This window comes from Falco peregrinus, chromosome 3 (genome assembly GCF_023634155.1).
Source record: "Falco peregrinus isolate bFalPer1 chromosome 3, bFalPer1.pri, whole genome shotgun sequence".
NCBI classification, from domain to species: domain Eukaryota; kingdom Metazoa; phylum Chordata; class Aves; order Falconiformes; family Falconidae; genus Falco; species Falco peregrinus.
In genome coordinates this window covers 48,915,742-49,204,099 of record NC_073723.1, presented here as the reverse complement: position 1 = coordinate 49,204,099, position 288,358 = coordinate 48,915,742, and the positions used below count along the sequence as shown (strand labels likewise).

The 288,358-nt window shown below is 40.2% G+C and overlaps 6 protein-coding genes and 1 long non-coding RNA gene across 13 annotated transcripts; 2 read left to right on the top strand and 5 right to left on the bottom strand.

The window, feature by feature from the left end:
• Positions 1-21,646: 21,646 nt before the first annotated feature.
• On the bottom strand, positions 21,647-40,783 carry OPRK1 (opioid receptor kappa 1). Its single transcript, NM_001287458.2, is given in 3 exon segments — positions 21,647-23,222; positions 27,619-27,971; positions 40,518-40,783. Coding segments are annotated over 3 exon segments (1,146 nt in total). The 5' UTR covers positions 40,778-40,783; the 3' UTR covers positions 21,647-22,689.
• An 81,581-nt stretch (positions 40,784-122,364) lies between these two features.
• ATP6V1H (ATPase H+ transporting V1 subunit H) lies at positions 122,365-172,898 on the bottom strand. Of its 2 annotated transcripts, none has more exons than XM_055799128.1 (14): positions 172,734-172,898; positions 171,252-171,378; positions 163,350-163,452; positions 161,824-161,913; positions 157,143-157,256; positions 153,975-154,079; positions 152,845-152,898; positions 149,878-149,975; positions 148,249-148,441; positions 144,769-144,947; positions 143,867-143,992; positions 140,881-140,982; positions 136,151-136,264; positions 122,365-122,699 (listed from the first exon to the last, which is right to left on the bottom strand). In XM_055799128.1, exons 2-14 carry the CDS (start codon positions 171,353-171,355, stop codon positions 122,639-122,641), a joined length of 1,443 nt encoding a protein of 480 aa, XP_055655103.1. In that variant the 5' UTR covers positions 171,356-171,378; positions 172,734-172,898; the 3' UTR covers positions 122,365-122,638. The 2 variants fall into 2 exon arrangements, with proteins under 2 accessions (XP_055655103.1, XP_055655104.1); XM_055799129.1 differs by lacking the exon at positions 172,734-172,898 and adding an exon at positions 171,883-172,023.
• Positions 172,899-176,382: 3,484 nt separating this feature from the next.
• Positions 176,383-221,785, top strand: RGS20 (regulator of G protein signaling 20). Of its 4 annotated transcripts, XM_055799131.1 has the most exons (7): positions 176,383-178,806; positions 181,003-181,417; positions 198,924-199,268; positions 214,168-214,316; positions 218,429-218,515; positions 219,400-219,634; positions 220,869-221,785. In XM_055799131.1, exons 2-7 carry the CDS (start codon positions 181,301-181,303, stop codon positions 221,055-221,057), a joined length of 1,122 nt encoding a protein of 373 aa, XP_055655106.1. In that variant the 5' UTR covers positions 176,383-178,806; positions 181,003-181,300; the 3' UTR covers positions 221,058-221,785. The 4 variants fall into 4 exon arrangements, with proteins under 4 accessions (XP_055655106.1, XP_055655105.1, XP_027647263.1 ...); XM_055799130.1 differs by having other exon boundaries at positions 176,383-181,417; XM_027791462.2 differs by lacking the exon at positions 198,924-199,268 and having other exon boundaries at positions 176,383-181,417.
• Positions 210,029-219,403, bottom strand: LOC114013049 (uncharacterized). 2 transcript variants are annotated; one of them, XR_003555892.2, is made up of 3 exons: positions 214,540-219,403; positions 214,142-214,338; positions 210,029-213,392 (listed from the first exon to the last, which is right to left on the bottom strand). It is a non-coding gene; the product is annotated as an uncharacterized LOC114013049 (long non-coding RNA). The 2 variants fall into 2 exon arrangements; XR_003555891.2 differs by having other exon boundaries at positions 210,029-212,742.
• A 6,645-nt stretch (positions 221,786-228,430) lies between the features above and the next one.
• On the bottom strand, positions 228,431-256,018 carry TCEA1 (transcription elongation factor A1). The gene is made up of 10 exons (XM_055799135.1): positions 255,788-256,018; positions 249,650-249,712; positions 244,535-244,640; positions 236,759-236,846; positions 235,667-235,815; positions 233,754-233,810; positions 232,638-232,792; positions 230,829-230,975; positions 229,839-229,910; positions 228,431-228,759 (listed from the first exon to the last, which is right to left on the bottom strand). The coding sequence occupies exons 1-10, from the start codon at positions 255,854-255,856 to the stop codon at positions 228,751-228,753; spliced, it is 915 nt and encodes a 304-aa protein (XP_055655110.1). The 5' UTR covers positions 255,857-256,018; the 3' UTR covers positions 228,431-228,750.
• Positions 256,019-260,117: 4,099 nt separating this feature from the next.
• On the bottom strand, positions 260,118-274,844 carry LYPLA1 (lysophospholipase 1). Of its 2 annotated transcripts, XM_055799134.1 has the most exons (9): positions 274,695-274,844; positions 274,077-274,108; positions 270,868-270,933; positions 269,351-269,398; positions 268,473-268,543; positions 267,809-267,882; positions 266,998-267,099; positions 266,221-266,397; positions 260,118-264,793 (listed from the first exon to the last, which is right to left on the bottom strand). In XM_055799134.1, the coding sequence occupies exons 1-9, from the start codon at positions 274,761-274,763 to the stop codon at positions 264,740-264,742; spliced, it is 693 nt and encodes a 230-aa protein (XP_055655109.1). In that variant the 5' UTR covers positions 274,764-274,844; the 3' UTR covers positions 260,118-264,739. The 2 variants fall into 2 exon arrangements, with proteins under 2 accessions (XP_055655109.1, XP_013157333.1); XM_013301879.3 differs by lacking the exons at positions 274,077-274,108; positions 274,695-274,844 and adding an exon at positions 274,176-274,452 and having other exon boundaries at positions 261,258-264,793.
• A 3,169-nt stretch (positions 274,845-278,013) lies between these two features.
• On the top strand, positions 278,014-287,532 carry MRPL15 (mitochondrial ribosomal protein L15). Its single transcript, XM_005240757.4, has 5 exons — positions 278,014-278,173; positions 280,535-280,692; positions 283,344-283,509; positions 284,053-284,176; positions 285,410-287,532. The coding sequence occupies exons 1-5, from the start codon at positions 278,075-278,077 to the stop codon at positions 285,745-285,747; spliced, it is 885 nt and encodes a 294-aa protein (XP_005240814.1). The 5' UTR covers positions 278,014-278,074; the 3' UTR covers positions 285,748-287,532.
• Positions 287,533-288,358: the final 826 nt, after the last annotated feature.

The following is a 288,358-nucleotide window of genomic DNA, read 5'->3' as shown; positions in this document are numbered from 1 at the left end:
GCCAGGCACGCAGTTGAGACTGATTGGCCTGTAGTTTCCTGGGTTTTTGTTATTTCCTTTTTAAAAAAGGGATTATGTTTCCCCTTTTCTAGTTGGTGCGATCTTCACCAGACTACCACAACTTTTCAAGTATGATGGATAGTGGCTTAGCCATTTTATCCACCAGTTCTCTCAATACCCACGGATGCATCTCATCAGGTAAACTACAGTATTTGAAACATCAGAATTATCGGGTACTTGGATCTAACTTATAGTTGAGAGGAAAACTTCCTTGCCTTGCCATGCCCTCCTCTTGAGAGATCTTCATTACAAAAAACACACAAACTTATTGCTAAACCACTTGGCTGGGAAATGTATACTCAGCTCTTTTTTCCCCTCATGTTAAATTTTTTTCTAAGAAGTTATTTTTACTTAGACCTTGATAAAGGCATGTTTTCTCACCCATGTTTTCTTGGTATTAATAAAGGGAAACACATAATTTAAAATGAAATGTTTAATTTCCTCAGTGTCAGCTGTTCTTACACATATAATAATTGAAAATTGCCTAGGCAACCCGTAACTACTCAAGACATGAGTTCTCCAGTGATACTGGCTCTGACAGCTTGCACTTAATCGCTTTCTCCTTTAGCATGAGAGCAGATAACCTTGCATCTGTACAGCACATCATCCTCTTTAGAAATGGCAGCTCTGTCCCTCACCTTCAGCCTGTGTGCACAAGCTGGCCAAGGCTAATGCTACCCTTATGAGCTCAGTCTCCTTAGATTGCTCTTGCAGGCAAAAAGGAGGGAGAAATACATTCCTCCCACAGATGGATGGGAGTGGCTCTGCCTCTGTTGCTGCTTGAGAACTGAGCCAATAAGCCCAGACAGACTAAAGTTAGCCATTGTGAATACATCCTGGTCTCTACTCAAGCAAATTACGATGAACGTTCGAACCCATCATGCATGCCTCTTACTCTAGTGGCTTGTTGAAAATGGGAGAATGATATTAAAGCTTTCCTTGACAGATTAAGCCCTTTCCAAAAGTCCATTCTCAGACAGCCACTAATAAGAAAACCAACTGGGAAGTTTGTTTGTATAACCTTGAATTACAGGTATTTTTCTTAAAACTGATAGCACAGTCAGTTCTGTGCCACTCCATGCTCACTGCTGCAGTATTTTCCGTATTGAAGTGTTTAGTTTACAAGTTCCTCTGATTTTTAGCCCTATACATAACGAGCAACAAGAAGGCCAACTTGATTTTTTTCCATCTCATCTTTAATAACATTTTAAATTCTACCCTAGAAGTATATCCACACAATAGTCACAAGAGTGACAAAAGCAAATCACTGCCCACGCAGGCTGAGTCAAGTCAAGTCCAGGACCACAACTGTGTGGTCAGGTGAGTGCAGATTTGAGCACTGGCTAACTCACCACACCCCAATGGATACCAGTGTTAACCGCAAAGCATCTGGGTCTTGAGTGTGGCAATGACTTGCACAGCCTCTTACTTTGTGTTTGCACAGGTATAAGTGTTTGCAGGAGGAATATATATTACATTTGTGTATTTAGGATTTTATTCCTGAATGAAAAGTAGTATCCAAATCATTTACTTTTAGAGTTCCATGGTGCTCAATAGCAAAAGTAAGAATGAAAACTTACTTTTTTAACAAAAGCAAAAAGACAAGCCTGGAATGCATGGTAAGTAGAAAAACAACCCCAAAAAAGCACTGTGGCTGTAGTCTACTCTCAAAGTAAACCCCAGCTGTAAGTGGTTACATTTGTGTTTTTAATTTCCATTATTAAATTGCCATTCATTACGCACAGTCAAGATAAATCCCACATAAATTGAAATTAAAAAATTACAGTACTGAATTGCAGCAATCTAAGATGAATTACCCTACAGAATAGAGATTAAAATTCAGTTCCTCTTAGGAGATACTAAATTCAATTAGATTCCGTATTTTATTGGAAAAAAATCAGCAAACTTTCTCAAATCCTGGACAAAATGTTTAGAGCCTGAATTAAGTTGACAATATTCTTGTAAGTCTGAGCGTTGTTCTTTCACACCAGGACTTTTAAATAACAGACTAATAATTCATAGAAATTCAAGGGACATTTTGATCCCACAAATAAACACAAACAGTATCACAAGCACAGTGGTAAGCTCTAATGCCCCAAAATAAAAAATCCTTGGAGATACGCCTATGACTTTGTCTTCTGTGATAGTCTTTTATGTTAACCATATTGCTCTTTCATATTCCACTACCTTTGCCTATTTGGAGGCCTCATTTTGGATTTGGTGACATCTTACATTTGTACTTGCGAAGAACAGGAATTTTTTAACTAAAAAGCATGACAAGGTTAAGAGAGAGATTTCCTTTCCTATTCCCTCCATCAGACCAGCATTCCAAGAACTTTGATGGTGCAGTTCATGGAAGAAACAGTGCCCAAGATGGAGTAGGGAATAGACAGGAAAGGTTATAGTAAACAGCAGCAAGTTTAGAAAAAAAAAAAATTCTACACCAAATTAGAAATAAATGTTTGAGTAAGGAATGTTTGTCAGGAGATACAAATTACCATAATGGAAAAAGATGAAAAACTTTCTGGCACAGGAGCTGAATAAAGGAATGAGTCAATGTCATTACAGTCACGATACATATATATTTATATAATTCAGGGTAGTATACCATTTGGAAGACAGAAGACTGAAAAAAATTACCAGGATAACTTTTTTTCTAGTATTCAGCATAAGTTGTTGATGAATGTAAAATCTGGGTTGCAGAACCGAAAAAATAAATAATTATTCTATAGTTAAATATCAGCTTCTGGAAGTAACTTTTGACATGCCTCTAGCTCTGATATATCACAGAAACCCATAACAGGCAGCACAAAAACAGGCAAGTGGGTTTAAATTTTTTTTTAATTAATTTTATTAGCATGTCACATATTACTTTAACTTCAGTTTCATGACTGGGGTCTCCTGATGGTATAGGCTGATACAGAAAAAGAAATCTAGTATCCTCTGTTCTGCTACTGAACCACAAGTTGAAGGTGTTTCTTAGCAGCTGTTGTCTTTGGTCTGTTCAACTGACAAGCTGTCCTGAGAGTTTGCCAATCTCTGTTTGACAATACTTTGGTTCCCCAGTTGGGTATAGTATTTACAACTAAGTAATCAATAAAAAAGAAAGCAGAGTAGTTTCCGCATGGGGTACAGTAGAGTAGCTTCTGTATGGGATATTTGGAAACTACTCATTATAAGTGTAAAGACAGCATTGTGCTTCAAAAGAGTGCATTTCCTATCTTTGAGAAGCATTAATCCCTATATTCTTATGTCAAAGTTCAGTAGTGTACAGAGCCTACAGAGATTTATTTTTTAATGAAAAGAAGGTGTTTAGCTGCAAGTATAGGTGTTTCTACAAGTCTAAACCATATGATTTTCATCAGCTTACCTGTATCTTTATCTCCACGCTTGCATCCGCCCATCTTGATGGTGAGGTAGGGAGTATAAAGGTAGGGAGTATAAAACATGTTTTGAAACCCTCAGTGAAGGAAGATTGCTGTAAAAAAACTGTGAACAATTTCTAGTGCTACCTTCTGACTCTTATCTCAAAATTCTCATATACCGTATGCAGGGTAAGACAAGTGTGAGAGATGATATAAAGCTAAAGAGTGAAGATTCATAGCATGCCTACAGAAGACTTCAGGGTTACCCAAAATATATCTAAAGCCACCTCAGTGCTTGGAAAGGTCAAAGGTTACACATATGGCCCATCTAAACTGTTGCACGTACCTACAACATATAGCAGAAACTCTTCCAAAGAAGCTAAAAAAGTGGATAAAATTATGCAGTTTTGAAGCTCTGTAAAAAAAGAACTAAATAACACATCAGCTTTTGGGAGAAAAAACACCAGAAGGAGCCCTCAAGGAGACGTGTGTCTTACTGCATTTTAAACAAATATCAAGGTAGTTAACTTGCATGATAAATACACTGTCATTTGATTTCAGTAATTTCTTAAAAGGAATAAAAAGTTATTTTTTTATCTCAAACAATTACTGAAATTGAATAGGTTGCTATGTTATTTTCAAGCACAATTTCGGTCCCAGCATGAACTATAGAAGAAATTTCTGTTGTATTTTAAATGCTTTTGAACCACAACTTGTCCTACACAGGGAATTCATGCTCCATGGGTTTTCTGGGCAGAATTAAGGTTATGCAAACACACCATTCACCAATTTTTATCCCATCATATGCTACCTATATTCTCACACTCACTTCCAGTGTTAACTAGGTTACTTAAAAAATCAGATTTTACATCATCAGATCTATTTCCTAGGAACCCACCCCATCACTTCAGTACCTAAGTCATGCGAGATTATCATATGTAGAAACAGGCTTTTTCACAGTTCAGTCTCTATGTGTCTCTCATATATTAGGTCTTGGTTTGTGCTCCCAACCAGCTCTGTCTGCAGCCACATACCCCAGGCAGAGGGCTCCTGGTCCAACCTGCTCATCACAGTCAGACCTATAGCAAGACAGTTTCTTTAGGCAACAAGAGGTGGTACCATCACAGCTGTGAAACTACCTATAGACCATCTTTGTAAAGGTCTCTGAAAATGTAGATACACCTCCAGTGTTACTTTTAAAACATACCGGCACCCAACTCCTTCAGGGAGTCAGCTGCTTTAGCATTTCCAAATTAACCTTGTTTGAAACTGCCTTGCAAATTTTACTGACCTGATTTCTTTGATCATCCAACAAGTATCTGTGACAGTAAGATTAAGCTCCAGTTTTCCAAATGCTTGTTCAGGATACCTGCAGGATCACCTTTCCACTCCTGGATCTTCTAATTGAAGAGCTAAACTAAAAGCTTTGTAAGGGACAAAGCATTACCACTTTTTTTTTTTGTTGGTTTTTTTTTTTTTGACAAGTGCCACAAATATACAAATAGCTTCTGTTAAAAGGAAATCTGGGATTCACAGCCAGTTTCCAACAATGCAAGTTTCCCATGGATATTATTTAGCTTCACTTGTTGAAAGCAAATTAACAATATGACATGGAATAGAGCTAGCATCTGAACATTCACTTATGCCCAGCACCCTGTACTCTGGCATATGATACACAAAAACATGAATTCTTATATTATCAGATCTCAGCTCAATCAAAGCATTGCCTACCTGAACCCTTACCAACAAAGCAGAGAGTTAGGAAATAAAAAGCTGTAAAAAGAAGATAACTCTCTTTTCAACTGGAAGCAGCTGCCCAGGCTGAGAATTCAATTTGTAGCAACAACACTGAGACCACTTGAAAATGTTCAGGGAGAGAGAGAAAAATCCTCAAATGCAGACCTGACAAGCCTCCCACGCTTGGTGAGACACTCATGCAGCTGGCTCCCGTCTGGCGCCTCTCCTCGAGCACAGCCGTGTCCCACTTCTTTGCAATGCAGTGTCATGGCCTCTCTCCTGCTCTGTGCTAGACATGGTTGTGGGTATCTGGGTCTAACACAGTAGGTCTGGCACTGCCTGGGCAGGGCCTGCTTTCCAGGAAGCCCAGCTAAAAGGCTGTGTCCTGCCTTCACAGACCCTTGTGGTAATGTATCTTGTCTGAAGGCACCCATGCAGGTGATCTCTCCCATGGCATGAGCCATTCCCGGGTCTCACATCTCTCCAGAGGAGAGGTCTGCACAACTGGCAGGTTACTGCCAGCAGTTTTCATTTAGTCCAGGGATGAATCCACTACCCAGGACATGGGAGATCCACATTCCCTGAATGCTCCTTTTCAACCATACTAAACTCTGTCTCCTGCATCCCTAGTAAGCACACAGCACCTGAACAGCCCTCATGGAGACTGTTGTTTGTTTTCAGCAAAAATAACACCTTTCCCTAAGAAACCTCCCCTAGAAAAGTTTTATCAGAGAAAATACATTTTAAAAGAATTTCAGTTTTGACAAAACAATACTTCCTAGTGACAAGTACAGCTCTCACAGTTGCATCTCAGTGCATCAATGTATGCAAATTACTGGGGTGTGGTGAGCTTTGTTCGCTGTTTACAAAATGAAACCATAGGCAGGAACTCTTTCTGTCAGCTGTCATAATTACCAATAAGCTAGTGTTCACTGAAGAAAGTTTCTGGCAAGTTGTCAACCTGAAAATTGAAAATCAGAAAGAGAACATTTATCAGACTTGAAAAACAAGTGTAGCATTTAAGCATGCTTAATGCAAGGCTTGGTTTCACTGCCTACAGCTGATCTGTGTGGAGTGGAAACAAACAGAAACAGGTATCTGTTGAGAAAAGAAGGAAAGGAAGAGATTAGCTGACAAAGGGAAAAGCGTTATGGGAGTTTGCAGGAAGATCTAAAGCATTCAGTTTATCTTGTTTACTAAGATGGAAATTTCTGCATATAGCTCAAAGTAGAAACCATTCCTTATCTGCCCATTTTTGCATATCTGCTGAGGGAATTCACCTTACACAATTGCCATACAAGTGTTCCTATCCCCACTGAGGACAATGAATAATGCTGGACTGGAAAAGACTTAGCCAAAAAGCCACAAAGGTTTGTAGGATTTATCATGTCAAATTGAACTGTTGCTCTAGCAAGATCATTGTACTTCTACCACAGAGGCAGTGACAAATGACTTGGCAGAAGGAAAAATGCAACACACCTGAACCCAGATTTAATGGAACAACCTTTAACCTCCTAACTTCTCACTGACTTTTAACATCACTGAAATTTTGAAGCATGATATTGCATACTATTTTTCTAGCATAGATAACTACAGCAAGAATATGTTACTGAGGAAAACAGCTATAAAGAGCCTTCACATGGAGTGTATGTGACATGTTAGGAATGTATGAAAGGCTTACAAATAACAATCCAGATGAAAGAATTCTAAGACCACTTCAGGGCTACACAGGAATAATAAAAACTCTCTTTTTATTCCTGGCAGGGCCATAACAAGGAACAGGACAAGACATGCCTGCCCTGAGATGAGGGAGAAGGGGTGCCAGATGAGTACAGAAGGGCGAGGTCAGGAAATGGAGACAGTGTCCCATTTCAGATACATGCAAGATGAGGTATTTGGAGATTATATATTGAAATATATATCAGCAAGATATTTTTTTAAAAGGTGGTATGATTACTCTAACAGCTTTTATGAGCTGCTTACCACACTTCAGAAGTACATTTCTGATGTAACCCATTTTCCACAATAAAAAGGACAGACCTCATCTTGCATCTAGTCTTGCAAAGACCCAGTTTTGGGACTAACCTGAATCATTTCCCTTTAATAAGAAATCTAAAGCTATGTATGTAGTCTGGGAGACATTATCAAAGGTATTACCTTATTTTTGGGACAAAGTTTGCTATTCAAATACTGAATAAAGAGTTTTTCACAACTATATGCATGAGAATAAGTAGATACTACTGTGACATTGTTGTTTCCAGTAGACACATGGCCTGCTAGCAAGTGTCTCATTTGATGAATCTCCCACTCTGTCACCAAGGGTAAAAAGGTCCAGAAGAAGATAGGGAAAGGTTTATAGACAGTCAGAGGTAGGGATGAATGCCAGCTTAAAAAAAATTTAAAGTGATCGGAGGCTACCAGGTAGTTAAATATGTTTCAAGAGTAGGAAAAAATGTTTATGAACATATGAATAAAGAAGGGATTTCAAAACTAAAATTTGTGATAATGCTTACTGTAATTAGAAGCAGAAAAATTTTTAAAACTACAAGTTAAAATCACAAGACAAAAAAGTAGACTTAACAGTGCCATCTTTTATATTACAAAAATGTCTTGCTCAACTTTAATTAAATCACCACCTTTTAAGAGTTTGAACTGATTCATTTTATTTATATATACTAACACCATGGAACCAAGTGTCTCTACCATGTATCACATTTTGATTTTAGTATTAAAAGCGAAAATGCTCTGCTTGCAACAACCATAGACTCAAGTCTCCAGAAAAAGATGGTATCACAGAATGGTTGAGGTTAGAAGGGTCCTCTGTAGGTCATCTGGTCAAACCGCTCTGCTCAAGCACAACCACCCAGAGCAGGTTGCCCAGGACTGTGTCCAGATGGCTGTTGAATAAGGGTGAAGACTCCACAACCTCTACAGGCAACTCTTGCCAGTGCTCATAGTAAAAATGTGTTTGCTGATGTGCAGAGGGAACCTCCTGTGTTTTATATTGTGCCCATTGCCTCTGGTCTTGGCACTGGGCACCACAGAAAAGGGCCTTGCTCCATCCTCTTTGCACCCTCCCTTCAGGTATTTATATACCCTGATAAGATCCCTCTGACCCTTCTCACCTTTAGGCTAAGCAGTCCCTGCTCTCCCAGCCTTCCCTCATAGGAAAGGTGTTCCAGCCCCTTAATCACCTTTGTGGCACTTCATTGGACTCTCCAGTTTGTACATGTCTCTCTTATAATGCAATGTAGAAACTAATACAGAATACAAATAAAGCTTAGTGTTTTCTTATTTACCTTACCTTGCTCTTTCCAAGAGCCACAAATTTTAAAATTAAAGCTAGTTACCTAAGTTTTACCAGTGAGATAACTAACACGCCTGTGCCCATAGGCCACAGCGACATTCCACAAGCAGAAAGCTGTTCAGGATGCCAGTTTAGCTCCTTGAATAACTTAGCTCCCGAGCTGTTCCTTCCCTGGAATGTTCCATCCACCCACTACCCCTCAGAGGCTGGGGATCAGAATGCTAGGCCACCAGCAATATGCTATTTTTCCCCAGAAAAGAAGAAAAAAATACTCTGCTTTCCTATCCTCTTTTTTTCCCTCCATCCATCATAACACTTTTCTGAAAGGAATTCCATTGTCAGATCAGCTGTATTAATAAACAAGGCAGCTTTCCCCATCTACCAACTCCTTCATGCTAAGAAGCAAATTTCCATTTCTTTCCTCCAATTACTAAAGCTGTGACTCATATTATACCTCAGAGAGTTCCTGTAAGGGTGAAGCACCCAGGATGTGTGAAATGTTCATATTAAACCAAGCCACAAGACAGTTTACAAATTCATAAAAAGCCATTAATGTCATAGTAATCCACAAGCACTTATCTCACTGACAGATTTTGATGCCTGTTGGTGTTTGCAGGGGGAAGAAAGCTCATTCCACAATGCTCATCTTGTGAAGACCCCTTTCACTTCAAAAATATGACTCTCTAGACCCTGCCTGAGTTTCTTCCAAGTCTTTAAGAGTAATAAACGTAGGTGGTGGAGCTAGAATAGAGCACACTTTGTGTTTTATTCTGAAAATAAATGTTTAGCAAAGAGTGGATAGACAGCAACAGACCAGATATGTGAACAAAGTGGCCTGCCCTAATCTTTCCTATAGCATCTTCTAGCATGGCACATGCTCCCCACCATGCAGTGCCATAGCTGGCAAACAGCCAAGTGCTCTGCAGTGGGTTGACCCTGGCTGGACACCAGGTGCCCACCAAAGCCACTCTGTCACCACCCTCCCCAGCTGCACAGGGGAGTGAAAATATAACAAAAAGCTTGTGACGGAGATCACTCAACAATTACCATCACAAGAAAAACAGGCACGACTTGGGGAAATTAGTTCAATAACCATTCAAATCAGAAAAATAACCAACTTCCTCCCACCCACCTGTTCTTCCTGGGCTTAACTTAATTACCAATTTCTCTGCCTCCTCTTCCTCCTCCCGACTGGCACAGGGGACCAGGGAATGAGGGTTACAGTCAGTTCATCACATTTTTCTGCCGCTTCTTCCTCCCCACACTCGGGCCCTGCTCCAGCGTGGGGTCCCTCCCACGGACAGGGTCCTCCATGGACTTCTCCAACGCGAGCCCTTCCCAGGGCAGCAGCCCTTCCCAGCCTGCCCCAGCCGGGTCCCCCCCCGGGCGCAGCCCCTCAGGCACAGCGGCTCCAGCGCGGGTCCCCGCGGGGGCACAGGCCCGGCCAGCAAACCTGCTCCCGCCTGGGCTCCTCTGCACAGGGCCACAGGCCCTGCCAGGAGCTGCTCCAGCGCCGGCTGCCCGCGGGGCACAGCCTCCTCGGGGCATCGCCCTGCCCCGGCCTGGGGTCCCCGTGGGCTGCAGGTGGGGATCTGCTCCACCACGGCCCTCCACGGGCTGAGGGGCACAGCCTGCCTCGCCAGGGGCTTCACCGCGGGCTGCCGGGGAACCTCTGCTCTGGGGCCTGGGGCACCTCCTGCCTCCCTCTGCGCTGGCCTGGGGGGCTGCAGGGCTGTTGCTCTCACAGTCTCACTCCTCTCCTGCTACAACTGCTGATGTGCAGGGCTTCCCCCCCTGGCTAAATACGCTGTCCCAGAGGCGCTACCACCGTTGCTAATGGGTTTAGCCTGGGCCAGCGGTGGGTCCTTCTTGGAGCTGGCTGGTGTTTGTTTTGGCAGACACAGGGGAAGCTTCTAGCAGTTCTCACAGAAGCCACCACAGTAGCACCCACCCACCCACACACAACCAAAAAAACCCCTCCAAAAACCCAAAAAACTGGTCATACAAACCAAATACATGTCCCTATCAATATCAGTGCCGTCTGGCTCTGGAAGGAGCTAAAATCGCTTAAAAGGCAGCACTTTTTAACCCCTCATTGCAGAAATGACAGAAATTAGAAAATAAATCTGTGAAAAAGATGTTTTCTTTCAATACATTATTGCAAAACTATTGCCACATATCACTTGTTTTGGGAGGAAACCAGATAAAAGGTGAAAAGAGTAAGACAATTTCCAAGAAGTGTCTTCTGTTTGCTAAAAAAGCAGAAGTTTTTGAAATAAAGAGTAGTGTAACAATATTTAGTTTGTGAGGAATGTTTTTCAGTTTAGCTGGCTGAATTGCTCACAGTACATGTTGAGACAGCATAATCTTTTCTGTGCACGTTTACATGTAATTTGTATTTTGCCATTAGATGCCACAAACCCTTTTAGACTGCAATAAGATAGAATGAAATGAAATAAAAATAGTAAAGTAAGAATTCCAGGGATATGTAATGTCCAACTACTTGTGACTAGAGCCAATACTGACAGGCTGGATAAGATGAAAAAGTGAACTCTATTACTTCACTATAGTTCTTTAGTAAACAAACAAAAAAATCTTAATTCTAGTATTAATTAATTAATTAAATAAGCTTAACAGCAGCTTTATAGCATCTGAACAATGTGGTGGTGAAGGACAAGCTAAGGTGGATTAATGTATTACAACTATAGCAATAGCCTGCCTAAAAACTTGATGATTGTTAGGATGCAAATGGCATTACTCTATCTCCTTACCTGAGAATGGCAGCATCTCATACCCAAGGTACTCTGACCTATATCTGCTTCTTAATCAGCAATATCCAGCACTGAAACTCATCCTCATTGGTATGGAGCATAGGAATCAAAGCTTTTTGAGTAGGAAGATGTACAAACCAAGGCTTTCAGCTGCATTTCTTGTTATGGGTAGAAGGCCAGAAGATGACACTTCAGCAACACCTCTGTAGGTGCTTCAGCCTTTGAACTGCCTTAACAAGATACAGTTATTTTGTAAAACAGGAGGTCCTCAAAGTACCATCTTAGGGACTAAATATTTTCTGGAAACAGCTTTTGCTGGTCAGACAGGAGAAACTGAATAAAAGTCCTGCTTCAGAATTGCAGGTGCTGCCAGCAATTCCTCTCCGTGAGCCTTTTTCATGCCTTTTTATCTAACCAGGGTGCTGTCCAGTCCTGTCTCCAGCCTGGTTCCCCGTACTTAGTCAAACCAATACCTTTCCCTTGTCATGAGCCACTGTTGGCCCTCTGGGGACACCTCCGGTGACTATCAGACTGGCTGGAAATCCTATTGCTTGTTTTTTTGCAAAACCATAGCATTTTCTTCAAAGGGGCGGGCTAGTTATAAGCCTGGTCATTCACCTACCTGAAATTCTCTGACTTTACATTTAAACAAAAAGATCTTTTCACTGCTCTCAATAATCAAATAGCTTGCTACATTTCTTCAGCAGGAAAGAAATTTCTATTCATTGTATGCATTTTGTAAAGTACCTTGGGATCCCTCCAAATGAAAAGGGCTATAAAAAGATAGAGTTTTATTATTTCAATTTATTTGTAAGCTCTGTGCTGTTTGATGAGACCAAAATGCTTCCTACAGAACAGCATGATGCTTGTCCTGATATAATCCAATTTTTTTTAAGCCATATAAACAAGAAATATCCCTTTATAAAACCTTTCTACCTTTTCCAATACTGGTTAAGAAATGAACAAAGATGTAATACACGTGTTGTACAGTGGTTGTATGAGGGCATCTAATCTAACATGTTGCACATGTGACACCAGTTAATAGTACTTTAATAGGTAGGATTTGCAATTTGTGTGCTCCTGGCCAGAACTCATACAAAGAGTTAAGCTTGTAAGTTCATACAAAGAGCTCTATATTAGTCATCTGATCTTAATGGTGTTTGAGTTGCAGATGTGATGTTATCATTAGGTCTATGTGATTTAGCTGTGTTTTATTTTTGTTTAAAATTCATTTACCAGAGTGAAATCAGAAATGTGGTTTCTGTGACACAGAGAACAATTATTTTCAGTACAAAGCCTGTGAAGAGAAAGGTCTGCTTCTCTTTAAAGAACAGGTAGAATTTAACAGAATTTTGTACACCAGCAGCATACTTTCTATGTCTTGCCCAGCTGCCATTAATCACTACAGAAACCTATAGGCGTATACGTGTTCCTGAAGTTTTCCACATGTCCAAATTTTTGTTTTGTGTATGCTGAGCCTGCGCTCAACTCAAGCAACCCCTTGCCTAGGTCGTGCTTTTGCCTGACAGCTGTGACTTGGAAAGCTCTCCCACATGTCTCTTGGGCTTCAATAAAGTGCAGTTGCAGCTGCCACCATTTGGCTTGCAAGCAGGTGAAAATAACACTGCAATAACAGCATTAACTTGGGGACATCACTCTACACAATGTTCAAATGCAGCTCTGAAACCTACTATGTGAGGTTCAAACTCATATCACTTGCTCAGCTGAAAGCACCCTGTAAATGCACATGGGAACTTTTCTGCGTTGCAGAAGGTTTGTTGAAAATGAAAGTTGCAGAGAGTTTTATATGGTGGGAAAAAAAAAAGGTTTCCACCATATAAAAACAAATAAATCCCATTGGCCTTAACTGAATGTTCTGGGATGAGAAGGGCTTCTGTTCTCCCCCTGATCCCAGAGACACTAGATGCATTTTTTTCATTAAATGAATAAAATGTCTCAAATGTCTCATTTTGTCAAGAAAAATATTTCAATTACTTTCATAACATTTTATACGATCCATTTATTATTACTATTATTATTGCTCCCTTTTATTGCTTCCATACTGATGAATCAATTTGTATGTACCTCTGGGTAATGGCATAATCAGCAGCAAAACATTTTTAAACTGCACAAACATAAACGCAATTAAGATCTATAACATCATATGCTGGTGATATCTCCAGGGTGCACTAGAGTGGCTAAATTTCCCTTGGACCTGTCAGATAAGAAACTCTATACCCAGAAACAGCTGCCAGGGAACACTATACTCATATACTTACATATGGGGCAGAACTGTCACAGTTCACATAAGGCTAAAGCACTTTATTTTTAGTATAATTCATATAGCTGGAGGTAATCACTGAGTTTTAGAGATACATAGGAGTTACTAAAATGAATTAAGAAAATGGATATACAGATAACAGTTTTATGCCTACATATAAAATTTCTAAGTCCTTTTTTCAGCCAAGAAGAGAGGAGTTGGAGCAGGACTGGCAAGAAAAGGGGGGCATGATACACCAGGTAAGCCTAATACCTGTGCAAGAGTTGTGCTACCTGTGGCAACACCAGCAGCACCTCCTTCCTCAGCTGGTACCATAGGCCATTGCTGAGCATCGTATCATTCATGTTTTTCCCCACCCTGCCCTGGACACTTCTTGCACTGTGACACAAAGCAGAGATAAGAAACGTCACCAGACTGAGGAAAAAAGTGCTCTGAAAGCATGAAATACCAGCTTACCTACTACAAAGGGCAGTACATGAATGCTGGTTTTGAGCTGAATAAAGACATTTTTGAAAAAGGGCAATTTTGGCCATACAAAATTATTCTTCTAGAAGAAAGGGAAGACAGAGGAGAGGTGTGTATCCCTAAAATGTGTCCTGCCGTTTCCTTGGCTAATTAACAGTGGTTTTGCCGGGTACATTACAACTTCACAGACAAGTATTTTCACAGAACAACCAATTGTCCAGCAGATGCAGAATTTCACATTTTTAGAAATAGAAAGTAAATACAGTCAACAGGTTTCTTGCCCATACTAAGCAATAACTAAAGAGCATCTTTATGATTCTTCCTAGTCTTGCCTTTCTGAAACCCTTCTTGTACATCAAAATATTTTAAGAATAGTCACGGCTTTTTTGAAGACAGCTAAGTATTTTCTTTGACAGGAGACAGTCTGGGACAAAATGCAGTCAGTAGTAGTAAGTTGTCACAGCACTCTCCAAACTAGCTGGCTGCAACAAGGTCTTTTACGATCTCATACCAACATACTCTTCATGCCAGTCCCTCTGCTACCTTCTTGTCCCTTTAGCTGGTGCTAAATCTTAGCTTTCTAATTATCAGTTGCCTCACAGTCCTGATCTACCCCAAGGACATGCTCAAAGCCATCAAACTTCCATTTAGGAAGCATAGGGGGCAAGGGCCCCAGAATTTCCAATTAGGCCTGGAAACATGATAAATCATACAGGAAAAAATATCTTGATCTTTTACCTCCTTGATGTATTCATATCTAACTACAGGCTTTCTGAGAAAGTTTCAGTCTTAGCATTTTACTTGCAATCACAACTAAAAAGCTTCACCTCTTGAGATACCTTCATCACATATGGTGTCAAGTAATGCTGAGCAACGCACCTTGCTGTTTGCACGTGATACAAACACAGCAGGAGGGAGGAAACTGTTTATTTTCCCAGTTACATTATAATCAATCACGTGACTAATTTGTGATAAATATTTATATTGATTTGGAAGATGGGGACAAATTGTGTGCTTTTTGGAAACAGGATTATTTTGTCAATTATCCCTATGTCACAGCACTGTTGCAGATACCAAAGCAGAAAACATGGGGTTTACCTCTTATTTTTCACAATTAGGTCATTTCACACATAATAGAGCACTGGCTTTATGATAACAAGGTTTTTAAAAGTTATGTATAGATCAAAATGTAGCACAGAATATAAACACTGAAAGAAAATATTAGTTGTTAAAATTAGCTGGTTGGTCAAAAATTGCAGTGTTTCTTTATTCTTCAGAATCTACTTTATGAAAATGTTCATCTTTTCTTTCTTTGCTTCCCCAAAATAACACTTCTCTACTCTCCAGCAGATACAGAATGCCTTGGCACATACACCAAAGTACATCATCAGCTATTCCTTTCCTGAGCAACAGCTCTTATTTTAGATTCCATTTTAACATTGTCATTTCTCAGTCCTAAGGAAAAGCTGCTTCTTACAACTAGTTTCCCTTCCCATCAGACACTAGTTCAGCCTAAAATTCCTGGGTATCCTTCCCTCTACCAAAATGCCCTGCTGTGTTGAGCAGAGGCTTGGAACAAAGCTGGACGTCATGTGTCCTAAATACCTGGAATTTGTGTTATGCTCCTGGCAAGGTTAGGGTTGGTTTTAATGCCTGAAGTGGTGGTTGCAAGCTTTTCATCCTCCTAACTCAGATTCAGCTACATAAATAATTCTTTTGGACTATCACTGAGCCACAAACTTTAATTTCATGTGCTAGCGATACATGCTCTATGTATAAAAGTACTTTCATGTATGAGTTTTCAACTTGTTTTCAATTTCAAAAGCTGTTTCTTTATTCTTCTGCTATGGTGACAGGTCATCTTTACCCCATTTCAGTGTCCATTTTCATCTGTGTGTGGTGTGGCACACCCAGCTCCCTTCCTTAGTAACCTGAACTTACCTAATGGAACTCCACACTGAAAAATTCACATAGTGCAAAATCACATCCTGCACCTGTATTGAGTCGACTGACCTGTGCCACTCCTGCAGTAAGCTCTGTGTTTTGGGCAGCATTGTACAGCCACTGCTGCCCTGGTTTTATACCTAGACAGGCAGGGTACTATCTGCTCAGGGAGGTCTTCTCCTCCCCACATTCCCCCGTTTTCTTCTGCTGATGGCTGCAATCACACACGTGGCCATCAGGTCCTTTTCCTGAGTGGTAGAGGTAATGCAAAGAGTATATTTAACAAGCAAATTCCTTGTTCTGTGAGAAAATCTGAAACTTTCCATTTGGTTCTGAATCAAGACAAGAAATCAAACTTCCAGGATTTTTCAAGAAACAAAACAAGCCAAAATGATTCAGACAGTTGAAAACATCTCCTTCCAGTCTATCACTCTGACAATTAATAGGTGTACTTGCTATATTGTACTACACACCTGCAAAGTACACTTAAGAATTAAGCCCTTTGATATTATCCAGGCAAAATTAATTTCTGTATTTGACAGATTAGGTAAGTTATCACAAACTCAACCAGTTTTGCAGAAACCACATTTTTCTGAACAAAATACTCCCATCGAAAAAAAAACCCACCCAGATTTACAAGAATTGTGTTTGACTAAGAATTCATAAGCAATTTTAAAAAAAATCCCAGCACAATCACCCTGACTGTCTTCTTTGCAAGGACTATATTCATTTACCAGCACCAAGAGGAACACTGGCTCAGATCAGTGAGACTTTTCCCTTTGTCATTCACAGGATAAAATTTTCCTTTTAAATTCTTTTCCAAATTTATCGGTATGTTGAGATATTGCTCGATCACTAAGCTTGGATTTTCTCAGCATCTGAGCATCATTTCTCTGTCATCTCCTGATCCCACCGTTTCATACATTTCAAACAGATTTTTACTTGTGCTGTGCCAAATTACTGCACAGCTTTCACCTTAGAGCTCTGTCTTTTCAGCAGCCATAGAAGTATTTAAAGCTGGAGCAAAATGCTAGCAATTAAAAATTACCACATTTCTGTGAGGAGCTGAGACAGGAGAAACAAGGGTATTCTCACTTATGGTCATTTCTGTGTCCATTGAGCCTTTTATTAGTGTGCATGACGAGTAACCAAACCTTATCAAAGAGCAATCAGCCTTCAAAGCAATACTTTGAAATCCATCGTCTAGAATAATTTGTTCTTTCTTGACAATGTCCCACATGTACCTTTTGGGGAGGGAGAGGAGAAAAAAAGAAAAGAAAAAAATATGCATTCTTTCACAAAAAGAATATAGAAAGGAAAGATTAACTGTATCTTTTTTTTTTTTTTTTTTTTTGAGCAGTCATCATCTTTCTGTGAGGTAAATCAGCCTTTCTCCACGTTCTTCTTTTCCTTCTACTGTCGTAATCTCTCTAATCTCTCAAAAATGTTACAGCTATTCCTATCGTACAGTTGCTTAAGAGCAAGCCAGTCTCTATCAACAGATCAGCTAGAAGTTTTCTAGCTGATTACAACAGCTGCAAGCAGAAAAAAAAAGGGCATTTTAACGTGAAGTCTGACTATCAAACATGTTTTAACAAGCAAGTGTACTCTTTCAGTAATGATCTGTTTACACTGACCATACCTTGACAGAACTAAGGAGGTCTGCATTTTTAACCAAGGTTCTGTTTACTCAGAGATCACTGCTTGTAATGGACTTGCTCTTTGAACATGTAAAGCAGTTTCGGACATGAGGCAACACCTCAGGGGCTGCCTCTTCCTCTGCGGTAAAATAGCATCACTTCTTTGACATGCATTTTTTAAGGCTAAGATTCTTTTAAAAACACTAATGATCCCTGTCTTTCCTTGAATATATTACCAGAGCCTGGCTTTAAAATAAAGAGCTATATGGATGTGTGGGAGAGATCTTCAATGGCACAACACCCAAGGCCTACTAAAAACTGTATATATCGTTGCATGTGTACCATTAAATGTAGCTTCTTTGCCCTTTGGGACATAAATTCTTTTTGAATGTCACAGTTGAAAAGTTGAGAGTGATACTCCAGTCTGAAAAAATATTAGGCAAAATATGGAATCGAAAACATCTTTTTGAAAAAAAATTCTTTTCCATCTTTAGACTTCCTATTGAAAACTCATTATTACTGATTATAAGGCATATATATGATGTTTGTGTGAAATCGTTTTTCCCCTATGACCCTTAAAAGTCATATATTTTCCCTGAAGCACCTTAAGTATCACATACTTGTCTTAGTTCTGTGACCGTGTGTAACACAGATCACAAGTTTTTCTTGTAGTTAGCTGGAAACTATACAAAATCTGACTGCTCACACAGTATGTGAAACTTGCTCTTTCGGTCCCAGCTGGTATCAGCACAGAAAAACATGGAAAGGAAAGGTATTTTGTATCGGTCTAAAGATTCCTTCTGTGTCCAGTTTTTCAATGTAAGACAGTATGAGTAGCAGCTTAAGTTAGCTGCTTTGCCAGATGCTAAATCAAAAATATTTGTCCAATCCAAAACAAGACAGCACCTCTCAGCACTAATTTCCCCAAACTAGGTGAAGCTACCTGAAAACTTAGCTCTTCCTATTCACAAACCCTAGCAGAACATATCTTTTACATTTGAGTTAAGATGCATAATCTTCCTTTAATATTTTATTTATCAATGTAGCTAGAAAGCATAATGCTGAGTATTTGTTTTCTCTCCAATTTAATGCATTCTGAATGTACTAGCACTGAGGCACTGAACAGTTTTCCACATGCACCAAAAGAAAAGTTGTTTCTCATGCACACAACCTACCTCACATTCTCAGAACCACAGGTGAGATGTTCTGCTTTTGCATTACACCAATTGTATTTTCTTTCTGTTTCTAGGCTGTCTCTGTCATGGCAATTGGTTATGTAAATTGTCTCTCTTTCAATGCTTATTTGTTTTCATTACGTTAGGAAGAAACCATGACTGCCAATAAATAAAAAATAAATTTTAAAAAATCTAGTACAATGTTGTCTTGGACAATAAGAAACAATGCACTGCAGAACTTAGCTGAAGGCAAAAGGAACACCTTGTGGCCACCTTGGTTTTTAGAGGGCAATGTCAAACCTAGGCAATAGTTTTCTTGTTTGAAGAAAGACACTTTCACCGTGTAGATTACATTTAGCAATAAAGAAAGCGCAGGACATTGACACACATGGATATCACTGGGTTTTTTCCCCAATTAAAAAAAAAAATAATAATCATTATTATTCCTTGTGATGCAATTCTAATACACAAACATGTACATTGAGTTAAGTCCCTAGGAACAGAGAGATTTGAATAAGGTTTTCTACTTATTTTTTTACACCTAATTGTTCTCTTGCAATCCACATTAAAAAGTACACCAGATTAGCTACAGGGGTCATCCAGTGGCAGCTGTAGAATATTTAAATGTTAAGGATAATTAAATTTATCGTGGAGAGACAGCTGAGACTGAAAGAGCCCTCCACTCTCTAGTTAATCTGGTACCTCTACACTGCAAAAATCTGAGATTTCAGAGAAGGTACTTGATCTGCAGACTTCATTAACTCCGTGGTAGCGCTTTTCTGCTCTGCTCTCCAAAGCAGAGAAAAAAGCACTGAACCAGAACACCTGGCATGTTTCCCATGCAAAAGATTTCTAAATGAAAAGAAAGAGGGAACACAGAAGGTGACACCTTAATATCCACGCTAGTTGATTGGAAATTAACCCCACAAGCAGGTTAAATGACCATGGGCCATACTTTTGCAATACTGAATTTTTGGAACCTCCCAAAAGGAAGAGAGGTGAGGCTGGCTGCAGAAAGTATGGCTGGTTCCCAGGCTTTGTGCACATACTTGCCCCATGTTGCCTTCCTCCAGGACGCATGGGACAGCCCAGCCTGTCCTGCTGCCCCATCCTCTACCCAGCACTACGATGGCTGGACCAGGCAGCTCTTACCCCTTCCTTCACCCCTCACTGCCTCCTGGAGACAGGCAGCTACACAAGAGGAAAGACAAGTCATTTGTCTGGAGTTACACAGAAAGTAACTTCTTCTGTGCTTCACAAGGCTTAAATACAGGTTGTCAAAGTCAGCATGCATGTTCCTGTGAGAATAATTGGTTGGCCTGTTAGTCATTCCAGTCTGGGAACTGCTGAACGAACAGTGGGAATTTAACCGTCTGGAAGAAGATTCTGTGAGCAAATATATAATATTATTTTTTAATATACTTTCTCAGCTATAAAAAAAATCTCAGCCAACTTTCCTCTGCTGTTCAACGAAACGTGGTAAGCTGCCTAATTTGACAAGAAAACCTCTAAGACTCCTTTCTACTGCATCCAGACTAATTTGGCTGTTAATGTTCCATGAACTAAATAAATCTTTAGAACACATTCTTATATCACTTTTCAACACTAATATTTCCATACCACAGAAAAATTGCTAGGAACTCATATTTTCCTCCAACTATGATAGGGAAGATGGTCCTCTTACTAAAATCATAACGACAAAAAATAAAAATTATTGTAGAGCTCCTTTTTACAAATTAAGAACACTGATTTTTCATTACAATATGGATCACTGCACGTAATGTATAGAGTAATAACTGTATTGAAACACAGGTACACATATATGCAAATGGTAAATCTTGAACAAGAGCACGGGTTATTTGGAATGAAAAAAAATTCATTAGGGCCTAGCTCTTTCACAGTTTATTGGTTCCTAACTTGATAAATACCTTAGATTGTCATTTTTTACCTTAAACGTTCTGTTTCTGTGACTGTTTAAAAGTCATAACTTTATTTAGAGAGGTGTATGCATGTAAAAAAAATAGAAAAAGGGAGAAAGCAAGAAGTTAGACTCACTCAATCAGTTGTGTGAGCATTATTCATCTCCACAGGTAAATCAAGCATCCTGAGACCAGCTATTCACTCATCATGTAGAAACAATGACAAAGTGCTAGATTTGTCTGGAAAGGATTATCTTTAATATTTTCATTAAGAAAGATATTTGTATTAGATCAGCTAGTTCTCAAGTACCAAACTCCATGGCCTGAATCTCACAGCTCTGCTCCACATGGCAGTGCCACTGAAAGGCTGTGACCACCTCTGACTGTTCAGGATTGGTTTGGTACTGCAAGATGAATGTAGGAGCACTGCATTTATCGACCTGATATCAAAAATATTTGACATAAATGAGTGTGCTAACAATAAAGGATGTGGCAGTTATGCAGAGGGCTGAATCTACAGCATTTTCACAGGAACTGGTACTGCCAGCTGCAGGGGCAAATCCCATGATATATACTGGCATGCATAAATGATTTCGGGTCCAGTATGACCAAACCAGACTGTGTTTCTGAGAAAATATGCCATGCAATGAAGGCACACACCTTGTTCATCATTTTGCATAAAGACAAAGTTACCAGGAAGATGTCCAATGAGCAGATCTGTTCCCAGTGAAGATAATTAGAGCATTCCTCTAAACTTCAGCAACAGCAGAAGCAGGGATAGTAATATATACCAATTAGGAAGACAAAAGACTACAGATTGAAGTTTAGTCTCAGTTTTGCCATAAACTTACCTTCAGCAAGACAGCAATTTGTGTAGCTGTGCCTTGCCATCTCTGGAATATAGAGAAATTTACTGAATTCATAGGACCATATCAAAGAAAATGTATCATCATCAATAAAACACAAACTTTTCCATTCAAGTGCCATTAAAGAATCCAGTATATTTATTCATTTCCTTTGTATCAATCCAGCTAATCCATGTGCTAATTCACCAGTTTCTAACTCATCAAATATTTATTTAAGTCTGCTGACAAATTGTCCAGGAAAACGAGTACAGCGTTATTTTTAAGTGTGCCCATTTGTCCCCTTTAATGAAAATGGGATGAGATTCTTTTCCCCCATATAATGAATGTGGCATGGCTTTTCATCAGTTTTGTAACACATGAAGTATTTAAAGTTTTCTAGCCTCTGGTTCAAAATACATTCTGAAAATGCATATTATATTATTCACGATCAATATGTACACAATCATCTTGGAAAATCACACATAGAAAACATTACACACAGGTGATTAAACACGTGCTAAAAATATACTAACGATCCTCCTTAAATTCCAGTATTTGTAAATGCCAAAATATTTTACCATACACAGACACTAAATCACTTTGGTGTGTAGGCAGATAGATCATGCTTAAATTGGATTTCCACAGTGCAGACAAATGTTACAGATATACTAGTTGAGGACAATATTGATTATAGCTCTGGCATTGTTCTGCAACACCCTTCACTGTAAAAGAGTATGACAGATCAAGTTATCAAACTACATAGTTCAGAAGCAATCACTATCGGGACAGAAGTCTGTGGCATAACTCAGTGTTATGACCAAATGTTGCTTAATGTAACCTTATGTATTGTAAAGAGAAAAGCCAGAACTTTCGTTATCTGGAATCAGCTGGTACAGCATTATCTCCTGTCTTCCTCAAAAGTGTGTGCTGGTACCAGCTCAAGCACAACAAGCATGGTGCCAAAACCTGACCAGGTCCTTTTCATTTGAGTTTATTTTCAGGATGTTCTTGTTTGTTGATAATAAACTTGCTTTAGTTTGAACTACTTGGGTTTCTAAAATATTCCAGAAACATCTGTCTAGGTCAGTCCAGTTCAAACTGCAGTGGTAATCTGCGTCAGTCCTAGGTCATTGGACTCTTCTCTTTCTTGAGGACAGTAAGATGACATTTCCACGACTAGTCATACAGGTTTGTTTGTCCCATCTGCTTCCCTCGTATAAGCTGGGTCTTGAACAGTGTTTCTGACTCTGCTAGTGCTCTGCCTGTCTAGCCTCATCTTAAAGGGGAAGCAGAAGTCCTTGAAACATCTCTTGAAGTTTTCATCCAAAAAAGCGTAAAGGATTGGATTGAGGCTGCTGTTGGTGTAACCCAAAGCAATACAGAAGTAATAGCTGGATATAGCAGCAGTACTGTGGGACACATCCCCTAATGCTTCAACCAGCACAAAAATATGAATAGGAGTCCAACAGATAATAAAAACTGCCACAACCACAAGAACCAACCTGGTGATGCGGCGCAGGTTTCGATCTTTTTCTCGAGAACCAGAGAGAAGGCGTACGCTTTTAAGGCGTAGGATCATCAGAGTATAGCAAATAATTATAATGAGAACTGGAATAACAAATGCAAAGACAAAGACACAGATTTTCATGAAGATGTCCCACCATACGTAATCTCTGTCTGGAAACTGCAAGGAACATTCAGTGCTAGCAGTGTCTAGGAATGAAAGAACCAAGAAGAAAATTGCTTTATTATTAGATATTCTAAATAATGTAATTATCATAGCATAAGCTAGAAAAAAGTGATTATCACGTAATGTGATATTAATAAACAGAATTATCTTTAAATCACTCCAAGGAAACCTTTCAATTACCTTTGCATTGGCTTTATGCAGCTGTGTCTAGAAATTTCTTAGAGAGATGGATCTTTTTAAAATGTATGATATTGTGTAAAATTTGTTTCCCATGGGAAGATCTAAAAATGCAGAGCACAAAACTAAAAAATTTGTAAAGGTGCTTCCATTTGAATCTTGCTGAGATTTAAAGACAGAATGAGTACGATGTTCAATGGATAGAAATCTCATAATTATTATCAAACTACAGATGTTTTTGTCTGTGAGTGGAGACAGATTTTTGGAATTGTGAACGATGGGAGCTAAATGAGCTTTTGATCATAGGAAGATTTTGCCAATACATGATAATTGTGTAATAATCTTTTCCCACGTGCCTTCTTCAGTGCCAATGGAGTGCTTGCATTCAGAAAAACTTATTTCCTGGCAACAGTTTCTTTTCAGTTAAATAGAAGCAAATAAAATATGTGTGTGTGCAGAGTAAAATGGAGGCTGCTCTTTTTGTAGATTATGCCACTGAAAATTCAGCCTGCACAGAGACTGCAGGACCTGGGCCACTAACACCAGCCTACTCCCTTCCTCATTGCCCATGCCAGGATTCAGAGTCACTGGCTGTCATTTGATTTTACATCCCAGAAATATTCCATCTGACAGGAGGCAGCAAATAATGAAATATTTGAGGTTTCATTTTCTGACCTCAGTGGAGCCTTCCAGCATATAAAACGTATGAAAAACCAAGAAACAAGATAAATGGCAAGGCAAGAGAAGGGATAAATTTACAATTTATCAGCATTTAAATTCTACTGAAGACAAGTCAAGGTAACACAGGGATTTTTCACTCTGAATTTTAGCTCAGATTTTATCCTCTTGAGCACTGCATTATTCTTCGGATTTTCTTCTTTTTCCCTCCTGAATATGTTATTCCTCTACAAATTATTATGTATTGGCTCTTATTGAATCAGATCTAAGGGTAGAATGTTTCAATATACTCTTGCACTTCACGTTTTCATATCTGTCTCCAGCAGCACTAGTCAGAAAAATTCCACCAAGCCATATTACCCTGATATCAAAATGCTTCAAAAATCAAGGTGACATTGCAGAGAATTTGTTTTGAAAAACAATTGGGGAGGAAGATATCATTATGGTATCATACAAACATTTTCACAGTTAGATTATCAGAAAGCTGTTACTGAATGATATTGAATACTAAAACATTCAAATAAAAAAGTTGAAGACAAAGCTAAATATTTTGAGGTTTTATTTTAAATAATATAACAACTAACGGATGATTCTGAAAACTGAAAAGTGAAAAGACATACCTTTTAAACCTGGAGGAGGATGCTAAGCTGAAAGCACAAGTATGACATAACAGGGTGTTTCACTCAATCAGCTTATCTAAATCCTTTGTTTTTCATAATAGTACTTTTCCTTAATTTTATTCTAGAAATGTCAACAATTGTCTTCAAAATAGTTTTCATGGTGATTATTGCAGGTATGATATTTAGATCAGTAAAGATGCATCTAGATGTGCAGTTCTAGATAAAAATGAGATGTGATCAGGGATGACAGCTCCAGACCACATCCAGCTACTCACTGAAACCCCTTCCTAGAGGAAACTGCCTTTTCAGATCTACTGACATAATTTCATATATTTATCAAAATAATCAGGTCATGCTTGCTACATTTTAATAGAATTTGTAGTTGGCAATGGTATTCTAGAATTCAAAATTATCAAATACAAATTTAATGATGTCTTACATCTCATTAAAGTTTACTGGAAACTAAGAACAGAACTAAGCAGAAGTACGTTGTCACAAACTAAGTACTTAATATTTCATACTGACCTTTTCCACTCTGAAAGCCAAATATTCCAAATACATTGATATATTTAAGGAAAAATACTGCATTCTAGATGGTATTTCAGTGTAAATATATCTTTAAATGTGTATGACAAGGTACCATTTAACGTTAATCTTAATCTTGACATAGTAAATACATTCCTGTTAGATACATTAATTGTGTTACCTTCAGGCATCCATACTCCTCTGCACTCAAAAGGAGCCTTCATACTATTGCTGGCAATACTAATAGTACCTCCAATTTTCAAATTTCTTTTAAGTGAACAATTCTTCAGCATTAAGGCCAGAGAGGGAATATTTACACAGATGTAAAGTTTATTCTGCAGGGAAAATGTACCCAGAAGGACATCACTGGCAGCCGTCCTGTACTGTGAGAACAAAAGGGACTAACAGAGCATGGGGTGGGAACTTTAAATATAATCACTTTCCATTTGATGTTCAGTTGTTGTTTAAATCTAAATCCAACAGAGGCCCTGTAGCATATAAACAACAACATTTTTGATGAACATAAGATAAAGTTTTGGACGTGAGCTCCAGCTGTCAGGCAAAGGGAGGATCCTTGCTTTTCCCCTTCAGCATTTATCAGCACAATTTATGAACACAGCAGACAAGATAATTGGTGCTAAATGCTCAAGAGAGACCTTAAAGCAGACAAGCAGCCCTGAACAGTAGGGGCCGACAAGCATTTGTCAATAATTTCCAACCTCTTTGGCCCAGCTGAGCTGTGTATTACTAGTCTCTGTTTCAGAGGAAAAAAACCAACAGGCTTCCTGCCACGTGGCATGGGAAAGGCATTTAAACATTGCTGGCCTCAGAGCAGCCCCTTGATGTGTGATGCTCATAGTGAATATATAGATAGAAACTATAATATAGAAATATTGTGCTAGTTAAGCATGCTCCAACAAAACACCAGACCAAGCCAACGTCCCATGGCCTTCAAGATCTCATACACAGCGAGACAATCATTCTTCCCAAATGAAGATGCCTGAAAGTTAATGTTTCCTGAGCTAGACATTGTTTTATAGACCCTGTCAAAACTGTACTGGGGAGAAGAGTTACAGCACTGCAGACCACGACACTTGATTCCCCAAAGGGCTGAAAGAAGAGTTTCTAGAGGCTTCTTCTGTCATCTACTCACCAGAAGACCAACAACAAGAACAAAATCTATACATCTTCAGTCAAATCAGTCAGCCCTTGAGCAGCTGTTACTGAAATGTTTTGTTTGCATTGATCTATGCCAAATAGTTTAAAGCACAGCATTTATTGTCTCTGCCAGACAAAACAGTGTCCTTATGTAAAATTTGCTGTTTCTCTTCAGAGGAGTTAAACCTTTCTGATAGAAAAGGTTATTAATTCAGGAAATTATTATCATTTTGTAAAAAATTATTTACTTCTCAAACAAAAGACTACCACCACATAAATATGCTTGTCTTGTATTTTATTGAGCCATCCATTAACAAGATGGCCCCAACCCAAGGACATCATTAGAGGATTCAAACCTTTTGAAGACACTGAGGTGCTCCTGCATTGCAGTCATGCCTGTGGGTATGAAGTATATGTGTGTTAGAATGCTTCTCCCCTTTCTTTCTCAAGGAGGATTTCAAAGTAAGATTAACCCCATAGTAGGGCAGTTTTGGTAACGAGTCACCAGTTACAGGGGCTCAATCCACAGTCCTTCGTGGATTATGAATTTCAAGCAGAGCCCACAGGGGTCTGCATACAGATCTCAAAGATTTCCATGTTCTTGTAGTTGCTTCCCTGCCATGATCTGCATTCCCAGTTCCTCTGCTGATCCTTATTCTCAGCTTTCCCAAGCCTCCATATACATCCCCGTCCCCTTTTAAACAAGAATTTGAAATACTGACATGTATCATTCAGCTTGATTTTCTTTCTCCAGACTTTTCCTTTCTTCACCATGCCTTCAAGTTCTCTGAAATGGCTGTTGATAATAAGCTCCTCAGTCTCAGTGCTAACGATAGCTTTAATATTTATACTGAAGACAGGCAATCTAGTTTCTGCTCTTGGAAATTCATCAGAACAACTCTCACAACACCTACAAAAAGCACCTTAAGCCCACATTTCAAGTTTCATCCTAAACTGATCTTTGATCAATCCACTGTGATCAAATTCCTGATTATTTTCCCCTGCTGTCTGCCAGTAGTTTTTGATGGTCTCATTCTAGCACAGACAATGCTTCAAAGTGCATTTTGTTCTTTTAGTCGGCCAGGGCATCTAAGCTTAAATGATTTGTGTCATACTGTAATGTTCCACAATGTATTTCAAAATGTCAGAAATTTAGACATAATTTTTGAACAAGGAATCGATCAGGTTTAATCAATATTAGAACCTACATCTTATGTCATTTGAGAAGCAGAAAGATTGAATTTTGAAAGCTCACACTCACCTTCCCTGACTTTGGTACCTCCAAGAACTATTGCAGATATACCAACAGATGAGGACAATAGCCAGATACAGATGTTGATTATCTTCGCCTTGAGAGGTGTACGGAAGTCCAGAGCCTTCACAGGGTGACACACGGCAATGTATCGATCAACACTCATCATGGTCAGTGTGAATATGCTGGTAAACATGTTATAATAGTCAATTGAAATAACTATTTTACAGAGCACATCACCAAAGGGCCAAGAGTTCATCAGGTACTCAGTGCTTTGGAAAGGCATAGTCGTGGTAACTAGTGCATCTGCCATAGCCAGATTGAAAATGTAGATGTTGGTTGCTGTCTTCATCTTTGTGTATCTGGAGAACAAAAACAGTAAGGCTGTATTATTTCAAAATATGATTATGCACATTCAGATATGTAACAGTTTATTAGTCAGTCTTTGCCATAGTTGGGGTTTTTCTGTCATTCCTAATTTATGATGGCAGTGCATACAAAAGTGAGACCCTTGGGATAATTATAAACACATTTCAGTCTCTCAGCACCCGCATTAGCAGTTAGAACTATTCACCTCAAGCAAAACCAGGTATATAAATACATTTGAGCTAATTAGCCAAATGCTGGTTTCCCTTTCAATTTCTCAGATCTTTCTCCAAGAAAATGTCATTGTTACATTTGCAAGTGATCAGAATGTTTTGTGTTTCCTTTTCTTATAGCTAACTGTCAATGATCGCGAGCTTTCTGGGTTTGTTTTGTGGAAGGAAGAGTTATGCCATTCTCCAGTAAGAACCCATGTTAACTGTGACATCTGCTGGGCCACGTTGCCTCTTATATGGTAGTTTCTCTTCCTTGAATTCACTACAGTGATGCCAGCTTATGCAAGTTTTAGTCATTTTCCTTCTTTTTTGCTTCATTTCCAATTTCTCCTCCTTTCTTCTCATCAGCTTTTGCCAGTCCTTTCTTTCATGACTGCTAATGTAAAAGATTATTCTTTAAGTTGGATACCACGGGGGGGAAAACCCAATCAAAGCAATATTTTTTCTGCATCCTTTAATTTCATTGAAATGGAGCACTTGTTCTGTCCAGCAGGAAGAACCTCAGCCTACACAGAAGAATAGGATCTGGGTTTTTGCTTAGCTCTGCTCCGGTGACAGCTGGGGGGGGACAGCCCGTGCTCCAGGGTGTAAAAGACTGCTTCCAGTTCTGTTATGGACACAAAGGATGAAGGAGAGCCTGTTAACACAGAGGTATACCTAACACTCCTTTCTGAAATTATTTCCCCCAGTTAGTTACTTTTGCTCGTTGTTGCTAATTTATTATCAGATTCAATGACAGGTTTTATTTCTCAAAACTGTTTCAGCCCCATATTTTGAATGTGTGCCTAAACTAAAATGTGCACGTGTAACACACACAGAAATACATCTAGCTAGATTTTGCTGTATGTCATTAATAATTTGGAGCAGCAATATCATATTCAATCAATTCAGCTAATGAACATGTAGGGCAATGTGTCTATTTGCCTTTTAAACTTTGATGTATAAATTAAAAAATAACTTTAAAAAGATGATGAGTAGTGTTGACAAAATGTGCCCAATATGTAAATTAGCTATTAATTAAAATATGGGCAGAAATGTCATTTTATGACCAACATGAAATGTTAAAAATAGCATTTTTTCTAAAACACTCTAATAACTACTTACTGACAAAATGACGCCAAGCAGTGGTTCGCAGCACAGAAAGGAGAAGTGGAAGGGAAAAGAAAGTAAAGCCTTCCCACCAGGATACCATGCCCAGGCTCACATCCTGAACAAAGCCACAGCCAGTGAAGCATTAGAAATCTCTGAGCAAAGAGAGCCAAAAGGAATCAGCAAGAAAAGCTCTACACCGATGGTATGACCCCCATGGTCCAGACTCCCTCTGTCCCAGTCTGAGCTTCTCCAAGATCAAAGGCAGAGCAAGGAGGCACCTGCCAGTCAGAGCTGGGGTCCTGCCCCCTCCCAGATCAATCTCCTCAACAGGCCCTCCAGCAGAGGAGGCAGCCTGCCTGATCACGTTATAGCCCAAAAAGCACTGCTCAAACACAAATACAAGAGTATATAGCTAGGAGAAACAAATATAAGACATATTAACAGACTAGTAACTTTCCCTCCAGTAAGAAAACCCCAACCTGCTCTAAGTGCATCTCAGCTGTAAGACTAAATAAAAATTCACTAAACAGATTGCAAATCTGTGCTAAAATAGACTCATTCCCATCAAATGTCTGAAAAGGAGTAGTGGAAAGGGGATTTTACTTTTATGGACATCACTGATGATATTTGGAATTGTTGTCTTGCTCACATTGCAAAAAAGACTATGAAAAGTTGGAATGGATGCATAAAAATTGCCACAAAATAAGTAAAAGGACTGGAGAAAATTCTTACTGTAAGTAGCTTAAAGAGCTCAACACATTTAGTTGATCTGAAAGAACACCAAGAGGTGACTTGATTACAGTGTCTAAAGACCTCCACAGGGAGAAACAAGCAGGTACTGAAGAGCTCTTTCAGACTAAAAAAAAAAAAAGTATAACGATGACAAATACATAAAAGTCAAAGCCAGACAAACTCAGCTTAGGAACAATGACAGATTTTTCCTAACAGCTAAAATGACTATAAGAAAGGATTAATTTTTCCGCCTTTTGATATCATCAAATCAATGTCTGCTGCCTTGCAAAGTGTGTGCTTCAGTCCAATGCAATTTATTACATTTGATACAAGAATAATTAAATGAATGAAGTGCCCTGTGATAAGCAGAGATGAAGTAACTAACAGATCTTATGAACTACTTCTGTAGATATTTAAAAACTTCCCCCAGGGTTTGGATAGTGAAAGTTTGTTTTTACATATGGAAGAATTAGTTTGACCCATTTTGCTTGAAGAAAATCAGAAAATTAGTGAAAAATAACTAAAAGGATTTTATTAGCCTTGAAAACTCAAATATTTGAAAGTCTTTATATGCAGCATTTCCTGTTCCTTGCAACTTTAATTCAATTCTTTCTTGTGTGTGACGCTGTGACCATATATACCATATTTTTCCACCACCCCTTTCTTTCCTCCCCCAGTCTTCCAGTGGTAGAATAGGAAAGACCCTTTGCAAAACAGAACTAGTTTTTCAGGTAGCTTCAATATTCAAAATTTTGAAGCTGCAACATAAAGCATGTTCTCTGTATACGTGATGCTTATGTTAGATATGTAAAGTGAGCAATTTTGATTTTTTGGCCTATGGAACCGATGCAAATCTAAGAAAAATAATTTTGCTCACTACTGTTGATCCAACATGAAGGATGTCTTGTCATTCACAGGTAGTAAGAAATACAGAGTCATTCCAGCATCAGCATTTGGACAACTTCCAATGTAAACAAATCAAAGCCTTATATGGAAGTGAAAATATAAAGGGGAGAAGAAAACCTACAGTGTGCCATTCCCACCATAAATCTTTCTTTGTGAAAGATTTGGCTTATTTCAGGGGCACATATGCACATAACTATCCCAGCCTTGACAACTTTAGCTGACGTGCATCTAATGCTTTGCTGTAGCTCACCAGCCTGGCAATCCCATGACTAGCTGGCCTTGCCCAAATCCACCCCAGTTCACTGACCACAGATGCCTCCTTGTGCCACTCATTCTGAGCCAGAATAGGCACCTGACCTCTCTTTTGCCAGACTTTGAACAAGAAAGTGGGAGACCAATAAAAACTGCTCCAATAAATGCTTTGTTACATTTAGGCAATCAGTTCTCCCAGGCACTGCAAAGGGATCATGCGTACCTAACTCAGGGGTGAAGGGTGTGCTGGTTAACCTCAGCAATGTTATATACAAGCACATTTTACTGATGCAACCTTAAAAGTCATTGATCTCATATTAGTAATGTAAAGAGCTTGATTTCTTTCACGTGGAAGCGTTGGCCTCCATCTAAATGAGATGGTAGCCTTTAAAGCTGTTAGGCAATATAGATTAAACCATTATTCGTTTAGAAGTTCATAAAATTCAGAAATGCCTTTGAGAATCTGGACTCAATCATCCAAACTCCTTTCAATGTATTTAACTGAACACCTAAAAATTATTAAATGCCTACATGCCTCTGAAGATATGTGCTTGCAGGCTTAATCAAAAGTCCAGTTAAAGTAATGGATTGACTGCTGTGGTTGTCAGATACTTTGAAGTGGACCCTGACAGAGTCTTGACTCAAACATGAGACAAGGGGTTTAAGCGCTTTTCTACAATTTGTTCAATTGCACCAAAATATATATTATATTATGTGGTTTGGGGTTTTCCCACCATGCCCTCCATTCACCCAAATCTGCCCTTGAACAAGGTCAAAACAGTGCTCAAGTAAGGGAATCATCTTCCTTTGTGAAATTAAAATTATTGATCAAATACCTGAATTTCATTTAAGGAAAAAATCCTGCTATCTCCTTTAGTTAGACTAGCAGAACAGATAGGGGAAGCCTGGACATAGCTATCGCATAGATGGCACACTGGTAATTAATTACAAACATTTTCTTACTGTCTTTGAGATGCAACTTTCAAAGACCATTAAAATATTTATAAACCATTGTTGCATAAACTGCTCATGGCAAATCCCATGTGTAGAAATTGGTTTGTTAAATACTGGGATTTCATAACAAAGTGACAACTTGTTACGACAACAAGGTGACAGCTATGTAGTATTAGAAATGGAAGGTCCTTGTCTCAAATCAGGTGCTAGAATCTAATTTCAAGAGGCAGAAAAACCTCTGGTGACTTAAGCTGGTTGGTGGATCTTGAGACTGCTTGTCAAGCTATAAGCAGGCCTCAAGCCTCTGTAGACTTTAGATAATTGGAAGATATATGGAAACTGCAGAAAAATAGTCAAGATGAAAAATAAAACTTTGGTTTGGGTGTATTTTTTTTTATGAATACATGATGAGAGTTTGTAAGGAGCATATTTTAAATAACGTCAAAAGTTAAATTCTCAAAACTATCACAATTTAGGCTAAGTCCACTTCCCAAAAGTGGAAAGTTCTTTGAGATTGACTTTAGACTGACCCTTAGAAAATTTTCCCCATTTCTCAGTTGATTCATCATTACTGTACTTTTCCTTCTGGAGCAGAACTTAATTTGAACAGTTTTTTAAGACAGTAAATAGGAAGAAATCATACCTCCAGCCTAAGCTTATCAACAAAATTGTGGTAATAGAAGGAAGCATATTACTAAAGAGTTGGTATGATTTCAGAAAAAAATTGAAATGCATTACTAAATCTGCTAGTAGAGCCCCTTAAAGTTATTATCTCAAGCAGAGGAGAGGAGCATGATTCTGATGTGCACTGTAACATTAGTAAAGCTAATAAAAGCTGAGAAGGAGGCTTTGGTCAAATTTTTTTCATGTAATTGTAATAGACTGAAATGTTCCCTGCAGTATGAAATGAGGGATGAGGAAGGGAGCGAGACTAACAGACACACTACAACAACATTCTCCAGTAGCAGAGTGAAAGTACAAAAGCATGAAATACGAGATATAACAAACAAATATTTGCGGTAGTTACCTGAGTCAGAGAATGAAAATGAAAGCTAAAGCACATCTAAAACCAAATTACAGTAACACCTATCAGCAGGATGCAGGTTCTGTTCCACTAGGTTCCTCTGAATGAAGTATATAGAGATTAAGCAGCTGAAAAGTTTAGTCAGGAAAGCTCTAAATCTCAATGCTATTTTCAGGGCACACTCAATATCATCCTGCATCAGAACAAGTGGAAAAAATGAAAATAAATAAAAATAAAAATAAAATAAAAATAAATAAACAATACAACCCAGGAGGATCTATTCCAAACACATACCAGGTAAAAATGGTGGCTCATCTACCTTCTGGATCTTCGTAATTCAGTATAAAAGGCTTATTGCCAGTATGAAACTAAGATTGGAGGTCATTTAAAGAATATAAAAATCAATATGCTGTGGTTCCATGTTCATGTTGGGTTATATGTCATTATCACCTTTCAAATGACAGCCAGAATTTAGCAGTACATAGGACCTTAGAAAACACTTTAAATATAAACAAACATTGTTACTGCACATATTTGAAGATCACCTGTCTTTAAAATTGTTAGGAGCCTACAAAAAATTGCACATGCTGCCTACAAAATAGTATCCTAAAGTGGAATTTTCTTTATTAAAGAGCACCTGTAGGTACCTATTTTCAAACAGCTTAAAGAAGAAAGGCATGATCTTGTCTTTTATTCTCCCCTCAGGAAGGATAATCTACCTGAATGCTAGAAGGTATCATTAAAAACCTTACAATTTACCACTACTATTACTCCTCTGAACTAGCCATAAACTGAGATTGAACAAGATCTTGCAGATTTAGATCAGAAGCGGAAGCTTTCCTTCTTGAGCTAAAGAACCAGTTTCCAAACTGAAGAAAAGAGATTCAAGTCTACATATAACCTGGTCAAAATGAAAAATCCACACTACTTACAAAAATGAACTTTTTCCTCCTTCTATGATAAGGACTTTTAATATTTTTATGTGAGCTTAAGAGCCTTTTTTTGAAGAAAAATTCTTAATGTCAGAAACAGCAATACTGCAAAATTTTTGCTTGCATGATTTTGGTAGGAGAGCTCAGAGAATTGTCAAGGTGCTGTGATTAATTGTGGCTTAAACTAAAATAGTGAGAATGAAGAATTTTATGAAATAAGTATTTTATCTAAAACCAGTCTGCCTAATATTATTATTATTAGAGAGCCTAGACAATTAGCTTAGACTAGGTACCTGATTGTTTGCCTCTGTTATTAAAATGAATCTAGACCTTGTCAAGCAGCTGACTGCCTCTTGAGAAACTGTACACTGCTGCAGATGTGTTCCAGTGACCAATCATGCTGTGGGGAGCTCCCAGGCTGTTACACTGCTCATCCTAATCCTTCTTACTTGCTACAGGTGCATTGCCCTGGTGAGTGCTGAGTCTCTGTCTCTGGTAACATACACTTTTCCCATTGTTCTTATCTCCTGGAAGGACTGGTTTTTTTCATGAAGGGCCTGAGCTCTCTTAGCAAAGTGTTTCCTGTGTGTTTGTGGGAGAGGGAAGCGAGTAGGACAGAGGCTGCCTGGCAAAGAGAATAAATCTTATTGCTCAAAGGGACAACACCCTTTCAGCAAATTCAGAATCCCCTTGCAGGAAAAACGAAATGAAGGGTCCCCACTCTTAGCTTACTCTGTCCCCTTTACCAGCAGGGCTCAGCCAGCCTGTCCTCCCCAGCACCATCTCCCCACTGCACTTCCTCCCCACACTTCGTCCAGGAGCGTGAGCTTCCCCACCGCTCTCCCGGCTGAGGACAGGCCAGGTAAGCTTTCTCAAGCTTTCTGCCTTGCCAGTCGCCAAACTCAAAAGTTCTTGTAAGTCTTCACTTTCTGCCATTTCAAAAGGGATCCCTGTAATTCGTCTTGCTTCCCTACACTGATTCCAGTTACGCCTTTCTCTGAAATAAATGACAACCTGGCTGCTAGCCCGGCGGAAGTGTCTGGATGGATACCAAATTACTTTTCAGAAGCCAAACAGATTACTCACTATAAGCTATAGCCTCTCTCTAATATTGCCTCTAGTAAATATTCCTTCCAACCTTTCCCTCTGCTCTCTCTGCTTTTTCAGTATTAGCTCTTCTTATCACAGCATCATACCAGGAACTCATGTTGAGTTTCTTGTCAGCTTATAAACCCCAGGTCTCACTTAGTTATTGTCTAGTAGGATATTAAAAGTTTTAGAAACATCATATAAAAGTGCTATGCTTGTCAAACTACCAATACTCTTTCATAAACCTGTCATCTTCCATTTTCCCTGTTACCCTGGTCTTTGTGCCATCTGTAAAAGCTGTTGGTAATGATCAGTCTTCAAAGCTGTGATGAAAATTATGCCTAGTTTGGCCAAACCCTGCAGAACCTATCAAAATTACCTCCATTCAGAGAGGTAAGGGCAGATGCTCTTTGAGGTCCTGTGATAAATTACTATCAATCCTTTTGACACCTCTGTACTGATAATAGTAAGATAGCAAATTTTTGATTGGATAAAAAAAGGTAAAAAGCCATAAACTTCACTAAAGTATAGTACAGCTTGGCCTTTATTTTTAGAAGCCAAACCTTTGCTTTCATAGAAGAATGAAATCATACCAACTGCAAGTAATAGGGAACAGGTAGTCAGTTAGGCTGAATCTTCTGGACCTTCATTTTTTTATTTCAGAGCAATATTCTTTCCAAATATATTTTAATAAAATTAGAACAATAATTTAAAGCAAATTAACAAGTAATCTTTTGATATTATCAAAATCTATTCTTGATTTAAACCAATATATTGAATCAATTTATTTTTTGCAGAATTTTCTTCTATAATTTCATTCTTGTTTGGAAATAATGATGGAGAAGATTTAAAAACAGACTGGAACTGAGTCGATTTTATATGACATTTCTTAATAGACTCTTCCTGTTACATAAGTTGCCACTCAGTTCGATGAATATAAGAACAAACATGTACTACCAGTTACATTTTTTCTTCAACATTAGACTAAGCAGAGGAATACAAGCTTTCTCTTTTCCCCTAGGAATCAATCTACATATCTGTGACACAGCCTCTTGTTAAAGCTGAATTTGAATGTAGGAAATTATTCTGTTCACTGGAAACTTGAAAGAGAATTTTAAAATAAATGCAGGTTTGACTATTTAGGATCCTGATGATAGCAGCTGCTCTCAGCAAATGACTTCAGGAACAATGAGAGTAAGGCAGATATATAGAAAAAGTGAATCTGGAGTGGATAAGAGACAGCATCTACCAGAGGTTTTACCATAGTATATTTATGGTTTTGATAAAGGCAAATCCCTATTTAAAGTTGTAACTTTAGTCAGGTGACTTTTCTTACCCTCCAGCTATCACAAGAAAGTACCATTTTCTTTAAAGCCAGCCCTAAATTTTAGAGGAATAAGGTCAGGAGGGAGAAGGAAGAGAGGAAGAAGACTTTTTGCTTCCAAGGACAAGTAATTTTATTTATCAGCTTCAGCCAGCCAGTTCACCTCCAGAAACGTTTACTTCAGAGCTAAACCCAATCTCAAAGGAAAAATGATTGGGGTTGAGATAGATTTTGATCATGCCAAGACACACATATCTCTATAACTTTATTCAGGTGAGGTCAGATAACTTCACCTGGTTTCTTTACATTCATTTCATGCCTCCTCTCCTCTTCCACAAGAGAAGGACTGTGCTTCTCACACACAGTATCTGCAGTTCCCACCAGTGCAAGAGGCAGTGTGATGACCTCTTTCTCTCCTACTCCCTCCGCAGGAAAAGCGGCAGTCACAGGAGAGCATCACATCCCGCATGCCATGGCTCAGCGTGAGTGAGGCACTGCCAGCCACCCGGCCGGCTGCTGACCTGACAGCAGACCCCCTGGGGCTGGTGCACATGCCTCACAGCTGATTCAAACATGAGGAGAGGTCCCACAAACCATCCACACCACAATGGGCGTGCAGAGTGCAGGTTGCACTGAGTACTCAACACAGAGCTCTTTCTGCACGTTAAAAATAACCACCCTCATTGTGCCCGAGGAGCCTGGGGGGCTTACAATAGTCCTGGTCTTGCTCTGATAGGATTTTTAATGATAGGGCTTTGGCTTTTAAATCTAACGGTCGCTGTGCATTCAAAGACAGTGAATACCAGCATCTCCATTTTGCATGTGAGGAAACCAAGCCACAAGGCCATTAAATGACCTTGCCAGAACAGGAAAAAGTGTTGATGCCTGGTAGCAAAACCAACAGAAGAGTCCAGGTCTCCTGAGACGTGGTTCAACAGGCATGATGCCACCACCGTACTAAAGTACCATTCCCGCTCAGCCTTTAACACAAATCTCTGTTTACAGGAGCTGTATCAAACTCAGCTATTTTTCTTTCAGGACCTTGTAAATGTGATTGAAGTTCCATTCTCCTGAGGGTTTTTTTTCCCTCTGAGGGAACTCTGAGAGGGTTTTCCCTCTCAGCAGAAACACATCCCACCACACCTGAAGGAGATCTCGGACACCCAGCATTCTACACACAAGCTGCTGAGATGCTGACTCGCTGGGCTCCATGAGCTTCTTTAGCAGCCCTTGGGCAGAAGTAGAAAAAACACTCTTGTGGGGGTATTAAAGGAAGGAACTGGGCAAAGCCTGCCTATGCCACAGCTTATGGCTGAATTTGAGCCTGTTTCTGAGGCATCTCAAGACTAGTTGGAGTCTCCTGAATCTACTGCAGCATTGGCACTTCAACAGTTTCACTGAAAATTTCAGAACATAAGGGATCTTGTTTGTGTCACCCAAAAGGTGACTCAGTGTCAGCCCTGAAGTGGTCAGGCAGTTGGACAAGATAATCATTGTAGGCCCCTTTCAACCAAACCATTCTAACAATATTAGATGTTGTTTAAAAGAGCAAAGGGAGTAGCAGCTGTGCCTGCCTTGCCTGCCAGTCCAGAGCAAGTTAGGAGGAGGAGAGCAGATCTGGAATTCAGAGAGATGAGGAACAGCAGTGAGGGGCCTCGCACAAACTCTGTGCTCAGCTGGAGAGTAAAGAAGAGCCACAGTCTGTCCCCATCCTCCATTAAACTTGTGACAGCTGGAGGAGAGGCAACATGGGGTGGTCAGGGGACAAAATCCCCTCCTCCCTTGCCACCGTATTTCACAAACTTCCCACAGACCTTCACTTTCCACACGAAAGGACATCACTGTTGGCTACATTTTTCAATGGGTCATGAAAATCCATCTTGAGATGCAATCATACAGAGTGGATGTTAGGGAAAGAGACAAGGGGATGATAAGTTAGGACAAAAATAAAGAAAATGCACCTCTTGCACAAACCCTTGGAATATTTCAAATTCATAAGAAACGTTTGAAACTGTACGTGTGTGTATACATGCAATTCAGCTAATGATTCTAGCAGTGGTTAAAGCACTTGCCACAGATAAAACCCAGGACATGAGGATACTGGAAAAAAAAAAAGAAAAAAAAAGAAAAAATAAAAAAACTAACAGGTGTTTTGTCATACTAATTTATGTTTTTGGTCATGTAATCAAAGATGGACCAAGAGGAAACTGAAGCAAAAGGCTAATGTAGGAACTAGTAGGAGTGAGCCATAGCTAGCTAGGCCATCACAAAAATAATTTTAGGAGGGTAACAGGAGAGAAAAAAGGAAATACATATGCACCAGTATAATCAATATGTGCTAACTTTTAGGGCTCTGGCTAAGTTTGAATTTATTTCCACTGACCAGGCCAGTTAAATGACTATCATTGTTAGTGACTGATGGCCTAGAAAATCTCTGCTTTTGCAGCTGTATGTGTGTCAGGTATGGAGACTCTCTTCTTGCAAGAGGGATACAAAAAGAAATGAAATCTCTACTCTGAATGAAGGGCAAAAGGGCATGCAGGGGTATAAAAATCATAACATCACAAAGCTGCAGCCAACTAGCTTCCCCAAATTGACCACAGGCATCTTTATTTGTTGCATTGACTATCATAGGGGATTTTTATTTCCATTTTTCAAGAGTATTCACCTGGTTATAACTCATTTTTTGTAAAGTACCTCATCATTCGAGTTAACTTCCTCCTATATCAAGTCTGACAGTTATTTCACCATCCCACAATTGCTTGACACTTAACATGCGTGCTTTACTAACAAGATCCCTTCCAATACCTCCATTTTTCTTTCTGTGTACAATCTGATTTCATTTGAGCAACGAACACTCCACAATTACTCTTTTTTAGCATTTTTTTGCTGGATGCAAATGGACTATGAAGAAAGACTCCAAAAGGTTTCATGATTGTGGGTAGGTCTCTTCTCCCAGATAACAAGCAACAGGAGAAGACAAAACAGCCTCAAGTTATTCCAGGGAAGGTTTAGATTGGATATTAGGAAAAATTTCTTCACTGAAAAGGTGGTCAAGCATTGGAACAGCTGCCCAGGGAGGTGGGGGAATTACCATCCCTGGAGGTGTTTAAAAACCCATAGATGTGGTGCTTGGAGGCATGGTTTAGTGATGGACTTGGCAGTTCTGGGTTAATGGTTCGGCTTGCTCTCAAAGGTCTTTTCCAACCTAAACGATTCTATGATTTCTGTTCCCTTGGTTGCTTATTATCTGATGAGCATGTACTGATCTGTACTGTACAAACATTTGTATCAAATGCAAATGAAAAGGACAAAAAGAGAGAAATCATAATGCAAGCTAAAATATACACCAATACACAAGTGTAATTGCAAGTGTAAGTATTGGTGCATTTCACTAAGTGGTTTAGTATGAAAAAGTAATGAACATAGCTTTCTCCTCTTTCCTGAGAAACAATAAGACAGATATTTCAGCATCTGCTTTTGCTTTCTTCGGTCCAACACCAACAACTGGAGTTAAACACCACTAGACAGAGACAAAACATCCCATGCTTTACATTAAGCATTTCCACCTATCTTTATCGTCTCCTTTTTCCCCCACCTTCTTAAACAAGCAGCTAGGTGGCAAGGCAGCAATGTATCAGTGTCCACGGCTCGCCTCACAGGGGAAAAGTGCTGCCTTGCAGGAATGTCTTCCTTCCACTTGCGTTTTCCCTGGGACGAGAGCAGCCTCTCATCCCTAGAGGGCACCCGATGAACGCGGCTGGGGCACAGAGCACCTTCGCGCAGGCTGCAGAATTTACATTTTGAACCGGCTTCTCCCTCCTGCCTCGACCTGCACATTCAGGCAAACCTCTGTGACTGAAAAGGTTTGGGTCGTTCCAGTTGCCTTCTCTCAGTTCCTCATGTATACACACCCAGAGAGCTTCCCATAAACTACCCCCTCCCCCATCCTCCCAAATTTAGGGATGGCTATTTGCACCTCTTTCAGCTCAAAAACCCCTTACCTTATGATGACAAACATGACCAGAGAATTTCCCACCAAACCAACAACGAAGACCACCGAGTAGACAGCAGTGATGATGATGGGGATGGCAGGGGAGATGCTGGTGTGGTTGTGCTGGGTGCCACCGAAGGCCCCGGTGGCATTGCTGTCGTAGTCCACCCAGCCCAGGAGCCAGCTGCCGCTGGTGCTGGGGGCACGACAGGGCACCGGGGAGCAGGTGGATTCTGTCTCCTCCCGGAAAATCTGTACCGGGGCATCCATAGGGACTCAGCTCCCACGGGCAGGAGGAACACCAGGAGGAGTGCAGACAGTAGGAGGCAAGTAGGCTGGAAAGAGAGAGGGAAAGAAACAAAAGTGCTATCACAGTCGCCGGACATTAAGACCTCTGAAACTTGTGTGTGTTAAGGGGAGCTCTGCTGTGATGGGAACTGTAATTTGCCAAGCAGAGATTTAAGCAAACTGCATTCATATTAAATAATTACAAGTTTTACATCGCACTATGTAATGGGAAAGTGCTGTCCCTTCCAGGTGCACAAGGAAAGTTTCCCTCTGCTTTCAGAGATTGCACAGAGAAACAAATCAGATGGGAAACAGCTCAGATCCACCCCCACCCTTTAACCCTGTCTCTCCCATCCTCCATATTTTAAGTCAGACTGTATCCTATTGACAGGGGCTCCTTAATGCCTAAGCTCTGCTATAAAGGAGGGATAGAGAAACCCACCACCCATATCTGCCCTGACATTCTGTCCTGAGTTATTTTTTTTCCTGATCCCATACCTGCTTTCAAAGAAGAGACACATTAATGACACAAATTACCTCTTTCAGTCCAGGAAAAGGAGCAGAGTCCTCAAACAGATGTTCTAAGCAGGAAAAGGAAAAAATAATGCAGCTCTGCTTGGCTTCTGGAAGTGCCACCGACCTTCTAGGACTTTTGAACCTGAGGCACCTACACCTTCAGAGGGGAGTGCTGGCAGCGGAGTCGATTCCCAGGCATGAGCTGAAACGTGGTAGCAGCAGTTGCTGCTGTTCCAGCTCCCACCACTTTTCCCTCTCAGGCTCCCTCTGCCTCCCTCTCACTGTCAGGGCTCCAGCAGCACTCTGCACTGATGCACACGTTCTCCTCTGTCCTTGCAGCTCAGAAGCTCACATGACTTCTGTCTAAACACTGAGAGGCAGATAAATTAAAAGCGAGAAATAAGTTCTGCAAAGAATGAATGCTTGTTTAAATACACTTTTCTGAGTTGCTTTTCCTCATTCCCCCTGCAATCCCAGGCCTCAGGTAATGATCCTCTCTACCTTATTGAATCCCACAGGCTTTTATGGACTAGTAGATGCTGAGTAAAACAGGAACTTTCAGTTTAGGTGCCTTGCCTGATCATCAGATCTTTCATGCCTCAGCTCCGTAACTGTGCGTTCAAAACACTTCTCCTGGGTGGCTGTGCCCCTGTTCTTTTACACCTGCAACCTGGAGGAAAGTCAGAAGCTGGCTATAAAAGCAGAGAGAGGCACCCCAATTACTGTCCTTAATTTATTCAAACTGTCCCACACCATGTGAGAAGCCAAGGATTCCCTGTAGCACTGTCAGAGCTCTGCTCCCCTCAAGTTCCAGCTGCAGTCAGGGATGGAGAGATGGTATGCGCAGAAACCACGTCCCTCAGAGCTTATCCCTAATATACTCCATCAAGCAGGAGCTGGTAAAACACCAACCTGTGTTCAGGATATCCCTTTATTTACATATAGACCTTGAAATTCCCAGCAGGAATCCCTTTAAATGGCAAATTGGGAGAGGTGAGGTAAGACCCTGAGTTGTTTCCACTCCCTTGGAAGAGATGGGGAACAGCCAGGCTGGCTGCATCACAAAGTGTGCAGCAGGAAAGCAGGCTTCAGCAGGGAACAGCAGGCTGCCGTGCCTCTCTGGGCATTGGGTGAGGCTTAGATGGCTAGGAAAGGGGTTGTGGGTTTCCTTCATCCTTTTCCCATGTTGAAACTTTGCCTCGTGATGCTCTTGTTGAGAGTGATGGGGCTGCAATTTCTATTTCTAAAACAATTTTACCATCTAGATAAGAAATTATGTCAGATGTAAAGTCAAAAGTCATGTAGGAGATTTAAAAGGTACAGAATCCCCTCTGTTAGAAGTGTAGAGTTGTGCAGATGTGGTGATGGCTTTGACTGCAATCACTGCTTTCTCCAGAACATCAGCATCCGCTCACTATCATCTGTATAGGGCTGACTAAAAGTTTCACCCTTAATTAAGATGGATAAAAATGCAAAATAGCAAACACGTGATAAAAACACCCCCGAGCCAAATGCATTTGAAGGATGGAGCACAGACCTGGGACAATAATTTTTTAGAAGGTAAGGTAAGATCCTAACATAAAATGTACCCCAGTCCTGTTTTTATCCTCTGCAATCCATGGGCTCTTGCAGACTTACTGAAGGGAATTACTAGTGCTATATCTTCTCATACATTGGTTTACTTGGCAGTTTTCAATGTCTTGTTAATATCTTCCCCAGACTTCTCCATATTCTGGAATTAAAATATACAGGAGAGCTTTAAGATAGCAGTATTTCAGTATTCATTGACAATTTATCTCTTACAAGCAATCATTTTGTTTGGATAAGTGATTTAAATATGAGCATATACAGCCACAAAATGATCAGTAAAGTGGATTCTAATGGTTAGGCTGAAGTGAGGGAGAAAGAAGCAACAGTTTGTCACTCTGCAACTGCTACAGGTGGATAAGAAACTTCCACATGGGGAGGAAAAGTCTATTATCACTCTGCATAAATCTAAAACATGGACGATGTAAAAAGCTCAGGAAGATTAATAGCAGAATCAAAGCTTTTTCAAGCACTGCTCAGTTGGGCAGCAAGCTACTCTTTCTCTAGCAAATTATGTGTTGAAACTCTCCAGTGATCTTAGCACAAAAAAGATGTGGTCACAGCTACAGTCACTGACCCTTAGTGGAGTGTGCATTGCAGCTACATGGGAGGTGTGGTAGAGTGAGGCGGAGTTTGACCACAACACCGCAAATTACAGAGTGAGCCAGAGGCAAGTGTTTTCTGTCTATGTGTGCTCCATGCTGGAGGCTCAGCTCTGGCTCTTAGTTGCAGTAGGCCTTTGCGATTCAGTAGAAAGCAAGTACTTGACCTAGAGAAATGCCTTTTTCTTCTGAAAGTCACATCAAACTCGTATAAACTGTTAAAAATTATATTTTCCTTTCTTGTGTTTGTTTTCTTGATGAAAACTTTAATATCTGGATTTTCAGCAGTAAGGTCTCACTGCAGGCACTGAAAACACATCTGCAATAATATCAAAAGAAAAAAACAAGGGCAGAGGGAGAACCACGCTCCATCAGCATCATCTTCTCCTTCAACACGTAACTACTCGGTGCCTCTGTGCCCTTCCCAATAGTCCTGTAGAAATGGACAGGAGTCTCCTGAAGGCACAAGGGAAAAGAAAGAAAGGGCTTGCAGCTGACCTAACCCAGACTGTCCACCCGCCGATGCCAAGAAGTCCCTGTTCCCTCTGAGGGCTCACATTAGGCAAAAGGCCCTGTTCATTCAAGGGAAAGCAAGGAAAGATCTAGGAAAGAAAGACAATCAAGGAAAGATTTAGAAAAGAAAGACAGCATAAAAGCACAGTCTCACGATGCAGCTACAACTTTCCCCCAGCACTCTTGTTACAAACCTGTGGCTCGCATGCCCACCGATATTTTCCACTATAATACTGTAGAGCCAGTGTTCACCTCACTGGACTTTGAGACACACAACAGAACTCACCTAGACTTTTTTCATTAATAATACAAAACTATGTATCAAATTAGGGAACATTGTTTAAGCTGTGAATTCCAGCCCTCAAAGGCAAAAAAATACCACATGCAGCCATCCCATACCTAGGCACTACAATACATATGCATTTACGCAACCTTTTTTTTCCCCAGGATCTCTGCCTCATTCTCAGATCAGCTACACAATATTACTACATTTAAGTAGAAGGAAAACCATGAGTTGGTAATTTTTATCTGTAAACTGTTTTCTTTTGCAAACCTAGTGAAATTCTTTGAATGAATAAGGATTATGGGAGGAGGAAGATATGTGCTATTTAACAATAGCAGGTGGGAAAGGGCTTCAACATTGTCTTTTTTATTACCAAAAGCTAAAGTAAAGAGCTGCCCCCATCAGCACACTGCTTCAAAACCTTAACAATGCGCTAGGACATTAATTCAGCCTGACTCAGAGGTAAGAATGAACCGCGCTGAATCACAGGCACGACTCTGTGCGACACCCGCTCACCATGCCACAGCAGAGTGTCAGCTCCGTCCCTCCAGCACATGCAGGTTTTGAGTGAAAGCTGCTTAGTCGCTGACATTTCCCAGAAGACCTTGACACTTTCTAGGTTTAAGTTAGATCTGTGGGGTAGGGCAGACCTTAAAATTCAACCATGAATTGTAACACTGGATGCTTTGGTACAGGATCATTTGCAGAGGTCACTTTTTATTCTAGAGGTAATGAAGGAGGCCAGGTGAGTTAAGTAAAGCACACTATCAAGATGCTTTTTTTAGTTCATAATTGTTTTTACTACCTGAATGACCAAAGGCTATAATAATAGCGAGCCTGAGTAAAGGGAGGAAATGCTGGAATCACTTTCTGGTGGCTCCTGTTGCCAGGGAAACAAAGTTCTCCTGTCTCTCTGCATCCACAAATGTTAGCTCTCCGTGTGAACGGAGTTCTCAGGAAATGGTGTATTTTATCTCTTCGAAGATCAGCAAGGGAGAGGAAGAGGGAAAAGAGAGGCAGGAAAGTATATGTAATACTTCCTAAACAGTTTTTGTACACATATTTTGGTCACAGCAGACTAAATATGCAGCATAAGACTTGTGCTTTGGTTTTCACTTGTAGATGACAGAAGTTTGCGTTACATTTTAAAATAAATTACTAGTACAGATCTCCATTGTCACCTTCAGAAACCAACCCAATGAAACCCTGAGCACCAGGACAGCCTCTGTGGCCTGTCTCAAGAACATCCACCTTCCACAGGAAAGTCCTTGGGACGGTATGGAGAGACCAGCCACCCTCCAACTGCCAGCTGCAGGGAGGTATTGGGCAGGTGTTGAAAGGTTTCTGGCCCTAGGACTTTAGCATGGAAGAGTGTCACACAGACAAGAGCTAACTGGCAGTGAGGAAGCCAGTGGCTGGATTAAGGAGTTCACTAGGTCATAACAGGAGGCCTTCTGCTCTGTCCTGCTGTGGCCCTGCCTCCCCTCAGCAGCACTACCACTGCAGACAGCTGTGGCACCCAGGCCAGCACCTCGGAGCAGGGACAGAGCTGTCAAAGCAGGTCACCACTTTGCCATCTTCCCTGCATTTCATTTCATTGAGGTCCTCATATGAAAGTTCCATAACTTCCCACTTTTCTGGACCAGACTACAGCTGTGACTCCCAGAGACACAAGGTTCCTGACAGCAGCCGAATGTGAGCTAAAGAACCATTTTTAGCACTTCTCTTTAAAAGAAAATCGTAGCATTCTTCAGATATCTGTAAAACAGATACACATATCTGGTCTACAGAACCAGCCCATCTGATACAGTTGGTCAGGTTTTTCAACATTAAAAAAAAAACACCAAAACAAAGAAACTAAGCATCTCAAATTATTATTTACAACTACTTCTCCTATGGGGCACTATCAGTCATCTTCCACAGCAAGCTGGCTTCCCAGCATGTGGAAGCACAGTTCTGCTGGTAGCTGGTACACTGCCCCAGGGAGGGAATGAGCTGACACAACCCAGACATCCACCCAGCTTCAGCTCTGAGGCGCAGAACGCTGTTGATGCCATTAATAGGTTTTATGGGAATAAATAAAGCCACTTCAAGATTAGCCTGGTTGTTTCTTTTTAGGATGATCCCAGTGGATTGTGTGGGATAAGTACTGACTTCTCCCCAAAGAACTCAAGCTCCTGCAGAGCCGTCTCTTTACCTTTTTGACAAAAGAAAGATGATTCATTTCCAGGAGGTAAGAACTGTGTTGATTATATGCCAACGATACCTAAATCTTAATCTCCTTGCCTTAAGATTTAGAGTCATTTGTTGCCTTTTTCTGATGCCTGGCAGAAATAAGAATCAGACTGAAAAATGATGAAGCTGAAGATGGAGAAAAGTAAATTTTACACACACAACCCCTAAACCTTGCCCCTCCCACCTCCTCTGCCTCCTGTTTTTGACACCTCCATTCATATATGGTTAATGGTGTAAACACAACCGTGTTGTGATGAAGAGAGGGGTGAATTTAGGGCTCTGAAAAAGGGGTTGTGCCTGCACCAGCTGACTAAGCCCGTCTCCACTGACTCCAGGATGGAGTGGGGAAGGCTACAGCTCCCTTCGCTCTTCCCCCTTCCCTCTTCCCCACTATTACTTGCTCAGTTAGGGCCACAGAGAACCTGCATGAGCCGCAGGTGTGAACAGCACATTAATAGCGATGCTGAGAGCAAAGATTATCCAGAAAAATCAGGCGCAGAGGACAAAGCTTTCCTCAGTGCAGGAGCAGGAGCAAGATAAAAGAGGGATCATTTACAGCCACTTCCACCAGTGGTGCTCGCAAACCAAACCCCGATTTACCGGAGGTGATCTGCGTTTATTTGAGCACCGCCGAGCAACGGGTTAAGAACTGGCAAGCAGTTACCCAAACACAAGGGTCAGGCGGAAGCCCAGAATCGCTCACCCCGCACAAAAAGCCCGTGTAGCCAGAGCACCCCCGGGAAAAAAAACACGTGCGCCGTGTGGGACGGGGACCGAGCACCCACGGGAGGGGGCAGCCGGCACCCCCGCCCCCGCCGCGCTGTTTCCCGCAGGAGCGGCAGAGGGTGCCGCTTCCCGCAGCGCTTCCCGCAGCGCTTCCCGCAGCGCTTCCCGCAGCGCTTCCCGCAGCGCTTCCCGCAGCGCTTCCCGCAGCGCCGCCCGAGCCCGGCCCCGCCGAGGAGCCCCGGCCGAGGGGGAGGGCGAGGCGCGGCCTGGGGTGATGCCCCCGCAGCCGTCTCCCCTCTGCCTGGCGCTGCCAGCTGCCCCCCACTCCGATATTTTATTTCCCTTGGTTATATTTATAATTACTCTGCAGCATCACAACGGGACGGCAGGTATTTTAAGCCTTTTGCAGCCATTTGCTGAAATGGCGACACCTGTGAGAGGATGAAGACAGATGTATAAGCTCATGTATAAAATGTCACAAAGAGGACAAACGGGCATTTTACCCTATGTTGTTCGGTGCTATTGCTAAATTGCAGGTTACCGGGTGGGAAAATGAATCTGAAAACTCTGTGCTGATGTTTTGCACCACATGGAAGTGGGCCCTTTGAGGCATTTGTTTAAATAAATTATGCAAGAAGAAAATGACTGAGGATCGATTTGTCAATTGCTTACAGCCGAGCTGGGTATCGAGCTGGAAAACTAGTGCCTTGCTTAGAAGGGTACTAAGTGGGTCATATAAAATACCAAAGTCCAATTTTATGGCCGTTACTTACTGCATGTAGTGCCACTACATTCAGTAATACTGCTCATGGAGTAAAAATACCAGCCTAAAAATCTCATTTCTAGAAGACAGGAAGGAGGGGAAGGAAAAGAGAAACACCAGAAGTAACACAGAAAACTGCAAGAGCAACCCAAGCTGAACAAAACCTACAGAAGAAGGAAGTGTTGACTAGGTATCATTAGTGCGAGCAAGTGGCATCAAAAAGAAACATCGAGTGTAATTAAGATTTTGGCAGGGGAACACAGGAAATCATCAAAGGCTTAGATACCGCACTAAAGCATACCCCTCAGCTAGGCTGTCTTCACCTTTTTTCTGATTTCACCTCTCTTACTGTTAGTATAACTGCCTATTATTACAAAATATCAGCATATTCATAATGTAAATTGCACCAAGGCAGTTCTTTTTATATTTGAATAAATTAGAATCCCATACCAGCTATTTTTCCAAAGCGCTTTTCAATTGTGGCAAAAGAAGATTACTAATTGCTTTAGGCTGCTAATTGCTCTATGCACTGAAGGATATTTTCTTTTTTCAGTAAATGCAAAGATCCTTTGAAACCTCAAGAACAGAACGTATTTGAGTGCCCAAAGGTTTTATTTGCATTGTTTCAGTAGCATGCTTTCAGTGAAGACACCAGTGTGTCTTTACTGCCTGTGACTTTACTTGCTCTGTCATGCAAAGTGGCAGAAGCTGCTGCTTTCTGCCAGTAGGGAGAGTCGGCCAGTCAGGTATTTGACACAGCTGGCTGTTAAAGTCAGACCAGTCTGAGTTTTATGAAAGGCTTTTATCACAGGCTATTAAAGGACATGGCATTAACATGCACAGAAGTGCTTACTTCATATGACACAAACAAATCCTTCATTAGCTTTAGAAGACATGAGACATGCATACAGCCTGTAACTCTCCCGACAACACGTAACCTTTGGCTCATTTGCATCCTCCAGACAGAAACTATCCTAAAAAATATTCACCTTACAGGGACCAAGCCTGGCAACCAGCTTCTTAAGTAGGTATGCAATTTCTAAGAAAATCTGCATCATAACAAAAACCCAATGTTACTCCTAAAATTTACTTACAGGTAACCAGAATGTAAATGCTTTTTATAGGTGTGCCATCCAATGGCTCTAAGTAATTTTGCACCACAAACAGACAAATTCCCTGAGACTATCCTGTGACCAGCTGGCAAAGACACTGTCTAGTACAGCAGGTCTTCCTCAAGCCAGAAAAGCTCAAGGTCTGCAAATAACCCATTCCTGAACACAATTTTTGTAGAAATTACTTATTTCAATGCCACTTTATTACTGCTGAAGAAGGAATATGGTTGCATATATACAGACACAGGGAGAGTGAGGGCGAGAGGGAGCTCCAGCAGCTGAGGCTGGCAGATGGGTTGGTAGTCGGGGTTACAGAAACAACCCATCTTTAGGCTTTAGCCTTTCCCCTTGGAGCCAGTCCACTGTAGATAAAGAAATATTCAAAGACAGATTGCTCTCTAGTCTAGTAGCCTAAATGCTTGCTAGACATGCTGGCCAAGTGAGCCTGTCCTTACTGGGTTCCACCAGTAATGTGTTTGGTTTCATCCAGAGCATTCACATTTAAATTGCCAATAGCAATTTAACCTGAAAATTCTGGTAATTAAACTTAAATATTTCAACACAATTGATAAAATCACTTCATTATATTTTTAGGTGTGAATCTGAGTGTCTTACTTCAGTCATTCAAATCTGAATTTGTGAGTGCAGATTTTGAATTATATTTACCTTGAATTTTGCCAAGTGTTTATGTGATGTGCAGTTTAAAGCCACACAATGCTTGTAGAATGCTTAATCCACCCCTAAATTTAATGAAGAGTTAGGAAAGTCTCAAAAAATATTCAGGTTAAATTTATTGTGTCGGCACTCAGCAATAAATCCAGACAGAACTATGGGTCCTCTAGCAAGATAGGTTTATTATTTATGATGTTAAAATTGATATGGAAGAGGTTAAAAGTTATAAAGAAAAACTTCCTCAAGACGAATGAAGTTCTGCTGTTCTGGAATAGTCAGGTGAGTGCAACAGGATTAAAATATGTATTGTACCATTGCAAAATATGTATCCTTATCATGCTGTATGGCAGTGACCCACACCGTACTGTTTCAGAAATCACAATGTACACATGTCATCTCAGAAGAGAGTTTCAGAGGTCATCTTAGATGATAGCAGGGATGAATCCTGGTTCAAAAAAAACAGGGGTCTGGGTTCTATAAGCAGGTCTGTTGAGTGCAAAGGATCATGATAAGGTGCTCTTCTTTATGCTTTTCAGAACAATGCAGGATACCTCTTGTCCTTAACTTTCCCTCCATTATTAGAAATACCAAAAATACAGGACCAGCTTTTAGGAACCAAAGAGGATGGAGAGTTATCAGTGTTAGATATTCGGCTCCATAGCTCTCCTTCTACAGTACAAGATGCACATATTTTTGCTCCTAAAATACTACATATAAATACTATAAAATATATGTGTATATTCTTCCTATGATCATGTCCCTAGACTGCACTGGTATTAAACCCTTGCCACTCTTATTTTTAAGCAAGATTTTTCTTTTGTCTTTCTTCATTTTACACTCAGCAGAAAAGAAATATTTCCTTTCCAATCAGTTCTGCTGCAATTAAATTCTGAACATATAACTACTAATATTATCACCATGAGATCCAAACTAAATTTCCGTTATACGCCTATTTGCCTTTTGAGATACAGACGTAGACACATGTAGAAGATGCAACATGAGATAAAGTAGGATAGTAGCTTCCCTGGTTCAAATTTGGATTTTTTACCTTCTGGATTACCAAATTTGTCCTAATCTGATGAGTTTAGTGACTTTTCCTCAATAAAAAAAATATATTTTCTACACTTGTCAAGTATTTCATTTATGCAGCATAAATAGTTATATATAAACAAAATCACTGATACGTGACATTAAACACCTCCTGAGAGTTTTATACCGTTTTACCAACACTCATTCCCCTTTTCATGTGCAGTCAAATGGTCAATAGTTAAAAATCATCAAATTCACAAAAGACACTATTTTTCGGTTTTCAGACAAACTTTTAATACTGGATCTGTGGGGTTTTTTCTTCATGTTAACTTTCATCTTTTATCTTAATGATTTTGAGAGAAATCAGCAAAGAAGAAAACCATTCAACAACTCCGGAGAAGAAGATTAGGCAGTTTAGTTACAGCAAAACAAGAACAAGTTTGTGTTTTTGCTGAGGCCCTCTGGTACTAACACAGCTTAGTGGAAAGGCTCCCTATTTTTCAGAACAGAATCACCTTGAACTATGGGAGCACTGTTCATATGGAAATTTCCCAAATAGTGCCACGTCGAAAGCTTTTGAATAATCTCATTTAGTAAGTGCCTTGAGGAGACTTGTCAGACCATAGGAAAGCAACACCTCCATAGTCTGCTCACCCTGAGCAGGTTGACTCCAACTGAACACAACAATCTCCGTTCATCAGATCTCACCCTAGTGTTGAAGCAGTGAAGAGGAAAAGAAAGAGAGGCACAGAGGGAAAGGAAGGAAAGGAGGATTATAAGGCCAGAGAGACTGGACAAAGAAAAAGTAGAGGTGGGCAAAGCAGCTGGCTGTTTGCCTACAGCTTTTACTTAGAATAAGACATAAGAACTGTAGAAAATATACAGGAAAACTGATTTTTAATTCTAATCTCTGCAGAGACAGTGCAGTCTAGGAAAATAGCCTGTGACTATTTTTTAGCTTGTGAATAGAGACACTAAACATTATAGTTTTGGTCACTTGAATGCTTTTTTCTACTTGTTCCACTTCAGCATTTCTTTCATAATATATCCAGTCAGCACACAAAAAATGAATAGCATAGAATAAATCCAGCTGAAAATGCAAAGATTTGAATGATAACTCCCCACAATTTTCCAAAATACAGCCAGTAACTTTCAGAAGCTTTGGTTCATCTGGCCTGGAGGAAACCCAGATCTCAAGGCTCTCCAAGTCAGATGGGAACTGCTACTATAGGGAATTACTACTTACTGCTTTTCCTTTTCTTCTACAAGCAATGTCCACCAGGGCAACTCCCAGGCAAAAACATTCAATAATTATTTTCATGCTTTCCTCCATGTTGCCTATTTACTTCAGGACTCCACAGGAAATACCATAAAACTACTTCTTTTCCACCTTATCATAAGGTGGATGAAAAAATTAACCTGTTTTACAATCATATTTAATAAGTCTATTAAAAAAAGATGTTTGGAAATAAATCACCCAAATAAACTAAAATTAGTCTTGAAAATAAGGATCCTCTGAAGTCCTGTGCTTCTCAGTGATTTCACTGCCCTGCTGCCTGCAGGTACTCGGTAGTGCAACCAGTGCTATCCGTGTTACCTGGTGGGGTCATTTTGTTGCCCCACTTGTTACCTGCTTTTCTGTAGTCTGATACGAAGAACCTTCTGCAGTCATGAGAGTACACTGTCTCAGGCAGGACCATCAGTTTGATAAATATTTGTTGCTTGTGAATGTCTTCAGCTCCACCACTATGAAATTAGCTTCTTTTTTGGTATTAGGAAAACAAAGATTTGCTCAAAACAGCAGAAAATCTGCCCTGGGTTAAAGGCTTAATTCCCCTTCCGCTGTCTTTCCCTTTCAGTTTTCTCCCCTCCAAACCCTTTGGTCCAAGAATGTATTTGGAGGAAAAAACCCAGACATTACTTCACAAACCAGCTAGGTACTTCAGTAGCCAATAGGACTAATAAAACTGAGGCAATAAAAGCTAGAGTAAAAATAGAGAGAAAATCCTGACCATTTTCCAATCAAAAGAAAAACATTCATTGACTACCTCACTGTCAAGACTGTACTTGCAATTTCCAGTACTTATGGGTTTTAGAAAAAATAAAAAAGGAACTTTTGAGTACATGAAAGACAGAAATTTTCTACACTGAATTCTTCCTAACTCCATATCCTGCCTTTTTAAAAAATCTTTAGACAGTTTTTCGCCTAGCTCTTACACAGAAAACTCTGCATGTAAGTTGTCACAAGAAGAATTTGGTGAATTGCTTCTTTGTTGTTAATAAACAAATCTGAATTTGGAAGGATATTTAAGCTGGCATTTAAGTGCTTCTAAGTAAATCTACATAAATTTATCATCTTGCGTAAGTGTCTAAGGAAAATAACATTAATTTAGTATGAAAGCATTTTTTTTCTAATTGTCAAGCCTGTTTTGATTATGAACATGGTTAAAGTATTTAATATTTGAAAGAGGATGAATATCAAGTGGTATTTTTTAATACTAGAATAAAATGTACAGATAACAAACATTTATTTTGCAGTGAGGTTAATGTAATCTTCAAGGCTAATCTAGAATGCAAGCTATAAACCAACATGATAGTCTATCTAGTTTGTATACGTTCCACAGAGATGAAACGCTTCCAGTCTAGAACAAAATGAAGAACGTGTTGTTGCTGACATTAATCAATATGCTATACCCAGAGGACCACTCGATCACAGACATAGACATAATAATGCATTGGCAAAAATGTACTGTTTCTAGTGGATAAATGATGCTCACACTGACATCTGGAAAACACAAAGTTATTAAACACTTCATCATATAGTACGTTTTTAAGTGTACTTGCTTTGGAAGGAATTAGGTGTACATTACTTCTGTCTGTTTCAGCTTTCCTGATATAAATAATAAAACAGGGCACTGTGCCCCAGACAACTTATCTAAGCCAAGCCAGGTCAGTGGTCATCATGGAGACCTTTAAGAACTCATAAATGCTTTAAAAATAAAATAAGTTTTCCTAGCAGTACTGGAACAATTCCTGTCCTAGTTAAAAACACCTTCTTCAGCCTCTCCCTCATATGGGGTTCCAATGTGCACTCTCTTCTCCATCCAATGTTACCATTTTGCTAAACTCGTCTCACACGTATTAAATCCTTTTGATTATTCTTTTGACAAGCTGGGTTAAAATTAACCAATGATTTTAAAAGCCATTAGGAGAGACAGACCAAAAGATACATGTGACATTTAGTTTTGTTCTTTTTACCTAAACACAAGTAATGTAATTTGATACCTTCTGAATTGTAGGCATTCTGTATGTAGCACAATAAGACTATGGCACTGCCAGTCACAGCATACCTTCAAAATTAACAAATTTTCTATGGTTGGAGATTAATATAAGATAGCATTCTGAAAGCAGTATTGTCCTGCCCTCCAGTTCCAGTGAAGGTGATACTTTATAAGTAGGAACTGACCTCAGAGAAGTTAAAGATGCATAGAAATTTCTCCTGTTTCAAGATAAATGTGATGCAGAAAAATGAGCCCTTATGGTGGAATGCACTGAAGATCTGGATTGTAGCAACAGCAGAAGGAAAGAACTGTCTTCCAGCAAGGACCATCTAATCTATTTTCTGGATAGGTACAAAGTAATGACGAAGGTGGCAACATGATTTCTGATCCACTGCTTCCGTCTGCCAGAAGAGGAAGATGACATTAGCTGCCACAGAAGATGAAGAATGATGAAGCAAGGAAAATGGAAAAGAAGAGTCACGGAGGAAAAGAAAAAAAAAAAAAACATGGAATGAATAAAGGCTTTGAATATGAGCTCAGTTACAAGAAAAAAGTCAACAAAAAAACCCCTATACATGACAAAAAATCCATAACAGGAATTTTTTTAAAGACATGGACCTGTTAGAGCAGGTCCAGAGGAGGACCATGAAAATGATCAGGGGGATGGAACATCTCTGTTATGGAGAAAGGCTGGGAGAATTAGGGTTGTTCAGCCTGCAGATGAGAGAGCTAGAGGGGACCTTACTGCAGCCTTTCCATACTTAGAAGGGGCTTATAAGAAAGATGGAGAAAGGCTTTTCACCAAAACCCATAGTGACAGGACAAGGGGCAACAGCTTTAAACTGAAAGATAGTAGGTTTAGATTGGACATAGGGAAGAAATTTTTTATGGTGAGGGTGGTAAGACACTGGACCAGGTTGACCAGAGAAGCTGTGGATGCCCCATCCCTGGAAGTGTTCAAGGCCAGGCTGGATGGGGCTTTGAGCAACCTGGTCTAGTGGAAGGTGTCCCTGCCACCCATGGCAGTGGGGTTGGAACTAGATGATCATTAGAAGTGCCTTCCAATACAAACCATCCTATGATTCTATACTTTTTATCCCATCTAAGTCTAATTTAATAATGAAACCTGCTTGTTCAATATGAATCAAATGTATTATCCAAGGTTTATAAGATTAAAACATGCTACCTGTAATCAATGAAAATCAATATGAACAACAATCTGTTTAGAAAAATCAGTTTCCAGAAGAAAGGAAGAAAACTACAAGCATTGTTCATAAAAATGAAAGTCTTTGTCAGGAAGAAAGGGGTTTCAGAACCCCAGTGTCATCTGTGGCTACTAGAGAAAGAGATCCTTTCCTTGGATATTGCAGCTACATTGACATGAGGCACAGCCATTGAAGCACAGCCGAAGCTCATTTAGTGAGGGAACAGGCATGCTGGCTCATACTGAAAAGGTCAAAATTAGGTAGAAAGTAAACATTAAGTGTGGAAAATACCAGGGGTTTAGAAATAAATGGGTTTTGGGTTTTGGTGTTGGTTTTGGTTTTTTTTTCCTGGAAGAAGATTGGTGACTAGGAGAAGGAAGTGCAACAATGACAATGCTTGTGGTCTCTGCAGTTGGGAAATGCAATGGTCCATGACACGTAGCCAAATGATTTGAAATAGATGAGAAAGCAAAACAAGGAGCCTTTCCCTCATTTTAAAGACAGAAGAACGAGACCCTGATTACCACACAGACGTTTCTGAGGCCAGAATTTTCATCTATTTCATGTAGAAGTAAGCCACCAAAGTGCATAAATAGATAGACAGATAGATAAGCATGTATAAACTCATTTCTCTGTCAGTCTCTTATTTGGACTACCATTTAAGCTACCAATGAAAGAAGTTGAATTTGCAAAGCTTGTCATACCTTGGTAGGTGCGTTATATTGCTAGTTATCTACTGGCTGGATTAGCACTTACAAAGTTGGTGGTTTGAATAAAAGCTGTGTGTGGAAACCAAGGAGGCAGCTTACAACTTTTAATTTTGGCTGCAGATTAAAATATCATATCTTCACAAAACAGCATGATGTCGATTCCTTTAAGTTCAATAATTATTTTATAGTTGCCTCCTTGTTTAAACTCTAAGTAATCAACATCATGTTGGGTTTTTTTATGTAAGTTAACATTGATCCAACTTCATTAGTTTTGCATACTTTGTATTTCTACAGTTGAGAGGATCAGTAGTACTTGGACTAAGCTTGCAATTGACTTTTTATTTTAGTCACATTTATCATACATTATTTTTACTAAATCTCTGAGAGGCTTGCAAAAGATTTACAAAATGTAATAAATACTTTGAAAAAATAAGTTTCAAGATCAGTAGGAAACAGGAAACAAAGGTTTGAAACAGAGAAATAATTTTGGCAAAAGTAGATTACTGTTTTTTTCTTTGTACAGCACTCATAAAACTTTAATCAGTAACAGGGTAGATTAGTTACAGAATTTTTCTAGTTATGGAAATGAATATAGACTGAAGTGTTTTTAGAAAAACACATTTCAAAAGCAGGCAGAAATCTTGGGACATTCTTAAATCACAGGGGAAAGGGAGTAATCCTCATGAATGATAGTAGACTTGCACTGAAATTTTTCTTTGTAAAGGGTAATGTATGCAAAAGAAAACAGAGCAAATATATCCTACAAAATATTCTGGAAAGAAAATTATAATGAGAGATCTTGGTCCTTAACATAAGCTGTGAAGTAAGGCAAATTTCTCCAAAAAGGAAATTGCTGAAATTAACTCAGGAGATTTTGATCCTTGAATCAGGCACACCTGGTCCTGAGGCAACTAATTTTATTCTTGAGTAGCTGGATTAAAGAGCCTGGAAAGTTCTCACAGCTCTGCTAGATGTGGTCACCTGGGGCTCCCAGAGAAATGGAGACCCTGGAGACATCCCTCTGCCATGGCCAGCACTGGTCAGAGTCCTGCCCACTTGCCCGTGCGTGGGGCAGGAGCACAGCTCAGGAGGCCCTGAAGGAAAATGCCTATGGGATGCCCATGAGCCTGGCGGAAGGAACGTTTAGCCAGGCACAACAGCTTGCAGGTAGTTCTGACATGGGAAATAATGCTGCCCTAAAGTGGGTAGAAAAAACCTTATAGTGACCTTATATTTAGATGCCTTCATGTTTGGCATCTGCTACAGCATGACTTTAATTACTGTATCAGAAGTTAAAGGGAAAATGAAGAATACTCATCTACCCACAAACTACTTTTGCTGCTCTTGGTGGTACGAGACACATTAGAGCCAACTGGGTAAATGATGGGAGCATTCCTTCTGCTAACCTAGCTATCCACTGTATTATTTCCTCAAAGTATGACTTTATCACACAGCTCTTTTTGCATTATATTTTTTTAAAATCAAGGTCTCTCTAACATTTTAGATCTCTCATCTAACATGTATGTGCCAGGAGCTTCCAAAATTACTTTGTGCTAACCTGTCTTCAATATTGTAAATTTTCAATTAAAAGATAAATGCAATGGGAGGCATTTAATATCCATAGGAATTCACACTGCTGCCGTTACACAGACAGCAAGAAAACTCGTTATCTGTGCTTAGCGTACACTACTTCGGTAGTCACTAAGTCACCACCTCCCCAACACAAAGGAATTAAATAAATCCCAAATTTTAGTTCCAAATGGGATAGAAATACCAAGGCCTGTCTCCTGCAAGACAGGAGTGCTATAAGAGGCTCAGGGCAGGTAGCAGCTCACAGTCATACCAAGTTTTGGTACCCACAGCCAAGACAATCCCTGCACTGAGAAGAGCTTAATGGACTGCGTTCACAGCAGCATTATGAACATTGCCCATCGCCAGGTCCCTATTCCATATCCATTGTAGCATTGGTGCTTGTTAGCGGCATGCTTAGCACAACCCCAAATGAGGATACTTTATTAACAAGCTTCCTACACGCAGACAGTGGCAGGTTTTGTTTGCTTCAAATTGCTTACACACCAGAAAGACCAGGCAGCCCACCCGCAGGGCTGGGGCTTCCCTTCAGAGCACCAAGCATTTGCTGTCTGCTCAGAGTTAGTCCTCCAAGTTTTCTCTACGGTTTGTGGAAGAGACTCACCACACCTGGTGTGGGCACCAGTGAGGCTGGGCTGAGCTTGTGCTGAGGGTGGCCACTAGATCAGGTTGTCACAGATTATTGCTCTTAAATCCAAAACAACAAACCATGAGTATCTCAAATCATGTCATTCGTTTCCAGGGTGTGCTTCGGAGGTGAAATCAGTCCAAGCGTTAAATCAGTTTGAAGAAAAGCCCAAATCATGCTCATAGCTACAAACAGAATTACTAACTCTTCTAAAAGAAAGTATTGTTGCTAACCCCAAATTTCTACTACAGTGTTCTCCAAAGAATGCTTGACTTTACTTCTGTTGCTAAGAGGTCAATAAAATGAGTCATTAGCTTTGAAATTGCTATTAAGTCTTGATGAATAAATTAGTCTATAGCCACTGTAAGCAGGCTTTATTCCTTGCTTCATTTAAAATGTTAATAGTTTTTACAACCACATAGTTCAAATGGTTTGTGCCATTTGATTAGATAAATACTTCATGCCTAAAAATTCTCCTACTGTTATTCTCTAGCATGATATGAAAGTTATTCTTTAGTACAGAAGGAAAATTCTTAAGAATTCCACCCCCCATCCCAAAGAAATTCAAATTGATTCAGTACATGTTAGACTCCAGTGTTACATACAAGAAGTTCAGAACATCTTTGCTGCTCTAAGGAGATTATAATCCTACAGAGACATGAAAAAATCATTGGAGTTTCACAGACAGCTATTTTTTTCCCTTCTCTGGTGGGATTATATTTCATCTGGAGACAATGAAGGAAGGTCTCCTGACCTAAAGTTGACTGTGATTATTGTACTAAATTCCACTCTTATTTTACTTACTTAACTGTGTGGACCTTTTATTTCTTGCTTCTGATTATTCTTCTTTGAAAATTCATCTTTAGATACAAAATTTACTTTGAAATTGCTTAACATTTTATTCCTCTATTGTGTCAGTACATATCTACACTTGAATGCAACAAGGAGAATTTTAAATTAAAACCATTTTTGTCCCTAGGAGATAAAAAATATAAAATATCTACACAGTTACTTCCTTTCATTGTATTTGGAGTACTACTCCAGCCCATAGGGTACTGCAAGAGCGACATCATTGATGTGTCTCAATAAAGTACATATCAATTTAGCAATACAAAGGCAGCCTTCTAACCATCTGCACCTCAGAGACAACACAAAGTAGGAGTTTAGGAGGATTTTATGATTTTTTTTATTTTCCCATTATGACCAGGAATAAACATTCTGTAGACAAAATCTTACCCTTGCTTGTATTTCAGCAACTGCAATGTCTTCATCACCTGTTTTTTGGAGACAGCTGTAACACTATCCCACCTTGTACAGCAAGATGCATCAGCTCATCATCTCCTTCAGCAGAGGGTGCATATCATACCAGCTGGTATTTCTTTGGTGTGACACCAACTGTGGCTTTGCTTCAATGAGAACAGTCAAGCTTTCAAACATCATCAAAAGGTTGTTTCATCTGATCAAGGTTTACCCTAGGAGTCCCTGGGTTTTCTAACAGGGAATTTCTGAGGATGATAAAACAGGTAATTATAAACAGCTGATTTGTTTCCCTACAGTTGCCATTATCTAAGGCAAGGGCAAGACAGTTTTTAATATGCTTTAAATTAAATTGTTTTAATTAACAGACATTTTCTTCCTTGTAAGAAAGCCTGAGGCTGAAAGTCTAGCCTCACTAAGTCCAATCTGATTGTATCCAAAATTGTCAGCTGTAGCCTGTCATTTCTGACACTGTCTCAGCTTAGTAAGAGCAAAAGGGTGTGAGGAATCCAGGCTGCAGTTTTCCAAGCAGCTACAGGAGCTTCAGGAGAATGTTCTCTGGTGAGACTATATAAATGTCTTCTCTTTGATATAACCCAGCTATGCTTTTTAACCTTGTAAACAAGGTATCTGTAGCACCAACAAACTTCATGCTGCTCTTTAGTATCCAGCTGGTTGTAGGCTAGGACTTAAAATGAAAATGTTTTGCGCCTACATAAAAAAAAAAAAAAAAGATGATTTAGATACACAAGGACTGTAAAATCTTGACCACTTTACTGTGTCTGTAATGCCGGTGGGAGCATTCATTCCCCTGCTGTCAGCATGCTGAAGCCTTCATGGTCTGCAGCATGTTTTCCCTCGCTGTGGTCAGCAAGACCCCTGCCAGCACAGCCCAGCACCGTGCACTGCCTTAGCCCTGTGCTGCTTCAGGGAACAGAAGTGTGACTTTTACTTCCATATGCTACGGAGACCAAGTTACACAAACACCAATGTTGCAAAGCTCACCAGGTATCCAAAAAAAAACCAACCCCAAAATCCTGAGAGTGAACACAAAGGGTTTAAGAGGGATTTTATCTCAATGTTTTTAAACTTTACCACCAATAGTGCCAGCTATCATCTGACATTTACATTAAAAACCAGAATTCCTATCAACTACAACTTATTGGCATAAAACAGGTAAGACACTGGTCCAGCAGGACACTATGTATATATGTCAGTGCTATTACCATTACACAAATACCTCCAAACCTAGCCAACCCGTTTTCTGCAGTTATTTGGTTTATTCTTGAAATCTCACTGGGAATCAAAAATCAAGTCCAGACTGAAGACTAACTTGTCCTTAAAATGTTTGTGTCTTATACAAATGCTAAAAATTTCCGGCTTGTGTCTTATACAAAACAATTTCAATTTGAACAAATGCTTGAATAAACATTTGTCACAAAACCTTACCACAGCATTACAGCATTCATTCAATCCAAACACCAAAAAACAAAGTAGTAGAACATGAAGGATGTTGTGTATTTTGTAGTGTCCATACATATTTGTAATGAACACCAAAAAAAAGTTTCATCTCAAAGATCCTTAATTCTGATCTAAACTTTAATATTTTTTATAGCATATATATGTATACATAGGTATAAACATAAATATGCAGAGTCACAACTATAACAGTTGATTTAAATCTTTGAAGATAGCTTGTGCTGTGTTTATGTCCGCTTTAATTTTTCAGATTACTGAGGAAATAATATTTATCTTTAATGACCATGGTTGAAGTTTACTTATGTAAGTGCAACATTTTCAGCGTGGGAAGGTCCCCAGGCTGGGCATGGAAGGAGCAGAAAAGGCAGAGTGAAGAATGCTTGGTTTTAACTTGATTTCATCTGTGCAACTGTCCATCAAGTGCATAGGCATTACCATGGAGATTTTAAAGGAGATTAACTGTTTTGTTACATTCAGGATTTCTGCCTCATGCAGGGAACACATTCAGCAGAGAGATGTAGTGAAAAGATCTGTACAGCTTTATTTGTCCTGATTAGTGTGAGCTGGTGCCAAGAGCACCCCAATGCTGTTGTTGCAGCTGTGGGATCCTGCATGAGTTCAGGTTCCAATTCAATCTCAACCGCGAATTTCTTTGTCATCTTGAACAAGTCATGCCGGGTATTAGATTTGTTAAGAAGGCAGCAATATTCCTCAACCTCACAATGACACATCAAGGTTGAATTAAATAGCATCTTGCTACATGCAAGCATTTTCTTACAACTGAAAAGCTGTAAAAGGAAATAAAGTCTTAATTCAAGCCTGAGTGGAAATAAGAGGTTGTATGGGCTGTGTAGCAATACTGCTCTCCACTCTGAGCTTGGGGTACATATAAATACATAAAGCCTGTGCCTCTCATTGCAGACTAATTTACCAACTATCACAATTACTTATCTCCATGGTTAGGAAAAAAGATGAACAAACCATATACATTGATCATCCATTCAACATCCACTCACTTCCGGCCTTGCTCAGATGAGAAATCCCTCAGTCCAGAACCAGGCTGAAATTACCTTTATTTTCTAAATTTTCATCTTCACCCCTACCCCCAACTGGTTCTTAAATGGTGTCTGTATGCCATGTGTCTCTGTAGTGGGCTGACCTTCACTGAGCACGAAGTGCCCACCCAGCTGTTCTCTCACTCCCCATCCTCAGCAGCACAGAAGGAGAAAATGAGATGGGAAAGTTCATGGGTTGAGGTAAGGACAGGGAGATTGCTTACCAAAGGCTGCAGTTCCTGCCAGAAAACCTGCTCCTGTGTGGACTCCTTCCCACAGGCTGCAGGTCCTGCCAGGAGCCTGCTCCTGCACACGTTCTCCATGGGCTGCAGGGGACACATTCACATGCTGCAGTGCAGGATCCTCCACAAACTGCAGTGTGGCTACCTGCTCTGCTGTGGTCCTCCATGGGCTGCAGGGGGACAATCTGCTTCCCCATGGTCTGCACCACGGGCTGCAGGGGACTCTCTGTTCTGCCACCTGGAGCACCTCCTCTCCCTCTTTCTGCACTGACCTTACTCTTTGCAGGGCTGTTTCTCTCGCATTTTCTCACTCCTCTCTCACAGCTGCTGTACAGCATTTTTTACCCTTTCTTCAACATCTTTTGCAGAGGCACTGCCAGCTGATGGGCGCAGCTTTGGGCAGCAGTGGGGCATGCTGGAACCACCTGAAAGTGGCTCTGACATGGGGACAGCTTTTGATCTCTTCTCACAGAGACCATCCCTGCAGCCTCTCTCCATACCAAAACCTTGACACATAAATACAGTCTCATAGGCTTTCTTGCATCTTTTTGACTCTGAATACTGGTTCACACTAGGCCATTGGTATGAACACATCAAAACTTTGGGGCACCTCAGACTCCACTGCATACATGAGAAACAATGAGAAAAGAAACAATATTCCTAAAAAGGTGTGGAGTCCTTGGAAAAAGCTGTTGAAGAATTCCCTATATAGGAAAGAGAAATATTTCATTAATCTTCTTGCAAAGTGCATGCTCCAATACCTCCAATATTTGCTAAAGGCCATATTTACCATTTTCTTCCATAACACTGCATCATTCACTTTTAGTAACACTTGAATGACATGACACTTTTCAAAACCTGCTGTGAAGGCAGTAAAGCAGTCTAGTGCTTAGAACAGATAAAATTCATTTTTCAGGCACCAGTGTTATTGACAGTATATCAAAAAGGTCAAATGAGCAGATTAAAAACTTAAGGTATGAATTAAACATCAATTGATCTTTATGACAGTGAATACATTTCACACAGGCAAAAGAGATTTGTACATTTATTGTTAACAGGTTTGGGCACATCTTTTGCACTTTCTGCTTGAGGAAGTGTAAAATATGTTTGGAGAGAGGCAGATGACAAGCAATGAGATAATAAGAATGTGAAATTTTGCAAATTGCTATTTTAAATGGAAAACTTGACTGAGAGTTATGATAGAAAGAAAAAGTATAAGTTTTAATCCTCCTAAATGGACAAAACCTTTCTGACTGAAAAGATGGGTTGCAATTTTGTGTACATGAATACCACATATACAAACAGATCATTTTCTTTTTTTGATCTTTAAAGCATTCTATGAAGGGCTTATAAAAGTCACATTCACTTTGTAGGCTGTATGCAGTCATTGTTTATCTAGGAAGCATAATTTTAAACAGAACATTTAAACCAGAGTCCACAGGACTAGAAAACTCAGACATAGTAATACAAAATCCAGACACAAGAGTAATTCAGATTTCTCATCATTATGTTAAGCAGCCCAGTCTGATCTGCATAAAAAAGAAAAATCAGGAAAAGGGTGAACTGAAAAATAGATATATTCCATGTTGGATTTTCCTCCTGGTCTGAAACTAGCAAGCTTCCAAGAAAGCAACTGTGACTCATTTTTCTCACTGACCTCTTCCAGATAGAAAGTCATCCCTATACTGGAACACATTGGAGGCACCAGTGTTTATAGTCAATGCTCCTTCAGACAGGACTGGTTTGACAGAGTTTTGTCAAGAAAAGGTAATGCACAGTCTCTATGGGTCATAGTTACCACAATTTTTTGACATTTCCACACCACATTTAGTCTAAATTTTCAAAACAGTAAAACCACTGGATGCCAAAACTACTGTTTCCCACTGATCCAGAATGCTTTATAGTATTTTTACATCTTTTGTGTTCCCCTGTGGTCATCTTTGGTCTCGATTTAGATTGCAAATTGCTGTGTGACAGACACCATCTCTCCAGAGAATCACAGGAAAATTCAGGTTAGAAGGATCTGCAGGGGTCCAACCACCTGCTCAGACTAGGCTGAGCCATGAGGTCAGCTCACATTGCTAAGGGCTTCATCCAGTCAGGTCCTGAAAAACCCCAAGGATGGGAACTGTACAACTGTGCCTGTGCCACTGTCTGACTGTCCTCATGGAGAAAAGGTTTTCCTTGTATGCAGTTTGAACCTCTCTTGTTTCAGTTTGTGCCTGTTCTATCTTCTCCTCCCACCATGCATTGTTGTGAAGAGCCTGGTTCCCTCTTCTTGATGACCTCCCCATAGATGCTGGGGGTCTGCTGTTAGGTGCCCCCAAAGCTGCCTCCTCTCCAGGCCAAACAAGACCCCATCCCCTCAGCCTCTCCTCACAGGTACAGTGCTTCAGTCCCTGACAACCCCAACAGCCTTCTGCTGAACCTGCTCCAGTTGATCGATGTCTTTGGTTTTTTTTGCTGGGTGACCCAAAACTGAATGCAGAATCTTGACATGGCCTAAAGAGTGTTGAGTGAAAGGGAACCATCATTTCCCTAAACCTACGGTCTGTGCTGCTGCCGATAGCACCCAGGATGCCGTTGGCCTTCTTTCCAACAGAGCACAATGGGCTCATGGGCCACTGACTGTCTGCTATGGCCCCTGGGAACACTTCAACAGAGCTGCTGTCCCACCAGTCTGTCCTCATCCTACATCACTGCCAGCCTTTCTTCCTTCCCAGGGCCTGGATTTTGCAGTTGCCCTTACTGAATTTCGTAAGTTCAGTGTTGGCCTGTTCCTCCAGCCTGTCCAGGTCCCTCTGGATGGGTCAGCTCTGCCTTTCAGCATATTGACTGGTCCCCTCAGGTGTTATCTGCTCATCTGATGAGTGTGTAATGTCACCTCCTCCAGGTTATTGGTAAAGGTATAAAACAAGAGGTCCCCAGGACAGAGCCCTGTGGAGCTCTGCTTCTCACCAGCCTTTAGTTAGAGTATGACTCATTAACAACCACTGTCTGAGCCCAAACCCCCAACCAGTTTCTGGGGCCTGGCAGTGCCAGGGAAACACCTCTCTGCCAAGCAAGGAATTAGCACACTTCTGTTGACCATGCTGGACCTTTGGCTCTCCCAATCTGATGGAAAGATTTTTTTCCTAACTGAGGTTTCTTCCCTGAGTATATGCATCTTGCAGATGTCACAGAAAGAGAAAAATCAAATTAAACAGACTTGTTCTTTTCACATGAGACTATTTACATTGTGCCAGACCCTGTTAGTGTTCACAGCTCTAAAACAATAAAACACACATTCAGACAAGAAAGAGAGAAGAGTGACCAATAATCCATGGGAGACCAGTATAGGGAATCAAAAACTATAAAAGACCACTGAAAAACAGAAGAGAAAGAAATATTAGCCTGAACCCTATGGAATAGTTGGGCTATTTCTACTACTGGTCTTTAGACTTTAAATTGCCAATTTTCCACAGCAAATTAAAGGAAAAAGAAAATATCTATGGTTGCATCTGCAGCTGTCGATGAAGTATAAGTGCCAAATCAACAACAGCACTATAAGAATAGCAGTTATGCTTGGCCAAAAGGGATTAATCACAGGAAACATCAGATCACTAGTTACAGAGGTCAATGACTGTGTCAGTCAATCACTGTTGAAACACATGGATGCCTCCTGATTTCACAGCAGAGCAGTAGCAAGCTTTCTGCTCATAAGTTTTGAAAGCACTATATAGTGATGATATGCATGCTCCTGTGATAGTGCAGACACATGTCTTTAGATATTCTATAAATGTGTATAAAGATAACTTGGGTAATCTAAGTTTCTGTACGTCAGTGGTTATTAGGAATCACCAGATATTCCAGTCCTCCAAACGAACACCTAATACAGCTAGAGAGCATGCTGCTTCTGATGTTCAGGCCTTTCTTTCAAAAACGCATTTAGCTCCATGATCTTACCAGTCCCCAAACTTCAGAAGATAGTGCCCCCACCCCCCCTTTAAAGGTCCCTGTCAGCCTTACCTGGGGAGAAGAATCCTGCCCAAATCAATACCTGGATATGGGACTAAAGCAGAGAAATGAGCACTCACACCCACACATAGCTTCAGCTCCTGTTAAAATAAGCATGACAAATTTAGGGCTTTAAAAATAAGTAGCTCTGACTGTATATGTCAAAATTTCATGCCAAGCAGAGATCTCATTCCAAATTCCTAGTCCCAAGGCTTTTCTTCTCTCATCTGCAAGGGCAAACTGGTATCATGGTGTTACAAACTTGATGACTTCCTTGGAAGAGAATAGCATACCTCATCACTCAGCATTACTCTTGCTATGCAACTTGTATGTCCAAACCTCTCAAACGACCTGCTGTGTTGCTATTACAATGATAACAAGACTCTAGTTCCTGATTTCTATTGATTTGTTTCAGTACCACTCAAGTTTCTCTTTTTTAGTGTAGAACCTGCATTTAACCTGAACAACTGCCTCTTTATTTGCAAAATTAATCAAGCAATAGTCTATACACCCAACACAGTTCTTGATGCAGGATAGTCTTTCTGGAATATTTCCCTGCTCTGATTATAGAAGTCTGAACAGTGCAATTTCCACCATACACAGCTCTTTTGAGATCCAGCATACATTTTTTTCTTTTAGTGCAAAACAGCTTACTGCTCTTATTTACACCCACATATAATCATGAAACCAATGGATTTGTGTCTTGGAGCTACTCCATAGCTTTCCTTGGTGCTCAGAGAGGTTTCCACCCACAGAACCTACTCTCCAACTCCAGACATCCCAAGGGTCAAATTAATGAATGCAGTATCTCCGGCCTCCTTCCTGTTCACTGGAAATGTTGCTTCCCTGGAGGCACAATACTAATTAATTGCTCTTTGCCCAGGCACCCCAGGTTGCTAAGACCCAGGAAAAAATCTCTATAAGGTTTAGAAGACAATCTCTCTGAAGCAGGCATTTCATGTCTCTGATGGTACATCTGTGCTGCCATCACAAGCATCTAAGACCAAACAAAAGCTAAAAACATGCTGTAGCCTAAACTAAAATAATCATCAAACTCTATTACAGATAATGAAGTGCATAAGCAGTCAAACCACAGATGGCATCTGCATTTTTACCTTCAGAAAAACCCATCCAATTTTAATTGAAATAAAGCTACCACAAGGTTGAAGAACAAGTTTTGCTGAACATGTAATAATGAAGATGGCTTGTACTTGCAAATTAGTCCTTCCTTCCGTCCTGTTTTCTAAAAAATACTCTTTGGGACAGTCAAGCATACTGCATTTCCAGATCTGGTTAGTGGTGAAAACATCCACATCCTTTGATAGTATTTTCCTGTACCTGAAGACCAGCAGAAACCTGTCTGGTTTTCCTCTGTATTTATATGGTTTGTCATAAGCAATTGTCACAGGATTACAAAGGGTTACAAATGTCACCATCTATAGCTAATCTGCTGCCCACTGTCACCCTGAGTTTTTTTGATATATTTTTCAAGGTTTGTGCCTTGTATGGAACTTTCCAACCTCCCTTCCACCCTAATTTGCATTTTTTCAATTTGCATGTATTTTTGGAGTGTTTTATCTCCAAGTCAAATCTGTCTAGCTAGCACAGAGTTATTGTTTTGATCTGTATGGCTTTTGCAGGCTGTTACTCCTGAGGATGCGTTGTGAACATACTATGATTTCCAAAATATCTGTATGTTCCACATATGAGCTGGTTTTATATATATATATGCATATATTAAATTAAAAAAAAATACAAAAAGGGAAGCTTGGTAAGGGAAGCAGACTCCAAGGTCTAGTACTATCATTCTGACATCTTCCACAAGTCTTGAACGTAAAGTTCTCCCGTAACACAATTAATGTATCATTTCAGTTGGAAAAGGGATTTTAAAGCAACCAAATGTGTTTGGAGGCTATGGAACTAGTTTATAAAAGTATCACTTTAGCTGTGTCACCTCAGCTTTCAGTCACATAAGCTGGTGCTTAGGCCTTGGGTCAGTGTGAATTTATTTTGTATGGATTTCTGCTGCATCTTTCTGCCTTCTCACAAGATAAAGTCAGTGCTGCATTTCCCATTTCCTGACTGGATGGATACTGTTGGCCACAGAAAACATGTTTTCTCCATGTCCTCCACAGGGGCTCATGTAGCAGAGTCCCGTGTCCAGCACAGGGGCTCACAGCAGGTCAGGCATGCTGCAGGCAAACACATCACCCAGCCAGGCTCCCAAACCTATAGCAAACGCATCTGCTCTGGGCTGAGCAGAGCTTCAAACAAACTCAGCCCATAGCACCTTCAGGAGCTCCAGTTCTCAACGAATGCCCCCCTGAACAGCCTGATCACAGGGTATTGGGGCACCTTTTTGGCCTGTGACTATTCAAATAGGCTTCAGGAAGATGAGGAAACATGGAGCTTTTGAACAAGTGTCTCCAGTGTCGTTAGTTATTAACTGTCAATGGAAATTAACTGTTCTCACGCTGTTAGGCATAGTGTGTTACTTAGAATTCATTACAAATATTTTATAAGGTGGTGTTTATTTGTGGTAAGTTGATTATTCCTCACCCACAAAGACAGCTTCAAGAAGCTACATAACCAAGATATACATACATATTCACTTTATACTGGTATTATATAGCCAAATAAGTAACTTATCATCAGTATATCTGCTGCTGTTCTGAGGGTAAGTTCCCTCCCTAATGGTAAGGTTGTACTAACCTGCAATAGTATACACCTACCTGGTTGTTGCTGTTATATCGATTATTGCTGAAAGATTGGTTGTTGCTATATGGGACATGGTTTAGTGGTGGACGTGGCAGTGTTAGGTTTACAGTTGGACTAGATAATCTTAAAGGTCTTTTCCAGCCTACTTAATCCATTAGTCAGCCCATTTTTCCACTAGTCAGTCCAATGCTTCCAGCTTTGTTATTCCTGAATACAGCATTCAATTTTAGCTCTAGGTCTACCACTTCTGCAGAGCTATTGCTGCTTGCTTCTTCCCAGAAGAATGCTGAAAGGCAGGAGATAGGGTAATTAAGATCATTCTTCCCACTTAAAAGAGAAAGCACAACAATCAAGTAAATTTACATTAATAGCACTGAGAATTCCTAACTTCCTAGCCTATTCTAGAGCTGGTATAAACTGAAGTTGTTCATTTGAAGGCAAGTGAAGCTATAGTGTAGGTAGCTCCTTTGAAATGACAGTGATTTACTCTGAGAATCTAAGCTGGAATCTGGAAAAATCAATGTTAGTGTAAAAATGTTAGCTTATATAGAACCTGCTCAATAAATAAAATGTATTCATCTTATGACAAACACATTTCCAAGTGTGTGTTTGCAGAAATATCTTGTCTCCAGGGAGCAAGGCATCAATTTCTGAGTATCAGGTGATGCACAGAGCTTACTGCAGTCATCCCCCCATACAATGAACTTCCTGCTCAACCTCTGCTTAGTATGGGAGCAGGTACCCTCCTGTCCCATGCCCAGCTCCAAGCCATTCTGCACTGTAGTGGTTTTCTCCGAGGTGTGCTGGAGCAACACTGAAAATTCAACACTAAAAGCATGGCGATCACGCTCACCATTTACCACACTGCAGGACCCAGCTTTTAGACATGCTGGGCATTAGCTGCCCTGATCAAACACAAAAGCCTGGTGTGCAACTAGCAGGTATCAGCGAGCGTGTTCCCTTTTATTGCCAACGTACCCCATTTAACTGTGGGAAAGCACAAAATGCCACCCAAATTCCCCTTCATAAATGCACTATTCTTCCCACATGCACATTTTTCAGACTCCTGCTTATGAAGAAACAGGCTGAGTGGGGAAGGTTGGAGTAGATGATCAGGAGGTTCCTTCCAACCTGAACAATTCTGTGACCCAACACAGCAATGGCATGTGCAACCATCCTCCAAACACCAACTGCATACACTAAACTACCTGTTGGCACATAGCCCACCACTTTTTCTTCCATTTCCAGCTCCACAGGGAAGCACGCTGGGAAGTCCTGTTTGGGCCCACCACCCTGGTGGTGGCTATGGAAGGTACTCGTGCCAGTGATGGTAGGTGACAAACTCTGATCCAGGGCAACTTATTTGACCAGGGTTTGTGCCTGTCACTTCTCTTCCTTGGGCATACCACAAAGGGTGTCTGAAGGAACCTCCCCAACCATGACCCCCTAACTTTTGCTTTTCTGAATGACTGATGGTTTGGCATCCAGTTGGATATTTCCGCAGTCCTCTTGCCATGATTTTATCTAGTCACCATTGGACTCCAGCAGATCTTGTGTCCATCTACTGCTAGTTTGGAAAAATTTGTGTAGATTCCTCCACACAAGCCAACTTCTCAAATAGCAACCATCTTCTGGAGGAAGCTCAAGATTTGCATTAATCTGTTTCTTTCCATCTTGAGCAAAAGTATACAAAGGCTGCATGCAATGGAAAGTGGTACTGAGAGAGATGTTGCTAACTGCAGATTTATTTAGTCTGGCCAGCTGTACATGCATGTCTCTGTTTTCAGGTTAATAACAAAATACAGTAAGACATTCCATTATTAGACACAAGGGGGGGGGGGGGGGGGGAGGGCAGAAGTGAAAAGAGTCAGTCTCTCCACAGATCACTTCTTACACCTTTCAAAAGTAGAGTGTCCACCGTCTATCCATCCTACTATCCTATCTCAGTAAGAACTGGAAACTGCTGGGAAAGAAATTAAAAGCAATACAGGAAGGAAGTGAGTAACAGGACTTCATGAACAGGGAGTCATTTTCAAAAAAAAATAATATTTTTTTTCTGATGGGATTGAATATAGTGAATCAATACTTTCGCCCAGAAGTGGTTCATGGTTTTCAGAGGAACCTTTCTGGAGGAAGGGATACATTTCCCATGAATAAACCAAATACTTTAGGGGAAAAATATAGCTATAGCTTTATTTAATGTTAATACTGTTGCCATGTTTCTGGAGAGGGGAAAAAAAAGAAAAGAAAAGGAAAGGGTCAGGCTTCTGTCCTGACATGCTATGACACTAACAGGGTTGAACTGGAAAATGCTGCTGTTGCCCTAGAAACATTGCATCTCTGAGTGCAATAAACCCAGAAGGTTAGGGAGCAATAAAAAAAAATAAAAGTATTTTTGTTATTAGCTTGTGTCCTCGCTTTTATTAGGTCTCATGTTTCTTTGACAGAAAGAATATTATCAGTTTTCCTCCTTTACCTCCCAAATTTTGGGAGTTTATTTCTCAATTACACTTTTAGATATTTCTATAAATATACACACAGAGTGGAAGATAATTTTGATATAATATACATAATATTTATGTAAATCCTAATAATTAATAAACAATGATTGTTATATAAATTTAAGGGGTATGTATATATGTGCGCATATAGATAGATATTTCTTAAAACTTTTTTGTAGAAAGATGCATGGGATTAGCATTCAGAGTTGCTGTATACTTCAAAATTTCACTGTAATCCAGTGTCCTGTGGCTGAATTCCCTGTTGCCTCAGTTCAACCCATTCCTTCATTTTCCTTCACTTCCAGTGCTATGAATAAGAAAAACTACAGTGTCCTCCCATCTGAAGCTTCTTCTAGAGGTCTCCAGTTTAGAAACACTGTACAAGTGCTATATCTTTGGTATTACAAACGTACAAATCCCCTCCAGGTTTTGTAACCTGGAATTGGTGAAGATTTCCTGGCCAGGAAAGACTGAGTTTCTTACAAACACATTCCTGAGCCTTGTGTTGGGTCAGTCCATTGTAATAACTAGGGAACACATCTGGCAATTTCAATCAACTTTGATTGAAAGATGTAAAGACACATTTCTACATACAATCCTGTAAAAAGTGAGGGAAAAAGTATTTATACCCAAATGAGTATAAATACTGAAAGAAGGGCAACACCACTATTTTGTGGACCACTCACTACAGTTAATTCAGTAAGCTTAATTCATCAAGCAATTTTCTTTTAAATTGTTATTTATTATCTGCTCTTCTCCTCATCTACCTGCTGATCCTCCACATTCATCTTTGCAAACAAGGTTTTATACAGGAAATGTTAAATTTGAGCCTCCAAATAAATATGTACTCAGAAATTCATTCTCAGCATGTCATTCACATACAGTTTTAATTTTTTAAAATACATATATTTGAAAAAATAGCAGCAAATTTTTTCAATTTTATTAGCTAATTTTATTAGCTGGGGGAAGCAGCAGAGTAGACACCTCTGGCAAAAAAAAAAAAAAAATGAGCAGATGTTGCACGGAGGAAGGGAGATTTTACCTTTTATATTCAGCATCTGCTTTAATCTTCTTTGACCTGTTGAATGATTAAGCTCCAGTGAGACTGTTTGCACTTAGATCTTCCTGGAGCCTTCTCTCACTGGGAAGGATTCTGCATCTATTAGGAAGGATTTGATCATCCACCTATTCTCTATTAACATCCTGCAGATAATTCTGCTGCTTTTTTGTTTCAAAAATAGTATGTTCCCTTTCTGTCACCTGGTTACTGCTGTGCGCGGAACAAGCAGCCCACTGCACTGAGCATTAGGACATTTTCCCTTTGTACAACATTTGCTTGTAAACTTAGGTCCACAATAAAAGTAATCGTAAATATACAACATAAATACTAGAGTATGTGCCTGTTACCATCACGCAGTAAAATTTTTTCATCTTGAAAATGCTACCGTCTAAATATTAATGGCAGACAAGTGACCTTCAGTGACCCTTATTAGTTGCATGCGTCAGTTTTATCTAGACTGCTTCAAATGGAAATGCTGGGGATGTAATTATTGGTAGATGCAGATTTTCACTGACTGAAATAAAGATGGACAGAAGAGCTAGCTAAAGCTTTGGCCCAGAAGGCACATTAACAACTTATTAAGTATAATTAAGCAAATCATTTGTTCAATGCATCTTGTTTCTTTTTCCTGTATATGGAATATTTGTTTCTAATACATATAAAACAGAATATGGAACAACGGTTCCTCACAGCTAATAATCTGATGCTACAAGCAGATGAGCTATATCTAGTCTTACCTCAGCAGTTTCACAGGAGCATCCTCCATGTGACATATTTGATCAGTCAAAAAGCATGGACTCATTGGTGTCACTGAAATGACTCTAGGTTATGGGTCTAAGAGGAAGAGCTGAAGGGAGACTGTCCCCTCTGCTGCTGAGTACCACTCATTTCCATGGAGCTGCACCACTTTTACTGTAAGGGTGCGAAGACACAGAGATGACACTCAGTATCTGTGTAAGCAAGAATGTTTGTGAAAGACTACTACAAAATCTACATTAGAAAGCAAAGTTTACACTTCAATTTGAATAAATTGAAAGTCTACTCTTCTCTCTGTCCCGTAAGAGAATTACCTAAACATAATACAATTTGTGAAAACAACAAAAACAGAGAAAAGGACAACTAAAGAAGCAGACTCCATACTGAAACCTTGAATCTTGTTAGAAAATGTATTTTTCTTATGACGGAATCAAAATATATTGTTGCGCTTTCACAGACCTCATCAGTTATTTCTCTGGTGAGGAACTCCTGAACTAATAGGGCCCTCCTGGGCTGGGAGAGCCTGGGCAGGCAGCAATGCTGAGCAAAGATGGACAGGTAGGAGGAAGAGCCAAAACCACTGCCATGGCCAGCCAGCCGCTCCGACCCTGCCTCATGCTGCTGCTACTCCTGAGACACCCAGCTTGCACGTCCACTGCCTGTGCAAGAGGGACCAGGGAGCCAGCCTATGCTTCAAAAACACCATTCTCAGGATTATGTCTGCACTACTGCCTTATTTTAGGTATCTTTTCCTGATCCTCTCTAATTTACTGAAAAACATCAGAAAATGTGGATTTTCAAACTCATTTCTGTATTTCTGCACCTGCAATGCTGACAAGCTCCTGGACAGAGGAGACAACATGGTGCATTACCATGCTATGCAGACAGCACTACCCTGAATAGCTTTTCTGCATCAAAACAGGACTGAGGACAATCGCACTATCCAATGCCGTAATTGTATGAATTCTCATTTTAGTTGCCAGCTTAATGGCCTTGCACGATTCATTTCCCACACACTTTGCTTCAGGTGCCCAGGTTTATAGGTGTGACTGCGATACAGGCCTTTCTGTGAAGTGTTCAGGAACCCAACTGATGGAAAGCGTTCATTGAAACAGGACCCCTCACACAATTACTATGTGATGATGATGGATATGATGCTAATAATGATGATGATAATAATAATACTTTCATCTTGTCATTGCAAAGACTGCTTTTTCTCCTACAGCTTGAACAGAATGAACATCCTAAAAGTAGAGTCTTTCCCAACAGACCTTACTGTATTTAAAAAGAGTGTATCAGTAGCATATGCTACCACAAGGTTTAAATACAGAAAAGCTATAATTAGCAGCAAGATGTTAGTGTTGGTGGTATCTGAAATTAAATTAGATCTTGCATTCAAATTCAGTCACACATGTATGTACATACTCAGTTTCTTTTAATATTTGCTTTTTTTTCAGGACAACTATAAACTTTCCCTTAAAACATCACAATATTATTCCCTTAAGCTTTAATGATTCAATAATTATGTCCCCCTAAAATAAAAGAAGTATCCTGAGTATCTCACAACATCAAAATATTATCTAAGTTTTAAGGATTTAATAATTATGTCCTCCAAAAATTAAAGGTAGAGGAATCTTTCTATTAGCTACCAAGAGAGGCTGGGCATCTAACTTTCATTAGACACCTAGGTTTCAAATGACAAAAAAGGGTGGTAAAGCAGATTAGTTTGACTGTGCCCGTGAACCCCAAGAGCATCATCATGTGAGGGATTTTGTTCTCCTTTAAAAAGAGGGGAAGCTGTCTCGTAGCTAGTGCATACTCAGAGTGATCATCAGGGAAATTAGATCAGAGCAACTCGCTTACTATAGATTATTGCACCCTTGCTAAGTGCAAAAAAACTTGGTCCAGTAAACAAGAGCTGTGAGAAAACGTATCTGGTTACAGAGATTTAGTCCCTTTAATCAGCCCTTGTCGTTACACTGTTAGAGGGGTATGATCACAGATTTCAAAAATATATTTCAATAACTTTTTTACAGGACTGCAACCAGAGTTGGGAAAAAAAAATAAAAAGGAAAAAGAAGATTATTCTGACGCAATTTTATCCTGAAATTTAAGGTGTCACAGAAAGGTTTTTAAATGTATGACAACAAAGACTTATTCATAGAATCACAGAATCATAGAATGGTTTAGGTTGGAAGGGACCTTAGAGATCATGTAGTTCCAACACCCTGCCACAGGCAGGGACACCTTCCACCAGACCAGGTTGCTCAAAGCCCCATCCAGCCTGGCCTTGAACACTTCCAGGCACGGGGCATCCACAGCTGCTCTGGGAAACCTGGCCCAGTGCCTCACCACCCTCACAGTAAAGAATTTCTTCCTCATATCTGATCTAGGTCTACCGTCTTTCAGTTTTAAACCATCCCCCGCCTTGTCCTGTCACTACAGGCCCTTACAAAAGTCCCTCTCCAGCTTCCTTGCAGGCCCCCTTTAGGCACTGGCAGGCTCCTATTAGGTGTTCCCAGAGCCTTCTCTTCTCCAGGCTGAACAACCCTCTCAGTCTGTCTTCATAGGGGAGGTGCTCCAGCCCTCTGATCATCTTCCTGGCCCTCCTCTGGGCTTGTTCCAACAGCTCCATGTCCTTCTTATGTCGGGGGCCCCAAAGTGAACACAGAGTACTCGTGGTGGGATCTCCCAAGAGCAAAGTAGACGGGGGAGCAACCTCCTTCAACATGCTTGTCATGCTTCTTTTGATGCAGCCAAGATATGGTTGGCTTTCTGGGCTACAAACATTAATTGCCAGGTCACATCTTGAGGTTCTTGTCAACCAACACCCCCAAAGTCCTTCTCCTCAGGACTGCTGTCAATCTGTTCTCCACCCAGACTGTATCTGTGCTTGGGAATGCCCCAACCCATGTGCAGGACCTTGCGCTTGGGCTTGCTGAACTTCACAAGGTTCAAATGGGTCTACTGCTCAAGGTCCCTCTGGGTGGCATCCCTTCCTTCCAGTGTGTCTACTATCACACAGCTTGTTGTTGTTGGCGGGCTTGCTGATGGTGCACTCAATTGCACTGTCCATGTCACCAACAAAGTTGTTAAACAGCACCAGTCCCAGTATGGACCCCTGAGGAACACCACTTGTCACTGGTCTCCACAGACAGCAAGCTGTTGACCACAATTCTTTGAGTGCAACCATCCATCCAGTTCCTTATCCTGGATATCCACCAAATCCATATCTCTCCACTTTAGAGACAAGGATGTTGTGTGGGGCAGCGTCAAATGTTTTTCACAAGCCCAAGTAGAAGACATCAGTCGCTCTTCCCTCATCCACCAACACTGTAACCCCATCAAAGGCGGCCACCAAATCTGTCAGGTACAATTTGCCCTTAGTGAAGCCATGCTGGCTGCCACAAATCACCTCCTTATTTTCCATATGCCTTAGCATAGTTTCCAGAAGGATCTGCTCTATGATCTTGCTGGGCACAGAGGTGAGACTGATTGACCCAGATCTTCCTTTTTTCCCTTTTTAAAAATGGGGGTTACATTTCCCCTTTTCCAGTGAGTGGGAACTTGCCCGGACTGCCACAACTTCTCAAATGCGATGGATAGTGGCTTTAGCCACTTCATCTGCCAGGTCCCTCGGGACCACAGATTCATCTCATAAGCTCTCATGGACTTGTGCACCTTCAGGTTCCTTACATGTTCTCAGACTTCATCTTCTATTACAGCAGGTGGTTCTTCCTTTTCTCAGTCACTGCCTCTGCCTTCTGTGACTTGGGCAGTGTGGCTGGAGCACTTGCTGGCAAAGACTGAAGCAAAAAAGTCATCGAGTATCCAGCCTTCTCTGTATCCCAGGTAACCAGTGTCCTGTTTTCTTCCAGAAAGAGCCCACATTTTCCCTAGTCTTCCTTTTATCACTGTGGTACCCATAGAGGCTTTTCTTGTTGCCATTTATATCCCTGGATAGATTTAATTCTATCAGGGCTTTCGCTTTTCTAACCTGCTCGGTTAGGCTGCTCGGACAATTTCTCTGTATTCCTCCCAGCTGCCTGTCCTTGCTTCCACCCTCTGCAGGCTTCCTTTTTGTGTTTGAGTTTTTCCAGGAGCTCCCTGTTCATCCATGCAGGCCTCCTGGTGTTTCTGTCTGACTTCCTCTTTGTTGGGATGCATCTCTCTGAGCTTGGAGGAGGTGATACTGGAATATTAACCAGCTATCTTGGGCCCCTCTTCCCTCCAGGGCTTTATCCCATGATACTCTATCAAGCAGATCCCTGAAGAGGCCAGCATCTGCTGTCCTGAAATCCAAGGTAGTGATCTTGCTGTGCACTGTCCTTGCTGCCCTAAGGATCTTGAACTCCACTGTTTCATGGTCCCTGCAGCCAAGGCAGCCCTTAAGCTTCACATTCCCCACCAAGCCCTCCTTGTTGGTGAGAACAAGGCACCTTTCTGCATTGGCTCCTCTACCACTTGAAGAAGGAAATTATCATCAACACATCCCAGGAACCTCCTGGATTGCTTATGCCCCACTGTATTGTCCCTCCAACAGATACTGGGGTGGTTGAATTTCCCCATGATCAAGGCTTGTAAAAGGGCCTCATGCACCTGGTCTTCCTGGTCAGGCAGCCTGTAGCAGACCCCTCCCACTATAATGTCACTTGTCCATGCTGTCCGTTTGATCACCCTGACCCATAAGCTCTTGGTTGGCTCCCCATCCATCCCCAGGCTGAGCTCCATGCACTCCAGGTGGTCATTGACCTAGAGGACTACACCCCCTTCCTCATTTCCTCTGTGTGTCCTTCTTAAAGAGCCTGTACCCTTCCAACCCAACACTTCAGTCACAGGAACCATCTCACCACATCTCCACGATGCCAGTAAGATCATAGCACTATGGGCATGCACATTTCCCTAACTCCTCTTGTTTATTCCCCATGCTATAGTATGTGTTTGCATAGAGGCATTGAAGCTGGGCCCCCAGTGAAGCTGACTTCCTGACAGGAGTATTGATGATAAAAGAATTTTGAAATAATTATCAACACATTTTTGATATGAGCAAGCTAAAGAACCTGAAGAGAAAGACTTCAGCAGCAATTCAAAATTAACTGTTTCTGCTTAAACATCCACTACAGTTGAACCTGGAGAGCAGGGACTGTCTTCAAAAGTGAGTTTAGTATCTGGTATGCCTCTCGCCAACAGAGTTGTATTCTCCTGAGGAAAGCATGTTTTTGTAAATAGGAAAGGGAAACCTTGATAAACATTGTTCTCTCCCCAAATTAATTATTTACACTGTACCACCTCACCTGTAAATTTAACAAATGCACAGATTACCATTAAATACTTCAGTTACCAAATAATTTCTAAAGTACTTGATATTCCTGCAGTGACACAGACTTTATAAGGAGTGTACTAGTATGTCATACAGAAAACAGGAAAGAAAGATTACTGCTAATCTCAGCAACAGATGTCAGAACAACAATTATAACCACCTTGAAATGCCACTGAAGAAAAATTGCCTGGAGTATTTCAGATTTTAATGGTTTCTAACAGTAGCTTTAGAGTCTGCACCCAGCAGGCATGTGCTGCAACCCTTACAAATATCTTGCTTGGGACTTCAGATCAGACTGAGATCTCCCAACATGTCACTTATCTTTAACACATACAAAAAAAAAATTAATTGGAACAGTGTCAAGGAAAAAATACCCCAGGCACGACCACTGTCCATGAAGACAGCAAGCGGGGAAGCACAGCTAAAGCCTGCATGACTCATGGTGGCCAGGGGGGGATCACCCAGCTGCAGTGCAGGTTCAGACACTGGTGTTTGGTCATACTCTTTAAAAGGCATGTTCACAGACAAGATGTATATGTATAATTTAGAGTCACTCAGGCAATATGGAAAACAACATCTAAACAAAAAACTACAACTCCAAGGCAACTGTCTCAGCCCTCCCTTTACTCAGGGAGGAAGGAACTAGGAGTGGGGACACCTCCAGATAAGCACCAGCAATGTGAGAGGTTAGCTCCTCAATTAGCTCCTCACCAGCCCTGTGTGGCTGCGGCACCGGTAGCAGAGCGGCTGGTGCAGCCTGTGCACAGCTGCAGGATATTGCCCTGTCTACCAAATGCAAGCCCCATCAGCTGAAGCTGGTTTTAATAAGTGTCCTGGTTTTGGTTGTGATAGAGTTAATTTTCTTCCTGGTAGGTGGTACAAAGCTGTGTTTTGGATTTGGTACAAGAATAATGTTAATAACACACTAGCTCTAAGTCAAGGACTTTTCAGTTTCCCATGCTCTGCCAGTGAGCAGGTGCACAAGGAGCAGGGAGGGAGCAGAGCCCGGACAGCTGACCTGAACTAGCCAAAGGGATATTCCATACCATAGAACCTCATGTTCAGTATATAAACTGGAGGACTGGCTGAGCATTGGTCATTGGGTGGTGAGTGATTGTATTGTGCTTCACTTGTTTTTCTTGAGTTTTATTCCTCCCGCTCTTCTCCCACCCCTGGTCTTTGTTATCTCTAAATTTAGCACCTTAAAAACAAGTCTAAAAAAAAATTCTGTGGGGGGTATGCCCTTGTCAGGGGTATGCACTTGTATTTTGGAGAAGCCATTATACTAATGAGATGAATAAAAGGAGTAAATGACGTGCAACTTCAGAGAAAATTCACAAAAATATTTTTCAGAAAGCCCACCATCCATTTTTAAATGTTGGTTATTTGGGTAAATGAGTTCCCAGGCTGGGAACAGGAATGTGCACCTCAGAAACCTGTAAAGTACTCAAGAAATGTGGCTGGTTTATTTAACAGTTCATTCTAAACAGACATTTTTACATTTTATCATTCTCAAAGAATACAGAAGGCTAGTATTCCTATTGATACCTACAAAAATGTGTAATTCTGGTCAGGATTCAAAGTGTTTATTAAATTTTCCACTCAAGCTTGCCAGTTCAAAGGGAAGCTGGACATGGCAACTATACAGACAATTAACCTCTGTTTCCAGAGTGCTGAGATTTTCCAACCCCAAGATTTTTATAGCAGAACCTATCTATCTTTTCATATTCAGAACTGTCACAAGAACAGGAGTTCTGCAGCTTGAAGGACTGTGGATTTTGACAAATAGCAGCTTTTTCTGCCATGCCTGTCCCAGACCATTAGATATCAACTGCCATAATTCATGGACAATCAGATATACAAGTTGGGGATGGCTTAGCAGAGAGGGGAGATCAAATTCAGAAGTCCCCCTCTCTGATTCCTCATTGCCTGTTACCTGGAGCAGCTGTTCAAGCCAGGGTTTGTCAGATCAAATTCTATGCTAAATTCATTTATATTGGTTTATCTCATTAAGATGGGATAAAATTCTGGAAGACTAAGTCCCAGGAAAATTCCCTGGATGGTGCAAAGCTAATTTTGTACAGCACTTCTCTACCAAGCCAGCAGCTTGGGGCTGCTGGATTTTCCTTATCCCTGTCTATTGCATAAACACCACAGTGTTGTCCTGCAGTTGTAGGTACTCTGACCTAAATTAAAATCACCCCTGGGGGACAATTGTGGTGCATATCAGAATTAGCCTGGCTAAGAAAGCCACAGGGAATTAATAAGCCATTTTAATTTCAGATTTCTTGCTCTAAAAATCAAGCTATGTTGTGCTGATAGATCAGATTCACCAAATGCAAGATGCTCTAATGCAGCCCCATGTTTTCATACACATTTTGTTTGAACATGGCCCCAGTGGCAAGGGAATATGGCCCTGCATCGCATCATAGCGGTATAAAAGGGAAGGCACATGCAGGAGATGCAGGTAAATCCTTTGCTGTTTGTTTAAATTCAAGGAGGTTTACTTGGAAAAAGCTCCATATCGCACAAAGGGGAGAGACAACTGCTGTTACAAAGCCATGTACCAATGACCACCCTTACCCTTGTACCACAGTGATTTGATAGTTCCCTTGCTCAGGTCTTCCCTGGTGCAAACAACTCGGCTCTCAAGTGAGCATTAGCTTGGAGGCTCTAGATCTACTCAAGTCAATGTCAACTCACCACAGGTGGCAAGGACAGTCTTGAATCCTTCACAGCCTGCAGGAGCTCTTTCTTTTGAACCCAAAAAGCACCCAGCTATGGCTGGATACCTGTCTGTGATAGCAGGCAGTTCATTTAAAGTAGCATTTTAGGTTAAGGTAACAAAATAAATCAACTTGGCCATGTGCTACCAACAGATTTATTTTCTCTGCTACTCACAATACAGGTCCCAAAACACAAAGCATCAGTAAATCAATTAATAAATTAATTGCCATGCAGGAACACTTAGAAGTAATAAGACTACCAGACATGCAGACTGATCTTTCACACCACTAGTAATTCACACATTAATATTTAGAGGAAGAGAAAAACTCTCCCTTCTTCTCTGCTTCCAAGATGTTCCTGGAAGAAGGCCAAATATTGTTCTGACCCCCAAAATAGAGAAGTTTTGTCAAGTAGGTTACATTTTTTAAACAAATAAATCAACTCTGATTACTGCTTTCAACATTTTGAATTAAAACAGTTAGCCTGGAAGCACCCTAAACACTGATTTTGGTCTAGATTAACTCACCTTCCTTGTCTTTTTCTACCAGGAAGAAAAAGGCCAACTCAGTGCAAAAACATAACTTCAGCGGAGTTCCTCAACAGGGAAGCCTGTTTTCCATCAGCTGTAGAAAGAACACACTTAAAAATTAAACTAATATGTGCTTTTGCTTTGGGTTGGTTTGTTTTTAATTAAAGTGTCCATGGTTTCCCAAGAATTTTGAAATAAAGTTTTTCCATGCAAAATGAGCGCTGGGAAAAGATTGGATTTTTCTCTATTTTACTTCCATTATCATCTAGGGAACAGTGGGAGCAAATGTGCAGCTTTCCTGGGAAACCTGAAAGTCGTTGATTTCAGGCAACTTAAATCATGAAGAAGATCTTCCAGAATGCCAAGCACCACCACATGCAGCCATGATATACATAAAACAGGAGTAATTTTCTGTGTATATAATGCTCACCCTGATGGAGAAGAGGGATGGAAACCAAATCCTGCACACGTACCCAGTGTCCTCAGCTGAGGATATCACATGGAGAAGAAACTTAGTCAGCCCATCCCTCCTAGAAATCCCTGGAAAATGCAAAATAAGAGCAGTCCATTTGTCATCCCCACCACATTTTTACACTTACCTGAGTGTCAGATGTATTTGGTGAAACAGAGGGAAAAGCCAACCTTGGGAATTTTTTTCCTTGATAAATTAAAGATAATAAGAACAATAGTAGTAATAACTCCACATAGAGTAATTCAGATAAAAATATTTTAGTTTCCAGATCCAATCATTCAACATCAAAAATGCCAAAATTGAGATGACCTATATAGTCTCCAGGCAAGCCTCCTGGGTACCATATTAATGTGTTTAAGTAATGCAATTGCATTCTCCTCAGGATGCCTGCTTTATTTGGTGAACACAATGAAGAAATTGCTTTGAGGGCAGTAAGTGTGCTACATAAGTCTGACTGGCTGGAACTACGCTGCTAATACATTTTTGCATAGGTGGTATTTCTACCATAAGTTCTGTTGTGCAAAGTCTGTGTGGGAAAAGTTTTCTTTATCTTTAAAATAAGCAAAAATTCAGACACAAGTGCTCTACAGACAGTCTAATTCAACTTCCAGACAGAGAGTTAAGTTTCTTCTGAAACAACCTATTCAAGACCAGACAAACTAAACACCCAAATGTTTCTAGAGAAAGGAATAGTATAAAACAACTTGAAAGACAGAGCAATGTCATTTTTCTTGCTAGAAGTTCAGCTCACTTGCTTTAAGTTAAAAACAAATTATTTAGTCCTGTAATATCCCTGTACACCTACATGCAATGATACCAATCAAAGAGCAGGACCGTATCTAGGTCAGTATTGTTCTTACGATTGACTGAAAAACTTTTACTAAATTCTGAAGAAGAATAAGATCTAATCAAAAAATTAAAATTCAATTCAGTTTAAGAAATACTTCAACAGAAATTTGTACTTTACAGTCTGTAGCACTAAAATTTTTGTTTCTAAAAGTAGGACATTCAGACATAGTGGTGCACTTAGCATATGGACAGTCAATGCTTTATCTGCAGAAAACAGAAAAGCACATTAGTAAAAGCAGTATTTTGACCAACTAAAAGCACTATTTGCATAAACTGTCCCTTTTACATTCTAAAGGTGATGAACAAAAATTAGACATTGTTTCTGCAAGCCGCCCCCCACTGCACAGGAACTTAAGTGCAATTTATGACTTTGTTGTTGAAGCAATTTAACTCCAAATCCTTTTGACTACAAAGAGACAATTCATATAGTGAATACGTGAGAAGGAAAGGGAAAAGCAGGATGAACAGAAAAAAAAGAGACAAAGAAACAAAACTAGGGGCATCCATTCATGTTGTCTCCTCATATATTAGTTCTTTACAGGGTGCATTGTCTCATTTCTGGTATTTCAGTCTTTTTTATTTTTAATAAGCAAAATATTTCCCTTGCTATTAATTCAAACTTGTGATTATGTAGTTTGGTTTTGGTTTTAATTTTGTATTTCCTTTAATTATAACAGCATGAAAATCAGATTTCTTTTGCACTTTTCTCTGAGCATTCAGTAATGAAGAACTACCCTCTGTAATTAAAATAGAATTATCCTGTGCTCTGAGATGTACTGTAATGCTCATTACTGTCTGAAGCATGTCTTTAAAAACATGTGCTTACGTAAACAGCAAAGTTACCCAAGGATACAGTTTCAGTGATATTTGGTCTATGAGGCTTTGCCTCTGTGTCATAAGAGAGGGAGTAGAGAGTCAACAGTAAATCTTACACAGGCTTGTACCATTTAAGTATCGTAATTCTGTGTATTTAAAGCTTCCAAAAGTGTAACAGCATTCAATTTTTGCTATATGGAAACCTCATTCTTCACATGGGTTTTCTGTCACTTTTCTTCAAAGAAAGGAAAACAATAAATCAATATGAAAAAATTGCACATGGCATTCTTAAACAACAGGTCTTTACACCCATGGCATTCAAGACAAACTGAAAGGAAAAAGACAAAAAAAGAAAGCAGAAACAAGAGACATCTTTTGCTCTAATCCAGCAAGATGCGTCAACACTTTGAGCTACACATGAACATACGTTGCTGCTCTCAGTTCAGCAAGAAAGCAGCATCACAGCTCAGAGAATGCCTGCTCAGCATTTGGGAGGACTTCAATGCTTCATTTCTGAACATGCAGCAGAAGCAGGACTGCATTTCTGCTGCACTCCCCTCCATCCCTTATTCCCTGAGGATGCACCCACAGGCAGTGTCTGTCTCCGACGAAAAGAGCTTCTCCCCTGTGGCCACCCATCAATGCGTAGCAGTAACCAGCACCATCCCAGCACCAGTCCATTAATTTTTCTACCACTCGGGAGAAAAGAAAATATATGAGGCAGTGAAACATCTAAGAAGACACCTGAACGTGAAGCTGTTTACTGAGGGTGTGAAGGAAATGATCAGAGAGAAGTTTTCCAAAACCGAGATGGTTTCTTTCACACTGAGGAGCTGCATGTGAAAGACTTGGGGCAGCTCTGTAGACCCTGGGGGGACCTTATTTGTGGGCTTGTAACCGCAGGAAGACAGCTGTGGGAAGCTCTGACTCTGCAACACCCACAGGCTGCTGGCATGTCTCACTGCAGCTGTGGGGACGGACGAGGCTGTGTGCCTGGGGGATTTCTCCTGCTGCAACGCCGCAGCTGTCTGCCCAAGTTGATGCATTACCAAGATCAGTTCCTCTGAGACTGTAAATGCTTGGTGTTGTCATGGAGCTAGCATTATCTCTCTGCATGTAATATATCTAAAGCCTAGAGAAACCCTTGATTCTACACTGTAGGGAGAGACGAAAGCTCAGTATGCCCAAGGCAAATATTGTTAAAAGGAGATTTTGTTCAGAGCATAACTAAAGGAACAGGTGAGTGAGGGAACCACCACACTGCAGTATGAGAGCAGGCCCACAGCAGACATTCAGATAGAAAACCAAAAGTGACTAAGAGCCATTTATCTGTATTATGAAGGGCTGAAAACATTATCCCAAATCCATGCAGGATGGGTCCACATTCTCCCTTCCAGACCAAACAGGCCTTGTCAGCCCGAGCAGGAATCCCAATCTAAAACGGATGTAAACAATGTTGCCTCCATCATCATAGCAAGTTGAAAACAAAATACCCACACTCAGCCCTTTCTTCTGCCTCAAAAGCCCGCGGTGCTGGCTGCAGGTACAGCTGATGCCCCAGCCCACTGTCCTATTTGCTATTCTGGGGCAAGTAAATCTTCTCCTGAACCTGACCACGATCTCCAGGTTGAATTTTAGAGGCTTTTAGAGACAAGTTTAACCTATTCTATTCTACAGAGACACAGACACAAACCCTTTGGGAGACATTTTCTGACCAAACTCGGGAGGAGGACAAAAAATTGTTCAAAAGATTTTGACCAGTTCAGCTTCCTTTAAAAATTAAAATCATACAAACTTTTGTTAACTTTAAACAGCCTGTCATGTCAATTAAAACAGTGTATGATGAAATTTTGGGATTGGCTCCCTCAATGTGTTTGAACACTTATGGATGGCAGAGGGAAGGCTTTATGATTATCTTTTTTTCAGGACTTTGATATAGGAGGCTGGAGAGCTGTCTTTACAGCCTGGTAAGCCAGGGACACACAGGGACTTTAATGCAAGCTTTCAAAACCCCTTTGCAATTTTGAGATAAAATATCGTTTCAAGCTTTTGTTCCAGATTCATTTTAGAGGAACAAGCGTGGGGTTTCTGTTGTGGGGACAGGGGGTCTCAGAGAGACAAACCAGAACTTTATTAATCAGTTGGCTCATTGTTCTGCATGTCTGAAACAATTTAAAAACAAGCTATCTTCTGCTTTCTGGCCCTTGTAAAAAGAGTCCGTGACCACACCGAGAACATGGACTATGCTTCTCTGTTAAGATGATCACAGTGCAAATCATGGAAGCTCAGATTGCTGCAAGATTGCAAAGACTTTGAGTCACAAAATTGAAGACAGATAATCATCAGGAGACCTGAATGCAACTGACTTTTCAGTCACTGTCCTGCATCTTCATTTTTCAGCAACAACAAAACAGTTACAAAAGAAAGGGACTATAACAATGCTGATAACCAAGATAGAAGAGCTTCAGGCAATACACAACATGATGATATCCATTAGGATAAAGCAGTCACAAGGTATGGCAGAAGTACTTCTGACAATGAACAGGCAGAATGTACAAAGTCTCCCCTACTCGAAGTTAGACACAAGCATTTTTCACTCCAAAAAAAGTAAAAAAATCCACTAAGATGAAAGGATGGGAGAGCTCCTGCAGCTGGCCTAGGACCCAGGATTTGTTGGGTCTTTTCAATATTGTGCCAGTCTTGGGGAAGGTGGGAGGGCTGGTAAGGGATAAAGTTTCCAGGCATGTACTGAGGTATCCGGTACAGAAAAAGTTTTTTAGAGACGCCTATTTAACATGCACACTGAAGCAGCTCCTTTCTATTTCCAGTCCCAGTTCTTATCAGAGAGATGAGACCAGACTTCCTAAAGCTGCTCAGCCACCTTCGAGGCAGTGAATGGGGGCTTGCCTACCCAGGGAAACCATTGTCAAGGGGAAAGAAGAAAAGCCCTCAGGTGTGAAACAAAAGCACATTAAGCAATGAGTATCAAGCTCCCCTGCCCATGCCTCCACTCTGGTTTGACACACTAATGGCCCCTTTATTTGATTTCATTGAAGAAAGTCAACTTATTGAAAGGTTATTGAAGAGTAACTACTGCAGACCACTGCCACGCGGTCATGTCCTTCCATAGCAAGCAGACAATGTCTTACAGGAGGAAATCCTGCAATGATGCACAGCCCAGCTCATCTGGCAAAGCTGCTGCCTTCCAACCTTCACCGAGAAGGACACGTAAAAAGAGTGCCCAACAACAGCGTTCCTTGGTTTTCTTGAAACCTAAGAACCACCTGACTGCTCTAAAAGACAATCCAGCTGCCATCCCATGGTCTGATACCATGACGATTTTAATTTATAACAGGTGAAAACTAAGTTGAATTCTAATCCTTCATTCAGATGAACTTTATTTCCTTCCTATTTACCTTATTCATGCATACCTGCATGGGAATATCAGTGTTCTGGGTTTTTTAGGGTGGGATAGGTTTTTTTAAACAGTTTTGTAGTCTTTTCAGAGGACTTATTGAAGTCTTTTAGACCAGAAATAACCCTCAGGCCAGAAGAATATCACTGCTCTAAAATCTACCCTAGCTAAAAGGGCCTGAGCAGACAGCTATGCTCAAGCTACCAACTCCTGATGCAATTATACTGAAATAGATTGCAAGTATTTTGGCAGAAAATTGCAGACCTTTTATCTTAAGCCTGAAAAACAGTACCAGAGTACATGCCACAGAAAAACACTCTGAACATCTACAAATAGAAGGATTGTCCCAGCATGCTTTTAATGTTCACTGGTGTGGTGGGTTGACTTTGGCTGAATGCCAGGTGCCCACCAAGATGCTCCACCACTCCCCTGCTCAGCAGAACCGGGGAAGAGAAAATAAGATGGAAAAAAACCCTTCAAGGACAAGATAAAGTCAATTTAATGAAGCAATAGCAAAAGTCACATCTGCAGAAGTGAAGGAAAAGATGTTATTCTCTACTTCCCATCTTCAGATGATGTTCGGCCACTTCCCGGCAAGCAGGGTTTCAGTACATGTAGTAGTTTCTCTGGAAGAAAAACACCATAAATAACTGCCCCATCCCCCCACCCCCTCCTCCTTTCTCTTAGCTTTATATCTGAGCAGACGTCATATGGCATGGAATAGCCCTTTGGTCACTTTGGGCCAGCTGGCCTGGCTATGTCCCCTCCCGAGATCTTGCCCACCCCCAGCCTGCTGGTGAGGATGGGGGGAAGGTTGGGCAGACAGCCCTGATGCTGTGCGAGCGCTGCTCAGCAGTAGCCAAGACACTGGTGCGTTATCACCACCTTTCCAGCTACCAACACAAGCGCAGCACGAGGAGGGTGCTAAGGGGCTCAGACAGACCCAACACAACTGGTAGATCCATAGAACTGTTTAAGGGTGTTTCTCAAATAAAAGACTGTTTTTAGCAACAAACAGCATGGCAGAAGTAGATGAAAAATGGAGCTGAACAAACCGAGGATGAGGGAACAGTCACCGACTGAAATGAAGAAATTAGATTTCTTTGCCTGTCAAAAAGTCCTTAAATTTGTTACTCCTTTGGAAAGTTACCAGTGCTTTAACTTTGCAAAGGGTAACCTTGTTCCATGCTCACTTGTTTTCCAGTTTCAAATTTAAAGGCAAATGAAAAGTTTCTTTTCAATACCATAGTGCTTGCTTTAATTACGTAGTCAAATTAAAGTTTGAACAACTTTCCGAAGAAGAAACTGAGAAATGCAAAAGGATGGCAATTCATACTGCTCTAAGAAAATTTTTGGTTTTATAGTAATGAAAATGTAGAGATTTCAAGCACCCAAGCTATCCGTGCTAGAAGTGTAGTCAGGCCATTTTAGCACCAGTAATGTGTTTATTTTTCAGAAACAAGGCTATCCTGTGAGCTTCTCGGTTACACACTCATACTCTGGTGTCTGGCTCACATCACCTGTCACCTGGATCCTGCATACTCATGAGCTTTCCTTGGCCATGATGTGCTTGTTAGACACAACCCCTTAAGGAAGGGGATTAGCAGTGCAGAAAATCAGTTTGGGCACAACATTGAATGTTTTACCAAGTTCCTGTTGTATTTTAAAAAAGGAGGATAAAATGTGGTTTTCCTTTTTCTCTTGTTGTTGTTTCCAAAGAATCTCCACATGAAAAGACTATCCTTCTACAGCTTATAAGTATAGACTTGTCTGGCTCAGCCTTTCCTCAGTCAGATCAAGTAGGAAATTTGGTGATGATCTTTTCCAGCAACACTAGAGATCAGAATTAATCAGCACAGAGCACTGCACCAGGATATGTTTAAACAAATGTCATTATTAATATTGCAATAACCTTACCAGAAGCTCATAATACACTTACTGGAAGCATCAAGGATAGCGAGGCAGTGTAGCCCCTGCTTTACTGTTTCATGGATAGAAAACTTTCTCCCCCTCTTATTGGTGATATAGTTACTTAGGATGATAAGGTCCAGACCTGCACCTCTCTGATTTATCCTTAAAATATTCAAATAGCCTCTTCCACCCTTGAAAGTGAAACCCCGTTCTCCAAAGAAATGTTAAGTGCACATATGGAAGGTTTTCCCCCCAGACAGACACTGCTTGCCCTTGTGCATGTCTGGCTGCTCTCTACCACATTTGGAAGATCTCAGTGCCTTTGATATGAATTAATTTATTTTAAGACAAGCCACTTGGTGGGTAGGGCTGCAGGCATATTAGGTCAGGTAAGAGAAAGGTCTCATAAGCCCAAACAAGTAGCGAGATTGATTTCAAACTACAGAAATGAGATGTACCCCTCTATGTTAACCCAGCCTCCAGCACCAGAGCTAAAACTCTGATGTCCAGGGAGAAACAGATTAAGCACAGCAAGATACCAGCTCAACAGGGAGATGGCAATTTACAGCTGGAGGAGTGGGATGCCAGGGCTCAGATGCTCTCTCCAGCTGTTAGTTACCTCACACAAGCCCAAAGGTCTGTGTACAGCCACAGCACCCAGAAAAAGGGGTCAAAATCCATCCAGAAGGTCAAGCTTTCATATAACACCACCCAAAGAGGATCCCAGAACACAGCAATAGGGTTCAAGAGTGTGGCTAAGTGAAAGGGTGGGAAGCATACTCCAAACACATACAACAGTCATCATCTACAACAGAGTCTTACAGCTGCAAGATAAAGGACATTTTGTCAAATCTACAGATTTTGTCAACTCTTTTGTCTTATTTGTGGTGAGTTTGCAATACCCAGGGTGACACTCAGTAACTTCCTTACAGAGCTCATCAAAGCTTATGAGCTCTTTAGATGCAAAGGAGACACAGGCAAGGTATATAAGGGAGTTTTCCAAGCTTAGGAAGCATCAGAAAGCAAATATACAACTTAAGGACTAAAATACAAGCAGGCAACACCAAGCAAAATTTTCTTGAAACACGAAATTGGCTGATTCATATTCAGCCTAATTCAAAAATGCAAAACAGTTTCACCTTATACCAGAAGATAAAATTGGCACTCCCCGGGGGAAAAAGCACTGTCAGTGTAGAAAATCCACCATCCAGTCTCTATGGAGGGGGAAAAAAATAAAAATACATATATATATATATGTATTTACACCATGGCCTCTGTTCTGCACCAGCAGTAATTCACAGAAGGAAATATATTTACCAGAAAAACCCTGCAAGACCACTGAAGCAATCCTATGGAGTTACCTGGGAGCAATATCTCATTCTTTCAGAAAACAGTCCTTTTTGTCTGTGATTTCTCACTCCTAGAGTTTTCCCGTCATCTTTGATGGAGCAGAATTTCAGTTGCCATTTCATGTGCATGCTTGAATTATAACTCAAAATCCCTTTTTATAGATGCATAAAAGGCAACGATGACATGGGATTTGTCAGAGAGCTACTCTGGTTCTGATTCAGACTTGATATTAGGAAACATTTCTTTACTATAAGGGTGGTGAAACACTGGAACAGGCTCCTTTGAGGTGTGGTCGATGCCTCAAGCCTGTCAGTGTTTAAAAGCCATTTGGACAATGCCCTTAACAACATGCTTTAATTTTTGGTCAGCCCTGAATTGGTCAGGCAGTTGGACCAGATGATCATTGTAGGTTCCTTCCAGATGAAAATATTATATTCTGTTGTCTGCAGAATCACAATGGGGTACATCCCCTCAAACCTCACATAACCACACAATCAAAGCCTTTTAGTTCTAGTCCACCCAGTGCCCTACCCCTGTTCAGCCTGACAAGGGGTGGGTTCCCAGGGGACACACAGCCGCCCTGCAGCAGGACCCGCACTGAACCACTGCAGCATCAGCTGGACCTGCCAGGGGAAGTTGTTCTTGTGCCCTCTGTCATAGAACAATTTTCCACTTCTATTTTTGAACCAAACTTCTTGCCTCTGGAGGAGTAGAAAAAAACAGTTTCAGAACACTATAATGGAATAGCATCTATGATTTGCAAACTGCATCTCTCTTCTGCTAGTTATTAAAGACAGTACTGACAATAACTTAGACAAGCTACGCACTTTATTTAATTTCATGTTTATTTACCTCATAAATTGTGCAATAACAGCTAATTTGTAACTGATGAACTTACGTTTGCATTTGAAAGGAAGGCTTACTGCATGGTGAGATAAAGGTTTTGTTCAAGTTTCCTTTTCTGAAGATGTATCTGTGTTTCAATTTATTAGAATGTTTCTTACCAAAAAAACACATATGATATGTTTCTTCGGGCAATAGCTTCAGAAATTATCTTAAAAAAATTTTAAAAAATCTATTTGACTAAAGCAGAGTGCCATCTACATACAAGAATCCAATCTGATCTATGAGTTGATACAATGAGTTCAGTGTAATGACAGTGACTATCAAAAATTAACTTACCAGACCTATATCCAGTCAAAAGAAGAAGAAAACGAGGAGTGGGATTTTTCCATTACTTCTAAATTGCCCTGGAGAGGGAGCAAGTCTATTTTTCATGAAGTGTTATGAGTGAAAATAAATAAATGAAAGCTAATTCCATCTGCTGTTGAACAGCAGCATCTTGAAGTCATTGTTTTCATATGTAATTCCCATAACACCTAGAAATATCAGAATCCAGACAGGGATTTTTTTCCTGTGGCCATCTTCACAACATCCTTGCACAGGCTATGACTTCTGGTGGGCATCATCCACCAGCCCCAGGACTAGGCTGTCCATCAGCCACCTGGAACCCATAGAGCCCTATCACAAAAAGTCAGAGCAAGGGAAACTCACAAAGATACATTTAAGATCTTGATCCCCCCCACAAGCCTTTTCCAGCAGGGCACATCGTTGTCAGGAACCGTCTTGAGTCCTGTGGATCAGAACAAGGCGCAGACCCTTTGGGTAATGCGTAGTTCGCCTCATACACAAGCCAAAAGCCCATTAACTTCATTATGGAGCCTGACCTCACAATCACAGAGTGACCACTCATGAGCAAGCTTCTGCAAGTTTTTAAGATATTCATGCATATGTAAGAGGTGGTCACAAGTGTAAATCCCTGTGGACATTGGACTTGCTGAACCCTGGATGGTTCAGTTAGCGTGAAAAAGATTTAGAAACTTCTGCTCGATTTCAAAATAATGATCTGGTAACCCATTGAGTTTGTCTTCCTTTAACTTACAACCCCACAATGTTGTTTAGAATTGCATTTTAAATTATATTTCTTCATCTATAAAAATATTATCTTTTCTATATTTCATGAAAGTTGATAATAACCCAGAACATACAGAGCTATTACTGTAATATTCGGATATTATATTGTTGTATTATCCATTATTCTGATTTCAATTTTAAAGTGATTAAAGGCAGACATATTTTGTATTAAATAGCACCTTGTCTTTTCTAAATTACAGTATCTCTTTCTATATTGCCATGAAACATTTCTGGCATGAAAATGATCCTCTCAAAAGCCTGAAGTACTCACCTTGGAAGTGGCAGATTTATGTTCACCTACTTGTTGCAGTGAGTGGGACAGTTGCAGAACAGACTCAGAGGCTCCCTACAGAGTATCCAGTAGTTCTGTAGTTGGCACGTTTCCCTAGGATACAGATCTGAAATCGGTTCCTCGTGCAAAATCAAGCAGAATGGAAAAAGAGTTCCCTCCAGCCCAAGAAGCACCTTATCCACTTGTTTGGGGGATCTAATGGACACATGCATACAGTGTTGCAGTCTCAGAAAGTATGTTCTAAGATCACTTTTTGTAGGTGGAAAAGAATATTCACTTTTACATCAGACTGAGCTCCACAAGCAAGGTAGACCTGGTTTAACAACCATACTAGCTACCACCTAGCTATGGTCTGCTCAACAGGCATAACACAAATGCAACACCAGTGTCTAAATGTTGGCCCTTGGCCCCTGCCATGATAGCTACATCTGTAAGACCCCTCTTGGACTTTGCAATATTCACTAACACTGTGAAGGTATGGGCGAGGAGGGGAATGCGTGAGTGCTGTAAAAGCAAGGACAAAACTTCTCAGTTCTGTGCAGAGAAGCTCCCTATGGCTCCCCAAGTAATTTCTGCAGATAACATAACAAGTAGGGTCCAAGCCTGGCACACACCAGCAGTCCAGGCTGCTGCCAGGCTCTGCTCCTACTGCCTTTTGATTGTTTCTCCAGTCCCTGGAAAAATCCTCCAAGGAAAGGACTCTCCCCTGTGCAGAGCATCTGAGCATGTTAGAAGTGATGTGGGGCCTGCAGGCAATGCTGTGGTAACAGCAGCTGCTACAAACACCGGCTGCAGATTCTCCAGTGCATTGTTTGAAAGTTTCTGTTCCAAAATTTTTCCTAGAAATATGTCAAGTTAAGTAACACTCACCATGGAGAAAGACTTTGCACTTTCCCAGTGGAATATCCAGCTGCAGAACAGGGGGCCCCTCAGCTTCTCCATGCCAGCATGACCAAGATCCTGAGAAGGTCCCCATGATTAGAGCATTAACCACACCCATGAGAAAGAGTTTTACATACCTGATCTGAAAAAAAGGCTTTTAACAGAAAAAAACCACCTCCTAAGCAACCTCCGGATTACGAGCTTCATCTTTTGCCTAGGAAGGGGAAGGGCTCATTCCTGTGAAGAATAAGAACATATTTAATTCCTAAAAAGAAGCTTTTCACAACAGCATTAAAAGCATTTAGTGAAATGGTGTGTATGGGTATGAGTGCTTGAGAGTAGTTCTGACAGTACATAGTTAGAATATATCAGATATTTTTTTAAGGACACTGGAAACATAACCCATAATGGGCATTTAAAATACTTCACATATTTATGTAAATATATTAAGATAATCATGGGTGTAATTATAAACTTATTTACCGTATTAGATTTAGGGACACCTCATAATAATCTTAACATTAGCCTAAAATGCTGTTTAATTCAGAATTAATAGTTTATCTGTAAACCACTTATCTTTCAAATCATTAAATACAATTTTAGAAGCATGTAAGTAGTTCTGGAGCCTAAATACCCCTGATTTCCAAAGAAACTCACATTTCTAATACTTAAGGTTTTACAGAAGTAAATCTAGATCCATAAGTCACTTAGGATTTTTTTAAAACGTAACCTATTTACTGTAAGAAATATATATGTAATTAAATGATTACGTTCTTATCTCAAAGTTGTCGTAATACACAGGGAAAATATAGTCATTTTTTTATACAATACATAGGCATTACTGCTTGTTCTGTTAATAAAATAATGTTTATTTTGACAGAAGCCACTGGGAAACCTGTGAATACCCTAATCTTACTGCCTACCCATTCCTCTACTAAAGATTTTAAGTCTGACAACACACACAATTCCAAGAACACTGAGATATTCTTAAAGATGAGTAAAATCCTTTCGCCTCTGTGTATCTATTTATCCTCCTCCGTGAGGGGAGGTTTGAGGGGTGTGCTCTGTGCCCCTGTGGGGTTTGGGTGCATGTCAGGTGACAACTTCTCCGTGTCACAGCCATGGCTTTGGGGACAGCTTGTTAAGAAGGTGGACAGCAAGCTCACCTGTGAAGGGCTGGCCTCTGCTTCTCTCTGCCTCTGCCCCAGGGTCTTTGGTCAGGAGGCAATGACCAGGCTGAGGTCCTCAACTCACACCAACACCTTGGCAGCCTGCTGGGGTGCAGAAACACGTGGAGCAGCACACACGTGTGGGCACAGCACACCCAGACCTGCCGTGCTGGTGGGCATAGTGCGTGCCTTGCTCAAACAGCGATGGGTCATGAGGGGCTAGGGTATGTCCCCAACCTGCTCCCAGTGCCTCAGCCACCCAGGTGAGAGCCTCTGTTCCCCTTTAAGGCATGATGCCAAGGAGGCAAGATATCATCAAGGCTAATCAAGGTTGTGGCACATGTGCACGTACCTCTTGAGAAGGAGGGGGAACCACTGCCTACATAAAGGTCTCTAAATTGTCTCCTAACGATTCTGCAGTCGCATTATTCCCCATTTCCCCACCAGCAGCACCCTATTTATTCTGCCCTCCTCTCCAAGCTAGCTCTTAATCATGAATAAAACGCTACAAGAAGCCCTCAGTTTTCTAAAACATCCTGTGCTTCCTGCCTGAATGAGCTGTTTTGGCTTCAGCCGCAGCAGCTGCCGTTTGCCCTATTCAGGCTTTCAGGACAGTTCAGCTCAGCAAAACCCACTCTGATAAAAACAGGCAAGGGTTGCCTTCCTCACTTGGCAAACACGTATTCATGGTAAAATGAGAGCTGCCCCCCTGCCTCAAAGAAAAGCTGTGTGCTCTCAGCAGCTCTCTAATAACACACAAATCTTAATCCAGGGCTAACTGGAACTGAAATATTTTGCCTTCTGCATTACACCTCACCCCATATGTTTTTACAGTGAACAGGTTTAAAACGTCTGTTCATTCCCCTGGGATTGTGCAATATGGCCACCGGGCATACGAAGAGTCAAGGCCCTGTGGTGCACAGCACCAATGGTTTCAGCTCCTTTGTGATACACAGAGGGAAGCTGCTCATCCTCAGTGACAAGCCACAAGGTTTGGTTTGCCGACGACCTCTCTTTTACCGCCAGCAGACAGAAGCAGCACAGGTTGTGCAGAACCCAGGGCAGAGGGGAAAGGCATTTCACATGACTCATTTTGCTGCCCCATATGACACACGAGGTTTCAACAGCAAGAGTTTCTGGCTCTCCACTCATAAATTTTGGTGTACAGTTTGTGTATCATTTTGACTTTATGTAACTTTAAAATATTGCACAAACATGTTTTGAGGGGGTTGAGCTACAGTGGACATTCATAAGAGCTGGAGGGTCTCATCCAGCAGAATAAATGAATAAAAATGCAGAGAAACAGGCAAAACACAGAGGCTCAGTTTTTCCTGGGTGCTTACATCACAGAAGTGCTAATTACAATAATTTGACATTGCCCAGATTGTAGCACTTCATCAAGTTAATGGATTTCACCATGATGACAAATTATTTTCAGTTTTAAGAAGGCTGTTCAGCATTCTCCTTTCAGTGAAATTTTAAATCATTACAATTCCAATTACATTTCAGAAAAAATTTTGCATGTGAAGCATACGAGTATTCTAAGAAAGCTTTCCCAATGTTTCATGTCTATTTAAAAACACATGCAGTTAATTTCTGTTAACCAGTCCTGCTGTTCACAATCATGCATAAAACATGCAAATCACATCATTCTTTATGCATCTATGCATCATCCATAGCACCAAATTCTGCAAAACACTCTTAAAAGAGTCAAGGAGGTACTCAGATTTGAATGCATTATTTCTGTGTTTTAAGAGAACGAAAATATGCTGATGAATGAACCACCTCACAGCTGCAGAAACAAATGGTGGTTTTACTCCTGATTGCTTCCACCAGAATCCTCACAGATGACCTACACACCATTTTTTCTGAATTGCTGAAACACCCTGCACACACTGCCATATGCATATCAACATTCTGCTCTTATCAGATGCTTACACTGCAGAACTTCTAATTACAAAATTGGACATGGCCTAGATGATAGTCCGCCAAATTAATAAATCATAACTCAGTCATTTGTGGCATCACAAAGCCTTGTTGTGGTTTTGGGGTGGGTTCTGGCCTCTTTTATGATTTTGATTCAGAGCATAAGGATGTTAATGAATTCCTCGTAGACACAAAAAGAAATATTAGTTTAGAAAAAGACTTATGAGCAGATAGTTATAACGCATTCAGGGGCTAATAGAAAGAATGCAGCTTCTCTTAGGCATGGGTTAAACATTTGCTCTTTCATATTGTGTTTGTTTCAGGTAGAAACAACCAAAATAAAAGCAGGCAAATGACTAAAATACTTGTGGGACACAGACCCAAGTGCTTAATTACAAGCAATTTGATTGAGATGCATAAGGTGCTGAGGACTTCTTGCAATGGGAGTGAAGGAGAGCTGGAACACATCCAGCATTTTGCAGGACTCGGCTCCACTGGATAGTTTCTACTATCAGTAACACACAGCAGCAACTGGAGGAACCTCTGCTGATGCTGATAGTGAATGATCATGTAGCATGGCAGGCTGTGTTCATCCCTGTGAGAAATAAAATGAATCCTTTTCAAATCCTAATCTACATTAAATTCTAAAGGTTTTGTCTTGTTTTTTGGTAATGTAAACTTATGCAAATTATAAGAATCCTCTCCCTCCGGAGTACAGGAAAGATTCAGTTTTTAATTTCATCACTACAGTGGAAAAATCGAATAAGTGCTTTCTTATGATATTAAGCTCCAAATTCATTACCTTGCACCATCATCTCTGTTTTATATTAGCAAATAAGGGAAAGGAAGAAGGAAAATAAAAAAAAAATCTGTGATACAATGTACACAGGATGGATGGATGGATTGGTCTTAAAATTGATGAGCTAGGAGCTAACAGTCATTAAACAGAAGAATAAACACCACCACCCCCGTTTTCTGTGTGACGATGATGGACCTATGAACCGACACTCTAAGGACAGTTGAACTCCAGTAAGGAGAAGCAATGCCAGCCCTGCAGCTATCAGTGCCCCCATGCTGAAAAGCTGAACACCGCTCTACCTGGCTAAGACCTGACCCTGAGCGAAAGCTATTAAATTCTCTCAGCCTTTGTATCTGTCACTTGGAGTAGCAATACCTAGGACAGTTGCATCTCTGATGCTATCACTGAATCAGTTTTCCCTTTTGAGCATGCAATTCTGTATCCTGAATGTACAGTAAGAACACGGTATACCCAAAACATCAGTGTCAAATTCCATTCAGTTCTACTGGTTACTGTTTTATAAACAGATGTATACTTAGGATTATTGTAAATATTATAAATACTTACATCAACATATAGTTTGCAGTCAGAAGAGACAAATTAAGATGTTATGTACCATATTAACTGTAGCCCCATGACAAAATATAACTAAAACCAGAATCATCCCAGTGTAAGATAATAACATATGTTTGCAGTGTGCCTGCTTATCTGATATATGTTTAATATGTTTTATTGCCATAGCAGCCAAAGCATTTTTTTAGAGCCTCACAGCTGCAGAAGCTGCTGCATCATTCAGCCCTGGTTGCAGAATTGCACTACCTCAGCTTTCATTTAAACCATTGGTGCGCTTCCCCAAACATGCTCCTGGATGCAGAAAATACTGGAAAGGTGACTTACTAATTGTCCTGGGTTTTTCCTAGAAAAGACCATTACCCTTTTTCTGGTAGTCTTCTTAATCACCTATGAAATGTATATGGAAGATGCAAACTTCATCATGCTTGTTACTTCCTTTAGGACAAAACTAGATTTCACTCTACACATTTTAGTTGCAACCTTGTCTATATACTGCAGGATTCCATGTAAAAAGAAAAAAAAAAAAAAGAACAAACAACAACGATGAAACAAAACAAAAAACACAAAAAAAAAACCCAGTTCAAAAAGGTGTATGCAATGTGCATTTTGCCTCAGTAACTCTGACCTTTAAAAACATTCAGGCTACTGTTTGATTTAACGTTTCAACAGCAAATACATTTTAATGCACAGAGGACTATTCTCAAAGTTCACAAAACTGTTTGCATAGATGAAAAAAGGACTACAAGACTATAACAGGAGAAAAAAAAAAAAAAAAGCTGTAGGTTCCTTCCAAGTGCAGAAAAACCTGAAAACAGCAAATATGCTCACACACAGTCTGACACCACACACTTCTGATCACTCCCAGCCCTAGACCAGCATCACAGAGGCAGCTTGGCTCAAATTCCAGATAAATCACTAGGACACCTTCCACTATTTCAATGAACAAACTATTTCATTGAATGAAATCCTTCTTACTTCTGTCAGACATTTTCTTGCAACTGTGTTGCAGAGCAGAATCAGAGATTTTGTAGAAACACAGACCTCTCACGAGGAGAGTAGGCACCAGAATACAGGAGAGGTTACACCATCACATCCCCTGGCCCCTGCCCTGATTAGGGATCACACTCCTGTTCACTTGTTTACTGGCATGTTTAGACATACCATGATCCCAAAGGCAGATCACACGCACTTTAGCAAACCGTTGTTCTTCTGCAGGTATCTTACAGGTATTTTGGCTCCTTTTACTGTTGCTGAGCAAGCATCTCCCATGCACTGATCTACAGCTTGACTCAGTCACCCAAACATCAGCACCTGGCAGGGTGTCTCAAGTTGCACCAGATACGCTCACTTAGGTAACTAAAATGTGTCCATTGCAATAGAAACCTTCCCACTCACCTCCCCGGGGTGTTTGTGACTGTATACCTTGGCTGTGCGTTGGCTCCACACCACTTGAGCCTCAGCCTTCACTCTTGTGCCACGGGACTGGCAGGGCTGCCAGCAAAGTGGGGGCATGGAGACAACGCTGTGAACGAGGGCAGGTCTCAGGGGCTCAGTCTGCTTTCTCCTTGGGCTGAACACGGGAAGCCCATCCCCTTACCCAGGAGCTCAGCACAGACTCCTGCCCCAGCAGCAAAGAGGTCAGAGCGTTGACCGCCCACTGACAGTACTCTGAGCAGCAAGAGGAAGATGCGCCAGACAAAGCATTTCTTCTTCCCTGCAGGATACTGTGAATTTACACACTTATTTTCTTTACAATGGCACATTCCTCTTAGCTAGAGCTGGACAGAGAGGTTTTCCTTCCTTGAAGGCAGGAGTACTTTCAAGCCCACTATATCCAACTATCATACATTTATCATACATGGACTTTACTAGAGTAGATTTATTTTTGTGTTGTTTTTAACTCCCAGCTTACTTTCTGTACAGCCCATAGGTGACTAATATAACAGAGTGCTTTAGAAAAGCACTCAGCATATGAAGTGCTTTTTCTGTTTTGTTTCCCCCTCCCATCACCAACATACCTCACCTGTCTGAAGCGTTTTTGCTGATCCAAGCAATCATTTAGGTCCACTGGAGCTGCACTGGAGGCAAAGCTCCCCGCTAAAGCCATCAACTTCATCTATAGACTAAAAAAAAAAAAATTCCATGCTTGAAAATTTTTTTCTTAAGATAGAATTTGCCTTCCCCCACCCCCCTTTTATTTTTTTTTCCTTTCTGCCAAGTATGTGAACACTCAGTCCTTCTACCCCACATCTCCTGGTCAGTTCAAGCTCAGGTAGGGCTTGAACTAAGCAGCATGAGGGTACGCCAGCACCAGCCACATGTTGACAGCTGCTTCTGCACCTTTGCTGCTGCCGGTGTTGTCACCAGCTTAGACAGCTCAAGGTCTCCGACAGTCCTGGGGGTACAAATTCCTTTTGGGCTTTTGGTCCATCATTAGCAATCCCTGAACTGAGGTCTCTTCAGTTAGAAAAAAGCAGCATGGCACATGCCAGCACTAGATGTATCAGTGCCTTGGATGGCTGTTTTGGTATCTTTGGTGCTGCTGGTGCTGGGATGAGTTCAGATAGCTCAAGGTCTCAGACAGACCCAGAGAACAATTTTCTTTTGAACTTTTGTTCTGTCACTACAGAACAGGGTCTACAAAATATTACCAGTTTGGGGCTTTTTTTCCCTTTGCCTAAAAATGCACATACATTACTGAAAGACCATGAGACTCCTCCTGTCTGTTTCAGCTTTTGAGATAAAAAGTTAGGTGGATTGTTTATTTTTCCTAGGTCTAGTGCCATAACAGTGCTTTAATGTCTCCAGCTGGGCAATTGCTGTTTTAACAGATGTTTATTTTTTTTGCTGAATTATTTAAATATTGTGTCACAGACAGTGGCACTCAGGTTAAATATTTAAAAAAAAATATCAATAAACCAAAACCAATTCAAAATATTACTTAGGTGGAGGAAACTTATGAGTGGACTCGATTCTACTTTTATAGTAACCAACCTTACTGATACCATTTTATGCTTATAGACAGTTGCAGCTCAAAGTGAGCTTCAGGAAAAATACTAATGAAACACTGGCAAGTAAACTTGATGCATAATTTTCAGTAATTAATCAAACTATTCAGCTCAATTCCCTTTCAAAAAATATATTTCAGAAAATTCAGGTGCAACAACACAGCATACGTAGAAAATGAGACCTAGCATCCAGCTCATGCTTGGACTCATGCTCCTTTATTTTGCTCTTTAGTAAGACAGAGAGTTTAAGACCAGGTTTCATTGAGGGGTTTGAGAAAGCTTTCCTTGACTTCAGTATATGAAACTCTGCCTTTATTGAGGATGGATTTGAAGTACTGTTATCTCTCAAGACCTAAAAAAGAATGAATATACTTGTTCATGGTTACTCACAAAAATTGACTCAGTGACCAATGCAGTTACCAATTATTTTACTTATTCCAGGAAGAAGTTTTCACAGCTAGAAAGAAAGAAAAAAAAAATCTTTGCTTTTTTGCATTTATTCTCACAAAATCGCAGCAAGAGCAAGCGTGCAATTGCTTTTCAACTAAATGTTAACAGGTCAAAGGTAAAAGAGCCAAAATGGTTCTCTGGAAAACTGGTCCGAATGCCTGTTTTGCTGACTGACTGGATACCAAGCAAAAATGGACTCCAAATCAAATATGAAGATAAGTGTAGTTTATTATATTACAATATAGTAAAGGAAAATAGCATGTAATATGATAAAAGGAAACAGTACTAATTATGCACAATATGATAAAAAAGCAATAGGAATGATGAATTAAATCATTGCTGCAAAGCGTTATAGTGATTAAGAAAAGGATACATCACCAATTACCACCTTAATAACATCATCCAGGCCCACACTTTGGCTGGGAGGCCCCACTGCAGCTGGTGCCAGGAGCCTCTCGGTAACGGGGAAGTTCCTCTGTGGGGAGTCCACTCATAGATGAGGCTTCTGGCCTGGTCCCAGGGCTTGCCCACCTCTATACTCAGTGAAAAACAAAATCAGCTTACACACCTAGTATATGCAAGCTTGTAAGTTTGTGCCAAGTGCAGGTGTACACTGTCTCATGATCCATAAGGTCCATACATGCCATGCCAGGGGCACTGGCCAGATGTCCAAGCGCAGTCGAGTTACTGTCATGACCCAGCTGCACACCGGTTTTATTGTCCAGATGGTCCTGCTTGCATCCTGCCCGTTCAGGGGGCTCAGGACCAGCACCACCTGTCAGATTCATTAAAAGTAATTTATAGCTGTCCTTGAGCTCACTGTCCAAGTTAATTCCCACTTAAATATATGACCAAAGACTTCTTCCATACGCAGTAATCAATCATTATTTAATAAACTTTCACCACAATGCCTACAGTGTTTCCTACTCCCAGGAATAACGCTGTCGTCGTGCCATGCTTTATTGGGTTGTGTGGAGGCGACCAGCCAGTCGCCCCCAGGCACAGTAGCGGTGACACAGAGGTGGCTCCAGGAGCTCTGCGCGTTCAGGGCACTAACAGTTCAGGGGTGGGGGAACACAACAGACAATTCCTTCACCCGAGAGGCAGTTATATTGCAGGACTCTGCCACAAGCTGTTGTAACTACAAAGACTTGGGTTCAAAAGGGTGCTGGACATATTCATGCTAAAAAAATTAAACCTGAAGATTATTAAAGATAGATTTTAGTGCAAACAGAAATAAGCCCCCTCCAGAAGTCCCTGAACTTTACCGGATGATGGTAAAGCAATTCAGAAATTTATCAGGGCTACCCTGCCTTTCCCCTGTTCCCTAGCTTTCTGGGGCTGCCTGCTCTTCTTGAGCCAAACGGACTCCACGCCTCAGTGCGCACAGCCTTCCCCCCTGTCCCACGCTCTTCCTCCCTGCACTGCTCCTCCAGCCAGCTGGCAATACACCGGGAAGGCTGCCCTGATACAGCAACAGCACGATGGGAATAAAACAAGTCACTAAGGGAGCCATAACATCACATTTTAGTTATTACACCATAGCTTATCCAAGCAGGCCAGTCCTGCCTCAAGACAAAACTTCACTGACAAAAAGGCTCCCCAGAAAACCCCTAATGACAACTCTCACAACATATTTTTCCAAGTCCTACCACCAGGAGCCCCTAGATAAATAACATCCCACATCGTTTGTAGCACAGCCATCTTCCCACAGTTATTTGTCCAAAGAACAGGCTCAAAATATCCACAGAGCTATCAGCACTTGGCAGTGAGTTACAAATACTTACTGAGACTCAAGCACTCAGCCTGTTGCCTAGCATGAAGGTACATATCCCTTCTTAAGTCTTGCCAGGGAAGTAAAGGATTTCTGCCAAACAATTTATTGCTATTTTCTTTTCCCCGTTACTATAAATGCCACAGAGACCTGTACATCGGCCTTCTGCATGGGGTTTGATTTTACCCTTCGGTCTGCCACAAACGTAGTGGAGATTGGCTGGTGCCTTCCTGATGGACCTGCTTTTCCCCCGGGTAGCACGAAGAACGGAGCACTCTCTTCCCCCTAATCCCACTAAATATTTATAACCAGTATTCTTCCTGCAAACTGCATGCATACATACTTTTATGTGACGGAAGCAATCATTACAGGGAGGGATACGATCCGGCAATGCCACCAGATGATTTCCCATACAATTCATCTTATTAATTCCAGCTTTGTTTGGTGCCAGGCATCCCAAGAACAGGAGACCATGACAGCTAGCTTCATAAACACCTACTCTACTTGATAAAACACAGACTTAAAGAAGAGGTGTCAATGGCAGTAATTCTTTCTCTATTTGAAAATGGGTACAAGAGGAACAGATAGCCAGAAAACTTCCTTTGAATTGATTGCATGTTCCCCAATTTGGTTTCACAAGTTCCCTGTTCATTGCACCCTGGCAGACACCCTGTGCACAGTGCATGCTTATAGAGGTATTATCTAAATCTGATGGTTTACATTCCCTGAGGTTTTGTCCATGTACGTTTAATATAAAATCTTATTAGCTGTAAGTGCCATAGGGATAGGATTTTTAAATTATTCCAAACAGCCCGTAACTAAATTGGCCAAATAAATTGCTATCATTTTAGGTTTGACTCATCATACATATCACTTTGGTGGTGTTATCCACAACAAGGCCCTGAAGATACTTTGCTTGCTGTCCACTTATTAGGTAAAAGAATTGATTCAGTTGTTATTGTATTTATTTCACCTTACAAAGGATTACCAACCACCGATGCACTATTGAACAGAGAAAGCCAAAATTATCTTTAAATCTCAGTTTCCCTGTTTGTTTTTTTTTAAAAATCAGTTTTATTAATATGCCTTCTTTTCATCTTCGGAATAATTGGCAATTGCTCAATCACAAACATACCTTTCATCATTGAAAAAGCCCACAAGTACCATTATGCTAGCTCTCACCTCCTGCGCAGATGAAGAGCAGCCCAGCAGGTTTGTTAAACCTCTCCTTTGAAGTACTATTGTTCTGATGTCATGGACTTTTCTTCTAACCTGACCTTATGAATGAGAGAATACGCCTTTCACTCTCTCGTTTCCACATAGAGTCTATGTAAAGAAGGAAATGAGAAATTATGTCTCTGGAAATTTGAAAAACCACTGGTTTAGACTGTCATCCCACCTATGACACCAGTTCCCTGCTGCTTCTGCTTGCTTGCAGCGCACTGGGGACCCTGGAGCTCAGCCTCCGCACAGAGAAAAGCTAATGTCTGTGGCACACTCTAAGGGTACTTTATTTTATCCACATAGAGACACTGACCCAGAGCAACAGGCAAGCACAGCCAGCACACAACTAACCCACGTGCTGCTGCCCAGTGCCAGAAATCTACTTTGCTTTGAGATAAAGTGCTTCTTCCCTCCCCTCTACCACTCCTTTGCCACAGCCTCCCTCTAAGCAAACAGGTAACAAGCACATCTTCCAGCACTCACAGGGTTAGGCGCAGAAGCAAAAAATGACATGGAACAGTTGGTGTGACATGAAATGATACATTGCAAACTCATGCACATTATGCATCCAGTGCCAGACCTGTGCATGCACAAGTGCATCAGGTGCATCTTCTGGAGAGCTACCACATCCTCCTATTCCACTTTGAAGAGCGGTTGCTCAAGCAGGTGTGGATGTGCTGTACAAATGTGTTTGGCACCTTCAGGCACCAGTTCACTCATCAAGTCCACATGCAGATGTTCCCAGCAGGCTCACCTTTGGCCATGGTCCAGGGTCTAAAGCACTGCCACACTATCAACCACTGCTTTCTGTGCTTGCACAGAAAGAGCTCATATTGTATAAAGAGCATCTCCTTGGCACTTCTGCCACAGCACTATAAAATGGTTACAGATTCCCAGAGTATCTCGTCTCTCCTCCTTTGGAATTCTATATTCCTGGATTTTTGCTATGCCTTCATTATTACAGCCTTTATATTGAATTGCCATTTAATTGGGTTTATACCACCAAATTTACGGTTTTTTAACTTTAGTCTCCATGTTTCTTTGTGCACTGCTAAATTGTGACTGACTACATAACAAGAACACATGGACTTTTCAAACAGCAGTGACAGCCAGAAACCGAAGAATATCTTCTCTCAAGTATTTGCAATGGGTGAACTATATTAAGGGAACATTAGAGACCTATGTTTTGGGGAAATGCATTTTGAAGGTGCGTTTGAAGACAGAAAGGAAAACACAGCAAAGGAGTGATAACCCCTGCTCTTGCAAGCTTTAAATCTTGTTGGTAAAGTACTGCACAAAACAAAGCGCAAATAAAGGGGTTTTGCCAGATAATATTTACAGAGATAACATGATCCTTCTGTGCAGTTTGAAGTCCATTATGGCCTGCACATCCTAGCATACTTCATTCTGAAATTCAGATTGTAAATTATCTTTCAAAATTTACATTGTGAATATACATCTAAATTTACCATTAAACAATTATTTGGGTTTTTTCTCCTCTCTTCTTTTCCTACCTTTTAACAGAATTAAAAAAAAAAAAAAAAACCACGAACTTGTTTGGATAAACCTATTCTTCAAAATTCTCATATGGTTTACTCATCATTATTCCTGTGTCTTCAGTAGGATTAATATTTTCTTGTTCTACTACACAGAATACCTAGGAGGTGACCAAGTGAAAAGCACATGCCAGCAAGCCTTTTCTATGTGTATTTGAAAATGAGTAACAAAGTGTTAGTGTTCAGTAAAACTCTACCACCTAGTATTTCCAGAGTATCCTTGAGATGTAAATGCTCTAGGCTGACTATCAGTTACAAATTTTTACTTTAACTAATTCAATAGGAAAAAATGCTTACGAGGAATATAAAGTTTAATGCAAGAAAACTACAGTCTCTTCCATTAGAACGGATTGCTGTTCTTATAAATAATTTATCTACTTTCTTCTCTTATTTCAGCCAGTCTTCAGAGAACAAAGTTTGAGCTTTAGAGTACTCATTTGTAATAACAAGTGATCTAAAAGAAGAAAAAAATGCATAAATGCACTTATTTCAAAATCAGTGGAAACCCAACAAGTAACAAATAGCTTGACATAAATACTGCTCTGTAACACTGGACTCCACATGATACAGAGCGTACTGAAAAGCAGTTCTGTGAAGAGCTATAGGGAACTGTGGTATTTTTCAAGATAAGCATCTAGGTTTTAACAGACAAAAGAGTAAACTGAAGAACCAGAACAGAACAACAGGGATGGGTATTGGAAACTAAATAAAAATTATATTGCTCAGACACCGTGGAGAGTCATCCATTTCATCTCTGTTATTAGTGATTTTCTATATCACTGAAGAAACAGAGAGAATATGGCTTCAGCCTTCAAAAAAAAAAAAAAATCACACAAAACACACAGTCCCCCAGTAACAAGCAGATTATACTGATGCAAATGAAGCCACCACTAAAAATATATGCAGGCGATTCAATTCTCCTTTCGACCCTAGCTCGCACATATCAATTGGCTGCCTTGTTTCAGCTAGTGAAAAACACCTGGTGTTTCTATAGACATTAAGCTTTCTGCAGCTAAACAGGAGCTGAGCTCCAACAGATTTTTCAGAGAATAGGGATTCAGGATGGTGCAGACACCCATTTCCTTGGGCGGCCAGAGCTTATTCCCTTTTCCAAAGCCAAGTGCGGATATACTCCCAGAAGGATGGGATAAGCCAGACACAGCAAAGCCTGCAGGACACTGGCAAAACCCTTATTCTCCTATCTGTACAATTCAGGTCATTAAATACCGTAGAAATTCTGGGATCAAAAATGAAGCCGGTTCCAGGGAGACCTTATTGTCAGTGGACATTTTGTGGACATTTTACAGGTATAGTCCATAGACTAAGGGAATGATATCTATGTATTATACCAAAGGATGGGAAGATGGGTGGTGCTTAATGAGGATGCATTGGACAGCGCGGGACCAGAGCATGGCGTTGCCCAGAGCAGCTGTGGATGCCCCATCCCTGAAAGTGCTCAAGGTCAGGTTGGACAGGGCTTTGAGCAACCTGGTCTAGTGACAGATGTCCCTGGCAGGGGGCTTGAACTAGATGATCTTCAGAGTTCTCTTCCAACCCAAACCACTCTGTGCTTCCCTCTGTTGGCTCTGCTGAGCTCATGAAGATTCACAGCAAAACTCAGGAGCTGACCATCCAAGTCCATCTGTTAGACCTCAAATCACATTCATTCACAGATCACAGAATAAGGGAGAAGCTGCTTTTTCATAACCCAAAAGGTGAAACAGCTTGCAGATTTGCAAGAAAGAACATTAAGGGTTTCTGCTTATGGATTGTTGTAATCTTGTAACGACAACAGCACAGAGCTGACATCTCTTCCCACGACGAGCCGGACAGCTCTTCACAGAGGAAAATGTGCAATAACCAAAAATTATCAGAACAGGTATTTTTTCCTCCTGTTACCAAGATCTGTCCCCCTACCAAATTAATTCAAGAAATTAACATTTGTCACTGTACATAACTCTTGGTAATTCATTCTATGCTGTATTTTATACACCTAAAGCCTTAAGGAGGGCGAGTAGTAAATCACTGTCTTGAATGTGATCGCATTTCTTTTACAGCTGCTTCCCAGAACAAGAAAACAACCCACTGCACACAGTCAAGTTATAAATAAGCGCGCAACATTTAAACCACCAAGGCTCTGCAGCTAACACAGCACATATGGGATGATGGGCCCTATTTCAGGCAAACAAGCAAGATGCTGTTAGTGTGCACAATGCATAGCAAGAAGGACAACAGCCCCCATCGGAGCAGGGAGAAACTACTGTAATATCAATAATTTGCAAAACAAGATTTCATTTCACATTTGAACTCAGAACAGGTATAAAATAGGCTATCGTGTCTAGGATTGACATTTCAGATACTGCTTAGGTCAAGAAAAGTTTCTTTCTCCTCTTTGTTTACTGTTACTTCGCAAGAGTCAAATTCTTCTCCCCATGCCACGGCCTCCACTTTTTCACCTAATTACTAAGGTATTTTCCTCCAGTCAAGATAGATAGATATATATATATATAAGTGATAGATTGTGTCTTATGTAATTACAGCGGCTCATCTAGCTCAAACTGATGGCACCAGTTAATCATATAACTGCTGCCAGCAATAACAGAGAAGAACAAAACCCAGTTCTAAACAGAAAATTAAGTAAAAAAAAAAAAAAAAGAACAAATAACCCCGATGGAATCACAGCCTGCTCATAGGCATTTTATGAGCAAACTTCATCTCAATAAACCAAATAAATTCTGTAGTTATCCACTCAATACTGCTTTCATCCAAGCGGATATAATTTTAGAGTGAATTTTAGAGAGAAACTATAAACTGGTACATTTGAAAAATCAAGACAATGTTATATCAGCTCTTCTACGTGCATGACAGCCATCTCCTATCCAAGTGTTACATGGGTTAACTTATATCGCCATGTAAAATGAAATCAAGTTTGCCTGGATGGATTTCATTTCCATTCTATTTATGGAGTGTTCCCATTAACTCCGAAAAGCATTTAAGCTATTTAGGAACTTAAGTCCAAAAGGAAAAATCTGCAAGCCTCAAAATAATGGTTTGTCTGCTTGCTCTGATTGTGAATACTCATGTTCAAATACTTCATCTGCCTAATCTCAAATACCAATTTGAAACCAGGTCTCTCTCTCCAGATGGGTGTTGTGACCACCAGCCTAGCATTCTTGGGAATTTTCTCCATCTGCTTTACTGGACCAGCTCCATTTTGTATAGCGGATTCACTGAGATAGATATAAACTCTGTCTTCTGTCTCTAACAAGCACTCAGACTACTTTGTCCCATTCTCTGCCCAAATGTTAAACTTTCTATGTAAGGTAGAGAGTAATGCATCAGAAGAGGATCTGTTTCCAGCATCACCTCCACTGTCCACTTGGAGCTGGATACAAACTAGAACCATCCAAAGATGCTGACTATGAGCTCAGAGTGGGAACCCTCTGGCCCTCAATTCTTTCTGTTTGAGACCTTCATGTTTGCATCATTAATCCAACAGCTATTATTTATCTCCTTTTAAGGTAAGCATGCAGGAGAGGTAGTGTCACGCTCAGAGTAGTTACCAATACTGTAATACCTAAGCAATTTAGTTAAAGCAAGCAAATGACTAACAACTCATCACCTAAACCAGTTTTGTAAAAATACACCAAAAAAAAAAAAAAAATCATGCTCCATTAACAATCAGCCTATTAAACTCTGGAAATATTTCAGAGCAATTCAGCTCTGGAAGATGACTGCAAATCCTCTTAATTAGAGCTTGTTATGTAGTACACACGTGCACAAACAGTCTTGCATTACAAGAAAACTTGTTGGAAGACTTTTAAGTCTTGCAAGCAGAAGCAGGAGTTAACCTCTTCTTAGCTCCAGAACTAGAGAAAGCAGAAAAGCTTCATCCTCTCTACTAACAAAATTAGGAACACAGGAAAAATTAAAGCATTCTACTCTTACACTCAATCTTCCAAAGCCTTCCAAGTTTTTATAGGATTACACCAGTTATCCTCATCAGGAACACAGACGGCTCCTTCACCGCAGTCAAGAATTAGGTTACACTGGCCTGTGTTTCGAGATACCAGCCAGCAAAGGCCAAACAGAACAAACAACTGAAATGGGGAGGACAGGTAGAACCCACATACTGTTGCACAGCTTTCATACTGACATGAAATGAGTCAGCATAGGAAAGGCAGTGACACTGCCATCAAGGATGATTTGACTAATAAGGTAGCACAGAATTATATCTGACTGAACTTAATGGCACACATCTTTCCCTCATCTTCATCTTGCTAAGCACCAGAAAAATTATAAGGCCACTGCGAAGGTACTGATGAAACAAGAATACCTGTTTGGCGTTAACATCATAGCACTTACATCAAAAAGAAACTATTCAAAGGAGGAAAACTTGGGGAAAAAAGTTTTTGAGACACCAGAAGGGACTTTCCCTATCTTCAAGAGAACACTACCATGGAAATGGAGTAATGCATGAGTAAACAATACCTAAGTGACTTAGGATGGTTAAGAGGGAAGTGAAGACTGACATATTTGACTACATAGTTCCTTGGATGCAAGAGAAAAAACTAATTCAGATAACACACAAGAAGCATATTACCATATCACAGGGCAGTTAATTCTGTGTGAAAAATCAGTCAAACCAGCAGACTCAGTCACAAGACATTTCTGAAGTGCCATGTTTACAAAAGCTGTTTTGCTCCCCTAAAGAAACAAACAAACAAAAAAAAAGTAGTGGTTGCATAAACATCTTAATTAAGGCATTTTTTAATTTAGATATAATACCGCAGCCTTGCCCAGAAAGCGATGAGTCTGACCTGGCAAAGATAATAGAAACACAGCATATCGCTTTGCTAATTAAGGTTCCAGTTATACACCAGCTCATTAGTTCTGCCTGCACTCCTCACACTTAAGATTTTTCTTTGTGTGGGGAGGTATCGGCTCCATTACAGATAACACACGCACAGCCCGTGTCTCCAACAGGTTCCCTGTAACACAGATGTGAGGTCAGTGTCAGGACTTTCTGACACCTCTAATAGATCAAGTCTGTGGCACTCTCTAATTTTTGCTTTCTGACTTGAGAAAGAAAGCAGACTTTGCAACATTAGGACTCGCTAGAGACAGAGGTAATAGTGTTTCTTAAGTGATTTCTCTCTAAATGACTTCAGGAGGTATCTGGGGGAGAGTTACTGCCACCAAAGCTTAAGCAGCTATAGGAAAGTATCAGTACAAGAATAAGTTACAATACCCTTAGCATACCTTCACTGAATTTGGAAGCAAGAAGGTTTAAAGCCATCAGAGGAGTGGGTTTCTGGTCCAATCACCCAACAGGAAGAAGAAGTGCAAGAAACACAACTGATGCTAAGACAAAGACAATTAATATTGCAGCCTCTGAGAATGGCGGCCCAGAACCAACAAGCCAGGCCTTTGCTATCTTTCCTGAACATTTCCTATAATCATAGAATGGTTTGGATTGGAAGGGACCTTAGAGATCACCTAGTTCCAACACCCTGCCATGGGCAGGGACACCTTCCACCAGACCAAGTTGCTCAAAGCCCCATCCAGCCTGGCCTTGAACACTTCCAGGCACGGGGCATCCACAGCTGCTCTGGGAAACCTGGCCCAGTGCCTCACCACCCTCACAGTAAAGAATTTCTTCCTCATATCTGATCTAGGTCTACCGTCTTTCAGTTTTAAACCATCCCCCGCCTTGTCCTGTCACTACAGGCCCTTATAAAAGTCCCTCTCCAGCTTCCTTGCAGGCCCCCTTTAGGCACTGGCAGGCTCCTATAAGGTGTCCCCAGAGCCTTCTCTTCTCCAGGCTGAACAGCCCCAACTCTCTCAGCCTGTCTTCATAGGGGAGGTGCTCCAGCCCTCTGATCATCTTCCTGGCCCTCCTCTGGGCTTGTTCCAACAGCTCCATGTCCTTCTTATGTCGGGGGCCCCAGAGCCGAACACAGTGCTCCAGGTGGGGTCCCACGAGAGCAGAGGGGGGGAATCACCTCCTTCAACCTGCTGGTCACACTGCTTTTGATGCAGCCCAGGATACGAGGATACGGTTGGCTTTCTGGGCTGCAAGTGTATGTTGCTGGGCCATGTTGAGCTTCATATCCACCAGCACCCTCAAGTCTTTCTCCTCGAGGGCTGCTCTCAATCCATTCTCCACCCAGCCTACATTTGTGCTTGAGATTGTCCCAACTCATGTGCAGGACCTTGCACTCAGCTTGTTGAATTTCACCAGGTTCACATGGGTCCACTTCTCAAGCCTGTCAAGGTCCCTCTGGATGGCATCCCTTCTCTCCAGTGATCCGCAAACTTGCTGAGGGGGCACTCAATACCAGTGCCCATGATGCTGACTAAGACATTGAACAGCACCCATCTCGGTATGGACCCCTGAGGAACACCACTTGTCACTGGTCTCCACAAGAGAGATCAAAAGATAATGTCCTGATTCCACAAATTCAAGGATTCACAGCCCTTCAGAGATACTGGTTACACCCTAAGAAGAATTCATGGGGCAACAGGGGAGCTTCAGAGCCCTCTCCTCACCCAGTGCAAACCACCTCTATTCCCTGCTGCAACATCACCTTGGGCACAGACATTTGCACCAGCCTGAATCCTCTGGTTCAGAAGACGTCTCTGCAAAGATCTGCTCAAGGAAATCAGATCACTGAATTAGCCTTTAAAAGGGATAAAAATTAAGAATAACTTTTATGCTAGGGCAATTCACCAGTGCAGCTAAACAGAGCAGGTCCCTCACTGATGCCTTGTTCAAGCTGCCGTAGCGGTCTGGGGAGCATGGGGTTACCACACAGTGCCCTGCACAGCTCACAGCATCTGCTAAAATAACCGGGCCCTTCTCATAAAATCCTTCTTGTTTAATACAAAACAGTTATCTCTTAATGCCATACCTCAGAAGGGAGGCTACACAGCAAATTAGCTCTGGAGCCTACTCTGTCCGCATGGTGTATAACCAACTATTTTCAGAACAAATTGCATCAGAACAAAGATTGCTTTTGTTTAGCCTCTTTGGCTTATTACAAATCCTGGGCTTCAACAGTGTTGATTAAATAGCATTCCCAAGCACTGGTTTAATTACACAGTGTCACTAACTTATTTATGCTCCTGATAATGTTGCAACCTTTATTTTTAACTTCTTTACTGCAAAGTTGTGCTGAGAAAAAGCACCATCTGTCCCTCCACTTCGGCCATCCCTTAGTATTTACCAGACATTCCTTTTCAAAAATGCTAGAAGTGCATACATTTTTGCCAAAGTAATGTTTACTATAACCAAATTCCCGAACATTTAGCGAAGCTTTATGCAGACTTCATTGTAAAGGCCTTTCATGGCAATTATTGTATTCAAAATCCTATAGCCAAAAGGTACTTTAAATGGACAGATGAGTTGCTGCCTGGTCTGGCAGAAGTTTCTAAAAGCTCAGAAAAGTCAATGAAAACCTTAAGAGTTTAGCCTCTGGTCATTGGTGAGGAGCCCCTGTGAAAGTAAAACAGAAATGACTATAGCTACCACTTCAGGTATGTAAGGCATCAGTTTACCTTGTCGGAGACCAATACCAGGGATACAACCAGGACACTGGGGCTTCGGAAAGGTGAAGTCCCAAAACAGGAATCCAGGTAGAAGCTACAGGCAGTTGCACGTTCCTCCCCAGTGCCAAACCTCAGCACCGCCAGGACGCAGGTTATTCCAGAGGCCACTTCAGCCAAGTGACTCCGTGCCACAACTCCCTGGGGCCAGGCTATGGGAATGGCAGCATCCTTTAGTTGCACGGATTCTTGGCTGCTAGGTATTTCTACCAACACAACCCAACCGGCTCCTCCTGCCCCCATGTAGGTGAACGATGTCCTCCCAGGCATGATGCACACACCAGCCCAAGGGCAGAAAGCCACAAGCCTGTTATCAGCCCCTTGAGTAAGTCTCAGAAGTGTCATTTGATCACGTCTGGCTCCATTTCGCTCACTCCCCAGGCACTCCAGGTAGGAAATAGCTTGCCCACCACTTCATAAAATGGCAAGCTTTATCTGCAATTTCTAACAGCTTCACATAATAGAAAAAACATAAATTGAGATTATCATTTTTTTTTTCAAAGCAGCTTTAAAAGGAAGTACAAACAATTCTCACCCCTGGAAAAGCTGCACGGCGCTCTTCAGCCATAAGTACACCAGGAGGAAATATTACCTCTCCTAGCTTGCCTGGTGTTTATGTCTCAGGGGGAGCAAGTTTTCCTGCAGTCACAGTGGAAGACAGAAAAATGAAGCTGTAGGTCTGCTTACAGAAGGAAACAAATTGGCAGCAATGAAATAGATTCAGCACAAGCCACGCAACCCCTTCCGCTGCGTTGCCAGCCTTCCAGAAAACAAAAAGGTTAAGTGGGAACAGCAAGCAGTTCTTCACTGCCCTCAGAGTCAGCATTTTTATCGAGACGCAGCATGGAAGCAGGGTTAGCCGCATTCAGGAGAGCAGAAAAACTGCTACACGTGCACTGTGCTGAAGCAGATGCACGTGTTCTCAAGGAGTTTGGTTTGTTGTTTTTTTCTAAAGCAAGGTGGCAGCTGTTTGTCTGTAGAGAGGAGGGGGAAAAGCCATTGGTGTCAATTCTTTTACAACTCTTGCAAGGCCATACAAGCTGCAGACAGTTGAAGTGCTGACTGAGAAATCATCCTCCATTTGCTGATCTCTTTTGGAATCCATTTACCTGATGAATGTCCCCTGTACAATTACTTCTGTAGAATCCAGATTGGGCACAAGGGAGAAGCAAATGGCTACAAATATTGCACCACAGGCATTTCAAATTAAATACGGCTTGAGACACTAAGCACAAGGAGGAGCAGACTGTGCAGAGCAGTCTATTTTAGCAAAGACTAAGATTTAATTTGCTTTTGCACAAGTTATTAGCATTGCCAACACAAGCTGCAATGGAGTTCATTTCAGAGTGTTTCTTCAGCAGTGGTTTTTGCTTCACTGTTAAGGATTTATGGTAAAAAGGTAACTGACAAGAAAAAGAGTTACCTGTGTATTATTCTTTTTATTATTACTTTATTTCAGAATTGTATTTTAAATTCAGAATACATTACCTAATTCTGTCAGGCTATGGAGCCCAGGGCACGTAGATTAAATTTCAAGTATCATGCTGCTGATACTGCAGAGCCTGGATCTTGTGAGATATGATCAGAGTGAATACAAAATGCTTCTATTACAAGCACTGCATGGAAAAGCTCTTCAGGAATACGCTCTTCAGAATCATCACTTTGCAACACCTATTTCTCACGTCATCTTGGGGCAAGAGGCAGAGAGGAACATCTTTAAAATCCCTTGATTCCAAGTCTCACAGCCAGTGAGACACATGTGTTTGAATCCCCACTGGTGTAGAAAAAGCATCTCCATCTCTTCAAAATACAGACTCAGAAACCCAAATTTGCGTAAACAACAAAATTTACAAGTGACTGTACAAAACAAGGAATGAATGGTCCTTACTTCTCAAAAATAAAAATAAAAAGAGAGAATGGATAGCGATGGTAACTGTGGCAGCACTTGAAAAAGACCTAATAAAGATGACACTACAGAGAGAAGTTCTGCTTAATACTTTCAAAGGGGCACTCAAAAGAGGTTTTCCCTGTATAAAGCATTGAGCAGCTGGAGACTAAAGTTGGTTCTGGAAATGGAGTTCACATGCAATTTTGAGGAAATGAAGAACAGTTAACTCAGTATCTACGAGTTAAATAAAAACGTCTGAGAGAAATGGTTTTTAATTATGTGACCAAAGAGGCATCAGGTGAATGAGAAAAACAGCCTTGCAACACCCCAGAACAAGGAAGAGAGAGGCAGAAAGAAAAGAAAAGATGGAGAGAAGGGGAAGCACCAAATAGGTATGTAAAAAAAGGAAAATCAGAGAAGACCAGAGGTTTATCCCAGTGCAAGAGATGCCGCTGTAACATGTCTAAAGGACTTTTTTCTCATGCAATGAACCAGCTAATAGGAAATTCAGACTGTGCATTGAGAGCAGGGATACAGGATGGAGAACAAAGGATGAAAAAGATCTCAGTGGTTTGATGGAATCCACTATTTATCTTCCAGCTGAATTGCAACATCACAAGATTCTTAAAATTACCAATTGCTGTACTGGATTAGAAAACAAAGACGAATAAACGAAGAATCCAGCAAACCAACAGAATTCCTTTCACTTCCAGAAAAAGCACAGAGGCTTGACAGGACAAACAGGCTGTTACAAAGAAGTTACAGTGCCTAGTCCCTGCAGGGCCGTCAAAGCCAGTACAAGTTTGGCTTTGCCCCAGGTTAAAGGCTATCCAGATGGACTAATAAAATTAAGGTAAGGAAATGGAAACTTCCATAGAAACAAAGCCTAGGGAGCTAATGCATTGTCTTTAAGGGAAGATTTCATCCCACTCAGGCTTCTTTAAAAAAAAATAAAATAAATAAAAATCAACACAATGCATATTAAGTCAGGGATGATAAAATTCAGGAAATTTAATATCTGCAAGTCAAAAAAGAAAAGAAGTAGTGATCTGGATGGACTTAGACACTGGATTAAGATCGATAGGATAAAAATCTTGACTCTCCCTTAGAGATAGTATTGGACAGAATTTGAACTGGAATGTATAAGGAAAACGGGTAAAATACAAGATAGACAAGGCATAAAGAGCCCTTTCTTACCAGAGAAAAATAACTAATTTTTTTTAACACATTTCCCTCATTCTAGGTCTCACCCATCATCTGCTTGATATAGTACCACAAATATTTAATTGTATTATATTTAAACTGGGAAATATTATCAATTCTAAGGGGAATTAGCATATAATCTAGAAATAACTAGATGGCACTAAGTAAGAGAGGAGTGACATTCAGAAATACAACAGGAGGTACAACTTGTGCACTTCACGCTAAGTATTTCTTCTACAAGCGGACTTCACCAATTGAAGACATCCCAGACGGATTTCAGTATCTAACCAGTGGTCTCACACCCATACATTTCTAAGGGTTATTTTTCTATTCAGTATTTTATGTCAAAATTATTTAATTTTAATTGACCAAAGTATCTGCCCTGCGTTTGCGTGCATCCACAAGCAAACTACTGGATGTGATCCCCACGCTGGAAGACTCCTAATCTGAAGCTGTATTTTAGCCATCTGAACCTGACAGAGTAGGCTTGTCTTGCACACTTCCTTTTCATGGAAGTTATCTAGAAAATGACAACCTTTATGTCTGCAATTTATCATCTTTTCTGGCTACAAAATAACGTGATACTGTAGCAGTTCTGTGATTTCCAAATCAATAGGTTTCAACTGTCACCACCACAATCAACTACCCAATTTCTCTGTCCATTTTTTGGCAGAGCTGGATGTGTGCAGACATTTTAAAATACTTTATGAAGACAATGAAGAAGTTACTCAGATTTGCAGCTTGACAGTTTTGTCTGTACACAAGACTCCAGACAAGGCAAACCAACTGAAGATCCCTGAAAAAATTGTATCATGAATATGTACATAACAGCACCAAAGATGGCTCATGAACAACTTCATTGTTCCCTTCTGCATATTAAGTCTTCACACAGAGGGACAAATTGTGCCCTTCTGGATAATCTGTTAGATGATAAAGTTAAAAAAAAAAAAAATAAATTGGCCCGCTGCCCACTTTTATATGCAGAGTGAATTTTGTCCTGCTCCGTCCCACCCCCCCACCCCACCCCCCAAGAAAAATTACCTTCCCATAGCACAGAAATATCCTTGGATAAAACCAAGTAACAGAAACAAGAGAGACTGTGTAACAATCAGCCATTATTCCATTTCTGCCTTTTATTAGGCTCCTTACCATAGCGCAGGGGTCCTCAAACTTTTTAACCAGGGGGCCGGCGCGCGGATGCAGTGGCAGGCAGTCACCTGCGGCTGCTTGGTTTCCCCCCCAACCCCTGGAGGGGGGTTCTGTAAATACCAGGGGCCGGATTGAGGACCCTGGGGGGCTGTATCTGGCCCCCCTGCTGTAGAGTAACTTAGCTTACAAGCAGCAGTAAGGCCAAGGGACAGGTCATGAAAAATATTCTTACACAAAGGATACTGACAGTTTTCAGCACATCATATGTGTTCAGCAATGTCTGACGCATCTCAGAACTGGCTGTACCAGTGAAATACACATACCCCAAGGTAAGAAGAGTTCCCAGGTAACTCCCTAAAGGCTGCACCTTACATTTGCAAACAACATTGCTGCTCTCTGTGGTATTTCAATGATGATACCCTTGACCATTTGAAAATTTTAACAGCAGTTCAGATTTTTTTTTTAATACTCATTTTGGAGTCTAAGAGGAAGTGAATATAAGGTGAATACCATGCCTGGTCATTGCAAGAGCACTAGCTCTGTTCTCAACTCTGACAAAGCACGTGGTTCTAAAAAGACAACTCAAAACTACTCTGCAGAAGCTGCCAAAGTGAAAAGTGAAAGCTTTTGAATAGAGGTGAGTCAACAGGATTCAGGATTCCTTCTGACCCCTTGTCACCTATGAGGCTAAAATTATGTCATGTTCACGAGAAAAAACTATTAACCCAGCAGGCTGACAATCTTCATTTGTTCATGCAGGGGCACAAACCCATTTTTGGAATTCTGATGAGATACTGAAGACAGGTTTGATGCAGCACCGTACACCAGGGCCCAGGCAGCCCATCTCCTGCTCAACCCTGGTTTGTTTCTAGCAGAGTAGCTTACACCAGCCAAGACCAAGATCTAGCCTCCTCTTCACCTGGCTGCAGGCCTTAAGCCCTCAAATGGCTTGTAGGAATAATAAACATGCACTAAGCACATGATTTAAGCATTTTCCTACCTTAGCTCCAGATGTCAGTACTGTTTTTCATCGTGCTTCCCCTCCACCCCTCCTGCATTGAATTGTGACTGGCTTAAATTCTTCTCACAGTTGCTGAATCTTGTGAACTTAACTCAAATTTATTTCCCATGCAGATTTCAAATTGAGACCAAAGTTTAAAGAAAAATCATTTAAGCAGACGTATCACGAAAAGCAAAAGAAACCTCAAATGCAAAACTTTAAAGATAGCTTAAAAGACTTCAAACTCAGTTACTTTCATTACAGGAAAGTTAAAACTCCATCTATTCTTAGATGCAACGTGAGTGAAAATAAAAACTAGGAAAACTAAGAAAAATTTCATAAAAAGAACAATTACCCTAATTTGGAGGATCATAACTACCTCCTCATTTTAGAAGCAGGTTAGTTATCTGGTCCATGGCAGCTAGCCTCCAGTCATCTCTAAATCTTCTTATCACCAGAGGGAGGAAGGAAGCTGCTGGCATACGTTTCTCTCCCTAACACCAAGGTCTGCCCACACTGTCATCACACAGCCCTGAAGCTTTCGGTCTGCCACCATGGCACCTGCCTTCCTGCCCCATGCCAGATTTTGGGAGAATGAGGCCAAGCAAGTTAAGTGAGCTAACGCAAACAGGCAAATAGTCAAAACAGTGTTCAGTAGCAAAAGCCAATTACACCTTGTCAGGCAGAAACCAGATGCAGTAGACCATTTTAAGAATTAGTTGAAATGCAACCAAAGCTTTTGGCCAAGTTTTCTGATTTCAAAGGTTATAAGCTCCAGAACAGCTCTGCCCTACTTTTTCTCTTGGGACCATGGATCCAAGGCCTTCCAACACCTACAGATAATAGGCCTGCCATGGGATGATCGGAGATAGAGAACCCACAGCTGGAAACCTGTCTGCAGCTCCCTGCTATGCCAAGATCCCTCCAGGACACAGTGTGCACTCTGACTTCTGCAGATCTCTCAGCTCCGCACAGTCCAAATTACTGGCTGCACAGGAAGGTCCTCCACAGCACCCTGGCCAGAATTTCCCAAGCTTCTTACTGTACAATCTCGGCACAAACTCCTCAAGATCATAACCCTTGAGCCACCTTGATGTTACCATCAGGGGATGGAAGTCTCATGCCTTTCGGGTTTCACAGACACCAGAGGATCAATACTGCACACTGATGTAAGTGAAACATCACCATCATTTCTTCTTCTGTATCCCAACAGACTTCTAACTAAATGGAAGGGAATTCCACGTACCACATGGTGTCGAAACAGACCACAATGATTAAACTATGCACAGAGTAAAACTAGCAAAGCAGCAGAGAGAATTTATTTGTACAGTACATGAACACAATATTTAGATGTTTCAGGACAATCACTGTAAGCAACTTTGTTCATAATCCATATTATGAATAGCCTGGTTATTTCTAGCTCCCAAAAAAACAGGAGGGGTTGCCATCAGTAGCACACATCATCTTTACTCATACAATGCAAACCCAAATCCTCTTACCAAGCAGTGCTTCACTGCTCCCTTCAGACAAGGAAACAACACAAACAAGGAAACAACATCTGGTTTTGAAGATGAGGGTATATTCCTTCCCCACTAATGTCCTGTCATGATTCTTGTACCCAACATTACAGCTGTAACCATAGGACCAACCTTTTACAGCATCTTCAAGAAAAGTCTTAGGCTATGCTTACATCAGCAAGAAGCATGACAAGAGAATCTGACTTGTAGAGCAAGACATTTGGCATTACAAATCCAACTTTCACTCTGCATGCACTTCTAAGGGCCATACTTCAAAGAAAATCTTACCTGGTGTGGTGGACTGAACACTTGCCAGGTAGCCAAGACACAAGATGTATGTGCTGCAGTTCAGCTTTATCAGAGAACCACCCCATTCATGTACGGACAAAACCATGCAATGTATACTGAAGTGTGAAAAGCAGGGAAGACTCAGAAATTTATTTCAAGAGCATTCAACCAACCCAAGATAAAAATGGCAGTGTAAGTGCACCCTTGTTCTCCCAGCAGCTTCCCACACCACCAGTATCCCTCATCACTGTGGGAACATGCAGTGCTGAGACCAGATCCAGATAACCCTCACTCCAACTAAAGTCAGTTTAATTTTTTTCAGGCTTCAGCATCTATCCCCAAGACACTAACTTCAATATCAGAGCCTATGCCTCCCCCTATGCAGAAGTAAGCAATAGTCATTAATCTACACAATCCGATTTTAATTAAGCAGGCCAAAGAGTCATCAAACTGTCATCCCCCAAATGTCTTCTCTCTCCATTGCAACAGTGGTCAAGTTCTAGTTATATATGATGAAAATCCAGACTAGGTAAGAAAAGTTTTTCCGATTGGTTTTTTGAGGTTTTGTTTGTTTGGGTTTTTTTACTTGATGACGAAGTACCTTAAGGTTCCTCAGAGACCACCACACAAGACTACCAATGTGATTAAGTCATGTTCTCTCATACTTTTTTTCATTCTAAAAATTAACTACAAGAATATTAACTGTTTGGTGTTGCAAGTGTGTGGAGACAAGTTCCTATATTTGCGACAAGACTGTTTTCACATGCCAATTCAGTATCATCAATATTTGATGCTTACATCTTTTTCACTATCAGGAGCTACAAAACACAGAGAAGACTGACAGCCACATTATTTGGCTCAATATAAAGGAAATATAATAGATTTTAGAATGACACCAGAACCCTAACATTTACCAAGCATTTTCAATAACAAAACCACCCCATGAAATTCAAAATTCAGTTACTGCACATTTGTTACCAAAAAGCTTGATCTCTGACCTACAGCCTTAATATTGATGTTATACAGCTTGACTAACAATCTTAAGCCTATCAGTTTTCACTAGGCACGTTTTCTTTTCCTCTTCTCATGTCCAAATTTTTTAATGTAGCCTCTAACAAGAGGGAGTTACCCCACTCCAAAAGAAAACCCATACATTTGCTTTTATATACAAATTGAACACTGCTTTGAGACTTGGTATGCACTTTAGTACTGAGAGTCAAAATTTCTCAAGCTACTGCGTTTCCTGCAGAACACCAAGTCATAGCTTTATTAATTTGTCTGGAGACATACAAGGACTACTTGCTTTTCTTGAAAGCAGCAACACTGATAACCTGCTAAAAGAAGAGAACATTTTTTCTAGGCTAAATATAACATTGGATGAATATCCTTTAATAACAGTCTTTATTATGAGAATAAATACATAAAACAAATGCAATATATTAGCGACATTTCCTCATATACATTCAGAATATAACAAGCAGCTAATAGGCATAATCATCAGAACTAGTTGAACAAATTTTTATAAGCCAACAATACTAGAGGAAACATGGAAAGTTTACGCACTAGCAGCACGCAAAGAACATGTGATTTCAGTGTTTCCTTGATATTAATTTAAAGACAAACATACTGTAGCTATAAGCATGAACTGACAGAAGTGTTTAGCTCCGTGCGGTGGCCGTTTGAGGTTGTTCTGACTGCAACTGCTTTCCAAGGTATTCCCTGAAATACAACAAAAAAATTAGATTGAGAAACATCCTGGAGAGTGGGGAATAGGAGGATAGTGGGGGGGAAGTATGAAGTAGAGAAAGAGGAAAAAGCTTTAGGTTTATAATTATTCCTTCAAATAATGCTTGCTGTCAATAGTCAACTGGAGCTACTATGACAGTACCAAAGCTTTAGGTATCCACCATCAATCCCTCTGAAAATAAGGTATGAACTGAACATAAACAAAACTGTCTGGAAAAAGGCCCAGTGGTAATATTTAGAAGTCCTGGCAACTGTCACAGAACACCCATGAAGCCCACAGATTTTGCTTGCTGAACATCAGAATACATTAGAAGCCGTGGCAAAGTATTGAAAAGGATCTCTTCCCATCACTCAGCTGCATGAGCACAAGTAATAGCCATGAACACATTGGCAATTTAACCCAGGCTAGCGAACTAGACACTGGCTGAGAAACTACATGTTCAAGCTGGAAGAAGAAAATATATTCAAGCCAGGCCCACTGTATACCAACACTTTCTTTCAAAAGAGTGTTTTCCTCACCCATATTTTGAAGTACACTAAGTCACTTTTTTTCATACCTGTACTCTCAACACTGGAACAACCACCCCCCAGATCCCTAGCGTTTACCTCAAGCAACAATATCTAAATTCTATGGAAAAATACTGCACAATTCTGCTGAATGTTCCTGTCTTTCATTTTCTTCTGTCAAAGCAGCTCAACATTTCACAGAACTACAAAGAAGCTGAAAGAGGCCTTCAGTAATACCTGGCTTGTTGCTTATTATAGAAAATAAACTTCAATAACTGTACCACTGTATCAGCTGAAAGAGAGGTTTCAGGACCTGTGAAATGTAGGTGTTCTTTTTACATTGCTGATTGAACACTTAACACCACACTTTTTCTTAGTGCACAGGTGTTTCAACCTACACAGGTTAAACGTTAGAAGCGGTTCAGAGAAATTATGTTCAGAATGAAGTTATTTTGGAAAACAAAACAAACCAAAATACACCAAAAACTCAAGAGTATGCATTTTTGCTTTACTCAAAAAGAAAAAAAAAAGATCAGTTCTTATTGCACATTTTAAAGGCTAGTTTTCAGTTTAGCGACCTGTTGAACAGCTGTTCCCTAGGCATTACTATTCCTATAGCACAATGAAGTTTAGCATCACAACTGTACCACCCAGCAGCATTTTTTTCTCAGTTTTAAAGTTCAGCATCTAGAAAAGCAAAATTCTTATGAAGTATAATGTTAACTTCAAACTCCACTAGCAAAGAAGATAACACAGGATTTGTATGCTGAGCCATACATTATGATTTAGCACCTTCTTTCATGGCTTTATCAGGTGTTGCTGCAGGTTCACAGTATTTTAATGCTTGGGCTGCACTCAACAGATATGACTCTCGATCATAGTAAGCAGGTTATCACCCTCAAAGTAGAGACTCCTGATGGCAAAGAAGGAAATGAGCGGCTCTCTCGTGGTTTTGCAAGACCCAAAATTGTACCACCAAAATAAACAGAAATTGACAGCCATCTAAAAACACCGCTAGCCACTATGGAAGGGCTTCCAAGTTCACCAAACCTTCTTCTGCTCCCTCACTGGTGGTTTTTTTCTTCATTTCACATCTATAACATGTACTGATTCTAGCATTTCTTCTCTAACACCCAGCACTGAAAGCAAGTGACATTTGCTGCATACATGGCTCTGCTCACAGCATCACAAGCCTGCAGTTACTTATTCTTAAAGCACACATGAACCATTTTGAATGTGAAATCCTTATGCAACTACTTTGCAGTAGGAAAATCAATTAAGCTAACAATCCATACCAGTACTACTATTGCAAAGCTTACACTGGTTCAGGTGCATGCTAAAATCCAACCATAGTGCACTGTATTCAGCAAAAATCTCTGAGAAGGCACAGCAGTAGCATATTGTGTAGGTACTTAGTGCCTTAACAGACATATTCAACGCATAAGGACATACAGCAGATAGTACATTATCTTCCCTACAAAACCTTTTCTCTCAGCCATTCACTTGCAGGTGTGAGGTTTAAGTCCAGGGACAAGGAAAAACTCTTATCCTGTTTCCCCATACAGTATGAGTATCTGCAGTTACTGCTCTACATTGCCATGCTGCAAACCCAGGTGAAAACCCCACACTGTTCCTACCTCCTCACTTCTTTAGCCACAACCAAGGGCCAGTGAAATGCCAAAACCTTGTCCCACCTGCTCTTACAAGTACCAGTTAATTTTCTATTTGGTTATCATTTCCAATTGAGTGTCGTTGGTAAGCCTAGGACAAGTTCTTGGTCTAAGCTGGATGGTGAGAGTGATTGGTAAAAGACCAACAGGAAGTATTTAGACAGCTTCTCAACACGAAGCTCTCACGTGCAGGCTTCGAATAACCTATCAGTCTGCTCTCCTGTCAGACCTTTGGTGGCTTCTCTCTCCCATCTTCCACTAAAACTGAAGCTTACCAAAATTAGCTTCATAAGCCACTCTTCTCTCCTCTGTTAAAATACATACCAAAAAGACAAGCAGATTCAAGTACATTTTTTACATACTGGTATTTCATCACATCTGGAGGTTAAGTAGCACCATAAGCTTCAACATTCACATATAAGTTGGACATAAGTGTCCATCACCACACTACTACAAATCAAGTGTCTCAGATATTCGTATTTATCCTGCACTGTCACTAAGTTAAATCTTAAGAGAAAAACTGGGATTTTAGAATTACTGTTTACCCCCCATCATGGTTTAACCCCAGCCAGCAACTAAGCATGACACAGCTACTCACTCGCTCACTCACTCTCTCCCCCGAGAATTGGAAAAAGGTAAAACTTGTGGGTTGTGATAACACTTTAATAATTGAAGTGAAATAGTAGTAGTAGTAGTAATATTATAATAGTAGTAATGAAAAGGAAAAAGAGAGAGAAGAATAAAACCCAAGAAAAACAAGTGATGCACAATATGATCACTCACCATCCACTGAACAACATCCAGCCGGTTCCCAAGCAGCGATCAGCCCCCTCTGGTCACCTCCCCCCCCCCCCCCCCCCCCCCAAGTTTATACACTGAGCATGAGGTTCTATGGTACAGAATATCCCTTTGGCTAGTTTGGGTCAGCTGTCCTGGCTCTGCTCCCCCCCAGCTTCTCATGCACCTGATCACAGCAGAGCACAAGAAACTGAAAAGCCCTTGACTTCGAGTAAGCACTACTTAGCAACAACTAAAACATCAGTATGTTACCAACATTCTCATAGTAAATCCAAAACACAGCACTGTACCAGCTACTAGGAAGAAAATGAACTCTATCCCAGCCAAAACCAGGATACTCACAAAATTAAAATTACCTTTAAGAACACAAACACTCAATACATTGCACTATAAAAGCACATACAATGAAAGAAGAACAGATCTTGACGCCAAGATAACAAATCACTGCAGAAAACATTCAAAACAGCATCTGACAGATTAGAGTTGCATGCTACAATGGAAAGTAATAAGGTATTAGGCTTGATTTTTAAAATGACAAGCTATAAATGCATAAATTTGACCACTTCACCTTATTTTAATCTTATTTTGTAAGTTCCTCCATAAATTCAGAACAAGACCACCTGTACCCTAACAAAAGCATCATGGTTGGTCTTTTGCAAGTACATCAAGTTTCTAAGGTGTTTAAACTCAGAAGCAAAAGTATGAGATACATGACTGTGGCCGCTACTGGCAAAGATTCACGCGTGCCTCCTCAGCTCATACTATAGACGAAGACAAAACTGCTAAAATTTGACATAGTTGAGCTTTGGGGCCTACATACCCATCGTCTTTCAATACACAACCTTACCAGTGATACCTTTTCTCCCTTCTAACCAGGCCAAGCAAATCTGCAGAATGTCACTCAATAGGTGTTCTGCAAGATGTACAAAATTCAAGTAAAAAGTTACAGAAAAAGAGCAAAATACCGTCCTGCCCAGCAACGAATTCAGTCATCAATTCTTTCCACTAGAAAGCTGCCTTTTACCTCGAGTAGGCACTGCATTATTGTATATAATATTGCAAAAGCCAGTAAGAAGTAGTGAACAATTTCTCAATACAAATACAGCAGCTGTCCAGCCATCACATAAGGCTCATTTTTCTTTTAAATCATTTAAAAGGATGAAGGGAAATTAAATTCTATGTACCAGCAGTCAAGTAATATTGAGCATGTTTACATATAAATGCTTTATTCCTTAACTGTTTTCCAGAAAGGAAAAGTTACCACATGCTTAATGGTGCTCCCTCAAGTCAATAAGCATCCAGAAAAGTCTGCGCTCTCCCACATAAACAGACTTACAATTAAGCATGCCATTTTGGTATACTACCCATGCTGGGATTGTAGAGGTGAACTCCATGGATACTTTCAAGGTACCTTGCAACAGTTCTAGTAGCATTTATGTGGAATTAGCACTAGAAACCATGCAACACAGAACAGGGCATCAATTTTTCCTCTAGCATTAATAATCAAGATGTAAAGTTCATCGAGTAAAGGCCCAAGTACCTTAAAAGTTCAAATTTGCAAGTTTAGCTCCTTGCAACAAGTTCCACTTCAACTGTTTTCCTCACACTGGAACAGAGAGGCATTTATAAAGGTCAGTATTAGCCCCCTTCTGACTGCCTTCAACGCAAAAACATCCTTATTGCAAAGGAATAGAAGGTGGCCCAGACAAGCCTGCATTTATACTTAACTGTATTCAGACTTAACTGCATTCAGACACATAAATTCATACAGAATCAGTTGTTTCAAAACCGCAAACCATTATGTCTGTGCTGCACAAAAGCATCAAAACACACAAGCATAGTACCTCACTTTTGAGAGTAACTACAAAATCCTCCATTTCTCCACTAAAGCCAGATCAACAAAACTTGTAACAGCACATTTTATCACTTCCCTGGTCATTCAGAAGTCTGACAGTGAGGTGTAAGTAATTTCTATTTGCAAATTAATCTTGTCATTCATATTAGAAAAAACAAGTGAGATTCATTCCACATTAGCAATTACCCCTTCTTCAGGGCTATCTTTAAACACACATTTTCCACAGTTTCCAAAGTGCTTTTTCCAAGAAGAAAAGGAAACTTAGAGCTGAATATATGAATTTGTTGCATCTCAAATCCTTATTCTAATTTGTTGCTTCATTCTATTTAATTGATTTTGTTGGTATATGAGAGACACTGACACATACTTCAGTGTCATAGTGCACCAAACGCTAAAAGATCATTTAGGAAAAGGCACAAAGGACTGAACAACATGTAAGCCACCAAATTCAGTGAGTACAGGATAAGGAGAAAATTGCAAACTGGCACAAGACCCTACCTGAAAATTTTACAGTAATTTTCAGATAAAGGATCAAAAGAATCACTGTTGACAACAATCAATCTACAATAGACGGGTAAGTTTTAACATACATACAACAGATTTCTAGAGGCCGTGTGCTAAAAGGAACAGGAACAGTTTAAGTAGTACTACTTCTAGTGTTATACTCCAAATTCCAGTGCAGTTAGATTTGCCTATCCTTTAAAGAAAACTGAAAATTCTTCTTTTTAGCAGGAAAGGGAAGAAAAGTGATGAAGCACGGAAGAAAGGAAGGATGAAATTTTCATATTCTCTTTTCTAACAAGATTTATTTAAACCTTGCTTGCAATTCATTAAAGAACCAAGTTATCAAAAAAATATTTGATGGTCTTGAACATCTCCAATTTCTAGCTTGTTTTAGCAGACTGAGGTTTTTAAGAGGCAGAACACTTTTCTTTGACAAAGAACAATATAAAAATACTGATTTTATTTTTCTCTATCTAAACATAAACCTAGAGTCCCATGCTTTTCAAAGTGAAACTGAAAAGGTAGCTCTAAAGAAATTCTTCACCTTATGAAAGAGCACAGAAATGTAATAAAGCTACAATAAAAAGTCTGCCATATGACTCAAGCCACCTCAAAGACATTGCCAACATACACTGTTACAGAGAAAATAAAGATACAGGGAATATAAAGATACGACAAATAGTTAAACAAAGGAGCTCACAGGACATACAGCAGATTGGTAAGTTTGAACAGATAGAACAGGTTTGCTTGCCATCTTCACATTGTATTTCTACTATGGATCTAATAACGTGGATTTGTTGAGAGAGACAGTCCAGTTTTAGTAATTTATTGTAGCTTCACAAATAGGTATTTGAGTTACGCAGCTGACGTAATTCCAGCTCTAAGCAGGCTAAACTCTCCCTTGAAAGCATTGGTCTTGTGTTACACTGCTGCAAAAACAACTCCACAGATGCGGCAATCCCTGGAACTTTCTGAGCAGTAGACACGAAGTGGCAACACCAGGACAAGGTTGCAACTGTCTCTCAAGCCCCCATCTAATCCAGTGGACTGGCACAGCCACCCCTGAACCTATTCCAGCCATGTATGCCTGCCTTTCTCATAGGGCGCTCACTTAGGCATTCTGCTAAGACAGTATTTTTTGTTCACTTAACTCTCAAGTTAGCAGAAAGCAATTCACAAGCTCCCTTGAACCTGGTTACTGCGGTGTCAACATTAACATGTGGTGAGTGAGAGAAAGGCAGAGAGAGGGGCCACCACAGATGCATTTGCCTTGCCACAGAGCCATGGTCATGGAAGTCAGTAAAGAAAATAAACAGGCTCAAATCAAACATGAAGCTATGTTAATATTTGGTTACTGAAATAAAATATTAACATGTTGTACTGCTCAATCAGAAATTATACCAATGCATATTATTTTATATACAAAATATATGCTAGACTTATATGTATTTTTAAATATACCATATATATTTTATACATTACAGCACTGCTCTTCACAGAAGTAAATAGAAATAGTACAGCTACGAAAGCTGTAAACCAAAAAACATAGACACACAGTCCTAGAGAGCTGGGCTGAGAAGACTGCCCAAACTGGCGTTCTACCACACAGGAAAACTGCAGCTCTCTTCTGTCACTTCTTTGCTGAATGCAATTTTCTTCCTTGACTCAGTCTATTAATGCAACACAAAGTATTTCAATTAAAAAAAAAAAAAGGTGTTAATAGTGATAAAATATGTCTATTGTACCAAGTAGTGCTGAAGGTAAGCCAGAACAAAAAAAACCAAAGAAAAAACAAATGTACGCAACAAACTTTGACTAAACAGTTTGAGCCTCTACCACATTATCAAATTGAAGTTTTTATAAGTTATTTTTCAGTGGAACCATGGTGATTTTCACCATGTATCTCCTTTACCAATACATGTGGCCTTGGATCTCAAGACAGGAAATATTGAGAATTGCAGAGATTTTTGCAGTATTTAGTGTAACAGATTCCACTTAACATTTTGTTCTACCTGTTTGAAAAAATGTCCTAGGTGCTGTTCATCTTAATGCACTTTCATTATTCACAGTAAAGAGACGTTCAGCATTCTGATACACTAAAACTAAACAGCTTGAATGGTTGAGCAGAGAAATTATAAATGTCACATGAAAGGGGTTTTGGTTTGTTGTTTTGTTTTTTTTTCAAGCGGAGCCTGTCATCATCTGAATATGTTATTAATAAACAATATATAGATTATCTCCTGAGAACTGAGAGCATTATTTATAGCTTTGTTTATATGGTTTATAGCCCTCCTTACGATGTGACATGCAAAATCAATGTGTCTTCAGAGACACTGCAAGAACCTCCTTTTCACTCAGCAGTTTCCCTCAAGAGAGAGGTCTTGTCTATTTTTTTTGAAAAGTAATACTAGACTTCCAGTTCACAACTTTATATATAAAGCTATAAATAAACAGCAGATCAACAAGCCTCTGTTATAAGGCTATCACTTAAACATTCGATTAGACTTTAAAAGAAAATAACTCTGAAATTCAATTCAATATATGCCTTTCTATTAGGGAGACAAGGTATGCACCATTTTTCACTTATAAGATGCACTATGAGCTAACACACAAAGCAATTTGTGAATTAAAATAAACCAATTTGACTAAACCATGCAACTTGGTTTGAAAGTGGGTTTGTATATAATCAAAAGATTTTGTTGCCACAATGAACAGTAAGCAAGCAAAATGCTTTCAACACTTAAGAGCTTTAAGTTTGTACAGTGTATTTCAGAATGACAGACTTAGATCATGTTTAACTGAATCTTCCTATCAGGAAATCAAATCCTTAAAGTAAGACTAATCAGAAGCGACACTATCAAAAAGTTACTGTTTTGGCAACATGTTTTTCAGCATAGCACATAAAACCAAACAATTTATTTGAAAAAAAGACAATGCAAACTGAGCAGGATGTTTGATATTTGCAAAATATTTGCTCCTCATTAACAGAAGCTCTATAAATACTGAAGTATTTTACGAAGAGTGCAGATCTCATGACACAAAACATGATCACACTATGAAATCCCAGAGAGCATACACACAATATGAACCATAGTCCCTACTTGTACGGAATGAAGCTTTACAAGAATATGTATCTATGTTCAAATAAAAAGATGGAACACTCATACTAGTTATCAAGTGTGCCTATAACTAATCAGTTTTTTGCCTAACTTGTCTCAATTCAGCTCAAAACAGTCCTCTTAAACAAAAATTAATTTTCATCAAGGACACAATCTATTGTCTCAACCATTTCAGTTAATTAACTTCCGTTAACTACTAAAAAGGAGCTGTATTGATGATGAAGGCCAAGAAACAAGATAATGCAATCAACTGTATTTATCACGTAGGCATTGTTTCCTAGATTTAAGCCTGCTCTATCAGGCATTACACACGATTGAGTGTTGGGACATGAAAAAAAAAGTGGGGGGACACACACTTTATTGCTGCCAGTTAACTATCATTGCACCTTGCATTTCTCACTACTAAAAGCAAGCATGGTGCAAGAAGCTATCTTAGGAGATATATGGGCTTTGGAGAACAAAGTTTATACCAAAGAAGAATAGTGACAAATGCTGAATATTCAAAGCTAACTCTATAGAACAACTTCTAGATACAGCACACTCCAAGTCTGAGGCAGTTTCAGATTTTTGTAACATCTCTCTGCATAACTAGTCACTTTTAAAAATGGAAAGCAAATAATTTTGTCTGAGATGTGCATTCTGAAAACCATGTATGAATCTGTTGCACAAAGCTTACACAAATTTGTTGCTTCATTATGTCATTTATTAATTTTACTTCCAGTACCATACTTGATCGCATATCAATAACGCATCCTAACTCCCATTGTTCAGCATCCACCAACATACTCGTATTTTCCATGTCAGTATCAATTCATCAAGTATCAGTTTATTCTAAAAGTCTGCCTGTTTAAAGGAAGTTTATAGCTCAGAGTCTGCACAGGTGAAAGGACCCTGGTGAGATGAGGCATCACACCTGAGCCCAGAGCTAAGAGATGCAATCCCTCCCTAACAGCAGTTCACTACTACACTGTAAACAGAAAGGCAAGGCAACACAGTCCAGTAGTTTAGTCAATAGCAGCAACTGCCAAAAGATGCTATGAGTTCTCCCATTATCCTGACTCAGCCAGAGGAAAAATACGTTTGCAATCAGATCCACTGTGGTTCCATTAACACTTGTATGAATACTGAAAAACATCTGAGCCACAAAGGTTAAGCCGCTGCACTTCATTTTACATTTGTGTAAACAAAGAGCACACAAAAGCAGTCTCTGCACACATCAACTAGACTGGATATCATAATTCTTTTTTGTTTCTGACCTCTGATCCCCAATTCCCAATAGTACTGCTGCTGACAGAACAAGTAAAAAGTAATATGCTGCACTTACTACATGAGTCACGAGCAAACTTGCCTGGGCCTAACCTCACCAGAAGACAAGCAAGTGGTGGAAACTAACACGCTGTGACCTAATGGCCACTAAGGTCATAAATACATCACACATTAAATGCAAACATTTAAAATTCACCTAACTGTTATTTTAGTGAAGTAATAGAAGGTTGGAATTAAGCCCTTTAGAATGAAGCTAGGAGACTATACATTCACAAATCTTAGAAGATTATTCCCACTGCTCAACTTCAGGCACTGAAACTGCTCTACGCTGCCCTGAAAAACAACCTGCTTCTCTCCATTTTTCACAGAAGGAACCTGGGCTTCTAACTGCAGGTGCTTTGAGTCACAACATCCCACCCCTGAAGTTCAGTAAAATGTTGTGCTGTGAAGCACATGAAAGGCATGTGCTCCATCTGTAGAGATTAACATATGTAAGTGCTGTCAGTTTAGAACTTAATGATTTGATTGTTTTAAAGTCTGCATCACTAAAAACATTGCTCCAACCAGCACTAGATTCCCAAAATCAGTTCCTCATACTAAAATGGTGAAGTTGGGTATTGGCTCTGAATACCAGCAAAGACAAACAATAAGAAGATGACATTTCTCATACATAGTCAAAGCACAAATTGAACAGGACACAAAAAAATGTGCACCACCATCACCATGCCAAACTCCCCCATCTGCCAATAACAGGGTTTTATCATCAGCACAGGGTGCAGTGACTAACAGTTCAAGTGAGATTAAAACACAGGATTGATTACCTTTTAAAGACATTCAAGTGATGCTAAAAAGATACCTTTGCTCCCTGCTTCATCAAGTGCCTGATCATTTAACATGCAAATGTGACTGGAATATTTCACCTCAACTTACCTTACCTGAAAAGCTGACAGCAGTTACTGCTTTTGCTAACCTAGCTTCACCATTTAATAGAATGCCTGACAGTCTTGATTTCCTCCCATTTATCCCTGACTTAAAAAGCCCTAAGGAAAAGCCAGCCGAGCAGCCTGTAATGAACTATTCAAATTACTTAGGAGTTAATTCTCTCTGAGTTATTAGTAGTCTAATGATACAGCTGCATTTTAAGCAGAATACCACTTCAGCTGCCCCATGACACTCCCTAGGTTCAGGTACCAGAAGTTTTCCTTACTCTGCTGCTCCAGGCGCAGCACTTGCTCAGCCTGGTAAAGCAAGCCTTTACTTTCTAACCCTTCTCCTGGTTAGCCTCCAGGTCTAGGAAGAGCCTGACTACCGCTGTCACACATGTGTCAGAGTAATGCAGAGCTGTTCTGTGCCAATTAAAGAAAAACACAATTGCTCTGAGTGAAATAACTGGAATTCCAAAACACATGGAAGCAAGAGGGAAAATGGGAAAATGCTTATTGTTTCCCCAGCTCTGAAGAGCAAGGTAAGCAAAACCTTGAAATCGCTGTGTAATCCATCTTATGGCAAAGCAAAGCTAAATAAGTAGGCACTGCACTGTGCAGCCGTCAGGGGACTCTGCCCTCTTCTCCCCACACAACCTATGAAACAGAAGAGCTCCTGACACACAGCAAAAGCCAGATGTATACGAAGACAGATCTAGCTTCCCACATACAAACAATGTGTAATTTCCTTAGCTCAAGCCATCTGATGTCCATTCCAGGGGGAACACTACTTTGACAAATACCAGCCAAGGACAATTGAGTCCCAGAGGCTTGTTCCAATAAGAATTAAACAAGAACATATTCCCTACAGAAATTACAATATGAATCTGAAAATGGCACTAACTTAAACAGGTTCTTTTCACTGACACCTCTGAAAAGCTGAAACTAACTTAATTGCAATCTCTCTCAGTCTTATCGCTAAAGTTTCACAAACTGAAAAGCAGGCACAGAACTGTTCATGCCGTTAAGAAACCAAGACAAATCTAGAAAATCTGATGTGATGTTTTTAAAATTAGTATGCTTAAGTTGAAAATGAGAAAAAGCCAGGTTAGGCATCCAGAAAAACTTTTACTATCAGCAAGGTTTGTGCTGGAGAAAAGCCAGAGTTTTACCACCAGATTTTCAAGACATGAGAACATAAGTAAGACCTGTCACACCTGCAGAAGGTAAATTCAGTAACTAAGCCTTCCACACTGTACTCTCTATCAGCTACAGCCAGTTTATAATACTGAAAATGCTCCAAATATATAGGGCAATATATAAAAATGACCCAAAATTAGGTTGCACATGACCACATGTTTTATCTCCATTTCCATACACTCAGAAATTCAATGTTATTTACCAAAGTCCTTACAGGTGAAAAATTCTAACTCTGGATTTGTCACAGTAGATTACTTAAATGTGTAAGTGTTTCTCTGCTATAGAAAGTTCCTACAGTATGAAAAAAGGAGGAAGTAGGATAAAATTAACCTAACACACAAGAGAATCAAAACCCATATTCTTCAGAAGAAAACGGGGAAAACTAGCTTTGTTTTACAGAAAATACACTGCAGGGAGAGGAGACAGGAGCTTTCTGTCAGCCTTCCTAGCCTGTCTTCTACATTAAGTAGGCGACTTAAAGAGCCTGTCAGAATGTGCTTGATAAACCTGAATCCCCTACCACTTTCACACTACATCACTACCCAGCCTTTTAAAAAGACCACATTGTGTCAGAAGCAAAAAAACTAACATAAGTTATAGGTGCTTCCAAGCACCAAGCTTTTCAGAAACAGAAGGTTATGTAAGTTCAAAATTAAATTAGTTGCTTCTATCTCAACATCTATGTTCCAATATACTCAAATGTACTGTTGCATTTTATCTTTCTCTAAGGCAACGCCAAATTGGAAATATGAGCTTTGGTGAAATCATAATTAATAATCAGATTAAGAATTTCTAATTAATATTTGTACCTCATTTTAACTTACACTTAGCACACCTAACCAGTTTGGCAAGTTATACAAAGTTGTTACATGAACACTGAAGTTTTTTAGAACTTCAGCCCTTCAATGCTTGTTTGTAAAGGTCCTTGCTCTGTTGGAAAGGCAGCATCACCTATCAGCATGTTCTGTGGCAGAACACGCCAGGACTTCAGGGGCTTTGGAGCTTTATTAGAGAACTAGTCAACAAACAATGGAAGAAAAACCTTGCTTCAAATGCTATTCTCAGCAACTGATAAAAGAGATACCAGCCACTGATTTTCAACTTCATCTAACCAACCAGCCTCTAAGTTTCTGCCACTCCAGGAGCTCAAAGAAAAGTTGTACTCGCACCCCTTAAAATGACAGCGTGGAGTCAGGGAAAGGACTAGAGCAAAGGACAACAATGCAAAAGAATGGTCAGGCACGCACCTTCCAAAGCAACTGCCAATTAAGTACTTAAACAAGTGCAAGGCTAAATCACAGCTCATATTGAATATTAAGCAGTTCACGTAAGTTAAAATATAATGTTCAAGTGAATTACTCATGTAACAATCACGTAAAGCGAAGCTACCCAATTCAACTGCAACCAAAACATACAGATAGACTAGCTAAGATCTTGCACATCGACATCACAGTGCTCTATCACAACAACTGCAGTCTTACCCCATAAAAGTTATTCCACCCATAAAGAAATCTACCATCTTGAACCCTCTCTCCATGCTCAGTATTTCTCACTGTTAGTATGTTAAATAATCTTCACATACCAGTTGTGAACCATCAGCTTCTGCACAGCCAGTAGTGCATTATAACGAACTTGTTGGTCTTCATGATGCATGTGGTTCATAACCAGCTGTTTACCACCAAGTTGTTCAATCACTCTGAAAAGAGAGGAGCGGAACAGTTTTTTTGACATTACTTCAGATTCTGAGTAGCTATCCTGTCGAACCACTTCATGTGCAAGGCATTAACAGGTTAAGTTCACGTCACATAAGACGTATACATTAGGAAATAAATACTTTTAACAAAAGAAACTTATCTGACATGTTATAAATGCAGATCTCTCATCCTACCTACTGACTTTTTTTTTTTTAAATTCACAACATCAGAAAGTGTTTGTACTGGACTCCTGTTTGGTAAACACTACCTACTTCCATAAATTTTGAAACAAACAACAATAAAGAAAGCAGACCTTTTCAGAGAGGGTTATTTACTTTATCCAGCTTGCTAAAGAACTTAATATTGGCTTGAGAGGGTTGGCAGGGTACAGCACTATCAATTATTATTTAGGAGGACGTAGTACCCTCTCCCCCATAAATTGATGATAACCAAGTCACTCCATTTTTTGCAAGAAAAGTCCAAATCCTCAGCACTGCCTAATCCAGAAAAAGTGCTTGTAATCTCACCAACACCTATTAAGCCACCCACCTGGTACTCCTCATAGTGCTTTTTGCCATTCAAACTGTACTAGAGCCACAGCTATCATTGTTCAAGATGCAGAACTGGCTGCTTAAAGTACCATTTCCAGAAAAGCGATAAGCTTGAGCTGCATCTTCCACTACAAACTTCACCACAGTAGTCAGCCATAGCTTTTTAATAGCTGTACTAAACCCCACACCAAATACTGATGAAACTTTGTTTCACATCACAAATATATAGCTCCTTTTTAAAAAAAAAAAAAAAAGGCAGGCAACACATAACCTGAACAAGTATCACCATCTAGATGACTCTACATGCAGCATTTTGGTCTCTGGTAACAAAGAACATTTGGAGAGAACTTGAGAGGAATACATAAACTGGTTACTCACTGACTTGCATATGGTTTTTATGCTCTCCCACAGGTCGCTGAGTAGTTAAACATAATCCTGTTAAGAAGCTACTATCTGCATTTTTCTTAACCTGATGTTATCCTTCTATTCTAAGCTTGCATTAGCCATCTGCTTTTAGTATAGTTCTTTTCATGGACAAATTAATGCATTACTGCTGCACAACACATGTTTTTGTAAACTGCAGAACAGGTATAAAGACATAGCATGAAGACAAAAAAGAATTTCCCACTTCGTTTTATAAACCAGTCAAAACTATCCTGGAATGTTATTTCCCAACAACATTAAAACATCTAAGGATGTTTCATACAACAAGAACGCATTCAGAAAAGTGCAATTGTTTTAAGATGAAAAATCTTTACTAATGACTTCTTGAATTTGCGGTAATGTAACAGATTAAAAAAAGCTTTATGCCAGCCTTAGGCTGTCTCACATCTTTAATCATGAGTTAAATATAAAACCACTGCACACAAAGATCTTAAGTGACTTTTCCAACCTAAGTTATATGAAACATAAGAGGTTTTTTCCCCCCTCATTACAGGACTGACTTAAATACTTAATTTTCAGGAGTTGAAGTAAAAAAGCCATTAAACTCAAAAGCTTCCTTACACTAGAAGTACCTAAGAATCAAAATGAAAAGTTAAAATCCTATGATCACAAATGGCAATAGAGTATTTCCGATGACAATACATTACTGAAATTATAGCACAGATATGAAGAGTCAAAAAACAGTGTTACCATTCTTGCATAATGCTGTCTACTGGTACAAATCACTTCCCAGCTATGTGTTTTAGAACAAACGGTAAGCAACTGTGAGGAAGGTACATGGTGAATCCCATTCCTTCAAGTTCTAAATCTGCTCAAGTGCTCAAATCTGCTCAAAACTTCTAGTTCTGTTTTCCCTCTCCTCAACTCTGCTTACTTTACAGCAGTAATAGAGCCCAGTGAGCTAGTTACTATATGTGCACACCTTCTGCAGGGACTGTTCCCCATAACAACAGTGCACTAAGCCAAAACAGTGGCAATTCAAACAAATTTCTGGATGCTGAAGAGCCAGATTTTAATACGACCCATTTAGAGGGAGAAAGGAAACAGATAACAAAGACAAATAAGAACAGCTTAAACTGTTATAGCAGAAAATACTAACAAAATATCCACACTACAGATCTAAAAGCAGCCTAAGGTGAAAGAGGGAATGCAATTAAACTGCTTCTGAATCAGCAGCTAAGGAAGGGAACAGCTCTAGGTATCAATCTCTTTGTACATGCAAAACAAAGCCCATGTGCTAGGCGTTCAGGTGACTGAAAAGTGTTGACGTTACACAGCAGCAATCCTTGGGCCACATGGAAGTTGTACAGGAGGTTGATGTTTAGCTTGCATTTATTTCAGCGACAGAAGCACCAATACCGCACTTTATTTCTGCTGTTGCATTGTCAGCAAATACATGTCGGTAAGCCTCATTAAAAGGCTCACGGTGCTATTGCCTTGAGAACTTGGTCCACAATGTGCAGTTTTAAAGGCAAATTAAAATTATTTAAGCTGACAACATTAGAGAACAGCCAAGTAAAAATGTAATATTTAGTTTAAGAACATTTTCTTTTGTCAGACAAAGGGAAAGGTTAGCCAGGTCTCTAGGTCTCTGCAGTTTGCAGCAGGTAAACTCAAGAGGTTTTCAGTTCTAATTCGCCTCTGCAGCCTTTGAAGGCTGAAAGACAATCCGCTTAGGAGTGGAGGATAAACACTTGAAAGAAACAAAAGTATAAGACATTTGAATTCTCTTATTCTTCTAAACCAGCGAATAGCATCCATTCCCAAAGTGAGTCATGCAATGACAGTATGAAATGCCAGCCAGGCGTGGGAGCAGTAAATGACTATATATCAAAAAGAATCACGGCAAGAAATGGACTATTACATGGGAACTGACACACAGCCCTTAGGTATTTTAAGCTTTCAGTCCTAAAACTGCTGAAGTCATACTTGGTAAGAATACATCAGACTACAAAGGAAATTCTTTAAAAGAAAGTGATTGAGGCACTTTAGTTTGTCCATCAGAACAGGGAGCTAAATAAGCCAAGTCCATAAGCAGAAAGCAGCTAAGTATTAGAATTTGATACAGGAACGTGAGTTAGAATAGACACTTCTTACTTGCTGACGGCCACTCCTTTTGAAGGTTGATGCACTTCTGAACAGGTCTAACAGCCTGGGATCTGAGTGGAGCTGTGGTCCCACCAGCAGTACCCTTTCCCAACCACAGACTGAGAGATACAGGTCCTGTTCATCCACTTTTCCAACTTCATAGCTTTTGTCCAGCAACTGCATGGCCATACTAGCCCAAGAATTACACCACATTTGAGGAGATGTCTGCAAGCTCTTTAAAGATTATGGCAAAGGGCTGTATAAAATGGTTTCAGACACAGGGCAGCTCAAAGCAGGAGCAACCTCTATCAGTCCTTCAGCTTTGCCACTTGCAGGCAGCAATACAAGTTTCCACCTTACTGGAGGGTACTTTGCCTTCCCCTCCAAATATCAGTTGTCATAAATCTCTTTTGGAAGACACGGGAACTAAATAGCAAATACACAGCACTGCTTAGTACAAGTGGTACATACTCAAGACCTCTGACCTTTCTTAGTGGACCTAGAAAACAGTTTATTTGTTCCAATAATCTAAAATCTTCAGTTCAAATGTTTATAAGATTACAAGGGCAGTGAGTCGCTCTAAAGTGAACAAAATCTTTCTAGCATATATATGGCATTGGTTGGTTCATGATTCTACTACTGTCAAGATAGCAACCTGCACAAGAAGCATTCATGAAATTTCCAACAAGCCTAAAAGATCATTCTCATCTTCCCCATTAAACACTATGCAGAAAGCAGAAACAGACCACTACTTTGCTACAAAAACTAAGTCACATGTCCCTTTGGGTGACTGATGACCATGATTCCTGCAAAAACCAAAGGCCCCTTTCTACTTCTGTGGTCTCCTTACCTTACAGATGCAATTATGCAGCAAACATCTTTGCTCACAGGTTTTGAAAACAAAGCAAAGCAAGAAAATATAGTAATGTCTGTCTGTCTATTTTGACAGGAATTCAGGTTTACAAGAAACATTAATACTTTCACAAAAATGCATATTTGTATAGCTAAAAGAAAACATACCAAAATATAATAGTGGTAACTCAATCTGTGTTAACATCACTGAAATTACAATAGCAATTGTTTGTAAGAAAAATCATGTCTGTGTAGTACTAAGGTCACAAAACTGACTTAATCATTGTTGAAATAGTCTATCCCTACTATAAGTTCAGCAATTATAGTCCAATAATCATAAAAGAGGGTAAAAACGATATGCTGATTAAATTATTGGCATCTCTTCTAATTTCCTCTGGTGTACATCTTCTGCTTTAATCTAAACAACTTATTCAAGCCTTCTTTAGACACAGGTTCCCTTCACTGTTAAGGGACACTGAAAATTAATATTAAGTCAAAGATTTAGTTTGTTGTCTCTCATCTTACCTAGTTTGTGTTTTCTCACCTTCCCAGTGAATTAAACTTAAGCATAACCTCCAATCCTTATGTAGCATATTTTAATATAAATAAGCAAAAAAGCCACAGGCAAAGTAAATATACTCTAGCTAGTCTCTTGAATAACAATATAGCGGCATTTTTCTTACCGTTTCCCACGGGGATAGTGTCGTACATATTCGCCCACATCATGAGCAGCTACAGCCAGCACCTGTGGGTCATCAGAAACTTCCAGAAGTTTTGTCAGGATTCTATGAAAGAATTTGAAACAAGTCCAAAGTTTTGGTTTGAGGTTTGCTGTTGGGTTTTTTTGTTTTTTTGTTGGTGGTTGGTTGTTGTTTTTTTTTTTTGGGGGGGGGGGTGTTTGTTTTTTGTTGGGGTTTTTTTTTGGGGGGTGGGGTGGGGGGTTCTTCATTGTTTTTTCTTTTAAATCACTAACAAAGTAACAAAGCCTGTAGCCTGTAACCATTAAAATGCCTTACCAGTCACCCAACAGCAAAGCTGGAATAGAACTTTTTCCAAACTTGCAGCTGCACTTAAAACAATGGAGAACTTACCCTAATTAACAGAATTTTTAAAAGCATTCACTAGAGTGACTTTAGTGATCCATGTGTACAAATACCTATAACCAAGGTTTGCAGAATATCTGGGTTTTTTTTTTTTATAATTGGCTTTAAGACCAACAGGTCTGAGTTCAAGATAAGCTGTACTAACCAAACATACAAACATTTATAGACTCGGACAGGGGTGGGACACAAACACAAAGCCCACACAAGCCAAACAGATGATGCTGCTTCTGTTATACAATAGAACCCAGTCGTGCTTGCATGCTGTTCCCAGCTCCTGCACTCAGGATCCTGCACTATGGATTCAGAAAGCAGTAAGGCCACATCGCTCGTGACACAACAAGGTGGGTATGACAAGCCTGCTATCCATCAGCATTTCCCCAACTCTGTTCGTCCCCTCACAACAGCAGTCTTGCTCAATACAGGATAGAAGGACAAGGAGGGCAGAATTTTATGCAGAACAGTGTTACACAGTTATTTAAAAATTAAAAGGCTTCCTAGCAGTTGAGAACAAAGCAGCACACCAAGTTCTTTGGTTTGTGCATCTGTGAACTTCTTTCAGTTCAAGACCACCAACTTTATCTCAAAAACATCATGCATTCAGCCAACTGTTGCGGTCTAAAAAATAGTTTGAGTTTGTAATTCAAAGACTGAAATGATGAAAGCTATAACTAATATATGAAATTGGAGTCAATTATAAGGTATTTTGTTAGCATGAACAGAAATACAGAGCTGTGAGAATTAGAAAACAGTTTCTCAACTCTTAATATTGTCTGCATTTTTTAATTATGTAGTTTAATCAGTTTTAGTGGAAAACAGCTATCAGTAGCACTGTTCTCTAGCCAGTAATGAGAAGGGGTAAAAATAATGACACAGATATAAAAGATTAGGCACTAATAATAAGTTTAAAAGGTAAAAGTTTAAACATAAACATCACTGGAAAGTTAAGATTCATCTACACTTAGTGAGATGACAAACATGTTCTAATCACAGAAAGTTAGTAACAAGTTGAAATAGGTAGGTAGGTTAAAAATTCAACTGGAATGAAAGAAAGAACATTCTGGTAAAATTAGATTACCACAGCCACTGCCTCCCTAGAGGCCAGAAAGTGATACATGAAGCACTTCTCATTTTAATAGAACTCCTAATTTGGACAATAAGTAGGAGCAGAAACTTGAATCATAACACTAAACAGAAGACACTGAAGATCCATACAATACTGTTGAACAAAATACAAGTCCAGCATTATTTGCTTCAGAAGTTAACAATGGTGGCGTGCAGGGGAAAAGAAAAAAAAAGTATGTTTAACAATAAGCTTAGAGTTAGAAAACAAGCAAGCTGACAGATAGGGGAAAATAAAATGAAGTGGCTTGAAGCAATGAAAGGATTGTCTGTCAAATGCCTTACAATGCAAAAGAAAAGTTCTGAGCTGCAAGAATCTCCCCACCACATTGAGAGGGGTGAGGGCTGGTTATTATGGTTTTGGGGTTGGTTTTTTTGTTTTGTAGAGGGTGGGGGCGTTTTCCTATTGTAGATCACTGTCTCTGAGGTAGCACAGGCATAATAAATTTACCAACAGTCCCAGATCTAGGAGAGATGAATACAGCAAAGCACTGCAATTGCTACAGGAAATACTTAACCCCAACATGAGTTTCAGGTTTCAGTTGGCAGCATCTTAAGTTTTTAAATCCACAGGCCTACAAATGTAGCAATATGCCCTCAGGAAGGAATTCACCAGACTTGTTTTGGTGAGGTTTCAGGGCAGACTGAAATGCACATAAAGCTAAGGATTAGCTTGCTCTTGCCATACCCACTAACATCTCACATACTACACTCAACTTCCTGATTTCTCTTAGGTCTGGCACTTAATGGGCAAATACTGAACAGGAAGAACACCACATATTATCAGTTAATGACAACACGGTTAAACAACTAAGAGCTCCTACAAACTATTGAAAGCCTAAACATCTTTTGAGTACATACTTTCAGAAGTCAACAAATAAGTCCTTGACTCCAAAATGGAAGATGAGTTTCAGCTTCACTTCATCTAATGATCTACGTACACCAGACACAGTACCAAGAAAAAACAAGACAGACTGCAACATAATGCAGCAATGCAGATTTTTCCATGGAACAGTACCACAACTTCCAACCCCCAAGTATTCAAGACAGGAGTTCATTACTTCAATCAACACCACCACCACATAACACAAAACAGACTAAGGTACAGTAAAAACATTTTTAATTACATCAATTAGTACAGCTGTTTTTCAAGTGAAAGCATGAAGAGAGTCAATAGCACAAATCTGCATGCAGGTTAAGCTAGAGATACTCCTTCTATCATCATCAATACATTTTGACCAGTAAAACCAAATACACAATTCTGCTTTTGAACAAAACAAACCATACATGAGTAAAGACTATACATTCTATAAACAGCAAGATGTTCTAACTTGCTTTCATTCTAGACGTTATTCCCTGTTGAAATGCAAAACCTGTACTAGATATAAGTTCACTTAAACACAGAAAATACTAAAAAAATTAAGTGATTCAAGTCTTAAAAACTTACTTGAGTAGTTCATAATTTTTCTCATTTAGCCTTACAGCATTCTCCCGCCAAAACTTCTCAGATTTGTGTACAGGACTCCACTCCAGTCTTCCTGACTTGAGCTCAGAACTGTACTCATCAAAGGAGCTGCAACACAAAAGACCTAAATGAAATAGTGACTAAGCTTCTACAAAGAGAGTTTGAACCATGTGCCAAAGTCTATCCTGAACAAGACAAAGCTGGAGCACAACTATGACACATTTGGAAGTCACATTTCTTCAGAGCATGAGACGTGTTCTCTCTCTCACTCAGAGTTCAACACTTTAAAAATAAGGAAAGGCATGAAAGGCAAGAGAAAAATATTTTTTCAAACATACCCCTCCATCCACCCAAAAACACAATTCCCAAGGGGGAGGGGGGGAGAGGGAAAACCCAAGCCACATAACCACAGTATTAAGAAATTTAACTGGTCATTTTGCCTGTTTTCTAGGTTTTAATTTCCCCAACCAAGGATCTCAGTCCTTGCCTTTCATCCAATTAAATCTTGGACATGAACTATAACATGCAGTTCAATTTATGCACAAGACCAAGAACTAGGTAAACACTAGCAAAAACTTGACTTAATCTGGACAGCAAAATATTCTAATCAGGTAGTCTTCAAACTTAGACTGGAACTCCTACCAGATCCCTCTGAAGTCCTTTAACAATTTTTCAGTTACAAAGATCACATAGCCAAAAGTGAAGATTTCTTTTCTATTCAGCATGTAAATACTCAGAATACTAAACTCCTATATACAACTAGCATGCCCGTACACTCTACCCTATCAACTGTCATTTAGGTATTATGACTCTGTATATTATTTAGCCTTTTTACCAACGTTTGTATAATAGCTTTTTTTAAAAGTTCACACTGCAAATCTTACCTAAGGTCCTGCACGCTCTCACCGAGCTTGTCCAGTAGAAACTTGATATCTTCACTTATGTCTTCATCATCGTATTTCTGCTGATCCAAATTCTCTAGCTGCTTTAAAACTTTGCACTGAATCATGGCAAGAGCATATTCTTGGCGAGTTTCTCTCTCAGTAGATTTCTCTAACAAATTCTAGGGAAGTAAAAAATTTTACTGTAGTCTGTTTTAAGAACAGACTACTTTGAAACGAAGTGGTATTTTTAAGAAATTCTTACTGACTCTTTTGTAATTTAGTGACAAAATTGACCACTTCCCAAAATAATCTTTCAAAGTAGTAAAGTATGAGTCTACAACACAGTGGCAGCTTTACACCTACGTTTAGTAGCATAAATTGCCTAGGACTGACCTTACTACACTAGAGGAGTATTCAAGTACTCCTATCAGTCACTGCAGCAGATGAACTTTTAAAAAAAAAAGAAGAAAAAAAAAAAGGCTCTGACTTGCAAGGTAGAAGTAATACAACCATATATGCTGAAAAGCACAACCACCACCTAAGTTTAGGTCACTTAGACCTTTTCTTCCTCCTGAACGGTATGCTACCTTGAATACTAGAAAGTATTAATTCACCTGCTTTGATAATTTTCCACATCAAATCGGGCTGACTACAATGACTATTCAAAGAAAAAGGGCAGCCTTATAACCCAAATCCCAGATTCTCTGCCATAAACAAATGCTTTTATCAAGGATTATAATTTTACCTTTCTGTGCAGCAATAGCATAAAGCAGGAAAGCCTTTAAAAAAAACAGACAAAAAAAAAAAACAAAACCCACACAACAATACACAGCCTGAAGTCATCTTCCCAACTCAAGAGTTACCATCTGGATTAGATCAACTTCTATTGAATTTGGGAATATTCCAACTAGATGTTTTTATTCAAACAGAAGCTTATTGGTAAGACTGGAATTACAAGCACAGAATGTAACAGTCAAGTTCCAATGTCATTTATTCATTACAATTCTACTCAATTTATTCAGCTTCAAATTATGTTGTTCAACGCTAGCCACCTGCACTTTTTGATAAAGCTGAAAACATGAATTCCATATAAAAGAGAAAGTCTTTAATAAACATGTATTCACACAAATAAGCCTTAGTATCTACCAGAAATAAGCAATGAATCCATACAGAAGGAAGTTGACTGCACTCCCATTCATGTCACAAAACAGTTACACTTAAGGTTTCCAAGATATCAGATATCTTATTAGTCAGACAGAACAGTGCAAATAAATGTTAAAACTTGCAAACTGAAAATAATTCATATTACTGCTTTTAATGGCCACACACAATTAGCTTTAAAGGTGGAAAAAACCCATCTCAGTAAGAGAACCAAAGTAAAAGGTAATTTACAGTGAGTAATGCTAAATTATTTAAAGGTGCTAACAACAGCAAAAGAACTAATATTGAATCTTAAAAGACAAAATTCAACAAGCTCAAGGAGCAAGTAGATAACCAGGAATTCTTTGGAAACTAGGAGAATTATAGGCAGATGTGGAAACTACTCCATATCTCCTACCATAGTGAGATATTCAAGCCTTTTACAGTGAAATTGAAAGGATATGTTATGGAACTAAAAACATGAACACATGACTAAACAGAACGGATCAGTAAACTACTCAGTGATTTAAAAAAAAAGTCTTCAGGTATAAATTGAGTTAGAGGTAGGAAACTGACATAAAAGACAATAAAAGTATGACAAATGAGAAGAAAATAATTTTAATACGTAAAGAGAGAAAGTATTTGATGAAAATTAGACAGAAGTACCCAACACCTGTTGCTTTACAGGAAAAAATTACATTACACACTTCAGGCAATTAACTTGTCAAAGAAGTAAAACAGGTCAAATTAGGAGAAATCAAGTAATAGAGAAGTTGTATGCAAGTTGTCAAGACTCATGGCACACCTTCAGTAATACACAGGCAGCAGGGATGACCTGGAGAATCCTCAAGCCTAGTCCTTTATGCAATTCACTTTTTTTTCCCCCCATAAACTGATACTGTTGGCCTTGCATACAGGAAAAGGTAGCAGAGGCAAAGTAGCCCTATTTTAATTTTGCTTCAGAACTCAAGAGGTCTGACTTCTAATTTCTAATCTTCTATTTCCTGGCTGCCAGTTTATTACCTCATTTTCATGTCAACACTAGTTTTTAAAGTTGGAGAAAGAAAACAGCCACATTTATTTCCCCAGAGCTTTATACAGAACCATCTTATTCTTTCTTAGCTTTATTTATTGAAATAACTTGGCTTCATTTTTGTCTCCTCTTGCAAAACACACTAAATCTAAGATCTAGCAATTATTTTTCTTATCTTTTATAACCTCAGAATTGGAAGAATTGTATATAAGCTCCTCAGCTTCCTTCTTTCCCCCCTTGCCCCTTCCCCAAGCTGTCTTGCTATGCATCCCTGCTTAATCCTAACATTAAGAACCTAAAGAACACTGGAACATCTACAGAGTCCTGCACTGTAAGAACAGGCCCTACTGAACCTCATGCCACTGACCTCCTTCAACAGGATAAACAGCATATTCTTATGACCTACCTTATCCAGAAATTTTTCAAGTGGCAGATGCTTTTGGTTGGAGAGACCATTTAAGTCACAGAGTAAACATCTTCACACAGCTCATTATCGCTCATCAGCAGTCAGTAAGCAGCAATTCCCCTCTCCCTATCCTAATTTGCTTCCAACACCTACTACTAGAACACAACAGCCAAAACCAAACAGTTTCCAAGATCTGCATCTACTCAGGATACAAGTCCTGTTTTAAAACAGGATTACAAGTTGTTACAGCATTCCTGTATTACATACAAGACACTTAGCAAGCATGCACATAAAACTATGTGCACATGCACATTTAGCATCCATGAACACAAACTGGTACTCTCACAGTAAAAATATCAAGCCCCCATGCTCAGTTATTCCAAATAACTTTAAATAGGACCAATGATTTTCAGGTAACACGGACACAAGTCAACCATCACTCTTACATGGGTATTCTTTCTCATTCATCTTGACAGAGCCATTAAGAAAAGATTTTTGGACTGGTAGATTGAAGTAATTTCTAAGACAGTCAGTTGGACAAATGCATATGTGTTCAAAATAGTACCTTTTATTTAAAGTTTCATAAGGTAAAACTTATCAGGTATTATTAACTATACCGTTTTATACTAGTACCCGTAGAAAAAAGAATCTTTAACTAAAGAAGGAAAATCATTAGTAACTGTGTTAACAGGGGTTTTCTTAGTCAACCTTATTTTAAAACAACATCAAACAGCAGACACCTATTGCCTGTAGCAAAACTCAGCTCACAAAAAAAAGATAATTAGGCTTTCAATCCAGTTTACTGATACAGTATAGCAGAAAGACTGTGGATCAGCACCTAGGATGAGACCTACTAATTTGAGAGAGAAGCGCAGTGTGATTGCAGTCAACAGATACTTACCCGAAATGCTGCAAGGATGATTCTAGTTACTTTCTCTTTGACAGATTCCTGAAGAATATCTGACAACACTGGAACAATATTATACCGACGGAGATATTCACACATTTGAGGACTAAACGCCAGCAGCCACACACAGAAAATCATCTGATACTGGAGCTGGAAGCCACATTTGTTGCTCAAGACCCCCATGATACTGAAAAATTAACATAGCATACATTTAATTTTTACATAATGACTGCATAGATTGCATTGCTCCACCCTGAAACATTAAAAGAACACTAACAGGAACTTATCGGAAAGAGCTGCTGACTATGAATACACAACACACACTTCAGAGTATCCTGCATAAGTATTTATCCTTATACAAGCCGCTTGGTCAGAAAGTTGTCTTTTAAAGAGAGTTACTTTCTCCTTAGCCTTACAGCCATAAAGTAGCTTCTCCCATGTGAACTGAAATGTTACTGTATCCATATTCAGGTTCACCAAGACTCTTTCCCTACTGGCATATTTAGCGCATTATTTGCTCTTCTAGGAGAAACAGACATTGCTACTCCTTCAAAGTAAAGAAAGAGGAGAAGCAAAAAGACACAACAAAATATATACAAATTGAACTTGCTTCCCTAACTGTATCTTTCCACAGAAGTGTCTGAAATGAGCAATGGTAGTCATTATTTAACAAGCAAGTTTTCAGAAAAAAGTTTACAGATGTAACACATCGCAGATACACAAAACACTGCTGGAGAAGAAATATCCCAAGATCTCCAAGAAGAAACCATGCAGCAGCTTTGTTCAGCTGAAGTTTTGAAAATTTAGTAAGTAATTCCATCCCAAAACAGCTAACCCATTTTAAAAGAAAAAAAATATCTACTTTTAGGATCATTGCTATCAAAATTAAAACAAATTCAGACTTGTTGAAATGCAGACTTACTGCAATGCCTTCATAGTTTATTAAAAAGATTCCTTGGTGAAAAAGTTTGTTTTCCAATACCGTCATCTTGACACACATGAAGATCTTTTGAACTTTCATTTCACTGACAACTTTGACAAGTACAAATCATATAGCCACCATCCCCAACAGAGACATGCATGGCAGAAAAGCTATTTATAGACTAGCATTTTTTAAATAAGATGAGTGACAACACCCGAGCCCCATGCAGAGCTATTCATACAGATAACATGGATTAAAGAATGACCTAATTAAAGCCGGGGTGGGCTGTATGGAATTTTGAACTTAGTTCTAGAACATGTTTCTCCTTTCACTAATTTTTTCAGACTGACCAACTCCAAACTGAAAGACAAGGAAGACTAGCAGAAACTCATTTTGTTACTCTTTGTTCTATTAAATAAAAAACAGAGCATCTTCAGCTGAAGATAAACAGCTATATTCCCCTTCAGATATTTATTTAAGCAGTTCTTAAAGAACAAAGCAGCATTTAAGCCTCAACATTGGTACCTATATCTGCAAGTTTCATTTGTTTATTTGACTGTAGTAATGTTTGAAAACAAAGAGGTTTTGTACTCAAACAGAGCAGCTGTCTTTTGCAAGAGAGTTCTATTCCAGAAGAGGTCACCATGGAACATGCTATTGTAACTGCCAGTATATCCATATAAATTGAAATAAATGCTCACCAATTTACTCCATCTGCTTCTACCCACGCAAAGCGGTATTCATTGACCCTGAGCATCAGCTGCAGACATCCGGCAACACATTGTACATACTGGGAACTCTGGGTGAAAAGAACACATCACTTCTTACTGTGTTCTGTAAGTGCTGAAGTTCAGTTTTCCAAACTAGGCTTACTGGCATATTTCAACACACATTTCTTCAGTGACACTTTCAAGTTAAACAGGCTCACTCTTACAATGCCCGTCTTAAAAAAACAAACAGAACAGAAAAAAAACCCAACAAGCACACAAAAAGAAAACCAAAAAAAACATCTCACAATAAAAGGTGGGAAGAAAAATGTAAATGGAGAAGAGTTTTGAATAGGAAAGAAGTATTACGCAAGCGATACCATTTGAAAAAAACAAAACAGATTTTTATAGCCCATGTGAACATGCCTTCTTTTGTTATCTATAAATCAAGGCTGACTTCTATTTGATTATACTGCCAGAGACCTTTCACCCACAGAGTCAATTGTTATTCCACCGAGCAAAGTTTGGGAAATACAATCAGCAAACTGGTTACCAAGCTTGAAGGAGGTCACTGTGGGAAAAAGGAATCTTGAGTTCAGGTTCTTCCCATTCCTGTTCTCCAACTCAAAACAGTAGTGTTATCATTACAATTGTTTATGTTCCTACACATGTGCCACATAGCAAGTACCATGCTTATAATGAGATGTACATTTATACAAAAAAATAACATTAGAAAAATGAGTATGCAAACTTATCTTCAAAGTTCAGCTTTGCATTTTAATTTTTTTTCTTTGTTTCATTACAAGTTTAACACAGTATACCGCGCTAAGAAAAGAATAAAACTTGCCCATCAGGAAAACACCGAGAGATGCACCACTGAATTCTATTTTCATTCAGCCTCCTATATGTACTGTCACAAAGACAGAATCATTAAACAGCTTTTCATCTCTAAAAGCATGTTGTTTTCCACACAGTAACACACAAGATGGGGTGCAGTTCAAAAATGGGTTTTGGCCAACAAATCATGCCGCCCACTACAGCAACAGAAAGATCCCAAGGTATAACAGAAGTTGCTTTTTTTATTTCCTCTCTTCTTGCTCAACTTCTGGCATTACCTTTCCTAATACTCGGGTATGCTGCTGATAAAGTGTTAGGATTTTTTCCCTATAAGCCTTTTTCTTTACTAAGTGTCTTGAAAAACCTTATGGTAGATCACTCACATAATACAAGGTCAAACCTTTCAAACATCTAATGGAGTGAAGAGCTTAGGCAATCCCTCATAAGGGAAAAGAGAAGTGACAATAAACAGAATTTAAAATAAAGATGAATTCATTCTGTGTCTCTCATCAGAGATTAAGACCTTTACGTAAAAATTGAATCTGAACTTGTAGGCCCAAATCATCATACAGAACATTCATTTCCCTGGGGTAGGTATTCATTCTCACGCACCATCCAATAAAAAAAAAAAAAACCCAAACAGCTATAAACACAAAGATAGTCCTCCCACCCCAAATAATGTATTAATTTACATCATCCAACTGCATCACCAAACTGTGTACCACCAAACTTAGAGTCTTCTTTTTAAGTCATAAAAGCATCCTCTTCCAACACTAGTATAACTGAAATTTCATAATTGATCCCAGTCCTTATTTCCTCTGTAAAACCCTACAACTGCATCTCCAATTTACTCTGAAATAAATTAGGACCTGCTTGGAATTCTTGCACAAGCTAGATCTGAAATTAGAACATTAACAAAGTCAAGACAATACTTACCCAATTTAATTATCCTAGAACACATCTGCACTATCAGTTCTGCTGCTTTGGGACCCTGCAGTTGTACAGTACATCCATGCAGTGCTGAAGTACAATGAGTACAGATTTCTAAGCAAGTTAGAAGAGCTCACAGCTCCGTAACGAGCGGTGTTGAGTGCTGTACAACTATTTACTCCTTTAAGGCTATATGACAGAGGGCTGTCAGCCTAACAAAACCTAACAGTATGGCACACAGAACTGCACATGAAATACTGAAATACTTCAACTTCTAGGCTCAGGCTGTAATCTTACTCCCTATCCATGGCCAATGCGTAACAGCCTTTCATCTCTTCTATTTTAAACTCCAGTCAAATGGTAATTTAAGAGGCTTTTCTCTACAGGAAGCTTATGCTTTAAAGCAATGAGTACATTTAGAAGAAAAACAAATTTCAGGTTCATGTTTAAGTCTTCTGAGAAACTGAAAACTTCCAAGTTGCAAAAGGAACAAACCAAACTGAATACTACTCCATATTCTAAAGCTATGATAAACTGCCCCGCTGTGCCACAAAAAAACCCAGAAAATTCAGTTACGATGATCACCCGAGTTTGCTGTGCTGCTGCAGTTCATCTCCAAGCTCAACAGCCACTATAGCTGTATGAAATTTAGTATAAATAAATACTGATGCAAAAAGAACAGTTAATTTTCCCCTGAATTCAAGCTAATGAAATATGAAAAGCTTACAGCTTTGAAAGCACTTGCAACTTCATGCTACAGAAGCTGAGGGGCAATGTCAGATCTAATATCCGACATGCCCTTTCTAAGTTCTGCATATCACTAGAGCCAAAAGCTTCTTAGTTTCAGGTTTCTTCTACAAGTCCAATAGTTCAGCGCTAAACAGACAGTATTGTTCAAATATTAAATTAATTCCACATAATCTTCTCGAGTTTTAAACAGCGAGAACGCTAGATACATCTACATTTTAACAACCCAAACCAACTGGTAAAAAACATACTTACACTGCCAGCATTCTCTGTGAAATCAGTGTTTTAAAAATACTTGTTTCTTGGCGCCATCACCTGGCATTCTGTTGTACAGTTCTGATTCCAAGTACTTTCTATTACTGACACCAGAACAGCTCTGCACCTTAATCAGGAGTGGCTATCACCTGTCCAAAATAGCAAATTGACAGATTTCAAAGATATACTTACATCACTTGTAGAGACTGCTCCTGCTTCCACAGAACCCCCCGTACCACGTAGTTTCTAGGGAAAAAAAAAAAACGTTTAAAATCGGAGCTGTCCTGCACACTTACAGAACAGTTATTACCAAGTTTCTTTCAATTCTCCAATCTCTCTAATCAAAAAAAGAAAAGTTTAACAACCTACTAGATACTTTTCCTGCTCAATACATTATAATAATTTATTTCCCACTCACACTCCATCATGTCTAGAAGAATATGCTTGGAGCTGATCCTGGTATATTGTTTTAATTTATTTTTGTTAAAGTATGGATTTCCTCAAGACTTTTATCCATCTTCATCTCAGAATTTGAAAACTGTTTTCTTGAATATTTCTGAAGGAACTCCCAACTTCAGGATTCTTCTTCCAGAGAAAAAATAAAACAACTTTTTAATAAACCCAGTTTGGAAAACTATGAAAAATACACCATTACTAAACATACTGAATGTTTCTCAGCTCTCTAGAGTCCACTTCTGCTACAACACTACCTTAAAGAACGACAAATCACTGGGGTTTTGCAAGTCTTAAAGGAAGAATCTCCAAAAATTAATACCAAGGAGAATGATTCATCTTTGAAGGACAAACCAGCAGTAAGCAGTTTATACTGAGCCAAGAACATAAAAATACTGTCCAAATAAGTCAGTATTTCATTTCAATCAACAGGGCTAAAAAGCTTTTAGCTTTTGCTAAAGTACAACAGTACTACAGTAAACTGGAAAAAAGTTTTGATATTCACTTCCTGTTGCCATGTGATTTTTCTTCCCAGCAAAAAGCTGAGAAACAATACAGGGAGACAAAAACCCCTCATTATACATTTTCTGCATCCAAAAGAAAAATCAGTGTTAACCCAATAGAAAAGGTAAAAATTCTTACTTCTATTTTTAACTTGCATTTCAAGGACTAGAGTAGAAAATATAAACCACTATTCAAACACATAGTTTTTAACTTAAAGGATACTTAGCTTTAAAAATGACACAGCAAAATTTCATTTTAGAAAAAGAAAACCAAGAACGTATTCCTTGTTTGTACATCTATATATTCAAATTCTTGAAAAAAGTTTCCAAAGTCAATGTAATGTTTAAACAGAAGTAGCTTTTTACCTGTGAACTGAGCTGAGTTTTAATCCAGTTGAAATAGTAATTCAAGTCACTGCCTTCCATAAGTTCCCTGCCCCAAGCAGCCAGTTTGGCAATAATTCTTGCTGCCTGGAAAAGAATGCAACAAACAGATTTTTCAAACACAATTGCAGGATTCAGTGAGAGGTCCTATAAGCTCTGGAAACCAAGTTTATGAAGAAGATGGCCCCTTACATAAATCTACCTGTTTTCAATGTAAGGGACTCTTCATGTCTAGTAATTTTGTTTCTTCAGCTTTCTGCTGTTTCTGCCTCCTAGTAAGTGGTGTTATTTCCACAACGTTACCAGATAGCTGTAGCTGATTAAGTTTGCAAGGCATCGACACAGAACACAGAACGAGGTGGAGGGGAGCTATCAATGGGCTACTGCTGGAGGACACCATTACAGTCAGAAATCCAGTAACAGCAAGATGCTTAATGGCCTAACGCATACACGAGCAGGCTTACTTTAAGCAACTACAGCATATGTCAACACAAATGACTGCAAAGTATTAAAGTTTTCTTGGACTTAAACTGAAGCAAGTCATCTTCAAGAAGAGAGAAGTTGCAAGGCCATAAAAAGAAGAGCAGAAGTGAAGGCAGAACTTTAGAATGAAGTTGAGGACTAAAACCAGTCATATTAACAATTTCCATGATGGCACAGAACAATGCTGTATTTCTATGCCAGCCTTTCCAAATTATGCTTGAAGTAACTCTAGATTGCAGCCTACAGCTTATTCGCAGAAACATTTGAACCAGCTTTATATATAAAGAGGCAGTCTAACCAAGAAACTACTGAAGCAGGGGTTTGTTTGCCTGCATAATGCTCTGTGATGCAGTGAGTATTCCAGGCACCTTTCCACTATACTGCATTCAGAGGTGTGGCACCACCACCACTGATTCCTAGAGGGAAACAGTGAGAATCTGGAACAACAAACTCTACACTGAAATGCGTCAAATCCACTTCTAAATGCAGCCAAGTAACCCTAAGAAATCCTTTCAGCTTTAAAAAATGAGAGAGTAGATCTCTAGCTTACCGTGCTGCCATTTCTAGCTACGTGGCCCCTGAATGAGAGACCATTTATGCCTAGCAGAATTTGAGCCTGGACACAGAGGACAATATTTTTATCTGTCTATGCAGATGCAACAATGTGCCATCAAAAGTCTTCCAGTGAGCACAGTAAGGAGGAAAAAAAGGAAAGCCAACAAAAAACAACACAAACCTAGAATTTTGTTTTGAAAACATTCACATGCTTATAAGAAGTATGCACTAAAAGTACTAAAAGGCATAAAGAGCAAACAGTGTTTTAAAGTGGATTCACATCATGTGAGGTTCTGTGTCATTTATAAAATAATTTGTGTATTTTTGCAGTACCTGAAGAAAATAATATCTGCATAACTCATCTGTGAACAGAGAAATGCTGGACATAGAAATGTCTATACTACACATTTGAAAGCCACCATTCTAGGAAGACTAATTACTTTGCACTGGAAGGGTCTAAAAATTACACTTTCACTGCACACTCAAGAAGTCAATACTGTCTGAGCTTGCTCAGACTGCACTTTTGCAAGATGGATCTTCAGCAGCAATGCCAAACCAAAAAAAAAAAAAAAGAAGAAAAAAAGAAGAGAAAAAAACCCCACACACCACAGCCAAAAAACTCCAGCTTCCTCCTTCAGCTGCACCAAGTAAACTGATTCCATGGCCATGCAGTGAATCAGTCAGATTAAAAATAAATAAATAAACAAAATTCAAGCCTGACATTTTTCTTGAAAACAGGCCAGCTCACTGTTCAAGTTGTAGCGCAGCCTCAAACAGTTGCACTGGCCACATCTAAGGGCAAACATCATGACTTGCCTGGAACTCTTTGTGCCAGTACTGCCACCACAGCATAATGCAGGCCAGGTATGTGGTTCTGTAGTTTGAGCCACTGATTTGATTCAACCACACCATGCCAATAAAGATATGCAGTGAAGATCAATTCACAGCTATACAGTTTTCTTCCTCCTCAAGCCATAATACAAGTTTTATGGGTGGAAACTATGGTCTCCATTAGGAATTTACAGTAATGCAACCATATCTTTCACCTACAAGGAAAAAAACTGCTGAGATGAAATGGCCAGTTCTCACCACAAATGACAGAAGAATACTAGGAATTCCAGAAAAGTTACTCCATATACACCAAGAGCACCCTGTGGCTCAAAGCACAGCAGATACCACACAACACACATGGTTCTATTGTGTTTGGCTGGGATGGACTTTCTTCATAGCAGGCCATATGATACTGTGGTTTAGACTGGTGACCAAAACAGCACTGATAACATACCAAAGTTTTAGCTGTTGCTGAGCAGTGCTTGCACAGTATCAAGGACTTCTCACTCTACACTTCAGTGAGTAGGCTGGGGGTGGGGACCCAAGAGGCTGAGACAACTGACCAAAGAGATACACTGGCTGGGCATTCGTCTGATGGTGTTGCGTGCTGCTTTAGCATCACTTCTTTTTGTTGGATTTGTTCTAGGTTCCACCCCCACTTCCTTTTTTCCCCTTGATTTATTAAACTGTCTTTATCTTCATCCATGAGTTTTCTGCCATACTGATTCTCTCCTTAGACCTGCTGCAAGGGACTGTGCAAGCAACTGGGCGAGAGCTTTCCTGTCAGCCAGGGTCAACCCACCACAACAGCAGACATTACTTCTTCCCCAGTATGCTTGCTGTTATACGTAGATTTCAAGTGGCATTACAGTAACTCGTGCATACGAGAGAATAAGGTTCAGCAAGGTAAAGATATTTCCCTTTCACAAGATGAGAAAAATTCTACTATTTGTACAGCATGAGGTACATTGACTGGCATTGTGACATAAGTTATTTTTCTAGTTACGTCTTACTCTGCTTAAGTAATTCTGAAATCCTTCCTTTTCTGAGCCTTTAAAATCTTTACCATCTCCCAGAAAAAAACCCACATCAATAAACAATGTAACTTCTTTCTAAAATGTGGTCAAAGTGAAGCTTGTATTAAGAATGACTCATCTAGACTGCAAGAGGAAAACCTTCCAGTCCAGGCAATAGTTTACCTTCAAACTCCAAAATCGTAAAGAAAAATAAAATCAGCATTTTTCTCTACCACCCTCAGAGACAGGTTCGTTTAAAACTTACCATATGCACAGTGAAAAGATCTTGTCGATTCAACATAGGCAGAAAATAGGACCATGCAGTGTTTTTACCACGTTTTGCATAATCAAAGAAGATACAAACACGCTGATGATTTTCCTGTAAAAATTGGGAGAGGGGAAAAGATGAGAGACCTGTAAAAGCATTCAACATAGAGCAGTTATTTGCTCCTTATTATATTGGCATACATTATCACAGCGTATCCTGGCTTGTAACAGCCCTTAAATTTTTCGGTTTGACAGTTACTTGCGGATACAGTTCATTTCAGCACTCCAATAACTCAACAGGTTAGAGATGTGGAGTGGGGGAACAAATTTTGAAATCCTAGTCATATCTCAGCACTCCAATACCTGCTAGAGTAAAAATGGATGTATCCCTTTGATCAAGCAAGCAGAATGAGAGCAATGAGAGACAAGTTAAATACTGCCATTTCCCCTACCCTTCACCCAATCAAATATGCTTGAATAAAGTCCATCCAAAGTTTTCCACATACTGCTACTTCCACACAAAAGCCTGTTGTTCAACTTGGCTGCATATGCTACAACAGAAGCTACTCCTGCCTCTCCATTACCCTCAATGGGAAGCAAGCTCTTCTTTCCCAGATGAGGCTGTAACTGATTCTGCTGTTACCTCAGGCAACTTGCATACCTAGAAGAGGACACAGTCACCAGAAGTCTGTTCTCCAGGGCTTCTAGGCTGAACCACAAGTAGCTGCACCTGGGCACCATGCACAGTTTCTTCAAGCATTTCACCTAACAACCACTGTGAAAAGCAGTTATTGTGGTTCTCCTTAAAGCAGACCAGAGAAAAGCCCATGCAAACCTGAAGGAGAAAGAGGAGCTCTGCTATTTCCTAAAAGCCCAGAATATAGACAGTCTTCCAGAAAATCAAATACCTGGATTCTTGCTTTTCCTCAACATTTCCATATACTTTCTAGCCTGCCTGATAGTAAGCTTTCATTCTAAAGAGATGTCTCCTCATTGAAGTCAAGCTATTACAACCACATTTACAACTCCTACCAAGGAAGGCAAAACTGTTTGAAATGCTGTAATTGAGAAACTCGCATGAGAACAGTACTTCAGGCTCTACTACACAATTAATTTAATCTTCAGACTGCCATAGCTGAAGGGCTTTCCTCCTTCAATTCTGCACCCTATTATTAACTCTATGGACCAAGAATCAGCTAAGGCAAGCCCGCTTGTTGGAATATGATCCACGAAGCACAAGATGACCTCAATGTACCCATGATCCAAACATTGGTATCTTACTAAGCATCAGAGTTCCAACCAACTCTTCACTGAAAGTATCAAAGTTACTGCAACACATGGGCTGCAAATTGCTGTCCTGATCACTGACTGGGGAAGGTCAGGCGTCACTAGTTATCCAACAGTCATAAACCTTACAGTGAATAATGTTCTATATGGCATGTGTCAATGCTCAAAAACCCTCTCAAAATTTGTTGTTCAAACTATGAAATAAAAAAAAATAAAAATTGAAAAAAAACACCAAGATCTCAGGAACACAGTGCCTTGGTGGAGAGCCTCCACTCTGCAAGGGCTAGTTTGATGAAAAACAGCAGTTCAATCAAATAAATTGTTGTTAGCATCTACACTTATGCTACACAAAGCCTAGCTAAAAAGATCAAAAAATAACTAGATCAATGAGTTCAGTTTACAATATAACTAAGGAGGAGATGGGTCTGGAAGTAGAAAAGTTGAAATAATTTCACCTTGCTGTCAATCAGATAACTAGTCTGGTTTGCTATTAAGGTGGAAGGTAAGGACATGAGGGCAGAAATGGAGACCTACCTACAGCCCTGGAATACGTAGTGCTGCACCTTCCTAGGCAGCTACTGACTACACCAATAAAATGAAAATCCTGAAGCTCTCACATGAGCAATTGAATAATTTAGCATCTATCATTTCTGAAGAAGTGTAATGAAGCTCACTTGGGTGGTACTGTTACCTGCAGCAACTACGGTGCAGGTTCTTAAAGATTTCATAATTAACAGACTGTACAGTGTGACTGGGTGACTAATCCAGAAAAATTCTTCCAAGTATTTACCATATGAATAGAGTAAGAAATGTCTCCTCAGGGACTCCAGTATGCCAACACTCTCCACCTTCAGAAATGAGCAGAGTGGCGATGTTCTTAAGGCAATCACCACATTAATTTCACTTCTGCCAGCCTCCAAAAGAAATCTGCCTTAGAACAATGATCAAATCCATAAGTAGAACTGCTGGAACAATCCTAGACACACAGGCAGGCTTTTGGTGTGCTGAAAACACAGCTGATACGATTTTTACAGCCTCCCAAGAAAAGCATAGAAAAGACAATAGAAGAACCACATAGTCACTACCAACACAGAAAAAAGCTGGTTGCTGTTACCTATGACAGTTTCTAGCAGTTTCAGCTATCGAAAGCAGCTTTCAGATATTATTTGTTCATCGCATGGAACTGCATGAACATCCTTGCTCAAAGCAATTTTACTGAGTCAGTGGCACCACGACAAGCCATGTCCTTGAATAACTTCTCACTTAAAATCTTTGCATGTACTGAATTAAGACTACTTGGGCAGGAGACTTCACATTCACTATTGTAGATTCTTCTGTCCATGCAGTCTGCAGGGACCCTGTGCTAAACTCAGGTACAGTCAACAGCTAATATGCTGCTTTCTGACAGAATCGTACACCCTGAAAACATGCAGCCAAGGGTCCATAAGGCATCACTGACAGCACACTCTACCACCTGAACTTGACCAAAAGAAAAGTCCTGCTTCAGCCTTGCCTAGTGGAGACACAGAGTATGCAGATGCCTGCACACAAGCCCTCTATGCCAGCAGCCAGATAATCCTGAATAATGAAATCACACAAAGTGCTGCAAAAGCCAGTGCAGCTTTTCAGACAGTGAAGCAGAGTTTCTAAATTGAAAAAGGCATCCAGTTTTAAACAATAGTAAATATATACTGTACACCAATATCCCTGTTCTTCTGTATCGCTATAAAGCCTGGACAATTTAAAGCAATTATGTTTAACACTAAGAATTCCACATATGCCACTTCTGTGGCAGGGTAAGGCCCTGAAAACAGAAATGTCAGTGCACGACCATTAAGTCAGGAAAACATGTTCATCTACACACATATGACAGAACCAATACAGCAAATAAGAGATTACTCAAAACTACTTTCTGGGACTACCTAAAACTAATGCAATTCTTCATGAGTGCACCAGTGAAAGCTTTACCTGTGGGTTATTAATTCCGCAACACAGGAGATGATACCAGCTATTGCATCCTGTAGCTACAGGCTATATGTGCTAATGTCAAAGTTCATAAGCAAAACAAGACCTACTAACACAAAAAGTTCCAAAGCAAGGCAAGTGAAAAGATTACTTTGATGGCCACTGACATCTCTTACACAGAAAATGAGACCCATTCCTCACAAAATTAGCCATAATAAACAAAGTTCTCACACCCCAAGACAAGTTTGTCATCAAATGCACAAACTAAAACAAGATGCTCCCAACTTAGCATCCTAATGAAGGAATCACACTGAGGCTCCCTTTTGTCTTCTCTGCTTCTTGATGTCTCTGTCACACTTAAGAAAAACTAAATCTAAAGAGGAAGGGGGTTAGAGTGACAAAGCTGCAGATGGGCATGAATAAACTGCTGCCACCACCACTAACTATTATTCCAGCAGTCAGGGCACTCACTCAGGAACGTGCAGACAGGAACCTGGAAGAACACCATAATCCCCGTGTCATACGTACTGTGGAGAGGCTCACACTTTCAATTTGCCTGCCGACAACACTTAATACTCAGATGGAATTAGAACTCATGTGGTTTGACTCCTCCAGCAATACTCTAAACCATTAAGTTATCACTAGACACATTTCATTGTAACCTTGTATTAAATACAACATAAAATAGCAGAAGAGAAACTGTCAAACAGCCAGATATGCTACATGAATACCAGGAGAAAACCTTGCACAATTCAACCCGTCTTGTTACATCAACACTCTTAATACATCACACTTTCTCTTAGTCTACTAGAGAGCAAAGAAATGCAAAAGCGGGATTATCCAACTGACTTGTCCCAGTTGGCACTGCAGTCCTGACACCAAATTTAATCGCCTACTCTTAAAAGTCACTGTATCCCATAACTACAAAGAACTATATTTCATTGAATCAGAATATCCTGGTTTATAATTAAATTACACAGAATTTCAGAACATGTTGTCCTAAATAGTCTAACATATATTGGAAACCTGAAGCTGCAGGAACTACACCTTCTTGCTGAGGGTGGCCAAATATCTTCATAGAAAAAGCTTCAACAACTTCAAGTTAGAAGTCGTATCCTATCTACATTACAGGGAAGGGCTGAGGTCACAAATTATCCCGTAACATCCAAGTTTTGCATGAAACATGGTTGAGAGCTGACAGACAAGCTCACAGGTGTGTTTTCTTTCCAGAATATGAGCATATATAAATAAGACTAAGTTACCCATACAACAGCAGGACTAACATCTAATCTCTGAAGACAAGATCTGAAAATTTAAATAATATTTTTAATACAGTATGACAAACACCTGAAAAGACCTGAATTAGGCTAAGGAAACATTCAAACATGCATTTAAAGACTTAAAAATAAGACAGGTTATTGACGTACTTGTAGCATATCATCAACCATTGTCAGAATGTACTGAACCGTCTGTTCCTTGGAGATGTGAGTCATCAAGTTTATAAACGTTTTAGCACACTAGAAAAATAAGAGATGTTAAAATTAATATTACCAATTGTCTTCATTCCTTTTTGATAATATGAAACAGGACCTCATTAATTCAGTTGTCTTACATAAGCATTGAGCATCCCAACATCTTATTCATTTGCAATGAGATGAATACACTTGACATTATATTACAAAGAAAATTTTCTGTCACATTGATCATTACACTTTACAAATCGCTATTTCATTTGAAAGCCATAGAACAAGCACTCACCAGTGAAAGCCAGGATGGTGCTTTGTTGAAAGACTGATTAGAAAAATCTCCAGTGTCCTTTTTATGGTAGTAAGGAGAACCACCAAGTAAATTGACAAGCAACAAACTCAGGCATAGTATAAAAAAGTTTCAGCAACTTGAATGGGAGGGAGGGAAGACAGGTCACACTTTTACCTGTTCACTTCCTATACCTTGCAGACAAATCTTTGTGCATATCCAAGCTGTTTTCTGCTTCCTGAACAATTCTACTCTACAATTTCAGCAACAGATATAATAGGCTTGAACAGTCACAACACTACTCTATACTTCCTCCTTCGCCTTCACCGCATTCAACTAAAAATGAAAGAAAAATGGAACTCTGAACTGCTACACCATAATTATATAGTGGCATATAATGCACACCATATACACTTTTGTCACTATGCAAATTATGGTCTATTACCTAGCAGTCACACAACACAATTTGGGGAAGAGGAAAAAAAAAAAAAAACCAACACTCACAGAACAGCCTAAAACTAAAGTAGAAAAAAAGGGCTAGGAAGATCTGTGTCTTCACTGCATCTCCTACTCTTCACCTTCCCCTTGCCTCCCCAAAACCTCCTGATGCCTGACACTGTCTGCTAGAACCTCTGGCTTTGAAGGTGAGATTCTACTGCTTCAAATACCATTGAAGTGTATTTAGGCTCCCTGCCTGGACTTTATAACCCAATTGACATGGGTCACCTATCAGCTCTGTCCAATGCCTCATATCTTACCGTGCCTAAAATGACACTAGACATCTGTGTTTAACTGATTACACCTTAGCAGTCAGTGGACTATTACTGGAACTACATTAGAAATGCTCAGCTAGCTAAGCTGAAAACTCACAGTAGTATCTCTAACCAGTAAAAGGAAAAAAGCTTAAAAAAAAAAAGCAACTCAAGGACAAGCATGCGTGATTAAGTAAACTGGGATAACTGGGATGAGGAAAGACTCGAGCAACACAGTCAAAATCAGATGACATTTAACAATTAAATAGTTTTTTTAAAAAAATATCCAACTAATGTAGAAAAAAACCCATAATCGTAATAGCAGGTTTTATACTACTTTCATAACATCTTAACTGTATACAGCCAACAATAAAACAGAGTTGGTACAAAAGTTTCCTTCCATTCTCCTCCCCAAAAGATAAATTATTGAAAGAAAGGAAAGTTACTTGATTGCCTTCTGTTTGCAACAACTCCTGTTTTTCTTCTGGATTTCTTTTCTGTTCAAATCTTTGAATAAATTCACAGTCTTCACCTGAAATCATTTGCCCTCTGAAAAGCAAAATATAAAGCCATAAGTAACATGAATAGTAAATTTCAAACTGTATTGGGTTTATGTCGCAAGGTATTGGTAGCAGGGGGCTGCAGGGGCAGCTTCTATGAGAAGACACTAGAAGCATCCCCCATGACAGAGTCATGCCAGACAGCTCCAGAAGACACCAACCACTGGCCAATGTTGAACCACTCAGCAATGGTGGTAGCACCTCTGTGATAACATATTTAAGGAGCAGCAACAGCAGCACAACAGTGGCCAAGAGAGGAGCAAGAATATGTGAGAGCAACAACTCTGCAGACACCAAGGTCAGTGAAGGAGGGGGAGGAGGTGACTCATGTGCTGGAGCAGAGATTCCTCTGCAGCCCATAGTGAAACTCGTTGCTCCTCAGCAGCCCAAGGAGGACCCCATGCTGGAGCAGGTAGATATGCCCTAAAAGAAGCTGCAGCCCATGGAAAACCCACATTAGAGCAGGCTCCTGGCGGGAGCTGTGGCCCTGTAGGCAGAAGCCCATGCTGGAGGAAGTTTTCTTGCAGGACCTGTGACCCCACGGGGGACCTACACTGGAGAAGTCCATTCCTGAAGGACTGTACCCCATGGAAAGGACCCATGCTGGAGCAGTTTGTGAAGTACCATATCCCATAGATGGGACCCTAGGATGGAGCAGAGGAAGAATGTGAGAAAGAAGGAGCAGCAAAGACAAAGCATTATGAACTGATCGCTACCCCCATTCTCCTACACCACTCGGAGCAAGGAGGTAGAGAAGTCAGGAGTGAAGTTAAGCCTGTGAAGAAGGTAGGGGTGGGGAGAAGGTGTTTTTTAGATTTGTTCCTATTTCTCATTACCCTACTCTGTTTAATCCGCAATAAATTAATTTCTCCAAGTAAAGTTTGTTTTGCCTTTGGTGGTAATTGGCAAGTGATCTCCCTGTCTTTATCTTGACCCACAAGCATTTTGTCACGGTTTTTCCCCCTATTCTTTTCATGGAGTGAGAGTAATAGAAAGGCCTGGTGGGCAGCTAGTGGCCAGCCAAGGTCAACCCACCAAACCAACCTTATTTTCTTCAACTTGAGATATCAACAGTATTGCTTTACCAGTCCTCTATCCCACAGTATATACGTAAAGAACTCCCTTCTACAAAAAGTCTCATGTACAATGGATCTAAAATTAATGACAGAATAATCTCTCTAAAGCCTTCCCTATGCATTGCCTCTGCTCAAAAACATTCCCTAAATAATTCTTAAACTTCCAGAGGCTGAATGCAACGGTCAGTGGAAATAGTTATAAGAACCAGAATACAAACAACTAGCATGCCAAAATTATAATATATAACATGAATAACAGTCAAATCCAACCTAAAGTAAGTGCTGAAAAACAAAATGATTTTTTTAAGTTTGACATAAGCACTGAAGAGAATTTTAAGTAGTACAGAGAACCTGGTTCCTAATGTATTTTTACCTTTCACCAATCATGACATTTCAGCTTTTCCTAATAGTTTAAAAACTGATACGAATGCAGGCTCATCCAAACACATTGCACAGGGGCTTGATACAGTAAACTGCTATGGATTCCTATAAGCTGACAGATCTCTACTTTATCTTCTCTTTAACTTAATATTCAAGGGATTACTACCCCATCAATGCTATTTCAGAAAGCTGCTGACTCAGCTAAGACCTGGCAGAGTATTGTTGGGTCTTTGTTATAACACAAAACTTACCATCACAACAAATAACAAACTTATCAAAATGGTACAGTCAAGTATAAAAACTAATTTTAAATCAAGTAGTCCGGAAAATATCCAAGACTTTAATAGGTGACCAGCTTTACTAGTTAATACCAGGAGTGCTTCAAGAAAGAAGAAAATTGTGCACATCATCAATACAAAAGCCACTAAGGGATTAAAGTATTAGACACTGCTCTGTTTCAGTTATTTCCATGACTCATGTCCTCTTACATTTCCACCAAGTCAAATGCCTCTTCCACTTCGCAAAGCTATGTAGCATGGGTTCTTGTAATCCATCTGTTTCCATGTTTCAGGTCAGTTTCTAGATGTTCCATGACTAGAGGTTCCATTAAAATCCTTGTAAAGTTAACAGGAAATGTTTGTTTGATTGATGGTAGTGTTTTTTTTAGTTGGCTCACCTGGATTCTTGAAACACAAATAAGGCCTACTCTTTCTTCTTACTTAAACAGTTATATCTTAAGGACAGCCTCATCACAGAGTCATCTTTTTACCTATCTACTTTTCAAGCAAAGAAAGTAAATAGTCCAGTACTGCATTATTCCTGTATTCTAGCTCTATATGAGAAATATCCTTATATGCACTGACAAAAGGCAATTAATTCTTACTGGGTGGAAGATACATAGAGCCAGTGGTAGTCCTTGACTAGTTTCTGCTAAAACTTAACAAATTATACATGGAAAAGTAATCAGCCAATGATGACCATGCTGCTACCACACACGTTTTAGACTGACTTGTGTTCTTTCTTCCCTATTAAAGATGGATTTGAGTAGTTATTGAAATATGAGGACAATTCATCCACCACAAATACTGGACTTAACGACCCATAACTAGAAGCCTCTCATGTTTCATTCAGTGCTGGCCAAGCCAGAGACTCCTGGATGATATTGATAAAAAAGTAGCTAGATGAGCTGCTCATTTATAAGAATATTGCCTTTCAGGAAGCACTTCAAAGACAACATGAGGTAAACCCTTAACTTTCAGCTTTAACGCCTGAAAAAGCCTCAGCCCAAGAAAAGAGATGCTTCTTTAAAAGACAGGCTATTCAAAGAAGTCTGCCAACTGCCAAAGAAAAAAGCTTTCAAGCTTTTGCTTTCATCCTACATTAGACTGGCAGGGGGAAGGAAAAAAAAAAAGAAAAGCGTGGGGACTGATGTTGTCTTTGTTGTCTTGAGAGGAAAGGATGTTAAAGTTTATTCTTTACTGCTTTGTAAGTGCCATTCAAAAAGACACTTTTGAACCCATACAAAACAGTACGAGGGATTGAACAGTTTTGTAAGCAAGTTGTTAATATTTTACCAGGGATCTCATACAACTAATTAATAGTTTTAGTAATTTCAAATGCACCCATTTCTATTCACCTCATTTTAAAATTGAAGTAACTTATTATGTAGTAAACCTTAACAACCGGGGGGCGGGTGGGGAGAAAAAATGCAGAGCAGCATCAGGCAGCTGTCACCAGCTACCATGATGCTATTACCGTGTTCTCCTCATCCACTCTTCAAAGAGACAGGAATCTCCCAGTACCTTTAAGCAAACAACGCAAGTAACCAAAACTTCCCTCCATCCTTCTTCCTAACAGCCATCTAATTTCTTATTTTCCAGAATTTCTCTATACAGTCTTTCGTCAACAGATAAAAGTCACTTTGAGCTTCAGCTATCTGGGTGTATCAGGTTTAGACCAGGAGTCCTGTAACCACATTTTAAAGGCCTGTGCTTCAAATACTAAGGCCTACCTTTGAGAGCACTACCTACAGGAGAGTAAACTGAAGCTATGCAAGACTTAGAAAGCATGAATTTGTAAGACCATCATTTTTAAAACCTCTAAAGATGATTCAGAAACTTGTGGTTCCTCCTTTTTATTATGCATTTCCTCCAGAAGCTCCTGTTCCTTTTTTTGTTTGAACTATTTAACAAAAACTGTTCTGGAGGGTTAAGGGTGTTTCGTTTGGTTTTTAATTTTGGGGTTTCTTTGTTGGTGCTTTTACATATTTAATTGACTATATCTGAAGCAAATAAAAAGCTCATATGAAGTCATCATGTCAAGGCATGATTTCTTTTATCCAGGTATCAACAGTACTTTGCACGTACCTAAACGACATTAATTTTATCCAACTGCTCAACAGTTTTAACACTACAAAATTAAAACAGTAAAACAGGCTAAATGTACTCTACAAGACTGGACCAAATTTAAAAAAAAAAAAAATTAAGAAAACAAAATATGCATACTACAAGTTAGGAAACTTCTATCTCTTCTAAGACAAGATTGGCTCTTAAAGACAAAAATATTTAGCTTGCTTTAGAAGGTTCCCCCACTCCCAAGCGGAAAAAAAAAAATTATCGGAATCACAGACATATATATAAAGTACTTGGCGACACATGGGAAACTAAGTACAAGCTAGCCATCAGGTACCCACCTGGTTAAATATAAAGTATTGTCAAATGTTGTATACCTAGAAAACCTACAGTGCAGTTAAGATGCAAGTTAAACTCTGAAACAAGTTCACTTTTCCACAGAACTCATTTATTATTCTTAGAAAGCAAAACCAAATTTGCTTCAAGCAAGCTAACACACCTTCCAAAGGCATTCTCATACCCTGAGGCAAAAGCTGAAAGAAACTACACAGCACAGAACAGCGACCCACACCCACAGACCCATCATGTATTTAACTAGCAGAGGGCATCCATACCTCTAAACCACCACAAGTCTCAAGATTCAAGGGCAGTAAAGTCTGTACAGAGCTAATGGCCTCAACTACATTTAGCTTCCAGAAGGTAGGTAAACCTACACATCACCTTCCACTGTTGCAAGTTTTGCTACTTTCTTCTCCCTCAGACACACTCTAGCTGGAATTCAAAACAAACAAAAAAGTAATTTTAACATAAAAACCCCACAAATTTTTCCACAGCCTAATTTTGAAGCAAGCAGTGAACACAGCAGCAAATGATTAATATATACAGTTGTCACACCTAAATATTTTACTTCTGTTCCAACAGCATACACGGAAAACATCACAAGTCAGCAGTTGTGCGTTAGCATAGTTTGACATTTAGTTTACAGTTAAAACCTTCAGAGATGGATTAAACAATATGCCAATTAATCTTTAGCTTGAACTGACTCTGTAAGAGAAGTCAGGCTACTAGAATCTGATCAACTATTAGTAAGCTTTTTCACTTTTGCACTGAAGAACAGAGAGCAGAAAAGACCTTCAGAACGCCTTCCTGTGTGACCCAGACTCCAATTCAGTCATGACTGATGCAGACTTTGAAGCATCTTTATACACATAACTGTCACAGCCAGATTAAAAAAAAAAAAAGAAAAAAACCACAACACAAAACCCACACCACAAAAAAACCACACACACTTCATCACAATTTCTTGTAAAGTAATTTGATTCCAACTACATAAACTATAGGAAGTATTTAAGGAACACAAATTATGTCATGCCTGAGTTGATACGTTTGTTTTCCCTAAATTAACACAAAAATCTTTCCTCTAATGTAAAAATGTCTAAAGACTTGAAGTATGCTTCCATATATTTATATGCAAGCTTACCACTGTAAACACAGATTGCCAGAACAGGAGCTCAAAAGAAAGCAAAAAAGTGCCCTTCAAAATCACCAGCACTTCATCTTCCTTCTACTCTACAAACCAGAACAACCCACTCTGACCTGCCTCTAACAGGTACACCAGAAGCAGTTTCCACTCATTTATTAACGTGCTTTGTTCCAAACACGAGCCAATATAGCTGCACTGACTTTCCAACAAATCCCTTAAAGCACCAGCCTCAGACACCATCACATCCAAACAGGACATGTCCAAAACCAAGTATAATTTTATTTCCTCTTCAGAAGCACCAAAATTTCTGCTGATGTTTTCCAATAACTAATGATAAGGCAACTCCCCAGCCAAGGAACTACAGTTATCTTCATGACACTCCACAATCCCTCTGGCACCACTTAAGTTCACCTGTGAAGCTACCTCAGCCAGACACCCAGGCTGCTATCAGTAAATATGAGGCACAAAAATTACATTTCTTTCAGAGCAATAATAAACAGGACACACAGAGGACATCAAGCATTGAACAGTCTCACGAAGGACCACAAACACTAGCCAGATGCACTGCAGTAGCCTCCAAAACCTGGCTAATGCATCAAAGATAAGAAATAACTAGTATGTTCTTCTTTCCTAGAATCCAGAACAAAACAAAAACAAATTCTACATCTAGAATCTGAAAAAGAACATCAATCCTGCCTCCTGGTCAAAAGAGGTTACACAGGAGTTTGCTGACAAATAAACAAAACTCCCCCATCCTTACTCAGCACCAGAGAGACAGAACCCCAAGAGCGAATGAAAATTGTATGTGGTAGGCCACATAAAGCATAGTGAAGCAATTAATACTACATACATATTCAAAATACAACTCCCTGCCAAACAGAACTATCCCCTGCATCAACAAAAACAACAAATTAACCTCACCAACCCTACAGTCTGACACAGAGCAGCAGTGAAAAAGACTACGTCATGTGCACTCACATTGACAGTGAACAACTGTACTCCCACTTTCATCCCAAATAACTGCTAACTAGCTGTTCACATGCCACTAGGACAGCACAGGAACTACGGTTCAGGCTTCCTCAGGACACACTTCCTATCAGATAGATAACAGTGCCCACAGTAACAGCAAAAGCTGCTTAGACCGTTTGAAAAGTGCTTGGTAGCTGCCACTGTGAAGTTACCACACCAACCTTTCCCTTCCACTTGCAAAGCCACTGTAATGTCACATTGTAAACTGAACAAGGAACTAAACCAACTGAAAAATAGCCTAGAAAAAAATGAAACTTCCTCATCAGATCAGTTCCTTAAATCTAGACTGATCATGCAGAAACCCAATCACAAAGAGAAAAAAAAAACCACAATACAAAAAATAGAATAAGCAAGACTGAGTTACATAGCACAGGGCAAAGCATGTAGTAATCAATAAGCTTCTACGGGGTTAGCACTTTTCAGCTGGCATGCGTACACTTCTGCAATGTTATTTTAACATATAGCATATATTTATGTGCCACAGCAATCTAAAAAAAAGCAACTATTTTTTGCGAAGTAGTATAATGTTGATAACCACGAAGTACCATCATATGGTTTGTACCCCTAGAATCATCAAAATTTCTGCCACTTCAGTTACAAAGCAATGAACACTTAAGTAGTTTGCTATTCCTAAGTGAGCCCTCAAAAGATAACAGTAATTTACACTTTGTCAATATTCTTCATAGGTACCTGTCATGAGGAATGCTGGGCTGCATGAATCTTGCATTCACTTCAGAGTACAGAGGACTCGTAAAAGTCTGTTTTTAATTCCTGTTCCCTACCTCACACACAGATCTATTTTCCTCAGCTTGTTCCGGTAGCCTCTTTGGACAGTACTTCTCTTGCTACTCCCAATGCCATTATGTATGTTCCAAAGTAAACTCTGAGCTTACCTGAAATGGCAGCACAACTCTCCCCAGACTGAAGTATTGGTTTCAGCCTACTCCCCAATTTACTTGCTTCAATTGCTCAACAGCACTACTCTTTCTTAAGGTACACCGTATTTTCCTGGACTACCAGTCCAGTTTCACTAGTATAATTTGTATTCACACAAAAGGCACTTCAGCAATATAGGTAACATACCTACATATAAGACAACTCATACTGTAAACTTTTCTTACTTCCATATTCATCTAATAAGGGTAAAATTGAGAATGGCATTTGAATGATGAGGAACAAAAATGGACAGTTTTACCACACATTTGTGCAAACTTATATTATTTGCTATTACAGCATTTCAGTTCACAAAAGCAGAGTTCCCCTTCTGGTAAGAAGTCACAAGAAAATTTTCCCCAACCACTTCCATTTAATACAGACTTCTTCCAGCTGCTTCCATGAGGCCAAGAAAGAATGTTCCTCACTGTAGCCTAATGTTCCAACGTAACCCAAAATCTCAAAAAGTCTAACACTTAAGAGGGAAGGAAGAAAGAAAAAAAAAAAAACAAAGTCATGGAAAGTTTTTACTTACTGGAGATAAGACTGCCAGTTTACTTTGTTTGCCCGAACTTCAGCAGCTTTGGCAGCAATGATGTTTGTTGGGACAGCAGCATCTACAGCACCTCGGATATCCATCTTAATTGATAATTAAATTGTACCTAGGAATGCAAGTCAGATGTGAGACCTCTTATTAAAGTACTAAAGAACAGAGTACATGTCCAGTATTTTAAAGAAATAAAAAGGAAAATCTGCTTTCAGTGTACCATTCCTTAAAACTGTACCTAGTACTTACTAAGAAATCAAACTTTTATACAGCATCTAAAACGTGCCTTCCTTGAAGCAAACAAAAATAAGCCATACCTACAAATTAAACTGTAGCCAATCACAAGATTGCTAAAATAAAAGATATATACCATTACTAAATAATTCCCAGTCTTGTAAATTCTTAAATAATCAAATGAAGTCGTTTGAATAGACAACTCTTCTCCAATGCTCAAGCACTCCTACAGATAACAGAATGTATCTTCCTTCCAAATCACGGCTAAAATTCAGTGCATATCCTCCCTAACCCCACACATTTGAATTGATTTAGTTCAGGTATTTGTTTAAGAGTATTTAGACATTAGAAACACATGAACTACAACTTCACCAAAAAAACTCACCAGTTATATAAATTAAAACCCATGTCACATATGCTAACAAGAAAATTCATATCACCGCTATACAGAAAGCAAACTGAAAAATAACTACACAGAAGTTCTTCATCAGGACATATTACATTACTGCAGACAGTGACCTTCACCACTTCCTTTTCTTTCCTTTATGGTTTAATCTCCACCCGCCTCTGATGCCATAACAAGAAGTGTGTTTGCAGAGGCTTGAGACCCAGCTGGAGCAGGAATTCCTTACAACCTAAACTGCATCAAGCCTCTCCATGTAGCTTACTTCTGGACTTTTCTGGCTCCCTTTACAGAAGCAAGAGCAAACTGGCATATTCTGCACCATCCCTAACAAGCAAACCTGATCCGTATGACTTAATGAAAACATGATTCTAACAAAAGCAAAAAAAGGAACTACCCTGACCAAATGAAGCAGCAGAACTGTCTTCCCTTTGAAACTACTTCCGTGAACAGACACCCACAAAGACGGCACCATTCGGTGTCCTTCAACGACCACTGAACGTTTCCCAGCTCCTGCGTGGCCCAGCCAGAACCACTTCAAGACTCCCGGAGCGGCAAAGGAGAGCAGGGCCGGCGGCAGGAGCGGCACGGGGAAGTCGAAGAACCCGAGTGACGCGCAGGCCTGAGGGCAGGAAGGCGCCGGGCCTCGTCCTGCCGCTCCCTGCGCGGGCTCCTGAGGGGTCCAGGGGAGCCCAAACGCCCGGGGGGATGGGGGGAGCCCTTCGCGCCGCCCCCGAGCCCACAGGAGCCCCCGTGAGAGGCCGTGCAGCGGCACCCACCCCCACCCCCGCCTGTCCCCGCGGCGGGCAGCGCCCGGGACAGCTCTCACTCACCCCAAGGGTACGTGGGCGAGCGAGGGCCGTGCAAGGGAGAAGGCGGCAGCCGCCTCTCGGCAGTCCCGGGGAGGCCGCGCACCCGGAGGCCCCTCGCCGCTGCGCTCCGCCACCCGCCGCCGCGGCCCCGCAGCCAGCGCCGTCACGTGACGCCGCTCACCTGACGGCGACGGCGGCCTCCGAGGGACAGCTCACCCCGAGCGCGCGCCGCCCCGCTCCACGCGCCGCGCGGCGGGCGGGGCTGGCGCACCGTGCCCCCCGGGCGGGGACGGCGGGGCGGCGTTAGCCATCCGTGCGGGTTGGGTTGTGTGCGCGGGTGTAGGAAACATCCGCACCCCGACACACAGATACTTGCGGGTCATTTCGTGTGGGGGTGTAAGCCCGTGCCGAGGAGACCGATGGCAGGACACGGCGTGTAGGTGCCCGCCCGTGTTATTTGCTGCCAAGAAAGGGCTTAGTGTTTGGGAAGGGTTGAGGTTCCCCTCGGTGCTGCCCCTCGGGTCGAGCACCTCCTGGCCCCCCGGGACGGCCCCCTCGGTTCCCGTCGGGGTGAGGGGCGCCGGGCTCGGGAGAGCCCCGGGGCCGGGAGTGGGAAGGCCGGGGAGATGGCGCGCACGGCCTCTGCCGCTGGAATGCCTCCCGGGGCTCTGCCGCTGTTCCTCGGTAACCAGCATTTTCTTGCCTTCTGCCTCCTGCTGCAGTGGGGCGAGTTTGCGCTTTCCTACAGCTGGAAAGGGGGCAGGGGGTGCTGGGCCCCTGCTTCTGGGAGGGGGGCCTGACTGCCTGTGTCCCTTGTGTGGCGGGGGGTCTCACAGCCCACCGTGTTGCGGTCTTGCAGGGGCCTCAGCCCACCATGTTGGTCTCTCACAGGGGGTCTCACAGCCCACCGTGTTGGGGTCTCACAGGGGGTCTCACAGCCCACCGTGTCGGGGTCTCGCAGGGGGTCTCACAGCCCACGGTGTCAGTCTCGCAGCCCACTGTGTCACAGCTCTCCCTCGCGCCCTGAGCTGCAGGGGCCATGTGCCAGCAGCACCCTGTTCCGTTCCTCCCCAGTCGTACCTGGGCAGGACGTGCACCCTGCACAACAACGTCCTTGAATAAAATGGCCTGTATATCTTGAGCTATGCCTCGCTAAGCAAAAGGAGGAGGAAACTTTTCAGACTAAAAGCCCAAGTGTTTCAGAAACCACAAGCTTAATTTTCCATGTTTCTGAGGGGAAAAAAAACTGTCTTCAGTTGCTGAGTGAGGTTTTCCAGTCATACTGTGATGAAGTGTATAGACATACCACTCCTAGTCAGAAATGATCCTGAATGGTAATTCTGCTAACATAAAAGGAGGAAAGGCAGAGGAAAGAGAAATAGATCTGAGAGGTCTGTGTGTGAGCAGGACAAGACAGGCAATGCAGAGCTGTGTCATAATATCATAGAACCTGTCTACAGTTAACTTTCATTTTTGTAGAGTCTCTGTATTCTCCATTCAGAGGATACATTGTTCTTTAAATTACACCTCGCCAGTACCTCTGCTAGTGTTCTTTTAACTCAAGGATGGCTTTCATTACCATGCCACTAATTACATTTCCTCCATAGGAATTTTTCCTTTAAAGTGGATTTTTCTTCATACCACAATAAAACTGTTGATTTCTTGATAACATAACCACTGAGCTCAAATCCCAGGCACAGTCCAAGTAACAGTATTTGCATTTCTTCATGCTTTAGCAGAAGAAAGCTCTCAAAGCTGTGTGCATGCTCTGTGCCTTCTAGTCTGTAATAAACACATGCATTAATGTGATTCTGTGGATTACCCAGTACATGGGACTTTGGGATTTAATCTAGCACATTTGTGTTCTTGCATGTTGCTTGCTTACACACATTGATGAACATTTCTACAACTCCACACAATCTTGAATAAAAGTCTGCTACTTTGAAAGTTTATTTGAATCTGATTCAGCCTTATTTTAACCAGTTCCTCTTTTAAGAATGTAACTTCTGTCCTGTGGCATTCTGCATTTCCTGCTTCTGCTCTGCCTTTTTATGGCATGTCTCGCCCGCTGGTCTTGTTTGGAGTCTAGCATCAGGCACCTGCAATACACATATTCACCTTTTCCATAGTCATTGCAAACCACATTACCAATAATGATATATACAACTTTATCCATTTTATAAAGAAACCAAAGCACAAAGGGTTTACAAAATAATCTGAACAAGCATTGAAGCTTTTTAAACAGGATTTGCAGAATGAAGGCATCAAAGGTCTGCACAGTGATCCTACAAACTACCATTCAGCCCTTACCTGAAGCTGGAGGCACATCAGGCTTTCCTTCAGTGAAACTTCCTCGGTTGTCCACAATGATAGTTCTGCTCAAACCCCAAACTGTCCCAGCACTGAAAACACCGATAATTCAGTGCCTTCTCTTACCTAAGCTAGGCACGGTATTCTTCCACCTCCACCCTTCCGAGCTCAGTCCAATAGTTGTTCTCAGAGTTTAAGTAAACCCATGGAAAGTGGATCAGCACCTCTGAATGTGCAGTTCCAGCTGCCAGTTTTAAGACACAAATAGTGTTGTTCCCCATCATGTGCCCCTGTGTCTAGCAAGGTAATGTCCCAAATACTTGCTTAGGCTTGCAAAGGCATTTCTTCTGCTAGGGATCACCTATTTCAAGGAAATAATCCACAACAAATCTTACTTTGCAGAGTGTATTTTCTCCCACCCCTTTAGCACACTTCTGGCTTAACCCAATTACCTGTACTCATGTGCAAGCATACACAGGATCGTGGTTCTCTCACTTCTAGTCCCTGCTTCCAGTATTGTTTCAGTACTTTATAGTAAGCAGAGAAAAACAGTTTCCTGGTTTCAGTTTGGTGCCCAAAGTGATCTCTTATTTGGAGCATGCTTTAGGTCATCAGTGGTCTGTTTTTTCTGTAGCAGACTATTTTTTTGCCTAATTGCATGACCTGCAAGAGTCTAGCACCATCCATTCAGTCCAGCTAAAAGAAGACAGATTGCTCTTTGCAGTTGAAATTTTGATACTATGGCAACAGTCATTTTTCTACAGAAAAGAACTTTGGAAAGCTGTGATTTTGTATGTTGACTTCATCGTAAATGGCAGACTCTGGCTTTGCTACTCGTTTCACAGGTGGTTGAGAGGCTGCCATAAAAAGTATTTTCCTGTAACTTTTCTGTAACCTTGGAGTGAGGCATAATGGCTGAAAGTATGAATCTACTGAATTAGCAAGAAGAGAAAGATAAAGAGAGGAGAAATAATTGTAAGAGTAATTATTTTTTTAACAGAAGTTCCAGGAGCAGTTGAGGAACTAGAAAACAGTAAACATGATATCTATGCCAGGCCAGTTAACAGAGTCTCTAGCAGAGGAATCAAATTAGTGAACACAATGTACCGTATTAGAGAATGCAAACAATACATTGTTCCTGAATATACGTATATAATAATATACTTACTTTACATATTCTTCTATGCCATGTAAGGAAATAAATGCAAAACATTAACAAAAGGTCAGTACAGATCTGTAAGGGACAGTCATGTCTCCCACCTCTGCAGGAGTTCTTTGTGTGTGTGGACAAGGTTGGTACAGGTAGACTCCATCCACTTGGATTTATTTCCAAGAGGCATTCAGTGAGATGCATCTGCAGGTGCTCTTAAAAAAACAAAAACCAAAAAAAATTATCCCTCTTCTGGACTAAAAAGAAACGTCTATGCATTGATTCATAACTCTTGAATGAGATATATATGACAGAGAGTAGGAAGAAATTATCAACTTTCACAGTGCAGAAGGGTCTTCAACAGAGTGCAGAAAACATCTGGCTGGAGCCTGTGCTGTTCAGCACACTCAGATATGTTTGAGAAAGGAGGTAAACAGTGTATTCAAAACTTTGCCGATGATAGTGCCACTCCTTTGACAAGCACATTGTTAACTGTGAATCACTTTACCAGAGGATGGTGGGTATGCTACAGATTTACATGCACTCTTACCCCTGTCTGTCAAACACTTGGGCACATCTGGAAATTTTCACTCAACGTGAGTCCCATGAGGCACTCTCTGTGTTAATGAACTGCATTGCATTGCAAGGGCAGGCTTTGAGAGAGAAAAACATTATACAGGCATTACAGGAACCTGTCTCGTGTGCCTGTCATCACTATGACAGCAAGAAGCAGTCCTCAGCAACCAGTACAAACCCATTCTGTGTCATCAGCTTCAGAGAGCACCTTATGGTGCCTTATTCATGCTGGTTGATTCTCTGAACTGGATCTTGTTAAAGATTATAATTGGAAAAGTGCTATGCTCCTATTTTTTTATATGCTCCTATTTTTTGATCCTTTAGGATTCAGGTGCTGAAAAACAATTCTCGTTGTCTCACATTGTCTTAAGCACTAGCTTGTCTATTAACTCCTGGCAGCCCAGCTTCACTTGAAGTTGCTATGTTTAGATGACTTTATTGGTGTGTGAAACAGAAAAATGAAAAGCATATCAGCATGCAGGAATGAAAGTCACCAATTGCCTGGGTCATAAAGAATAAAAATGTTCAATAGTTTAATACTAGAAAAATGAATGCAGTTGAGTTATCCTTACAGTAAGACTACAGAGATTTGGGTCGTGAGAATATTTCTGTCTGTTCTCCTTTCCTTCTTGTAATAAGAACAATGTATCGTTGCCTCTCACATATTCTGCAAATCACAGCAGCATGTACACTGCATGCCAAGGGATGGATGCCAGCCATAGGCATGGGCTTTAGAATTACTTCTTTCGGTGTGAAGCCCCTATGGGTGCATTGCAAGCGTAGGATATATTTCTTCTGTCACAGAATTAAGCACCAGGTGCACTCGGTCAACAGACCCTAAATTAAACCTGCTATTTTTTGGCAAAGGGGATTCTATAGCAGGAGAGAGGCAACAGCAAAGAAGAAGAAATTACTACAATTCAGGTCTGCTTGTGGGTTGTAAGAGGCAAACATTAGAGGGAATCTAGCTGGTTTTGTAATGTGTGAAACTTGAAGCCTTTTTGAGCATCATTGGCTAAGTCCATGTAATACTAATGTAAAGTAGGAGGGTCTTCATTTTCTAGATAAATTGAGGCAGATAAATATGAAGAAACTAGGTCAAGGTCACATGAATGGGGAAAATCAAAGAACATGTTGTTGTAAATCTAAAATACTCCTTACCCCAAAGCACTGCTCCACAGTATGGAAGAAACCAATAGTGCAAAAAAGAAATGAATCTACAATAATCTGTCTCTACTGCAAGGTGAGAAGAAATATATCAGAATATGTCCATCTTTGTATCTTCCAGCACTTTATCGCATACACACATCTTAAGGCCTGAAAAGGAAGACTGCTAGCTGTCTCCCAGAAGATATGATTTGCTCTTCTTTTCCACTGGTGGAAATTGTGTGTGTTATCTCTAAATTTCAGAATAAAATAAATAAAGCTAATTATTTAAATACTCTAATATTTTGTATCTTATATGTTTATTTATTTATTTGCAATTTTAAATATATGTTTCAAGTACAGATAAGAGAAAGGCAGGCACTGAATTTCTTTGTCCTTTTGACAAATTTTTGCTTTAAAACTTCATATCTGAGATGCTCCTTTGGGCTTTTTAGTGTTATGGGATAGGAGAGCACAATGTCTTTTGAAAAATCTCATTGTACATCTAGATATGTCTTTAGGTGCCTGAATTATCTGAAGGAAAAAACCTAACAGGATTTGATACTGCAAGGATGTATAAAAAGTACTCACATACTGGAGCAAATCCCAATGATTTCTAATGACCCACTGATACACAACTAACCTCCTATCCTGGAGAGAAAATGCTGTGACATTTGTAACTTTTGAATGGACTTGACTTATTTTACCATTCTGGCTTCTCTTTATTTTCGTCTCATGGGTTTCCCATTTAAACCATCTCTCCCAGCAGATTTCACGTTTGCCTCACAGGCATCAGGGAGGACCTGTGGGACAGTGGAATGGGGGACTCCAGATTCTTTTCTCTCTTGTCCAAGGGTGGAGGGTTGTCAGAGAAGAGGCTTCCTTTCATGGAAACGGAAATGACTTCTCAATGTGAGAAGATATGGAGTGCTTCACTGGATATTTTTCCTGAGTAATTATAGCCAGATTGGCCCACTGTGAACAGGATTTTGACTGCTTCATCTGTCTTTGTTTTCTCCTCTTATTTCATCTTCATTTTAGTGTCTGTGTCATGGTAGAAGAACATTATTCTGTGAGGTTTTTTTTTAAACCAGTAAATCCTGCTTCCTGCAACCAATATAGATTTGTCTGTCTTCTGGGTCATAGAAGTTTGATCGTTTTTATTTTAAATTAATCAGATCCTGGCTGAAAGGATCTGGTAAAGCTAATACACAACAATTTTGCAACAGTCATACCAGGCAATCTTCTGATTGCTCCACCACCTCTTTGAAATTAAGTTTTGCATGCTCAGTTAGGGAACCACACATATCTTATCCTCAATAGGAGCAGTGGTTTTGAAAGAAAAATAAACTAACATTTTACTGTAATAAATACATCTTCATTTTTTTTTTCCCTGGTAGAATGGAACAATGATATATTGCCTGAAAATTGGAAGTGAAGTACTGTGTAGAAACAGGAACAGAAAGGCCAGTACAAAACTATTTATAGCCTTGGGAAATAAATGCAGCTGGGTTAAAACAGCAGAGTACATTATTTTAGTGAGTAGGGACAAGTGTCTCTGTCTCATGAACATGCCCTTCTGTATTGAAAGGTGGAGGGTCTCAGAGCCTGCAGCTCCCCTTTGCAGTACAGCATCTCTCCTCTCACCATCAGTCTCAGCTAATTTGTGCTAACAGCTCTTGTCTGGACAAGGGCGTCTGCACCTGAATGTGTAGAAGGAGCACTCTTTTCTGGGAAATTGCTGCAAGTACCAAGTGAAATAAAACCCACCTCCGGGTTAAAATAAAGAAAACAAATAGATCCTCTGACATCACCTTTTCTTACAAGCAGAGGCTAGGTCAGAGCAGTAGCTTCTTGGAGGAAAAAGGAAATGCTGAGCTACCCACTGCTGCTGACAGTAAGCCTGGCTAGAAGACAGAAAAGAAGGTGGTTACCTAAACCTCAGCAGTAACTCTGCTGAACTCAGACTTATTACCAGAGCTCATGCAAAAGCTTTCTTACTATACTATGACTTCTAGTGCAATTCAGCTTGTCAAGCCAAATGCTAGAACAAAATGTTCTCCTATTGTTCTTCATTTTTCTCCTCAGCACTTACTGGATTTCTCTGAAAAGAGACAGAGGTGTGACCAAGGCACTTCTCACAAGAGATGCTGCCTTATAGCTACAGTGTTGAATTGTCAAAACTTTTGACTTTTGGCAGAAAACAACGGTTAGACATATTTCAGCCTGGAAAAAGATGTAGTGAACTTTTAAAACAGATAGAATATTTCTATCAGTTTTCCCACTTATATTTCTATCACAGACACTTTTAAAATGGAAGTTCTCTTGGCTCCCTATTTATAGTAACTTCTGTAGTTTCAACTAACTCTTAAAAATTACTAACTTAAAATGTAAAATTATTAAAACTGGAAGCATTTTGAAATTATGATAAATTAACATGTTGATTCTTTTCAATGCATACTAACATATGTATGAGTTTGACTTCCTGCTGTCTCCGAGATAAGATGTTTTAAAAGGCTCCCAAATGCTTTCCCACACAAGGAACACTATTATTTGCTTAGCTGTCATTACAACAGCATTGCTAACTATAAACTTTAAACAATGCTTACATAATTATTTGAATGAAAATTCCACAATAATTTAATATTCCTCCTAAATTTTCTGTGTTTGTCCCATCTGTATTTTGAAAAGCACAAAAAAGAAATAGTGAGGGAATATGAACAGAAAGCAAAAGCCTTGCAACCCTATATAAAGCTAAGAGAAATAATCTATTAATAATCTACCTGGAGTCTTAGTCTTTATATTTAGTTTGTCTCTATCCTCAGACATGGCTCTGCTCATGTGGTGTTTTCATTGGGGCTGGAAGGATTACCAGTAAACCATCTGTTCAGTCGGTGAGAAAAAATGTGATTGACAGGTGCCACTGACCTAAAACAGACATCTCCATTTGGTGCTGCCTGCAGAGTACAACTACATGCTAAGTTACTTCTTCCTTCGAGTTGTAAATGAAGTACATTCACTCTGAGTGATAAAATGTGTTTAATGATTGTTACAGCCTGTTTTCTTACATGTATCCACCCGCTATGTGCCTGTCTTCTTCCTTTTCAGCTTACTAGAACCTATGAAATCGTTAATCTCTAAGCTGGCACGATGCTGAGGGAATGAGGCGCTGCAGATATCTGAGGGACGATAATCCTGTTTGTCTCCAGAACTGTGGAGGCTTCAGGAAGGACTGGCAAGCTGCAAGAGACCCTGGCATTTGCCCATCGCTTTAAAGAAGAGCCACCTCTATGTTGTTGTCATTCAGCCCACTGTCTGGGATTTGGTTTTGTTTCATCATTAAATAAAAGTGGTGCTTTTCCGAGAAAGGTCATTGTAAAATTGGGTTCAGCCCCTTTATTTCTTGATGTGGAGGCAAGTTTTGCTCTACTTCAGGACTCACAGCTACCATGCAGACAACTGTCAAGCAAAGGAGACTCTCCAAAATGAAGATGATGTTAAAGCAGCACAGTGGATTTTCAAGGTAAGACAAAATCCAGGGTTATCCAAATGTCCTGAAGGAGGGAGGAAAGGGTGTATTGGGAAAGCAGCAGAAAGAAAATGTTAATGTAATAGATAATAGCCATAGACTATTCGTCACCAAGACATCAGTATTCATGTAGTTTTTCTTTGTTCCTGACCCTCATCCTCTGCCCTCTGTTCCTTGATGTGTTGCAACCACAGTGACAAAGGAGGTGGTGATCCACCTTCCTGTTAAGTGTCTGCTTTCAAACGTATTAAACACATCCATCTAACTCATGAAAATGATTCATACTTTGTGGAGCTAATCTGTGGTTAAGAGGGTGAGGGAAAGCATGTTGCTTCATGGTGTTGAGACACTGAAGAGGTCTGCATTTTTTACTGATGCTACCTACCTCAGATGATCTTTGTTAGTAGTTAACAAAATAAGATATCCCAAAGAAATCAAACACAGCATAATATTAAAATCTATTAGGGTGTTGCAGTATATCCCCTTTAGTCAACTTGTGGAGCTGAACCATTTTCCTTAATTAAAAACAACAGTCATGTACCCATTAGATTCTGTCAAAAGCCTGAAAGCTGCCTGCGGGGTGAACCAATGTTATTTACAGTGCATCTCAACAGAGCAAGAGAGACAGGTGCAAGAAACCGTAACTTGTTAAAACTTTAATGCAGAAGTGGTAGGGAAGAGAACATAATAGCAAAGTCACACACCTTGGAAGCACAACATCTGGGGGCTTTTTTAGACTAACTTAGCACCGGAGTGGAGAAGGACTGAGGCAGCCAGTCAAGGTTGTTGGCAGGTTTGATGAAAGACAAGATGGGAAGAAGCCATTCCCCATTCCACATCTGCACTACAGACATTCCAGTTAAAGCAAGAATTGGCTTCTCCATCCCATCTCCTTAGCCAATGCGTGTCCATTTCCAGCAGGCCATTTCATTTGAATTACGAAACTATACTAATCAGAAATCCTGAATGACTTTCACTGCTTTTGCTGAGAGGAGATACTCAGCCTGCTTTGCCACTATCAGGAAACTGTTTCTGGTAATGAACCAAGTACAAACCTTTCAGAATTTCATGTCATTCTGTCTCATTATTTGTCCATTTAGCACACTAGCCTGGGGACTTCTTGGCCCTATTGAAGGCAGAGAAGGTTTTGTCACAGGCACAATGGCTCCTGAATTTCACTCTTCATAGTCATAGCTTCTGAAACCCATATACTGAGTTCTTCACAACTCTCCCCAGTCATTTCTCATTCAGCCATCCTCTCATTCATCCCCAGTGAATAGTTCCTTTCAGCTTGGTGATTGCTTTTATGGCTCTTACCTGAAATTGTAGTTTGTTGCCAAGTCTCTGAGAACATGGTGCACAGCACTGAGTCAGGCATCTCACAGAGGACAACTTATTATTTCTGTGCTCTGCAAAGGGATTTATCTACAGAGGAACCTAAATGACACTGCAAGGTTCAGAGCCACTTACTGTCCAAAGTTCCTTAAACACCAGCACTGCCAGCTTCCCTTCTCCCACTGACTATCTGTCCATTTACTTTGTTCTGTGCTTACGTTTCTAAATGCTGCAGCTCTGCCGGTGTGGCTGTCATCTCCAGTAGCAGGGACAGCCCAGGAGATGCTCTGTGACCACTTTATGAGCCCAGCTAAGGTGAAATTGCTGTCATGTGGAAGCTCTTGCATGAGGCTCTGGGGAAACATGTCTCCAGGACTTCATAAACTGTATCAGCAAATAATCCTTTCACATATGTAAAGTAAGCAACAGTACTAGTAGTTAATGAGTCTACAAGGACTGTGTCAGTGATTGAAAGTTAGAAAAATTACTGTCTGGAAATGTGTACAGCTCTAAGTCTGGGTAACTAAAATAAATTGCAAGCTTTACTTCATATAGGAAGCAAATACCTTTCTTGTATACTGATAGGGAACCAAGGCACAGAGGGTTTACATGATTTCCTAGTATTTAGGAAATCAACTTGAAGTTTGTAAGGTTGAAGAGCAGTTCGTCACTTACACTCCCAGAACAGACAAGATCACATTATTTTTTTTTTTCTGGTGGCATTAAAGCCTGAAGAAAGTTCAGATTCTTTCTGGTAAATTTTTTCTATATGTGACAGTGGTCACTATAGACAAACTATTTTCTTAGACCCATAATCTGTGTGACTGACAGGGTCTTTGATCAGACTGATTCCCCAGACCTCATTAATTTCCATGTTCCTTTCCACTTTAGGTGAGGTTTTGAATTTGATGCTTCCAAATGTGAGCAGTGGCTGCTTCTGAGAGCAAGTTGGCACCTAATTCAACATGCCAAAGAGTAAAAAAGTTGAAATACTAAATAAATTGGGTTTACTTAAGAAAAAAAAAAACAAAAAAACCCACAAATCTTTCAACAGAACACTTGAATTAGGTTTATTTATTCTTGAACATGCATTTCAAAGAGAAACTGAATTAGAAGATAAATATTTTTGAAAAGTGGTAGGCGAGGTTTAAAGGCCTTTTAAATTACCTTCATGATATTTAAATTTACTAGTGACTTGTTTATTTCTAATCTCCATTTGCATTACTTAGAAAGCCTTTCCCTCTGACATTTTTGCGTCTTGATTTATAAAAGTGTTAAAACCCAGAAGTGAATAAAGTGGGTTTTACCAGTCTCAACACAAAGATGCAAGGACTTACTTAACCCAGAGCCAACAGACACATTCTTGTATGCTCCCAATGAGTTTTTTGCAAGTTAACAAAATAAACATCCCAGCAACATTACACTGCACAGGGAGATAGTGAGAGGTTGCAAATACATCACAGTTTTTCCCTAATGACAAAATTTGGCCAAAGTCCTGTTACACTGCCATCACTTCCTCAGAAAAGGATGAGAATGTTCTCCACAGAGATTCTACATTTTAATTCATGTCCAGGTTACATCTGGATAAGACCTATTTCACTTCTATAACATAATTACAGTTTCTAAGCATACACAGATTTGGTTGGGTTTACATGAATAATACATCTACAGACAACAGGTGACTGGACAAGTGCCAACAGGACAGCAGTGTCAGAACTCTGAGGGCAGTAATAAGCGCTAATGAGCCTGAGCAGCCTCACCTGGGGCCACCACACTCACTCATGAACCCAGCAGCTCTATTTAAGCTTGGCCCCAAAGGGCTGTTCTTTATTTGGTTGAGCTGTGCTGGAGCTCTGGTCTCTGGCTGAGTGATAGCTATCCCCATTTGGTGCTGGAGCTACCTGGCTGAGACCTTAACCCCCACCCTGGGCTGGCTTCCTGCCTTGAACTTGGCTGTCCCTTGTCAGTGTAGGCTTGATTATGGAACCTGATTTTAGCCCTTGGCTGAGGGGCTGACTTCCTTGCTGCAATGCTGCCTTATGATCTGGACCTTGCTTGGCGATTTCTGTCCTGTTTGCCTTGCTCAAGTGCTGTGGGATTCCCTGGGCTTCTTGCTTACTTTACCTGAGAGAGCAACCCTATTCTTGCTGGTAAGCAGAATCCTTTCCAGCTCCTGTTGAGGTTTGCCTTACAGGTAAGATCTTTCTTTCCTTTCTTCCCTGAGGCATGGAGCAGAGAGGTGAAGAAAAGCATAGTGCTGAGTGAGAAGGTGTCTGTCAAGGAGAGGCAGAGAACAAGTATTGCACATCCTTAAAAATCAGCCTATAGTCTGATGCCTAATGATACCCCAGTTACAGCATTGCCTTTCTGCTTGCCAAGTCCTACCCTTCTGAGTTTTGTCTGGGAAACTAGGCAGAAACCAAAATGGCCACAAGCATACTGTCGGGAGTAGCAGCCCAGGGGAAGCATGGTATCTGTTTTCCCTCATCTAGCTAATCTTAGCTCTGCAGAAATCCTTTGGGTTTGCAGATGTCAAACATTATTCCGTGCACTGCATGTAATGTGGAAGCTGCTTGTGACCGTGCATAGCTCATCTAAATCATTTGGCAACTGCTATGAATCATGATTTGTTTGCTGAAATAGAGTTCCATTCACAAACAACTCCAGAAAGGTCAAAAATGATAAAAGATGTTATTTGCAAAGGATGCTGTGCCAGTTGAATGATTGCACTGCTTTGCCAAGTACCCTAGTGTCATCAGGTGATGAGTGTTACCAGTCACTAATTATTACTATTAACAATCCCTCTCAAGTTGGATATTGTCTTTATCTTTTGTAACAGTAGGAAAAGTCCTGCTATTGATCAATATACTCACCCTCTTCAGTCAACATAATCTCTGCCAAGTACATTTTCATGTCAGGGGTGTTTATTTGAAGTCTCTTTTTCATACTTAGTCACAGTAGCTTTTGTATGGTCTTAAAGCTTGTGATTGTGTCATAGGAACAAACCAAGCAGTAACTTATACTAAGAACACATTCTTTCTGTTCTTTTGAACAGGTGTTTTAATTAGATAAATAGGCTGAAACATGGCTTAATAGTCACATTTTATCTAATTCTTATGTTTGAGATGGGCGGGGGATGCAAACTGTATGGCTGTGGATTGAATCGCTTGGCAACTAACATTCTTTGTCTTTGCCCAAATAGTTATTCTTATACAGCAGATGTAAAACTTGTCGCGTGTTTGATGCTCTGTTTTATTCAGGAGCACTGATTCAAAGAGGGGAAGAGTTCTGGGAGAGAAGTAGGAGTATTACAGGATATTTAGGACCACCAAATTATAACCATCTTGCTGACAACTTCTTTGATAATACATTATACTTCTGGTTAGGAAAAAGGGTGGGTATTTTCCTGAGTAGTTAAAGACTAAGGTAATAGCTTTAAAACCAGCTGCATATGATTTTACTTTAAGCAAAATTATTTCCAGGACAAGCTGGAGAACATTATCTCTGTGTGGTCTTCTGTGCTGGTTAATTTTATTTTCTTGGCATGTATCCTTTATAACAACAGTTTTTCTTGTCCCTGAAGTGGTTGTACTAGTTAAAGGGCTAGCCCTGCATATTTCTAGACTATCAACCATAAAGTATAAATCCTTCTGAGACTTGCAGTGTCCAGCAAAATACTGGTGCACATCTTGTCAGCAGACCTATTAGGAGGATTAAGGCCTGTCAGCACCCAACCTTGCAAGAGGGGTCAGGCAGAAACTGGAAGTGGTTTCTCTTGTTTGCAAGAAAATTCCTCCAAGGAAAAACTTGTTTCATTAATTGCTGCTTTCAGAAGTCACAAAGTACTCTTGGGGCACAGGAAGCAATATTTCACGGTTGCTTCATACCCAGGTTTTTAGCACTTATTGGAGTCAGGGCATCCATGCTATGAAAAAGACTGTACTACTCATCTGGGGGGTTAGAATCCTCCCTTCCATCTGGTCATCTGAAGTGGGAGGTCTGTTAACTATAGTACTTGTAACTATGGAAAAACATTTCATCTTTGAATGATTTATGTTTATCATGGTCCAAATCTGCTAGCTGGGTAAAGCTCCTACAGTTTTCTGTATTGGCTGAGGAAGTAAAAAATATAGGATGAGAATCCAAAATAAACATTGATAGCAATTAAATAATTACTCTCATAGCTAAACCCAGCATTATTCACTAAAGGCTGTGGTCATCCCTGTGATCTACATCACTGCATGCAGGATTTTGGTGTGCTTGTGTCCCCCAGAGCCCATGTGGGGTCTGTATTGCATATGTATAAGCATAGCTGAGTATATAGGATAGGATTCAATGAGCTACCATGAGCAATGACATTAGAGATAGGCCTCTCCTTTAATTTGTGAATCATGGACCCAAATGTGCTCCTGAAATTAGCCTCCTTGTCCTGACACAGGACAGAGGACTGCTTTCTCATTTGACAGCCTAGCACTTACAGCTGTTGCCCAGGTTATGGGAAGTCCAGGTTCAAAAACTTCCCCTGAAGTGACTTGAAACCACATGCACCAGAAGGATCACCTAACCACTTAGTACAGTGTGTCTGTGAGAAGGATAGCAGGGGTCCCTTCCTTCCCTTGTGTTGAAATTTTTTGTTGTATAATTCAATATTCCTTGTATAGGAGTGGTGACGCTTTACTGTGTTCAAGGCACTTATCACACAAGGGTCTGAGATTCAATAAGAAATATTTCCATTTTTTTTAACAGGTAGTTGGCCCAGACCAAAATCCACAGGGAGGTCTTTTGCAGCTAGGTTGGAAAGTCATTCTCATTGCCCTTCTGGTTAGCAGGGTCTGAGCCAGGGAGGGCATTCTGAGGCTGACAGACAGCCTCCAGCAGCTAGGCCACCAGTCTAGGAGATCAACCCATGCAAATTCAGAGCGGAGGAAGGATCTAAGGCTGTATGTCCTGTCTCTCCAGCAAATATGCTAATAGCATCACTCAGATACGTAGGTCTGGCGGTGGGAGCTGGCCATATCTGGGGCTGTGGCTCCCAAATGAAGGCTAATGCATGTACAGAGCCAAATCAGTCCTGTAATTTCCTTTGAAAGAGACACATGAACACTCTTTTCTGCAATTGGGACTTTCATTTGTTCCTGTGATGCAGCTCCCCATGCAGTGTGTTGTCATTTTTTGGATGGCATGTTTAGATACCAGCTCTGTCCATGCAAGATGAGGGAGCAGGCACTGGTATCTACTTGAGTTCTGTGGGTCTTTCTGGGAGCCATGGAGGAGCACAATGTGCTGTGCATAGGGTACCCTTTAGCAGGCCTAGTCCTGAAGACACGCAACAAGCCACTGGCTTTGCTAGTATCCATGGATAGGACTAGTTTTTACCACTTGCTTGCTACCCCTGGGCAGCCTTGCAGATATCTTTCATGTTTGGTTTGGGGATTTTCTTCTCCCTGTATCTCCTCTGAATATATAATATACTAGTCTGCTAAAGGCAGCTCAAACCATTAAATATAACTCCTTTCAAAAATGTTTTAATCTTTAGCATCTTACATAAATGTAAGAACAGATGAATGTGGGTTATGCAGGAATTATTCTATCAGGCAGAAAGTTGGTGTGTTGTTTTTTTTTATTTGGAGAGGGTGGGTTGAATAGTGGGACAGTGCCCAGAGAGGTTCTGAAGTCTCCATCCTTGGAGATATTCAAACCCTGCTCAGTATGGTCCTAGGAAGCCTGAGAGCAGAAGGTTACACTAGACGATCTGCAGATTCTGCCTTCCAACCTCAACTATTCTGTGGAACAGAGCTCTTCACATGTCTGTTTTTTTAAACTGTTCTGTAATTACATGGCATAATATTTTTTAATTCATAAAATATATTTTTTTGCATCCAGAAACACAGTTCTGAGACTAGCTAGCTGTATTGCTCAGAGTTGTCTATAAGCAAATAATAGCTGTGCAGACAGCAGAGGGCTTTCTTTTGTAGAAGTTGTCAAAATAATAATGTACTACATATTAATGGATGGATTACTTGCATATTAATAGTGTGCAAATTTTCTAGCCCTCAGAGATAATTTGTACTAATTTGCAATCATGTATTTTTCTAATTTAGTGATTTACATATTTTACCTTTGAAATAGTCCTACAATTTCCTTTTTAGCTGTGTACCTTTGAAATGGAAAAATGTAGAATCCTGGGCTGATTAGGGTATTACTGTCAGAAAGAACTTAATGAATACAAAATTCAAAATATAAACTGTTTTTACATTAGTTCCAGAAATTTTCCAGCAAAACAATCCTAGACTGACCTGAATTACAGAGACTGCTTTCATTAATATAAGATGACCTTCTTTAAGTGCAATAAAATGTCACACTGATTGATAAATAACCCACCCAGCCTAAATCTAAATCAAGTAATTTGAGATATGGGTAACTTTAGATTTACAAATGTAGTAATTTAGGATATCCTTCCATCAGCAAGAATCAACTGTTTATCTAAAGGATACTGGGGAAAAGCAACATTTCTCTGGAAGACCATGGAGGCTGCCTTAAGACATCTAGTTTGGGTGTCTGTGAGTCAGGAGGAATTGATCTTTATTTCCTGATAGGTCTCTCACACCCAGACTGATGAAAGTAGATGATCTTCAGTAAAATGAAGTACCATTGTGCATTACAAGCCCCAGAATGCTAAGACATAATACAGCTGATGTTGCTCTCATTTATGGCTTCTCCTAGAGGCCATCATGTTGTAGAGATCACCTGAGCACAGTGTTCCCATCACACTCTGCTTTATTTCCAATACACCTCACGTCCAAGTGAAAGAGGAATTGTGGTGTGGGGTTTTTTTTCAGCTCAGATTTCTCAGGGATTTGAGTGCCAGGTTGCAGGTATTGGCCAGTCCAACCTAATTAGCAAATCCTTCCAGTGACCAGGAGAATCATGTGGGGTGTAGTATCATCAAAGGGAGTTCTGGATGGGAGCTTGAAAGTGTCATCTGAGCAACCATCCTCAAGCCCTTCCTGGCATGGGTTTACCTTGCCTGCTCTTTAAAACCTCACTAACACAGACTTTGCAGTCTAGGCAGTCAGCTCCAGTGCTTCACCACCCTACCATTGAAAACCCGTATTTAACTGAAATATCTGTCTGCCGTTTAAACCCACTACTCCTTGCTGTATATGTAGTGAACATGAAGGGTAATTTACTCCTTCCTCTTGCCTGTTTGTATACAGTGCGTGCCACATGACATGCATTTCCCATAAATGCTGCAAAACAACAAAACTCAGGAATCAATACATGCTTTTTCACAGCAATATCTTTCCACACAAAATTCAAAGACTCTAGTGGAAAATAAATTGTTTTGCAAGCCAGTTAATGCTTACTCAGTCCTACATTTTGCTGGTCCCTTCTGTGCAATAACAGGACAGTTTTTTACTCCCATTCATTGGCATGTCTTCATAAATCAGCTTCATCCTGTCAAAAGAAAGATGCAAAAAAAGATCAGAATATCCTACTGCAAATATCTTAATTTTGAAGCCCAGCTTCAGGTTGCTAGGTGCATCCTCCTGAGAACACGTCAAAGCCAAACCTCTGCCAAGCCAGGAAATGCAAGTGAGATACCATCCCACAGACTCTTCTCCCGGAGGCCGCACGGGATGAAAGCACCTTGTTTATGTACAATGTAAGTAACTGTATGTTTCAACACAAGCATTAAAACTTAATGCTGAGGCAGGCAGAATGTTATTTTTCCATCAGCCACATCCAAAAGTATGCTGAAGGGTAATACTTGGGAAATGGCAGGGATCGGTGAGTAGGTGAACTGGTGAAGCCTGGATCACAGTGGGTCTGTGCCTGATTACTACTGATTATGATATCTGAGAAGGCCTGGCCTTTCCCACAGCCCATCCCTGTGCTGGGTCCTGATTCCAATGAAACTTTCAGGAACTTCAATGTTGAGATCTTTAACTTAACAGATCCTCGGACTACCACCAGATATGGTTGGAAACAGCTCAGAAGGCTAATTGTCCTCAATATTGTACCTTTGGTGTTATTCTCAAAATAAAGCAAATCTAAAATACCATATCACATCTTAAGGTAAGAACAGACTGCAGCAAACCAGGAGCTGCCCAGTGATGCTGTCCAATGAAGCAGTAGCCAATGATCTTAGGAAATGTCAGATCACTTTTCCTGGTTCACTGTTGCAAGTGCTTATTTATGCCTACAAGAAGGATGAAAAATATTCTCGGGAATCTAGAGATGACAGGTGTAGGCTGAGAAATTCATACAGAAAAAGAGGAGAGGCTCAACTTCCATTATTCATTCAGTTCCCTTTGTGAACACAGCCTAATTTCAGGAAGTAGCTGTGACTTTTCCTGTGACATCTTGTGTGATTTACTTTAGGACTCAATAAAGGAGAAAACTGTTCTTAATGTTCTGTCAGCTTCATTGTTTCCTTTGAGGGTAGTCAAGAGCAAAAACAGTAGATCAGACTTAGACCAGTAAAAGATAAGTATTTGTTCTTGAAGTGCGTAATGACTTTCATTTATTATGAGAGGTAGCAGGATTATAATATTTTAAAGTATTAATTTTCTTGCACTGCAGTGCCTGAGTTTGTAAAATCCATGGTCTTCTCTTTTTATTACCAAACTGATTTGTTTAAGCACAAGCATTCTTCTAGGAGGGATGTCTTTGGGGAAGAGTATCTCCTTTTAGGGATTCCTTGCCAATCCTGGAGTTTAGTATCCCAAATAACCTTTGCCACTTGCACCCTTTTTGCCTTGTGGTTACTTGGAACTTGTGCTCAGATTCACGCAGGTTCTCAGACTGCACCAGAGAAGTGGCAGAGTTGCTCATCTCTGTCCCTTTGTCCTATTTTTTTCTTTTGCAAACTCTTGTTCCATTTACTGATCTATGTTACCCAGAATTCTGCATATCATGTCAATAAATGGGACATCTATAACCTCTATATTTAATATGGGCTCTAAATAAGGTAAAAGGGTGTTTCTACTTACATACAGACCTTCTAGACAGTTTGGCATGGAATAGTCAGATAGCTTTCCAATCAGAAGACTGATACAGTAAGTCAGTCTTAAATGCCAGGGATGTTTCTTCAAACTAGAATTTCTTCATGTTCACTGAAATTTTTGATTTTGAAAGATGGTTACTATTTTTTTCTGCTAGACAGAATAGCCACCTTTGTGCATTGTTTATTCTGTTCATACAGACCCTGCACAGATAAATGCATGCGCTTCATGTACGTACAAGAACAGCATCTGCTTGAATGATTTACCTGACCAACAGTGGTATGCTCAGACTATAAAATTGTTTCAGACTCATAAAAAACCTGTGCTCTCTCAAGTATCATACTGGATTCTAAGCCAGACATCTTTTAAACAGAAAGAAAAGCCAAACTCTACTGGGTTCTTACCAGCCTTTCCAAATCATTAGGATAAATAAGTTAAAGGTGTTACAGATCAGAGAAAAAAACATGGACTATTGCAGACAGGAAAATTTCAGTCTCACTTTGTCTTTTCTGTATTAGGTCGGAAGGTAGATTTGAAATGCATGCAGAAAGGAGGTTGGGAGGAACATTTTTGTCCACCCAGGAGGAAGATGCAGTCTTTCAAAGCAGTGGTGTAACAGGGAAACCACCATAAGTGTGGTCTGTTAATGAGTTGTTTTGAAAAATGATGCATAAAGATGGGATATAAAAACAGGTTTGTCCAAATTTCTACCCCTCTGGACTGCTGCTCTCTCTCTCTCAGGACCTTCTGAGAATCCACAGCAAAGTGCAGCATATTTCCAAAGGCAGGGAAACATGACAGACAGCCCCAGAGTGGCCGGAGGAAAAGGTCCAGCCTGCAGAAGAGTGTCTGTCTCTCTGAGCATCAGACAGGAGAAATGCAGTTTCACAGGAATACATCAAGTGCCTTCACCAACTTCAGAAGAACTCAGTGTTCTTCTGAGGTGTTTTTTTCCACCCCCTGGTTTGTTGGGGTTTTTTTTCCTTGAGGTCCTCTGTATCTGTAACCTGTAACTCTGTATCGGTTTCCAGGTCTCCCTTGGCACCACAGGTACCATTTGTAAGTCTGCTCCTAAACCCAAAGCAAGCATGACATTCAACCTGTAATTTGTACTGTCTGCAGTCACAGCCTCTCTAATCCAGTCATACACTCCTATATGGGTAAAATTGCATAAGGCATCCAGGAAGGAAAGATTAGTAAGAGATTCCACAAGGAAGCCCCAGGCCTTTCCAATCACTTCTGCAGTGGTATCTGCAAATGCAAAACAAGGATAACTTAACCTCTCTAAATCAGTACTTGTTCAGTACCATCGATACCTTAGTACACTGAGATAAGTATCACCTGAAGTTTTCCCATTTCCCAAAAATTTTCATACCTTCTCCTCGCCATCATTCTATACAGATCAGTTCCCCTTCCTCCCATTGTCATTCAAAGGTCTTTTTAAGATGTTAGAGAAACACTCCTGGTTAATACCTCAAACTAGTCTGCAATGAAGCAAGTAGTTTGCTTTTTATGCCAGCATCTATTAGCCTAGAATGTTCTCATTCCTGATACTGGGGGTTTTTAACCTCATACTCTTTAGCAGTCTCTCATTGCTTGCTCTTTATTCTTTTGTTCTTCAATGGAATTATGGTGTATTTTAGCTGTGATCTCTTTTTGTGTTCTCTGCCCCATTCTATGAGTACATTTTTCTCCCATCAGCCTTTTAACATGGCTGCGCAATTCCCCCAGTTCCTCCAGGTTTTCTAAGGTCCAAAATCTGATGAAAAGTCAATGGCAGAAGTGATAGTGGCTTCCTCATGAATCTTGTCAACTGGAATATTATTGTGCAGCCACGTTGTGCAACTGGGCTTTCAGACTCACTTTGAACTACTCTGAAACCTCAAGCTGTTCAGGAACATTGGTTCCAAATTGCCCCATCAATCTTCCTTTCTGAATCACTCTGGAATGTGACTAAAAGCTACTTTCTAGACCTAAAAATTGCAGTCATGTCAGTTTTAGATTATTCTTTAATTATATCCATTGCTTGCTGAGTATCTGTGTGGCAAGAATCCTGTGTAATAATTACATTGTGTGACCCAGAATATCAGGAATACTCTTGCAGGCCATGGTTGGACAGGTACTTCTTGAGTGACATTGATACTATGGAGATATTTTTCCTTTTCTAATCATGAAAAAAGGAAAATATTTGTGTCCAGTTTTAGCTCATTTAATTTCCATTGTGGGCAGAGAAAAGGACCTCTAATAGCACAAGAAGGAATCGTGCTTTGGCACGAATCCTCAACTGTTGAGGTTCCCCAGTCAAATTGTAGGTGCACACTGACACCTTCTGGAAGTGTGTAATGACTTACTGAGCAGCTTCCTTAACTCTCAGTTTTTAAGATGTAGAAGCTAATCTTTTTCTGGTCAACATTTTGCCCAGATCTTTGGTACAGGTTCTAGGATGTCATCAGGACATACACTGACAGAACGTTGCTGTGATGGGAGAACTTTTTTTTTTTAATCAAACCAAACCTGTAGGGGTTTTTAATGATTCCAAATAATTCAAAGGTTTATGGGCAAAATAGAACTAGAGATGTATGTTAACCTTGTGATTTATAAAGATGTAGCTAGCATTATTTTTTAGTTATTGACATGCATAATATGAGAGGGTCAGACAGAATACAGTGAGGCATCAGTCTGTCAAACACGGCAAAGGAAATGAATGACATAGTTTCTTCCTGCAGTCGTACTTCAGCAAAGATTTAAATTTTTTGTATGTGTCGTATTGCAATTTGTAATTAGACTCTCTTTGTCCAAGCCACCAGCTTCCTAGGTAGTCTTTCAATCTGCCAGAAACTCTGAGTCACCAAGGATTTTAAGCACATGAGTTGTGCCACAGAACTTTGAGGGCTTACAAACCCCACGGTGCCTGTCAGCTGGACTGGGGCCAGAATGGGTAGCAGAGCCATCACAGAGCTGACTGATGCTCTGAAACCCAGCATTCAGTCCTATTACTGGAAAACATCTCTTTATTTCTAATATTTAATTCCATCTCAAAGTTTATTTCTCTTTAAGCTTCTTCCTTAGAAGAAACAAAGATGGGATATGTAGGAGTGGAAAAGAAACAGGGTTGTCAGTGGTGACAGCAGAGGCTAATTTCCAGACTTCCTGAGACTTCAGAATACAGATTGACTGATATAAATATTGAAGCTGAGAGTTTTGGCAGAACATACATCTGGAATTGGCCAACTCTGAGAAAGTGCATCACCCTAGAAAATAACCTTACAGTGCTGAAATAATTAGCAAAGTACTAAGCAGAGCCATCAATAGCAAAGAATTCTAGCTGCACTGAGATCTAAGCCAAGGCTCATGATAATTCTTCAAGCATTAGTCCTAACATAATGCAATCACAGGTTTTGGCATAAGACCCTGAAGAACCTTAATCCTCCAGCAAAAGGCTAAGAGGAACCCTATGCACTGCGTATGTGCTGCTGCACAGTTCCATTTTGACAGTGTGAATGATGTGGCATTGGGAGGAACTTCCCAGTGTGACTTTCACACTTGGGCTTACACAAAATAAATTCTACTGACAAATTAACACATTGCTATTGATGCTGATGAAAAATCAAGTCCAAACAGCCATCCCTACATGTGGGACAAGTTGGTTAATGCTCTGTGGACCTGTGCAGTTCTATGATTAGTTTTACGTATTTGAAGACTCCAATTTATTCTGCCTTCCCTCAACATTGAACCTACATCTTCTATTGGAAACCAATTACTAATAGATCCATTAAGAAAAACTACTTGTATCTGTAAGAAACTGATGTTGAAAGTATAGAAATATCTAAAAGTTCAGCAGTGCTGTTTCCCATAATATCACTGGCATTATGTTCACTTCAAAATATGGTTACTTAAAATGCGTGTTTTAAAAATACATACTTATTTTCCTTTCAAGTTTTTATTAAGGAATAAGATAAAGCAAATGCTAGAATACTGCTGGTATATTAAAAAAATTGAACTTCAACTAAAGTCCCTGGAAACTCATTTTACTTCTGAAAAGATCTCCTCTCCCAGAAAAGCCTATCAGTCTTCAAAGTGATTTGTAACAAGTGCACTTTCATGTGAATGAAAATAGTCAAAAATGGCTTATTACTTTCTGTTTGAATTGCTCCCTAATTCACTATGAATCAGCTCCATTCAATGGTCTAGAAACTCTCTATTTAACAATTGAAGTGAGCAGGAAACACTAAAATAGACTAGTAGTACCTGTAAGCTACTCTACCTCTCCTGGGGCAAGGAGCAGAAGTTCAGGTATGAGGCCCAGCAATGTGTCCTAACACCTTAAAGCAAGCCAGGTCCCAAAAGAGCTAATATATGCATTTTCAGCCATTCAAGTGTGACTGAAAGAATGTTGGAATATTATGTTATTAAAATACAGATACTCTATTACCTTTCTTATAACCTGTTCTTAACGTTTTCAATGAGAACAAAATAACAAATGTGCCATACAATTTTTTGGTAATAATAACAATGACAGGTTTCTTCATTCCCACAAAGGCAAAATTATGAAAGCACATTAACTAGACATGTCTCCAGAAAGAGAGAGGCCGGAGTCTAAGAAATGTACAAAGGGACAACATTAAACAGCAAGGGTGCCCTATTCCTTTCTGGTGCAGAATAAAAAAAAAAAACAAACAACCATGGCATGATGGATAGATTTCACTTCTAAAAGTTCATCAATAACTTACGCAGACTTAATGCAAAATGTTCAGGAAGGTCTAGTAAAAGGATTTTTTTTTCTAATGCCTTATATACTAGTAGCTAATATCAATATTGAAATTGAGCCCTGAATTAATGTTTACCTTGTATATTACAAACAAAGGGGCCACTATATAGCATAATTTTATTAAATGTAAACTGTTTTCCATACATGTTTTTTGAAACAGAAGCAAGACCCAGGCCCAATACTCCCATGCCTAACTAGATTGTCAGGATGTTCATATTTGACTTTTCTGTCCTAGTGAAGTTGAATTAACCTGTACAAAGTAGGGCAGTGGTGGGGACTAAGAGCAAGGTCACCAACAAGCTACTCTGATGACAGAGGGAATTTTCTTTCACAGATGAGAAAAGTGTGCTCAGATTCCTTTTAGGCAAAGGGGTTCAATATGAGTCTTTCAGCTCTTAAAGTCCCTCAACTTTAAACCCCATTTCAATGAAGTCCAAGCACTTGCAGTTCTGTCTTAAGCATCTGGACATCAGCCTGCATCCATTATTCAGGGAGAAGGTGGTGCTTATTTTACCAATTTGGAGAGGACTTTAGGCCTCCAAGCCTCTCAGCTGTTTTGGAATGTAGGTGGTTGTGTACATATGCAGTGATGCAGATGTACCTACCTGCAGAGCTAGATAGATTTATCTGCAAACACCAAGCACTGGAAGACACTCAGCTTAGATGGCTTTGTTTGTCTAATACCATTCATGCTGGGGAGCATGAGTACCATCTTTTTTACACAATATGATGCACTATCACTGTGCATCATTGATGTTGAAAAAATAGCTGTCTTTAAGATAAGGTATTAGTTGATCATGACCCTCCTGACAGAAATGCAAAGGATGGAGCAAGACCATACCTTCCAAAGGGGTTACACTATGCCAGCATTTTAAATCTGAGCTTGTTATGTGAACTTAAACTTGAACATGCGAAGATTTAGAAGGTGACCTGGGTCCATAGTCTGGAGAGGGCTTAGGGGAATCACATCCACTCACTGGACAGAAATGACTGCCCTTCCTGACAGAGTGACTAGGAGCTGGATTCAAAAGCCAGTGGTGTTAACAGGTGTTGTGATCTTGGTCTTAGAACCACCTTGGTACACTTGCTGAGACTTTCTTCCCTTTTCTCTGCCAAGGACTGAGGCAGTATCACTTGATCCTAATTGTCAAGCCTAGAATACCTCCATAGTCCTGCCTGAGCCTTGACAGTTGCAATTTGGCACAAAAGCCTATTTAACATCCCAGTCGTGTGCTTTGTGCCATGACCAAAAGGGCAGAGATCTGCAGATGGGCTCCTTGCCGCTGGGCAGGAGAGCTACTAAGTGGGGGTGTGGGGTAGGAATCAGCCTTTCTATTTTTTCCACTCTCCTGGAAACATTGTCCAGCTTCCATCCGGTCCACCTCCCTGAAGAGACCTAGGGGAACTCTGCTGCTAGGCAACAGCAAGCTTTCCTTATGTGCAGGAATGGCAGCTTTCCTCACGGGTCTCAGCTTTAATGAGCACTTTCCCCTGGCACAAATGGCACCACAGCACCTTCTCCTATTGCAGCAGCAATAGCTTTGGTCTTCAAGGGCAGTGCCACCTCTGTGGGAAGGGCTTTCTTCACACTGTGCAGACTTAAACTCCTCTCTGTCTTCTTGATGTCAAAAGAATGGCTGTAGGCCAGAAATGGGGAAGATGTTTCAGGAAGGGATGGGTTCTGATGAGAAGATGGAGTCCTGAAGAGAAACAGGTGAAAATCATGGCTAGGGGAAACAGAGGCAGAGCCCGAATGGCAGTGATTTCTGTCTATTCCTATTCCGGGCTCATGCTCTGGTAAGGTGGCTTCCTCTCTCTAGGACAATGGCACTCGGCAAGGAAGGGGAAGGCCGTGCCGCGCTGCCGCTTGCAGAGCGGAGCTGGCTGCGCTCGCTGCCGCCCCCGAGCCGCGGCGGGGCCGTTTCAGGACCCTGGACAGGGCAGGGCGGCGCCTCCCGCCGAGCGCGGCCGGATTTGTGCACGGGGCTTTGCTGGGTGTGCTCTTTGCGTGTACCGTGTAAGCGGCCAGCCTCGTCCCCCTGCTCCTCTGGCACCAGGGCCGGCCCTGAACCCCAACGGGGCACTTGGCTCGGTACAAGAAGTCTCCTTCAGTTCTCACCCTAAAGGGCCGCCTTAGAAAAGTTAAAAACGCAGAGCATGCTCGCGGAGGGGGAGGGAGCAGCCCCGAGCACTCGGGGACAGACTGGTGAGGGTTCCAGTCTGCCACCCCTCAGGTTAGCTGTGCGGCGGAGGGGCTTCGCTTGGGGCTGGGCTATGCAGGGCGCCCGCCTGCTCCCCCCTCCCCGGTAATGCTTATTTTGTGTTTTTCTCTCTCTCTCTCTCTCCCCGCCCCGCACCCCGGCTCCCGCACCTCCCCCGCACGCCGCAGCCTCCGAGGCCTGCCGGGCCCCTCGCCCCGCTGTCAGCTCTGCTCTCCAGCCCCTTCCTGCGGCCGCAGCTCCCCGCCCGCCGGCCCTGCCCGCGCTTCGTCTCGGCGCCCCGTCGAGACGCCCCGGGGCCCCGCTTCGGCCCCGCGGGCTTAGCGGCGCTGCTGGCCGGTAGCGGGGCGGCCGCCCGCTGCCCGCTCGCCGCCCTGCTGCGGGGCCGCTGGGCTGAGCCGCCGGCCCCAGCCCCGCCGCCGCCCAGCCGCCTCCCCCCGGAGCGCCGGAGATGCCCGGCGTGCCACGGAGCCGCGTCGCCGCAGCCCCGCGCTGCCCCCGAGCCGCCCGGCGCTGTGAGTACCGCTCGTGGGGCCGCGTCCGCCCTTTCCTCCTCCTCCCCCACCTCCCCGCACCGGGGAAGCCGCTGTCCGCCCACGTGCCCTCAGCCGGCAGCGGCGTGGGAGCCGGGGGCGCTGGGTGAGCTCCCACGGTGAGAGCCCCGGGCTCCTCAGGCAATGCCCGCTGCTCCCCACCTGCCACCCCCATCGCTCCCCGGGTCCGCTGGCTCCAGCAAGGCGGTCCTGCGGCCGCCGTGCTCCGCACCCGGTACGCAGGCGGGAAGGGAGCAGCCCCGACGGCAGGGCTGCCCGCCAGGTCTCCCGGGAACCGGGAGCCCGGCTTCGGGAACGCGCAGGGCGTTCATGCACCAGATCAGTCGAGGTTTCACGGGAAGACCGTGTAGCTCTGCCCGGGGACGGCGGTGACAGAAGCCAGCACCAGCCGCCCCGTTAACCCATGTCCCACCGACGGGCGCGCTGCGCCCTCCCGGCAAACGGCGTCTGGGACTGCACGGGGGGCCGCGGTGGCGGGACCTTATCGGTGAGATAGTCCCCAAAGCGTGGTGGTGCTGCGCAGGGCGCTGCCGCGAGAGCCGCCCCGGAGGAGCGGAGCGAGGGCCGAGCTCGGCGGGGCCGGGCACCCGCCTTCCCCGGGGCCGCGCCGGGCGGCCGCCGCAGCCGCCAGTAACATCGTGCCCTGCTGAAACGGGAGAACGAGACAGAGAGAGCCCGGCGGCGGCGAGCTGTGCGCTGCAGGCGGACAGGAGGCAGCTGAGGGAGGAGGGAAGATGTATCCCTGCAGTTACTTAAAATGCAGGCGTGCTCCAATCCCGGGTTTATAAGCACGGCTCTCATTTAAGGCTTCCATGAACATTAAAGCACCAGTACCGAGCCCCGCGGCGGCACCGCCGCCTCCTCTGGCCCTTCCCACCCCCTCCCCCGAGCGCAGACACGCTCGCACGCCGGTTGCTCCGGCATCCCTCCCTGCGGCGCCGGCCCCATGGCTCCCCCCGCGCCCTCCCCATCCCGCCGCCGCGGTGCGGGCGCTGCGGCGGCTAGTCCCGTTGCGAACCGCCCCTGAGCCGCAGCGGCCCCCGGTGCTCGCCTCGCAGGGGGCGGCCCGGCGGCAGCCCTCCCCGTCGTGCCGGGAGGGGGACGGGGAGCGCGGGCTGCCGGCCTCGCTCCCCCCCGGCTCCGGACACCGCGAGCGAAGCCCACCCGCGTCCGCGGCTGGCACCGTGACACGAGCCCGCGAGGGCCGGGCGCATGCGCGGGGCTGGCAAGCCGCCGTTCCCGGGCGCCCAGCCCGCCTCTACCGGAGGGGAAGCGGGCGAGGACTCACGGCGGGGCCCCGCCGCCGACACCGTAAGTACCGCTCGGTCCCGCCCGGCGGCCGCCGCGCACTGCGGCCCCGCACCCCGGGCTCGTCGCTGGCAGTCGCGACCTCCGCGCCGCGGTGGGGCCGCCCCGGGTGTAGCGGGACGGGACGGGACGAGCGGCGCTGCCAGCGGACCCCGCGGTCGGGACGGGTGAGCGGCCGCGGCCGCCCTGCCCGGGAGGAGCCGGAGGGACCCGGCGCGAAAGGCGCTTCCCCCGGTCTCCCGGAGTGCCGGGAGCCGCCAGCCGGGAGCGCCCAGTGCCGGGGCTCGCACCGCCCCGTCCCTCCCCGCGGGCTCCCGGCGCCGCTCCCAGCGCGGCCCCAGCGCAGGGCCCAGCCGGCAGCCGGCTGCCCCGGCACCGAGGGCAGGCACCCGCCCCCGCGGGCTCAGACCCGCCGCCGCGCCCCGGGGCCGCGCCGTGCCCCGCGCTGCCCCCCTCGCCCCAGCGCGGGTGCCGGCCCCGCTCCCGCCGTGCGCCCGGGGCCTCTTTCGTCTCTCCCCGAGTGCTGCTGGAGACCCCATCCCCCCTACCCCTCCGCGACGGGAGTCCCGCGGCGCGCCCACTCTCGGGGCCCTCGGCCCCCTGCAACGTTAGACACGAGTAGCAGCAAGGCAGCGCTTCCATGTACTCTTTCGGTATCAGCCTGCCACATCACCCATCCCCAGGTGCGAGAAAGAGCTCTTCCTGAGCTCTGCCTTTAGTTAACGTCAGCAGGTACGAAAAAACATGTAATGGAAAGTGGACACAACTGCAGAAAGTGAAATAAGATTATCCTTGTGTGTGCCAGTAAGAATTGCAGTAATTTAATACGTGTGAATTACTTGATGTAACCATTCCGTTATTTCACTTTTGCTGTTGAAAAACGTAAGATCAAAACTTTTCATATGGTGTCAGCAGTATGACATAATGGCGAGGAGTTGCCTGGTACCTCTGTACCTGTTGCGCAAACAGAACATCAGCATTAGATCCAGCACTTCGCAGAGCTGTGTACTGCGGCACCGGTTACGCCAAGGGTCTGCTACAGAACCAAAAACCAGTAACCATTAGTTCAATTCAATGAAGCACCGAAATCACTATCAGCTGAGTACTAGTTGTGGTCAGGTTAAAATAAGGAATGTCTTTCCAAACTAAGAGCATGTTGAAGCCAAATGAATGTAAAACTAGCACTAGGTTTTGTAAAATATTTTAAGATGAGAGAGCAGTTACCTTATTTCCCCTTCACTTACTTATCTACTCGACCATTAATACTTATTTTGATGTCTTTACTCTGGGTCCCAAATGGTTAATCGTGGAAGCATCACCTTGGCTGTTACACACCTCTGTCCCTTGAAGAGCGGCGCACATTTTTTGGAGTGAGTGGTGATGCTTGAGGGGCTCAGCTTAAAGTACCAGGAAGGAATCTGCACAGTGTAAGGTCTCTTGGAACCCAGGTCACAAGTTGATGAACCCGAGGCATAGGCAACTACCACTACTTAGTTGCTTATAAAAAATCATCCCATCTTTCATCATTAGGAAATGTTATCCCAAGGAGGCAGCAGGTCTTCGCAATAGCGCAGAGATCTCACATTCAGGAGCAAGACTAGTCTTAGCTAGAAGCTCGTGATTCTTAACTTTCTGTTTATAGGCTTGTTTCAAAATTGTCATAGCCAGGTGAAGCGAAGAAGTCCAGAAAGCGTTGTGACCAAAATGACGGTCCGTTAAGCCAAATTCTGACTTACTTCAGCTTTAAATTGACTTTGGTAATACTCCTCCCAGCTGACATGGCGCCATTTGGCACCACAGCTGAACTTGAGGCAGAGGGTAGCTACCGCGGTGCCTACCCTACCAAAGCAGCCAGATGCCAGTGTAGTACAATCCAAAGTGAATCGCGACAATCGGAATCAATAGGAAATGGTATGTGAATCACTGTTTAATGCACTCCAGCATGAGTCATCCCAATTCAAACCAGCTTTCAGACCAGTACAATGTCAGTCAGCTCCGCACACAGTTCGATATGAGTCAGATCTCAGCACCGAGTACAATATGAAATGAGTCACAGACTAATACAGCGCCATGTGACTCCAGTACCCAGTGTGAGTTGTCAGTTCTGTGTGCTATGAGTCACTTCATAGTACAGTAAAATGGGCTTTTTGGAGACCATTCATAATTAAGCACAATGCAACCAAGCGCCAGTAGGAGATGATGGGAGTGAGCAGAGTAATCTGCTATGTGCACCAGTTTCACTGTTTGCATAGTAAAGAGGTTTGTAAAATATTAGGATGAATGGATTTTTTTTATTTTTTTTTTTTAAGCCAGCTGCATAAAAATACCTAGAAGCAAATATTTCCTCTAACATTAAAGCTAGCCAAAGCAGAGCTGAAGCAGCCGTAAAACTCCCAGCACTGGAGAAGCCTGGGGTTTTGTTTGTTTGTTTTTGCTTCTGAGAGAGCTGATCAGCCAGTGTGAACTGACATACATCCAGCGAGGCTGACTCCAGCTGCCACGGAAGACGAGGCAAGGGATGCCGACAGGCTGTGCTGTGCTGTGCAGAGGAGGATTTGACACTGATTTAACTTAATTGCAGTTTGCAATGACCTGGTTTGTGAAGGGACTCAGCATGGAATGAAGTTACATCCATACTGGCATTCGTACTGCTCCACTGTCACAGTACCCACATAAACAGCAGGACTGCAGTAACAGGTTGCTTTTGTTGCTTTTTCAATGCAACCAGTAAAAAAAAAAATATATCTTGCCTTTCCCATATTACAGGAGAAATAATGACAGAGAGTGACCCTGCTAATTGCATGTTAGAGTAACGTTTGCAGTGAAGTCTCTTGTGGTAAAATCCAAAGGAATTACTTTACAGTACTACCAGAGGAGATATAGAGCATCCTTCTAAAAAGAAACACACAAAAATCCCACTGAAACCCCAAGTAACTATGTTTCTTAACAAGAAAGTCAGATTTTACTCAGAGAAAGACTTCAGTGCGGGAAGTTTTTTGCAGACAGCGGGTTGGTCTGGCAGCCAAATAGTGCAGCATTGAATAGCAAAGAAAAAGGAGCAGAAGACATCTAAGCCCTTGGTAGAAAAACACCTCAGTTACAGGTGACATGATGGAGGCACCGTTACCTGGAACTATGTGGGTGTGATACACTTTCAGCCGTTCCTTTTGAAATGTAAAGCAATGCTTTAATCTGGATAGATGAACCCAGCTCCTCTGAGCTGCTGCTCCTCTGGAAAAATAAATAAAACAGGTAAAGGCACTCAATTTCTGCACATTTTACATAAAAGCATCCCAGATTTTTTTTTTAAACTCATGGAAGGATACTTTCTCTTGCAATTTCATCTACTTAGGCTTTTGACAGACTCAGACGCGGCAGTGACATAAGAAGCTGCTTTATTCTGCATGGCTGCCAGTCTCCGTTCTGCGAACCTCCATCTTGCCTTTGTAAATTCTCAACCATCTCAGTCACCCCATTACAAGATGCCACATCTTCAACAATACAAAAACACTTGCAAAGAGCTTTTGCTCTTAACTCACTAAGTGGGCAATCCAGTAACTGCCTAAAGCGTGTGCATATGTGTGGGTGAGTTCATTAACATATATTACAATTATTCTCCATCTAAAATAGTATACTGCTTGATGCAGAAAGCCTGTGTGTCAAATTTGTCAATGAAGAGAAAGAAGCATGAGCATCAGGCTTCCCGTTCATATTTCAGTTGACAATAAACTGCCACAGGCTTCAGTGGGAGCATGTTGCAGCTCCTCAGCTCCTCCAAGTATTTCTAAATTAATAAAATACAGATTCAGAGAATTACTTGGAGCTTGACCCCAAGTTGCAAGCCTCTTATGACATTAGTAGATAAGGACAGAATCTCTTTTCTTCCAACTCACTGGTTATCATTATTGCAGGGATTTGAAGAGAAAGCAGCAACTGCAAGAGTTACACCACCTCACCTAACAGTCCCTGAAACCAATATTTGGCTTTCATTGCTTTAATGGAGTTTGGATCAGGCCTGAAGTATTTACTGAAAAATAATTGGACTATGATGATCTACATCTGTGCGCTCACTCCAACTGGCTGTCAGGTAGCATTATAGCACAGGGCTTCACAGGCTGTATAGTTCCTGCAAAAGCTTCATGCTGTGGCCATGCAAATCAGCCCTAAGGACAAGTTAAGGCTTGCACACCTGCCCGATTGTAATGTGTACAAGGAGGAAATATCATATCTAAGTAGTGATGTTTAAGCAATAGAATCTTTGCACTTTGAGCTGAGAAAATGTCATTGTGCTTTAGCATAAAATGAGGATAAAAGCATAAAATCATTTTCTACAGTCTTCTGTGTATTCTTGTGTTTGGGTTTTTTTTTATTTGGTTGGGGTTTGTTTTTTTTTTTAAATTTTACATTTGTGGCTTAGGTTTTAAATATTCCTCCTTTGAGAAGCTATTTTCTTGGTAGCCCACCTTCCTACTGAGAGATTAGCAAATACTATAAATGTTACAACTAAGCCAAGTATTATCTGAGGTGCTTTTAACCAGGGAAATAATTTTCATTCCTGACCTTCACACTCCTTTGCATTCATAAGGTCACATACAGAAATGCCTCATAATCTGAATGTCAGATAGGCATGCCTTGGAGAGGAAAAGGTATGGCAGACATACTTGTTCCAGTACCTCAGCATTACTCTTAAGGCATACAGTAGTTTTTCCACTCTTGTCAAAAGTAGCTTTTCAGATGCTTGCTTAAGTCCCTGGGTTTTGTTTTTGGTTTTGGGTTTGTTTTTTTTTTTTTTTTTCGGTTTTTTTTACTTACTTACTAGCACTCAGTAATATGAGTGTGTACTTTTTATATGAATCATAGATGCTATCTAGTGGATAAGAAGCAAGAACACGTGCCATTATTTTTCCTCTACTTTTGGTTCATTGCTTTTTAGAGACATTTTTATAATGGAGTAAATTTGTTGTTATCATTAGAGAAGGACCTCTCTCTTTCTGTGAGATCCAGAAATTATGCATCTAAGCATCCGCATAGATACTACATTAGATTGATGCGAAACAGTGAGCAAACAAGAGACAAGCTGATCAACTCAACTCCTACTCCCCTTTCCCAGTTATCTGACTAATTGGTGCACTCCGTGTGGGATCTGGACAGCTCTCTGGATTCCTTCAGGCAGGACTCACTGTGCCTAGACAACTGTCTTTACGTTTCAATGTGCTGATTAACATCCAGAGTGGAGAATATGGCCCTTCCAGAGCCTCCAAGGCTGCAAAATTGATCCAACTCTACATAGATTGCAAGTGGCCAGATGAGACTTGTAAGTAGCCAGCCAATTGTAAGTAGTCAGAAGAAACTTCCTGCAGATGCGGAAATGATCATGTAGCACAGTCTTTTGTATGAATTTAGGTAGTTAGGAGATGTTTTGTATGTAGCTCAAGATGATCACAAGGGATGGATCACGCGTCTGCTGGAGCAGTCGCAAGGAGCATGGACCAGCTGGATGTAAGAACTGCGCAGTAAAGCACGATTCAGAGAGTCTCAATCTGGTCCAGCCAACACCACCACAAGAACCTTTGCAACAGAAACTCCTGTTGCCACCTGGACACTGACTGTCTTGTTCAAGGATTTGATTTCCCACAGCAACTTGGTATTAGCAAAATCAGAGACTACCTAACAATCAGCAGAATAGCACCTTTTAGTCCTTCCCTATCACGTGAACCAGAGTCGTATTTTTTCTATTAAATTACGGCTACCCAAGCCCTCACCAAGCAGACACAGGGTCTTTGGTAGTGCTGTCATTACTTTGGGCAGTCAAACTGATACAACTGGATGGAGAGAGACATCGCACATTATATCCAACAATTGGCTAAAACTGTACCCAGGCTGGGGTTAAACTATGTGATGGTAGAGGCTGAAGTCCTTTGGTTAAAGGTATCTCATCTCATTCCATCCGTAGCTAAAAGTACTTTTGGATTCCTTAGAAACCAAGTACAAGATAGCGGCCCATCTCCAGTTTTTAAAGCCCCTGTGTCTTCTTCTCCAACCCATTGTCAAACAAGGCATGTAGCTGCTCCAGATGGTGGGGACAGAGAAGGCAGACCCCAGTTCGCAAGGTGCAGTGAGCATCCAGCACAGAGGGTTCTCACACAATTTGTTCATTATCATAGCACCTTCTGAGAGATCTGGAAATCTGAGAAGATAAAGGAGGCACAGGGAGTTTAGAGCAGTGAAATTTCCATTTTTGTGTGAAGGAGATAACCTTAGGGAAAGAAAAGCAATTTTTTATTTTCTTATTCTTCCTCAATGATGCAGATTTTAGGGTATGGATCTCCCTTGTAGTACTGCAACCTAGTAAAGGAGTTAACAGTAATTAAACAAGAACAAGAGACCTGGGAGCATCCAAGGTTTTTGAGATCCAGACATATGAAGGGATAAACCTGTCACAAACTAGGCTGAATCCCTCCACTGGGGCTTAGAAATAAATTCTCCTCCTGAACCTTCCTCTCTTGCCTTGGAGAAACAATATAACCTTGCCTCAGTCCTAAAGAAGGAAGGCACTAGATCTCAGTGTGACTACCCGAGTGACAAAAAAACTAAACAAAAACAGAGCAGGTATTTGAGCTTGAACCTGTGAGATGTTAGTCTTCCTGAACTTGCAAGGACCTCAAAGAGAATAGGAGATCATCTCCTTACAGGTCTGAATATTTAACTACTTAAAGAAATATATCTAAAATCCTAAACATACTACCTTGGAAAAAATAAAAAGTCATCTCTAAATTTACTTTCTAGTCAAACCAGTAAGAGTTCTCTCAAAGAATAAATACAAAACTATTCAATCAGAGTGGAAATAGTTTATGCACAATGATACATGTTCACCCTCTGCATTCTCTCAGTGTGATGGAAAAAGTCACTTTCAATGGTAAAATAAAACTCTCACTGTTTGTAACCTTCTTTCTAAATGCATTCAGGAAGCAGAAGGAGGATTTTTAAACAAAACATTTATACAAATTTTGAAGAAAGGCATTTCAGACAATTCTGCTTAGCACCACCTGGTATTAAGTCCAACCCAAGACATGAAGTCACTTTTCTCTGCAGCATAAATACAAGTACCAGATCACATCCCTAGGTGGTATAAATCCCCTTGTCTTCACCAGCCATAGTGAAGTGAGGTAGTTTTTCAGCAGCTGAAAATAAGACACACACTACATGTAATCAGAATTAATACTTCAAAATTGAATGTATAAAAACTAGGATGGAATTTTCTCTGATCACAATGAGATCTTGATGTTTCAAAGAAAGCATCTTCATTGTTGATGGAGATACTTATATTTGATATTTGACTGTCCAGGGAAATGAAACAGAAAATACCTGACACTGGCCAGTAAAAAAAACATTTTAAACCAGATACTAATTGCATGCCATGCAGACCGAAAACCTTAGAAAGAACACCTCCATCTTGGCTTTATTTCAGAGTCAGCTGATGAAATAGGTGACTCTCCTGGGAGGCTGATGTGAAAACATGCTGTATTTACTGACTGCCATTTTCAAAGTGCGCACCTGGTAACATGGAACAGAATATATCAGCTGGTGGAAGAACATTTGCACTGTTGATTACAGAAAGTGCACCTAGTGTATTCATTTTTTATAACTGCATTATAAAATTTCCCCATGAGAAGGATTCTGTCCAGTTCAATCACAGGTTCTTTCCCGCTTCAATGCCAGACTACAAAACAGTCTCCTGTCATATGCGAGTGCTCTGACAGCACCAGGTATAGGAGGATGGCTGTACACCTTGTTTTCCTCAGGAACGCATAGTTTCCTTTTACAGCCAAATAATAGCTCTGAATCACCCTTGATTTTATACACACTTTAGCCCTCAGGGCTCCTCGAGCCCCAGAGTCTTCCAACTGATTGCTACAACTAATATTTTCCCTGCCCAGCTCTGTACATGCATTTCTTTGCAATATCATTCTACTTGTTTAACAAAACAAAGATAATTATTTCAGCATAGAGATAATTATTTAAGCATCACAGTCAGGTTATGGGACAAGTTTAGGACACCTCTTATGCTCCTTATGAAATGCATCAGCTGGCAAGGAAGCTATATACATTACGTGTGCCTCTTGCCCTACTTCCCTGGTCCACCACTTGTGGGTCTGCTGAATATGTTCTTAACTAGAACAGGGAAAGAAAAATATTTAGCTAAATGTAGGTACCAACATATGTCATTCCCTTTAACAGCTTTAAGGTAAGCTATTGGATCAAAATGCTGTTGATGATTCATATTTTTCATTATTAAAACAACCTGATCACCCACAGTAACAATCTAGAAAATAAGGAAAGCCCTCTTGCAAAATTAAGTCACACTTCCACTGGTTTTTATTACAGTGGGTTGAAGCTCTTTGGCATCATACTGTGGGATAATAAACTTGAAGAGGTCACCAATCACTGGTACCACGTACTATAGCAGTAGAAGCCATAAGTGAGTAATTCTTCAACTAATATATACTGTTAGTGTCATCATTGATGCAAAGAACACAGACACTAGAATTTCTAATTGGTTTTACATCTACTGCATGACCCAGTCAGACCATCCAATGTCCCAAATTAACAACCGTAACATTATACAAACAGAAGACCTTTTTACAGGGAGGTCTAAGAAAACCCTCCTTTTTGCCCTGAGCATCTGAAGTGTACCGAAGGCAAAAAAAATAGCCATCTCCATTCCTGCAGATCTGCGAGTCAGGCAATTGTTTAAAGAGTTGTTAATGTGGGTTGTACTGTAAAGAAGCAAGGAATTGTGTAAATTCCTACAAATAATATTCACTGGGGTTGTTGATAAATCTACTGTGCATTCCTGCACACAGTACAAACTCCAGAACAGTAATTCGAGCAGTTGTCTGGAAAGGCTTATTACACAGCTATGGTGGCTGCAGCAAGCAGCAGCAAAGTGTGATGGAGAACTTCAATGACCCATAGCGGAATTCTGGATGCACTAGAGGTAGCAGAAAGACAAATACATACGTAAAACAAGGCTTTTCTGTTTGTATCCCATTAGTGGCTCACTGCATGATCTCAGACAACTTGCTTCATCTCTATGACTTTTTTTCTATACACCTTCCAAGGTCATTATACTTCCCTGTGCATAGTCATACTCTGATAGCCTTAATACTTTTTAAGGTTTTGTTGGGTTTTTTTTAAAAAAAATGAACCCTTAGATGACTTGCACAAGCTTGGTGTCTGTGCCTTTGTTTCTATTCCAGCCAAGGAGCAGTTTCTGGGAGAGCAAAACCAGCAGATACGGAGCTCATGATAAACTTAGATCACCATGCACAGCTGCAAAATTGCAGGGTTTGGGTTTCTCTAGTTTACCTTTTTTTTTTTTTCTTAAATTACATCTTTTTTTGAAAGCAATCTGGAAAGCCAGTGTATGTCCGTGAATATACATACAAAAGACAGAGCCTATGTCTTACTGTGCATTCAGGCCTCATGTCTGGCATTACACAATCTCAGTACAATCACGAATGGGATATACGTTTGCAAAAAACTGTGCTGCGAACATGAACATTTTAACTTCATTTTGCAATTCTGTTAGAGGATGAACTACAAAACCAGACTTTTAATGCAAGACATCCACTTCTCCTGCAGATTAATCATTTTTATGTGGCTAAAAGGAACTGATCCAGATAGAAAGGTATATAGAACGTGCTTGACGATAGTTTGGTTTAGAGCCAGAGCTACATTAAAAAAAATTTTTTAAAAAGCACGGAAGAATGAAGTTAGAAAAACACTGCTGCAATGGATCACTTACTCATTACTTGTTCTGTGAACCTGGACCAGCCTGCTATGTTTTTGTCTTATGGGTCTTAATAATATCTGTGCCAAAGGAGTTTCTACAACTTCGTAATAACCTGCACCACTGCTCACTCTCTACCTTGCTACCCTGTAAAATCAAGCTTAGGTTTTTATTTAGCCCAAGCTAACTCATCATTTATCTCTGAAAGAAATAGAGAACAATAGAACATCGTAAGTTTTACTGATCAGAAGATCAATGTGCTTCTCAGTTCCCCTTTCTAGATTAACAAGCCAAACTTCTACAATTTTTTTCTGTGGAAGTCATGCTTTCTAAACATCCTGTTAGGGTTTTAGATAGATGCTTTATCTTTCTTGGAATGTGATTGTCGTGGTTTAACCCCAGCCAGAATTAAGTACCACACAGATGCCCACTCCCCTCCTCCCTGCCCCCTCCACAAGGGACGGGGAGGAGAAATGAAAAGGAATGTAAACTCGAGAGTTGAGATAAGAACAATTTAGGAAAATAAAATAGGAGGGGGAAAACCCAAAACAATAATAATAATAATAACAACAACAACAACAACAATTATAATTAAAAGGAGGGAGAAGGGGAGAGAAATAAAATCCAAAGGGAAGCGAGAAAAAAAACCAAGTGATGCAAAATCCAGCTGCTCACCACTCACTGACCGATGCCCAGCCAGTCCCTGAGCAGAGATCAGCAGCCCTGGGCCAGCTTTCCCCCCAGTTCATACACTCAGCATGACATCCCATAGTATGGAATATCCCTTCGGCCAGTTGGGGCCAGCTGTCCTGGCTGTGTCGCCTCCCAAGTTCCTGTGCCCCTCCAGCCCTCTGGCTGGCAGGGCCTGAGAGACTGAAAAGTGTTTGACTTAGTGTAAACATTACCCAGCAACAACAAAAACCATCCGTGTGTTATCAGCATTGTTCTCACACCAAATCCAAAACACAGCACCAGCTACCAAGAAGAAAATTAACTCTATGCCAGCCAAAACCAGGACAGTGATACCCGTAGTACTTCCACAGAGGAGTAAATTCCTTCTTGTATCTAACCACAATATTCCTGCTGATACACCACAGAAAGTCACATCCAAATTAGTTTGTGATCCACTTCTTTCAAATGTACAAAGTGTCTGTCCACGGCCACAGGGAATACGTGCATGATAATCACTAAACAGCTCCAATTCAAAAGTCTGGGCTGTCTTTAAGCCAACAGGTATATTCCAGTCCTCTTTCTCTTATCTCCCATTACTCCAATACAGCTTTGCCATCATTAAAGCATGCTTTGTCTGCTAAAAATATCTTCAAAAAAATATTCATCGCAAATGACCATAACCTACTTGGCTATTCAATGAGAAAGTTGGCATACATCTGCCAAATAAAAATGAAAATGCAATGATGAACATTCATAAAAGCCTATAGTACCAGAAAACTAAGTAAGGTGTATGGTTCAAAGTGAAACAAAGACACAATGCTGCTGGGCAGTTTTTGCCATACAGCTGCTTACATACTCTTCCCTTTCATTAAAGATGTCAAAGAACAATACTGAAGAACCTGAAATTGTAACAATGCATCCAGAAGGATCTCTTGAATTAAATCACGGTGGGATGAGGTGGGGAGGAAGAGTGTATTCTTCCTACTTCTGCTGTCCTTTACTGTTCTCCTTGGAAAAAAGCAAACAACAGGAACCAAGCTCTCTACTCAGGCCACCATCAGTTCAACTGTAATATGGACTAGAGATATGTGTGAACTATCCACATAACACATCTCAAAAGTAAGAGCGGATGGATTAGGGTACATAAACCACACATCTGAAACCAAGTTACACTTTTCAAATGAGTAATAATTGCTCACTGTCCAAAGCAACCTGAAATATTGTTAGATAAATTATCATTCCAATAATGCTTTATATACTATGACTTTCTAATTGAAGTATGAAGATGCTCTATTTAAAAAAAGTATAGGTACCTGGAAGGAAATTAATAGTTAGGGCTTCATTCTCTTCCTGTGAATCTGAAACTCTGAAGAAATCTGCATCTACAAATGTATTGTACATCTCATGTTTATTCTTCCACATTTTGAAACAAGAAAGGTTGTGGGGTTTTTGGAAGCTGTGTTCTTTTCCTGATTTTCTATTTCTGGGCATGTAGGCATTGCTTGTCAGATTAGGTCTACAGAGTTACAAAATGAGTTATAATTTCTATCTGTATTTTGTTCTTATATTCCTCCTGCAAAACAGGTGCATCTTCTGCTCAGCATGTCATGCATTTTTCTCTCGGGAGAGTGGGTGGTTCCCACCAAACTGAAAACTATTAATCTGTATAAGAAAGAAACAAATTCAACATTAAAAAAAAATCCAGCAAAATTTAATGCTGCACTCTGCTGCAATAATCTCCTTTCTCCTCCTGACACTTCTTTCAAGTCCATGACAACTTCTGTGCATTCTCCCTCAAATTATAACAATAGCATTTCCTAAACCTGGCTGAACATTTTAGAAAGGAAGGCAACTTTTAACCCTCCAGTATTCATTTCATCAGATTATGTTTCAAGTCTAGTATTCGATTGATTATCAATTAAAAAAAGAACTCAAAATTAGCAGCAGCTAGTTCCCCTACAGTTGTCATGGCCTCAAAAGAAGGTTTAGCAACCTGAAAAAAAACTACACACAAAGGGATCTCATGACATAGGAGGATGATTAGTTATGTATCCAAAAATCAAATACAATCAAAATGAAGACAGACATACTCATCTTTGTACAAGCTGGCATTTCATGTGTAAAAGACATCTGTCACTTCGATACGATACTAGCCTCAGCATAATAGGGAGAGCATGATGAAGTGCTGTAGAGCAAGTCTGAAGCTCAGAGAGAGATAGCTCAGGAAGGGACAGGAACTTCAAGGGGACTTGTCATTTCATTAACACCACTTCTCTGCACAACCTGCAGAATTCAAGCTCCAAAAAGGTTTCCTAAAACAGTGCAAAAACCACAACAAGTGCTTCCACCAAAAATTGTTTCATGCTGTCTTCAGTTGCAAGAGGTGACCAAAAACCTGCATGTTAATGTCCAGTTGTGTGTCTTCTGTGAAAATGATGAATTACTAATGAAGAAGCACTTGATTCCTCCTTAAGAGGAAAACATTTAAAAAACCTGTGGCAGTCAGACCTGTAATGGACAGGTAAGCATTGGCCTTTCCCCTTTGCTACAGGGCAACAAGCAGGCTTGAGACATCCTCAATACTCACCAAAGGGCAGATTTTCAGGAGGGCTCAAGTGTCTCAAGCATCACTAAGCCTGTGCATTGGCTAATCGGGGAAAAGGGAAGAGGGAAGGAGAGGCTCTACCTACCTCTGTTCTGTACCATTTTCTTTAGGACTCGCCTCGAAGTCAAAACCTCAGGAAATCTTTTTCAGCTCCTGACCTTATATACCACTGTACTAAAAGCTGCATCTCCGAGACCCCTTTTGCTCTCTGCATCACCACTCTTTCCTTGTAACCCACCTACACGCAGAATTCATTAGCCCTTTGCCTTCCATCGCAGTGCTTAAAATAGAATGAGTGAATCTTCCAAAGGATTCAACACCTAAGAGCTTCTGGGGGTAAGCAGGGGTGTGGGAAATGAAGCATTTAGGCTTTCAGTTCCTTTGGAGCTGTGGCCTTCAGCACTGCTTGGGAAGACTTTTAAAGCAAACAAAAGGAAAAAGAGAGATGTTTCTTACTTCCTCCTCCTCTCGCTGTCTTGCAGCCCATGGGATCAGAGCGGATGGAGATGCGCAAACGGCAGATGTCTACGACCCAGGAGACCCCAGGCACAGCACAGGCTCAGCACAGCACAGGAAATCGAGGGTCCAATGCCTGCTGCTTCTGTTGGTGCTGTTGCTGCAGCTGCTCATGGTAACCCCTCTCATTCAAGCCTCTGGGGAAGAGAATAGCAGGGGAGGGAGGCAATAGCCAGCGTATACGACAACATAAGCCAAACAAACCACCTGGGTAATTCTGCAGATCTGGGACTAAAAGATGACTGTGCCCTAGTGCTAGACACAACTTTCTATTCCAGTTTACTAATTATTTCTTTTTTTTTCCCTGCCATTGAAATAACAGATTTTTAAGAAAATACCTGTACAGTAACTCCGCTGTAGTTTTGTTGTCAATACTGTGTAATGGAAGGTCTGTTCCGTGCATGACTGCTTCTCCTGAGCCTTGAGCTTCACCAGGGCTTCCACTAAAAACTGAAAGCAATACCAGAATATGTCACAGCTTTAGATTTAGAACTGGGACTTAACAAGCAGCGCAGTCTGTGTTAAACGGAGTTCGGAGAAGGTGGAAGAATGTGTATGCTGGAAAATGAATAACCACATGCCCAGCACTGTTGTTTTGTTTCAAAGGCAACTGGATCTGTTGTTATTAATTAGTGTTGCCAACTCACAGCACCTGCAACTCATATGAAGTTAATCCTTAGGATCAGCGACTTTAAACATTGTATTTGCTGAAGAAGAGGAGTTAAGCAGAAATAATTCAGAAGAACTCCCATTACAAGATGTTAAGGAGGAAAATTTATCAGGAAAGCAAAGCAAAAATAGGAAAAGAAATCACCTGATCCCGTAAATTAGTGACGTGTTCACCTTCTCTCTCTTACCAGCTCCTCCAGATGCATGCAATTTGATTTAAAACTGAAGTAAAGCTTCCCATACTCAGAAGTCCTGTATTCGTTTGGGGCCAAGTGTTAATTAATGGGCAAGACCAGAACTTGCATTGAAATAAATGAAATAGATATATATATATATCTTGAACACCCATAGGAGTTCAACCAAAATACTTGACAGCAAGCTGAGTGCTTCTTATAAATACACTATCCACTACATAAACACTTCATAGCAAGCAAACCTGGCACTGACGTGAAGGGAAGAAGTCATAAATAACCTGACAGCCCAGGCTAGGAATCTATTCCACCATTATTTTTTTCTAACAGCAGCTGATAGCAAATGCTTTGGAGAACACCATTAGAAGGCAAGGGAAAAGCAGGCTGATCATTCCTTTGCTATCAGTACTCAGCTCATCAGAAGCAGAGATACCCAATCCTGCCCTCCCTTACGCAAACAGTGAGTATTTTGTAAGGACAACAGGCTGCTTGGAATTTTTTTGCAAGATGCTAAGTACTCTGGGTCTGATCCTACCTTTTCAGCAGGTTCTTAGAGGCAAACTAAGATAGAGCTTAAAAAGACATTAAGTACTGTGCCTGTACAGGATCAGAGTTTGCTACCTTGCATCCCATACAAATTCCAGTGTCATCTGAACAGTTGTCCAGTGCAATCACAAGTGGCTCAGTCTAGAGCTGCATTACACAAACAACACATCTTTCCATAAAAGGAAAAAAAAATAAGGCGCTTATCCCACTGATTACATAAAATTTGCATTTTATCTTTTAAATTGCTGATAAAGTGCAGCATTTTACCTGTTATTTTCCAGGATGCTCATTTTCTGTGCACCTCACTATTCAAACAATTCAAAGGGAGCAATTTACTCCATAGGGTATGTGATAGTACACAAATTTCACGATGCTTAGAATTCCTATTTGCATTTCAGAATCATCTAGGAAACCAGTACAGGCTCCAAAACAGAGCAGCTTGTTTGAGCTTTAAAGTATTTTCTGGTGGGGGTTTTTTTGAGAACAATTGTTTTCTAGTAACAAGAAATGCAAAACAAACTGTAATTAAGCTATTTATATTCCCTATTCATAGAGCCTTTCCTCAAAATAGCTCAAGTACTTTGAACAGAAAAGTTATGAATAGGAACAAAAATAACAGTCTACATGAGTCATGCAGCTGAGTTGCTGAACATCCAATAATCAGCATACTCTTAATAGTAGATTCAGAATGAAAAAAAATGGTGAAATGAGTCTCTCAGCTGGATGCTCAGAACCTGTGCTCATTCCGAGCCAGAACTCAAGCCTCCAGCATGTTACTCTTCCAGATCCTGAGAAGAAGCATGAGAAGATGCAGTATTGGCACTAGTCCCTTTCTACTGTTTACCTGTACATTTCTAGGGAAAGAGTCTGCCTGCAAGTCATTTTCTGAGGCACGGCATGTTCTCTTAAGAAAGCGTTTGTTATTTCTTTTCTCTTTTTCCCCTTTTGTGCATTACCCTATGAAGACTATAATCCTTTCTGTTGGATCTGTTGGTTCCCCTCAATCCAAAAGTAACTCTGACAAGCATATCACTTCTTGTCTGTGTGTGAGGAATATGTAATGAATTACTTTTCATATTAAAAAAGGCCGCTGGTAAAAAGTGTAGTAAAGGATTGAGACCTATACACCTCAAAAGAATAGAGAACTAACATTAACTACCATTTTTATCTGAAAAGGTGAACTGAAATACTTCATTGGTTTGAATGTATGCTTCAGATGTTGCAGAAAAAAAGAAAAAAAAAGCGTTTGCAATTATCTGCTCTCTGTATTAGAAAGCTTCCCTCCCTCTTCAATGCATGGACTGCCTTGGCAAACAGAAAAGCGGGTCTCTGCAGATTATGGACTAACACTAGAGAAAACAAGAGAAGGAGATAACCAGTAAATAGTAAGGCTGGAAGTAAGGCAAAGTCAAAAGTACAGAAGGCAGAAAGGACAGAAAAATCAACCGGATCAACAAAAAGCCTTACTACAGATAAATGAGATTCTTAAGAATTAAGGCAACAAAACTGTTACAACATTAGCATTAAAGACAGACACGATACAAATGAAGAAACATTTATATTTTCCTACAAGTTATAACAACTGTATTGCATTGTATCAGCTGGAGGACCTATTTCATATAAATTACAGGTTATAATTCACCAGGACCTTCTCTTGACAAATTTTAAGCAGCTTTACAGAGTGTATGAATGTGTGTGTGTATGCACGTGCATTTTTCACTAAACTATGACAGCCTACGAACTGGAACATAGTCCCCATTCCCTAGAAAGAAGTATGCATACTCGCAAATCCAGTCTCAAATGAAAACAAATCATCTGCAACTACAAAAGGAATTTTTAAAAACTAGAGTTAATTAAACTAACATGTGATGAAAGCAACAGAAGTTGACAGCTACTCTTCCATGGGACATGAAAAACTCTCAGCGATTACTAGTGACTGCAGAAGACATTATCTTTATTGTAATGCTACAAACAATCTAATACTCATTTCCAGTCAGACATACTCAAAACAATATTCGGCAGCCATGTATCTGTTCTTTGTGCTCCAGGCCTCACATTTTGAAGCATATGCTAATACTTCCTTAGTTGCAATCAATTACCAGACAATGGCTGTATCTACATCTGAACTCTGAAATATGCTTATGCTCCCAACATCCCATACAGAAGTGTCTGGCTTGCTTAAAACCTGGGCTCCATCTTCTGAACCCTGGCTTTCTTGTAACATGGTATCACCTCTCTAACCCACAGCCTTGGCCCTCATTGTGCCCTATGGATATTAAAAATAGGGAAGCTGGGGGCGGGGGGGTGAGGAGGAAACAAACCAAACCCAAACCAACCAACCTTAGCATCTAACTCACATAAAACCAGTGCATAAAGCCTAACTTAAGTTAAAACATTCCATTGAGCATACACAGTATAATAAGTATCAATGGAGAATAGATTTGGTATCTGATAAGGTACACATGTATACATATATACCCCATATATATATACAGATATACTCACGTACACATACATACAGACAATTGGACTCAATGATCTTTATGGGTCCCTTCCAACCTGAGAAATTCTATGAATTTATGACCTCTGTATAGAAAGTCTACACGATACATTACTGAACAGCATTCAGCTACATTAAAGTTTTCCAGGTTTATACAACTGTAAAATTAATGTCAGAGCATAACTATGAGTAATGTGGCTACTGTTAGCTTCTGTCCTTTTAGCTGATTTTTTTTTTTTTAATATCAGAGGAAAAGCATCTGCTGTACATTCAGCCTTTTCCTCTATGAAGCTGGCTAAAATTTTGTTTGCTACCTTGCAGTCTTACTGTTAGAAATCAAGATGAAGAGAGAGCAAGGAGAACATCTCATGAACTCCAAGCAGAGGGTATTCCAAACTGCGAGGAAAGGTATGGTATTTACCAAGTGTTCTGTCAAGATAAAATGAAACAAATCCAACAAATCAGACTAAATAAAGTGAATTACCTGAAATATGCAAATAACTATTATTATCTGTTTGCAATTTATGCTGAATTTGCAGTCATTTGTCTCTTACCTCCTAAGGAACCAAAGGTCTGATCTATAATCTTTTACCTTATTTATATGCAGCATCTAAATCCACATCCCCACTTTCATAACATGGCAGATCAAAAAGAGCATTGTAAACACAGCCTCCATTTTATCTGAAATAATTTTTAAATACATCCTGTTCCCACACAGCAACTGTGTAATGAAGCTAATTGGCAATGCTCAGCCTTGTAAAAATAATAGAGAGGAGCTCAGATCCTCCCAAGAGTCAAGCAACTGTCTCTTCAGAATTGCTCAAACAGGTAGCAGCACTTGTAAAACTGTAATAGACAGAAGAGTACCTTTTATGAGGTTTGAATCATGGCTTCTTTCTACATATTTTCATTCAATTTTTAACAATAATTCAACAAGAACTATGAGGTATAGACAAAATTTTTATATATATATATATATATATACACAAAAAACAACAAATAGTTGTTGCAGAGGGACTTCTTTGTTGCAGTTACTTTGAGAGTAAACTTCAATCCCTGCACCAAAGTGCTGGCAATCATCTGCATCTGAGCTTTTAATAAGCACACTTTCAAAAGGCACCTTACAAATATGTTTACTAGAGTTTGCACTCGGGTAGTCCTGGCAAGGAATTGCAGCCCTGTGAACCCTGTGATTTTGTGCCATGGTGATGGCAGATGCCTCCTGCCACTTGCACACAGTCCGAGTAACAATCGTTCATTTCTCTCTTCTTGTTCTCTCCTTCTGCCTGAAGCCCTGCCCCTACTCTTGAAGAAGTGAATGGCTGGGCTCAATCATTTGATAAATTGATGCTTACTCCAGCTGGCAGAAATGCTTTTCGTGAGTTTCTACGAACAGAATTCAGCGAGGAAAACATGCTTTTCTGGATGGCCTGCGAGGAACTAAAACAAGAATCCAACAAAAGTGTCATTGAAGAAAAAGCAAGACTAATTTATGAAGATTATATTTCTATCCTTTCTCCAAAAGAGGTATATTACTTTCCCCAACAGTTAGTTCTAATGTGTGTTTAAAGCTACAACAATACTCAGGGAGAACTTCCTCCCCCCTCCCCCCACCCCATTCCACCGCCATCAAGTAGAGATTTAGGAGAAAAAGGCAGACCCATTGTTGAGGTGAGATGGTCAACGCTACTTCCACTGGCTGGAAGAAAGCTTCTCCTATGCTACCCTGGCATGCTGACGTGAACTCCTTAGTTTGAGGCACAACTACACAGGTGATCACTCTATCCTTGCTCAACTTAAATTTTACTTGTTGGACAAAGCAGTTTTTTTCTTTGCACTAGGAAGGGGGTGTTACACATCTCTCCAAAAGCACAGAAACCACAAACAGTGTTATCTGCAAAGCTCAAAATTGCTCAAAGAGCAGCTGACAAAATATGTCACAGAACACACACACTGACTTCCTGAAAATTTTCAAAAATACTTGTCACTTTGTTGTTAGCAAACACATCAAGTTTTGAAGACACCTCAGTTCAGTTTGAATATAATCCTGCCAAGTAGGCTGGAATTTTAAACCTTCCAATATCCTTCCAAAAGTCAAACTTAATAGTTTGTGGGGCAAGCTATACTTATGTACTTATAAAAATGCTGTTTAAATCTTAATCAGTCTATTCCAGTAATACTAATATTTTTCTACAGGCACTAGAGCTTTACAGAAAAAAAAAAAAAAAAAAAAAGAAAAAAAGACATTACTTGTATGTTGTATGCAATCATTATACAGCCATACCAGTGGTTCCCATTGATTCACCCTGGTTTTTAACAGGATCCCGATTAAGTGACAGCTTCCCAGGTTACATTTTCTGTCTGGCATCATACTGCTTACTCCAAATTCAGTCTCTTTACAACAGCACTAACTCCCAAGGAAACAAACTGTCACAAAAAATTACAAATCCTCTCTCCTACAGAGCAGGAAGCGGGTCTGGAGACAGCCTGCCAGTCTCAGGTGTCTGTAACCGCGGGGCTGCAGGCAGCCTTGGTTGAGCAAGCTCACCTCAGTAAGAACATTTCTCTGTCCATACTCAAGATATTACTATTTCCAAATTTCAACACAGTCATTTTTTGCCTAAGTATGTTTAGCAGTTTTTACACTCTTGAAAAACAGCTGAAATGGTTTAAAAAGACTGCTTTTTCAACCAACAATCCTGAAAACTCATGTGTACTATTCTCCACTATTACTTATGTGACATTCTATTTTAATGCACAGGTCAGTCTGGACTCCAGAGTAAGAGAAGTTATTAACCGAAATATGCTGGAACCCTCACAACATACCTTCGATGACGCACAGCTTCAAATTTATACCTTAATGCACAGAGACTCCTACCCACGGTTTATGAACTCTGCTATTTATAAGGACTTGCTTCAGTCCTTATCTGAAAAATCCATTGAAGCATAGATTCTTTTCTTAAGTGTATTTATTTTAAAACAGACGGAACTCTGGGTTACACCAATCCACAGGGAACACAGAGTTAATCAGATATTTACCTGAAAACAACTCAGGCAAATTTTACTACAGACTGAATGATTTAAAGCCACACAAGGCTCCGACACAATCAGCCAACTACAGTTCCTGATCAAACTCAGTGTTACTTTGCAAAAGAGAATGAAGAAAACGAAAAGAAAACATTGTTATTCAGAAAAACGCAGTATTTTTTCAAACACAGCAGGCAACTTGGATGCAAATCCATTACGACATACATCTGAGGTACAAATGCCAACTGGGCATGAAAACTAAATTTAAAGTGGAGCGTTAGAATTTTCTTGGAAACCAAACCAGTTGCCCCATCCACACTGTAACCAAAGTAAAAACAGTACTGTCAATATCTGGGTTACACTAGACAAAGTTTCATGTACTGTACCTGGCACAGGTGCACTCCACTTGTCTTGGTATATTTAATGTATATGGTGCGCTACTGGGAATAAGCGTGGCAATTTCAAGTTTATGAAAGCTAATGGTTGAAATAATGCTGCCTATAAAAATCTTTTGCTGAAGAATTGTTATTTTACTACTAGAGTCTGCTAAAAGCATTTTTAAGTTCATATCGTTGATGTTTATAAAGTATTTACTTAAGAGGAAGACGACTGTGGGCATTTAAATTCCTAAATAAAGCACAAGAATTCTCACATTTCTTCTCTTCCCTCAGTAGGTAGATGTAAAAACCCTGCACTATTCATTCCCGAGAGGATGCCAGTATCAACCACCTTTGTTTTGTACATATTAAATTCTCCTGTTACCCGACAATCTTGTAAGGTTTCTATTACAGATAATTTTATCGCCAACAGAAGGAAGCTGGAACTATTCAGCCTGTCCCAAAGAAAAGGAACAGCTTTATCCACTAATAAACCAATGTTCATTTACAGTATCCCCAAAGATTTACATTTAATTTCTGGTCATATCTCAAAAGCAGTAATCACAGGAGATACTAGGAAGACAGTAAAGTTGAATCCACAGAATCACAGAACAGTCAGGGTTGGAAGGCACCTCTGGAGATCATCCAGTCCAGCCCCTGCTAAAGCAGGTTCACCTACAGCAGGTTGCACAGAGCCACGTCCAGGCAGGTTTTGAACGTCTCCAGAGAAGGAGACTCCACAGCCTCTCTGGGCAGCCTGTGCCAGGGCTCTGTCACCCTCAAAGCGAAGTTCTTCCTCATATTCAGATAGAGCTTCTTGCACTTCAGTTTGTGCCTGTTGCCCTGTCCTGTTGCTGGGCACCACTAAAAAGAATCTGGTCCCGTCCTCTTGACACCCATGCTTAAGATATTTGTAGGCATCAATAAGATCTTCTCTGTCGTCTCTTCTGCATGCCAAACGTTGATACTATCTCCTCTCAGCCCTTCCTCAGAAGTCCCATCATCTTTGTAACCCTCTGCTGGGCCCTCTCCAGCAGTTCCCTGTCTCCCCTGAACTGGGGAGCCCAGCACTGGACACAGCACTCCAGATGGGGCCTCACCAGGGCAGAGCAGAGGGGGAGGACAACCTCCCTTGACCTGCTGCCACACTCCTCCTGATGCACCCCAGGATCCCATTGGCCTCCTTGGTCACCAGGGCACACTGCTGGCTCATGGCCAGATTGCTGTCCACCAGGACTCCCAGGTCCTTCTCCGCAGAGCTGCCTTCCAGGTCACCCCTAGCCTGTACTGGTGCGTGGGGTTGTTCCTCCCCAGGTGCAGGACCTCACACTCGCCTTTGTTGAACTTCATGATGTTCCCCTCCGTGCAGCTCTCCAGCCTGTCCAGGTCTCGTTGAATGGCAGCACAGCCTGCTGGTGTGTCAGCCACTCCTCCCAGTTCTGTATCATCAGCAAACTTGCTGAGGACACACTCTGTCCCTTCATCCAGGTCACTGACGAACAAGTTGAACAGGACTGGACCCAGCACTGACCCCCTGGGACACACCGCCAGCTACAGGCCTCCAGCAAGGCTCTGTGCTGCTGATCACAGCCCTCTGAGCTCCGCCATCAGCCAGTTCTCAACCCACCTCACTGTCCACCCATCTAACCCACACTGCCTCAGTTCACCTATGAGGGTGTTATGGGAGACAGTGTCCAAAGCCTTGCTGAGGTCAAGGCAGACAACATCTACTGCTCTCATTTGTAAACTATGTGTAGACCTGTTATTAGAGTAACTTCTTTATTTCAAGTTACAAGATTCACTACATTAATTCCACTACATTAAACTTTGGAGTTTATAGTAGACTTCCATTGAATTGTATTTTTTTCCTGCACACTTATTTACATGAACCAAATGACACATACAGGTAGGAAAAGGACATAGAAAGACAAAAGAAAGAAAGAAAGGCAAAAGATACCCCCGAAGGAAAGAATTAGACAGTCATACTTCAGTGACATTTACTGTACGTAGCCTTTCTAAAATCTACTCTTTGCCTAATTCCAGTACTATGAAAAGCAGAAAATGGGGGCTTTCTCTGAAAAATAGAAATGGGAATAACAAGGCAGGATTTAGGAGACCAATTTAATTGTTTCCTCAATGCCCTCAGCAGGAGACATGCTCTCCTCTTACTGCATTCATGTTATTAAACAAATAATGGTGAGATTTTTCATTACACAGCACCACAGGAGAAGACCAGATACACGGTAAGTTAACAATACCTATGGTCCAGTTTCCGTCATCTCCTTCCAAAACCAAAACATTATTCAACATGACAGCACAAAAAAGTAAACCAAAAAACCTATGAGAGACAGCAAATCAAAGTGCTTTTTCCCTCTGTAGCACAACACTGGAGGACTAAGTTAAGAGGGAGCCCCTCTACAAACATACTTATGACATGGTCCAGTTAGTGGTCAGAACTGCTTAATGTATGAACACCAGTTATCTCAGCTGAATTTCTAGTAAACTTACCCAAAGCACTAACAATATCATTTCATATATAAAGTATGACAATATAGGTCGTAACTTCAACAAAACAAACTAGATCTATCAATAAGGTGGCATTCATGGGGAGCTCGCAGTCAAACTGACCATGCTGTACTTGTCTCAGTCAGGGCCGACAAGAGTGCTCTAAAACTCTAAGTTTACAAAGTAAGTTTAATTAGGTCAAATTCAGCCTGCTGGAAAGATCAGACACACATATCAAAAAAAGTTCAAAGTGTGTCATTTCATGAAATGGAGAATTTCATTTCTTTTAAGCTATCTCTCTTCCCAGCAAAGATACCTCATTAAGAGATGGAAGACAGACCAAACACTTGTACTTTATATCAAACACTATATTCTATTATTCTGCAAGAAAAAGGAAGAAAACCATTTCTGCAATGAAATTAGAAGGGAGAGAAAAACTACACTGGTTTGAGAGGTCTAGGCTTCAGATTATTAAAAGAAGAAAATAATAATTTCTAAGCTTATTTTCCATGTGCCACAACTTCTAAGCAATTAAAATTCTCTAGGTAGTTTTCCTTTCACTTTGGCATTACAATACGCTGACATTTGCAATGTGCATCTTTCCTGAAAACACATTTTAATGCTGTGTTTTGCATTTAAACTTATACCCAACACCAACAGCAGAATGCTGGTCCCTACTTACCCTGGGAGCATCTCTTAAAAAACCCAAACAAACAACCCCTCTAAACATCTTGTTATTTTGAGGCTGTTTAATGTGCTGCATTTAATTGAAGGAGGAGCGAAAAATTATTTTTTTTTAAAAAAAAAGAGGAAAACAAACACCCACCTGCACAGAAGACAGATTTTTAACTATATTTCATTACTATATACTTGCTCATTATGCACAAACTTTTCCCAGGGATATAGTAAGTTGCACTGAAAAGGAAAAGTAACTATAGACAAGCTATTACATGAACAGAAGGAGAAAATAATCATTATTGACACAAGATATTATTTATAATTCATCAAGTAAGAAATTATCGCAAAATCGACTTATCCTAGTTTGAAAATAAGCATGGTTGGTTTGTCTTGGTATTTATCTAACTGCAGGATATCATTAAGCTCTAACAACTTCCCATTCCACTGGTATTCTTTCCTCAATGTCTGCACTTCACAAATCACTAACTCCCGCAGAACATGCATACTGTTAAAGGCTGCTCTTTTCACCAGCCTGCTAAGCAGTATTAAAATTGCATGGGCTCCTTCAGCCAACACATTGTGTTTTACACTGACCTTTAAATTCCAAAGTCATTAGCACAATACAAATGAAGAAAAAAAAAAAATATATCCCCTGAAGTGTTATGCTATATAAAGATAGATGAAAATTTATCACACAAACATCATGTACTCATGCACTTTCTGATTAAAAAGCGTATCTGAAAAAGAGAAAGTGATGAGAAAGACTATTACAATGTGAAGTAGCTTTTAAACAAGTTTGCTCTAAAGAGTCCTTAGTAACACATCATCTGCCATGAAAGGTATCAGTATCATTTCAATGACATTAACGAAGATTTTCTATATTAATGTTGTAACTAGATTAATCCCAAACCTTTTAAAATAGTAAAACAATTCCAAACAAATGATGACCTAGTGGAATAAAAGCTAATACACAACTGTATGAAATTGTACTTTGAGGTAAATCTCCTCAGGTTTATTTATATGAATGACTGCTAATGATCTATTTCAAAAGGCATGCCTTTGAAGGTAAGACAACCACTTTTTGTAGAATGAGGACTTCCTGTTGATGAATTTTAGTTCTACCTAAGCTGGTATGGGTTGTACATTTCCATTTAAAATTGACACGTGACCACAAGTGGAATCCTGACCTCAGCAAGGCACTTCCTTTTGCAATGCTTGGAAAGTGCAATAGGGCTTCAAAGTGGGATTCACAAAAGCCAAGATCATTGAGCAGGTATTTACCTTCTGCTCAAAGCCGAAAAGAATCACTGAGTGTGAGGTATTTTAACTGGCTCAGAAGAAAATCTGCATTTTAACAGAATTATGTATGAGGAAATGCCTTCTAATGAAGGATCCAGAAGCTGTGTTTTCTGAGCAGCAGAAACCCCTAACCTTCCTTACAGAAAATGGCATCCTTAAAGATCTAAACACACACACACACTTTAAAAGGAACATGGCTCCCTTTTTTTCTCCACTAGAGTAGTGTAAAAACTAGCTTAAATTGTAAGGCAACTTTGTTCCAGTCTCTCTTTTAATCTGAGAGGATTCAAATGTCCACAAAGGTAATAAACAAATCTGCTTTTTTGGAATTGGAAAAAAATTTGGAAGGGAGAGATTCATGACCAGTTCTGCCAGCACATTTCACTACATAAAATATCCCAATATACTGGATCAGTTATAGCACAACTGCAGCTCATTAGGTAAGTCAGCCAGCTGGGGAAAATGAGATCAGTCCAGACTTTGCATCCTCTCCAACAGGGGAGGGCAATTTCAGACAACTGGGAAAACTGAAGCACCTGTTCAACAGAGATGCATCCAAAACTCACTACCAGGCAGTTTTATTTGTGGATTCGGGTAATCAAAATGCAGCATGAATAGAATTTAGGCACCTACAATCTTTTCTGGATAAACTGTTGTTTTTACCTTGGGGAAAGAAGACAGAAATGGTGAAGGATGTTGCCCAGCCATAAGATAACATTAAGTGAAACAACATTTTAGTTGAACTACTTGGACACACCTGCATCACAGAAAGCACTATCGCAGTTCTAGTTCTTTTAATCAATCCCAGATATAATCTGTAAGTACAGAAAGACAATTACTGTATTTTCTCAAAAGGTAATTCTCTTAAACGTCACAATCAGGCATAAAAACTAAAGGACATGCAAACCAAGCTGTGCCTGCCCTGTATACATGCGGTGAACAGCAGTGGAAATTTAAGTTTACTTTGTACCCAATTTACAATCACTTCTAACACAATTTTTGGGACTTGTTCCTTCAGAAAGGTCCCCAAACAAAGCACTGTAATTGGTATTAAACGTCTGTCATTAGTTTGTTGCCATATTAAACTTGAAAAAAAAAACCAAAACCTTTAATGCATCTTTAAGTTAACTCTGAAGAAGTAATCCTGCCAAAGGACCTACACATAGATGAAAATAAACCCATTCTGTTCATAAAAAAAAATCTTTTCTGAATTTGAGCATTAATATAAAATAAATTGAGTTTACATTTAATTTTATAAAGTTATGCAAGAAACTTTAAATACTGAACAATTTTCTGTTTAAAAATTTTTGTAACTAAACTTCCAGTTTAATCATTTTTCCTTTCAGCAAAAAAAGCCACTTTTCCTTCCTAGCACAGGCTGACCAGAAAAGCTTGCTCTATAAAGTATTTACCAAACATTTCTTGTCTCGCAAAGCTCAAGTGTCATCATACTATTTCCAACTCGTTTGTTACGACCGCCACTATCATGCAAAAAACATTCAACATAGAAAACCTTGGGTTTCCTTTACAGTCAAGGAATTTATTCTCCAGGAATCGCACATACTCTTCCCTTCATGAATCCTCTTACATTGTCAGGATAGACCTCAGCCCCCAGCTCTGATGAATTATAATGTAATGAAAGAATTTAATCTCTCCTAAAGATGTTGACATGTTTTTCCTAGAAAGTGGATTTGAAAATACTTCTAAACATGTGCACTGTTAAAAAGCAGGCTCTAACAAAGCAGTATTTATATCATTCCACATCTGGAAAAGACCGTAACTTTACTAATTTATTCTCACCGGCAGGTCTATGATTGACATCAGATACTCTACATGTCAAAATTCAGTTAATGAACAAAATTAATGTCCTTTATATGAAGTGAATTTAATATCACCTCCTCACCTAGTTAATATTGTGATGAATTAGTTTGCTTATTTACAAAGTCTAAACCAAAGTTGCTTGTCAAGCACGTTAAACAAAACTGAACAGTCAAATCAGACTTAACTGACTATTTTAAGACATTCTTAGAAATAATACCTACTGATAGAATGCAAACCACGTGCTTCGGGCAATAAAATATATTGCATTGATCTAAACCCGTTACATAAACAAGCTTAACCAATCACTGCACGCTTAATAAATTTCCAAACCCCATGACCCCAAATTTAGTCCTAATTTGGAAACAGTACGTACAAACTAGTTAACTAAATTGTGATTTAATTAACAACTGAGTTTAATGTAATTAGCTGAATTAGACACCTTTTCTCTTTGCAAAACTACTGAACACAGCAGCAAGAAACAAATTCCATTCTTATAACTGAACAAATGTGGAGAAGTAAAATACATATGGGAGGAGTGTGTATGTTTCAGACTGCAATAAGTACAGTACATAATTCACATAGATAGAAAAAAAAACCCAAGCCAATTACCCAAATGTTTAATTGGTAAAAGTTTAATGTCAACTTACTTATAAAAATGAAAAAATATTTTAACATTCACCATACAACTGAGCAACCTGGCCCTACTGACTATCAGCTATAGGAAGGCATTTAAGGAAATGATGGTTGTGTCAAAATAAAGGCTAACTGGCTAACTTCAGGCATGTATGCTGCTTTTTTTTTAAAAAAAAAAAAAAGAAAACAAAACAAAACTCAAAAAACTCTCATTTGCAGGAAGCTAGATGCTTAGCCTAGTTTTTAAAGCTAATTACAAAATCCTCTTTCATACTGGTCCAGATGTCTTGACAATTTCTTCTTCTAACAGAACTGTCAAAAGAAAAGAATTTTTATGAGATCTTCATACAGCTTATTTCTAAATCTCTGCAAGAAGAAACAGAAACACAACACCATATTTAAGAGATGGAAATCACTAGTTAAAGCACTTGCTTATATCATAACCATTCCTTCATTCAAGCATCTCTATAAGGACACTTTTGTAACCACCACCTTACAGAAGGTTCAAAGGACAAATAAACTTTTCCAGGTACTGCATCAAATGATTTCTAAGCTTTATAAATTATTTAGCTCTCTTGGAGTATATATTTGAACAATATTCAGTAATCAGATATGTAAAACGATGCATATTTGCTTTTTTAATGCAGTAATTTTAGCATAGCTGTGCAACATGGTTCTGCAGAGCTGCAGCATCTTTACACACACACACCAAAAAAAAACACCGAATGAGGGTATCATGCTTCATATTGCATGCCATCACATGTTAAGTTGTTAATTCTACAGGCCTTAATTTCAGTGTTTCTCCATTTTACTGGACTACCAGTGTCCCTCAGAATCTTTTATAATTCCCATTTCCTGAACTTAAAAAAAAAAGTAAATTTCAGTCAAGTTATCACTGCCCTACACTTACCTTGACACAGGAATATGGCAGCAGTCATCTCTTTTTTTTTTTTTATCCACTCTTATTCTCAGAGTAAACAAAAAAATTCAGATAAAATACAACAACAAAAGGTCTAAAAAGGCCTATTCTACTCATCGAAGCAGAGACTGAAAATAGTTAGAATATCTTTGGGTGAAGAGAAAACACAGTGACTAACTTGCCACTGCTTTGTATGGCAAAGCAGTATTGTAACTTAATGTCACAATGACTAAGTCAATGTCCTAACTTCTCTCCCCCTTTGCCACCACTCTACTTGCGTGATCTCACACCTTCAGTCAAGAATAATTTTCTAATCTCAAGGTATTTTGCAGTATCAACATGTAATATCACTAATGTGCTAAGAAATAACCAAAAGTAAACAGAAACTCATTTGTCATTTACTGTAAAACAAAATTAAGCACAGAGCCTGGCTGTCTGCTACCAAATATGCAGAGCAGTCTAACAGTCTTACCTTCCATCTGTTTCCACATTCATTACAGACAACAAATGTTGTCATGGGTTCATCAGCACTGCGGGTTTGAACCTTTGGCAAAGGCAAAAGCCAGAGTGGAAAAGGAAAATTAGTATCCTGAACTTTTGTTAGTATGTGTTCAATGTGAAGGTTTAAAATCAAAGTTTAAGGAAACAAGTTAAATTTCTGAATCAATTGAAACTGTTTTTTTATCTAGAATATAAAGCAATCATAAACTTATGTTTTGACAGATTTAGAAGCACTAAAATATCAATTCCAGCATAGAAACTGTGCGCATACTTGCAGGAAATAATTCTGCAGTAGAACTACATGTTCAGTACAGCTTTACATATATTTACTGATGCAAAGGCTTAAAAGTCTCATGATTGAAAAAGTTTTTTACTTAAAGCATCTGATGCACAGTATTAAATTATAAACACAGCTGATCCTATGATCAAAATTACGTGCCCAGAAGCACTACAAATCAAATTAAATCCTTTCTTGCACATTTCTTAATTAAAATAGAGAGTTTGTAGAAATTATTGTATATCAGTGTCTATTGTTAGTCAAATAGTAGGTTATATAAATACGTTATTTTTGTGTGTGTATCGTTATTTTCTGCTATTTATTCCCTCTGTAAAGAAAAGTTTTCACACATTAAAACCAGTATAGTAGCTCTCCTTCACATAAAACCACGTTAGTAAGATGTAATATGAAGAATTACCAAAAACTCAGCATTGCAAAGAAACTGATGTTTCAGGCTATATAGATACTCAGCTAGGATTTACATAAAATCTTTGGTAATTTATTACAACAAACATTCTTTACATAAGCACACCTATGTAGATCCAGCCATCTTCACATATTTTGTAACTGGTTGGCATTTTGTTAAAAAGGTCAATTTGTAATTAAAATATCTTTTCTCTGACAGTTTTTATACAGGATTTAAGCTTTGAAAAAGGAAAACTAAGAGTCTGGATAGCCATGTACCTGGGTATATGTACAGTTCTTCTTTTTGCACTTGCCACATGTAAACAGATCAGTTTGGGTACCTCCCGTTTTAGCCATCTGGTGCTCTCTGATAGCTTCTTTGGTCAGATTTTTCCGCATTTCTTTCAGCTCATCACTTGCCATTTCCTTTTATGGACAAAACCCAGACAGTTTACTACAGAGTTTGTTTTAAACAAGTCATTACCACTGTGTAAGCCCATACCATTTTTCATTTAGAATTGATGAACAACAACTCTATTGAAAGGCAAAGTAATTCTACACATTTTTATTTTTGTAAGACTTAAGTTGGGATATTTCACAGCACAGAAGCTACAAAAAGTTTTTTTGGTTTTTTGTTTGGTTTGTATCTGGGTTTTTTTTTTTACACAGCTGGAAAAGATCAGTAAAATTTATATTATCACACACCTAGAAACATTTCTATGTGGATGCATTTCTGAAATTCAGAAATGTAATACCAAGATATGGTAGAGGAGGATTTAAAAGTTCTCCAGAGAGAAGGAAAATGTCCTCTCCCTAGGTTAGATCCTTGCATAATTATCTAATTCACCTACAAAAGATTATTATAGGAAAAATTTACACTATTTTGACTATTTCTATATTTCTACTGATAAATATGGTATAGCCATAATTTACCTTGTTACCAGAAGTCATATACACTTAGTTTCAAAACACTAACCAAAGAGCTCAGGCTCACATTTTCTTTTTTGTTCAATAGTTCTAGCATGCAGGATCTCAACAACGTATAGTAATCAAGTGTGCACAGCAAAAACAAGTTGTTCCATTTTTCTTCAACAAGGTTTTACTCCACATCCCATGTAGATGTGGAATGCAAATCCTGTATTAATGCTGTTTCACTTAAGAAGTAATTTTAACACTAAGGGGGTTTTTAGCCATTAAAATTTTAATCCAAGACATTAATTAAAACAAAGAATGGGCACTGAACAACACGAAACGTATGTTTGTGCATATGTACTTACATACATGTAGAACCAAAAAACTCAAAATACATACTGAAGATACAATCTACATTTCTTTACACATTCCTTTATTGGCCTCAGTTTGCCCTAAGCTTTACATAAAGCTGGGGGGGGGGGGGGGGGGGGGAGGGAAGAAATAAACCAGAAAACCAGAAATCTTTCCTTTAGAATAAAGCTCATCATAATTTTCATTACTCAATCATAAATTTAATTTCTTTCAGTCTCCAGGATAGTCCTTTACACCTGATTTGGCGGGGCAGAATCCAACACATCCAAGCAGAACCAGAAAACTGAACCCAGATGTTAACCATGCTTTCACTTTTCTCTCCTATAAAATCCAATCAAGAAATAAACGCTGAAAATGCCAACAGGAGCGGGAATGCTCTTTAAAACTACAGTGCTATACCTTGCATAGGAGTATAACAGCAGAGGTTAGTGTTTGAAAAACACTTAGCAAGACAGGCTAACACTTACGCATCCAGAAAGGTGAACGGGTAAGAGCTTGGAATCACTAGCCCAGTCATATTTAGATCTTCCTAAACTTAAAAAACTATCACCGATATATCATGTAGCCTTTTAAAAACAGCAAAAATACCATGTTTCAGGAAATATACATGCAACAGCTTACCCGCCTTCTGACTTACAGATAAAACCAGGTATTTAGGAATCTGTAATTCAGGCTGTGTAAGCCACAAACAAGCCAGTCTTTCAAAAGTGCGGGCAGCTTACAGGAATTATTTTTATGGCTAATAAATACAGGCCCAGATGTAAGACCAGTAGGGAAAAAGTTCAAGACTTATGCTTTACTTACCTCTGCTGTCATTTTGGCAAACTTGTCAGGAGGAATGTTCCCACATAACACATTTTTCCTTAAATTAGGATTCTTTGCATCCTTCAAGTTTGCTATTCTACTTCGTACCCTATTTTTGTATTTCATATCAGTGTTTTTTAATTCTTGAAAAATAGGTGCTTTGAATTTAAGGAACAAAACATTAAAACAGCAGTATAAAGGATTCACTTTTTGGGGCAACTTCTCTAAAGCAACATCTACACTGTTAATCAAGTCCTCCCCCTGACCCCAATCAACAGTTACTTTCACATTCAACACAGCAGACCTCATGTCCTCCTGAAGCCTAATCACAGTTTAACACATGGTCAGTGAAATCTGAATTTTTGGGTAGTAGGATCTCAAGTTAAATTGTGACAATTCACCCATAAATAGATGTCCAATTCCTTGACCTCAACTTGAGGATTAACTGGTTTCTAAATCAGATATTCAAACACTGGCAGCTCACTAACAGATTTTTAAAACAGTTTTGCAACAGAGACAGGAAATTCCTTAACACGAACGGTGGCTGACTGTAACTACTGAAGGACATTAACATGTTAGAATCATGAAGTTCCGACTATTTCTATGCTTAAGAATATCTTCCTGCCCTGTCCCCCCAAAAAACCTAAAATAAAAAGAATCCCAGACATCTGCTCTGTAACAATTAAAATACTGCTACCTGAACGCTTTTGAAAATTTCAAATTCATTTAGAAATGATCTTGGAGAAAATGAAATAAAGACATTAGGAAAAGATTAAAACTGTTAACAAGAAAAGATTTAAAAATAACACAGAATAGCCCAGGATTTAATGTCAGCATTCTTCAGTAAGGTATAACATTGCTGCTGCAAGGAAAACATACTAAACTGAAAAAAAAACCCACATGCACTCACCTACACACATTCCTACATGTTTTAAGGCAAACCATTTAGGTTGTGCTAGTTTTTTAAACATTAAATTTCTGCACTGATATGTTGAATGCAGTTTCCTATTTTTGTTTTAAATGAAATTCAATATATAGATCAAATTAATTTTAACTTTATCAATGCTTTTAATAATACTCTTGTTCTAGAGCACATAGATGCACAACAAAGGATATCTTCTTCAATCTGAGAACCCAGCTCTTCTTCATCAGCACCAATAGCAATGTAATCATCTGAGGAAAACAAATATTAATATATTAGCAACCTGATTATGTCATCAGTGTTCTATATTCCTGAGACCCCATTCAAATCTCTGTAACCCAGCAACTGCAGCAAGTTTTCCTTTTGTATAGGAAAGTTTAATCTATTGTATATTTACCCTTTCAAAACCTTGTTAACTTATTACTTGGAAAAATAAAAATAAGTGAAATGAAGAGCAACTGAAGTTTAAAAAAGTAGAACCAGCCTAAGTCTTTCAAAAAAACAAAAAATCTACAACTAGTTGCAAACAAATAGTAACAAAACCCTCTATTATACAGAAAAATTTCAAATATTCTAATAGGCTTGGCAAATACCCATCTCCACAGAATATCTGTGCATAGAATAGACTATTATAAAAAGAAAATGTTTTCTTCTGTGTTTCATCAATTCTTTCAGTCCACAGAATGCAAGCATAAGTAATTAATGTTTTGCATACATGAAAGGGAAAGACTTCACTAGAAACATAGTAATCAAAGAACAGAAACAACATTATTGGATATTTTTAAAAAACGCAAAGCAGAGACATGTCCTAAAACACTTAATTAGAAGAAAAATCATAGCAATCTTGAAAACAATGCAACACTTGACCTAAAATGTCTCAAGATAGTTGTTTACTCTTTCTGACCATATCCCTTCCTCATAAAGACAGCTGCCTTTCAAAGCCAGCTTAGGACAATTAGATGCAGTATGTGTTTTCCTCCTCATTTTAACATGGGTGTACTTCAATGAGTAATCCAAACACAATTTCTACTTTAATCTCATGCAGGAGGCCAAAAAACCAGAAAATAACCTTATTTTTGAGACTGACATTCAATCCATGGGTGATCAGCTTATATGTGCTGTAGAAAGTAACATAGCAAAAAGTGTTATTGGAAAACTAGCTGAAAGTAAAACTACATAGAATCATGAATACTAAGATGCTATATGCAACTTCCTGGTCACAAATTATTTAGAAGTCTATGAACTACATATCCAGAGGAACAAAAATTAATGTCGTTATTCAGCTTCGATTACTGTCTGTATCTCAATTCATGATTTATGTGCATTAAAAGAGTGAAGAGGGTAAAAATGGATGACTCAAATCTGCTTACACTGGGTCAGGTTACACTAAGCTAAGAACAGAGGAACGGGAGCTGAGTCATAAGTTCTTGTAGAAGGACCCACATGAAAAAGCACAGGTCATTCTGAGGAGTCCAGCTTTCAATTTGCTTCTTACCTAGCATATAATTTGATTTGTCCGCTTAAAGACACCCAAGTGTACATGAGGGGGGAAAGGAAAAAAACCCCAAAACTCTCAAGGAATTTACAGATGCTCAAAAGGCATGAGGATAGAGCAATGCAAGACTGTCTTATTGCAAGCTATCTCAATGAAACTTTAAGATTAAATCAAAACTGAAAGGCAGCCTTCAAAAACCAAAATCTGAAGGCTGCAGGATCTCTGGTGTAAGAAAGGCAGGCATGTATATAGTGGCACTCTCAGTCAGCTATTAGACAAAAAAACCAAGGAGCTCCCACACAAAAATTTAAACGAGGCATTAAGGAGGCAATAACCTTCCTGAAAAGAAGTTCCACTGTAGGCATGATATCAGATGAACAGAAGCCATAAAATGTCCCTAGAATCAGCAACAAAAATGTACTTCAATACACTCCTGTGCTGTCAAGGTCACTCACTACTTGCCACTTGGGTGAACTGGCCTATGGGTATATACACACAAATGGGCACAAACAGGATTTATTCTACCCTACAGGACAGGATAAAAATAGAGTGGGAAGGACTGAAGTACAGAAGGAAATAGTTAAACGTGAAAATACAGTCTACAAAGCTCACCTCCTGTTCTCAGAGCTGCAGAGAGCATTTCTCTACATTTCACTCGTACAGAATCCGAAGTGCTTGGAGCCCGGGGAAAAGAAGGGATGAAAGAATTTGAGGGAGCACTACCCTCCTCCTTCCTGCTGCTGGAATTGCTACTTGAACTGCTAAAAAAAGGCAAAAAGAGAACTAACATTAAAGGGTTTTTTTCCCCCCCCTTCAAATAACTTTGTTCCAGGGCAAAACACAGGTCTTTTGTTATTTTTGATGGCATTCCAAAAAAAGAACATAGGCTAATAGAGAAACAGCAGGTATTCCATTCCATTAGGTGGTATGTAAGTTTTAGTTCTCAGTTCTCTACATTTACATGAAATCTCACCCACCCGCCCCCATCCCCCAAACTTTACTTTAACAAAGTGAAGATACATCACACTAACAGTCACTCTGAAGCGAATGCATCGCATTTGGTCTGTTTACTGTACTTTTGTACTAATTACTTGATGTAGCTTTGCAAACTGTTGCATCAGGACAAATGGTTCAAGGTTAAATTTCAATTTGAACATGGCTGCTGGAAACAGATTCACTAAAACCAGAAGCGTACAGAAGAAATGGGCTTGCAGGTATTATTTTGCAAATGTTCTCAGTTTCATGTCACTGTAGTGTCATTGACATGAGCTCATTTCTCTGACAACATGTATTTTGGGTCTACCAGAAAAAGTGCAGAATGAGATTGTTTATTAAACATAAAAGCTAACAGACAAAAGAAGTATTCTAAACCTCTAACATACGCAATTTCCACAAAGCTGTGACTGAAAGTTCTTTTACAGTCCTCAAAGCTCAGTGCTAGTACTGAGATGGAGTATTTGACTGATGAGACAGATGGCATAAACAATAACTAGTCTAGCTATATCTTGACCCATGGCTTTCATCTTTTTTGTAATGGCAGCAGCAGCATGATTTACTTCCCTAACAACACACATTTCTTGTACAATTCTATGTAATTCAGAAAAGAACGTGAAAGCTGTCTCTAATATGACAAATCTGGACCAAATAGTTTAATGTTAATTTATGCTGAGTGAGATTATTTTATAGTCATGAAGAATTAAACACCTTTCTTCTCTTGCTTCAGGGCTGTTTTGTGAGGAAGATGCAGGCTCCTTTTTCTTTTCTTCAGAATCTTTATCCGTTGAAGGTCCATCTGGAAATACAAAACACAAGAAACACTTTTACCCAGAAATAGTAACTGATTTAAAGCAGTGGTAAAATATCTTTGATGAGTTGGAAATGTTATCAGCTCCCACTCTCTGCTTTGACCTTCTCTTGCAGTACAGCCTTCTACTCCCCAACACCCTCCACAACCCAGCAAATGGTAAATATGACAACACTTCAGATCCTTTGAGTCAAATCCAGCATCTGCTTAAACTGGTAGTGAAGACATAATGAAAACATAGTCATTTATAATTTATTTTTGCCAACACTGCTGCATGAGGTAGACAGTAATTTCTTCAGCTACTACATCAAGTCTCTGGAGTTTGTCTTCCATGTTTTAAATAAAAGTTCCTACTAAATGCATGCCATTTTTTAAAAAAATTATTTTCACAGTATTTCTAACAAGAGACTGAACCAAACAAAACTGTGGTGTGAAAGCTACCATGATTGCCAAAAAACATGAAGATAATTTTCATATGCTTTTGAAGGAGTTTAAGACACGCACAGAGTATTTTCTGTGATAGCTTCTTAAACTATTTGCCTTAGTGTTTAAAATATTTGAATTTGCCTTTACCATCCAGGCTATGTTTAATGATTATTTTATAAAGAATAGAAATGAAAGCCTTTATTAAAAAGGGCAATGACAACATTAATTTTAGCCTAGCAAGAACACTACACCCTTTTATTGTAAAATGGAATTTGCAGTGGCTAAATTGAACTCCTGCTTTGATTTGCTCTCTAGAAAGGCTGATTCTCCACTGCCTACAGAGAAAGCCTAGCGAGATTGGCATCACTCACCAACAGATTTTGTGAATTCCTTCACGAAGCTCTTACAAAGCTGCCATTACACTTCTAAATCTGTAGACTATATTATTGGGATAAGCACGTACCACAAACTTTTAAAAGAACAGATCAAGAAAAGGGAGGGAAATCTGATAAGTCTCAGTCTTTTTAAATTTACATTTAAAGCTACACAGAAAAGATATGGAACTGAACAGGATTTTGATCCTTCCCTGAACTTCTGAGTTAAGGAATCTATCAAATCAAATACCATTCTGTTAAAAAAATCCACATTACAAAAAGGAGACAAGAGACAGCCATACTGGATCAGATCAAGCACCCATCTACTATCCTGTCTCCAGCTGTACCTAAAAAGAGATGCCTACAGCACAGTTTAGGAACCAGGCAAGCACACAAAGATACTTCTGCAGAATATTTCCCCAGCATTCAAGGTCTTAGAAGTTCAGTGACTTCCTCACCCACCGTTTGTAACCTTGTATTCAATCCTTGATAAATTTCTCTATTAAAGGAAAAAAGAAAAACACAGTAGATGAAGCACTTGGACTGTCTTTAATAAGCTACTGTTCAAAAAAATCCTAATAAACATACCAATTTAACAGCTATTATTTATAAAAAAGTAATTTCATTAAGAAAGCAAACGAAGCTATAAACTGAATGGATCACACAAGTTCTTTACTATGATACCAGAAGTGCCCAATACTAACAGAAAGAAAACAAATCCCATTTTCCACATGCATATTCACATGACTATTCTCTATGGCAACAAATGCTTATATGATAATTTTAAAAAATACTCTAAATATGCATGTAATTCTGCGTACATTCATCATTCTTTAGGTACATAACCATTTTTGTCAGAAGCTTTAAGCAAACTGATAGGTCAAAAAGGTATCTTGGGGTACAGCTCAGGTTCTGCAAAGCAGCATAGCTGCCTTAGAGCTGAAGTCTGCTTCAGCCCATTTACCTCCATATTTTTTTCTAGCACACAAGTTGTCAAATTCAGAGCTGACCTAAGTATCTCCTGCTTATTTTGCATCAAATACACCGCTATGGTATAGCTGTCAGCTAGTTTACCAAACACTTCCATTTAGCCCAGCATCATTTCCTCAGAGAAGACAGGCACCTGAGAACATCTGCCAATACCCCAGCTGCTTCTTTCCCTTATGGAGGGCAGGATATACATTAGGCATGGGGATAAAGCAAGATATAAAAGCACAGCTCTTCCTACACCTGCAGACCAGTCTACACAAGCATGTCTCAAACCAAGGTCAGACTTCGCAGCTGAGACAACTGGACAATCTTCAGCAACTATGTCTTCAAAACTACAATTTCTTTAATCACTTCAAGAAGTGTTTATAGATACTTTTGTTTAATCCAGTTGCAGAAACCCAAAAATAATGTTAACAATATTCTCTACTTGCTAGAAATATTCTCCTAAGAATTTAAGTCATTCACTCTTATGGATCATAAACTGGAAAGCACCAAGGAAAGGAGATCCAGTGTCAAGTGGTACTTATTCTTAAACTCACACGTTAATAAGGATTTCTTATTTTATTAAAATACTGTACTGACAACAGAAAATGCAATTAACAGCCTGCTAGACAGTGTTTCAACTGTCTTCTGGGGAAGGGAGAAAAATTATCCTTGAGAAACTAGAAGTCCCTAGTAATAAACCTATTTTACATTCAATGGCCAGACACTAATGGAAAAGAAGAATGACAACTAACGGGAACTACAACCAAACACATAAATTCTAACAAAATAAGATGGAAAAAATGGCGCTTTGTGAAATATATTTAAAAATTCCAATGAGCAAGTGATTCACATCAGGAAGTCCACAGAACATCATAAATGTTTATATAATATTAATTACAAGTTACTTTTAAGAGGCACAATTACTTTTTCAAGTTTATACAGCTATTAAAACTTACGAAAACTTTTTTCAGAAACAAGTTGAAATTGTCATCAATTTTAGGACTGCAAACTGTAGCTTCACAGTTCTAGCTACTGCAGCTTCAGAAGGCCATAAAAAAATTTTGAAGCCTTTTTTCCCCCCCTAAATAAGAGAAGCTAATTTATATTAATGCTTCGTCTTAAAAATACGAAGAACATGCTAGTAACATGAATTGACTATTAGCCACTGGAGTAAGACTATCAAATTCTGACTACTTCATTGCAGTTCTGTATGGGACTTGCAATTAATTTAAAAGATACTTCTAGCTTTTCCAGTGAAATAAACTCTCCAGGGTCAAACACAACACGACAGTGTTCTTCATTAACAGAACAAAATTTTTAATGTAATAACATATGGCCAGATAACATAATTAATCTGAACGTTAGAAGCTATTAACAACATCATCATAAATTTTTCTAATTACAATTCTATTACAAGTGAACTCAAGACACTTGCTAGTAACAAGAACAAATTTAGAAAATATAAAATGCAACATTATTAATTTACAAATTTGTAAGAATTTTTAATTAAGAATTTTTCAGAAACATTAATGAAAGGTGGCTAGTTATTCCCTGGAAGCACATGAGAATTTAATTTAGCGGATTATCGTACATTACTGATTCAGGTATCACCACTAAAACTTGGAAAGTTTTTCAAGTATTCAATTTAAATAAGTTAAAGGAAAGAGATACAGTAACAAGTAACTGACAGCATAGTCATTAATTTAACAAAACCCCTCATATTTAATAATTCTTTAAACCCCATTTTCCAGACTCTGACCAAAATAATCTCGAGACGCACAAGCAACTACACATCTCAGCAATTCCTCTGCAAGATGTAGTAAGATATGAAGGTAAGATCATAAAAGTTTCTTCCTAGGAGTAGCATAGGGAGGAAGAATATCTAAAATGTATAAATAACATAATCATGAACTGTCTGCCTCTTTCAAAGATTTTTTTATTATTATTCATAAGTCACAAAAGAACATGACACATGAACTTCTTTGCTATATGTTTTTCTCCCGTACAGTATGAATTTGTATCACATGTTATTATCTATTGATAATCCTAACAAATTATAGATCTACTAAAGGTACATGGAACAGTTCCAAACATACATTTCACAGGAGGTGATTGCTACAGCTCATACCTGACATGGAAATGAAACTATTGAAATTATTTTTCCACTTGGTAACTTATGAAGACATGTAGTCTTCTGTCAAGAGTAAAATCTTAAACACTATTGGACTGCAATTTAGGAACTTGTTTTGCCAATAACAAATTTTTTGAGCAAAGCCAGTAGATTACTAGATGTCCTTGAACAACTTCACCTAATGCGAGCATTAACATACCTGTAAGACAGTCCTAGACCATACCAGCTTGCTCCTGTGGCATCAAACCCAGGTTCAAAATAACAAAGGATTATATGAACAAAGTAATCCAAGTAAAACACTTCTGTGAAGTCTGGCTGCTGTTATCTTCTCCTGACAACATTAAGCACTTAAACATTCTTTTAAAATAAATTTTTTCAGGCATGCACTTTCTTGAAATAGGCATTTAAAAATGTTTATGGCCCCATTATTAGTTTTTAATACTGGCAATAAATGATCACACTTGCATTTAACATTAAAATTAACATCCAACCATTCTACAACTCCAGTTCAGTGCATAAACTTATTAGACTTAATTTTACTTAGTTAGAGGTCTGGACATTCTTTTTCACCATATACTCTTCAGAGTTCAGTAAGTAATTATTTGTTATGGAGAATGTTAAATTCCCTAAAGAATTTTTTGCGGTGTTTTTTTAATATAAAGGAATACTCCTTACAACCTAAATGGGTTTGCATAGATTCAATATCTGCATAGCAGGCTCTGTATACTCAGCTACTTGGAACACAATCATTATTCGCAAATGCCTTGTTATAACTGAACAATAGTTTATTCTGAGGGCCAAATTTGCTTCCTTATGTAAATTGCAACCAACTTGGCCATGTGGTTTAACGCTCTTACAGCAACATCTGAAAGCAATCTTCCGCTGTAGGTCGCTCAGTGACTCACCTCGGACAAAGACTGCAAGCCCTGTGCTGGGCATCTTCCAAACCCCCTGAAGAACCACAGGTAACCTGGCATGGCTCTAGTCAAGCCACAAACATCTGGTGATTCACAACCTTACTTTGATTTCTTTTCATGTTTCCCATGCATTCTTAAAACCTAAGTTCTGATAGCACTGAGCTTAAACAGTACATGCAGCCTGAACCGTCAACAATTCTTGCCTAAATTCAAAATGTCATTTATAAAAATAACTCACAAAGACTTCAGATCTCTGAGTACAATGCTTGGTACGATTAACAGCTGTCCGCTTCTGTTTCCATCTTTGATCCATACCATTTTACATGCACTATAAACAGCATAATCGAAACTGATTTCTCAAGCAGCTCAACATATGGTATTTCGTATTCTTCTGAGAAAGTCAAAACTAATGATAAAACAGATAAGAGTACTTTGTAAGATTCCCACCCATACTTTGCACACCCGAGATACCCTATCTTCCACAGTTATGAGATTTTACGTTCTAATGAATTACTGAGCAATGAAACGAGAGATGAAACATTTGCCCTACTATGTTTTATTATAAAGATTTACATTACAATCAAGGAGAATTTAACTACGTATATTTTGAACACAAGCAAAAATTATTTTCAGGATTAATTTGATTTTATGCAATAAGTGTACAACCACAACTATACTAGACCTGGCACAATAATGTACATGCAATAATATCTGCCCTATAACAAAAATTAGAGACTGATGTCAAATATTTGCTATTTATTTTCCAGTTCCTCATATGTTTGACTTCACGTGATGCAAGAAGCCTTAGCTAGTCTCCCAACTGTCTTAAAACCACCTGAATGTAGCAAGCCATCAAAACGAAAAGGTCCACCTTGCCACAATATGTTACTGCCATAATCCCTGTGCAAGAAACAGTAACTGCAAACAGGCTGGGCCAGAAAACTAATACAGTTGAAACTTAAGCCAGAAGAAATGAACAAAACAATTAGTTTCCAGCTGGTCAGTTCCCAGTTCTCATCTCCTGGATAGCCACTTGAGCACTCGTGGTAGCACGGGAGGGAGCAAGAGCGCACCCGTGCATATGGGAAACCAGGACCAGTCCTTTCCACAGCAGCCTACATCCAGGTTGACTTGCTGTGACCATCAGGCACCACTATCTCATTCCAGGCTTCTACAACATGAACTCAGGTAAGAATAATACTCCCTGTGTTTCACAACATTGGAACACTTAAAGATCAGTCAGCTATAAGTAACAATATATTAAGACAAGTTTGACTGACAAGATGCTTGCACTAAAAAAAGAATAAATAAAAGATGACTACTTTTACTGTCTCAACAAATAAACAGCAATTCCTTTGCTCAAAGGACAGCAACACCCAGAATGGCTAGCTCCCCCCCAAAAAAGTATCTGAGGGCACTCCCAAAAATTCAGAAGCCTGTGGGGTAAAATAATAAAAAATAAAAATAATAATAATTAAAAAAAAATAAAAGAGTACTTCCTCTACTTTATTGACTACACTAAGTTGCAGTTGCAAAAATTTTGAACTTTACAGAAAAAAGAAAGCCAACAACAACCATCTTTGATAGGGGCTTTTTTTTTTTTTTTTTAACCTAGATTAGTAACTTGAGAGCTAGGTTACTCAAACCATCTGCTGCTTTTAAGTCTTGGGGCAACTCAAGTTAATATGCATGTCTAGTTTTCCACTTCTGTATCTTACCACTTTTATACATGGATATAATACAGTTGGACTTCAAGATCTAACTGGAAATTTAAACCTAAAAAAGTACATAATTTTCACTATTTACCAGCAAACTCTGATAAGATCCTTTATAAAGTATGCATTTAATTTATAATAAAAATAATTTCTTATCATATCTAGTATTACCCAAATTTCATTACTAAAACTAACCTAATGAGTATCATCTACCTTTTTAAAGGTAGGTCAAAAAAAAAAAAAATCTGCTGCAGAGGCTGTTGTCTCTTACTAGAACACAGAGGTTGAAAGCTGTGACAAATTGTCCACTTCTATACACATATACTGTCAAATGGATACAAAGTAATTTCTACACCACTTACAAGAGAGCAATAAAGTATCTGATAAAAAACTTAATTAGATACAAAGAAAGAAAACAGAGTACCACACAGTGTATGAACAAAAATACCTGGACACCGTTTGAAATTTGAGTATTTTCAAATACATTAAAATTAAGTACTATAAATAACCCTTGAATAAAACTCTGCTAACAGAAAGGTTTCATTCATTGTATTCACTGCTTTAAGAGAAATTAAACAAAAAGTATTAACTAATTAAAATTTGTTTAAAACTATGATGGTTTTAGAAAGTGCAGATCTATTTCTCGCTACCTGTAAGTCCTAACAGATTTTTAATGTCAACTTTTTCCTGTTTTTTTTCTTCACAAATCACTTTAAGACCAAACTTCAAAGCCTCCACAGCCTCATATGAGATTTTGCACAAGTTCTGCAGAGTACCTGTTATATTTAACAGAGGAAATAGTCAAGAACAGGTTCGTTAGTGCTAAGTACTGCAGTACAGTCACTCTAGCTCAACAGCAGGCAATGAGATTTCAGAAATGAGTCATGTCACAGAAGCTGGCTTCCTACTGCTTGCCAGCCCCAACAAAAATGTATTCACTTTCTCTCTGAATACACTTTCACAGTAATGCACTGATGATAGTCAAAGAGTAAAAACCAACTACATCAGTGCAGAAAGTTTCAATACTTGCACAGGAGCACAAATGTATCTAAAGCAAAGCTGTGTCAAAAATTTGCATCAAGACTGCATACAGTTAAAACATGCAAGAACAGGGAAAACAAAGTTTGTGTTGCCATACCTAACAGTTTCTTCCAAGACTTGATAAGAGATTTTGCTAAAGATGTAACTTCTTCATCTGTGCTTTGCTTGCGTATGGCATTCACTGACATTCCAATTCTGGTAGACTGCAATAGAAATATTAATATATACTATAAAAGGTGATACGAAAACAATTTAGTAAGTAAGCATATATACGTTTGTACTTTGACATAATTTTTTTAAAGTTTTTCATTGTTGTTTTTGTGGGGTTTTTCTAAGAATATCAGGATGAAATGCTGCAAGCCTTTACAAAACTTATTTTAACACCACATATTTTTAACTAGGAATACAACAGTATTACCATTTGTCTCCATTACAGAAGGGGGGGGGGAAGGCGTGGCAGGCAGGAGGTTCAAGGGGAATCAATCAGAAGATTTTTGCTCCTAAACTGTTACAAAAACCTCTGCAGAACTACTAACCTAAACTAAGTACCACATTCAAAAAATCTATCAACATGAAAATCATATATACATCTTAATGTTATATAATTTTTTTAGCAAAGTTCTAGCCTCAAAACCTTATCTTTCTGTGAAGCAATGACTGTATTTATATTTTGGCATGATGAGAAGCTTGCCAATTGCTTCAGTGACTTCGTACTCTTAGAATTCCCATTTAGTGGCTGTGAAAGAAGCTGTAATAGCAGTTGGGAGCGACCACATTTTAGATTCCTAACAATTTCAGCAATACTGAGATTCTCTAAAGTCTCAAGCATAGAGCGTTCTGCTTTTAGATAGAAACAGTAAGACTAGCCTACCTCTCAGTCAAGATAGTGGACAGGCTTTAAACCTTTGGCACTACTGCCACCAATAGAGTGAAAAGGAGATTAATTTACAGTCCACTCCTTTTACTACTCAGAAGATGAGGACATAAATTTAGCTCAACAGCAACAAATTTCACTTTAGAAGACTTTTAACATGCTAATCGAAGAAGCAGAACATTTCCACACTTTTAGTTTCACAAGAGAAGAAAACTGTTTAACAATACAAATAAGTATTTTATCATAATTTCATATTCTGATGACTAAATTTTGTTAAGATGCTCAGTTTTGTTGCATTTACCATTTATGGGACTCACCAAATATACATTTTCTATTTACTTTTGCAGTAGTTCATCATAAATTTCCTTCTCCTTCAAAGGAAAATTTAAATTTTTGTGGCTTGCTAAAAATGGAAAGTATTTGTTCCTGTAAATTACTGTTACAACCCACGCTAAACTTTCTGGGGCATGGATGTGGTACATGACTGGAAATGTACTGAAATATTCAGTAGATATTTAGCAAAGGAAGCACATCAAATAACCTCAGGTCTGAGTGTCAGCTCTAAACACCTATTTTGGATTAAAGAAAACAGACGGTTACTCACCTGTAACTTAAAGTGTTTCAAGATGAACTCTGCTCACCCAGACTAACAGTACTGGCCAACTCTCTTGACATTTTAAACACATACTCCTGACATTATGCTCAGACAATAATGAATAACATGTGCTTGGAACTCCATAAAATACTCACCATACCTGAATGAGAAAAACATAAAACCAACCCTCCATTGATAACTGGGCACAACCACAGCCTACTCTCATCAGCAAAAAGACAAGACACCAACTTACAGACATAGGTAAGTAAAACTCAAAAACTCAAGTAAAACTCAAAATTAATTGGATAAATTAATTTCTTCTTCTGATCACATAAGAGAAACAGATTCTAGTAACTGGCTAAACTGCCAGCTTTCTTAAGGTAGTACATAAACATAGTTCATTTGTTTGCTTTTACGGAGCACTTGATATAGCCTCGCCTAAAGAGAGGGGAAGGAATGACCTACCAATTTATTTGCCAGAAAACTGACACAGGTAATCACATAAGACCAGTGTTATATTCCCAAAATGACTGTGCTTTAATGACAAACCAGCTGTCAACATTTGAAATTTCCTCAGTCTCTCAGCCTACAGAGCTGTTCCTGTGAGAGCCATTTTAAGTGGAGAACTCTGGTATTTTCGCCCAGCCCAATGTAACCTGTAGAACTGCTTTATCTCTGTGCCAGTTTATAAGAGTGCAGGCATATGAAAACCTTTCTCACCCTGTCCAAAATGCATTTTTAATGGATCATTCTTCCCCACTTCAAATTCTACACCACTTTTTATCTGCTTTCCAAGAATCAAGAGGCTCAGACACAGCGTAAGACAGCTGTTTTCACCCCTGAAGCATTCAAGATACAGGCCAAGCAGCCTTCAGCTGGTATGAGCAACAGCTAGCATAAGTATCCTATGACTGAACCCAAAACAAATCATACAGTGGCAGCTAGTCTTCTCTAAACCTAACCAAATGAGAAAACATAAGGCACATAGTTGGTGAAAAGCAGCTACCCCTGAAGCAAGCAGAGCTGTTACCAACTTTAAATTCTACAAGTTTGGTCCAGGTGAGCACCTGGACCAAAGCAGAGCCAAATCAACCCATGAAGAATAACCACCTCCAGGTTTCCAGGTTTCCCTGGCTCACCAGTGAGCTGGCAAGGACTGTACATCACAGCCTAGTTCTGCATACATACATTTAATTTCCAGTAAAACCTGTCTGTTAAAATTAAGATGGTCTGTCTCACTCACTGTTTAGCTGGGCACTACCTACAATTAGCACCAGGGGCAGGATGCCTTTAATACAGTGTGGCTGCTAAACAGATTTGCAATTCTGACCACCGGATAAATCATGTGTGAGGAAGGCTTCTGGCTCCCTGCCTAGCTAAGCAAGGATAGCTTGCTTACATAGATCTCATTAGATGTAACACAGTGGTATTATAGTCTGTAACCACTTCAGTTTTCTGTGACAAAAATCAGGCAACAAGCACACACTTCTTATTCCACATACCTGTAAATTGTTCAGAGGACCTCACCAGTTCAGACTGAAGGAACAGTTGTATTACAGCAAAAATCATCATTTCTCTTATTACACAGGAATAATGGAACTATCGTATCAGCTAGCAGTGCTGTTCAATGTAGCCAGCTTTCAAAACTCCTTTAAAATGGGAGTGGAAGTATGTTTTTCACTTGTGTCCTGCATTCCATCAGTTCAAACACATCAACAGATATCTCAGTCTACATAGAGGAAGCTAGTGCTCCCACTTTCTCACAATTACCACCCTTCCTAACATCAGCACACTACTGATCCACTACCAGAATGACACATATGATTACTCTGCATTTCAATTGTTGCTCCGAGTCCTCCACTGCTTAAGCAAATTTGGGAGACAACATAGAAAATTTATGGCAGACTTTACATATTTGTAAAACTATCAACAAAAATAATGTAAAATTGAGTCTAAATATGTTGCTAACTGTAATCTTAGGCAGTGGAACTGTTGAATACAGCAGTGGATACTTCAAGAAAGACTTCATTACTAAGCTACAGTCAATCTACTATGCAAGAGTATGCTGAAACACCTGATCCCTTCAGACCTACTATAACACAAGGAAATCTTTCCAAACTCATGTAGTGTCTACCTCAATACAGATTAAAAACAATCTTTTACTGCAAATATTATCTCACTCTAAAAAACAGGTACCTGTCATATGGATGGAAATAAGTAAGCTTCTTTCAAGCAGGATAGAAAACTGGGCAGAATTAATATGCATGTGTGTCTGCGTGTCTGCGCGCGCGCGTCAGGGTCACACAAGTGCCCTAAAAGGCAAACAGTTCAGTTTGTTTGTACTTAGCAAGACATAGTTAGTACTCTTATCAACAGAGTCCTCCTCTGTTGATAACATTATGAAGGTTTTCATTGCAACTAAGAAAAGATTAAGTTATTTACTTATACATTCTTCAGATCCTTACGGTTCTAGGTAAAATTTTCTACTGTTCTGTGTAAAGCTTCTCCTAGCCTCATTCTTCATACTACGCAGAACAGGGTTGCATAGCAACATTTACAGAATTTCTGGAGTACTTGCAGAGATATTTTTCTTTCCAAAGGCAAAAAACATTATTATACAAATACTGTGTATTAAGACCTGCACAAAGAACTTCAAAAGAATAAGGTTAAGAGAGGTTTTTCCTGGGTTCTGATGTCGTTCTGGGGGGCAACTTCAGGGTTTTTTTTCGGTGGGAGAAGGCTGCAGCATCATATCAGCCATGCTTATTCACGCATGAAGGTGACACTTTCAAATTCCTATTTTAGGTCACATACAGCATTAGTAATACTGTACTAAGTACCTTCTGCAAATATATAGGATGCATACATCAATAATGACATTGCTACTTACACTTAAGATTTGAACTTTATAGCCAATTCTGTACCTGTGACAACTGTCACTTAGAAAAAATTCACTTTTCAGTCTCTTCCAATTTAAGTGGCTACCACTACAAATCAGGTCTTACATTTACCTCTGCCACTTGAAAATTTCACAGAGATCTAGTTACTTTGGAACAAAAGGTGTTCATTGATGAATTACATGACAAACTCTGGAACTTGACATGCAAATAAAGTTCACCGAGTTACTTTTTGAAAGATTTTATAAAGAATATATATAATACTATGTTAGATACTCTCTACTAAATTACAAAGAGTATGCATGTGAGAGAGATTGTACCAAACCATCACTCCTGTTCAGGGGAGTAAAAATGGAGGAGGAGGAGTATAATTATCTATACACTACCCAGGGTCAAATACAACTTGCCTGAAGGTATAAGCTATGTTTTTCTTCACTTACAATCCAAAACAACAACAAACTACATGAGAAAAGAAGGTAACAGCTGTAATCACTTGCATATTTCTTCAGAAGGAAGGAAACATCACATTTGTGTTAGTAAGAGCCTAAGATTATATGTAAGGTGAGTATAAGCAGCTCCTCCCCTTTGTTCTTGACAAAATTCATTATTTTCAACTTAAACAGAAAGATAAGCTTTAAAAGCTTGCTACTGGAAGAAAACACTTAAGGTAAGTGCCCTAAATCAGGGTGAAATAAGACTAGTTACCCTGTAATAACACTAATTCTTCCAAGGAGTTTCTACATAGGAATCTACTTTAATAGTGCAACCTTCTTCCAGATTTCCTGGCTTCACCTTCATCATTGTGGTCTTAAAATTTAGAACATAACAACAATAAGCAAATAATACCTGTAACAACTCAAGGGTCATGGGAATATTCTTAAGCTCCTTCAATAAATCAAGAGCTCCAGCCTGCAAAAAAAAAAAAAAAAAAGTCAATTTAGAAGCAACCAGATACTTAACATAAAATATCAACAACATACTCTTATCTGCCTTCAAGGTCCCAGCCCGCATTCAAACCATCAGTTCCCAATTCATCCACTAACAACTCTAAGCCAAGGAATGTTCTGCATCACAAACTCTAAGCGTTAACAGGCCTTAACCCAGAAACAAACCTATTCACTCAAAGACCAGAAAAGTTTTATCCCTTTTAATTCAAATGTCAATTAAAGCACACTGTCAATTACTACTTAACCAATATACATCCTCAAGAAAACAACCTCAAGGGTACTTGACAGCACCAGAAACAAGCCAGACAACAGCAGTGATTTTCAGTTCAGAACAACCTCATCTGTTTTAGCACAAGAACTTGGGAGTTGAGGAGCTCTGCACAGTCCATCAATAATGCATATATATATATGTAACCGTATATATAAAACATATAGCCAACATTCTTAACTATATTCGCAGTGGTGTGGTAAAGCCAGAAAAGGTCACTGGTTCAAAAACTGTCATCACGTTACACTATTTTACTAGGCACTGCTATAGTTTCTCCAATCAAAAAAGACAACTTTGCAAGTGTGTCTACCAACAAATATCCAAAGAAAAAACGCAGAACAAGACATGCTTTCAAGTCTTATTTTCAACTGTTAAGTATTAACTCAATGAAATATATAGATTAGGCTGCATAGATTAGTGCAGACAACACTTCTCAGCCTATACCAGGCTAGCCAAGCATCAGCATGTTCCAAACCAGAGGCCAGAGCCCATCTTCATGTGCTGCAACACCTGAGCTTATGCACTTGTTTATTATTCAGCTGTTGTGGGTTTTTCTTTTTTCCTTTTCCCCTTGTAAGACTACAAGGAAAGGTACAAACTAATACTGTGTAACCAGATGCTTTCTAGATAGATAAGTTAATTTCAGAGATTGTACTGTCAGGTATTAATAAACTCTATACACAGCTACTCTAACAATTCATTCCTTGGCAATGTTGGCCATACGTTAAAAACCAAGTTTTCCTAAACACGAGCTCCATAATTTACTTTAACCTCTACATCCTCGATGATTTACCACCTCTACTTCACCAAAGTTCTGCACTATCCTCTTCTTACTGTGCACAGAGGTTGTCAAGACTATAGCAACATTCTAAAGGCTGAGATGACTTTGCAACAGCAAACATTCAAGTGCATATGGTTCTGAACCTGTGAGCTATGAATAGCAAGAAGGCAACTGCCTTCACATATAAAGGCCACTCCCCATTTTGTTTGGTTTTTTTTTTCTTTTTAAATCCATGAGATTTGGAAATAAACCCCACAAGATTTCCATCTTGCAGATCTTTGGAATGATTCCTTTCTCTTTCCTTACCTCTCTCCCAACTCATCCTATTTTGTTTACTTTCATATGTATTTTGCTTGCCTTTATTTTTAAATTCTCCCTAATCAACTTCTAATATGACACCTGTTGCAAGGAAACTCTTGTAACATCCTGCTGCATCTGCAGGTCTCACAACATAACTATTGAAGATAGCACATAAAATAACCACCAAGAGGCGAGAAAGATGAAAGTGCAACTTCTGTGTCACATCCAAACAGGCACAGCTCTGGACACTTGCAAACACCTGCTAAAACCTGTGTTTCTTAAACACATTTGACAGCAAAGAAGCCTCTAAAAACAAAAATTTCACTACATCCCACCTTACACAAGCCAAATTCACTTATAAAACTAAAGTTTTACTATTTTGCCATCACAGCAAGAAGTCTTATTTAACTTTTATTCATGATACACAAAAATTCTCCAGTTTTAACCACAGAATTTTAGCAGCAATGATGCAAGACTGGGAAATATCATGCTGTTTTCAGGTGCTAAACTGAGTTAGCACACTAAATTATTTCCTTCTCTACGCAGCCATAAGTGGTTTCTTCTGTGCAAACACAGATTCAAGTAAAGCAAGTTAATTATCTTCACTGCTACAAGACAAAAATCAAATTCAAGGAAATTTTCTTAGCTGAAACAGAACAAATTACAAAAGTCAATGTGCTGTTTTCAAAAATATAATTCAATAATACTTACCTCCAAACCAATTAAGTTATTAGCAAACTGCACACAGTATGTGATTTCAAAATAAACACAGGTTATTGTAGTTCGCAATTTCAGCATAATGATACTGTAAAGCAAAGTAGCACTCTCTTCACTTCATCTTAGAAATACAGTCTAGTAAAAAATTCTGTGCCTCTGTAAAATCCCTTTCCAGTTGCACATGGCAAAACAACTTTATTATTCCCAGTCTAAACATTGTCCAAAACTAGTAACTTGACACATAGGTTAACAAACCATGTAACCAGTAAAAAAACGCAGGTACTCTCTACAGAGATGTTACCTATGTTTCATATTGTTTTCTGTACTGAATTACCAACATTTCTAATGCACTAATGCTTTCTAAGCCTTCACTCTAATCAATTAAGTGTACCAAGAATTAGACACTATAAAATTAAATTTAAATTGAGTTTAAACTCACAGCAACTGAACTGTTTTTTGTAACCACTTTTCTTAACATAAAGTCAAATGCCCCCTTTTTCTCAAAACCAGAGTGGAAGTAAAACTTTTAATTCCTATTTTTCCAATATAAGACTTCTCTGTTTAAGAAAACCCAACCATAAAGAACATTATTATAAATTTTCTTTTGAAAGCATTTCTATAATATCATAGAAAATGAAATGCAATGCCCCGTTCCACTAGGCCAGTTAGCTTCCAGTTTACCTTGTAACTTCAATTAACACAAGTCAGCTTCATACAGATTTATTACTCCACTTCTCTCAGCTGATCAGATCGTAACACAAGAATGATGTTCTATATTCATATTTTAAAGCTATGCTTCAAGCAATAGAAAATGGAATACATTTCTGAAGACAGCAGAGCTATCCAGCTCTAATTCTGTCCTACTGAAGGAAGCAAACATTTAATAATGTGAAAAACATTACACTTCCTTCTCTCAACTTACTTAACAGTTCTTGATTTTTTTTTAATTCATGGGTGCAACCTTTTTCTTCATACCTATTCATTACAGCAGCTTAATAAAAGTGTACTTACATACAATAAAAGCTATAAGGAAGGCACTACATGTGTTTTAATCCAATCGTAGTTATTCTGAAGGAGTAATACCTATTTCAAACATGCAACCAATATTTAAAATAACATCAGAAATATGTATCTCACACTGTATTAAATGCAACATTGCATTATTATTTTGTCCTTCAAAACAAAAGAACTACATATATCACTTCACTGAAATAGTTACGAAATCTGCAGAGCTACAATTAAGTCCTTAGTCAAGGCAAATCACCAAGACTCTGACTCAGGATGGGTGTCTGCACAGCCTGCCTTTTCAACTCATCAAAAGAAATGCCAAAACAGCACTTTGCCACAAGCCACACAGTCACCTTCCATAGAAGAGATGAAGCATCTCTTGCCATCTGAGTCTTCCTAACTTCAGAGTAAAAAGTTATGAAAACTATTTTTTTCTTTTATTGATGGTTTCATCAAATCATTCCCATTCAAAGACATACACCAAGTACCTGTTCTTGTATTCTTTTCTCCATTTTTACTCAACAAGAGATTGTCAGCAGCATCATTATCCAGCAGATAGTTATGTAAGAATGCATTTCTCAAACCAGCTTGATCATTGTGAGACAATGTAGTACCTCTTCATAGACATGATCTTAATAATTTCACTAAAGTTAGCATTTTAACTGCAGGGCATGATCAGGTAGGAAATCACATTGTGCAATTAAAGAAGAAATACCTTACATCTGACAAAGCCTAGTATGAAAAACAGAGACACCTCCTGGGTTAAATAATGATGTACTTCCTCTCCTATCATACAACTAAGTGTTTTTATCAGGGTACACATATGTGCTTTGGATAAAGCATCAGTTCTCCACTATCAGCCACAGAGGCAGCCTTACAAGGTTTTTGAGACTGCGTCAAGCTAACAACAGAGCCACCTGTGTGTGATAATAAGCTGGAACAAATGAGTTCTGTTCCAAAGTACAAAAGCACAACTGCTTCTGGTGCTGCCCACACTCTGGTTTCTGGGATGGGGGTGAAGGTGAAGACCCAGCTGCTGGCTCCAGTCACACACAGCCTGGCCCAGCTGTGCATGCTGCATTTGGCCACATCAGACCTACGCTGACCCCAGTGAAGACAATGCACTAGAGCTTTGAAAGTTAATTAGGTTACACACACTAGAGCATGAATACACGTCCCCAGCTGCTGCTAGGAATTACATCCGAATTCCTAAGCCTTCCAGACCACAGAGAAATACACCGTAGTCACTAGGTGCTTCTGTAGTCACCAGGTGCCTCTCTGGTATCGCTGTAGTGCTGCTCCACAACATCAACAGCCATTCCCACCTTACCTGGGAGCTGCCATTTTCTTTCTATTGTCAGAAGTCTTCGAAATAAAATTGAATAGACTTCACTTTATGATTCTCATTACCGTAATATTTAAACGTTTCACAGTCCACACATTTTCACCTTTTCAACACCTCATAGGAAAGAGACACCGCTTCAGTTTTAGAGTCAGGAAAGTGAGACATTTAATTAATTTGTGCTGAAAAGCATGGGGAGTAGAAATAAAGAGGGAGGGGACAAAAAGAAAAATATAACTAAATGAATAAATGCTGGTTGTAGAAAATTCTTTCCACTAGACAAAGCTCCTGTCTCCTCAATGTATCATTAGGGAGTTCAAATGTATCAGACCTAAACCATACAATATTATGGAACAGCAAGCATTGTGAAACACAGCAAAACACAGCCTGTGTGTACTTGCACTGAATTTTTTTGGATTCTGAATGAAACAGATTTCATTGGTTTAATACAATCAGTATTTCTATAAGCATGCAAATCTTCTTTAAAATGTTGTTTATAATTTCCACCGTCTTAAACAGCAGAAAAGAGACTTCCATAAATGGAAATTCCACACTGCTCAGTTCTGAACTATCACTAATATTGAGCGTTTAATGCACTGTCATAATGTTATGTATTAAGTAGTAGTTGCAGGAACAGCAGCAATGACAAATACACAAATTAGAAGAGAATAACAACGTGCCCACCCGATAAAGAAGTAGTAAACAGAGTTTACAATTGTATGCTATTTTATGTGTAAACCATCAGGCATTTGGCGGCTGCTGCACACTCTGATTTTACTTAGTTTGATGTTTTTGTAGGGATAGTGTAGACATTATATGGTAACTGAGTAAGTTCTATATCGAGAGTATACATGAGAATAGCACTTGAACTAAGTTCAGTGGAATTTACCTATATTCCTCCTCCATTCGGAGGCAGAAGTCATTCCCCAAATAAACACACTTGAAGTGATACTTTGTTTCAGGTTAAGAAAACAAACAAAACGCAAAGTGGCTGCCATCTAGTATCCGCTTCAGCAGTTTGTCCACACAACCCCGGGCACCCTGCCGGAGGAGCAGGGCCAGGGCTCCTCGCTCACCTCCTCAGCTCGCCCGCCCGCGTACGGCGCCAGTTTCGGTGCCCGAAAGCGAAGACAGCCCACCGCGGGGGGGGCCTCTCCTCTAGGTCCCGATCACAACCCGCTCCCGAGCGAGGCCAACATCGTGACTTTAACGCGCGGGAAACGGACAGCAACGCCGCTCACAGCCAGGGTCGGCGCTGCGGCAGAGACCACCCCTCGGCCGAAGCCGCGGGGCTGGGCCGGGGGGTGCACCGCTCCCCGCCCGCCGGCGCTGCGCAGGGCGCCCGGGGGCAACCCGCCGGTGAGCAGGGCCGGCTGACAGGGCGAGGCCCCCCCGCAGCGGGCGGGCCGCGCCGGCCGGCGGCTCCACGTCCACTGGCGGCGGGGCGGGGGGAACCGCCGGAGCCGCCGGGCAGCGGGGGGGGAAGTGGAGGCGGGCGGGGGGCCCGCGCGGCGGGAAGGAAAAGGCCCCGCACCCGCCGGATGGGGGGGGAGCGCGGGGCCGGCCGGGGCCCGCGGGGGCTCCGCACCGCCCAGCCGCCTCCCGTCCCGTCCCCGCTCACCGCGTTCTTCTTCTGCACCATCTTGTCCATCTTCTTGGCGATGCGAATGATCTCGTCCTCCGTAGTCATGGCTGCGGCGGTCCGAGCGGGGCCCGGCGCGGCGCTTGGGAGCTGAAGCCGGCGGAGCAGCCCCGCCTCCCCTCGGTGCGCGGGAAGCGGCCGGGGCCGCCGCCGAGCTCTGCGGGCAGGAGCGGGGCCAGGCCGCGGCGCAGCGCTCCGACCCAGCAGCCAGAGCGGCGGCGGCGGCAGGCAGCGCGCGTCGAGCGCCGGCCGCAGGAGCCAGGCAGCGCTGCGGCAGGCCGAGCCCGCGGGGGCGGGGCCGTGCGGCGGCGGGAGCGGCCTCGCCCCCCGCAAAGCCGGACACAGCGGAGGCGCCGTTAAACGGTCCGACCTCGTACAGCGCCTCGCCCGCCCCGGCTCGCCGCGCTGCTGCTGGCGCTGGCCTGCGGGCAGCGAGCGCTGCCGGCCCGGCTCGGCCCACCGCCCTCTGCGCGCCGCCGGAAGGCTCGGCTCACGGCCGCCCTGCTTTTGCTAGCTTCACATGGATAGAAGACCCCCTCTTCCCCGCAACGGAAAAGGTTTTCCCTGAACGTCTGTCCCTAGGAGAGTTACTTCTGTATAAAATGGAGCGAGGATCTCCCTTTGCAATCTTAGAGCGAGTGTGGGGCTTACGAGTTCAGAGCCAGCACAACGGAGTTGGGGATAAACTTTTCCAACGGGCAGGTGTCACACTGTCATGTGCTACAGTGCTGCTAAGTCTTAAAGCTAGTCTAAATCTCGTATATGTTCCAGCAGGACATAACACATTTTAAAAGTTAGACAATTTTATATTATGTACCATCAATTAAATTCTGTTCATCGAGTTATATGCCTTGTTACTGTGATTGGTTGTTGAGAACAACAGCGTCATTAAACCATTTTCGCTGTAAAATAGGCATGTTTACTCCACAAGATGGTAAGCATATCTTCAAGGTTGCAGAAAGATTATCTCCTACTAAGATCCGGGATGGTGCTTATGCATGCTGCTCAAATCTATTATTAGCAAGCAGCAGAATGCTGTGGGTGCCCGAGTTGTAAACTGAGGACTGTAAAATATGTGCACTTTGGAGAACAGGTGACATAGGCGTTTTCCTTGAAACGACACTCAAAGAAGTAATTACAGCAAGAACTGCCACTGCATTTATGTGTCACATACTTCACAGGAAGACTGTCTTGTATTTTGAAGCCATATAGAGACAGGTGTGTTTCAGGTACTTCTACATTACACTCAATGCACACAATGGTCACAGCATCTGCCAGCTGAAAGGCCTGCACATACAGACGTACTAGAAGCAATTAAAATTATTAGGGACCTAGACAGGATCTTCCCACAGGTTAGATCTGGGCCATGAACTGGCCAAAAGCATACAGAAACTTTTGTCTGCAGCTTTTTTGTTTCTTCTGCCCAAAGGGGGAAAAAAACCCCAAAACGAAAAAGGAACGATTCTTTAAGGAAAAGAATACCTTTCAGGGACAGACTTTGGGGAGAAATAAAATAAAAGGGATCATGCCAGTTCAGGTTTAATTCCATTTTGTCTAGATGCAGTAACCTAGCACCTGTAATGATCAATTCAAGTTAAATAAGAAGCTAATCTCAAATGAAGGCAATCATTTTTCCCACAAGCACATCAATGATAACAGCAGTACACAGTGTATCAGCCGAGAGCTGTTGCACACTAAACTGTAAACAAGCTTGTACGTGTTTCTACAGTAGGTGCAAGTTAGGTCAGGGATAAAATTATCAGAAAATTAGAAATCTCAAATCAGTCAGTATGGTCAGTTTGAACATAATTAAGTTCTGGAATGAAGACTTCCAGTATTAATTTATTTTAAAAATACAGTTCTACACCTTCTTCATTGGATATGCCTGGAAAGAGTTTAAAAATGCAGATCAAATGTATTAACATCCAAAATATATCAGGTAAGGAAAAAATAATTGTAAATTAAATGATATATAGCACTAGTAAAAGGCCTGCTACAGGACCATAAGGGGAAAGCACATCATGATTGTTTAAGACCTAAACTAATAAAAGTAGCATCAGAGAAGTATTTCAGTAGGGAAATCAAAAACTAACTAGATGGCAATGCATATCCTTTCTTTGCGAATGGATGCATTAAAAGAAAACAAAATACAGCTCACTTTATTTGTACTGTATGAAAGAATATCTGAATGATTAACTGAACCCATACTAACCAGATTCTTTATATTAGCTGCTCTATCATCCTCGGGACAGTAATTCTTTATTCCAAAGAAATACACAGCACTCTCCATGGTTATTCTCTTTCAGCTGGTTCTAAACCAAGCAGCTTTGTACAGCATCAATCTCTCCTGTAACATGCCTCTGTAAGTCCGAAGAACAGTAGGAGAGGGAAAAGACACCAAACAGAAGTTAAACTATGCAAACTTTTCCTTTCTGTTTAGCTTCTCTGATAGAAACCCATTAGTAAAAAGAAAAAACACACTACTTGTTGCACTGCATTCACCCGTTACAGCATGTTCTCACATTTCTTTTGTAACATTTTCTAAAAGGTACCATATACCTGCTGCTGCAAGGAGCCTGCATTTAACTCAGTAGAGTCTGTCATTTGCTGGGCCACAGGACCTTCCACAATGGTAAGGCTTAATAGGCAGAGAAGGCTTTCTTAAGAGGGTGCACATACTACATGTTTTGGATTTTTACTGACTAGTCTCATTTGACATGGACAGCATCTTGAGAAACTGCGGGGGGAGGCAAACAGTAGCAGACACAAAATTTGTAGTGAAGGATCTCTGAACTCCTATCAAGGCACCTGAAATCCTCCATTTTCAGGACTAACACTCTGTATGGAAAAAGCTTCTCTAACCAAGTGTTAACACAACCATGCAAAATATAACATTCACAGCATTCCAAAAGGTTTTATGTAACCATGCATTATACTTATTATGCCTCTCCTCTTTATTTGAGCCCTCAGCGTAACAATGACTTAGGTCTACCAAAACAGAATTTCAGTTGGTTTGAATCAGCCAAATGATCCCCAACCTTTGCAGGGGAAGAAGAGATGAGTCCAAACACAGATGCATAAGGGGAGCTGCAGTAAATGGAAGTTCTGATTCCTCATTAACAGCAAGATTTTCCTCAAAAATTTCTGAAACAGTAACATGTATCTTGATTAGTTGTTTTGATGGTTATTCAACAGATGGGTTGAGGGTTTTTTTATTTAATTCCTCACACTAGCTCTAGATCATAATGGTATGGCCTGAAGTTATACCAAGTATCATTTTCAATTTCTGGTGTTTGCAGTATGTTATTAATTTTCAAAGTGTCTTCACTTCTTTCGACTTAGAAGCAGTATCTGGAGGCATTTAAATATAAAAAAATACTTAAGAAAATGTTTTGGTTTGGGTTTTGGGTTTGTTTAAGGTCACATTATGAGACTATTCTGGGGCAACCTCTACTTGTTTTTTGTACATAGACTGAAAATATTTAAGCCTTTTAAAGATACCTCCAAATAATTTTAAATACTATGACATAGCAAATGATTTCACACAGAAGCTACTTTAAGAGTTTAATCACATTCACAACCAGGGAACATTCAGACTCCAACTTTAGACTCCATCTGTTAACGCTGACAAGCAGCCTTAAAAACAAACAAACGAAAAAAAAAAACCAAACCCCTCCACAACCCCTGAGTGAAGTTTACCTTCCCCACACAGAAGCTAAACCTCCCACTTATCCTGAAGCAAGGTTCCACTACACCTCAGCAAACTGGCTAGAAGTTTTAAGTTTTACCAGCTTTGCAGAGAAAAAAGGAGGCAATGGGTTGCTCTATTCTAGTAATTGGAACAAAGAGAAAACCATTATCTACCGATTCACTGTGTGGGTGCCCATTAAATTATACTTCATTTAAATCAGCTACAACAAAGGTACTTGTTCCACTCAAAGATAATTAATAAAACCTGTTATCCCAAATACAGAGGTAACAGGAGAGTGGCAAGCAATGAAAATGGGGGGGAGAAAAAAAGAGAGGAGGATCTGTTCTACAGCTATTATTCTTCAAAGATTCCCATTTCCAAGTTAATCAACCGACATTCTGAAAAATACTGAAGAGTCACCTTCTTCATTTACACCAGTGGTCTCATACTATATTTGACAAAGTTTAATACAATAGTACATTGTAAATTTTTTTACTATGCTAAATCTAGCCAATGTTTCTCCTCACAATTATCTCCCCAGGGATGCCAGGGCTGAAAATAAATAGAAACTGAACATTACTCAAGAAGTTTTTCATAAAATATAAACTGACAAATTACTCTGTATAATATTGCATCTTTATTATTACTAGCTATTCTTAGACTCTTATTTTGCCATAATATATTCACATACAGCACTGCATCGATCGTGTATTTCCACATGTTCAGGAACTTCCTAAGTGTACTCCACAATGACTTTTAGACACCACATTCTATGGAGACAAGCAGCCTTTTAGTTGCCTTAAACTGCTTAAGGCAGGAAGTCTACCTTTACTACGTGTACACCTCATTCCCTCTCAGGACCCCTTTACAGATAATCTCAAATTTTTTCCCGAGTGCCTCACACTACGTATACCCCTGATCAGCCTCAAATATTACTTAACCTAAAGAGTGTACATAATGCCTGACATGAAAACTGCTTGTTAAACAAATATGTTAAGTGGTATGTATGCCAAACCTCATGTAACTTCAAAGGCTGTCCGACACAGCAGAACCTTCAGAGCTTTAAAGGTGTAGCAATACACAGTGAGAAGGCTTTGGCTCTTTAGCGTCCTAGAGTAAGGCTACTAGAAAATATTTTAATTTCCTCTACCTTCCAAGATTACTGCAAATACCAAGAAAGCAAGTTAAAATAAAATTAACCCAGAATATGAAAAACAATGAGATCACACTTAGCATTCTCTCAACAAGGCAGCAAGACATAACATTTTTTTTTCCTTTTCAGTAACTTCAAATCATCATTCCTTCATATTATAGAATCATGCATACATTACCACATAACATATTTGCAAGAAGCCTCTAAAGTGCCTGTTTCACAGGACATGAAAACTCGATTTCTTTTAGGTAAGTATTGAGTCTTCAGTACTTGCCCAAATGCTGATTGAAATTTATTTCACAATGATATAAATTTTCACATTTTCCCTACTACAGAAATAATTTCCAAAATTAAGATTTCTTACAATAAATAATATGAGTAAACTAAGTAATTACATCTTAAATGTCTATATTAAATATAAATGGCTCATATTTCATAACACAAAGAGTAAGCGTTCAGTATTTCTTTACAAAATTTAAGTTACACAGGCCTTGTACATATGGCTTCATTAACATAGTTTGTTCTCAGTCATATCCATGAACAGAAATAGCACCTCTACATAAAAGATGCAGCCTAATGATTTCAATGAAGTGCAGTATACTCCATTAGAGAGAACATGTTTTAATTAACAGTTCTAATACCAGTTACAGTGTACAGTATTTTTACCAGTCTACTGTGTTGTAATTATACAAGACAGGAAGAAGAGACCAAATTATACACCCCTCACCACAGTATGGAACCCAGCACAGGTTCACCCCAAGAATGGCTAGAAGATTTGGCTTATAATACATAATTCAACACGTCTATTAAGAAGTGGGCAACATATTCCAACAAGAAGTCAGACTTCTGACTGCACAAAACTACAGTCAAATTTAAGTACCATTTTGAAATTTAAAACGGATTAGGGAGTTAGATACCCATTGAAACAAACCAATCTGCAAGCAAGGTATTTCATATCAATGCTTTTGCAGGTTTGACAGACATCATCCCATTTTGGGGAAAGTCTAACATTACAAAAACCAAACTTAATTATTGGACAGTTTCAAATTGTAGTTTACAAAGATAGGACATTCACATTTAGAACACTGACAATCCAACTTCTCCATTTAAACAGAGTATTATGAAAACCACCACACCAGGCTGAGCCATCATTCAGCCTAAAAATACATGCAGTTATGACAACAATCCCAGCATCAAATCACTTCAGGTAGGGAAGCAGTTCAGCTACAAGATTATACACACAGCCTTCCAAGCAGCCAGGAAGTTAAGGACAGAAGCTGAATATACACCCTGTAATATGGAAGGACACATTCTTGACATTTCCTCTAGCTTCTGGGCTCTTTAAAAACCTCCAACTACAACACACACATACACTCCCCTCAAAAAAAAAAAAAACAAACAAAACAAAACAAAACAAACTTGAGGAGACTTCTTCCTAGAATACAGAAATTCAGAGTAAGTTGTAACATTTACTTACATTTACTTTGGTTACACAGCCCTTTCCAGATAAAGCAAGGAGCAAAACAACAGTATAAAAAAGAATCTGGTTATGATAGCTGAATATTTGAATGAAGTCAGCTTATAAAGCATTTCTAGAAAAACATATGAAAACATCATAGAGATAGTTGAAACTGACTTCAATTAAAATGTGTAAATACCAGAAACTGACTGCAAGTTGTGAACACATTCACCAAACTGAAGAAACTGCTATGAAACTAACACAGAATAAAGCTAAAACTGATTTCATTTTAACATCTCAGAAATATCTTTTTAAACTCATTCTAACAGAAGAAAAAAAATATGTGAAATGAGCACAATTAGAAGTTGAACAAGAGAGCCAAACAGCATTATCAAACAATTTACAAACAGAACAAGGAAATAATAAAGGAAAAAATTAGAAGCTTGTGCAAGAACTCTGGAAACATGCCAATATTCAGGGAACCATTTAGACAACAGGAATGAAGATAAATCTAAAAGCTAGGAGAAATAACATATAGTTTGCTTACCAAGTTTGCAAGTCAGCAGGACTACAAAACTACCTAACGTAATTTGGGAATGACTCTAAGGTAGGACATATTGTTTTCTCAACAAAACTTTGGCACAACTACAATAAGAATATTATGCTTTCTTCTGTGAACTAAATTAACAGAAACACAAATTGGCAGGTCTATAGAACAGAGCGACTGAGAGAAAAGACTAATTAAAACTTCAAAGTTAATAAACATGCCTTCTCAACCACACAGATGGAATTCCCAAAGATATTTCAATACCATTTAGAAATAAACTTCTTTTCAATTTTACATATTGAGATGTTTGAGTTCCAGAGAAACTGGATTACAAAACAAAAACAGCTTCCAAAAAATGAAATGCAATACATACGGAAAAAAAAAATCACTGAAAACTGAAACTCACACTAAATGAACAAGTCAGATTTCTGGCAGCAGTTGTGTTTAAGAAGGGATATAAAAGCATAATTCTCCATTTATGCACTTGTACTGTTAGATGCCTCAGATGTAAATTCATAGACACTGTGAGAGGACCGCTTGATTAATGATTAAGCTGGGAGAGGAGAAAGTACCTTAAAATGCAGGTACAAAGCACAGTGCTGACACCACAGAGGCATCCCAAACAGGAATATTCTTTGTTTGCAAACATATTATAGTATGGAGCACTGTTATGCAGCACATTATGTAGTAATAACTGCTGTGTATTTTTTAAACATTCCTAGTGTGTGACAACCTCTGAACTCTACAGAAGAACAGCTGTTTCCAGAAGTAAATTATGTCTCTTAACTGCAAAAAACTCTCGAGTGTGCATCAAATTCTGTAATCCAGTGCATCCTACAATTTTAAGCTTCTGAGATAAAAGACATTCTATATCTTGCAGATTTACTTTTTTCCTATAGTAGGTCTTCATATTACTACGCTATACTGATCTAGGGAAATGTAGAGTGATATATTTGAAAATAAAATGCTCTGTTCTTTTTCAGAAAAAACTCAAGTCTCAACATGCAATTAAAAAAAAGTATTTGAAGGGATCAATTTAAAGTTTAAGTTATATCCCAAATGCACTTCTATTTCTATTAATAAAGAATTCAGATTAGTCAACGTCTGTGTTACAGGCAAGACTTCAACAGTACACAGCATTATTTTCAGTTAATAATTCCAAAACAGACAGAAAAATCAAAACTATATGCTGGAATTGCTCACATGAAATGTATCAACATTTCTGCACAAATGAAAGCTACAAAGACTAAAAGCACAAGATGAATATTCAATATGAAAACAGGAATTTTTAAATGAAACTCAAATTAATCCTATGCACTTCCTCAGAATTCTGTTTCAAGTCAGCATTTGACATGAGTTTATGGTAGTTTTTAAAGAGACAGACAATAAATGACAAATGACAGTTTAACAAGAAATAAGTCCCTTTAGAATTTCCAAAAAATATCTACCTATACGAAAACAATTAAAGATTGAGGTGGTTTAAATATAAGAAATACTTCCACTGACTTCTAGCCATTACAGCAGAACAACCTTTCTTATCTGGAGTAACAATTCACATTTAATTTTTAAAGCTTTGTCCTTGGTAGCATTTATTCGACCATCATATGCCCACTACGTTACACATTGTGTACTTCACGCATCCTTTACATAAAGGAAACATTTTAACGTGTTTTCAGTGAGTATTAAGAACAAATCATGTCTCAAGTATACCTAAACTGGTTGCATTTATGTTGCTCACCTACAATTAGAATTTAAATTGCTTGTACAAATACTCTAAAATTCTGAAAAAAAAAAAAAAAAAATCAGACTTCTTAAAACAGTATGCTTAGGTTACATTCTGCCATTGTTACCTAGCTGCCGCATTCGTGTAGTCCCAACAGTGTATGATTAATACTGAAAAGATGATCAGATCATTTCTTGTACACGTGTATTATTCAACCCTCATCTTAAGTATAAATTTGCAACACAGTAGTAACACTGCAGATATAGAAGTAATGCTTCTTATTGGGCATATGAAAAGATTAACACTCTACCACAGTTGATGCTGGTGTATTTATATAGAAGGCTTCTCACATATCATTTCAGTCTACGGGAGGTAGATGTTTGTCTATGAACTGTTTTACATCCATCATTTCCTGTTTAAAGATAAAAGTATATATTAGTTGAAGTTCCCTATTAATATATATTCAGCTATACAATCATGTTTCAACATTTCAGTTATAATGTGCAGCCCAGCTACAAATATTGAGTAATTCGATACTTGATAGAGTCATACCACTTTGCACGCAAGTCAAGGCTAATAACTCCTCTAGGTACTCAGAAGAGGCAAAATATAGGAAAAAGAGCAAAGACTTCTATCCTTCTCTCTCTGAGGTTCAGCAGGTAAGCTACATATTAATCATCAAGTGATCTGAATAGCAGCAGGCTGAGCATGGATAGGATTGAAATGTAGCTAAACCCATAGCTTAATCTATACTTCAAACTTCTGCAAGTTAGCAGCAGTGTGAGAAGCCAGCAGCTCCTCTTAACTATTCCGTTTCACCCTTATGATGCTTCCTTCCCTAAGGAAAAGCAATACAGCTAACTAGACTGGGAAACCAATCCATGTTAAAAATATTTTTTTTTAAATTAAGTCAATGTTGTAAGAAAGAGCACGTTATTAATACATTTGTGAGACAACTCAATGCTATCACTACCTAAATGCAATACAACTGTGTAAATGTCCCAAAGGGGCTGTCCAAAGGTACGGCTCCCACAAGATGCAGCAATATCAACAAATTACTGCTGCTGACAAATGGCAGATCTGTTCCTTGCATGCTCTTCTGTTTCTTGCTCCTAACACTTTGTGTGAGTTCTGATGCTTCAGCTCACTACAGCTGCAAAAACTGAAGCCAGCAGCTTTTGCCATTTTAGCAAGTTCAATGGTTGAAAGAAATTTCTGATCAGTCCCAGAGCTGATGCAAGGAAGAGGGCCACGGGGTCATGAGCAGAGGGAACTGATCCACCCCTTTCTGGCAGGAGCAAGCCATTACATCAGCTCGGCTGCCTGCTGAGCCAGGACTAGAAATACAGGTTCTGAGCCTGCCTCTTCCACAGTGTCAACCCTCTCTCCCAGTTCCTTCAGTGCCTCCATCCACAGAACTAACAGGATTCTTCTCTCCAAAACACCAAGCTGGATTTATGCTGTGAGAATGTGCCTTCCAAGTCAGTGATTTTTATTTTTTTATAGTAAGCAATTAATTAAAATTAAGTGGGAAGGGGGGGAAAGAGCAATTTATAGACTAACTAGTCTAGTCCCAAAAACACAATCTTCTGAGGACATTCCCACTAGTCATGCAAACTTTTGCCTTGGATGCTTTTTCAGCCATGCATTCAGTTACTTACGAAAATAAGTCAGTAGCATCAAGGACTTATTAAAAAAAAAAACAAAAACCCCATCAATAACAACAACAAAGCACAACACCTAGCCAACCCCCAAAACCCCACACCTAATACATATGTTTTGAGAGGAAAAAAACTAAAATACAGACCCAGCTAAAACACTGTATCATCAGAAAATTACCTCAATACATGAGCTATGCATCATGCCAGAATAAGTCCTGAAGGTTATGTTGGCTGGATTTATCATGCTCTTTAGCTTCTCAACAGTGAGAGAACCAAACATTAAAGGAACCAATGGGTCACAGTCCCCGTGGCACTGAAGAACAGCAATCTCCTTGTTGACACCACTGATAGGACCCTGTTAGGGGTGGAGTTAGAGGGCAGAAGAGAAGAAAGAGAATGTAAGTGGAGGTAAGGCTAACATCTTCACAATAAAATAACCCCATGGCACTGTGCCCTGTGGCATGACAAGTAAGTAGAATTCTTAAGGAAAAAACCCCAATGTAAAGTCTGCAAGTTCCTTGTGAAGCAACCTCTGTGTCTGACAACACAGTTAAAAAACCTGGAAGTAAAATCTTGGCACTAATTTCAGAAGAATTTAATTTCTGGCCAAGTAAAAAAAATCTGATACTTTGTTTAACCTAGTCTCTAATAAGATAGAGCCTTGCAGATGGAACAACTGGCAAATAGTAAACTTATCTTCCAGGAAAATCTGCTATATCCTTTAAGTTTCCTAGGAATGTCATTTTAAGTAGCGATATCTACAGAGTATTTCCTCATTTTCCCTACTTGCCAAACTCTAAAACTCTAGTGCCCTATTTTAAAAACTTTTAAGTTATCAAACAACTCTTAGTATTTGGTAATAACTAACGATGGCCCCTAATTCCTGCACAAGATAGAATCTGCAGATATACCCATTCCCCAAGTGCAAATTAGCTTAGGAAAGAAACATAAATACCTGAGGAAAAGAAGCCCGCAGAGGAAGCCAACAGCTGAGGGCTACAACACCTGCTAATTTTTGGTGTGTTGTAAGAGCTGTATACAATGATAAAGCACCTCCCTAAGATGAAGAGATGCAAGTATTAGAATGGTAACATTCCTTTTAATGCTTGTTTCAAGATATCTGGTTCTCCTTTAAAAGCCTATTTCTATTTCAATCTATTCTTCCTCAGAACCTATACTAAAACCAGTATTCCTGTATAACATTTATTGTGCCTTGTTTCCCTCTTCAAGCCCACGTGATCAATTCAGAAGTAAACCAGCCAATTTACTGTAACTAGCAGCTGGGGAGGGGGACCAAAAAACCATTAAATGAAGCATGATCAATTGTAACAGTATTATCACTGCTTTAATATTTTAATTTATTTGCATGCAGACTGGGGAGTTGGTGTATGGACCCTACCACAGATGTCTTACAAGTATGAAGAGAAGAATTTCCCAAATAAATCCAGACCATCAAATATCTATCAAATTAAAGTTAAACTAGAAATACTAAAAAGATTTTCAAGCAGAGCTATGTATGTTATATGCATAAAGACTTTACATAGACTATTAATTTTAGTACTTTTTTCCACACACATGTTTATTTTCCCATGAATACTAATTATTTGCATAAAAAACTTCATTTGATAAGGCAAAGGAAAATACCATCTTACAATTTTAGAAGCACATAACATCAGCTCTTTTCAATTCAGGTATCTGGGTTTCCCACGTTAGGAAAGGTAGGTTACTTCCTTAGAAAGACACAGTTCTTTCCAACCATACCTTACCTGAGAAAAGCCTCCCAGAATAATTCGATTAGAAGGAATTCCATTTTTTACTTCTTGATCTATCAGTGCTTTAACTGCAACATAAATAAAGGTCCGTAGTAAAAAACTACTCCATTCTGTAGAACGTCTAGAAGAGGAAAGAGACCCTCTCCCCGATGTCAACAGAGAGTTAGCAAAAGGAAAATCTAGTTTGCTATACATCAAAAAGCTTCAAAGGATCTAGAGCATGATCAGAAATTCCAGTGCCACTGCATCATTTCCAAAGAGAAAAACATGCAAGTAAGTCTCACAAAAGCCCCACTGGCAGGAAGATGGTATCCCTCTCCTAACTATCCAGCATCATAAGTGGATGCTCATACAGCTCTAACCTGCTGTGTTACTCAGGTGGTCTTAAAAACAAAAATACACTAAGCTTACCATGTCCCTTTCTTATTTGAGATATGAAGTGTTTATACTGGTGAATTACTCTACTTACTCATGAAGTTTAGAAGAAAACAAAACAACAAACAATGCACTTAGCTAAAGTTTGATCAACAATAATACAGTATATACTTATTACTTTCCCTAACAATTCTGTCAATGACAAATCTGTTTCAGACTGATAATTCATCTTTAAGAATGCATGGAAGTACTTTTAAGAGATAAAAAGCATTCCTAAGCATACCATTCTCCGCTGCCTGCTTGATCCCAACTTCATCTTCCTGTGAATCTGGAGAGAGTCCAATGATATCAAACCTTACAAAAACATCAACAAGAGCATTACTCATTAGAGCATCCATTCCACTTAAAACACAAATAATAAAATTGAGATAATTTCCACACAAAAATGTGTAGCTAACATCATTTAGTGCCAACCATGCACAGATTACAAGAAATAGCGAACAATCTGTGAATGTGGCTAAAAGGCTAGATCTAGTAAAAAAACCTTTTCTGAGTTTTATCTTCTGTAATTTACAGATTAAACAGCTCAGTTTTGATATTTGCTCCAAAAATATCAGCAGGAATTTCAATTTATCAGTTGCAGGTACAAAATTAGAATACCATTTGAAGAAATATATGAAAAACAAGCACAAGTTACTTGATGGGAAAAAAACCCACAAACCTAATGAGGACTAGTTTAAGACCACTGAAATCTACCATATTTTTCTTGTTCTCTATTCAGAATAGATGTTCTAAAGAACACTTTCTAGATATCCTACTGCCCCACCAAATATTACTCACTAGTAGCAATAAACTCTACTACTACTGACTATGAATTCATACACAACACAGACTCCAGACTATACTTGTAAAATAAATTAGGGTTTATATTTTAAGACATACAGATTAGTCCTGAGGAATAACCACTACCACAGACACACAAGTAGAGAGCATACTCATGAAAGCCCTTTTATAGTAACAGAACTAAAGCAAAAAGCTTTTATACTTCCATGTGATTAAAACCAGCCCTTCTGGTTGTTCATGATTTTTAATTAAGAACAATGAGTTCAAACGCCTAGATATCTTTTCATTAGAATCATCTGCAACTGAACAAATACTTACCACGATGGCATAGCCATGTTCATGTTCAAAGAAACTGGCATAACTGGCCTAGAAATGAGAACGAACACCACTGACTTAAGACATATACTGAAATTTAATAATGAATATGCAGCTATGTCATGAAATTACATATCTCTAATTTTGTCTTACTTTTAAACCATAATTAACATTAGGTACTTAGTAGCATCTTTTCAAGAAATCTCTCTTGAAACCTGCCAGCCCAAACACATTTAATATTCAGGATTGAATTACCATTCTATGGAAAGCAAGCAAAACATTAATGGACAGCTCATATATATGTGTGTGTGTGACTGCACATATATCACATACATATTTTATATATACATACATATATATATATCCACCTCATTCAGTTATTTCTAAGTAACAGTTACTTATCACAGTTCCATACACATGCTCAGTGGATGAAGACACCTTATGCAGCAGCAGCAGCAAACCTAAGGAAGCAGCCAAATGCAGCATAGTGGTGGATCAAGTCTGGCCACACGTGCTTCTCACAACAACTGAATCTGCTTAAGGCCTGCCTTCACTGCAGGACACATTCCCACCCTTATGGTGCATTTGTCTTACCAAAACAATATCAATGGACCATGCCATGGATCAAATCCAGCTATAGTTCTAATCTACTGAAACTGAGGAACTTATGTTCTGCGGGGAAAGAAAGAAGACAAAGGGCAAGCAAAGAGAACAGCAGATATCACTAAGCTCTTTTTGTACGGCTCAGCAAAGCGTGGCCATGTGGTAAAAGAAAGAAATAAATCACAGCCCAGTAATCAGTAATACACCAAAACATCGCTTACTTATCTCCCTATTATCCATGCTCCATGTCTCCCAAGACTGTTGGAGCAAAAGACAATCTGAATTTTGTGTTAAAATAAATTCAAGATTATACTTAATTAGTTTTTCTATCATTAAGTAAATACCACATAGATCTTAATTTATTTACTGATTCCTGACACTGCTCAGAAGTATTTCACTTCTCAAACTGCACGAGAACAGCTCAAATTGCATTATTTGCTGAAAATACAAATATTCTGTGAATCTTTGAAACTTTCTGTAGGTAACAGGGAAATTTCATCTACGCACCTAAGTTTAAGAAGTACATGTATCTAATACAAAGTATATTTAATGGTCAATAAAATACAAAACCTGCTCCTTGTAACACTGGCTTTTCACAATTGAATGTTGGAGGGAAAGAAAATGCAACAAAACAACTCAATCCAGTGAAAACAAAGTCAAAATAATCTAACTTTGCACATAAAACTTTCCAAATGTTTTCATTCTGAAATAGTTACAAAAGCAAAATATGAATAAAAATGCAGATTTGACCTAAAGTAACTCACACACTAACAATATTATCAACATTTTAGAGTATTTTTTTAACATATAAACAAAATGCAGAGACATCCAAATCATATTTGACTTCATCATCTCTGCAAGTGTGTTAGTGCGTAACTCTACAGAAAAAGGTAAAACAAGAAAAATTACAAACTTACGCATGTGGGCAAATGTATTTCACATGGGGGCTCTTGATACCTGCAAGCGCTTCTGACCATCCATGCCTGTTAACAAAAAATACATTAAATGGCATTTATGTTTTGCCTCAGCTCTTACTTCTACGTCAGTGCAACAGCACAGACCAAGTATGAAATGTGCTGGATTAGATCAATCAAAACACATTTCTAGAAAAATTTTATATGAACTGTAGCATGCTACGAATATAGTATGAAACTTAAAAGGTTTGTTCTGCTTCTGAATATTTGTTGCATACACAAAGCCAGGGAGACTTTATCTAATTTGACCGTCACAGTTGCAGCACAGCTGTTTGGCTGCTCCTGTGGAGTTGAGGCAGCTTCTTTCACAGCCAACTTTGCTTATTCTGAACCACATTTCTTGATATAAGAGAGTGGCGAACTGACATCTAAGCTAACTCTATGTGGAGCCAGCCTACTCAATCAGACCTAATAACTTTGGCTCAGTTCAAATGCTCTTAGATTCATGCAGTCCTGAGCAATGCTCCAGATTGCAGTTATCTTTTTAAACTCAAGTACATGCTGCATGAATACCCAGATGAATGTGAGATCAGCATGGCAGATGAGTTATCAAGCTTCCTACAAACCAGAAAACTGGAAAGCATAATTTAAACAAACAGCTCTGAAAGACTCACTCCAGGGCTCATACAGAGATAAGCTGAGCTGGACCCAAATCTGAACCTGTGCAGAACCACTGCCTGAGCCTGTATTTGGTGTTCCAGAATGCTCAATAGTACCTGTATTTCCTGATTTTTCTCCCTGCTCAGTATTCTATTCCAAACTCACCCACTAAACTAGATACTGGGAAGTTTATTCTAAGCAGAAAACATGTTTAATGACTTCATAAGTGACACAGCTGCACTAATCAGACCAACAGCAGACAAGCCACAAAAGCATGTTTGGTTTAGTTTGAATTTTAATACCATCCTGAAAAGTTAATGTATGCTACCTAAAGTTAAAGATATTTCAAGCACACAGACAGAACGGACATTTGAAACACTGGCTGTATATCTCAGCCTGCTTCCTACCAGTACTTTTATACATACAAATTGTGGGTGATATTGCATGGTATTTGCAGTATTAGGAGAAGGCCAAATAAGAAACTGAAGCAGAAATATGACTGACAAAAAAGTCAGATAGGAATTTGGGGACTTTTTTTAGACAACTGTAAGATTAATCTGACAAATTTGGAAAGCAACATTGTATACACATTTACGCAGACTCCTTAGAACAGGGGTCCTCAAACTTTTTAAACAGAGGGCCGGCACGCGGATGCAGTGGCAGGCAGTCATCTGCGGCTGCTTGGTTTCCCCCCCAACCCCCGGGAGGGGTGGTGGTGGGGTTCTGTAAATACCGGGGGCCGGATTGAGGACCCTGGGGGGCCGTATCTGGCCCACGGGCCGTAGTTTGAGGACCCCTGCCTTAGAACAATCCTTTATGTTGTATATGTTGTACCTTTTGTTCAGATTTTGACAAGTATGTAGCAATCTTTAAGTGCCATTTATATAGGAGCTAAGAGAGAAAAAGAACATAAGCTCTATTAGACACTTCTCAGAGCAGAAAAAATACAGTTGGTAAACCGAAGTGAGCAATTTAAAAATTCATGTGAAGTAGAACTGGTCAGTTTAAACTGTGGGAGATTACAAAATTGCTAATTACTTCTCAAAATGGCAGTACGTCAAAGGACGTTTCAGCTAATCTGATCTGCAGTGGACTAAAGGAACAAATATAGCTAAACCACCATAATTCCACAGAGGTGTTATGACTTGTTCATGCATACATTCCAGTACACTCAGTGTATTTGCAAGCTTGAGACTGTGAGTTAGCTTTGTCATCAAAATGGAAATACATTTGTATAATGAATACAGTTTATGTTAAAAGAGCAAATCTCTGTGGTTTTTTCCCCTTGCCAAAGCCACATCAGCCAGACTTACAAAGACCCAAATTCCAAAAGCTCAAAAAAATTCTATAATCACTTGCTGAACATTTGGTGCCAAGATGCAGGCAGTACTGCTGCTTCAGCTGCATCCAACCAGCAGAAAGGAAAAAGGATAACACAAACAGGGTGGTGTGTCGGCACAACAAGTGAGAGCAAACATCCTCAGTTGTACAATACTGTCGAGTGCAAGGACTTGACCCTTTTTAAGTATCCCAGTTACACAAGTTTCAATTTTGACAGCCGATTTTTTTTTTAGCTCTTCAGGAAAAGTTTGTGCCTTAAGCATTGCAAGTTCCAACCTAGAGACAATATTCACGTTCCAGGTAACAAAACCAAATTTCTTTAAAAAATATTACACAATTTTGCCCATAAGGGAGCTAAATAGACGAAACATTAACGCTACTTATTTTCAGTATCTAAGTGCCAATTCCTTTAAAGTCTCCCACAAAAAAAGGTTTCAACACACTCCTAACTTGTTAATGTCTTTAATGAACGTGTGCTTACATCTCGGCACACACAAGCTTCAAATGGAAACATTACGCCACTCTTAGAACACCTCCCAGAAATTCCCTACTCTCCATCTCTACTCAGATGTGGAAGTAACAGGAACAAGGCAAACAGGGTATTTCACAGCTATTGGCTGGGAGTGGGAGGCGCAGTCAGAAGATCGCATTTCAGACAGAGAAATTCATAGACATCCGGTGACTGCTTCGGAGCTCGCTTAGATAAACCGAGTGAGTCTGGATTTTAATGTATGTATGATATACTGAAGAAACCATGGATTAACTGCACCTAGTAGCAAAACAGCAATCCACAAGTCTGGGGGACGGGCACACAACACACCAAACAAACCAACCCCAAAAGAACTCCCAAGTCTAGACAAGCACAGGAATAACCAGGACCCCACTCTCATGAAAGCAAAAGATCTAAAACCCACAGACTTCTTTTCCCACCAAATTTGACTCAAGAACAAAAGAGGGATCACATTCAGACCAAATTAGGTAAATGATTGAAAAACCCGAAGAAAAAGCTTTTGAAGACATGCCGGAAATTTTAAATGAATAGCTGTCACCATTATTCCAGCACACATGAAATTTCATCTGTCGTTAGCCGCTGCATTCAACTGCAGCCGAAGAAGCTCAAGTAACTTTTAACTGCTCACGTCTTTACAACACGCAGCCTTATATCTGAAACTGTAATAACTATTAAGTATGTAAGGGATCAGAATACACACCCGGTATCTCCCAATCCATGAAGAAAAATGACCTAAAGGAAAAAAACAAAACCGTAGCGGTGTAAGATCGCTACCCAACAAACGCGCTAACCCACGTACCACAGCCGCCCGCACAAGACCGCGCACAGTTCGAGCACGATACGACTTGCTTGAAGGAAATCTCTGCCCCGTCCCGTCCCTTCCCGATCCCGCTGCCCGGCCTCCCCGCCGCCATCAGCGGCCGCGCCCGCCCTCGGCCGGCACACGGCGCCGCGGGCCTCGCCGGGCGACACCGATGACCTTCCCCGGCCCGGCGCAGACTCCAGCCCCGGAGCGGTCCCAAGCGCGGCCCAGCTCCGGCAGGCGAGTAACGGCGAAGAGCTGTCAGGCGGCACGGGCCGGGCCGCCCCGCCGCACCCCTCCCGCCAGGCGCCCGCCCGGCGGCGGCGGCGGCGCCCGCCCTCAGCCGGGCCTGCCCGTGCGCCTCGCCCCCAGGCCGCGGGGCCGCTGCGACCGGCGGGACCGCCGCCCGCGGCTGGGACCGCAGCGGAGAACAAAGCGGGGCGGGGGCCGCTGCCCGCCAGGGCGGACCCCTGACGGCCGGCGCCTCCCCGCTGCTCGCTCCCTGCCCGCACTCACGGCAGCCGTCGCCTTCCTGGCGGCCGGGACGATGGCGGGGAGCGGCGCCGACATGTTGTTGCCGCACATACACCGGGCTGCGAGGCGGCCAGTGGGACGCCAGCCAGGAGCGAGGAGGCGGGACGGGCGCCGGGCCAGGAGGGCGGAGGAAGGCGGGCGGCGGGTGGGAGGGGCGCGGGCGGCAGGCGCGGGCGCTGCGGCAGCCGCGGGCGGGGGCCCGGACTGGCGCCCACCGCCCGCTGCCCCGCTCCCCGCTGAGGGCAACCCCGCACCGCAGTGGCGGCCGCCGGCGGGCGGGATAGGCGGCCTGCGGGCGCGGAGGGCTGCTGCCGCCAGCGGGCCGTGAGCCCGCCCGGGGGCGGGAGCCGCTGAGGTAAAAGATGAACGTGGAGCTGGCGCAGCCACCCTTGATTCCGCCCTGGGCTTTGTAGGCGGCCTCCCGGGCCGGGCTGCTGACCGCGAGAGGCGGCGGCGGCTGCGACTGCGCTGCGGCCTGGGCCGGGTGCGGCCGCTGTAGGCCCCGGGTGTGCCGGCGCCTGCTGGGGAAGCCCCGCGGGGGAGCCCGGCTGGAGCCCGCTGAACTGGAAGGCGCCAGGCTGCGCAGGCTGGTCACAAGGCAGGCTCTGCAAAGCTGCCTCTGCCTTTGGGTTTCCGGCGGTTTCGAAAGGGTTTGAACTAAAAAACCCTTCACTGTTAAAGGTATTTTTCAAGTAGCCAGACACATCTGCCAGATTATTTTGCACTTTTATAGTATAATTTTATGTGTCTGTGGTTTGAGTGTTTTCTGTAAAAATAATCTTTATATTGTATTATAAGGCCTAGGGGAAAAGGGATATGACAGTATTCTTGCATAGGTAAATATAAAACAGTAAGTCATGGGAAACGGGAAAACCAGCACAAATAAACCAAAGTGCATTGTTAGACGGAACTCATTTGTTCTCATCAGATCAGATGCCTTCATCACCAAAATAAATCTCTTGTCTTACGGCCAAGGAGCTAATGATTCTTACTCATCTTGAAATGTATTAGGCTATTCAGGCACTCTGTATTGAAATTACTGGATCATTTCAGTCTGTTCCAAATACGCAGAGCAACTCTGAATGAGTATGGGAAACACATTTCGATCAAAATGGAATACTTTGTTCTTTGTCTTCTATCCCATACATCTTTGTCAGATATTTACTCACAGAAAATCAATCTACTCATTGTATTTGCCAGGCAGTATCTGGCTAACATGGATGCTTTTTTGGCAGCTCAAACAGCAGCTGAATGCACGCTATGCTTCTTTCACATCCTTCCCACTGGCATGTTCCATACCAATCTGGGTCATTTTTTCACAAAGCTTTTGCTCAGCAGCTTTAATGTATTCATCAGTATGCCTTCATGAAATACATTGGAGAAGCCTTTGCACCAACTGTGTAACATTAAACATGCAGCCTCAGGCTGCTTGGATACATAGTATTTATGCCAGGGGATCCCTTTTATTGCTAATATTAGGTCATTTTCACAGGTAGCTTTTTGTGTTTTATCTCTAGTGTGCGTTCTTGCCTCATGTACTGTACCCAATTCAAATCTGTGTAAGAAAATACAGTTTATGCATAAAAGATTCCTAATTAGGAGCTTCACATTATGCCAGGTGCTTATCAAGTATGCTGAACCTGACTCTTGCTGTAGAACATCCTTTTGGGACACGAACAAAGTTTTGTCTTCCCTCTCTACCGTGCTATTAACCACATAAACGTCAGTTCCATAAGGTGGCGTGCTGATGAACCTCCAGCTAGGAGATCAGTAATCTGCTCATAATTAAATCAAACTTTTAATCTTTTAGCCAATATAGCTGGAACCATGTTACCTGAATTCCCAGTGGCTGCTAGCATGGCTCAGGGTCACTGGAGAAATGCGAGTTCTGCATGGATTGCGCATAGGCGAATCACACAGTAGTGGGATGGCCTGTGTGGGCATGGGGCAGTCTGCCAGTTACAAATGTTCAAAGAACTGAGCTGCTGAAATCCCGAAGGAATTGCTGAAAACATCTGAATTATGAATCTTTCAAAGACCTGTAAGTTGGCTGTCTCTTTACAGTGAGATATCTATCTTAGGAATGATACTTTTCTACCTAATTTCAATGTTCTGCTTAGTGTAGTGACAGCTTTACAAGGCAAAGCATACTCTAAACTTACGTATTTTTCTCTGTCCTAGTGACCAAAAGGGACTTGGGTAAGATGGTTGTGCATACCAGCATTTCATGTGTATTGTTACATTGTAATTGTTAGTAATCTTTTCTGAAGGGGGTAAGAAGCTATACAGATTTCATACTGAAACATGAATTTCTGCAACGTGATTCCCATTTCACCCCTACTTACTCTCAGAACTGGCAGAGCTATTGGCTGACCTTTTCTCCAAGATGAAACCTGAAGCAGACATTCAACATGGAACAAGGTTTTCATCAAACAAGTTTCAGGACTGAAAGCAGGTATCACACTTAGGAGCATCAAGTGACTTTCACAACGGGAACCAGCCTTTCTGCTCTGTAACTTCTCAGCAGCAGCTTCTAGAATTCAGTTCTTCGCTCCAGTGAGCCTACCTCCACCAGCGGCATGCCCCCTCCACCAGAGAGTACCTGACTTCCCACCCGACCAATGTACCGATTGAAGCTGCTGTATGATTTTCCAGTAGGTCCACTTTTTGGATTAAAATAATTGAAGTGATCAAGTACTGCACCAGTACAAGGAAAAGCCTCTAATAATAATGCACGTTTCCAGTGAGTATCCACCTTCAAACGTTTTTGGTTGACGCAGGGCACGGTGGTTCCAGTTGCTCTGCGCGCTGCCACCAGCTGTGTTCAGGTGCGGGCTGGCGGTTTGCGAGGCCTGGCGTTAAAGTACTCGGCTGAGATCTGTGTGAGGAACAGAAAAGCAGATACGGGAAAACGAAATGCGGTTTGGGACCTACGCCTAATCCGTTGGTATTCTTAGTTAACGCACGACTAAAAGGACGGGTCCGTGTTCACCTGTAACCCTCCGCGCCTTCCCCGTTCTCCCAGGACGGCGGTGCGTGGCCGTCGGCCGGCCGGGACGCGGGAGGGCAGCCGGGCTCCATCCCGCCCCGCCGCCGGCCCGCAGGACGCCTCAGCCGCACCGCGCCCCTCGGCGGCCCCGGCCGCGCACGCCGCGCCTCTCCCCGCGCCGCGCCTCGGGCGCCCGTGACCCCGGCGCCGGCTGGAGCGGCGGAGCCAGCGCCCCCCTCCGTCCGCACCCGCCCCGCCGGCGGGGCAGGCTGCGCGACACTGTTGGGAGGGCGCGGGAGGTGCGGTTTACGGTTCTGCCGTAAAGCAGCTCGCCCGCGCCACCCTTAGTGCTGCCCTTGGGAGGTGAGCGGATATGAGTGGGAATGGCGGGACCAAGGCCTTGGAGCTGCTGCGGTCGCTGCCCAGGGTTAGTCTGGCCAACCTAAGGCCCAGCCCGGGCTCCAAAAAGCGGGTGAGTGCCTGCAGCTTGTCGGGTGGGTGGCGGGCGCGCTTTCCCTGCGGCGGCGGGCCTCTACGTCGTCGTCGGGCATGCCCGGCCCCGGTGGCGGTTTCTTCGGGGCCTGTCACAGGGCCTTTGGGGAGATGGTGGCAGGTTCCAGGAGAGCGGCCTGTGGCAGCGGGTGGCACTGCAGTGTGTGTTGGCCCTGTTCTTGCCCTTTGCGTGCCCTACAGCCGGTGCGCGTGGATGTCCTCTCGGAGGACTTGGCTGATGGGTGATCCTAGCGAAACCTCGGGGCCGTTGTTGGAAGGCGGGTGGAAATAGGAAAGTATGGAATAACGAATGTTTATGGGATGGGGTAATATGCCAGAAAAGGCAAGGAAGGTTAAAAGGTTTAAAAGGAAAAGGGTTGTGGTGCCAGCCACCGTTTCTTGTTACTATTGCTTTCTCAAAAACAAAACTAAATCTTCCCTGTCTCATTGTAAAGTGATAGACAAATAAAGGAAAGAAACCAGGAGGAACCCAATCTGGGGTGTGTGTGTCGGATATCTGTGTACAGGGGATGAAGTTAAAGGGCTAAAGTCGTACGAATAGGGGACTGACAGGGGACTGTCCCTGCAGCACTTCCCTGTCAGTGCTCAGGGCTCCCTAGAGATGCCAACAGAGCTGGTGAGTGCTGCATAGCGGTAACCCCATAAACCTGTGACAAGACAACAGAATGGAAATTCTTCCCCCTACAGCTGTTGGGGTTCTGCTGTCAGGTTACTTCACTTGGAGATGTGAATGTCCATCTTGGCCAGGATCAATTTAAGGTAGAAGTAGCACTGTTCAGTGCTGGAGTGGTGATTCTTAAGGTTTTTCAAACTAATCCAGCCTCCAAAATGGTATTTTCAAGCTTAGCATTGAGAAGTTGAGAGATAGTCTGAACTTGTGATTTACTGGAGCTGATGCTTACCTGCCAGTGTCTGTCCTCGGGACTCTGTTTTTCAAGGTATCTGTTGGGTTTAGGAGAACATTATTTTTTTTTTTAATCTTGAAAGTAGAAATTTTTGTACACTCATTCAGTCTTTAGCAAGTAACTTGCAACTCCATCTAAGAAATGAGCAATGTTTTCCCCATGCTGCTGCTGTTTGTCTTCCATTAGAATTTGTACAAGTGACCTCAGCTCTGTTTGTCTGGTTGTTTTGATTTTGGTGTCAGACAGCCTTATTCTCAAATAAGCAGATTTAACAGCATTTGTCTTCACAAACAGAAGTTGTATAAAAAAATTTTGATTGGCTCCTCCAACAGTCTAAAATCTGGTCAATGTACTGATTACATTCCTTGTCAGTGAGCTTGTATTTACTAAAGTCATGGTGCAGTCTGGGGGGGGTGATGAGCAACTGCCAGAAAGGGTGGGTGTCCCTCTGCCACCAGGTGGTCACACCTGCTGTGTATTTCCTACCACTGCTAGAGGTTGTGCAGTGAGCCAAAGCAGGGAACTAAACCAGCAGAAAAATAGTTAGACGAAAGTTAGGTTTCATCTAGTTTAATTCCATTACCTGTCCAGCACAGGGCCCCACAACTGCTTGTGTCAGCACAAGAGACACTGAGTAAAGCAGCATAGTGCGTGGGCTGGGGACAACTCAACTTCCTTTGGTGACTGGGATAGTCTAGTCTAGCTTCTGATGTATGTCTGTACTGACTCTTGTACCAATATTTCAGTGCACATTAAGTACTCCATAACTTTGGAAAACCTACGGACACAATAAAGAGCATGAAACAGCAAATTTTAGGTCTTTACGGTGTTAGGCTAGTAATCAAATACCATGTTGTAAAGAGCAGTTTTCAGACCTGAGTTTTACTCAGTATTCTGGCTGCAGTCTAACTGCATATAGCAATTTGTGGGATCACGGTGCTTGAAGTTTGGTTATTTGAATGTTGAATAAAAAAAAAAAAGAGAAATTGAAGAGGCTTACTGTAGCCTGTTTAATAATTATTTACATTGTTATTGATCCAGCAGTGACTGTGCTGCAACTTAACAAAAGTTAGCTTATAAGCAGTACAAATACTGTTCAGAACGCATTGCTTCACATATCTCTAGTGACTGATTCACACTGAGGAACTCTGGAAAATAACAAATGTGTGAATTGTGTTGTGCAGATAAGAGACTGGTTAGCAATGTGACATTGCTCCTTCCACATGTGTTCACACTCCAGTAAATGGTAGCTTAAATGGGAAAAACTTTGTAAGATCAAATGGATCTATCTCTTAATTTTTCCTCAAGGATCAGCATTTTGCTTAGCTGTTCATATCTCTGAAATCATGTTTTAGAGATGCTTATCTCCAAAATCATTGACTAAATGTATCAATGTATCATTGATTGTTTTCAAGGAGAGAAGACGTGGCCGTGGAAGATATGGAGGTAGGAAGTGTGGTCGAGGTCATAAAGGAGAAAGACAAAGAGGAAATCGCCCCCGATTAGGCTTTGAGGGTGGTCAAACTCCGTTTTACTTGGCCATACCAAAATATGGGTTTAATGAGGGACATAGGTAAGTTTCTTCACATTTACCTGGAAATTGATCATTGTCTGCTTTTCTTGATCTTCCTTCTGAAGCTAGAAGCCAATATGCCAAAACAGGCCTAACTGAAAGTGAGCTATTCCTCTCAGATTGTTAGCTTCCTTAACAACAGCATCTCCCACTTCTTCTGAGATTATTTTTTTAATGAATTCACTCATTTTCTGTTACTTCACAGCTCTGCTTATTTGTACTTTTCTTTGCATAATCCTGCATCTGTAGCAGGCTACCCTTCCTTCTACAGCTGAGTGCGATTCTTCTCTGAGACCACTCCTCTGTACATGTTTGTTTCTCTCTTTGCCTGCCTGCACAGCAGGTAACATGCTGAACTGACTGGGAACAGGCCCATTGACTCAAGTGAGCATGTTAAGCACGGAAGTGTAATGCAAAGCCTTGCTTTGTTATTTCTGTTAGCTTTATTCATGTGAAGCTCTGATCTGCTGCTAGCCAAACAATTCTGCTTCTTTTCATGACTCTACTTTTTTAGTCCTGCAACACTGCAGTCTTTGTCTGTACTCCACCTGTTCCACCTAGGATTTTAACAAGCTCTTTAATATCAAATCTCCTGGATGAGGCCATGAAGTCATCTTTCACCATTGTTCTCCTCAGGTGCTGGGACTGGTTTGACGCTTTTGTCCTCTTCACACCCTGTTTGTTTGTTCTGTGTCCATCTTCCAGCTTTTTAATTTTTAAAATTATTCATCTAACGTGTCTTGTCTGCAGTCACTGTTCTTAGCTGGAGAGCTGTATGCTGGTGTTTTATTAATTTCCTTCACTTATATTGATGATTACAAAACTGGTTTTTAATTTTTTGTTGTTGTTTAAAGTTGGTTTTGTTTCCTAGGATAGCATGTATGTTACCTGGGTCAGTAATCATTTTGTTGCTTTTAGGTATGATCGTGAAAACTTCTGTACCTGTATGGTGCTGTTACAGGCAAAACATGCCACACTTAGCAGACAGTTCAAGAATAAAAAGATAAATATGTGTGTGTTTGTGAATTGTTAAACTTGCAGGTTGATTTCATGTTTCATTTGCTGATATAACTTCATCAAATAGCTGTGCATTTTTATATTTGCATTCTTTATGCATGCAGTATAACTTGCAGACCTGTACTGGTTGCTAAACATTTTCTCTGTGAGTCTTACTAATTTTGAAGTTCAAACTCTATTTCCAAGTACTGTCATTGCCTCCTGTTTGTTTAAGTTACTCTCAAGAGTAAATGAGAAAAAATTTCCATAGCTGAAGACAAGAGTTTAGATTTGCAGTCCTACAAAGGAAACACTGCAGAATGCAGACACTGAGCGTCTTGTGTTAACAGTGGTTACGAGTTCATGAATTACCAATAGCAAAAATCCAGGCTTCTGCAGTGACAAGAAATTAGTAGGGTCTTGCTGTTTTTAACCAGATCTGACAGCATTTGGAAACAAAAAAAAATACTCCAATTTCTTTTCAATGTTTGCAGAATTTCAGTGTCATCTATTGTAAATGTTTGTCTAGTGAACATTGAAAGTGTACTTCAGAGGCGCTATCATGGCAGGATGGGAGTATGCTGAGCAATGTCCCTGCCTGTTTATCTTCACCTCCTTCTTTCTGTCTACAGTAGTGTTCCTCCACTTCTTGAACTTCTCCTTTCTTAAGAGCTGTCTGATGGTGTAAATTCTGTTGTTTTTCTTTCTTATTTAGCTTGCCAATAACAGAGATAAGCTCTCAGTTTTTCTGCTACCACACACAAATTTCCTGTAGTGGTGGTCAAACCGATTGTATGAGAAAGCTTTGAGCATCAGTGTAAGTTATGTGCAGTAGCTATAGACATTGGGATGGGGAAAACTGTTCTAAGGATCGGTTTGTGTAGTAAAGTTAGAACTTCATAAAATGCAGTAGTTTCTGCTGAAGCTGATGGCTATTGACAAAATACTCCAACTTCCTTTGGGGGTATGGGTCAGTATGCATTTTCTTGATACTTCTCTTCCTTTGTGGTATTTTGAGGAACATTCCATTCGGTACTTGTGAGATGTCAGGTACAGTGGTAATAGACTAAAATATCTTGTTGGATATAGGTAAACTATGCAGGAGCACATACAGGGTTGGGCAGATAGTCTTTGACTAAATTTGTATGGGAGGAGAGGCTATATTTGGTTTTGATTGTGGTTTATTTAGGGTTTTTTGCTTGGATTTCCTGAATGAAATTTTCAGTGAAGCTACCAAGCTGGACTCACTTTGAAGAAGGTAGTTATTTAGAATCTAGTTGAGTTACCAAGAAATGCTGACGTTTTGATTTCTTCATCTTTTTAGCTTCCTTAAACCAGTCGACAAGTAGAGAGGTATTCTGGAGTAAATTGAGCTCAGCAACAGCAAAATAATTAATATATTGGAGGGGGTGTGTGTGTGACCAACCTGAAGGCATAATGGAGTCTTGGCCTGTGACTAGGGCTTGTATTTGCATTAAATTAAACTTAAAATTTTGGTTTATGGATAGGTGCATTTTAAACACTTACTTGGTAATTTTAAGAGTAGGTAGAAAACAAAATATTATGTGTTGTGCCTTGGTTAACTAGTTCCTGTTGACGCTTCAGTGTTTGAAATTTTTCATTGTTTTGTTTGTTTTCTGTGTTCCTCTCCCCAGCCTCAGACGGCAGTATCAACCGCTCAGTCTTCAGAGGCTGCAGTACCTGATCGATTTGGGTAGAGTTGACCCCACACAGCCAATTGACTTAACACAGCTCACTAACGCCAGAGGTGTAACAGTGCAGCCTCTCAAAAGGGATTATGGCGTCCAGCTGGTGGAGGAGGTATACATGCAAGATGCTTATTACCTCGGGCAGTATAAAAGCTTGGGTTTTCTGTTTTTCCATGCCAGGCAGTCAGGTTGTCCTTCTCGTGTTTTGGGAGCAACTTTGCTTTTCTAAATCGCTTTGCTGTGGGATGTTATGATGATAACCCCGCTAGAGGGCACTGTGGATTTGCAAAAAAAAAAACCCCAAAAACAAACCAAAACCCAAAACAAACGAAACCCCAGTATGATGTTTTAAGACCTGAGACACTACAGAAATTGCAGATAAGAAGCATGTAACAAGAGGTTAAAGTATTTGACAACAGAAGACTAGAATATGCTGAAAGAAATGTGTGAATATTTTTTGGACAGGCAAAGGGTTTTTTTCATTCAATCTGGGTGACTGAGCGAGAGCAGTTTGGTTACCTGTCTTGATGCAGGGAACAGACAAATCATAATACTTTGCAGGATTTCACGTTTCTTAAAATTTTGCAGAGAGGAATAAGTGTATGTCCTAAAATACTCATTTTAATGTTACTCTGATTTGTGTTGAAATTTACAGGGCGCTGATATTTTTTCAGCAAAAGTAAATATTGAAGTGCAGAGGGCATCTGAATTAGCAATTGCAGCCATAGAAAAAAATGGAGGTGTGGTAACAACAGCATTTTATGATCCGAGGAGTCTGGGTAAGAATTCCTTTCCATTTCTGCCTCTCTTTCTCTCTGAATGTGCAAAGATTAAATGATCCAAATAAAAGTTTCAAATATAGTTCTTCTGGAAAATCATCCACTTTTTCTCTTCTAAAAGCTTCAACAGCACACTGTTACACAAATGTTGAACTGTAATGCATTCAGTTTTGCTTTTATTAACCATTTGCTTGTTCAGCCCTACCAGTGTTAGCAGTCATTTACCAGTCAGCCAATTAAATCCAAGTAGCTTTATAAACAGAGTAACTCATAAAAGATTGTTTCTTTGAATATTTGTCTTCCAACTTTCTCATGTGTTTAATAATACTTAAGAAAACTGGGGGGGGGGGGGGGGGGGGGGGGCAGAATTAGGTTTAAAACCCACTGTGGATATTTCTGGTTTTAATTTAAAATAATTTTCTAGTTGAAGTGAGGAAATAACCGAGTTACAGAAGCTCAGAATCATTCCAGTCAAAATGGCTATTGTTTTCAGAACACTTTCACTGAAGAATGAGGCTTTGCTTTGCTTGAGGCTGCATCCTGCCTAATATTCATTCATGCAGGTTTTATTGACAATAATGGAGCTTTCATGTGTGAATGAGGCTGAGAACAAGAGGAATAGACATTTTTAGTTTGCAAAATGTGTTACTCTGGAGTGATAAAAGTCCTTTTTTTCCAGTCCAGAAAACAATAAAAATACTAAGGTTAAAAGGATCTGGAGTGTAATTTGCCAAATTCAGTAAAACTTGAGGAGAAGATAGTCTTCACAAACGGCTAGATAGATGCATGTGCCATTGATTCTTCATTTAAAAATATTTATAGAAACACTACATTTGACATTTGTTGGTACACTATGTAAATAGCCGTGCAAATGTGTTTCTTCTAACCTGGAAGTCAGTCCTTTAAATATATGAAGGCATCTATTTTAGTTATTGTATCTTTCCAAAGTAGGTATTCTAAATGCATTAGAAGTAACGATTCATCCAGGTTGTCATTATAAATACCAGTTAAAACAGAGTTGTTTGTTTGGTTAAGTGAAACTTATGAACCACTATCTTGTTCTGAATAAGAATAACTTAAGCCAAGAAATACAGGGTTCTGCTTGATACTTTTTAATAATAAGAGTTCAATAATTTATGTGGCACAAAGTACTAAATAAAGATATTAAATGACACCTTCTTAAATATGTATTGTAAAGCATACTATCTAATTTTCTTTCATGTTTGCCCACAGAAATTTTATGTAAGCCAGTAGTATTTTTTCTGCGTGGCCAGCCTATTCCAAAGCGAATGCTTCCACCTGAAGATCTAGTGCGTTACTACACTGATGCCAGGAATCGTGGGTACCTGGCAGATCCATCTAAGGTTGCAGAAGCCAGGCTTGAACTTGCCAAGAAATACGGCTATGTCTTACCAGACATAACTAAGGATGAACTCTTCAAAATGTTAAGCTCACGCAAGGATCCCAGACAGATATTTTTTGGTCTTGCTCCAGGATGGATCGTGAACATGGCAGACAAGAAAATTCTAAAACCAACTGATGAGAGTCTGTTAAAATACTATAGCTCATGAATTCAGCACTGGAGACAACTGCAGGTGTACAGGAAACATCTGGGTATGAAATAATGGATATGAAGTGGTGTTTGGTTTTTTTAAGACTCCTGTTATACTAGGCAAAACATAAATTTTTGTTTATGTAATCTTCTGGTGTAGCTCTTGACTTCTTTATTTTCATAACACAGTGTATGAAAAGTTCACATTTGGAAACAGCATAGACTCTGACATAAATGTGTGTTTGGGCACTTTCTCTTGTGATTATTTGCCAGGGTTTGGAGACTGTGTTTTTTTCAGACAGAATGTTTCCAAGTTGCATTTATTTCAGGGGATGATTTGACCTACAAGTTCATTCAAAGCTTATTCAAAGAATAACTTGACCTAAAAATTAGTTAATATCTTTCCCTCCGTCAATTTAAAATTTGAAACATGGCTGTATAAAATTAGTATTAGTTTTACAATCATATTACATAATGTTACAATTGATGTTTTGGAAAATTATATCTTGATATACCTCTAAGAGATAGACCATCTGGTTTTGGATGGGGAAAATTACAAACCCAACCAGAAATAACAAAATACAGAAGGATTCATTAACCTCTTCAATTCCATAGCAATGTTTTGGATTTTGCCACTACCATCAATAGCTCTAGAGCTTAAGAAGTCTTCATTTTGTCTTACTCTTTCAGATGGAATTGAGAAAGACAGCAGTTTTAGTTTAAAAGAGACTTTGTTTAAAAAAAAGTTTAAAAGGACTTTTAAACTTTTTGTGCAGTTTAAAAGAACTTTCTATCTAAATTTGGAGGGGAAAAAATGATGGCCATCTTAAATCAATGGCTTTTATTATTCAAACAAAATTTAAAACTTGTCCAGACACAAATATAATGTCATTAATAAAAGTGCATAGCAGAATCCAGAATCAATGAATATTAAGACAGTGACAGTAGATTGTGGTGGGGATTGTAGATGGGGATGTGGTGGACAGAGTGCACAATTAGGATTCAGCTTTCAGCTTGATCACAGTTTGCATATGTAACAGCGGACAAATGAATTTAGATTTTGCGAAAAGTTATGAACAGATTGGTTTTATGGGAAGCAGTATTTTAATTAACTCTGACTTGATATACTCTTGAAAATCATTTTCCAGCAAATGTTTGTTTTATCAATCTCTCCAGAATACTGTGTTATTACTATGCAAGAGTATTCTAGGTTTCATGCAGAAGCTTAGGATTGGGCACTTCGGATGATAAACCAAGCAGTAAATTGAAAGATGAGAGAGGAAATTAATTACCAGAATTTGCTCTGATTCCTCAGAAGTTAATGAGATGCTTCATTAAAGTTCATGTAATTATGGAAGCTGAATTTGGCTTTAAAGTAGGGATAATTTGATTATTAGGGTGCAGGAAACAGGCCGGAAGACCAGAACACAAGAAGTCTTGCTTTGCAATTTTTGTTTGTGCCCTTGGAAGTGCTACTGACAGTTTCCTGTAGCTGCCAAACCGTCCCATCTCCTAGGGAAAGCCCTCCGAGTGCCAGAATCTCCTGTTTCTCCTGTATGACACCTGTATTTTGCTGGTGTGCCATGGAGGGGGAGGGGGAAAGAAAAAAAAATTACAAAATACCTTGTTTTTCTTTCAGAGAATAAGAAAAGGCAGATGAATTTTTTTGTTGGTGTTTGTTAACCAACCCAGATTTTTGCTTCATTCAACAAACTACCTTTTCAATTAACATGAACATCTGTAATCACAAAACAAAATAAAACAAGTCTTCTATTCTTGTGCTGATTAAATAACCTGAAATCCAGAGATTAACATTGGAAAGTCACTGATTTTTGACAATTTTACTTTTCAGCTTCTGTTGTTTGTTGTTAATGTGTGTTAGATGCTATCAGCAATGGTTGTTCTCCTGACTTGTGGTTTAAGTATAGGTGAAACAGCAAAACAACACCAATATAAAATTGGATTGTGAATAACAGGAATTCAGTCTTAGTGGCGTTAACATTCATATTTTATAAGGTGCACAACACTGTTTTGGCACATTAAGAATAACACCATGTGCCAAAAAAAGTATAGCTAGTGCTAACTTGAATGTGAAGTAAATAACTTTCTCACTTTAGATGTATCCTGTTCTGCATCCTGATGATTGTTGGTTTGGAACCTTAAATGACAAGCAATATATTTTTTTTAACCTTTTTTTTTCTTTCTTTTTGTTATTACAATACTACTGCCTCCATTTGGGAAGGAGTTGGAGCGGGGGGAAGAGTATTTATTGCCTTCCCTTATTTGTGCCATAATGTTTCTGTTTTTATGAATCAATTCACAATTGTATTTTGTGGAGGTGGTGGTACTCAACAGGAAAGCTACTTAACTGGAAGTGAAGAAGGAAGTTAGTCATATTAGTGAAGACCAGAAGACAAAAGTGTTTATGTATCATTGTGTATTTTTGGGAGGAGAAGAGGGGGAAAGCAACTTTGTTTCCACTCCTGCTCTTTGTATTAAAATGAACAAATTGGTCTTGGCAATTTTTTTCCCTAAATCAACTTCTTTGATACACACACGCATGCATGCGCTGGTTTCGGTAGGTTTCTAAATGGTTTTCAGGTGAAAGGGTAACTTGGATAAAATGATAA

Coding starts and splice junctions, on each gene's coding strand:
- ATP6V1H (XM_055799128.1), bottom strand. CDS start 171,355: ATGGATATCCGAGGTGCTGTAGATGCTGCTGTCCCAACAAACATCATT. Junction 157,257..161,823: donor TGGTTGATGATATGCTACAA/GTACGTCAATAA, acceptor CAATTTTTACAG/GAAAATCATCAGCGTGTTTG. Junction 140,983..143,866: donor AAAAATTATGAACTACTCAA/GTAAGTTTTTAA, acceptor ATTCTTTCATAG/AATCCTGACAAAACTTCTGG.
- RGS20 (XM_055799131.1), top strand. CDS start 181,301: ATGTGGAGGCAAGTTTTGCTCTACTTCAGGACTCACAGCTACCATGCA. Junction 199,269..214,167: donor CCCCCGAGCCGCCCGGCGCT/GTGAGTACCGCT, acceptor GCTGTCTTGCAG/CCCATGGGATCAGAGCGGAT. Junction 218,516..219,399: donor ATTCCAAACTGCGAGGAAAG/GTATGGTATTTA, acceptor TTCTGCCTGAAG/CCCTGCCCCTACTCTTGAAG.
- TCEA1 (XM_055799135.1), bottom strand. CDS start 255,856: ATGACTACGGAGGACGAGATCATTCGCATCGCCAAGAAGATGGACAAG. Junction 235,816..236,758: donor CCTGAAGCAAGAGAAGAAAG/GTGTTTAATTCT, acceptor GCCTTTTTTTAG/CAGTTCAAGTAGCAATTCCA. Junction 230,976..232,637: donor TTGCCAAAATGACAGCAGAG/GTAAGTAAAGCA, acceptor TGTCCATAAAAG/GAAATGGCAAGTGATGAGCT.
- LYPLA1 (XM_055799134.1), bottom strand. CDS start 274,763: ATGTGCGGCAACAACATGTCGGCGCCGCTCCCCGCCATCGTCCCGGCC. Junction 268,544..269,350: donor AACATGGCTATGCCATCGTG/GTAAGTATTTGT, acceptor TGTTTTTGTAAG/GTTTGATATCATTGGACTCT. Junction 267,883..268,472: donor CAAGCAGGCAGCGGAGAATG/GTATGCTTAGGA, acceptor TTTATGTTGCAG/TTAAAGCACTGATAGATCAA.
- MRPL15 (XM_005240757.4), top strand. CDS start 278,075: ATGAGTGGGAATGGCGGGACCAAGGCCTTGGAGCTGCTGCGGTCGCTG. Junction 280,693..283,343: donor GGGTTTAATGAGGGACATAG/GTAAGTTTCTTC, acceptor TCCTCTCCCCAG/CCTCAGACGGCAGTATCAAC. Junction 283,510..284,052: donor GCGTCCAGCTGGTGGAGGAG/GTATACATGCAA, acceptor TGAAATTTACAG/GGCGCTGATATTTTTTCAGC.